Source organism: Patella vulgata, chromosome 6 (genome assembly GCF_932274485.2).
Source record: "Patella vulgata chromosome 6, xgPatVulg1.2, whole genome shotgun sequence".
Classification (NCBI taxonomy): domain Eukaryota; kingdom Metazoa; phylum Mollusca; class Gastropoda; family Patellidae; genus Patella; species Patella vulgata.
This window is the reverse complement of record NC_065884.2, coordinates 26,284,017-26,546,991: the sequence shown is the minus strand read 5'-3', so window position 1 is coordinate 26,546,991 and position 262,975 is coordinate 26,284,017. Positions and strand designations below refer to the sequence as shown.

At 34.7% G+C, this 262,975-nt stretch overlaps 10 protein-coding genes and 1 long non-coding RNA gene across 18 annotated transcripts; 6 read left to right on the top strand and 5 right to left on the bottom strand.

The window, feature by feature from the left end:
- Positions 1 to 5,641: 5,641 nt before the first annotated feature.
- Positions 5,642 to 25,243, top strand: LOC126823428 (uncharacterized). 4 transcript variants are annotated; one of them, XM_050552267.2, is made up of 11 exons: positions 5,642 to 5,734; positions 14,691 to 14,759; positions 15,324 to 15,439; positions 15,678 to 15,804; positions 15,989 to 16,135; positions 16,324 to 18,271; positions 18,959 to 19,114; positions 19,348 to 19,839; positions 20,179 to 20,390; positions 21,459 to 21,516; positions 22,442 to 25,243. In XM_050552267.2, exons 2-11 carry the CDS (start codon positions 14,724 to 14,726, stop codon positions 22,867 to 22,869), a joined length of 3,720 nt encoding a protein of 1,239 aa, XP_050408224.2. In that variant the 5' UTR covers positions 5,642 to 5,734; positions 14,691 to 14,723; the 3' UTR covers positions 22,870 to 25,243. The 4 variants fall into 4 exon arrangements, with proteins under 4 accessions (XP_050408224.2, XP_050408225.2, XP_050408226.2 ...); XM_050552268.2 differs by lacking the exon at positions 5,642 to 5,734 and adding an exon at positions 11,213 to 11,318; XM_050552269.2 differs by lacking the exon at positions 5,642 to 5,734 and adding an exon at positions 13,997 to 14,132.
- Positions 25,244 to 31,506: 6,263 nt separating this feature from the next.
- Positions 31,507 to 49,182, top strand: LOC126823433 (solute carrier family 15 member 4). The gene is made up of 8 exons (XM_050552278.2): positions 31,507 to 32,207; positions 37,036 to 37,216; positions 38,645 to 38,765; positions 39,580 to 39,748; positions 42,417 to 42,542; positions 43,194 to 43,455; positions 44,674 to 44,769; positions 45,070 to 49,182. The coding sequence occupies exons 1-8, from the start codon at positions 31,629 to 31,631 to the stop codon at positions 45,489 to 45,491; spliced, it is 1,956 nt and encodes a 651-aa protein (XP_050408235.2). The 5' UTR covers positions 31,507 to 31,628; the 3' UTR covers positions 45,492 to 49,182.
- A 1,991-nt stretch (positions 49,183 to 51,173) lies between these two features.
- On the top strand, positions 51,174 to 64,774 carry LOC126823436 (leucine-rich repeat-containing protein 47). Of its 2 annotated transcripts, none has more exons than XM_050552285.2 (5): positions 51,174 to 52,202; positions 54,195 to 54,311; positions 56,794 to 56,912; positions 57,557 to 57,659; positions 62,227 to 62,506. In XM_050552285.2, the coding sequence occupies exons 1-5, from the start codon at positions 51,213 to 51,215 to the stop codon at positions 62,311 to 62,313; spliced, it is 1,416 nt and encodes a 471-aa protein (XP_050408242.2). In that variant the 5' UTR covers positions 51,174 to 51,212; the 3' UTR covers positions 62,314 to 62,506. The 2 variants fall into 2 exon arrangements, with proteins under 2 accessions (XP_050408242.2, XP_050408240.1); XM_050552283.2 differs by lacking the exon at positions 62,227 to 62,506 and adding an exon at positions 62,553 to 64,774 and having other exon boundaries at positions 51,176 to 52,202.
- Positions 64,775 to 67,861: 3,087 nt separating this feature from the next.
- Positions 67,862 to 98,797, bottom strand: LOC126823448 (protein unc-119 homolog B). The gene is made up of 5 exons (XM_050552312.2): positions 98,438 to 98,797; positions 83,067 to 83,180; positions 75,615 to 75,732; positions 74,625 to 74,797; positions 67,862 to 74,231 (listed from the first exon to the last, which is right to left on the bottom strand). The coding sequence occupies exons 1-5, from the start codon at positions 98,613 to 98,615 to the stop codon at positions 74,116 to 74,118; spliced, it is 699 nt and encodes a 232-aa protein (XP_050408269.1). The 5' UTR covers positions 98,616 to 98,797; the 3' UTR covers positions 67,862 to 74,115.
- Positions 98,798 to 99,265: 468 nt separating this feature from the next.
- On the bottom strand, positions 99,266 to 128,640 carry LOC126823441 (THO complex subunit 6 homolog). The gene is made up of 11 exons (XM_050552296.2): positions 128,558 to 128,640; positions 113,952 to 114,067; positions 112,350 to 112,414; positions 111,611 to 111,804; positions 111,262 to 111,339; positions 108,202 to 108,304; positions 107,713 to 107,765; positions 105,807 to 105,875; positions 103,699 to 103,812; positions 103,161 to 103,289; positions 99,266 to 102,498 (listed from the first exon to the last, which is right to left on the bottom strand). The coding sequence occupies exons 1-11, from the start codon at positions 128,561 to 128,563 to the stop codon at positions 102,409 to 102,411; spliced, it is 1,017 nt and encodes a 338-aa protein (XP_050408253.1). The 5' UTR covers positions 128,564 to 128,640; the 3' UTR covers positions 99,266 to 102,408.
- A 2,559-nt stretch (positions 128,641 to 131,199) lies between these two features.
- LOC126824316 (F-box only protein 21) lies at positions 131,200 to 147,922 on the top strand. Its single transcript, XM_056101724.1, has 12 exons — positions 131,200 to 131,429; positions 134,852 to 135,097; positions 135,574 to 135,698; positions 136,080 to 136,235; positions 137,720 to 137,856; positions 138,168 to 138,301; positions 138,691 to 138,835; positions 139,096 to 139,275; positions 139,702 to 139,827; positions 140,250 to 140,320; positions 141,387 to 141,544; positions 143,268 to 147,922. The coding sequence occupies exons 1-12, from the start codon at positions 131,200 to 131,202 to the stop codon at positions 143,435 to 143,437; spliced, it is 1,878 nt and encodes a 625-aa protein (XP_055957699.1). The 3' UTR covers positions 143,438 to 147,922.
- LOC126824315 (tektin-1-like) lies at positions 147,362 to 180,522 on the bottom strand. 3 transcript variants are annotated; one of them, XM_056101610.1, is made up of 8 exons: positions 180,353 to 180,522; positions 172,381 to 172,498; positions 152,972 to 153,166; positions 151,537 to 151,702; positions 151,030 to 151,158; positions 149,213 to 149,356; positions 148,827 to 149,049; positions 147,362 to 148,379 (listed from the first exon to the last, which is right to left on the bottom strand). In XM_056101610.1, exons 2-8 carry the CDS (start codon positions 172,412 to 172,414, stop codon positions 148,023 to 148,025), a joined length of 1,248 nt encoding a protein of 415 aa, XP_055957585.1. In that variant the 5' UTR covers positions 172,415 to 172,498; positions 180,353 to 180,522; the 3' UTR covers positions 147,362 to 148,022. The 3 variants fall into 3 exon arrangements, with proteins under 3 accessions (XP_055957585.1, XP_055957587.1, XP_055957586.1); XM_056101612.1 differs by lacking the exons at positions 172,381 to 172,498; positions 180,353 to 180,522 and adding an exon at positions 154,325 to 154,431; XM_056101611.1 differs by lacking the exons at positions 172,381 to 172,498; positions 180,353 to 180,522 and adding an exon at positions 154,256 to 154,405.
- On the top strand, positions 154,479 to 178,852 carry LOC126823444 (tricarboxylate transport protein B, mitochondrial). Its single transcript, XM_050552304.2, has 7 exons — positions 154,479 to 154,719; positions 164,907 to 165,114; positions 169,169 to 169,254; positions 169,716 to 169,853; positions 171,191 to 171,411; positions 172,648 to 172,721; positions 176,376 to 178,852. The coding sequence occupies exons 1-7, from the start codon at positions 154,605 to 154,607 to the stop codon at positions 176,488 to 176,490; spliced, it is 957 nt and encodes a 318-aa protein (XP_050408261.1). The 5' UTR covers positions 154,479 to 154,604; the 3' UTR covers positions 176,491 to 178,852.
- Positions 180,523 to 180,758: 236 nt separating the features above from the next.
- On the top strand, positions 180,759 to 184,937 carry LOC126823431 (zinc finger FYVE domain-containing protein 1). Its single transcript, XM_050552272.2, has one exon. It carries the CDS (start codon positions 180,865 to 180,867, stop codon positions 183,334 to 183,336), a length of 2,472 nt encoding a protein of 823 aa, XP_050408229.2. The 5' UTR covers positions 180,759 to 180,864; the 3' UTR covers positions 183,337 to 184,937.
- A 13,374-nt stretch (positions 184,938 to 198,311) lies between these two features.
- On the bottom strand, positions 198,312 to 219,486 carry LOC126824273 (uncharacterized). 2 transcript variants are annotated; one of them, XM_050553469.2, is made up of 2 exons: positions 219,383 to 219,486; positions 198,312 to 199,866 (listed from the first exon to the last, which is right to left on the bottom strand). In XM_050553469.2, exon 2 carries the CDS (start codon positions 199,843 to 199,845, stop codon positions 198,808 to 198,810), a length of 1,038 nt encoding a protein of 345 aa, XP_050409426.2. In that variant the 5' UTR covers positions 199,846 to 199,866; positions 219,383 to 219,486; the 3' UTR covers positions 198,312 to 198,807. The 2 variants fall into 2 exon arrangements, with proteins under 2 accessions (XP_050409426.2, XP_050409427.2); XM_050553470.2 differs by lacking the exon at positions 219,383 to 219,486 and adding an exon at positions 209,120 to 209,203.
- Positions 219,487 to 222,885: 3,399 nt separating this feature from the next.
- On the bottom strand, positions 222,886 to 232,278 carry LOC126824614 (uncharacterized). Its single transcript, XR_007681580.2, has 5 exons — positions 231,818 to 232,278; positions 231,229 to 231,389; positions 227,899 to 228,058; positions 226,222 to 226,368; positions 222,886 to 223,957 (listed from the first exon to the last, which is right to left on the bottom strand). It is a non-coding gene; the product is annotated as an uncharacterized LOC126824614 (long non-coding RNA).
- Between the last annotated feature and the right edge of the window lie 30,697 nt (positions 232,279 to 262,975).

Below are 262,975 nucleotides of genomic sequence, written 5' to 3'. Positions count from 1 at the left end.
TACAAAACAAGAACCTTATCCTAACAACTGAACTGGAACCCTTTCCGATAATACCCAAATATGTGACCAGAGATGTTATATTGTCACATAAATTGCATTTGTTTGAATGTCGCGGACAATGGCCTGAAATAGCCCCCTTTTCACTGTTGATGCAAAGGCCCCAGTGATATTTACACAGGGCTTAATCCGACCCTGGTTAGACGTTGAAGATTGTTATTATTGTGAAATAAAAGATCGTAACAAAACCTGAATACAATCACCTTATAAACATGTAGATTCTAAATTGCATACAATTATATATTTATTCCAAGCTTTAGATTTAGACAAAAACCCAGTTATGTAATTTACAGTTCTTAAATCAAAGACTGAAAAAAGAAAAACATAAAAGGACAATAATTTAAGATTTGTATGCGACATTTTGTAGGTATAGAAGACTAGAAGAGACGTATTGTTATGGTGTTAAAGGGTCTAGTTAGGATTATATTGAGTTAAAATCTGTATCTGACAGGTATAATACCGTACCGTATTCTCACCGCTTTCTTACACATTGTAATCTTATCAAGTTTGACCCTGGAAACTATTTAGACACAAACCTACCTGTACCCTGGTCCTATTCATTCAGTCGCTATATACTTTAAACTTTGGTATGCTTGTTCTTTTCCCATCAACTTGTTGACATCTTATGTAGTGACTATGACTAGTCTCCCTGTGTTTCTATCATGATAATGTCGTCTCATCAACTTAACTTTGGCAGCTTATCTTGCCAATCTTGAAGATTACCAGAATCTCTTCAAATTGATTGATTATAACAATAAACCTGGGCGATTGCACTAAGTTTTTTGTCATATCGAAATTCCTTCCATTTGATTTTACAAATGCATCGGGGTATGCCTTGCAGACAGGGGCTAAGTGAGAGGGGCGCAATGAAAAGCTTTACATCATGGTTTTAAGTTCTTGCACCCCCTTGAGTTTTTGAGCCCCCTCGCATATGGCAAATAAATCACGCGGTTCCAATGGGATTTTCAACATTATAATCATAATCATAATGCTCAACCTGTGTCAAGCATATACCGTCTGTCAGATATGCTACAAATCGACTCAATATTATCCTATTGCACTGGGAGGGACTGTCCCCCCACGCCCTTCCCTGCACACACATAAAAATATTGTTTTTTGGGGTCCGGACGGGATCTCGTTCCTCATGCAAAATCATGAGTCACCACGCCCGTGCAGACATTTGCGTTCCTTTGGAAGGCTATGAAAATTTATATTTAACTAAAGGAGAGAGAAAGAATTGGGTTTAAGGATCACTTTACACAGACTAGATGCTACCCAAAGCTACAAACCCAAACAACTAGCTGCTATATCACAAATAACAAACATATAGCCGACTATCTGCCACTTGTGCAACCGATACTGCCAAGATTTATTTTACGCACACACCAATGTGTATACGGGACGATGAAACCAAGATGGAAAATCTGAGATGTAGACTTTCTTAGCCAACACCGCCCTCCCTTAGTATTTTCCGGGGGAGGGGTGGGGGTCACGGTGGCTAAGTGGGTAAGACGCTGGCTCGCTAGTCTGGAGGTCGGGTGTTCGATCCCTGCTTTGGCCGAGAAAGTTCATCCAAATTTTCCAGCGGGGTTCCCTCTTGTCAGGTCCCGTGTACACATTGGCGTGCACATAAAAGATTCTTTTGAAAGTTGGAATTCGATATAAGAGTAGGCCGTAGTGCCACTGTCCGGGCACAATTCCCCTCATAGCACACTATAACGTATGCCCGTCTTCATTAGCCCAGTATAGGAGCAGAACAGTAGGACGTTAATCCCCATTTTATTTCATTTCAGTATTTTCCGTATACAGACAGCGTCCACTCCAAATTAACCAAGTCATTTCGAGACTAACATAAATGGTATAATCTTTAGTACATGACAATAATTCCTATAAATGATTAACGCCGGAGGTTCCAGAAGTAGTAGGAAACCTGTGTAAACCGGAACCCCACCCAAGACACCCCTTTTTAACATAACATCCTATTTTGAATTATAACATTTTATTAGTCCATGAAGATAGTAGAAAGACTATAAACCAGAAAGCTACTATGTTAGTTATTGTTACGGGTTGATTTTCTATAATCGTGTAAAGTGGTTGCTAGTCTCGTATGAAAGGTAGTAAACCAACGTCTAATCGTGTCTTTAGCGGCAAATCACATCTTTATATATTAACAAATTGTTTGAGACGATGACCTGCATGTTGACATGTCAAGTTCGGGTCGTTGATTGTTGACCCTATACTAGCCATTATGTTTTCGGTTCGTTCAGCATTTCGTATGCTAGATAGAGAGACAAAGACAGAAATGGGATTTAACTTCCACTTAACAAAAACTAGGTAATTTCGGGACTAACATTTGGTTAAATTTTATTTCAATAATTCGCTTGCGCGCAGGAGACTTTAGCTGTGGTAGGAAACCGGAGGACCTGGAGAAAACCCACGAGGTTGGACAGGCGACCCTACTCCTTGACAGACATTGTTATTTAACATGCACGCGTTAAACCACCCCTCTCTCGTATTCATGAGAATCAAACTACTACTACTAGTTGAACAGTTATCAAAGTTCATAGGGTTTTGAAACTCAAAATATATTATTCAAAGAAAAAAACGCACAGCCTATTTTCCATATTTTTCTTTATTTGAACGGGATCGTTGTTTCCATAAATCTTACTTGTTTCTAATGTCATGAAAGGATACAATAAATTCATTATTGGTTTTAAATGTAGCGTCACTAATTGTGACTGGTTTTACTTTTTGCCGAAATTTGTTTTCGCTTGATTGCACCAAGACACATGAATTTAAAAACTTCGCAAGCTATTCGCATGAAACCTAAATCTACGGTCTTTAAAATCCTGGGGTTCTCGGTTTCAAAATCAGTTGCACATTTAAACACTCAACGAGCCAAGTGATGCCACATCTGAACGAAGACCAACATAACAACGCTATTGGTCGGTTACAAGCAGGTAAATACCAGGTAGGTGTAGGAGTTTCCCATTGTACCAGTTCTCGCCTTTGGGATAGGTACCGACAGCGAAGTTCAACACGTGACCGCCCAAGCTCAGGCCAAACAAGAGTGACCCCACCTGCCCTGGATCACAACAGCGACCTCTATTGCAGCAGCAATTCCTGGACGGCGTAGGGTCTCAGTCCAGACAGTCCATAGACGCCTACGTGAAACCATATTACGAGCCAGACGTCCCGTTAGAGCTGTTGTTTTGAAATAAGCCGACACCGTCAAATGCGATTTTAATGGTTCAGACACACAGGGTATAGCCACAGCAACGCGGTTCATGTTGCAACGAGGCGATGGTAGAGCGAGGGTATACCGACAACGACATGTCACTATGCGTTTCTTTTTTTGAAGAGTATACTAGTAATTGTCAGTGCTCATCTCATAGGTTCAAAATAGTTATCAGGGTTCATCTCAATAATAGTTGGAAACTCAAACACAGGGCAGTGCACTATGCCGGGAAATGTTCCCATCACAGCGGGAATGGCATACACGCGAGCTCTGTTTTTCGTCCCACCCGAACGACGAGAAGAAATGACATTTGATTTGTTAAAAAAGCATCATCTTGTTTAACCTTTCCATCGAAGATATACAGCTCAAATCTGATAGTGTTAAAGAACGTTTTGAGTAGATTACGAATCTGTAATCCGATAACAGGTCAGTGGTAGGGTTCGCATGCTACTTGGCCATGAAAGTAATAAATATAGACAGAAATTTTGGCCTACTACATAAGAAACATATAAAAACGCATCAGTCTTCACTAGCTTCTCAGAAAATTGGCCTCGAATATCGTTTCAGACATAAATTTTCAATTTGGGTTTATATATCTTACTTTGTAGCTCCTGGAGCACTACAAAATCCAGAAAATATACAATTACACAAGATTTTTTTCGTTTTTTATGGCCAAGTAGCATGCGAACTCTACCACCCACCTGTAATCTGATTGTGCACAACACGTTATTTAAGACTACCAAATTTGAGCTGAATATCTTCTGTAGAAAGGTAAAAATTAGATATCTGAAACTCGAGTAAATTATTGATACATATTTTGTTTCGAAAACTTATGGCAACTCATGAAACTCAAATGCCCGTATCTCAGTCAATTTTCAAGATACAGACCACAAATTTTGCACAGTTTCTAGTTTTTACATTTACAATAACATATAATTTTTCCAGATTTTTTTAGAAGGGGTCAATTTCCCACCCCTGGGCCACTTGACATGGAATGCTTTTTGTTAAGTAGCCCACGTACTATGGGGTTATCCTATACAGAACCGCTTCAAATTTGATATAAAGCAATTGTAATTTTTTAAAACAAATGTAATATTCTATATTTCTATAGTGTCTGGGGGGCGAACAATCGCCCTATCCACTTATTTATTTTTTTTTTATTCCGGCGTGGTTCCCCCTTGTCAGTGATGCAGGACGGAGGGTCTGACAAGGACAGCTGTCTAGTCTTTCAGATGATACGAAAACCCGAGGTCCCGTGTATATATTGGAATGCACGTAAAAGATCCCCTGGCAGTTGGAATTCGATATAAGAGTAGGCGATAGTGCCGCTGCCCGGGCAACATTTCCCTCATAGCACACTGTATGGCGTATGCCCGTCTTCATTAGCCCAGTATAGGAGCAAAACAGTAGGACGTTAAACCCCATTTCATTTCATTTCATTTATTTATTTTATATATTTATTATTCTAAGAATCAGATACATATATGACGATGGAAAAAAATCACGAATGAACTGCTTCTGAAGGATAAACCATAAAAACCAGCAAAGATTACACAATGTACACTGGTTTATTCCTAATGGGTACTTCAGGTGAAGTTAGAACTTGGCGGGTCTCATGAGTCTGTTTTGTGTGTGATAGCATAGAGTGTGAATGAATAGTGTTACTGATCTGGAGAACAACCCGTACTGTTGTGTTTACATGTACCGCTGAATTACACCATATATGTACATAGAGTAAAATGTTTGAGGAAATGAACATTCACACAGTGATGTTTATTATCATTTAGACCCCAGAAAGTCCACAAAGCGCACCTGTACAATGCTACCATTCTCGGAAAATTTGCTGAGCACACACATTAATATTTTTTCCAGCGCCAGTACAGATGGATTCAGCTATCAAAGATTTAGTTAAACTTGCGTCAACAAATAAAGTTACCTACGTCTACTTTCATTTTTCGTGATTTGTTATGGAAAAAATGTTGACTTTTGGTTAAACAGCAAATAAACATATGTAGCAGCCCTGTCATTATAACTATGATAAGTCAACAAGGAAGGCGTTAGCGATTATTATGTTGGCGGGTAAACTCGATTTAAGTTTGTTAAACTGTGGGTTCTGGCAATAGTGTGTTAATATGAATTATAATTTAGTTCAAACTAGAATATTACCCCCAGTAAAACATAATCAGTGATATCTTCCAACCAGACGTTTAACATATAGACTCTAATTTATTCACACATCCCACAATATGGTAACCTTGCACGCCTGTCAATAAACGGATGTGCTAGTCACCACACTACAATTCCAGCACAAACGAAAATGTCGCCAGCTCATTGGTTAATTACAAAAGGTATATGAGCGGGCGGTTTTTCCCGTGTATCTTTATTGGTTCTATATCGTTTACTTGTGATTATTCCCTGCATCAGTTGTTTTACTGAAAGGTAGGACAATTGTTTATATTTACTCATTTCTTACCCCTCTCTTTTATTAATTTTCTTTTAAATATTTTCTTTCTACATTTAACAAGATTTTATTTTTAAAATTACGATTGTTATATGTGTATAGATATTCAAGGAAACTTTGGGATGGCATCGTACTGGAACCATATTATTTTTTGAAGGAAATGCATATATGCGCATGTTTTTAATAGTTTGATGCTTATTGAATGTGACACTTTTATCGCTTTCTGTAACTTGTGTAAGAGTTTTCTGCTATTTATTCAATTGAATTACCTGCGTTTATTGTTCCTTCTAAGGTAAATATCAAATTTTTATTTAGAAACAAAAAAATATAAAAGCTTTTATAAATGTCACACGATACAAGTCTTTTTGTTATTTTGTTATATTTTCTCTTTGTGGATGTTTATAGCTATAATACCTAGATTCTGAATACTAATTAAATGTTAAAATAAATAATAAGGTGAAATTTACTCTGCAAAAATATCTATGTCTTAGGGACTTTTCTGGTGAACTCTGCAACCCCCTCCCCCTCTCCCTTATTGAGAGTATAACAATTTACCTTTTATTCGGTTTACTTTCTGTTGGTTGGAGTAATGTAGCCGACACCCGAATTTACAAAATTTTCTCCCGCGTCCGCAACTAATAATTTTGTATCAAAATCATATTAGATTTTATTTGTTTATAAACTCTAGCTGACTAACTTTCGTGTTAACGTCTGGATTTACCACAACATAGGCTTACTATTTACAGAATGGTACCGAAGTTACTAATCAATGTTTGTTGGGCATTCATCAAAACTTTAGTAAGAGCACCCAAACTTATGCTTTTTAAGGGTACTAAACAGGAGCGCCATGATGACTCGTTGATGGTTAATCCTATGTACATTGCGTTGTTCTAGAAACTCCATCAAAGCAGGACCAAGCAACTGTGTCGTTCAACCTGCTCCATTCTTGTCGTGAAAGCAATTTCCGACTTCAGTCGTCCGCCATGTTAATAGTCTGGCAAGTTGTTTTTTTACATTAACGTTTATGATTAAATGTATCGTAGTTTTTCAGCCCCAAAATTGTGAGGGGGTTTAGATCATTAGGCCTGGGTCTAGTGACGTGGTTTCGATCACAAGCTTGTACCGTGAAAAAGAATAAGGTGGCATGCCCTGCCTCGTGAGTTTTCTCCGGGTCATCCTTTTTCCTCCCACAGAAAAAGACTCCATACGTGCAAGGGAATTAGTTAAATTAAATTGTACTGTATGTTGACAGCCCTGAAATGCCCATCTCTCTCTCTCTCTCTCTCTCCCTCTCTCTCTCTCTCACACACACACACACACACAATCGAATCGATTGGCTTTCCATCACGATCTGTACATCAGTAAAAAGTGTTAAGGGTGTAAGGTGCATTGGGTTCAGTTTGTTTTTGTCGCTGTTTGGTCAATTCTCGTGAATGTTGTTTATATTTAGAGGTTTAATTCTTTAGTATGTTTGTTACGTAAAGGTCATTTTGGTGGTGACAAGATCGTCATATATTTACTAAACACACCAAACTTTCTCACTTACAAGTCTTAATTACGTATGTTTTTTTGTTTTTTTTCTTTGCAAGTTTGTTGCAAAAAAAAACCAAAAAAAACCCCCCAAACCCAAAACTAAAAACAGAGGCTGTAACTAGTAATGCGATCATGCAAACCTTGAACTTGCTCTAACCAGATTATTTTTTAATATACAATTATTACATTGTCTTAATAAACCTGGCCATCCTATATGGAAATGTCTGGAAACCTATCTGGGAAGACTAGACCCAGATTTCTGAAAACATATTTCTTTAACTATGAAGAAGAAAGATTGTGTGGTGATGCTGATAAACTGGGTTTCACTACGGGACTATTTTAGATAATCTCCTCTTTCAGATTATAAATGGCAATTCCTATACCTACCATTTTCTGGGAAAATGTGACTTACTTCTCCCTTAGAGTGTAACTCCCTTTGATTAGAATGTTGCCTAATTCGAATCCTTGGATCTGGATGAAGAGGCCTTTCAGTACCGTCAATACGCCCAAGATCTGTCCATATTCTATTTGATCTGATAATATCTTCAATGATTTTCGAGAATCTGTCCATATATTTTATGATTTCTGGAATCTGCGCCTATATTCTGTGATTATGTTTTACCTTGCCATATGCTCCTGTTTAGTCTATATTATTAGTACATGTATACAAGCTGTACTTAGACGAATATACATAGTGTGCTTTGTAACTTATCCCAACAAGGCCATCTGAAGATTGGCGTTTGAAGTACGTCATTGTCTATTTGATTAAATGTGTGAATTGCACTTTTTCTTAAGCTGTTCAAAGTGAATATAAATGGCCTTTGTTACGTCTTAATGTTTTAATCTGCAAGTTTAGGCTGTGCTACGTAAAAACATGTAAAATCGTTATAATATGGATGTTTAAACGTTTAGTGAAGTGCTTAATTCGTGTTATTAAAAAGGATACCTCGTCACTTAATTAAACCATACGTCACAGACGTCTGAAAACCACAGACCAGGGTTATCTAAAAACCAACTGAAAAAAATTGTATCATCTTTGAAATATGGAGTCATAAAAACATATTAGCCCGAGTCATAAAAACATATTAGCCCGACCAATTCTAATTTAAGTTACATATAACCATTCCATTTTTATAATATTTCACTTTATCATCTATATATTTTACAATTAACATCAATTTCTTTACTCAACTATTAAATTAAAAAGTATCGAGGTAAATTAGGCCTGTGTATAAAATGGTATCGTATTAGGCCTGTGTATAAAATAGTATCGTGGTATATTAGGCTTGTGTATAAAATAGTATCGTGATATATTAGGCCTGTGTATAAAATAGTATTGTGGTATATTAGGTCTGTGTATAAAATAGTATCGTGTAATATTAGGTCGGTGTCTAAATATCACACGTGATTTGAGGTAATATCAAGGATTTAGACAAATGCGGTAGATATCGAGTGAATTGTTTTCCCGCGCATCTTAGTGTACGATATTTAGCCCACAGCGGTTTATAACCCGAACCAGTTAATTCTCATTATCACCGTTTCGGATATATTTAACTTTGTGGCCGAAACCGTGCTTAATGAAGGGGGCGCAATGACTCACTTTGCTGAATAAGGGTTTTGAATGGAAGAAATCGTGTGGTTCCAATGCGGTTTTCAACGATATTGGAAGATTCCGAAGTTCATAATCATATTGCAGAAGCATTTTCAAACATACTCGTATATTGTGGCTTACATATGCCACAAATCGACTCTAGCAGGTCCCACACAGTTCAACATTTCTCGTAGAGAATACAAACAGGATCTTGTTGGATACGTAACTACGACCCTTGCCGAAACGTCGATCTACAACGCAGCACCGTACCCAATATAATCAAATGTAGTTTTCGCTTTCAGTGACACATACTTTTAATATAAAAAAAAAGTACAACAAAAATTTGCCTAGCAATAAAACAGCTTTCAGGCAAAGTTTTTGCCCTCCGTGAAACACAATAACTTCATAAAAATAGGGTCGACCTTCAAATACTCCAAGGCCAGGGTACTTGTTAATTTTGATACAGTAACTGAAAAATATAAACAGATAAAATAAACAAGTATTTAACCTATTAAGCGCTTTGTTTATCTTTTATAATCTACTGGGATTTGAAAAGAAGAAAACTGTGTAGTGGCGTGACTCTTCCAATAGATAACCATTATTTTTCCCTAGTGGCTCTTCAGCCGCTAAGATTCTTGCACGCTCTCTTTCCACAAGACGACAGCCTACGTCATATTTACACAGTTCAAACCGTTGATGACTACCAAGAAAAACAGTTGCTGGATCAAAGTGTACGATGAACACAATTCGCCTGAAAGTGTATCAAAGTGATATTTACAATTTATATTCGTTAGGACTTTAGGTTAAAATATATTTTAATAATTAAATCATTTTTTAAGTCAGCGTAGCCTAACTTTAAGTACGCGAGTACTCAAACAATATTGGCATTATTTTGAAAGGTTGATAATTAAGTTTTTTTTTTTAACTTTCGTACCAAAAATTCAGTCCTATTTCGAAAAATGTCCCTTTTCAGATTTAAGCACGCAAATCAAACTCCAAAATGTGAAGAAAAAGTTCAGTTCGAGATAAAAAAAATACTGGGTGACAATACTGAACCGTTCGTAATGATCGCAAGACTTGCTTAACGGAGTTACGTAAGTCGTAATCCATTAAAGGAATTTCAGTGTGCGATTGTGGGATTGACTTGATGGCCTCGATGATCACTTACCACCGTAACTTCCGGCAAGTATCAGGCGTTCAGACATTCTTCTCCGTGCACTTGCGCCCCCCCCCCCCACCCCAACGAAATTCATTGATCCCATTAACAATGGCATTAGTTTCTGATGCATTTTAACTAGATGATAAATGCTGTAAAATAGGGGTTCAGTATTTATAATTCGTCATCAGATTCTACACAAACTAGCAGTAGTCGAGTACCGTGGCAACAATTTAAACGCAAACCACAAACTGAGTTTATGTAAATTTTACAAAGTTTTAACATTATTCAGCCCTTATTCGTGGGGGGGGGGGGGGGGGGGGTACGGGTAGAGGAGGGTGGTTGAAAGAGATGATATCTTTTAAAATGTCGATGTCTTGTTGTCGGACCACTGGTCTATTCCTAATTTTGAGACAAATTATTTTATCTTTAAATCCGAAATTCCAGGCCAGTTGTAAGTGGACTGAAAAATCTAAGAAGAATTTATTAAATCTGAGCTCTTTGAATATTTAGTTTGTGAGAAAAAAAATAGATGATTGAATAACACATTTTGATTCCGTAGTTTATTCCTCGAACAATTGCCAGACTATAACGGACAATGCCTTTAATGATAGCAATTGTCAGAGAATTTCATTTTAATGATCCCTGGGCATACGATTACTGAATCAGGAACATCCATTAGTGGTTTTGTTTAAATGGTTGAATTATATGTTTAAATTTGTGTTTTTCGTATATTTTTGAACGGCTACAACAAGACACCTATTAGAAAAATATATTCTTGGCTAGCTGTTCACAGAATCCGTATCTAAAGGCTATGAACCTCTTCCAAAGCATCAAAGCTTAGTTGAAGACGTCAAGATTTACGGTGGCTTGTACGGCTCTTCACGCAAGGTAAGGTACCAACTAAATGAAAGCGGTACGTGCGCCCATGAAGGTTGATTTGGAATTTACATACGGGTCGTGATGTTTGCCAAGGTACATCTAATACTTACCAGCGTTAACTTGACAAACGTTTCTCGCAAAGACAAAATAAGTAAAAAAAAGCGAAACGAAATATCCATTGGAGAGAAACATAAATGATTAAGTTTAGGATTTTTTTTGTTTAAGTTCACACTAGGATGAAAGGCTGTATGTGAGAAATTGTATATTATTAGAAATGTGATGAAGTTAACTGTTTATTGTAATGTTTAACAACTTGAGAAATAGAGTCAACATATTAACAAAACGTCTACAAACAGTTGTTACAACTCATTCGGATTAGGAAAAGTAACCATAATTACATGTAAGTTAATTTAAAATATTCTGTTGTCGCCAATATGGAATCTTGTTTAATTTTTTGGATTAGTTTATCAGATTTTGTCCTAATTTTAGACCTAAATAAAGTATATTCTTCAATTAACAACGTTATTATGTCGAACACGGAACTCAAAATTTGGCATTATTTAAGAGCTAAATCTGCCTATTGACGCGCTTAACTCCATAGGTTTAGATTTTTTACACCTCCGTTGAGATTATGTACCCCCTCTCAAATGGAAAAGAGATGAAATAGGGTTTAACGTCCTACTGTTCTGCTCCGAACTGGGCTAATGAAAACGGGCATACGCCATACAGTGTGCTATGAGGGAAATTTTGCCCGGACAGCGGCACTACGGCCTACTCTTATATTGAATTCCAACTGTCAATGTGTACACGGGACCTTGGTTTTTCGACCCATCCGAACGACTAGGCAGCTGCCCTCCGTCCTGCATTACTAACAAGGAGGACCCCGCCGGAAAATCTGGATGAACTTTCTCGGCCAATGCAAGGATCGACCACCAGGCTAGCGAGCCAGCAGAAGTCGGGTGTTCGATCCCTGCATTGGAAAAACATAAGGTGGTTTCAGTACGTTTTCAACGCTTCTGACAGATTATGATGTTGAACCAGTGTCAGACATTCATCATTGCTCAATTATACTACAAAATGGACTCTAGCGTGTTCTATACGGCCCAAAAGATCTCCCCCCCCCCTCCACATCTTAAAGATGCGAATATTGTGTATTTGTGCCCTCACGGAAACTTGTTCCTCGTGCAAAACGAGCTGTCGCGGAACCGTTGGGACATTTTACAGATCTGCCCCCCCACCTCCACATACACATCTGCATTTACTCTGGTAGGTCATTAGGGGCGTTAGGACTTAGGGCTCGGGACATAACTTCTCGCATAAATCTTTGATAAACCCTAAATATGAGTCTTCATATGTATTTATAGCCAATCTGATTAAAAACGTACTGTATCTACCCATAGCAAGATGATCGCTAGTATACTATTTGAATGGCATTTAGTAATTAACACATTAAGATAAACAATTACTATCGCTATTCTCAGTCTGTCACCTATGCTGAAATTCATGGTCAATTAATGTCGTCGACACCTTGCAGGTCGACTCTCAAAAATGTTTAGTGGACACTTAAGGAGTTGAGAAAAAATGCATTCAGGTATGTCCGGACCAAATCAATATAAAAACCTCAAACACACACTGAATCCTTTAAAAAATAACTGTGCTCACTTGTTCCTGCATTTTCTGGCCAGTGGAAGGATCAGACATTAAGACGACCCCCCTCCCCCCACACAAAACAATCCGCCTACCAAATATAAAGAGGCAATGTTAAGTAAATAGTAACCTTTCAATATGTTAGAGATAAATGTGTAATCAGATGGTTACAACTATAGGGTGCAGTCTTTACATTTAGTATGCAGACCTCAGGTTACATGTATTGGTGAACTTTATCTTCAAGGTGATGACACCGACCAACTTATATTAAAGTAGTTCTAAATGCTATTAAGAGCAAGACACTAATTGCAATGATGAGAGTCATTCGGGTTAAATTGAATTAAGTGCTTGTCGATGAAGCTAGAGATCTGGTCATGGCGGTCCAACCCTTATTTTCTAATTAATGGAATAAGACTGATGAAATCCGAGGTAATCATTCTGCGATTAAAGAGGAATTAATATAATGAGCTTGCAACAAGATACACTTTTGTTTATATAGTATGTAGAATAGCCATAAACTATCCTATCCAGATGCATGCCTTCTTAGTAAAGTATATGACATGAGCATTCGTTAAAATCCTGGGAAACCATTAAAATATAAAACATCAGCTGTGTGTCAATATTGATGTGGAAGATTTTTCTCTTATTTGCGTCTTATCTAAACATCTCACGATTTAACCCCAAAACAAATCACGTTAAAGGCGCCTTCCCACGTACAAACTGGATAATTTGATGATATACTTTTACTAAAAACATATTCAAACTAATTAATCTATCACAAACTTACTTCAAATCTCCCTCAAAACATTGTATTCACGGAGAAATATCCCAAGATATAAAAATCTATTTTTTTAAGCCTTGTTTGTCATGTAACTTGATTGGGGGAAGGCCCATTTTCAGAATGTATTTGTCGTTACTTACTGTCCATTTGCCATAAATACTTTCTTGAGAATTTATCTTTAAGTGAAACATGATCTCTTAGCGACCTACGAAGATTTCCGTATAGTTCTAGTGCCAAATTATTGGCAGTCGATCTGTTTCATTTTTAAAAAAAAAAAATGTCTCTACCCCGCCTCGTGGCACCTATCACAGATTACTGTCCATGTAAGGGGTTTACCAGTCAAATCCACAAGAAGATACTAACCGTTTTAATTCCTTTTTTTGATGTGATAAAATATAAAACATACATGGATGTCATCGCAGCGCATAGAAGAGAATCGGGAGAAATAGATGTACACGTAGTACGTAGTGTATATATGTAAAATATTTAGAATAGTAGACAGTCAAAAGTTTATCTGTAAAGCTGTTGAGTTTGGTCATGAAGTTGTGAAAATATCGCAAGTGTTTGAGGATTTGAGTACAGGGTGTTAAGAAAATAGTAGCTGACATACCACCCTCTTACAGTTAAAATATGTTAAGGTGTTAAGTTATCGTGGATTTACAGTCTTAGAAAGTAAACGAAAAGTTGAACACAAGATAGTCTGGGGATTCGCCTCAATACAGCGAAAAGGCTTCTGGATTTAATTGGAGGGGAGGAAACCCACTAGACTATTATAGAAACGTTTGGGTATCTAATTAGATCCTTTTTATCGATGACTTTATGTAACAGCCTATAGTTATTAGTAATTTCAATCTTTGACTTTGTGAGGTATTTCTTATTTATTCGCATATCGTCTATTTTTACGGATAACCGCGACATTTATATCAAAATTCAAGTGCATCTTATTCTTTCTTAATCCAGTAAAACGCCTTATAAAATTTAAAATTATATATTGGTGCGTGTAAAATATATATATATATGTATTATAAAAAAAACTAGAGGTTTGTCTGTTTAGGGATATCTTTAAAGCTTAAATTTTATTTCCTATAGGAAATAATTTGGAGTTTAATTGACCTCAACCCCTGTTACTGCATGATACTGTTTACCATTTCCTTGAAATTACTAACGCGATTATATTTCAAGGATAGCTATTTTATTCTTTACAAAAATGTATGGATTGATGAAAACAATTAGACACTAACGTCAGGCACTGCTTTGATATTTTCAGTACGTTGCAATAATGGATGTTCTTCTTTTTTGGAGAATTATTTTTGCAGTGTTTTTCTATTATTTTATCTGTTTCAGCGAGTTAGTTCGTACAACCAGGTTGCAGAAGATATGGCCAGTGGTACTGGCCACAATATAAGATGGCTGGTAAGTATTGGAATTTAAATTATCATAACTTGTCCAGATGATAATTGGTATCGCAGTTTTGCTCGGTTCCAGTTTTGCTATCAAAAAAAATCAGTTATGTATTTTTTGGTCTTGAATATACGTCGTTTTTCATGAATTGCCGCACGTTAAATTTGTGCTTAAGCTAGAAAGACCAGGATATTCTCTAGAATACACCATTTACCGTCAGTTTTAGCAACTCAAACTTTTGTATTATTAGTATAAATCTTTGTTTATTTATCTGCATATTTTTTTTTCTTTTTACTAGTATGTCTATTTTTCTGTAGGTCTTCTGATATGTCAAGGATGAGGTCGCTATTTGTACGGCAGCACTCGTGGGCTGAGGTTGCCCGATTACACATTGTCATGTACGTGTCGGAATTCGGAAACGAGTAGGTGGAAATGCTGCTGCACGGGCCAAATTCTCCTCATATGTTTCATTGTTCATATGTGTATCTTGTTCACTACAAAAGTTACAGTCCATTCACTTTATTATTGATATATATTCCTTCACTTAGATTTATTTTTTATAATGTAATATTGCAGTCGGCCGTATCAGTGTGGTTATTTCTAGCTATGATTGGTGTTCTTGTATCAGCTAAAGTTTCACTGCTCTGGTTACTCAGACTTTTTAAATATGAACAGATTCATCCTGCAACATGGTAAGTTTATAAAACAATCGAACAGTATTGGTTCTTCGATTCTTCGAGTATATATTTATAGTATAATGGGTAATTGTGGTAGCCATAAACTCCATAGCCAAATATTGATTTTAAATAGAAAAGACATTTTTTTTTGAGAGAGAATGAAATCGTAGCACGGCCGGATCCTTCAAATTCCAGCGACCTACTCTTTCAACAATGACTACTTTTAAGTATGTTTTATCAATTAACATTGTAGGTATCTGATTGTCTGTATACTATTAGTACTACCACACCTGTGTAATTTGTTTTACATCATGTGGAATACACCATTTATCAGCTCAGCTAGAAAAGAAGAATTGCCCAGAGCACCACGGTTATTTATGGTAAGATCTAAATTTTAACGTCTTTACATAATGCTGTTTTGTCCATAACAGATATTGTAAATTATGTGGACAACGGGCGTATTAACGATATCAGTACTGGAATGCATGGATATTTGTGTCTGAACGAGGAACGTATTTATAAAATCTGTATTTATCAAATGAGTAATGTATTTCTATTATACAGGGTTTGATTGGGAGCATAATGGAAGGAATGTCCATCGCTATCTTTGCCGGAGAAATTTGTTTGGTGTTACCAGAACCCATATTTCTGTGTCTGCCAGCAGCTGTTTACACCATTCCTCTAATCATCAGCACCTGCAAGAATCTAAGAGTCAGTAAAACATTTTTTTTTGTTATCCCTGGGCACAGATATTAGTTCATATAAAACATTTTATTTCTAAAAAGGAGAACATGTGCCGTTTTTATTTACCAATACAGTTTTATTAGGCATGACAGTTTACATTTGTACACATTGTAGCATATTCTTTTTTTTACTAATAGACAATTTTTATATCTTAGGCAAATTCTAAACTAAAAGTCAAGCCAGCTAAGACCTCTTGTGCAACTATCAAACAGTGTGTGGGAATATTTTTCTGTAGCTTCAACATGTGGGCACCTTCCGCGATTTCTGTCATTATTTACATCTGGTCACCATTTAACATGAGTCTGCAGCAGTGTATTTCTCTACCCATCGTTCTTATGGTTCTCTCTACTGTCTGGACACCCAAAATACAGAAACTAACCGTCTGTTCTTCCAGGCATTCTAAGCGTAACCTGGTTGCATCTCTTAGTTACACTGTAATCAAGATTTGTACGATTCCAGCAACACTAGTGGGTCTCATGGCATGGAGAATAAAGGATTTCAGAGCGAATATGGGAGATTACCTTATAACTGGATTATCTGGATCGGGTGATTATCGGATCTGGTTGCCGGTTGTAATTACCTTCATGTGTGGTATAGTTGCGCTGCTGTTGACGGATGCCGCATGTAAAGTATCCTTAACAACTCCTGGTGTACGACTTCCAGCTTTGTTAACACCTATAGTGACATTTTGTGTAACAATTATTCTTTGGGGTGATGTCTCAACGGAAGCTATTTGGGAATTATCCGGTAGAGATTTTGTTACATGGTCCGCTTCAGCTCTAGCTATATGTATTTGGCTGGTTCCATTTGCAATTCCTGGAGTAGATATCATCAAAGCACCAACTGCCCTGTTGAGGCCTTTTGCTGAAAACTTTTATCACTTTAGTTGGAGTCAAATGTTTCTTGAGCAGTCATTGATACTGAACTTCAATCATAAAGGAATTGGGTCGTCGTCATCTGGTTTGGATACCGTGATCCAAAAGTCTGAAAGTAAAAGAGTTTTTATTTGTACCACCATGTTCAGAGAAAGTAAGGCTGAAATGTCCAGATACCTATTGAGCTTACAAAAGCTGCTCTCTTCTGATAAATTAATCGACATTAAGGTTGAATCTCATATTTTTCTGGATAATGCCATGGATAACGATAGTCTCAATACATACGCCTGTCAGCTTCTCACACTCCTCGTAGACACCTTTAACGTGACCCTATCCAGCTTAGTGGCCTACAGGACACCATACGGCTGCCAGATTCTATCACATCCCAACAAAAATTTTCCAGTCTACGTTCACGTAAAAGACGGGTCCAAATTCAAGGTGAAGAAGCGATGGAGTCAAGTGATGTACATGAATTATATTCTGAAATATCGCTGTTCCTTTGATGTTGACAAATTTGAGCAAGAGAAAAACGATGAAGATAAATATCCCGTCGATAGTAATAAAAACGCAGCTGTGAGACTTATTAAAAAGACGTCGTTAAGTGGCCAATTTTTTGTTCAAACTGAACCCAACAGCCCTAGCCAGCCAGATCAGATTGTTGTGACCACCACAGAGGATACTTTTGATGACACTGGAAGCGAAGGTTCATCTGCCAGTGGTTCTGATGCCTACACCGTATCCAGAGAAAGTAACGCGTCTTGTCACACAAGTGAAGGTACAGACAGTGATGATTCTGACCTTTTCCTCTTCAGAACATATCCAGGTCGTGGAAAGAACACACTATCCGTACCAGGAACACGAGGAGTCAAGAAACAGGTTTTGATGAAGAATGTCCTCGGCGCTGAATTAAACAGCATCCACGATGGAATGGAAAAACACAATCTGGTCTGGGCCAATCGCAAAACTCTGTACCTTCCAGCTTCAGATGAAATTGAACAAATGAATGTAGAAAATGCGGACACCGTATTTACATTGACCGGCAAACCCGTGGACGAACCAGTGTATATATTGGCAACAGACGCGGACACTGAGTTCAGCGCTAAGAGTGTTAGCACGTTAGTGGAGCTTTGTGAACGAGATCATTCCCTTGGTGCTGCTTGCGGTAGAACAATTCCAATCGGACGACAGAGGCCTATGGTATGGTACCAAAAATTCGAATACGCTAAAGGTAATGCCTACATATACATATTGATAAATAAAACATTGTAGAGCGCTAAGGATTATTATGGGTGAAAAATGAAATGGAAATAAAATGAAATGGGGTTTAACGTCCTACTGTTCTGCTCCGACTGGGCTAATGAAGACGGGCATACGCCATACAATGTGCTGTGAGGGACATCTTGCCCGGGCAGGGTCACTATGGATTACTCTCATATCGAATTCCAACTGCCAAGGGATATTTTACGTACAAGTCAATGTCCGAACGACTAGACATCTGTCCTTGTCAGGCCCTCCTTCCTGCACCACTGACAAGGGGAAACCCACGTTGGAAAATCCCGATGAACTCTCTCGGCCTATGCAAGGATCGAACACGCGACCTCCAGGCTAGCGAGCCAGCGTCCTACCCACTTAGCCACCGTGGCACCGCATTCGTGAAAAAATGCCTAAAATAATATGACGGACAAAAAGTGCTCTCTGATAAATGTAGATGTAGAATCTAATCTTCCGAAAACACAACAGTACATGTAGATAGTCCGTTTGATTACGTCGAGACTAGAAAATTGGATTTATCATCTATCTCATTTGTTGAGATGATCTGAGATTCGGGAAATGGTTTTGTGTATTAAATTAAGAAATGCGGTCCTTAAATTGACACTGACATAAAGCTTTTAAAATGTTTATTTTTCTTCTTCAGATTTTTGGTTAGTTAAAGCGTCACAAAATATTATTGGTTCGGTTACATGTTGTCCAGGTTGCTTCAGTTTGTATCGAGCTCGAGCTCTAGCAGATGTTTTGAATACTTTCCAAGAACCCAGTAACTCAGCTTTTGATGCTCTCGTTAAAGACCATGGTAATATACTCCTAAAATCATTCTCAAAACAAAATCTTATTTTTTGAAGCACTACCCCGACTCTTCTTCAACATCGGTGAAGAAGTTATTTTATTAACCGTTTGTTTATTTGAGTTATATACGTATCATAATCTATATTGATAAAAAATATAATGCCCTGTTTCTTATCTCAAAACGAATAACCACTGATACACATACACATAAGATATCCATGTATATATTTTTATTACCAGGTGAAGATCGTTGGTTGTGTACACTGATGATGTTACGAGGATGGAAACTAGAATACATTGATCACTGTCGAAACTCGACTCACTGTCCAGAAACATTCATGGAATTCCTTGGACAAAGACGACGATGGGTTCTCTCAGAATTATCCAATATGGTACTAATCTTCAAAAATTTGAGGAAACTTGTTCGAAGCAATATGGCATTTTCTTCTGTTTTTATCCTCTCTCTGCTGCAGATGTTTTTATGGGTTCTGATATCGCCTTCAACGACTCTTCTGGTCATGTTTGTTGCTTGTGATGCTATTTTTGGTCTGCCTTTGGTTTGGTCTGTACCAATATCCTTTATTGTTTTTGTTGCTTATTGTGTGCTGTGCTGTATTGGGTCTCCGAGGATACAGAAAATAGCAACAGGGGCGATGTTATGTCTTTCTGTCATTTTAATGATAACAGTCAGTGTGGGTTTTGTCTACTTTATGGCGATGAGTATTAAAGAAGGTATGTTCGATGCTTTCTGTTTGTAAAGGATAATTTCTAATAACGATATTTAAATATTATGGTTAATAATTTTCTTCCCCTTATTATACTCGATGCAGTCGTATGGTTAGGACATTTGATTTAAGAGCATTTCCGGGGTTTCAAAGCCACATTATCTAGTTACCTGGGCAGTACGCAAATCTGAGGTCCAGTGTGCACTTTGACAATGCATATAAATGACCCCTGTGCAATATTCCCGCCTCTTTCGTTTACACGTTTAAGCTGTGACTTAGGATACTCGGAGATATTCGTCGTATTTATGACAATACAGAGAGTTAAATATGGTGGATATATTTTCAGATGTTCGTGATGGCTATATTGAATTCCGACCTTACTTTTTGATACCGTTGTTGATAGGAGGAGTAGTCTACGCTGCTCTCATCCATCCTGGTGAATGGTTAAATCTGATTTATGGCTTGATGTACGCTTTTCTCTTTCCTGCCATGTTTATCATTCTACCTATCTATGCTGTGGCTAATATTGTGGATCAGTCCTGGGGAACACGAGAACTGGTAAGTGATCTCTGGTGGTAAATCATGAGCTGTAGGTCAATGTACTCAATAGTCAAATGTGTGACTAAAATGATTTACGATTGTGAATGAGTTTCGCATTAACTATGTTGTTTGGATTAAATTAGATTTGTTTTGTTATTGTTATTTATTTCCTCAAACAATCTGTGCAATCAATAATTCGCAAGGGTTTAAAGGTGAGCTGAAACCTTAGAAACCAACTCGCCGACTTTATTCGTCAGGAGCGGATCTAAGAATTTTGAAAAGGGGGGGGGGGGCGCCGCAAAATGAGGGCATTGACCGCGGACACGGGGCACGCCATTCCAAGAGCTATTTGGCTGATATTTTCGTCTAAGTTAGTCAGTAAACATTCGGAAATCGTTGAAAAAGAGGCTTAAAATCGAGCAAAAAAGCCAGTTGAACAATGCTACACGAAAAGTGTCAAGGCGAGCGAGTTATTGTTAAAATGTTATATTTCACTCCTTAAATACGGAATATATAAAGTTGGTACATGATGGGGAAAAAAAAGACGAATCTATTCCCTAGCCACTTCACTTGGCTAGTAACTTGTACTGTGTATACTGTCCACACATGAAACAATACTACATCAAGTTGCACTCATGCGCGTCAGTGATGGGCATGAGTGTATACGCCGCCGATTCCACAAGATGCTATCATTGATGTCTATCTATAGTCACTCTATAGGATTATGGCACCGTCAGCTAAACTACAAGAATTCGTTTGAAAGTGGAAACATTAATTAGACCAGACTGGTGTGTTTGAGTCGATGGTTTGAGTCATTTCATTTGGGATCCCTGCAACGGGTTGGGAACGGATATATTCGGGTCTGAGAAAAGGCACTTTCAGCAGTAAAAAAGGCCACTGTTCGTTGCCACGTAAAAAACACAGATCGAACCCGTAACTTGCCGCCAGACAACAAACATAGTTATTAACTATCGTGCCTAAAATTTAATATATGTGGTGGTTTCTGATAAATAAATAAATAAATAAATAAATAAATATGTATTGGTTTTTTTTTGTCAACATTGCCTTTTAATTGTTTATCTCCAGCCAAAGAAATCAGAGAAACCCAATAAAAAGAACAACTTCAATAGTATTGAAGAGCTGGGTGAGTTACTCTTAACGATATTGGTTATATAAGAGGCCATTGGTATTTAATGGATGATAATTTCCTTTAAGGCACAACAAGCTAGATCGTTTAGATAATCCTAAAAGTCAAAACTATAGTTTAATGTAAAAATACTGTTGTTGTTATGTAATTAAGCAAGCACGCCCCGGTTCATGAATGGAGTGGGATGTACTTAGGCAGTAGAATTATTATTACTCTGTTTGTCTAAGACAGATACAAATGCCAGTTATGTCATAGATAAATCCATAGGGTTAGGGTTGAAATTGAAAAGTGTTTCACGCATAAACAGTCATATGTCGAATAATTTTAATCAGATTTTTGTGGAATCGGAGTAAAGTGTATATTATAATAAACACAGCTTCAAGTATATACCATTTTTATATGGTCATTTTATGTTTTCTTTAAAATGGTCATAACCTAAATTAGAATTAGTCGATGTGAATATTTTTTATGATATAAATGTTTTTAATAAAGTATGGTTTTAAACTCTATTCTTAAACTTTATTCTGGCATACTGGGGCTATAATAGATCGCAAACTTCGTATAAGGCTTGACTTAACAATAATTGTAATGGACAGTTCAGAAATCATCCACTGTTTATTTTGTAGGAATTTCTTTTAAAGGCCTAAATTTGAATGTTGTGGTGATTATACGGGAATTGACTTCGGTGTTTTGTTGTCTAAGTACATTTAGATTGGAAATGATTTGGCATATCGGTGGTGTTGAAATTAGATTATATGCCCAAGTAGAAGAATATATAGATGTTTATACCTCGAATTACAAGTTCTACATAATTTTTTGGTAGTTTTCGAAGAAGTGAACATCTTTGTTAAGTACTATAAATGTATTTTAAATATGACATTGTTCTAAATTTAATACATTAATTAATACATGAATATTTCAGTTGATGATAACGGGGAGAGCGATGTAACGATAATTAGACCCAAAAATCTTCAAACTATGGCAGAAACTGGCTCTACTGAATTGAAGGAAGAAAGTCTTTTTTGGGAGAAACTACAGAACACCGTTCTCGGTACTGACGTAAACCAAGGCAAGGATAAGGAAACGTTGCAGCGTCGTCTTTTCGTTTTACGTAATCGATGTGTTTTTGCAATGGTTCTTCTAAACACATTTTGGTTTTCGATATTAACCACAATTTATGTGTTAATAGACACTGATGTTATTTGCTATATTTTGGCGGGAATTTTTAGTTTTTCGCTTCTGGTACAACTTGTTGGTATGACATCATACAGATTGGACAATGCTTTAAGACGTTATGTTTTAAGAAAACTTTGTTCGTCACAACCAACGTGGATAAAAGCAAGACACTGAAGGGAGTCGTGCTTACAAAAACAATTTGGTGTCTCTAACTTTCATTTTGATTCGTTTCAAAATGGATCCATCTAAATGGTGGAAAAGTGCGTTGAACGTAACGTATGCGTAAACGCACAGAATGGTGATGATGAAGTCTCAGACTGGGCAATCAAAACTGTGATTAGGGAGTGACGTGTTGTGATTCTATACGTGTAGTTTAGAGAAAATATTACACAACTTGAATGTTTTTAGTTCTATGAATGGCTAGCTTGTGGATTTTGATAGAAAGAAAAATAAGCTGTCTCCTGGAAGATTAAGATAAATTCGTCAAAAATAATGTATATCTAGTCTATAATATATTAATTTAATTTCTTGTAAATGTCGTACTCCTTACTTAATATTTAAGAGTAGCCTGGCTCCATAAATAGAAATGTCTTCCAGACTTATATTATTATGGGTCAAATATAGATCACATTTTAGCTGCACATTAATAATGTAACGTTCCGGGTCATTTTAGCTTAAGTAAAACCAGTGACATAAATATCGTTAGGCCAATACACAACGGCGCTTTAGGGTGGTTTTGCCGATAGCGCGAGTCGCGATTTTCATTTGGTCGACTACATAAAGGCAATATAGCAATGGCGACTGGTCATTTTTCAGTCCTGGTCCACTAGAAAATGAACAAGAAAATGAAAAATGACGCGCAAATAACTGGCCACGTGACACTTATGAGGAAGGTCTAGTGCAAATGACAAAACAAATAAATATGAAAATATCTGCCACAAAATTCCACCGCTGGCGATCTTGTTGGCTGCGTGATGCCGCTTGCTGTATTGTTCACACATGGTTCTTCCACCAGTGCCTTCTTGCCTTGGGGTTATATGTCAAATTTAATAGTTAAATTACATGCATAATTGGCCATCTATGACTTACAAAATAACTACTGTTAAAAATGGATGGAATTAAAAGTTAGAAGCCGTGTTAGTAAACTTTACACCACATAGCTAATATTTTTAAAATGTAACGCTTTGCAAGTGTGACCCAAATGAAAGAGCTACACCCAACAGGTGTTTACAACCGCCGATTTCATGACTACTGAACTACTGAATAGTTGTAATTGTAGACGTTACAGGGTGTTTTGGGTGAACTACACCCCTATCAAATGGTGTAATTAGTATTGGGGAATAAATCCTAAACCATAGTGTCAATATTACATCGTTTACTGGGTTGCAAAAGTGTAATCCGTATGCACAACTACTGAACACCTCAATGGGTGTAATTGTAGTCGTTAATGGTTGTTTTGGGTGAGCTATCCCCCCCCCCCACCTCTCCAGGGGTGTATACTGCATTTACATCAACAGGTGTAATTATTATTAGGGAAGTATTCCTCTTAATAAGACGGTGTCGATTTTACACCGTAGGTTGAGTCGCAATAGTCTTTGTATACTGCAGTTTGGGTGTTTTTGTAAAATATGGCATTAACGACATCAGTAACACAGGTATAACTAGTTTTCAAGTGTTTTACTCTTAAAGAATACAAGTCTTCCAAAATATTATCATGTATTATAATCTAAATTTCTTTTCTTTTTCGCGTGTAAATTTGTAAAATGTTCCATAATATTACCGCGTAATATATCTTAATTAATTATTCTTAATCGGTATGACCACATTATTCACTATGTCGTAATGATATGTGTATTGATTTTTCATCAAGATTTATATTCATTGTAAATTTATACAGATTGTCTAATTGGTGAACATCAGATACATTTGAATCAGTCTGGTGGATATTTGTAAATTTAGAGTCGTTTTCAAATAATTCGAATTGTTTTCAATAAAAAAAATACACCAGCATGGGCGTAATAATTAATATGGAAGTGTTAATTATAATACACATGTATTGAGGTGTAAACTATTTAAGTGTATAATTACGCTGCTTGAGTGAAACGTGGTGTATTAGTTTACACCACTAAATGTGAGACGTTACACTACTAGTTGCCACCTGAATTAAGTGTAATGTTATATACTATTTTGAATGTAACACTCCTCCCAATAAGGTGTTATCGGTTTACACTATTACAGGTTTGGAGTTACCCTATTTTAGGTGGCAACTAGTTGCCATCGGCATGGTGTAAACTACCTTATTATTTTTAAGTGTAGGCTACATAATATACTTCCGAAAGCGAGCTTTATATAACATATAGTGGTTAATTGGTGGCACTGCACAATATAAATCTTTCAACTATTTTCCAATGTTCACGTGGTTGCTTTTATTTGTATATTTTACTATCCTTTATAATAATAGCGTATGTAAATTTGTATATATATAACTATGTATAACATAAACACAGATTGTTATTAGTAGATTAATAATATAACAGTTAAAAAAGTTTCCATTTTTTGTTTGTTGTAGTAATTCTTGTTATTGTTTTTATAAACGAACTTTCCCCAATTAATAACACGTTTTACTATGGTGGCTGATTGGTATCATGTCGTGATGTCGTGGTGTCGCCCTTCATAAGGCGACAACCCGACATCACGACATTATAACCCGACACCACGACAACTCGACATCACGACATTTTTAACCCGACACTACGACATTTTCACCCGACACCACGACATTAAGAATGTCGAATTGTCGCGTAAAAATGTCGTATTGTCGCGTAAAGATGTCGGGTTGTCGTGATGTCGGGTTGTCGACTTTATTTATCAATGTTGAAGCGGCCATGAATAATAGAGTGCTGTCCCTTGCCGAGATCAAGTCAGCCCTCACTATCTCATCCTTCACTAAGAATACTTACCCTTCACTAACTGAAGGGGCGGGGGGGTCGAATAGCCGAATGGTTAGCACGTGCGCGCTGCGCTGTATCATACGGTGGCGGGGTTTCGAATCCCCGGTTGTACGTGACAAGGAGTAGGGTCACCTGTCCAACCTCGTGGGTTTTCTCCGGGTCCTCCGGTTTCCTCCCACTGCTAAAGACCCCTACGCGCAAGCGAATTATTGAAATAAAATTGAACCATGTGTTAGTCCCGAAATGACCTAGTTTGTGTCGAGTGGACGTTGAACCCATCTCTCTCTCTCTCTCTCTCTCTCTCTCTCTCTCACACACACACACACTAACTGCGAATCAAGCTGGCCCTAACTACCAAATTCGCTGGATGACCATGACTTGAGCGTATCCACTCGACACAAAATAGGTCATTTCGGGACTAACGTATGGTTTAATTTTATTTCAACAATTTGCTTGCGCGTAGGGGTCTTTAGCAGTGGGGGAATCCGGAGGACCCGGAGAAAACCCCCTTTTCACTTTTCAAGGCAAGTAAATATAAATGTGCCAGAAAATTATTTATATAATTGAAAAGAACAGTGAACGTGCTTTCTACTGATATGTAGCATGATATCTGGAATTTCGTATTAAGACCCGTCATTTGGTAGTGAGGGCCAAAATGTCGTAGTGTCGGGTTTAAAATGTCGTGGTGTCGGGTTATAATGTCGTGATGTCGGGATGTCGCCTTATGAAGGGCGACGCCACGACATCACGACATGATACCAATCAGCGCGGCAGAAAGAGGAACGCCTCAAAATTAATTGTACTGTTAGTGTGATTGAGGAGAACTGTGTCAATTACTAGGACGTATTCACACATAATCTATTTCGAACGCGTCCCCGTAAAGTCAACGAATGACAAAGATAATGTCAGATTCACCAGACGAATGACAAAGTTTACCAGAAGTATAACAAAGTGAATGACACAGGTTCACAAGACGAGTGACAGAGTAGGACACGGGTTCGCCGCAATGTATGTCCGTTCTTCGGGCACAAACATTAGAAAATAAGACCATATAATTGACAAATGAAATCGCTCGCGCTTTACTTTTTGAATACTATAATACGTAAGTGGAGCTTTGTGCAAAATCCGGAAGACAAAGAAAATTTTCGGGCAAATAGCCCCCCCCCCCCCGTACACATTATATGAAGGTTCACCAGACGAATGACAAAGTGAATGATAAGTCACCAGACTGACAAGACTTTGTATGAGAAGAGTTCTGATACTAGCTACGATAACGTAGGTAAAAACGTTGAGATATATAGGCTACTGACGGAAGGTTGAGAGATGAGGTTTCTTATCGGGTGTGATACAGGCTATGGCTGTTCCCTGATCAGTTTCATCCAATTGAAATAAAATATTAATTACCTCAAAAAATACAAATTAAGTTTATAGTTATTAAACCCAATACTGTAGTTAAATTATATTGGCCTAAAGGAAGCAGTTATTGCTTAGAAATTCCTTGTCATTCATCATTCGCTTGTCATTCGTCATGCAAATTCTACGGCCCACGCACTAACTGGGCGGTTCACACAACCGTGAATATGCAGATGGTTATGAGATAGTATAAGACCACAGCGGAGTGGAATAATGGTGACATAATGTCCAGAATCTAGCTACACCACTGCTTACGGGCACTTACTTTTTCTCGCGGGGGAGCTTACTTCTTCATCTGAGGTGCGGTTGGGGGGGGGGGGGGCGTGCCCGCCCATTAAAGCTGAATCAGTGCGCAGGCAGTGGCGTCACCAAACGACGTCATGATGCTAGGCAGATATCAAAAAGCTTAATTTGTTCGATGTTCTAACAATGTGAAGTGTCAATGAAGAGAACAATTTTCTTTTCAATAATAGAAATAACATGAATTCATATGTAAAATAAGAAGCAACATTTTAAAATATTAATTTTTCAATTATAGTCCTACACTGTCTTAAAGGAGCTGATTTAAGTATCTAACTCAATATTTCCCATAATATTATTCGAAATTAAAAACCCGAATCAAAATTCAATATTGATCAATTCCAATCAATATTGATGTTACAACAAAACACATACTTATGGAAAACAGCTACAAGTGTATTTAAGGCGACGTTTCGTAGAGTATTCTCTCAACGTTATCAAGCTAATACAGTAAAACAGGTATGAGGCAAATATAGACAAAATACAACAACATAACCGAAACCATACTTAGCAACAACATGATCAAAGGCCTACACCAACACTTATTAAGATATAAAATAGCAGATAAAACATAAAAACATTTATATGGATATACTACTTCTGAATTTATTAACATGCACATACAGATATCGTTATCAAGCAAATAATGATATGTAACAGTAGTAGTATCCTGGTGTTTAACGTCTGCTTCCACATAAGTGATATCGCAGACAAGAAATAGGAGAGCCGAAGCTGCTTCCTGTTTTTGAATATGATTTTGCAATCTTTCCATTTTCGGCCTTAGGCCATGGATTGGGTTTTGTGGGAAGTTCTTCCCTTTATTTAGTAAAAAACATATCGTTTGGTAGATGTTTTCTTCTGCTTCTGGATTGGTAGATGTCTTCGTTGTGGGATTAGTGTTTAGGTGCCAGGCCCGTCTTATCGTGACCTCCCCTTACTCCACAATCCCACTCTATGGGTTTGGTATCTGTTTCTTTTGCGGGAAAAGTGTTTAGGTCCCGAGTCCGTCTGGCCGTAACTCCCCTATCCTGCTAGTTTGGTAGATGTCATCTTTGTGGGATTAGTGTTTAGGTGCCAGGCCCGTCTTATCGTGACCTCCCCTTACTCCCCTATCCCACTCTGTAGGTTTGATGTCTATTTTTTGCCGGAATAGTGTTTAGATGCCGAGTCCGTCTGATCGTGACTCTCCCTTACTCCACTATCCTGCCAGTTTGGTATAAATCTCCTATGTAGTTTAGTGTTTAGATGCCGATCCCGTCTAACCGTGGCCCCCTCTTGCTTCACTATTCTACTTAGTCCAACTGTGTCCATTAGGGCGTGGATTTGTTCGAAGATTTGCAGTTTCAGATCTGGTCTCAGTGTTGAATGGTATGTTGTTAGTCTCCATCATTCTCACTAGTTCCCTTCTCTCCTCCTTGTATACCTCGCAGTCTACCAGGACATGGTTGGTGATACATTCTTCTCCGCATTCACAGACGATGACTTGGTGGATGTAGTCTCACAGCCGCTCTTTCACCTTTAGTTTCGATTTAATTCTGCATATATCTCTTCTAGGGTGATTGATCGTGTAGATTTTGTCATCCAGTCGGAATCTGTATGTATCAAGTTCAACGAGTTTTAATTCCCAGAATGAATTGACCTGTCTTTTAACCATACTGTAGATTTCCGTGGTGCTGTAGTCTACACGAGCTCTAATTTGCTTCCCTTCTCCAGGACCCTCTGGTACAGCTGCCTGATTTCCAAAATGACTTCTGGTCTTGAGTCCGAGTTGTCATTTTGGATTGAAATCAGACTGCTCAGAGAGTCGCTTCGAATGACGAACTTACTAGTCTTTTGATGGGAGATCCATGATATAGCGTCACGAATGGCCACACGCTCTGCAGTGTACACCGAACAGTTATTGGGCAGTTTCCTGCTTATTCCCTGTTCCCCGTTTGGCAGATATATTCCAAACGAGCTTGTGCCCCTTTCAGGGTTGTGTGAGCCATCCGTGTACACATGGTCCCAGTCATCAGACGGCCAGTTGTCTTCCAGGTGTTCTAGAGAGAAAGCACGTGCAGCAGTGGGGTTGTTTTTCTTGTCGGTTTTCTGTAGTAGATCTAGATTGACCGGCGGTATAGGGAGCGTCCAAGGGGCGATTGCTGGGGGGTCGTGTTCATTTATCACGAGCTCCCCCAGTCGCAGTTCCTTGATTGTTTCCCTGATACCCTGGCCGAAGCTTTTCTTTCTAGGATCTCTCACATATCTTGTCTTTTGTAGACTGACAAAAGTAGGGGATCTTTCGCCCAGTTGCGAGATCTTGGCCCATTACCTTGTCGCTAGTTCTTTTCTTCTTAGGGATAGGGGCAACTCCCCGGCTTCCTGTAGTAATTCCTCTCTCCTAGTCCCAAGCCCTACACCAGTCGCAATGCACAGAGCTTTGTATTGGACGGTGTCAAGCTTACTTAAAGAGTTTTGGAGCGCAGTTCATGAAGGCCAAAGAGCCGTAGTCTAATACAGAGCGTATTAGAGCACGATACACCATCATTAATGTAACTCTATTGGCACCCCACGTGCAACCCGTTATTTTTCTCATTAAGTTTAGGATTTTGGAGCATCCATCTACAGTCAAGTCGATGTGCGGTTTCCAGGTCAGCCTTCGGTCAAAGATTACGCCAAGGAACTTGGTTTGGTCTTTAAACTCGATGGTTTTCCCGTTCATACACAGAGTCATTCTGCTTATCCCACTATCCCTGCTCACGAGCATACCGACCGTTTTCTTCTCTGGGACTTGAAATCCCCAATCGTTTGTTCATGTCATGAATTTGTCTAAGGCCTTTTGCATGTTATTTTGCAGTTCACAAAAGCTCCTCCCTTTCCTCCATATGGTACTGTCATCAGCAAATTTAGCTAAGTCAGTTCTGGCATCGAGGTAGGACGATTTCTTTATGACATTGATCATGATATTGAAGAGGGTGGGACTGATGACCGACCCCTGAGGCGTGCCATTTTCTAATGTTTGCCCGGCACTCCGGAATCTACCAACATTCACCTGTATCCTTCTATCGCTCAGAAAACTTTTGATCCACCGAAACATTATGCCCGTTATACCGATACGTCTAACCAAACCAAATCGAAAGCCTTGGTCAGATCGACGAACACGGCACATAACAGGCACCCCGAGAGGAGTGCCTGCGACATAACTTGCTGTAGTCTCACCAAGTGGTCCATTGTTGATCGTCCTTTCCTGAACCCGCTTTGATTTTCGTCAATCAGTCGGTTACTCTCCAGATAGAACTGTAATCGGATGTTCCAGGGATTTGCATAGTGTGGATGTCAAGCTTACTGGTCGATAGGACTCTGCCTTTGTCCTCTCTTTCCCCGGTTTCAGTAGTGGGATGACGTTTGCTTTCCGCCATTCTTTAGGTACCTCTCCAGACAGCCAGGATGTGTTGAAGAAGTTTAGTAGTGTCGTTTTGGCGTTTCTAGGCAGATGTTTGAGCATTGAGTACTTTACTTTGTCCTCACCAGCCGCACTATCCTTCATCCTTCTTGAGGGAAAGAGCCTCTTCATTAGATTCAATTACTAATGAAGGGTGCTGCGAAAGATTTCCTTCCTCTTCGGAAACTCTGGTGATTGGGGGTTTTTTTATCTCTGCTTGCGTCTGCAAATGTTTTAGCAAGTAGATCTGCCTTTTCCTTGCCGTTGGTAACGTACTGATCTCCATCTTCAAGGTTTGGTATGTTGAATGATCTGCAGTTCCCGTTCATGGCGTTCGGCTTCTTCCAGACGACACCCGTTTGCGTGTTTTTATTCAACGTATTACAGAATGTCACCCAGTGCCCACTTTGTGACTTCTGGATGGTGTCTCTTGCAGCGTATTTCAACTTTAGGTAGTTTCGGTGGTTGACTTCATTGTATTGTAGTGGCGTTTCCGTAGGCGAAGTGCCTTCTTTCTTTCTTAATTTCTTATTTTCTAGTCGATTTTGGCTTGTATAGCGTGCTGTCGCCTCACATTTTGTCGTAACTTCTACTTTTCGATTTTTCGACTTTCGCGTTCTCAAGGGGCGAAAAGTAGAAATTATGAATGGTAGTTATAAATTATAGGCTTCCATAGTATTCCGATCACATGACCGAAAGTCACATGATAGAATTGTAAAGAAACAAAATGGCGTAGTTTGTTTGTCAACAGAGAAATGAGATGGAAGTTTTAAATGAAATGAAATAAATTGGGGTTTAACGTAGAAGTTTTAAAACTTTAATGAAACTTTATTATAAATATCTTCACCATGGATGAACAGACACAACTCATACATCGTTCTCCATCGAGAGAGACGAATACATCACCAGTTCATCGCCAAAGAAATCATGAACACTTATCATATTGGAAGATGCAAGTGGCATGTGGGATGATTTTGTTTACAGTTATTTTGGAGAGATTGGCTTTTTACAGTCTTTCGGGAAACTTAGTTTTGTTTCTGAATAAGAATCCGTTCAATTGGATGTCTTACCATGCTTTAAGTGCCTCATTTTATTTTCTTGGTGTATCTTTTGTGACTTCTTTATTCGGGGGTTGGTTAGCAGATTCATTTTTAGGACGATATAAAGCTATTCTGGTAGCGTTTATAATCTATATTGCTGGTTATGGTACTATGCCGTTTTTGGCTCTGGATAAAAATGGAACTATGATAATCAACGGTACCCATATATGTAAATTTAAAAATCAAAGTGGACAAAATGATGATACAAGTGACACAAATAATCCTTTTAATGAAAATTGTGTCGGTCTTGTTTATATTGTTTTAACTGTTATTGCCATAGGAACTGGATCTGTTAAAGCCAATATAGCTCCATTTGGTGCTGATCAGGTAACTAAACAGTAGCACGATTTACCCATATCCACCATTATTTCTACTCATGTAAATATTTGATAAATAAACATGTACCATTTTTCATACCATAATAAATTGTCATTTTTAAATTAAAACTGTAACGTTTTTGTGTGATTTCCAAGCAAGCAATTTTGTTTGATGCAGTTGCTTGGAAATCATATTTTGAAGAGCATTTTTGACACATAAACACCAGGATTTTCAATTAAAAATGGCAATTTGGCATAAAGAATGGTATATTATCAAATATATATATAATAATTATTGTGATATGAGTTGAAATAATAGTTGATTTGGTTACAACTTCCTATCTTGTTTGGAAACCGCATTTTGAGGGGCCTTTTTGACACAAAAAGAACCATACTATTTTAGATTAAAAATGACAATTTGGTATAAAGAATGGTGTATTATCAAATATCAATATAAATTATTGTAATACGATCTGATATAATGTGTGATTTGGGTAAATCGTGCTACCTGGTAACTATATAAACAAGAATATGAGTTTGAGAGGTTTCCTTTGCTCATATTATTTCTAACCAGGAACTGATTTATTTGAGTTTTTTGTTTATTTAAAGTTCTCTGGGAACTGTTACAGGAAAATAAACTTCCTCAATTCTTGAAGATTTTAATTAGTATGTTATCACAGGCACTTGAAGGGATTAAAATAAAACTTCTTACTACTGCTTGACTATATATTATAGTATATAAAAGGTATTTCAGCCACAATCTTTGTTTACACGTTTTCAAGGCATTACGTCTGCTAACATCTCACAATACTCACTAGTTCTAACACTACCCGTCGTTTTTATTGCCAACGAGACCTTTTTTGATCATTATTCAGCTTCTGATGTAATTAAATTGGCCATTTAACAGCGTTATTAATTACAAATCAAACGTGAAGCGCTGTCACTTGCCGAAATTCATGTTCAACGGCCCGGAAATAAGTTGTGTTTGTAGCAGTCTGTATCACCAAGTCCCTCATAAACCTATCCGTTACTGGAAATTTGGTCGGTAAATGATCGAGTCTACGAAGCGAGGCCGCAGGTGCAGTCTGGATCACCCAGTTCCTAGGAAAATAATCGAGTAACGGATAGGTTTATGAGGGACTGAAATTTTCGGGAATAGTTAGTGATGGTGGTAAAGATTCTCCTTATCATTTGTGAGCCTTTTTTTATACGCCCACATTTTCATGTGGACGTATTATGCCGTCGCCCCTGTCCGTCCGTCCGTCCGTCCACAATTGTTTGTGGACTCTCTACAGGTCACAATTCTTATCCGATTTTGATGAAACTTGAAATATAGGTATATCCCCAAAAGATCTAGGCTGCTTTCGATATTGGCATGTATCGGATCGAAACTTCATGGATTATGGCCCCTGATTGTACGAAAAATCACGTTTTTAGCTTGTGGACCCTATAGAGGTCACAATTTTTATCCGATTTTTTTGAAACTTGAAATGTAAGTTTATAACCCATATCAGACCGTAACTTCCTGAATTATGGCCCCTGATTGTACGAAAAATCGCATTTTTAGCTTGTGGACCCTATAGAGGTCACAATTTTTATCCGATTTTTAAAAAAATTGAAATGTAAGTTTATAACCCAAAGATCTCAGTTCCTTTCCATATTCGCGCATATCGGACCGTAACTTCCTGAATTATGGCCCCTGATTGTACGAAAAATCACGTTTTTAGCTTGTGGACCCTATAGAGGTCATAATTTTTATCCGATTTAAAAAAAACGTATTATTATATCACTGTTACACGCTAAGGATGGCTGAGTTCGAATTTTGTGAAAATCGGCCCAAAATGGCCGCCGTTCGTTCTCAAATAGTGTAAAAATATGGTATATCAAGGTTGTGGACCCTATAGAGGTCAAAATTTTTATCCAATTTTGTTGAAAATTGAAATGTAAGTTTATAACCCAAAGATCTCAGTTCCTTTCGATATTCGCGCATATCGGACCGTAACTTCCTGAATTATGGCCCTGATTGTACGAAAAATCGAGTTTTTAGCTTGTGGACCCTATAGAGGTCATAATTTTTATCCGATTTAAAAAAACGTATTATTATATCACTGTTACACCCTAAGGATGGCTGAGTTCGAATTTCGGGAAAATCGGCCCAAAATTGACAGACAAAATGGCCGCCGTTCGTTCTCAAATAGCGTAAAAATATGGTATATCAAGGTTGGTGGACCCTATAGAGGTCACAATTTTTATCCGATTTTGTTGAAACTTGAAATGTAAGTTTATAACCCAAAGATCTCGGTTCGAATTGGAATTTCCTGAATTATGGTCCTTGATTGTAGGAAAAATCACTTTCTTTTTAGCTTGTTCTCTATCCATCTCTCGAAAATGTGGGCGTATCCTGCCTGGCAGCCGCTGGTTATCCGATTTTATCAAATAGTGTAAAAATATGGTATATCAAGGTTGTGGACCCTATGGAGGTTACAATTTTAATCCGATTTTGTTGATACTTGAAATGTAAGTTTATAACCCAAAGATCTTGGTTTCTTTCAATATTCGAGCATATCGGACCGTAACTTCCTGAATTATGGCCCCTGATTGTATGAAAAATCGCGTTTTTAGCTTGTGGACCCTATAGAGGTCATAATTTTTATCCGATTTAAAAAAACGTATTATTATATCACTGTACACCTTAAGGACGACTGAGTTCGAATTTCGTGAAAATCGGCCCAAAATTGACAGACAAAATGGCCGCCGTTCATTCTAAAATAGCGTAAAAATATGGTATATCAAGGTTGTGGACCCTATAGAGGTCACAATTTTTATCTGATTTTGTTGAAACTTGAAATATAAGTTTATAACCTACAGATCTCGGTTCCTTTCGATATTTGCGCATATCGAATTAGAATTTCCTGAATTATGGCCCTTGATTGTAAGAAAAATCACTTTCTTCTTAGCTTGTTCTCTATCCATCTCTCGAAAATGTTGTCGTATCCTGCCCGGCAGCCACTGGTTTTAAAAAAAAAAGGAGTTCCAGAATTAAATTGCCAGTGACTCGTATGATTGTTGATAAACATTCTATACTGTACTCCTTCTGAAATGATTTTTATACGCCCACTGAACACTGTAGAGGTCACAATTTTTATCCAATTTGGTTTAAACTTGAAACATATGTTTGTAACCCACAGATCTCGGTTCCTTTCCATATCGCGCATATATCGGAACATAACTTCTTGAATTATGGCCCCTGATTGTACGAAAAATCGCTTTTTTAGCTTGTAGACCCCATAGAGGTCACAATTTTTATCCGATTTAAAAAACCCTTACAATATATCACCATTACACCCTAAGGATGATTGAGTTCGAATTTCGTAAAAATCGGACCGAAACTGACGGACAAAATGGCCGCCACTTGTTCGCAAATAGTGTCAAAATATTGGGTTACAGGGTTGTGGACCCTCTGGAGGTCACAATTTTCATCTGATTTTGATGAAACTTGAAATGCATGTTTATAAACCACAAATCTCGATTCCGTTCGATAGCATATTGGGCCATGACTTCCTGAATTATGGCCCCTGCTTGTACGAAAAATCCGAATTTTAGCTTGTGGACCCCATAGAGGTCACATTTTTTATCTGAATTAAAAAAAAACGTTACAATATATCACCGTTACACCCGAAGGATGGTTGAGTGCAAATTTCGTAAAAATCGGATTGAAACTGACGGACAAAATAGCTGCCCCTCGTTATCAAATAGTGTCGCAATATTGTGTATCAGGGTTGTGAACCCTCTGGAGGTCACAATTTTCATCTGATTTTGATGAAACTTGAAATGCATGTTTATAACCCAAAGATCTCGGTCCCTTTCAATATTCGCACATATTGGATTTTAACTTCCTGAATTATGGCCTCTGATTGTACGCAAAATCGCGTTATTAGCTTGTGGTCCCTTTAGAGGTCACAATTATTATTCGATTTAATAAAAACGTTCAAATGTATCACCGTTACACCGTAATGTTTGTTGAGTTTGAATTTTGTGAAAATCGGGCCAAAACTGCCGGACAAAATGACCGCCCCTCTTTAATAGTGTAAACATCTGGTAAATCAGTGTTGTGGACCCTCTAGAGGGCACAATTTTGATCTGATTTCGATGGTTCCTTTCGATATTCGTGCATATCGGATCGCAACTTCTGAATTATGGCCCTTGATTGAGGTCACAATTTTTAACCGATTTAAAAAAAAACGTGTGAATATATCACCATTACACACTAAGATCTTGGTTCCTTTTTATAATCGCGGATACCCGAACTTAACTTCCTGGATTATGGCTCATGATTGTTAAAAAAAATTGCATTTTTAGCTAGAGTTCACAATTTTTTTCCGATTTTAAAAAACGTTTTAAATAATGAAGGTTGAATTCGTGTTTCGGGAAAATCGAAATGAAACTGCCCGACAAAATGGCCGCTCTTTGTACGCAAATTGTGTAGAAGTGTGTAATACGATGGTTGTGGAACCTCTAGAGGTCACAATTTTTATCTGATTTTGATGAAACTTAAAATATTTGCACATTTTAGGCTATAACTTTCTGGATTATTGCCCCTGATTGTACAAAAAATCACGTTTGTTTTTAGCTTGTTCTCTATCCATCTCTTGCAAAATGTGGGCGTATCCTGCCTGGCAGCTGCTGGTTATCAAGTTTTCAGGAATAGTTAGTAGTGTTTTTGCAGAAATATTTTCAGATTTACTGCCCCAGATTATTCTTATTTTAACATGCCTAATGTTTAATCAAATTAAATTAACAGAAAAAAAATGTATTAAATGTTGACATATTTTATTCAGGTACTGGGGGGAGGTCAGCAACCAACATTGGTATTTTTTAACTGGTTTTATTGGTGTATAAATATAGGAGCTTTTCTAGGACTTGGTATATTTACTTACATAGAACAACAAAAATCTTTCTACCTTGGTTATCTTATATCAGGTTCAGCCTTGGCATTCGGAGCAGTTTTATTTCTTTTTGGTGAGTTGAAAATTGAATCCTTCTTTTACAAATCGTGACAATGTTGAAAAAGCTTATCTAATTTCAGGAAACAGCTTCTCATCAATTGTTTAATGTTATGATTGAAAGATATGTAAATAACCTCAAGTGTAACTATATTAAAATTTAATAATGACAATGGTCTGCTTAGAGCAAAATATGTTGTACAAGTAGACACTAAACTACTTGAAATCCCTGAATCTTAAAATATCTATATCTGGTCAGATGTCTTAAATTTAAGGGAACTTTTTTGATATAACTGTATCGTCAAATCAAACATTATGCTGATTGACAAGAAACATGTATCCGTCATAGTTCTTTATATTAATTTATGGTTATACAATGTAATTATATTTTTCCTGTTATTAGAATAATTACAGACAACATTAAGTTTCCATGTTGTAATAGATAATCTAATTATCACGAAAAGAATGTAAACTATCTTTAAAGGGGCATTAGAGCTTTCAAAGTAATTTTAAAATTATTATTCAGACAAGTTAATTGTTGAAAAAAATGAAGTATGACCTGCTTAGGGCAAAGAGAGGGAGAAATGGTCTTAACACACACACAACAAAGACTTAGTCATTTGGGGTTCAACATATGCTTTAATTTTATTTCAATAATTTGTTTAAGCATAGGGGTCTTTAGCAGTGGTTCCCAGCTGGTAAATGACAAGAAGTAGGGTCGCCTGTCCAAGCGAATTATTGGAATAAAATTGAACCAACTGTTAGTCCCGAAATGACCTAGTTTGTGTCAAGTACAGGTTAAACCCCATTTCTCTCCCTCTCTCCTTAGCAGTGGAAGGAAACTGGAGGAACCACAGAAAACCCACGAGGTTGGACAGGCAACTCTACTTCTTGTAAAGTACAAGCAGGGAAATAGAAACCACACCTCTTGATGTAATGGAAGAACTTAAGATCTAAAGTGCTATCATTTAACAATTAGGCCATCCATCTCCCATACTTAGAGTAAAGTGGTTTTCACATGCATTTACTAAATTGTTTGAAAACCACTATGTAATGTGTACACCTCATAATGCATGTTATTGTTATACCATATGTATCTATTTTGATGGGCAGATCTATCTCAAAGTTTGCATACAATCTAAATTGAACATCCTTATACATGTTCATATGTAACTGTGAATTTAAATTGTGACATATTTAAAATCATTTTTTTATTATTTATTGACCATTTAAAATCTTTAAGACACTGATGACTCTTTAATGAATTAATTAAGTGGTTTATAAAAAGACCTTGCGTTTGAATAAAGCACAGTTTAGGCAAGAGTTAGAATACCATTCATATTTTGTTAATCTGAAGTCCAATAGAAATCGTGGACTAATGATTAGCCCATATACCATGTTCAATACAATGTAACTTTAAGCTTACTAAATAAATGTTTTTCAGGAGGATGTGTTTTTATTCGTAAACCTGCATCAGGTAGTGTTTTTACAAATATATTCAAAATATTACGAGAGGCTTGTAGAAGTAAGCGTAGAAGATCCAAAATGATTTCCAGAACACAAAGGTAAAATGTTTGTTCTAAGACTGTGATAGCATTTAAAAAAAAAAAAAATAGAAACAGAATACTAAAGAATAATATCTGATTAGATATGCTGACCTTCAACTAATCATATCAATTTATTTAGATTTTCCATAGATAATTTTTCTGCTCAGATTTAGGACATTTTATTTATGTTGAAAAAGAATTTTGTTCAATTGGGACCCAAGCCAAGTCCTCACCTGTCTCCATGCATATGTATTTGTAAGGGTATCAATATTGAAGTTTCTATGAAATATAAAACCCCATGACATGAAAAATTAGGCCTTCTAGTACTTTAATGAATCATATCTATAAATCTTTTCTATTGATTTAGCTTGTGATCATAGTATTAAAAGATTTTACATTACCTGTATAGAATTTCTTTGATTAGGTAAACACTGTCAAGGTCAAATTCTAATTAAATCTGATTATATTATACCTTTATTTCGTTTTTTTTTTTTATAACTTCACAAAAGGATTGAAAATTAGTAATTTATAATTATATACATTAAAGATGTATCTCAGAAACATTTTCATTCTGAATATTTCTGGTTTTAGGACAACTCTCATTTAAAAGCAGTATCATATCTTTTTATTGGCTTAGAAATTTGACAACTAGATGAAAAGATACGCAAGAAAATTCTGATCCTGAAGAATCAAAATTTGAATTTTGTAAAATAGTCTGAATACAACCTTTTGACTCTTCACTGATGATATACTACTCCCCAAAACACCATGAACTGAGTTGACAAGATGCTTTACTCCTTTCTAATTCATATCTTGTACATGTATGTTACAGATATATAGTAGACGAAGCTGATAACGAAGAAGAAATCAAATTTCTAGATCATGCCAAACATCGTCATGGTGGTATATATCATGATTCTATAGTAGATGATGTCAGAGACTTGAAAAAGATTATCTGTGTTTTTATTGTTTTGATTCCATATTGGGTTGTTTATTTTCAGGTAAGTTTAATTGTTTTTATATGCAGTAGTAATAAAATACCTTGTGAATTTAATAATTGTACCAGATAAATTTTAAAAACAAAATAATTTATATTTATAGAAAATTTAAATTTGAAAGCTTAAAGGGCTAATCCCGATAGTTTTTTGGAGAATAAAACTGTTTAATTTTGTTTTAAAATCCCTTAAAATCCTCTACCTAAGGGCCGAGCAACTAACTCAATATTTGTGATAAGTTTTCAAACAACTGAAACCCGTCAGTCTTCATCTGGAAATGGAGACCAGTGTCCCAAGCTGTATTATGCTGTGTCTAGATAAAACCTGACATTTTTTGTATAAAAATAATGTGTAGGTGAAATTTACCTTTCGTTTATCAAGTACAGCATTTGGGTCATTCACTGTATAGACCGCTCAATGAACGGGCATCGATTATCAGGTCTCCCAACGAAAGAATTTACCCGAAAACTTAAAAGGGTTACGTGTTCGGATAAGCAGTTTTGACGGTCACATCCAAATGACTCAATATATTGAGCTGAAATTTTGAGATACGGTCAATACACCATTCCTCTATATTTTCGCGTTTAAATTTCATACATACTCAGACTTTTATTTTTGAGACTGTTCAAATAAGGGATAGTCCCTTTAAAGGTGTAATTATTAATGGGTATTGTAGTCCGGAGACAAAATTTGCTTCCCCTCAAGACTCCCACCCCTTATTGATTTACAATGATAACTCAAACAGTTTAATTTATCTTCTGATTACCAGTACCTGTTTTGTGTAATAAATGTTAGCATTCGGAAGGACTAGAAGCCAATCAATTTCAGTTATGTCTCACAGTTGTTACCCTTACCCTTGATCAGTTTTTGGTGTTTGTAATGTCCCTATTATCTACAAAAGAGTAAATATGCGACAACCTTTGTGGACTGCTCGGTAGATTCAGAAATGTCATTTATAGACAAGTTACAGACACTGTTCCTGTATTGACAATAGCCAAAGTTCATCAAGTTAACTAGTATGCATACCAGCATGGCATCTTATGTTCTTTGCAAACTGAGTGACTAGTATGCACACAGAACAGTTTTCATTCTGATTGCAGGAGAATGTCATAACTTAACACAATAAAAAATCTTTGATTTTTATCTCAGAAAATTTCTATTCCTCAAATTTATGTTCGACCAAAACATGTATTGCTTTCATAAGAGTTTTTATTATTCATTTTTTGGTTTTTTTTGCCGATTTTAGTCAGAGTTTGCAGCCGAAACTGTACATGGTGCAAACATTCTGCCAACGTAAATGTGGTTGGCCTCCGTGGAACTATTTATTAGATATAAATTGGGTCATTTTTGACAAACAGGAAGTGTTTTAACAAAAAGTAATCACAGATTGCCCATATCTCAGTTATTTCTCAATGGATCTTCTTTGGGTTTTCAATTTTTTGATTCTTTGGACGAATCCCATATGGGGCTCTCGTTGGCGTTTTTTTTTAAAATTCGGAGATTCGTTCAATTAGTTTTAGCATCAAAGATTTGCGAATGTTTTCTTCAGCATTTTTCGATATGCAAGATGCCGTATATCCTTTAGTAATTGAGGTATCGAGTTGAAACTAGGCAGGAATAAGAAACACATTGATACCTTCAAAACAGCATATTAAAAAATTTTGTGACCATTTCCGGAAATTACCAAGGCCTTTCGATTTTTCCCGAGCATGAATAGTTCTCTTCATTTTAAAAATAGACTAAAAATGACATATTATGGTGATGTTAGCCCCAGATATTGTCTTTCATTTTCAAACATCTTGTTCGATAACATGTTCAATGGTTTGGTCGCCATTTTGGATTTTACAAAAAACTTTCAAATCGATATTCAGGGTGTTGGATAGCTGAATGGTTATCGCGTGCGCGTTGTATTATAAGGTCTGTTGTTGAGTCAACTGGCATGGTTTTGATTCAACAGTTGTACGGTACAAGGAGTAGGGTCGCCTGTCCAACCTCATGCATGGGTTATCTCTGGATCTTCCAATTTCCTCCCACTGATAAAGACCCCTACGCGCAAGTGAATTATTGAAATAAAATTGAACCATATGTTATTCCCGGACCTAGTTTGTGTCAAGTGGCCATTAAACACCATTTCTCTCTCTCTCTCTCTCTCTCGCAAATCGATATTCAGCTGCCATTTTGATTCTGATTTTTAAAAAAATTTTTTTTATTTTAAACTTACTACAAATGGCAGCAGTTCTTAGGGAGTCGATTTTTGAATTTTCATTTTGTTTACTTCCGGTTTAACTTTTTTCAATTTTTTACCTACTATCTGGTGACCTAGCCTTTCAATGACCCTTGACCTTTGCTTATAATATGGTGACCCTGACATCTACTAACAACTACTATCAATAAGTTTGGTCTTAAAGTGTAACGTCCAGTTCAAAATAACAGGTTTTTCCACTGTAATGGGTATTGGATGTTACTATACTCAATAGTTCATGGTGAAAATTGACTGATGACGTGACAAGGCGTGACCTGACTTACCGAAACACGTCAGTACTCTATTGGAGTTCTAGTGTTAATTTTACAGTTGCTATATTTTCTTTTATAACAAATAAAATCTCTGAGAATTTTATTTTGTTTGAGTACCGTAAGAAAGATTTTTTAATATATCAACAATTGTTTTTTTTAGATGCAGACAACATTTTTATTACAAGGCTTACATATGAGATTGTTATTTAAAGATTCTGAAAAAAATGCATCCAATTCGTGTAAAAATGATGCTGTTCAAATAGAAACTGTGGCACAGAAATCGCAGGTAAAAAAGCCTTGTATTGTCCAGATTCTTATTATTGATTCAGTGGGGAAAGATCACTGAGCAGAGCATCCTTGTATTGTCCTAAAAAATGATTAGCATTTATCCCAAAAATTCATAGAAAAGATGTATATTTGTCTATCGGTAGTTGATCAAATAGATAGTTTTACACATATATAAAAATAATATTTATGTCATGTGAGGTTGTGATGTCAATCAGTATTAAGTCCTACATTAAGTGTTTTCCTTTATTTCTGTAGAAAATATACATCTTCTGTATCTACCATTTGTGATTGGCCATATGTATTCTGACTTTTTAAGCATTATGTTTTAAGTTTATTTTAGGTGGTTGAGTGGTCTAGCACATACACTTTAGATCACGTCTTGTGGCGTGGTGTCGATTCCATGCTTGTATGTGACAAGGATTAGGGTACGCTGCCCAGCCTCATGGGTTTTCTCCGGTTTTCCTCTCACTGTTAAAGACAGCTACGCAGGAGCAAATTATTTAAATAAAAATGTACCTTACAAATCCTGAAACAACCTAGTTTGTGTCACGTGGACATTAAACCCCATTTCTCTCGCTCTTGTATTGTTAGAATTGGTATATTTTTATGTGTTGTATATATAGGCAAAGATTTTGAATATTTTTTTCAGATTGCACCAGCGTGGTTATCACTGTTTGATGTTATAATGTTGATTATCATGTTACCATTGTTTGATAGAGTTATCTACCCTAGACTAGCCAAGGCTGGTTACCCATTCAGCATGACAAAACGTATATTGGTTGGTATGGTATTTGCTATAGCAGCCATGTTAGTTGCTGGTGCCCTTGAGCATTTTAGGTTAAAAAGTTTTTGGCCGTATGACGACGATGTGAAATGCCAATGTAAAAACAGATCTGTACCACAAATTATAGGTTAGAATCCTTTTTAATGATGACCTCTTGTTAACTAAAATATATCACATTGTTTCAATTTTATGAGTTGCACAACACAGATCCTATTTCGTTTCATTTTTTACACTTTTACTTGTCTTTCCTACACTACGATCTGGAAGAGTTTTTTAATATAACCCGCCTTCAAGATGTTGGACGGATTAGCCAATGAAACGGTCCGTTACGACTCATTTTTGGCGTGAGGTGCACAGAGCTGTGGTTACCCACTAGAAACATCAATGCTGATTGGTTAATCAAATGTCTGATGTCATAGGGTCAAAAGCCGCTCGTATGACCCCTGACGTGACCTCCCACTACAACTGGTCAGATCTATATAGATCTGATTAATCAGATTGTGTTGCACAGAATTTGTAGCTAAGTCTCTAACTCAGTATCATCCAAGGTCTTCGACGTTGAAAACACAAATTATTTGTCAATTTAAATCAACATTGATGTTGTGATCTTACCGGGAAAAGATGGACTTTTGATATCCAGTATTAAAGACAAAATAAACATTTTACCATTGGTACATGAATCGTGTACCATAATGCGTTTCAGCGCCATTTGCAACAGGGAACTCGAAGATCTAGGCTAGACTTATTCCACAAGTCATGTCAAACAGTGACGTCATATTCTTATCTGGAGAGCATGCCCAATAAATACTATCGATGTAGACTGGAATAACCAGATGCTAGAGATTGCCATTCGATCGAGACGTCGGGTATATTTCACCGAACATAACAGATTTGAAATTACAGTAAAAAACGGAAATGATTGAATTTAAATCAGTTTATAATACATTCATATTACATTATTGTATATTGTATGCATTGCGACCCATTTGTGTCAATTTCTAGGTCCCAAATATTAGCTCCTTAAAGCTTAGTTAGGGATGTCAATGATTTAGGTCAAAATGAAGTGTTAAATTGGGCTGATATCTTTTTTTTTATTGGTGATCTGGTAAACAACCAGTAGGGAATATTTGACTGGACAGCAGCAGTTCCACCTTCTCTTCATGGAATTCTCACTCTGAAGGGTTCTTTTGCATACACACCAGCATATACATGTACATAGAACCTCAGAGTTCAGTCCCATCAGAATAACTAGATGTTGTTCCTTGCTACAGCTTCTGTTCTGCACTGCTGACAAGCAAAAACTGCACTGAAAATGACCAGGAACTTCAATTTTATATTTCTTCAGGTGACACAGAATATTATGCAGCAGATCTATCAGTATTGTGGCAGATACCACAATATGCTTTAATAGGAATGAGTGAAGTGTTCACTAGTGTTGCAGGTTTGTAGATTTGTTTTCTAGGGTATAGACCAGCAGAAAAGAGATGAATTTTATAACAAAACTAACTAAACTCAGTACTCTATTGACATGGTGTATTTCCTAAACTGCACATGTTATAGCAATAGAAAATTATTATCTTCAAAACCATCAAATGGAATAAAACACGTAAAACTACTGAACTAGGTTTTTTTTTTAAAATATCACAAAAAATGACAAGAATGTTATCATACCAGTTACGTGTGGAACTTGCTATTACAAATGATTTGGGGGAACATTATTATAGAATTTATTGTTTTTCAGGTTTACAATTTGCAGTTTCTATGGCCCCAAAGTCAATGAAAGGAATAATTATGGGATTATTTTACTTTACGTCAGGTATTGGAAGTTTTCTAGGAACAGCAATAACTGGTATATTAAATGCAAACAAAATTTGGTTTGTGGACGGAGATGATCACGGTGATATAAACTGTCGTCTGCCATGCCGACCACATGATTATACATTTCAGGCAAACAAATCCTGTCATCTGGACTATTATTTCTATTTTCTTGCTGGTGTGGAATTAATTGGATTAATTCTGTTTGTGATTGTATCTAAGATATATCACTTAGATCAAGATGAACACAATCAGAATATACTCCAGCTACCAGTAGGTGAAGACAAGGAGTCACCTCCAGGCAGACGTCCACCTCATTCAATACAGCGATCTATTTCTAATATGTAGTTGACATTTGATGACAGTGGAGGTCATTAAATATGCCTACAACGGCTTACATGACTTGATGATACAATCTGTAATAATCCTTGTAGTTCTATATGTCATCATTACAAATTTGTGAATCAACCAGTGTTACCTTCTCGTCACATGATTTCTGGTTGTCAGAACTGGATATATCAGGATCCGATCGCTCACTGGTTCCAATAATTTAACTAAATTATTTTTGTGATATCTTGTTACAGTTATTTTTTGTATCATAAGGTATTTCTGTAGTCTTCAAGATTTAACTCCAAATCAGAAGAATTAGCATCAATTGGTGATGACTCTGGATGCCCATAGTGTTATGTAACAGTCATCACCAGAACTAAAGACCCAAGTCAACATAACTTCTGATAAAATGAACTTCCAGTGTTAGTGAGCCCAATTGTTTGACAGTATATTAACACTTGTAGTGAAAGTACTGCTTGAAGACTACATGAGCATGGGTTGTGTAACTTTTATATTTTCAAATAATATCTTATACTCTTATATGTTCAGATTGTTTGTAATATGTACTTAGAACTCAGAAACCTACCCTATTACTGGAATAATACTAGTATATTAATATTTGTGAAGGTGCAAATAAGGTTATTTTAAATATCTTATTTTTACCCATATTGTGTCAATAATTGTATAAAAACTACCTGTTTTCTACAAGAAAGCAGTAGTAAAAATGTTGGTTAAATTACAATGTTGTGTAACAATCAAAAGAAATAAATAAACAAAAGAAATTGTAATCTAATGCTAGGTTACCACTGTCATGTGATGCGTTACAATAGGATTGTTTCTATTGAAGAGTCCATGATCTGGTATGTGTAGATACGTTTGGATACGATCAACACGATTGCTACGACTGACCTCAATGTATGATAAGACCTGTTAGGATCATCACGGTAACTCCACAATTAAAACCACGATTTCAATTGTAGTGCGAATCATAATAGTGGGAACCTAGATAAAAAGATCTTAGATTGGTGGACGTACAGACTAAGATAGTTATTATTTAGAATTAGAACTGTGTATGGATCTTTTACGTGCTATTGTTATTTAATCAAAAAGTTACATTTGATCATCTTGTACGTATATAAATATTTGCTATTATCTTGCCAGTGTGTCTAATACGCAAACTGCACTGGGGTCATTTTTGGAGAAGTAATCATTAAGGATAAGGTATGGGAGATTAATAGTTAAAAACTAGATAATGTAAATGGAATTTGCTGAAAATTTCTGTCAAATTGATCCACTCTTAACCAAGATTTTAGCAATTGAATTTTTGGCTTAGCTTCGATCATCATTATTAAAGTCGGTACTCTAGGCAGATATAACTCTTGCATAATTTATAATGTATGTTTAAAATTTATATTAAAGCAGTCAGACAGAAAGTTTGTGATCAAAACATTATTATAATACTCACTGTTAAAATATTACTCTTCATCTACCTCTTTGTGTCGGAGACTATATAAAATGTCCTCTGACCTCTGTTTCTAATCGCACGTGGTTATAATACAATTAGATATTGTATGATAAATGCAAATGATGGTCGGTAGCTTTAAGTAATCTAGGACACCTTACTGACATATTGTCAAAAAAGACATGGTTATTAATGATGCTATCACTGTAAATAACAAGCAGTATTCATGCACTATTCAGTTGTATAATTTGTTTATGTTACCAAAGTTTTATGTATTATGTTATTCATTTAAAGGAGCTGAGTCGCTAATATTTGGGACCTAGAAATTGACACATATGGGTCGCAACGCATACAATAATGTAATATGAATGAATATAAATTGATTTACATTCAATCGTTTCTGTTTTTACTGTAATTTCTAATCAGTTAGGATCGGCGAAATAAGCCAATATTCTCAATCGAATTTCAATCTCTAGCGACTGGTTATTTCAGCCTACGCCGATAGTATTTATTGGGCATGCTCTCCAGATAAGAATATAGCTTCACCGTTTGACATGACTTGTAGAATATATGTAGCCTCGTTTTTCGAGTCTCTTATTACAAATAGCACTGAAACGTATTATGGCACACGATTTGTGTACCAATTGTAAAATGTTTATTTTGTCTTAAATATTGGTTATCAGAAGGCCATCTTTTCCCGGTAAGATCACAACATCAATGTTGATTTAAACCGACAAATAAATCGTGTTTTCAATGTCGAAGATTTTGGATGATATTGAGTTACCCTAGCTACTTTAAAGGCTCAATACCACTCTTGTTGTAACTGAATAATATGTCCCAATCTTTATTCTGGTCAACAAATTGTACTATTTTAGAATATTTCAATTAATTGATGATACAAATTTCATCTTAACACACCTTATTTAAAAATTTTGAAAAATCCAACATATTGGTTTGAAATGTCTAACGTAAACCTTTTCAAATGAAACTTCGATTTAAAAATACTTTCGATCCCTCTGGACAAGTAAAATAGGATGTAATGGATAATTTACACAACAGGTAGGACATTTAGATAGAGATATTATTTATTTTCTGGAGCTTTCAAGCCAGCAAGAGTGTTATTGTCCCTTTAAGATCAAAATGTATAATAAATGCAAATAAATTCAGTGACACACAACGGAATATTAAATACTGAAATTAATAAATGGAACAATCTGAATAAAACACAGATCCTATTTCGTTTTGTTTTTTAAAGTTCAAAATTTCGTTTTACTTGTCTTTACTACAATAGGATCTGGAAGAGTTGTTATCATTGACTTTTTCTGGGTAATGTGAGGGATTACCCAATGAAACAGTCTGTTACGGCTAGCTTTTGGCGATTTTTGTGCAGAACTGTGGGTAATCCACTAGAAACATCAATGCTGATTGGTTAATCAAATATCTGACGCGACCCCCTGAAACAACTGGTCAGATCTTCATGTAGTGTAGGCCATTGAAAGTATAAAAAACAAAACGAAATATAGATCTGTATTCATTATAAATAAAAGTTCAACTTTAAAGATATATTCCTTTGACATTCAATCTATTTACACATTTAAAGATGCCAGGTACAGGGAAAACTATATGTGTTGCTGACAATGATATATTTTATAAGTTATGAATGAGAAGTCATATTTTATTTCAAATCTAAAAATACTGCTATTACCAGTAAAGCTGTCACTTAACGAGTTAAAGTGTGTTTGAATCCAAAAGCATGCACCTATCTGTTTGAATGCTAACAACTAGCTTCAAAGGCATGAAGAGTTGTATGCCTAACTTTGGATTATTTATTATGAGCTTGCTTAACATTTTCAGTCTAAAAAGTTTATTTTTCTGGTTCATTAGTAATATCATGTATTTAGTTAAAAATAAGATTTCAAACTGCACATCCTAGATGACCTTATTAACCCAGAGGAAACATATATCTTTAAAGGGAGATTTCATGATATAAGTGGAGGAATATTTCATTTTTGAATATTGTATATTTTGTGTATAATAACATTACTTAGTTGCAAATCAATTAGGCTACTATACATTATACCTACATATATATTTACCTATAGTTATTTATTAGATGTAAATATACCAGTATCATGATGTATTGTATATAACATGTACAGATATGATATAAATCCCGGTTACCGGTATATAAAAGGCGCTTGTAAATAAATATTGACTGACTGAATAAACCTCAGATATTCTTGTATATGAAAATTAGTCTGCTTTTATGATTCTCTGGTCAGCAAGCTGACACGCTTAAGACCCATAGTGTGGTTAAGAGAGAGAAAACATGGGGTTTAATGTCCAATCAACACAAAGCAGTCCATTACAGGACTAGCATATAGTTTAATTGAAAGTGGGAGGAAACTGAATAACCCAGAGATAACACCCACAAAGGTTAGGTAAGTGACCCTAGTCCTTGTCATGTACAAATGTGGGATCTAAACAATGCTGCTTGACCCAATGACAGACCTATAACCCAGAGATAACACCCACAAAGGTTAGGTAAGTGACCCTAGTCCTTGTCATGTACAAGTGTGGGATCTAAACAATGCTGCTTGACCCAATGACAGACCTATAACCCAGAGATAACACCCACAAAGGTTAGGTAAGTGACCCTAGTCCTTGTCATGTACAAGTGTGGGATCTAAACAATGCTACTTGACCCAATGACAGACCTACAGATCTATATTTCGTTTTGTTTTTTTATACTTTCAATGGGAGTTATACGAGTGGCTTTTGACCCTGTGACATCAGACATTGATTATTCAATAAGCGTTGACATTTCTAGTGGTTTACCCACAGTTCCGTGCATCGCACGGCAAGAACTTGCAGTAACAGACCGTTTCATTGGCTAATCCCTCGCTTCAACCAAAACGTTGGTAATATAACAACTCTTCCAGATCCTAGTCTAGTAAAGACAAGTAAAACGAAATTTTGAACTATAAAAAATGAAACGAAATAGGATCTGTGTTTTAATCAGATTGTGTCATGTACAAGTTATGTGGGATTGAAACCATGCTACTTGACCCAATGACAGACCTTAAGTTTAAGGTATAAAGCGCATGTCTTAGACCATTAGATGCCCACTCTCCATGTGTGGTTAAGACAGGAGGGCTAGTCTAAGTTTTACCTTATGATTTCTTCAAAATAAACGACGTGTAGACTACATGTGGTTTGACATTGAAAACAATTCAATTAAAACATAATAGTGGGATGTCAATTAACTCTGTAAAAAATTAAATTCTTGTCACTCAGAAGAAAGTATAAAGTAAATAGTTTATTCAATAAAGGAATCATGAGGAATCTTGAAATTGGATTTACTTATAGTCATCACAACTAGGTCATTTTGAATCTAAAACAGGGTGTATAGCTCTATTCTTTGGAATATTAAAATGGATGAAAATGGGTCTAAAAGCAATTATGTTTGGAAAATATACAAAAAGTCGCAATTGAACCTGCTGCACCTGCTTAGCCATCCGCACTCGACAAGTTTTTATGTCTTTATTTTGTCATTTGTGAATCAGCCATGTTTAATAACTTCTGATTGTCTTCTCAGTCTGGGATATGTTTTTCTTTGTTCATTACAAACCATTATGTCCATGCACATAATGTTGTGTATTGATTTTAAAATGTTCATTGGGTCTTAAATATTGGGTATTAGGATCCCATATTTTAGAGGTAAGATAATAACATCAGTATTGATAAATATGGACCGATATTGAATTCTAATTAGTGTTTTTAATTGTGAATATTATGGAGGTTTAATTAGCTCCTTTAAAATGAAGTCCGTTGAAAATATTCAAAGGTTGAGAAATTAGAACACAGAGCTCGCATTTCATATAAGCGTTAAAACATAAATTTGTGTAAAATAAAGTCAGTATCGGCAACCGGCTTATTCGTAAAGATCTGCGGCGAAAATAAAACCATAATAGATGGACCTTATTATTATATTATTTATTAAGGTCCCGTCCATCAGAAATTTTATAAAACCCCTATTGTTTATTGAAAACTATGAATCAATGTATATAATTGTGTAATCTTGGGGGGGGGGGGGGGTTGTTGGTTTTTTTTATATTAAATTTTTGGATTGGATTGCGAAGTCTTATGTAACACACTGTTAGGCCTATTTCACAACTTTACGTAAAAAAGAGAAATTATAACCCACTCCAACATATGATTGAGTTATTTCCCTTAGATATGACTCTTTACGGATAAAGGCCAATTAAGATACCAATATGGCGTTCGCATGGCCTGAAGTTTCGACTGCTCGCAAAGAAAAACGTAAAGAACTGACTTTACATGGAGCCGATATAAATGAAAGGATAGAATCTGGTGGCCTGGATGAACATATTTTTAAGTTAAACCTACTAAATTATCTTGATATCAGTAAGACATGTCTGCCAAATCTGTCGGAATCTATCGGAAAACTTACAGAATTAATGAGGTTGAGTTTGGGTAATAATCAGTTGACGTCTTTACCACCAACTATCGGTAATTTAAGCAAATTAAAACTGCTTGATTTATCAAATAATAAATTAGAAAGTTTACCAGAAGAGCTAAGTCAGTTGACACATTTAGAAACTCTGAACTTGAGCGTAAACAAACTCACAAGAATACCTGCGATTGGAAAACTTGCAGCATTGGCCATTTTTGATGTTTCTTATAATGAACTCACTGAATTACCAGATGGAATGAGCGAAAATCATGAATATTTAACACAGATCCGTGCAGGTCATAATAAACTGACAGAGCTTCCAGAAGATTTGAGTAATTTAGTTCGATTAACTACTTTAGATGTTTCCGAAAACAAACTAAAGGACCTTCCCTTGCGACTTTGTGAATGCCCAAAGTTGAAGGAATTCAATGGTAAAGGTAACTGCATTGGAGAGAGAAGACTGGCCAAGATGGTGGACCAGGGACAATTTAAAGTTATGATGACTTATTTATCAGCAGAGTTACAAAAACAGAAAGAAAGGGAAGGAAAATCAGATAAAAAATCTAAATCTAAAAAGAAGAAAAAAGGTAAAGACAAAGATGATGAAGAAATCGATTTGGCTAAAAACATGATCAGTGTTCTTCGTTTTCCCTTAGAAGATGAGTCTGGTGTAACTGTGTCAGTCCAAGTTCCAGTCGTTACAGTTCGTCCATATATAGTTTGCTGTATTGTACGGCATCTGAATCTAAAGAAATCACTCAACATGTTCAAACATTTTATAACTCTTCAGGTATTGTTATTAATTCTAATTAGGCAATTTAATCACAGTTGAATGAAAATACTTTCTTTGATTGATTTTTCTGCTGAAAAATTGTATATTTCCAATCAATCATGGATGTGGCATTGTCTTAGTTAAGAGTCTTAACAGATCGTGTCAGGATGATTTACCCAATAATTAGGGGTTTCCCGTCACGTGACTTCAGCATGAAATATAGCCAACTTCAATCTACGATTCTGAATTACTATTTCATTTAAATGTATTACTAGCAAAATGTATTGTATTTGTTAAATATCAATCTCAATATCTGCAAAGATTCCGGCTCAAAAATTATCGAAATGTAAGCCATATTTCCGTTTATGTACGGGAGACACTCACAGGAAAAAATCGCTCTGACATCACACGACCGGGGATTTTCCAACAACATTAATTGCTATGGCTGACTTCTTTGGTGAATCCGCACCTTAGTTTTCGGGGGATTTCAACATACATGTAGAGCCAATCAAACGATAGATAACATTTTTGTGATTATTATGATACGTTATACCCCGAGCTACGACAATTACAGCCGTAGAAAATGGGATTTTATCTGTTTTGCTGACTGAATTTTGCTAAATTTCAACTAAATATAACCTACTTTTTTTGTGGTATCATCCAGATTATAAATATTTGACATATTATCATTCAAATTATTACGATTTTGATAAATCTTGGCTGACTAATGTGCAGATTTCAGTTTTAAATTTGGCACAAACGATTCTGAAGGGAAAATACTGCTAATTTTGGTGTCATGGCACGTATTGACTGTTATAGAGCATTTTGACTACATTATTGACATCGATCTCGGATTTTAAAATTTCATAACTTTAGATCTACTCAGAATATTTTGATGAAATAAAAATTTGAGTAGCAATTTATGTAGATTTTCACAAAATATTTTTAAAAAAAAGAAAGAAATTTCTGTCATTTAAAACTTTGACCTGAAATCCCTACAATAATATACTACCCAATTCCAAGTAAATACTACCAAATACCATCACCTACCTTATTATTGGGAAAAACTAACTTAATGCTTAAATTATAAAAAAAATGAGTTAATTCGATGATTTCACAAACTTTTTTTATACAGTAAACTGAATAAATCTATTTTTAGTAGTCCTGTCAGTAAACACAGTTCAATTTCAATACTATGAAACACTAATCAAGGGAGATAACTGGAATAGCAAGACATTGGCATTCACTTTTGACGTACATTTTTTGCAAGTTTTCCACAATTTAACTCATTTTTTTAAAATATAATTGAAACATTATGTTTACATTAATGAGGTATCGTATTTATGTGAAATAGTATTTGTTTGTATTGGGTGGTATTGGGTCATTTCATGTTGAGTGGACCAGGGGGCAGGGGTGGAAAATCGCACCCCCCTTGAAATGATCTGGAAAAAATATATGTTATTGTACATGTAAAAACTAGAAGCTGTGCAAAATTTGTGGGCTGTAGCTTGAAAATTGACTGAGATACGGGCATTCCACCAAGTTTCAGATTCTTAGGGTTCAATAGGAGTCAATTTTTGAAAATTTGTTCTGAAACTATATTCCAGGCCAATTTTCTGGGAGTGTAGTGAAGACTGATGCTTATTCATATGTTTCTTACGTAGTACTACCATCAATCTCTGGAGCACTACAAAATCACTATGATAGCCTGATAGGTAAAAACAAGATATCAGAAACTCAAGTAAATTATTGATACAAATTTTGCACAGTTCTAGTTTTTACATGTACAATAACATATATTTTTTCAAGATGTTTTCGAGGTGATCGATTTCCCACTTGACATGGAATGACCCCATTGGGTAAATCATCCTGCCCTCATTTCCATGCCTAATTTGTCTTGATCTATATGGTTTCTTTTTTAGAATTGAATCTGATATTTTTAATTTATTGAGAAATAAATTCATCAGGAATTATGAATACAATGTACATATGTGAATAATTTTATTTTAGACCAGATTACATGACACAGTGTGTCAGAAGAGACAAGCAGCTACTATTGCTACCCATGATATGAAATTTATTAAAGGACCTCTCACATATACGGCTGAATTCCCTCAACTGTTAAAGGTATGTGGCTTTGAAAAGAAAACTCTAAGCGCAACTTTGTGTAACATTCAGACTAGATGCAGCATCAAAACTGAGATAAATTTAAACATCTTGACAACTGACACCTCATATCATTAAGAAACTGCAATACACAGGCAGGGCTGTCGGTAATTTTTCACAGTTGATTAGCAGCACTGCTAATCAAAAAGTCCAATTTTGCAAAATTTGATTAGCAAATTTAAAATTTGATTAGCAAATTTAAAATTTGATTAGCAGTTTTTCAGTTTCAACGTAAAACACCTAAATAACAAGATATTTTAATTCATAACAAATTGAAATATGATTAGATTCCATTCTGACTATTCTTAGATTTTTTAGCACTGCCACAAGTACTTGTGACAGTTGAGTTTGTGAATGTGATGTAGACATTTAGTTAGGTCTTAGGTCTGAAGCGAATTCTTGACAGTGACTTCCGAAGCCCCACTCATTTTAATTGTAATTTTTTTGTTACGATACACAGGCAGGGCTGTCGCGCTAATTTTTCTCTGTTGATTAGCAGCACTGCTAATCAAAAAGTCCAATTTTGCCAAATTTGATTAGCAAATTTAAAATTTGATTAGCAGTTTTTCAGTTTCAACGTAAAACACCTAAATAACAAGATATTTTAATTCATAACAAATTGAAATATGATTAGATTCCATTCTAACTATTCTTAGATTTTTTAGCACTGCCACAAGTACTTGTGACAGTTGAGTTTGTGAATGTGATGTAGACATTTAGTTAGGTCTTATGTCTGAAGCGAATTCTTGACAGTGACTTCCGAAGCCCCACTCATTTTAATTGTAATTTTTTTGTTACGTTAGAAATCTTCGTTAGAAAACAATTTTGTCTGCTTTTTATCGTGTATTACTATTTTTGTTCAATCGGGCGCTCCTCGATTAACTACATGTAGACACACGCGATACAAACAATAAAATTTTAAGGGAATTTTTACTTTGATTTATCATTTTACAATACGTTAACATGTATTTATTTTTGTCCCCCGCCTTTCGAAGAAAGCAGGGGACTATTAAAATGGGTTCGTCCGTCTGTCTGTCCGTCCGTCCGTCTGTCCGTCTGTCTGTCCGTCACACTTTTTGGGACACAATAACTCTCTTCCTAATTGAGCTAGAATGTTCAAACTTGGTGTATGTGTTTATTAGGTCAATGCCTTGATGGAGTTCGAAGATGAGCATTTTCCGCTTAGGGTAAGCAGAGATAAGCAATTTGATTGGTTGATACTTTGGGGCACGATAACTCTCTTCCTAATTGAGCTAGAATGTTCAAACTTGGTGTATGTGTTGATTAGGTCAATGCCTTGATGGAGTTCGAAGATGAGCATTTTCCGCTTAGGGTAAGCAGAGATAAGCAATTTGATTGGTTGATGCTTTGGGACACGATAACTTTAGTTCTAATTAAGTGAGATTGATGAAACTTGGTGTATAGATTTATTATATGAATACCTTAACTAAGTTCGATAATGAACATTTTTTGCTGAGGGTAAGCAGAGTGATAAGCAATTTGATTGGTAGAAACTTTGGAACACAATAACTCTCCTTCTAATTGAGGTAGAATGTTCAAACTTGGCATAGGTGTCTATTAGGTGAATGTTTAAACTTGATGTATATGTAGATGTTCATTAGGTGAATGTCTTGACTGAGTTCAATAATTAACATTTCGAGCTGAAGCTAAGCAGAGCTAATCGATTTCATTTGTCGATGGTTTGGGACAAGATAATCTTGATTCTATCTGATAGAGAGTGATGAAACTTAGTGAAAAAAATAAATGTGCGATTAATTAATATGTGTCATCTATTTATTTTGCAATTTCGGCGGGGGACATCAGCCTCACTGTTGGCTTGTTTTATATTTTATTTACAATACGTGGGAGATACACTGGATTTATTTCTTTCAAAATGAATATGATATAATTACTTTATACACATTGAAAGCATGAGTAAGCCTTCTAGTCTTCAAAATGTGGATTATTCTTGTGTCAATATCCAAAATGACAGGCACATTAATGATTCGCAGTAACTGCGAATCAAAAACGTTAGATTTTAATTTTTGGTTAGCAACGGACAAAATATGTATTGCAAATTGCGCTGCGATACTGGTTGTCGGCAGCCCTGTACACAGGGGTGTGTGGTGTGGGATGGCCGAATGGTTAGCACATATCATAAGGTCTGTCATTCACTCCATTGATTCAACTGGTGTGGTTTTGATTCCCCGGTTGTATGTGACAACGGAAGGGTTGCCTGTCCAACCTCGTGGGTTTCCTCCATGTCCTCTGGTTTCCTCCCACTGCTAGGGACCCCTACGCGCAAGCGAATTATTAAAATAAAATTGAACCATGTGTTTATCCAGAAATGACCTGGTTTGTGTCAAGTGCATGTTAAACCCCATTTCTCTCTCTCTCTCTCTGCAATACATAGTCTAAAATTAAAACACATATTTGTTTCCAGATAACTCCATTGTTTAAGTTTAAAGAAGTCTCAGCTCAAAAGTTGATGAGAGAACTGGTGGAAGAAGCTGAAGCACTTCGTAAAGAGAAGAAGAGAAACACCATTAGTGGAATTCATAAGTAAGTTGATCCCAATTTGTGTGGAACTGCTTTATTATTCATAACAACAATAGGGGATCACGTGGCTAAGTGGGTGAGACGCTAGCTCGCTAGCCTGGAGGTCGGGCATTCGATCCCTGCATTGGCCGAGAAAGTTCATCCAGATTTTCCGGCGTGGTTCTCCCTTGTCAGTGATGCAGGACGGAGGGGCTGACAAAGAAAGCTGTCTATTCGTTCGGATGGGACGAAAAACCGAGGTCCTGTGTACACATTGGCGTGCACGTAAAAGATCCCTTGGCAGTTGGAATTCGATATAAGAGTAGGCCGAAGTGCAGCTGTTCGGGCAAAATATCCCTCATAGCACACTGTATGGCATATGCCTGTCTTCATTAGCCCAGGTTAGGAGCAGAACAGTAGGACGTTAAACTCCATTTCATTTCATAACAACAATAATAGTCCTTCTAGCACTTACCATGTTTACTGCCTTCATATATGTATATCAAGGACAAGATCCTCTGTGATTTTCATGAAAATAGATATTGTAAAATCTAGGAAAAACAATTGTTCTGAAAAAAAGGCAAACCATTTTAATAAAAAGGTAATAAGTAATTATTTTTCATTGAAAATCTCAATAAATAAAAATGGCATAATTGTTTTTATTACAGATATTTAGAACTTTTGAAGGGCAAAGTTCAATATCCATGTTTACGCGATGCTTCTGATCAGGTGATTTCATTTCCACCAATCACAAACAGTGATAAAACTAAGGTAATTCTTGATGTTCATTTAATACTAGTGAGATAGTCATCTAGAGAGCCATAGACGATTTAGCTTCTGTTAATATTTATATGCCCAAATGGAAGTGTGGTGGTATATTGTTGTTGCCTCCGCAATGTGTTTTGTTAACATTACTAGATGAAAAAGCCTATTGGCCCTTGTTTCACTTTGAAGACCCTTGTGAATGCTCTAACGCTCTAACAACAAAAATTACCACCCGATCTGTATGAAATTAATATGCATTATTAACATCAGTAGCAAGAAGAAGCCTAATGAATTTAATCAAATTCTGTTAATTACTTCTAGAGTTAAGACCCTTGCTTCACTTTGTTAAACCTTGTGAACGCTCTATCAACAAAAGTCATCTTCCGATCTATATGAAATTTACATGCATTATTTAAAAGAAGCCTATTGATATTTGAATCTCAGCAATTACCATATATAACTTCTAGAGTGATGGCCCTTTTTTCACTTTGTTGAACCTTGTGAATGACTTAAGTTATCATCCGATCTGCATTAAATTTATATATATATGTATTATTTAAATTAGTAAAGCAAAGAATCCTATATGGCTCTTGTTTCACTTTGTTGGACCTTTATATACATGTACCTACCAAAGAATAAATATGCAACAACCCTTGTTGACTGCTTGGACGATTTGGCTGCTGTGGGCACTTGAATGTAAATAAAGGGATGATGATACTAATAGCCAAACATCATTAAACAATGTATTTTACATGATATCTATATTGCAAGATATTACAACCTTGGGTAGGGAAGTGCTATCAGGTATTCCAGAAATGGTAAACATCAATATGTCATTACCAAAGATACAGACTGATAAATTAAATAACACCACAATCAATTTTAATCGAGGGGGAAAAAATACAGAATAATTTAAAAAGATTAAATACAGTATATATGTGAGTTCATAAAACAGAAAGTTTGAATACATAGATTTAACATGTATTAAGTAAGAAATATACAATATGTACATGCTTATAATATGGAGACACACAGAATACATATGATAAGAAATATAGGTGGGGGGGGGGGCTTTTTGAGGATAATATATTTGGAGTTGATTTAAGGTAAAGAAGTTTTTCCTGAAAAAATTAAAGTTATTTAAAGTTTTTAAGGAGGCTGGCAACGAATTCCAGAGTTAGGTCCCTTTAAAGCGTATACTTATTTTAACTATATTAATATTTGGCTTGAGAGTAGTAAGTTGATTGTTAAGATGATCATAAGGAGCTTGATAATAGGTAAGAGGTCATATAATTATTCAGGGCATTGTTTTAGCAGAATTTTATCGAGAGATATACATTGATTAGAGATAAGTCGATTTACTATTGTAAAATGACTTCAGTTTGCACAAACTTGAAGGTGAAACCGACGCATCTTCAATGTCAGACGTTAGACTTGAGTCCGCTATTTTGTCAGTTTAAATTATGAGACCAGTAAACAAGGAAGATAAATAAAACCGTTAAATATTCAAAAGTCAGATACTTATCACATCAGGTAAACAATATAGAAAGAATTGTTTCCGCCATCTTGGTTGATACGTGATGTCAATGCATGACATTAATGCAACCTCCAGGACAGGTATGTCAGAATAAATGTCTATTGAGAATAATATGGCCTGCCACATTATACTCTTTTTCTAAAATAACAACTGAATGCCTTTTTGTAATACATTATTTATCAAATTACATACTTGTTATCAACAACATTGATTAGGATGCCATCTAATTGATCACTATTGATTATTTTGTTGTTATGAGAGGTGTTCATTTGCTGAGTAATGCTTTATTGAAATTAAAATGACATTGAACCGTACTCTAGTTTGACGATATTTATTGTCCCCCGCCTTTCGAAGAAAGCGGCGGACTATTAAAATGGGTTCATTCGTCTGTCTGTCCGTCTATCTGTCTGTCCGTCACACTTTTTGGGACACAATAACTCTCTTTCTAATGGGGCTAAAATGTTCAAACTTGTTGTGGGTGTTTATTAGGTCAATACCTTGATGGAGTTCGAAAATGAGCATTTTCTGCTTAGGGTAAGTAGAGATAAGCAATTTGATTGGTTGATGCTTTGGGACACGATAACTTTAGTTCTAATTAAGTGAGAGTGTTAATGAGCATTTTCTGCTCAGGGTAAGCAGAGCGATAAGCAATTTGATTGGCCGAGACTTAGGAACACAATAACTATCCTTTTTATTGAGCTAGAATGTTCAAACTTGGTGTAGGTGTTTATTAGGTCTATGCCTTGATGGAGTTCAAAGATGAGCATTTTCTGCTTAGGGTAAGCATAGATAAGCAGTTTGATTGGTTGATACTTTGGGACACGATAACTTTAGTTCTAATTAAGTGAGAGTGATGAAACTTAGTGTATAGTTCCATTACATCAATACTTTAACTAAGTTCGATAATGAGCATGTTCTGCTCAGAGTAAGCAGAGCGATAAGCAATTTGATTGGTCGAGACTTTGGAACACAATAACTCTCCTTCTAATTGAAGTAGAATGTAGGCGTTCATTAGGTGAATGCCTTGATGGAGTTTGATGATGAACATTGTCTGCTTACGGTAAGCAGAGTTAAGCAATGTGATTGGTTGATGCTTTGGTTATAATGAAGTGAGAGCGATGAAACTCCGAATATAGATTCATTATAACATTACCTTGATTAGGTTCGAAGGTGCGAATTTTCTGCTTAGGCTAAGGAGCGATAAGTAATTTGATTGGTCAAGACTTTGGAACATAACAACTCTGCTTTTAATTGAGGTAGAATGTTTAAACTTGATGTAGATGTTCATTAGGTGAATGTCTTGACTGAGTTCAATGATAAACATTTCGAGCTAAAGCTAAGCAGAGCTAATCAATTTCATTGATCGATGCTTTGAGACAAGATAATCTTGATTCTATCTGATAGAGAGTGATTGCTCGATACTTTTGAAAAAAATAAATGTGCTATTAATTAATATGTGTCATCTAGTTATTTGGGGATTTCGACGGGGAACATCAGCCTCACTGTTGGCTTGTTATTTTACATTTTACTACATTTATTATCAGATCACTTTGAAATTTATATATGTTGTTTACATTAGTGAGATGAAGAAGCCTATTTAATATCAACAATTTCCATTTAAAACTTCTGTAGTAAATTTACACGCATTATTTAAGTTAGTAAAAAGATAAAGACTATTTAATTTCAGCAATTTCTGTTAACATCTTTTAGAGTTATGGCCGATATTACACTTTATCGAAACTTGTGAACGACAAAAGTTCCCGTTAGATCTGAATACATGCATTATTTAAATTAGTAAAACGAAAAAACCTATTGATTTTCAGCAATTTACTTTAATGGCTTATAGAGTTATGGCTCTTCATTCACCTAGTTGGAACACTATCAACTAGCGTTATCATCCGATCAGTAAAACAAAAAAGCCTATTGAATTTAAGTAATTTTTGTTAATAACCTCTACAGTTACGACTAAAGTTATCATCTGTTAATTTCAGCAAATTGCTTCTAGATAGTATTAAATTTGTATGCATTATGTAGACTAGTAAAACAAAGAAGCCTATTGAGTTTCAGCAATTTCTGTTAAACACTTCTACAGTTATGGCCCCTGTTTCACTTTATTTAACATTGATATCAGTGTTTTGTAAATTCTCTACGACAACCCTTGTCAATTGCTCGGACTATTTAGCTGAGTTTCAGCAATTTCTGTTAAACACTTCTACAGTTATGGCCCCTGTTTCACTTTATTTAACATTGATATCAGTGTTTTGTAAATTCTCTACGACAACCCTTGTCAATTGCTCGGACTATTTAGCTGCTGTGGGCATGCGTTTTGTTGCCTGGCAACTTATCTTTAAATTCTGCTTGACCATTCAAAGACTGTCGGTCAGATATTGTTCACATGATATAATTTACAGGCTATTGTATTGGTTGTCAATAAATTTCAATGTTTGAGTTACCGTGAAAATAATTCTTGGATTACTCCCTTGAATTAACAACTTTAATTGACTGTGGGCTGATTAATATCTATATTAAGTGATAATAAAGTTTCTGGTATAGATTACGGTAATAAGTTTATTTTTTCTTTCAGTACAAGCAGTCCCAGCACTAAGCTGTTGACTGCATACTGCATAGCATGATTATTATTTTATAGATGAGATTTCTGCTACTGAATTGTGATGATTTTTTATTATACTTTATCTTTAAATTATTAATTTACTGCTTTAGCATTCAGTAAACACCTATAATAAGGCACAGTATAATAACTATCAATTAATATTTACATATAATTGATGAAACCACTGATATTTATGGTAAACACCTAGAAATAAGGAACACTATAAAAACTATCAATAAATATGTACAGATATGTGATGAAACAACTGATATTTTTGCAGTAAACACCTAGAATTTGGCTAGAAATAAGGAACACTATAATAACTATCAATTAATGTGTACAGATTATTGATGAAACAACTGATATTTTGGCAGCAAACACTTACAATATGGAACACTATAATAACTATCAATTAATATTTACAGATTAGTGATGAAACAACTGATATTTTGGCAACAAACACCTACAATATGGAACACTATAATAACTATCAATTAATATGTACAGATTAGTGATGAAACAACTGATATTTTGGCAGAAAACACCTACAATATGGAACGCTATAATAACTATCAATTAATATGTACAGATTAGTGATGAAACAACTGATATTTTGGCAGCAAACACCTACAATATGGAACACTATAATAACTATCAATTAATATTTACAGATTAGGGATAAAACAACTGATATTTATGGTGAATACCTACATTATTGAACACTATAATAATTGTCAATTAATATTTACAGATTAGTGATGAAACAACTGATATTTTAATAGAAGTAACAAGTTCGACTAGTCTAGATGTTTGTAAGAATGTAATGGAAGAAATACTTAAAGAGACATTACTCTTAGGTATTGGTCGACCAGACAACACCCCACCTAGCACTGAACCTAAAGAAGCTGACACATCAGATGGTGCTGGAGCCACTAAGCCTGAGAAATTCATCTTAGTTGTGGAACAAGTCAAAATTGTGGACCATGAAGGAGCTTTAAAAGTTTTATATCCATCTAGGACTGATTTGACATGTGATGCTTTTCAAGTTATACGAAACTATGATTAGATATTTTACTAATTGATTTTATTGATATACAGTAAACCTGGCATAAGTCGGATTCGTACAAGTCGGATCTTTGCTTAACTCAGATAAAATCATTTGGACCCTTTGATCCTGCACGCTTTTCTTATTAAATTTCTGTGCGCAAGTCGGATTTCCTAAGTTATATCTTTGCTCAACTCGGATTAAAATGTTCGGTTCATTTGATCTAATTCAGGCTTTTTTCCTTCGCCCAAGTCGGATCAGCAGTATGTTCAGAATATGACTAAGTCAGTTTTGTCCCGATGGTCGAAAAGCGGTTAGGTATTCCATGCACAGAACCCCAAAATACTTTCCCCTATGATTTTGATTCAAATCAGCTTATTTGACGCGGCACAAAATAATAGAATTTTCCCGGAAAATTCGAAACTTGCTGTCTGCTGTACGAGAAAATTCAGGATATTTTTCAAAGATGGCGTCAAAACAGAAGTTATCTTATCGCACCAAACCGGAAGTTGTCTACTCGCATATACGAACAAAAGCTTGAAATGTGCCTTTGAATCAATTATTATTCAGCTCTTGCAGTTTATTTCTAATCGAGCTAAGATTGAATTTTGGTCTTCGGCTAACTCAGATCTTAGCTTAAATTGGATAAAATTGTTCAGTCCACTTAGATCCGACTTATGTGAAGTTTACTGTATGTATATAGTGCTATTATAATTAAAAGTATGATTGAGAATGGTTAAAAGAAGAGATCTCATCTTCAACCATCTATTATTCAGAAACCACTATATCAACCCCTTGAAGTACATTTGATTATAACTAAGTCTGATAAAGTTATCTGTATGTTTTTTGAATTAATTACAATTTGCAAAATAATTTCAGCACAAAATAAAAGATTGTTATTGTTATCACCGCCTATATATTTGAAACTCTCATTAAAGCTATAAATTTGATAATGTCAAAGTGTCTTCACTGGTTCAACCAATACTTTAATTTAAAACAATTCAGAGTTCACATGGACAGAATTTCAACTGGCTTGTATTATTTTGCAATTGTCAGATCTTATTGAATATTTATTGTTTTTGTTATTGTTTTACTGTGTACAAGATCAGGCCTGAAAATAATAAATATAGTTGTACCTGACAAATACCAGGCAATAATAAACTAGTTTCTAATATGCGCCTTTTTTTTTAGGACTCTGCATGAAATCAAATATAAAATTACTGGTTGAAATATAAATGTATACTGCATCTTCGTACTGCTTACTAATGTCCGGCTTCATCTCAGAGCATATCTGTATCACTTGCACAATAAAAATTACGCCATTAATAATAAAGTGAAATAAGAGTGTCCAGTTTTACCTCAATTTGAAAACATGTTGTTTGTGCTTAATAATAATCATCATGTGGGACCATCAGATTACTGTAATTACTAAATATAAAATGGCTAACAATAAGTGAAAATTCTTGCATGTTATCAATATCAGACTGTGGTATTCCTATTTGATCTGTTGACAAACAAAAACTGCCAATTTGCAGGGTCAACAACCATTTTAATTAGTTGGTTCTTTCAGCTTGAAAACAGATAAAGAGATGAAACCAGAAGACCACATACTATTTAGTGTATATCTGTTTCTATTGAAGGTTCTTGTGCATGTGTTTCCTTTGCCAGCTTCTTAATAATAATAAATTTAAAACTGTAAAGCAGGAATGGTATCTGGTATAGCATAAAACCTTACTTATGTTAATGTTCCAAATGTGACATTAAATAAATGTACTTACCGATAATTAACATTTCTAACATCAAGTAAACGTTTATTTCTTGCTTAACAGTTCTCATTTTGAATAAGGAATTTGGTTCATTTTGCTATAAATTATTTTGTAATATTAAATATATTTAAATTAATCATGAATAAAATATCATTTACAGCTCTAGTTTCATTATAATTAACAGTATTGTGGGTGTAGATTGCAATTGATTCTAGCATATTTAAACAAAATATGTGAGGGGGTTTGAGATGTTGGTTTGATTAAAAAAGACATGACTTTTTTAAACGCCCACATTTTCATGTGGACATATTATGCCGTCGCCCCTGTACGTGGTCCACAATTGGTTTGTGGACACTCTACAGGTCACAGTTTTTATCAAAGATCTCAGTTCCTTTCGATATTAGCATGTATCGGATCATAACTTCATGGATTATGGCCCCTGATTTTACAAAAAATCACGTTTCACATATCAAGTATGAATCCATGATAGTTGGAATTCAGAAAAGTGAAAATGCCTCAGTCTGGGCACCATTTTCCTCTTTGGCATTGTACACATAACAGTAAATAAAGAATAACCATGTTGATCTTACAGTGTTAAATACAAAATGTTAAAACATTTCATCCAGCACATACAGATAATTTTAACAGAAAAAGTTGGTGTCCACCAATTTTACACTGTGTTGAGTAGAGTATTAATCAAACTAGGTAATGCTAAGACTTTTTCTATATTTCTTGCTTTTATGAATAAGGTCCACAGTCATACGTGTGCACTTTAGATCGTAAGGCCTGTCATTGAGTCAGGTCCCCAGGTTTCCTCCCACTACTAAAAATTTCACGCTAAAATAAAATTGAACTATATGTTGGTCCCAAAATGACCTAGTTGGTGTCATGTGGACCTAAACCAAATTTCTCTTAATTGAAGATTTTTCATCAATATCATCTGTACAATCATTAGTGCACAATGAAAGATTGTTAGGTATCAAATGTTGAGTTAAAATAAATCATTACCTATCTTATTTTGGGCATATAATTTACAACAAACTAAAACTAGAAAGTTTTGGTTAATGCAGAAATTGCTTAGTCTTAATGTATAATATACACGGACATTGAAATCTGGATGTATATATTGCTCTCACCCATGTCCTTCATCCACAATATCTTGTGAACACTCTTCAAACTACAATTATTATTCGATTCTTCTAAGATTTATATAGGTGTTTAAATTGATGCTTAAATTAGTTAGATGAAGAAGCCTAGTGAGTTTTGGCAATTTCTGATAAAATCCAGAGATGTTGTCCTTTATCACTTTGTAGAATCATGTGATCATCTAATCTGCTTGAAATTTATATACATTGTTTAAACCAGTAGTTTACTACTGTCTTCTGACTACAGTTATACAATCTGCTTGAAATTCATATGTATTTTTATATGTGGACGTACATACTTATTCCTTATACCCAAAGGAAGATCCCTATTGTTTTTGGTGAATGACGGGCAGATACATTTTTTTGTGTGTGTCTGTGTAGTGCCTAAAGGTCACAATTTTTAATGGATCATCTTGGAACTTGGCATATGTATTCCTTATACCTTAAGGATGGCAATTATTGAATTTGGTGCATGCCCCGACCTCAGGGCTGAAGGCCACAATTCTGAATGGATTATCTTGGAACTTGGTATACTTATTCCTTATACCCTAAGGACGGCAACTATTGATTTTGGTGCATGATCCATCCCACTTGGGCGGTGCCACGCCCACTTTTTGTTAATATTTGCATCCAATTCGGTATGATCTATCATAGTGTTGTCCCAATTTGTATTGTTCCATATCTTACACCCCCAGGGTGTTAATCGTCTACAGGCTGCAATTCTGAATGAATCATCTTGGAACTTGGCATATTTTTCATTCCTTACACCCTTACACCGTAAAGACAGCAATTATTTATTTTGATGCATGCCCTGACCCCCAGGAATGTGGACGTATATTACAGCTTGTTTGAATTAATGAAATGGATAAGCCTTTTGAATTTGAACAATTAATATTAATTATGCCTGAAGTTAAGGCCCTTATTTACTTTGTTAAATGTTGTGAAAGTTATACTCTGATCTGTTTGAAATTGTATAACTTAGTGAAACGAATAAGCCTATTGAATTACAACAATAGATTTTAATTCTTTCCTCATGTAATGGCTCTTGTATACTTCCTAAGAAATATTCTGGTAACCTATTTTTAAAAAAGAAATACTATCATATTCAGTATGATAAACTCCCCAACTGAATAATTTAGCGTGAAACTATTAACTATCAAAATACTATAGTAGCCTATATTTAAATTAGATGAGTAAGAAGGACAGCTGATGTTAGTAGTTAATCACCTGACAAACACAACCATTAAACCAATCAATGTATCCAATACAAACGGTTCAAAAACAAAAACAAATAGCGCCATTACCATTATCTAGCATCAGTAAGTTGTAATATAACTTTTATATAATAATCAATATAGAATGGCCACTAAACATTGATTTAATCAAACATTTTCTTGAAGATCAATTTGGATATTCTATTGTTGTCCGCTGAATATAAATATGAAGAGACACTGGCACTATTAGAGACATTAGTATTTAATTACACAGAGTATATAATCCTGGATGAACACTGGTTTATTGATCTATCTGAGGATCAAGCTGTTCGTTACAGTGGCTCTTATAATACTAAATATGTCACATTCCACTTGTCATTTTGGGACTAACAACACTTGAACAGTACATTTTTATGCACATGCTCGGCCTGTAACAGTGGGGGAAAGCTCATGAGCTAAGGTAGGTGGCCAACTCAAACTCACGACTTGCATAAATGGCAGACCTAATAACAGCACCTGCATTAATGCAGATTAATGAGCCTCCTCCACTAAGGTGGACAGCCTAGTAGCCAGGTGAAATATTTTTCAGTTTGGCTCCTTGTGGATGCTAGAAATATTTGGGCCGAGTACAGTTACTAAATTTTAACTATCTAGTATTTATGTTTACAAATTAAAGATAAGGTCATTTATTGGGGATAATTTAAAAAATGCCCTCTAAGTGTTTAACATTCTGCAAATAGTTGTTAATAAATATATACTTTTTGATAAAGGAATTAATCAAACATTAATTATATATTAATCATTTCCAAATGGGTTCCCTGGGCATGTGCCTGTTACTAAAACTGAAGCTATGTAAGAGAATTAGAAAAGACACAAAAAAAAATCTGAAATATATTTACAACATTTATTTCTTGAAAAGCACTGCTATACATCACAAAACACAAAGAAAATAAATGATGTAATAAGTCAATTATATTATATTAATTAATAATAGCATTAACTGAATGGACGGACATTTAATGACTCGCTTCAACTTTCATATTGTGGACAACATATTACATATTTACGACAAGGAGCCTTATTTCAACTCAGCTTCCATTATATGTCTAAAAACATTATGCTAAAATACAAGTTAAACACATTTTTTTTTTCAATTAATCTACAGTTTCTGTTGAAGTAGTTTGGTTTTATTGAAATTGTTTAAGGCAAAAACAAGACCCTATGTTTCCAACTACTAAAACATGCTGAAAATTAACAGTGAAAATACTAATGGTAATGGGAGATCAAGTTAAATTTAATAATTATCACATGTTACAGGTTACAATTTTATGCCTTCTGGGCTCTGGCAAAAAAAAAAGAAAAGAAAAGAAAAACATGTGGAGGCCATCATGTTGATGTATATTAGTGATACTAGTAGGATGTTTGGTTGTTTTAATAAGGCCTGTTTAGCCTGTATTTTAAGAATGGTAGACTAATAGGAGTACATCATTTAATACATCCAGATGCATATTTTTATGCAAACCGAAACAGCTCTTTATTCAATGTTCTTAATTCGTATTTCTTAATCAAATTCTTAAAATCAATATGTTTTACAAATCAGACATTTGTCATATCAGATTTGTAAATTGTATCTTTGTTTAATTTGAATGTATTTAAATATAACGATAACATACATTTCACACATAAAACAAATCTCAAACAATAAATTCCCAAACCATTGTCAAAAAACATTTCTCTAAATTCATCTAACCTGAATATTATGACGACAGAGGACGCTAGTAGTCAAGATGAATTAAGAACACTGAATAAAGAGCTGTTTAGTCTTAAATATATTTGATTTATACCAGAACTGCAAGCATTGAACAATCCTGGTTTTGTGAAGATGTTAAAACTCTATCTAAAAAATTTTCTGGACTGTAAGCAGTACAGGTTGAGTTATATTTAGAATTGATTTTAGATATTTTTCGTGCTACAAGGTAAATCATCACATGAAATATGTCAAGCCATGAACACAAATATAAGATATTGATCAACAGTGAGAAATAAAATAATGTGCTTTACATATAGAATTTGATTAACAATAATATCCTTATAGATGACAAATATTTATCTAACCCACTATGAGTTTGATAAAAACCTGAATGAACAAGCCAACAGTGAGGCTGATGTCCCCCGCCGAAATCCCAAAATAAATAGATGACACATTAACTAATCACACATTTTTTTTCTTCAAAAGTATCAAGCAATCAAACTGATTATCAACTATACAGTAAGTTTCATCACTCTCTATCAGATAGAATTAAAGTTATCTTGTCCCAAAGCATCAACCAATGAAATTGCTTAGCTCTGCTTAGGTTTAGTTCGAAATGTTAATCATTGAACTCGGTCAAGACATTCACCTAATGAACATCTACATCAAGTTTAAACATTCTACCTCAATTAAAAGCAGAGTTGCCATGTTCAAAAGTCTTGACCAATCAAATTGCGTATTGCTCCTTAGCCTAAGCAGAAAATTCTCATCATTAAACTTAGTCAAGGAAATGATATAATGAATCTATACTCGGAGCTTCATCACTCTCACTTAATTAAAACCAAAGTTTTAGTGTCCCAAAGCATCAACCAATCAGATTGCTTATCTCTGCTAACCGTAAGCAGACAAGGTTTATCATCAAAATCCATCAAGGCATTCACTTAATGAACGCCTACACCAAGTTTGAACATTCTACCTCAATTAGAAGGCGAGTTATTGTGTTCCGAAGTCTCGGCAAATCAAATTGCTTATCGCTCAACTTACCCAGAGCAGAAAATGCTCATTATCGAACTTATTCAAGGTATTGATGTAATAAAGCTATACACCAGGTGTCCTCACTCTCACTTAATTAGAACTAAAGTTATCGTGTACCAAATCATCAACCAATCAAATTGCTTATCTCAGCTTACCCTAAGCAGAAAATTCTCAACTTCGAACTCCAAGTTTGAACATTCTAGCTCAATTAGGAGAAGAATTATTGTGTCCAAAAAAGTGTGACAGACAGACAGACGGATGAACCCATTTTAATACAGATCCAAATGGAGAGAAAAAACACATCAAATTGTCTAGCATGGTATAATGGAAACCTATCAAGCTGAGGGTGTTGAATTGCTAAAATTCTGTTAAAATATATTTAGGAAAATTTATTAAAGATATTGTAAATAATATTCTAAGAAAACAAATAACAAATTTGTGAATACAGTTCGCCATTTATATAACTGTAAATATTATTAGAGATGGAATGTTACTATGGATACACAAATAACTGATATCAAAACAATCAGTGCTTATCACCTTGGATTAATTAGAATATGTTAATTAATGATAAAAAATACAACATAGAGCCTGAGATCAATATTATTATATTATGTCAATATGTCAGTTTCATATTGTCATAAATCAAATACAATCCATACATGTATATTTATTGCAATAAACCTTATTTAAAGCCAGAGGACAGATATTTTCTTTTTTACATCCTATAATACTTGTGTTATTTAAAAGAAACAAAGGATCATACATCATCTAAAGTTAAGGTCTCTTAAGGCAAAATTATAGTTTTGAATAATTCTAATAATAAACTTCCCTTGAATTTAGTAAATTATAGTTTTGACTAATTCTAATAATTTAGTATTATGATTTAATACTGATGTCCTTACTAGCTTTAAATCCAATCAAAATATATGGGGATAATAATTAACAAGGTAGATTTGTTTTCAGAGGAATGGTTGTTTGGAAAGGAAATAATTATAACCGGAATATTTATCTATAAATAGCAATGTGTGATTACAACCAAGCTCTATAATGAATGCGAATGTATATTTGATATTTGATTAAAATGATATGATAACGGAGACATTTTAAGAAATTTATATTTTGTAGTGGGGGTGTTGAACTCAAGCACCAAGTTGCAAGTATATAATAGAGGGTGACAGCATATAATATAATATGTACTTTTCAAGGAAATAAATTATTTTGTCTGTACATTCTGAAGTGAAACATTCATTAAGAAGAAATGAAATATTTAATAACCTTTTTCTACTGTCTATAATTATATATTTGGAAATTGGTCCCGTGTCTGCATGGTGCCTGTTATTGATATTAAAATGACAAATGAGTTGAATATTTTTTTTGAGACATTTTGACTAAGCAAAAATCTCAATATCTAAACTTTTATATGTATTGCTGGTTAATAAAACCAGGTTATACCAAACTGATCTTATTCAGTAGTTGAACTCTTAGATGCCATTTATATCTATTTTCAAAAAGTCATTATTGTTCCTTAAAAAAAAACAAAAAAACCCAACCCACATTTGAAACACTGATGGAAATGCAGACATATAAACTAACTTTGCTTTTAAGTAAAACTATCAAATTTACACCTAATATGAAATGGATATTAATTAGTGATTTCAATGACCAAACTACAAAATCTAAACATCTATATTTGCGTTATGAAAATAGTGTGAGCAAACTTGATATATTTTTAAATATTAAATTATATTGAGCCGTCTAGTTTCAAAGTGCTTAACCGTACATTGTTTAAAAGCATTATATAACATCTTGGGAATGGATTGTGTGGTAAGCACAATTATATTTACAGAGCTCTTTCTAATAGATTTCTGTGCAAAAGAAAGAAGAACTTTAGTGAAGAAAACAAAGTTTATATAAGTGCCTTTTGAACATATTCAAATCTACTCTTCATAGTTGAGGAGTCAATAATTTAAACTTTAATCAAAGATTAACTTACTAAAATATTTGAGCAGTTGTACAAAGCAGAAGCATGTTTAAGGCATGAAGGTTTCTATACGATCCACTTATTGTACTGTACAAATAATACAAACCAGCTACTGATAAGAACTGTTGGTCGATTAGGAGAACAGTCAGGTAATAACTATATTTACTGTAGTATACTTTTAGCATGTAGGTATTTATGAAAAATGCACCGAGAATGAAGAATATTTTAATTTGATAAAATGATATGTCTGTAATCAGAATGTTATACTCTGTTATTGGAATAAGTTCTGGCGATTCTAGAATACATTTTATAATTAAGAAAATAAATGTAAGTATGTAATTTAAGAGTTAACAATAATAGGGGTATTTGAATTGGTCTATTTACTAATATTTTTTAATTCGATTTTGGGATTGAAGCGAATACAAATAGATGGGACATGTTAAAATATACACAAAGCATTTGAATAGCTACAAACATAATAACCATTCTATCATTGCACAATTTACAACAACATTGTTTTTAACTATTTACAATTGTGTAATTACAACATTACAAAACATTCTTGACAACTGTGTCTATCATGTACCAATATTAGCCTTTGACATCCCATCATTTAGCACATGCATTAGCAATTTATTTACATTGTATATGTCTTATTCTCATCAAATTCTGAATTGCTTGTGGATAATTCTTAATCCAATCTAATCCTGGATAGTTTTTGGACAATTCTTAATCTATTCAAATCCTGGACAGTTTCTGAATAACTCTTTCAAATCCTGGAAAGCTTCTGAATAATTCTTAATCTACTTAAATCCTGGTTAGTGTCTGGGAAATAATTCCCCCCATCCCAAGGTGAAATCCTGGATTCTTTGCAGATAATTCTTATTCCCATAAAATCATGGATACTTTTTATTTTGGTCAAATGATGTCTAAATGCTGGCACCTGATAGTCTGAATCAATGTACATTTACATGTAGAATTAATACTAGCTTTACTGAATTCCACATAAATAATCAAATAACCATTTAGATTTAATTGTATGGGTTGTAAAATTGTTTGTGAATGATTATCAGAATTAACACTCTTTAAATCTCATTAACTCCAGCACATCTTGATAATGTTTAAATTTTGATTCTTATGTTGAAGTAAGGAAGAATAAAACAAAACAAAACACTCAAGTCTAACTATAGTAAAGTATGGATTCATCAGGTTACATATGTTAAGAACCGCAGGTATTAGAAAATTGTCACAGAACTGATAAAATATATACGATAAATAATGAAGATTAATGTTACAGAAATTTACACCCTTCTCTAAGCAAACCATAAAAAACTCCCCTCCATGTTTATTTCATGCAGAAGGTATTTAAAGCAGAAATATATATATATTTTACATTCCTGGGACAATTGGGACTTAGTTTATGGAGCAAAAAATTCTACCAACAGACACAGACATGCAGTTGTATTTGCTAGTCCAGATAAAGGTTTGCTTTATGTTATGGGGAGAGAGATAGAGAGAAATGGGATTTAATGTCCACTTGACACAAATTAGGTCATTTCGCGACTAACATATGGTTCAATTTATTCAATAAATCGCTTGTGTGTAGGGGTATTTAGCAGTGGGAGGAAACCAGAGGACCCAGAGAAAACCCTTGAGGTTTGACAGGCGACCCTACTCCTTGTCAAGTACAACCGGGGAATCGAAATCACGCCAGTTCACTCAATGACCGACCTTATGATTCAACACGTACGTACGCGCTAATCATTTGGCCTCCCAACCCCCCTTATGTTAAGGGACATGCTGCTTATACTGTAACGTTAAACTTTCTGGAGTGGGCTTTATTATGTTATTGTGAGATCAGTTACTGCATATAATCATTTAACAATATATTGTATACATTATGAAAAAAATATAAGCATAAAAACAAAATTTATGGATTTCATTGAATAATTTCTTAATAGATGACAAACATAATTATTTATACAATAAATTAAATAAATAAATGAAGTAAGAATATCTTTTAATTAAATTTACCCATGTTAATTTTTAATAACATTTATTACTGGTACATTTTCTATAATTAGATATGCAAAAGTTTCTTGTTTTTGATTCTCAATTCTGTGTGAGGTATACCAAAAATGATTCCTGACCTTTTGACCTGTAAATCTTTATTACCGAAGGTATATTTAGAGTAAAGCTTTACCAAATCTAAATTGGACTTTGAAACTGCAGTGAAATTGAGTTTTATGGGAAACTATGGCCAGTATATAAATGATATGTTGAATGTAATAAAATGAAATGACAGAGATAGATTTACCACCTGTCATTAGTTAAGCTTATAAGTAATTGATATAGAATGATATGCTGGTAAAAAGCTAGATTGTTCCACCATTATAAGCATAATCAGCTTTATTATGCATAATAAGTTTATCTTCTACAAAATAAAAACTGTCAGATCGAGTCTCGTATGGATGTTCAATCATATCTTTAACTGAAAAATAAATATAATTAATTTATTAAATTCTCCATCTATTCAGTACAATCTGACATTTCATAAAGTTTCATATTATCATTTTAACTTAAAGGCCTAATATACCAAAATAAATGTACTGATAACTACTTGCAAAGCCATCAAATACCAAAATAAATGTACTGATAACTACTTGCAAAGCCATCAAATACCAAAATAAATGTACTGATAACTATTGGTAAAGCCTTAAAATTCCCAAATAAAGATACAGTGTAGAGATTAATTAAGACCATTGGTTTCTACCGATTTACACCACCTTTTATATTTTATATTTCTTAGACAATTTATACTCTGATGCATATTAGTATTACAGACTTTGGTACTATACTTTTAAGATACAATAAAATCACTTACTTTCTTCTGGTGATAGTGTAGGAAATTCATAAATATGTTCCACTGTATTACGACTGTGTGGAATACAGAAACCAAACTCAAAATCAAAACATTTGAGCATTCTGTCTCGGAAATAATGTTTTTCAACCATTCTGAACTTTGTCACTGGCTTATCACCCACTATAAACTCCACTCTGTTGAACAGATAAATTAAAATTATGAACATAACTACATGTAGTACATGTACCAAATTTACATTTTGTTTTAAACATGAAATAACACCTGTACTATCCACATTTTACAATGGCTCATTTTAAACAATTAAGAATGAAGTAACAGTCATATTTTACATGGGTCATTTTATACAATTAAGAATTAAATAACATTTTACATGGGTCTTTTTGTATTTAATGAAATGGCATATCAATATAGGTCGTTTTGAGACGAACATCTGTTTATTTTTTGTTTAGGTTACACCGTGTAATTCCAAACAGGAGCATATCGCCCGGGTAGGATTTCAATCGTTCTTCTTTTGAGCTCTTTTGCATGCCAGTTTTTTAATATATTGAAGCACATAAATTGATTTATTACAGCCATTAGGAACAGCTTTTAGAACCAGAAAAACATTACAATCATAAAGACTAAAGTACATGATTTTGCCATGTTAGTGAAAATTGTGAATTGTTCCAATGTAAAGAGAGAAGTGTGGTTTAACAGCCACCTGACACAAACTAGGTCATTTCAGGACTAACATATGATTCAATTTTATATTTCAATAAGTTGTTTGTGCCTTTATACATGTATTAGCTGTGGGACAAAACTGGAGGAGCTGGAGAAAACTCCTGAGGTTGGACAGGTGACCCTATATATTGTCACGTACAAGAAGGGAATCAAAGCCGCACTCTTGACTCAATGACAGACCTCATGATCTGACATGCACATGTTCAACCATTCGACCACCCAATCCCTCTCTAATCAAGGTAAAGTAATTATAAAGAACGAATTACTTACGTTGCACCAACTGTTTTTAATCTAAGAAAGTGTGATGTGAATTGATATCGTACAAATCTTCCAGCATTAGGATCTCCATCATCTATACACTGATCTACATCACCATCTTCACCCTCTTCTAATAAAATACAATAGTATTGGTCTTAAACATACATTATGCAAGAGCTAAATCTGCCTATTGCAGGTCTTTCTTTAGGCCTGAAATGTTATCTAAATTATCAATTAGACATTAACTAACTTATCCAGACCATAATCAACTTTCATTCATGATTTAATCATGAAATGGATAATCGAGACTATGTTTTTTTATTGTACCGACTTTTGTAATGATGGTAGAAGCTAGGCCGAAAATTCAATCCCTAAATTCTCGGTTCAGAGTGGATCAATTTGACTGAAATTTTCAGCAAATTCCTTTCACATTATTTTGTTTTTAACTATTATTTATTATAGTGTGAACTGTCAGCTCTTTATCTAATCTCCCATAAATTATCTTTAAAGATACATAATTAGTTAAAGGTTTAATAAAGAGTTGCTCATTCTTGCAATAATAATTCAAAAATAGATGATAACAAGCCAACAGTGAGGCTGATGTCCCCCGCCGAAATCCCAAAATATATAGATGACACATATTAATTAAACACACATTTATCTTTTTCAAAAGTATCGAGCAATCAAACTGTAAACTAAATTTAATCACTCTCTACATGTATCTGATAGAATCTAGATTATCTTGTCCCAAAGCATCGACCAATGAAATTGATTACAATGTTAGGGAGGTCAGTGAAGCAATAATATGGCCGTCATGCGCAGTTGAATGCCACTTATTTTTCCCAAATTTGGCCATGTTTAACCTGCGTGTATGAAATATTTACTGTTGAAATCTTTGAAATTTTTGTTGATTTTATAAGATTAAATTGTGTAAAATTGCACAAAAGTATTTTTTTTATCAGCCACTCTTGTTTCTGTTGGTAAATATTTGTTTCCGTAAAGGCCATTTTACACGATCCTACTTTTGTTTAAGAACATCATACATCATTTGTAGGATGATGTTCGCAGGAAAATGTCCTATCGTGTGTATGGGAATTTGAACAACTGTGAACAAGCTTGTACAAGCTTGAACATGTTGGATGGTGTTCGAGCATGCACATTAATTTGAACATGGTAGGACAGTGTTCAAGGCCTTGAACCAATGAGAATGCTTCTCTGGGTCACGCGGTGTATTGGGTCACATGACAATCAGGCAAAATGGCAGCCTACATATCTCAAATCAAGACCACCATAAAACAAAATACAACCGGTAAAAAGAAGTAGACCTTTCAAGAAACCACTTATTTGATTCAGATCTATGAAGAGAATCATTTTCTCTACAATACAAACATTGAGAGCTACAAAAAAACGGGATAAAAAGAGCAAAGCTCTTTATGATATTGCAGCTGTTTTTTCTACAACAGGTAAGTCATGTATACTGCAGGGCTGGGGCCATTACAATGTCAATGTAATTAAATAAATTACCATTACGATTACAAATGTAATCAATTACTTTCTCATTTTTAGCAATGTAATTAATTACCATTACATTGAAAGTAATTAATTACCATTACCCATTACTTTTTGACTATATAAAGAAAAACCTTTTTAACAGACATTAAAGAGACAACCTCATTTTTTTCTACCATGAAGCACCAAGAAAATTGGGCTCAAAATAATCGTCGATTCACAATAATAGATTTTTCTGTTTGAATTGTTATTTCTATAAAATATCACGAGGCAAAAATAAAGTTTAACCAGCGGCTGCCAGGCAGGATACGCCCACATTTTCGAGAGATGGATAACAAGAAAGTGATTTTTCCTACTATCAAGGGCCATACATGTAATTCAGGAAATTACAATTCGATATGCGCGAATATCGAAAGGAACCAAGATCTTTGGTTATAAACTTACATTTCAAGTTTCAACAAAATCGGATAAAAATTGTGACCTCTACAGGGCCCACAACCTTGATATACCATATTTTTACGCTATTTGAGAACGAACGGCGGCCATTTTGTCTGTCAATTTTGGGCCGATTTTCACGAAATTCGAACTCAACCTTCCTTAGGGTGTAACGGTGATATAATAATACGGTTTTTCAAATCGGATAAAAATTATGACCTCTATAGGGTCCACAAGCTAAAAACGCGATTTTGCGTACAATCAGGGGCCATAATTCAGGAAGTTACGGTCTGATATGCGCAAATATCGAAAGGAACCGAGATCTTTGGGTTATAAACTTACATTTCAAGTTTCAACAAAATCGGATAAAAATTGTGACCTCTATAGGGTCCACAACCTTGATATACCATATTTTTACGCTATTTGAGAACGAACGACGGCCATTTTGTCTGTCAATTTTGGACCGATTTTCACGAAATTCGAACTCAGCCATCCTTAGGGTGTAACGGTGATATAATAATACGGTTTTTTAAATCGGATAAAAATTATGACCTTTATAGGGTCCACTAGCTAAAAACGCGATTTTTCGCACAATCAGGGGCCATAATTCAGAAAGTTACGGTCCGATATGCGCGAATATCGAAAGGAACCGAGATCTTTAGGTTATAAACTTACATTTCAAGTTTCAAATAAATCAGATAAAAATTGTGACCTCTATAGGGTCCACAAGCTAAAAACGTGATTTTTCGTACAATCAGGGGCCATAATCCATGAAGTTTCGATCCGATACATGCCAATATCGAAAGCAGCCGAGATCTTTTGGGGATAAACCTATATTTCAAGTTTCATCAAAATCGGATAAGAATTGTGACCTGTAGAGAGTCCACAAACAATTGTGGACGGACGGGTGTAACGGTGATATAATAATACGGTTTTTCAAATCGGATAAAAATTATGACCTCTATAGGGTCCACAAGCTAAAAACGCGATTTTGCGTACAATCAGGGGCCATAATTCAGGAAGTTACGGTCTGATATGCGCAAATATCGAAAGGAACCGAGATCTTTGGGTTATAAACTTACATTTCAAGTTTCAACAAAATCGGATAAAAATTGTGACCTCTATAGGGTCCACAACCTTGATATACCATATTTTTACGCTATTTGAGAACGAACGACGGCCATTTTGTCTGTCAATTTTGGGCCGATTTTCACGAAATTCGAACTCAGCCATCCTTAGGGTGTAACGGTGATATAATAATACGGTTTTTTAAATCGGATAAAAATTATGACCTTTATAGGGTCCACTAGCTAAAAACGCGATTTTTCGCACAATCAGGAGCCATAATTCAGAAAGTTACGGTCCGATATGCGCGAATATCAAAAGGAACCGAGATCTTTAGGTTATAAACTTACATTTCAAGTTTCAAATAAATCAGATAAAAATTGTGACCTCTATAGGGTCCACAAGCTAAAAACGTGATTTTTCGTACAATCAGGGGCCATAATCCATGAAGTTTCGATCCGATACATGCCAATATCGAAAGCAGCCGAGATCTTTTGGGGATAAACCTATATTTCAAGTTTCATCAAAATCGGATAAGAATTGTGACCTGTAGAGAGTCCACAAACAATTGTGGACGGACGGACGGACGGACAGGGGCGACGGCATAATACGTCAAAATCAGATAAGAATTGTGACCTGTAGAGAGTCCACAAACAATTGTGGACGGACGGACGGACAGTGGCGACGGCATAATACGTCCACATGAAAATGTGGGCGTATAAAAAGAGGGGCAGGTGACAAAAACTGTTGTTATAACTGTAACTACATTTTATTTCAAGTAATTTGATAAAAGTCTTAATCAATCCACAATAATAATTTTTTCGTCAATCGTCATTTTTATAAAATATTACATCAAGGGCGGTGGTGACAAAAACTGTTGCTGTAACTGTAACTACATTTAATTTCAAGTAATTGGATAAAATTTGTAATTAATATAAATAGTTTGTCAATAAACAATGTATGACTGGGAAATTATTCAGCATGACTTTAAAACAAAATTGAACATTTTTTTCTATATAAAGTAACCAATAACATAAAATGATGAGATACTTGAAGGCCATTAGAATTTACTGTTTGGTTTGACACTTGTCCCCTTGAGATTAAGATTAACATATAATGGGGCAATCTAATTGTCTTTTAAATCTAACTGATTGATTGATTGATTGCTTCAATGAAAACCAACCTTCTGTGGGAATCCATGATGGAACAGTGAGGTTTCCCTCCAAAATCCATAAAACATTCATCAACAATCTTGAACATGTTTACTAAATGCTGTATGGTGTAAATTGACATGTTCATGGATGCCTCATGACCTTGAACATCATCCTACAAATATTGGATGATGTTCTTGAACAAAAGTAGGATCGTGTAAAATGGCCTTAAGTGTGGTCACTATCACGAATTACGTATCAAACTAAAGGGAATTCCCTGAGGAATACTGGGATGTTGCTGAAAATAGAATTTTCTAGAGTTACGTGACCCAATTGACCGATTATTTGAAGAAAATGCAATTTTTCTGTATGGAATTCCCAATAAATGTATTTTTCCTTGTATGAAATTTCAAAAAATGATAAATCAACGCCCATGAATAAACAATAAACCGTTCTTCTCCATGATCATGTCAGAATAATGTAATATAATACTTGGGAACCAATGTAAAAATTCAATTTAAATGACCTTTCCATGAATTCTTCCGCTTTGCAAAAACCAATATGGCGGACGCGTCGATGACAACGGCAAATGATGGAACCAAAATTGGTTGATAGGAACATACTAAAGTTTTGTTCTTTGATAAACCAAGAAATATCATCGCTTATAAAGACAGTTTACTTGAAGGTTGGTCAGTAATGCTTAAAATATGATGATCTTTGTAAAAAAAGCCGAAGTTTTTCAGTTAGAAAATGAGCGTGGTTATAGAAGAAAGAAGAAGAAACTTTATTGCATAAAACAACCTTAAGGTTATGTGCATTATATATAAATAAACAGTATAAACAATTACACACGACAAACAAGGCACACAATTTTATATACCGGTATAGCCTATATAGGCCCAACCAAGAATAGTATCCATAAATTATGCAATAAAGCACTCAAGATATTGAAAATAATTATTTACAAAGCTCAAACACCTAGTTTTTAATATTTGAGATTATTAAAGTATGTTGACAATTTTATATAAAGCATACATGTGCAAGTCATAAAGAAAGCAAGCCACAAATTTTATCATAAATTAGCATAAAATATGCAAATTAGCTTACTTAAAAAAAATATTCATGATTTTAATTTAAGTCCATGTGTTTGAAAATTGATGTACTAAGAAGCCTTAACTTAATAGTTTTTTTTTTAAATGAATAAAACAATGAACAATATACAGTTCTGATATTGCATGATATTAAATAGAATATACAAATTAGGTAAGTTAATTTGCATATAACCGTATATTATTTTCCATTGTTTTACTTAAAATTCACCCTGATACTTTGAAATGGACATCAAAACCTTATTTCTCCACTTATTTGATGACAAATGTCCATCTTTATAGAAACATTGAAAAAATTAAGACCATTACGCATAATTTATGCAAATTAGCTCATTATGTATGCACATAATTTAACTAAATTTATATTCATTATCGTCATGGATACTTGTGCGACCAATGTTCCAAATTATATTGCGATCATATCAATAATAAGAAAGTTATGAATAAAAATGCATTAAAAGTTGATTAATATTGCATTGAAAAGGGTATTGTCACCGTGGTAATTCTCCCTTTACTTTACTATTGACTCTGCATGGACATATTCCAAAAATGTTGAAAAAATGGCCGATTAGTTTTGCTGTGAATCGAAAAATACTGAACGGATTTCAATATTTTTTTTCGTTGAAATGTTCAAGTAAATGAGAACAAAATGACTAACACAATCATTTTCATTATAATTAAAGTCAAAATTTATCTTGACCTCCCTAACAATGTAGCTCTGCTTAGCTTCAGCTCGAAATGTTAATCATTGAACTCTGTCAAGACATCTACATCAAGTTTAACCATTCTACCTCAATTAAAAGCAGAGTTGTTATGTTCCAAAGTCTTGACCAATCAAATTGCTTATCACTCTCCGCCTAAACAGAAAATTCTCACCATGATATAATGAATCTATATTCCAAGTTCCATCGCTCTCACTTCATTATAACTAAAGTTATCGTGCCCTAAAGCATCAACCAATCAGATTGCTTATCTCTGCTTGCCGTAAGCAGACAATATTCATCATCGAACTCCATCAAGGCATTCACTTAATGAACGCCTACACCAAGTTTGCACATTCTACCTCAATTAGAAAAAGAGTTATTGTGTTCCAAAGTCTTGGCCAATCAAATTGCTTATAGCTCTGCTTACCCTGAGCAGATAATGGTCATTATCGAACTTAGTCCAGGTATTGATGTAATGAAACTATACACCAAGTTTCATCACCCTCACTTAATTAGAACTAAAGTTATCGTGTCCCAAAGCATCAACCAATCAAATTGCTTATCTCTGCTTACCAGAAGCAGAAAATGCTCATCTTCAAACTCCATCAAGGCACTGACCTAATAAACACCTACACCAAGTTTGAACATTCTAGCTCAATTAGAAAGAGTTATTGTGTCCCAAAAAGTCAGACGGACAGACAGACAGACGGACGGACAATACACCTTATAAAAATACAATATACTCAGTATGTCTTAAAATAAATAAAATCCAACACTGATGAATTAACTCCTTACTGAAAGTGAAAGTAAAGCCGACAGTTGGAAGAATCCCTTTACAGTGCACTGCAGTCAAGATCATATTTCAGTTATTCAGTTGGGGAGCAAATTAAAATATAAATGAAATATATGGTACAATTTACCCAGGCAACAAACTTGACAAGACTGTATTACGAGACAAAAAGTTTTATTCCAGGGTGCTTTGATAGGGCTTGCTCCCAAAACGTAAACTGGAATAAAAATTCTCTTCTTCTAATACAGTCTCGCCAAATTACCTAGATACTTCATCATAAAATACTTACATGTAGGTTATCTAGATTCAAATTTGTTGACCAATATTTGAATCTAGATACATGTAACTCTAATTACAATGTACATTTGAAAAAGAATCTGCATTATTTATACATATGTAGCAAATTTGTTTTTGTTGTACTTTTTAAAATTTCATCTTGTGAGTTCAATCCCATACAACAAATATGTACAAATTATTTGTACAAAGATTTAAGTTTCACATTGAAATCATCCTCAGAATTTTTTGCATTTGCATCAATTATACACACTCATCTGTAATTCTATAAAACAACATTTTAAGTTGCATTTCTTCAAACGAATTAATTTTACTGAGGGCTATTGAGCTTTTATTCTCCATAACTCTCCAACTCTAATGGCCTAATGATATTTGACACTAAAATTAAATGAAAAACCAGTAAATACCTGAGGGTGGTGGTTTAGCGACTTCAAACAACACTGTTCCTGTGTCTAAATCTCGTAATTTAAACCGTGTAAAATCTATACCATATACATTAGCTTCTGTTGGACATAGATATTCTGAAAAATACATACCAACAAAAATATTAAATTTATCCTACAAAGTAGCAATAGTTACATATACATGTAGGTTCAATGTATTAGGCCCTAATCAATGTATTCAACCTCACAAAAAAAAAAAATTCTTCTCCAATCTTAATGTTGAATTACATTCTATTAAGTGCCACATGAATACATTTTCTGGCTAGGGCTATCATTCTCAGCAAATGGTAATGGCTCTTTTCAAATTAACAGGATTTTATAATCTCAATTCCAAGTAGCAGGTAGAGGGGTTCACATAAGAGTCCTACACAGATGACCAGACTTAATAACATCATATTGTGCCATGTTGACTACACATGTTCTTTCTCTCTTTACCACTATATTTGAACTCATCATGTGAAAGTCTTGACTTTTGTAAAGAGTCAAAATGGTGTCCTGAAGTCAGTAAACTTTATTAAATATTTTTTTTCAATTTGAACTACATGTCACATACTAGAGCACTGACAAATTAAATTTGCACAGATACAAAATGGCTACAAACAGTACCGAAGGCAAAATTATAGAAACCAAGATGACCAAGGAGTAAAGAGAACACGGTTACTACATGTGTGTACATGTATACTATTAAAGTAGCTAAGTCTCTAACTCAGTATCATCCAAAATTTTCGACACTGAAAACACAAATTATTTGTCAATTTAAATCAACATTGATGTTGTGATCTTACCGGTAAAAGATGGGCTTCTGATATCCAATATTTAAGACAAAATAAACATTTTGCATTTGGTACACGAATCGTGTACCACAATACGTTTCAGTGCCATTTGTAACAATGGATTCGAAAAACGAGGCTAGACATACCCCACAAGTCATGTCAAACAGTGACACCATATCTTATCTGAAGAGCATGCGCAATAAATACTATCGGTGTAGATTGGAATAACCAGACCCTAAAGATTGCCATTTGATTGAGGCTTCTGGCGTATTTTGCGGAACATAAATGATTTGAAATTAGGTTAAAAATATTAGCAATTTAGCTCCTTTAAGTATTAATAATAACAATCATCTACATTGTAACTACATAGAAAACAAGATGATCAAGGACTATAGAGAATGTGGTTATTACAGGTGTGTACATGTATTAATAATAACCGTCATCTACATTGTAACATGTCAGGTGTAAATACATGTATACAGTGTATGTAATTAACAACAATGTATCTTACATAATTCATTATCATCTATACATCTAAAATATTTAATAGACTGTAATGTCCAAGCTGTCCATGATATAGTGTGATGGATAGGATGCAAGACTAGAGTGCAATACATGTACATCTCTAACCTCATCATCTCCATCTCAAAAACTCTGTTGATTTGTAACTCAGAATTTTCTCTTTAATACAATCCCCAAAAAAACAACCCTTAATTGACCATATTGAGACTAACAATAACATAATAATTTCTATAGTTATGTGTACGTGTACAATAAATGAGGGGAGAACTCTGTCTGGTTGCAGTGTTTCTGACAACTCTTCTTAGCATTCCAACTGTCAATCATTTTTTATGTGCACTACCAGTTTACAAATGTATGTAGTGGACCTCAGTCTGTCCGAAAAAAACTCAAGATTTTATTTTTATTGAAGACTTTAGTGGGTTTGGGAACAAAATGGGTGAAAAATTGATTTGAACTTCAATCGGGTTCCTCTTTATAACTTTAAACTACATGTAGGCTTATAATCCCCGCAACTATAGAAAAATGTCACAAGTATTTACAAGAACTTAACTATTACTGTGACGGAAGTGCAGACAGGTACATGTAATCACAATAATCTTACAATCTGAATAAGCTTACCATACCATCAAATCTACATGTAAGTGTATAAAAATTAAGTTATATATGTACCTGACCTAGAAAAGCAATAAATTACAATGTAATTTACATACATGTACAAGCATACAGTTCGCAGATGCTCTACATGTACATGTACATAGAGGAAATATAATTGTATCAATATTTTCAGATTTTCAGATAAAGCAACACCAATTATTTTTACACAGAACTACTTGATCATAGTAATGAGGCGATTAGAACAACAAAATGTGGTGAAATGTCAACAGACAGTGGAAATCAATACATCACACAATATATCATACACTGTTGGACAGGGATGCCTGTATAGTACGACATCATACTTTAACAATAGAAATAATCTCAGCTCGAAAATAACAAAGCCTATTAGTAGATATAAGAAAATCCTAATTACTACAATGACGGTTGTAATCTGCATCACAATAACCTGTTAAGACTTAACTTAAATACAGATCTACCGTAGGGGCTAATCAGGACATGGACAGGGATGTGACATTTCATGCAAGGATTATATTTCTTTACCGCACCTAAATTAACATTACACTGCATAGATTTAGAATTAGATGTACATGTCATGTATGTACATTGTACACTGTGGCATTCATAATCATAGCTAGAGTATGTGTATTTACAGTGTGGCATTCAGAGTTAAATTATTGCACATTTACATGTAGATGTAACTGTAAGTACATTGTAAACTGTAGTCAGATGTATGTAAAATGTAGCATTTAGTATAAGATTAGGTACACTGTACCATTTAGAGTTTGATGTACACTGTACATTAGCATTTAGAGTTTGATGTACATTGTACACTAGCATTTAGAGTTAAATGCATATACACATCATATACTGTAGCATTGATTTAGTGTAATAGATGTACGTAGACCTACATGTTACTCATACGCTGTGGCATTCAGAGTTAATGCTATGGACAGACGAGCGTATTTTTCTGCCCGATCTCGGCGATTGAAATTCGCCAGCGATTTTCTACGGCCGATAACGAACGGGCACACGTAGCGATCGTCTCGAGAGCGTACGCCACTCTGTGAGTAATTATGTCAATCACGTGACTTGTCGATCAAGTGACTTGTACAAAAAGGCAGCTATTTTGAAATCATGTGATATCAAAGATGTCGATAATTGGCCTAAAAAATGAATTGCCCGATATTATATGCTCGACACGGGCACACGAGCGAATTTAATCGCAGGCGAAAAATATTCGGCCGGAAATATCCAACATGCTAGATACGAGCTCTCGATTGATCGGGCCAATAGTTCGCCGAGCAGAATCATCGTCGCCTTGAAGGGGCACACAGGCGTATTTTTCGAGCGATTTTAAAATTCGCCGCGATCGGGCGAAAAAATACGCTCGTCTGTCCCCCACTTAAGATCTACATGACTACATCTATGTGCAATGTATACTGTGCCGTTCAGAGTTAGTATCAATTAGATCTATGTACAATGTACACTGCAGCATTTGGATACTGCAACTTCTGTATGCACATCATACACTGTAGCTTCTAGAGTTACATGCAGAAGTATGTACATTGTACATCATACACACTGTGTCTAGAATGATGATCTGATCAGTATAGGAATCATGATTACTAACAGTACGAGATCAGAGTTAAAAGATTTTAAATTTGATAAGAAGTAAAATAAGAAAAAAAGCTATATTGAAAATGGATCTGGATGATTCATAAACAGCCTTTGACAGATCAAAAACATTATATCAAAGGATAAGCAATAAAAAGGAAGTTTTGAACAAACAGCTCTAGTCTTAGTGTCATTTTTTAAAAAAAATATCTTTATATATCGTCTTTCCATATCAAAGACGAAATATTTAAACAATAAGTCTAAATGTACATATAAAAGCTTTCATATATCAAACAATCTCCATTTTGTTTGGTGTTTTGATTTGGTATATGACAAGCTCAATCATAAAAAGAAGATTCGATTTCAATAAGATTTTTTTCACCAATTTACTAGTGAGTTATTTTCAAAAGCAAGACTCAAGTTAAATATTAATATTAGTAATTTGTTTTGAAATTTGAAGCAAATACTACATGTGATCTTTGAACAGCAGGAAAACAGTGGGTTGGGTTACCCTTCAGTGAAAATAGACTATGAATAATCTTCGAAAAATGCAGTGACCCATCAAATCGAAATGGATAGTATTAGTAAGTAGCATTTTGGTCATATTGAGTTATACACATAATCACATTTCCTTGGGCTACAGGCTTCATTTTGGCACCATTTTGATGGGTGAGATATCACCAAAAACACCCAGGCCAATTGGAGAGAATTTCAAAGACAGATTTTGAGAAAACATACGCCCACAGCAACTAAATCATCTGAGCAGTCGACAAGGGTTGTTGCATATTTATTCCTTTGTAGGTACACTGTAATTGGGGGCCTTTACAAGACAGTTCCATATGGATCAGATTATATTTTTTGTCGTTTGAAGGTACACAAGGTTCTACAAACTGAAACAAGGGTCTCAACTCTGGAAGTAATCTACAGAAATTGTTGAAATTTGACAGGCTTTTTCGTTTTACTAATGCATATAAATTTCATACAGATCAGATGATTACTTTTGTCATTCAAACGTTCACAATCACCATAACTATAACTCTAGAATTTATTGACGGAAATTGCTGAAATTCAATAGACCCCCGTTTCACAAATGTAAATGATGCATATAAATTTCATACATATCGGATGATAACTTACATCAATCGAGCATTAACAAGGTTGAACAAAGTGAAATGAAATGTTGTTTAAGGGCACATCAGCTCCAACCGGGCTATATTGCGCCAAACATATGGTGATTTATGCGAGACAAGTTAAATAAATATCACAGATAAAGTTTTATATGCATAAATAAAAACAATATCACAGTAACTAAAATTAAAGAAAGGTTGCCAGGCAACGAAACATACACCCACAGCAGCTAAATCGTCCGGACAGTCAACAAGAGTTGTCGCATATTCTTACTTTTTTCGGTAATGAAACATTTATAATACACTAAAATCTGATTAAGAGCAACAACTCATGTGTAATTAACAGAAAACCATTAGAATTTGTTTGGTTTTTATAAAGTTCTGCCCCATGCTAACGTTTTGTATACCAAACTTTTAGTATCATGAATTTAGCTGTTCAAGTCATAAAAATTCATTGAAAATCAATATACTTGTTCGTCTCAAGATCTTAAACTCTGTGTATCAATCTGAAGTCAATCGGATGATAACTTTAGCCTTTATACTAGAAATCATTATCGGAAATCGCTGAAAACCAATAGGCTTCTTCGTCTCATGACCTTAAACACTGTGTATAAATTTAAAGTCAATCGAATATTAACTTTGGCCTCTAGAGCGTACACAAGATTTTTTGAAGTGATCAAGGGAAATAACTCTGGCAGTTATTATCAGAAATCGCTGAAAATCAATAGGATTGTTCTTCTCATAACCTCAAACACTGTGTATAAATTTAAAGTCAATTGGATATTAACTTTAGCCTCTAGAGCAGCCACAAGATTTTTTGAAGTGATCAAGGGCCATAACTCTGGCAGTAATTATCGAAAATCATTGAAAATCAATAGGATTCTTCGTCGCATGACCTTAAACACTGTGTATAAATTTGAAGTCAATTGGATATAACTGTGGCCTCTAGAGCGTCCACAAGATTTTTCAAAGTGATCAATGGCCATAACTCTGGCAGTAATTATCGGAAATCGCTGAAAATCAATAGGCTTCTTTTTCTCATGACCTTAAACACTGTGTATAAATTAAAGGTCAATCGGACATTAACTTTGGCTTCTAGAGCGTCCACAAGATTTTTTGAAGTGATCAAGGGCCATAACTCTGGCAGTAATTATCAGAAATCGTTGAAAATCAATAGGCTTCCTCGACTCAAGACCTTAAACACTGTGTATAAATTTAAGGTCAATCGGATATTAACTTTGGCTTCTAGAGTGTCCACAAGATTTTTTGAAGTGATCAAGGACCATAACTCTGGCAGTAATTATCGGAAATTGCTGAAAATCAATAGGATTCTTCGTCTCATGACCTTAAACACTGTGTATAAATTTAAGACCAATCGGATATTAACTTTGGCCTCTAGAGTATCCACAAGCAATTGTGGACGCCGGATCGACAGGGGCAAATAGATGACGTAGAGGCTGGCAACGGTAATATTTCGATCTTATGTTTTTGAGATGATTGCACTCAATCAAGATGTGTTTTACTGTCAAAGGAACATGACAGTGAACACATTCTGGTTGAGGCTCTCGCTTCAAAATGAAAATATGAGTTAAAAAGGTATGACCAATGCGAGAGCGACACAAAACAACTTCATCCCTCCTGCTGGTTCTATAGGAGCTTGGCCAGTCTAAGAGAGGCTTAATATGATGAAGTTTATTTGTGCCTGCAAAATCCCCAGACCGTTACCAGCGGCCATAAATGAAATTATTTATAATAAATTTAAAATCTTTATATGGCGTTAAAAATTCAGATATGGGAAGATCTAAAGCAGACTTGGCAGCCGAGTCTGCTTGATCATTCCCTTTGATATCCATAAACTGGGGAGCCAGCAAAGGACAATGTCCTTGCTGATTAACTCGTTAGATAAAAGCAGACTATAAATGTCTGCTATTAATGGGTGATCAAGCTGTTTATTGTTTATTGCTTGTAGCGAGGACAAAGAATCGGTAAAAATTATATAGTTTAAGTTAGAAGATGATTGGACTAACTCCAAAGCCTGAAGAATTGCCTGGAGTTCAGCTGTAAAGATGGAAGCAGCAGGTGGAAGGCTGAACAAAGTGAAACAAGGGCCATAAGTAATTATTGTAAATTGCTGAAATTCAATAGGCTTTGTGGTTTCAATAATTTAAATAATACATATAAATTTCACAAAGATCGGATGATACATGTACAGTACATGTAAATTTCGGTGTTATAGCGTTCACTAGGTTCAATAAAGGGAAAAGAGCCATAATTCTAGAGGTAATACACAAAAATTGCTGAAATTCAATAGGATTGTTCTTTATACTAACCGGGTCTGCTTCCAGCATGGCTCCACCAAGGTCCAGTGTACGGTGGTGTGCACGAAATGGAACCTATGTCAGTTGGATTTTGAAATAAGTGAAGACAAATCAGCCACTGCCTGGACAAAATTTTCCCTCATGGCACACTGCAGAAAAGTGGCTTGCTTGATAAACTATGCTGGAGTTTAAATAACGTGGTCGGTACCCAAGAAGTATATTTTTGTCTCCATGTTGCCGCTGTCTGGGCATAATTTACCTCATAGTACACTGCATAAGTACATGTACGTTCTTCTTTATTGTTGCACTTAAAAAGTTTAAGTACCCAAATCTAAATAAATGTAGTTGGTTTACTTTTATGTTTGTCTTGCAGAAGCATTAGTTAATCTTGCTTCTGTAATTACATGTACCTACATGTACCAAATTTGGTTACATCAAACAGTGCAGGAGAAAAAGTACATGAACCCTCATGAAGCCAAGCAACTACCTTTATGGGTGTAAAATAATAGATACTGGTAAAATTTCAATATGAGAAATGTGAAATAGGTGAAAAGAATTTATTAACTCAAGCATCAATGTACATTGTGTAATAATACTGTATAATATTGATCTATGACTATCATGTCACATATATACATGCAGATTCAGACATGATGTACATGTATGTAGTTCAATGATACAGTAATTAGGCTTGTACGTATGCAAATATGTAATAAGCTTACTATATGTATATTAAACACTCAGATATAGATTTACAAATCAAATTTATCGCACATTAGTTATTAATAATAAATACATGTGTAAATTATCTTATGGGCTGACTCAACCAGAGCTAAATTAAACAATAGACATGTTCTCTCAGGACTGCGAAATACAAGAACCAATAATATAAATGGCATATCGGTTAAGAATCAAGCACCTCTATTGGTTCCACATTACCAATCATAAGGTCTAATATGTACATATAATTTAGAAATTAATAGTTTACACAACGTAATTGCATCTCTGCCGTGAAATGAAATGGGGTTGAAAATACTTTTCTGCACCAACAGGGGCACAGGACTAAGGAAGATGGGCATGTATTGTATGTACACCCGACAATGAACAATAATCTCACTGAGCACGAGTTGTGACTTGAGCGCAAAATGATTCCCTTACAAATTACAATATTGTTGAGTTGAATCTCTAGGAACATCAGTCTATACTGACTGGTTCAATTCTATTCAGTATTTTTACAGTGATATGATGAAGCAAAATTCCATCGATCAATGTTACATACACATGTACATTTGTACATGTACCCTATTGTAATTGGTACACTTAACTTGTTCTATTTTTTTCTATACTTGCTTTTTCTGTAATCTGTCAACAACCCCATTCTACATTTTTTTTTTTTGAAGTTTTACTTTCCTACATTTTGCAATCTACAGTAGGCTAATCGCCAGATTACTTGTATTATCTAGCATAGATATTTGGATTTTGTTTTCTTAATTAACTGTTAAATAATTATTTGGAGTAAACCTACATATTAGAGTGGAATAAGCTATGAGAAATTTGATATTTTTCAAACAATGCAAATCATGCACCAGTAATTTAAGAGAAAAAGGAAGGTGGCATGAAATCAAAAGAAAGTAATGGGAACTTTATATGGCCACAAGTTCTGTCAGAACTGATAGATTTGGTTAATTGTGGAACAATACATTTATTGTATCTTTCTAGTAAAATTCCCTTTTTTTCACTGTAAAATAAAATAAAACCAAGTACGAACAATCCAAACCATTAGACAAAATTCGAAGTCCTAAAAAAACGGTATAGTGTAATAAGGCAAAATAGTGTAATCAGCATGCATATATGGACTGTTCACCGTGTACAAAATACACGACAAACAGTGGTAACAGGTGTCCAGAAGAGTAAGCTTACCCTGCCTGGCACCACACCCGCCATAGCTGCATCTGTGTATGATCTGAAAGTCCATATTGCATTGTAAACTAGTAGCTGGCTAAAATAATGACATCATTAGTAATATGTTGAAACTGTAAAACTGCTAATCAATTTTTAAATTTGCTAATCAGTTTTTAAATTTGCTAATCAATTTTGGCAAAATTGGACTTTTTGATTAGCAGTGGTGCTAATGAACTGTGAAAAATTACTGACAGCCCTGGCAGTATCAAGTAATATGAACTACATGTATGACCATGGTGGTCGGTTCATTGTTTTACCAATCGGCCAGATAATTCTTTGTACATGTACATGTATATCGGCCGAAAGTAGATTGATTTGTGATACCTTAGTGGCCGGTTCATTGTTTTACCAATCGGCTATATTAAAGATCAATCGGCTAAAGTCGACAAAAAACAGCCAATTAAGATCCCTGGACCATACATTGTACCTTACGTCAGATTTGAATAATATTTGGAACATGCTGGTTTTTATTTTGTATGATCATGATACACGGCCGAATTTCTGCTCACTAATAAATTCCTTCGAAGACCAAAAGTTGTTATATGATACTGTAAGAGGATACCTGACAATTCAATAAAGTAACTGAATGTCATTAGATAAGAGAACACAAGAAAAATAGAAATAGTACGTACATTCCCTTGTTTATATTCATTCTATACCTTATAAAAACATGGTAATGCGCAGATCTTTTCTGTTTTTCTTTCGTGTTCTCTTATCTAGTGGCAGTCAATTCTTTTTATGAATTGTCATCCTCTCACAGTCTCACACAACAACTTTTGGTCTTGGAAGGAATTATTAGTGAGCAGAAATTCGGCCGTGTACCGGTATCTGTTATCACCCGTCACATCAGTCAGTTATATAGAGGTACATGTATGACTCGTGTTTTCCTTTGGCATTCGTCACTTCCAATTCAGGAAACCTGTATTATTACTCAGCTATCGTAGCAATGATCTCTGTGTTAAAATTATATTTGGAACGTGTTTAATTAGTTCTATCACATATATAATGACTGACACCAATATTGTCCTTTAATAATGCTTAAATTAAACATACATTATGCAAGAGCTAAATCTGCCTATTGCAGGTCTTTCTTTAGGCCTGAAATGTTCTCTAAATTATTAATTAGACATTATTAACATATCCAGGCAATAATCAACTCTCGATGGCATCGGATTTCTCCGATATAAAATAGATTAGAGCAGTTCAGCCATATTTTGAGAAAAGCTAAAAATGTAGGAGCAAGACTTAGCTTCGAACAACAGTACAGTGATTGAAATTATTGCACACGTCTTGTCAAACCTTCAAAGGCCAATATCTTCGCTCGCAATAGAGTAATTTGAATGAAATTTTCAAATTATTCATTTTACATTATCTATTTTAAAACTATTATATAGCAAGAATGGCTAGCTCTTTATCTAAATCTTACATAATGTATCTCTTAATGTTAAAGATCAAAAGAATTTAAATCATTTTGAACACTCAATCAAGCCACACATGCAGGGCTGCCGACAACCAGTATCGCAGCGCAATTTGCGATACATATTTTGTCCGTTGCTAATCAAAAATTAAAATCTAAAGGAACTGCGAATCATTAATATGCCTGTCATTTTGGATATTAACACAAGGATAATCCACATTTGAAGACTAGAAGGCTTTCTGAACACTTTCAACGTGTATAAAATATTGAATAAAATTTTATAAACAAAACTAAATTCTCTGAGTGACATTTTCTACTCGAACTACCCAGACACAATTCATTATACGGTACTATATAATACAGGGACATAACTCTATGAATAGGGACTATTAAACCGGAAATAGGGAATCAAGTAGTACCACTCACGTAGCGAGACATCAAGTAATTATATCATATAAAAAAATAAATATATGTTAACGTATTGTAAAATGATAAATCAAAGTAAAAATTCCCGTAAAATATCGTGTGTGTCTAGTTAATCGAAGTGCGCCCGATTTAACAAAAATAGCAATACACGATAAAAAGCAGACGAAATTGTTTTCTAACGAAGATTTCTAACGTAACAAAAAACAAGCCAACAGTGAGGCTGATGTCCCCCGCCGAAATTGCAAAATAAATAGATGACACATATTAATTAATCGCACATTTATTTTTTTCACTAAGTTTCATCACTCTCTATCAGATAGAATCAAGATTATCTTGTCCCAAACCATCGACAAATGAAATCGATTAGCTCTGCTTAGCTTCAGCTCGAAATGTTAATTATTGAACTCAGTCAAGACATTCACCTAATGAACATCTACATATACATCAAGTTTAAACATTCACCTAATAGACACCTATGCCAAGTTTGAACATTCTACCTCAATTAGAAGGAGAGTTATTGTGTTCCAAAGTTTCTACCAATCAAATTGCTTATCACTCTGCTTACCCTCAGCAAAAAATGTTCATTATCGAACTTAGTTAAGGTGTTCATATAATAAATCTATACACCAAGTTTCATCAATCTCACTTAATTAGAACTAAAGTTATCGTGTCCCAAAGCATCAACCAATCAAATTGCTTATCTCTGCTTACCCTAAGCGGAAAATGCTCATCTTCGAACTCCATCAAGGCATTGACCTACTCAACACATACACCAAGTTTGAACATTCTAGCTCAATTAGGAAGAGAGTTATCGTGCCCCAAAGTATCAACCAATCAAATTGCTTATCTCTGCTTACCCTAAGCGGAAAATGCTCATCTTCGAACTCCATCAAGGCATTGACCTAATAAACACATACACCAAGTTTGAACATTCTAGCTCAATTAAAAGTTATCGTGTCCCAAAGCATCAACCAATCAAATTGCTTATCTCTGCTTACCCTAAGCGGAAAATGCTCATCTTCGAACTCCATCAAGGCATTGACCTAATCAACACATACACCAAGTTTGAATATTCTAGCCCAATTAGGAAGAGAGTTATCGTGTCCCAAAGCATCAACCAATCAAATTGCTTATCTCTGCTTACCCTAAGCGGAAAATGCTCATCTTCGAACTCCATCAAGGCATTGACCTAATAAACACATACACCAAGTTTGAACATTCTAGCTCAATTAGGAAGAGAGTTATTGTGTCCCAAAAAGTGTGACGGACAGACAGAAGGACAGACGGACGGACAGACAGACAGACAGACAGACGGACGAACCCATTTTAATAGTCCCCTGCTTTCTTCGAAAGGCGGGGGACAATAACAATTAAAATGATTGCGGCTTCGGAAGTCACTGTTAAGAATTGGCTTCAGACATAAGACCTAACTAAATGTCTACATCACATTCTCAACTGTCACAAGTACATTATTTGTGGCAGTGCTAAAAAAATCTAAGAATAGTAAGAATGGAATCTAATCATATTTGTTATGAGCTAAAGTAATATCTTGTTATTTAGGTGTTTTATGTTGAAACTGAAAAACTGCTAATTAATTTTTAAATTTGCTAATCAAATTTGGCAAAATTGGACTTTTTGATTAGCAGTGCTGCTAATCAACTGTGAAAAATTACCGACAGCCCTGCACACATACATGTACATGGAGGTTATGGCGATACATCTGTAGGCCTACATACATGTATATGTAGTGTTTGGATTTAATGGAGAGGGAGAGGGAGAGAAACAGGGTTTAACGTCTACTAGACACAAACTAGGTTATTTTGGGACTAACAGTAACATATGGTTCAATTTTATTTCAATAATTCGCTTGCGCATAGGGGTCTTTACTGTTCTGCTCCGAACTGGGCTAATGAAGACAGGAATATGCCATAGTGTGCGATAAGGGAAATTTCGCCCAGACAGCGGCAATACAGGCTAATATATCGAATTACAACAGTCAAGGGATCTTTTACGTGCGCGCCACCGCCAATGTGTACACGGGTTCTCGGTTTTTCGTCCCACCTGAACGACTAGATAGCTGTTCTTGTCAGACCCACCGTCCTGCATAACTGACAAGGGGAAACCACACCGAAAAATCAGGATGAACTTTTGCGGTCAATGCAGGAATCGAACACCCAACCTACAGGCTAGCGAGCCAGCATCTTACCCACTGTGACCCCCCCCCCCCCATGCCAGTTGACGCAATGACAGACCTTATGATACAGTGCGCACATGCTAACCATTCAGCCATCCAACCCCCTGGATTTAATGGAATTTTGCAAACATTGACTTGAGGCCAAAATATAATCTGAATACTTTGGTTTTTAAACTTCTAAATTAACGTCTACACATACAGTATACATGTAATAAAATTATTGAACAGTCTTTATTATGGTAGTCTTCTGTTACCCATTTAAGACCTAGATTGAAAATAAGTTGAATGCTTAGGAAGGCTGAATTGAAAGGAAATGACAGACCAAAATAAAGTGATCAGATTTTAGTTATTCACGGACATTGTCAAGTCTTCGTAGGATTTGTATACTAGCAACACCATGAATTGTCTTGCAATAACCTTTCTAACAAATAAGAACTAAAATGACAAGTATTGATGACACTTATTAAGATTAATTACTTCTAGTTCTACATTCTAGCAATCAAATTGTTTACAAGTTTGAAGTTTTAGAGCTAACTGATGGTTATGTCGACAAAACTAGGCTAACACTATGCCCAATCGATGTCTTAGTGCTTGATATCCAGAATGGGATTTCTTAAGTTGCTGGTCAATTGGTTATTAACATTAATTACATTCAAGCAATCAAATTGTTTACAAGGTTGGTGGGAGCTTACTGGTTGTTATGTCAACGAAACGGTAGCACGCCATTTCGGTCCCGTGTCATTTCAGACTCAACACAGACAACCTTTCGGATTCAATTTGAGGACGGTTCGGACTTACTTGACGACTTTTCGGACTCCGTCATGGCGACGTTTCGGACTCAGATGAATAATTTAAAGACTGTTGAAAATTTGTGTGATATAAGCTTATTTGTAACAGCTTTTTTTTTTCTTTTTTTTTTTCGTTTTATGCGAGTCCAATAGTTGGGGAGCAGTCCATTTGCTGATTACACTATTTTGCTTGAATACACTATTTTGCCTACATGTATAACGTTTTTTAGGACTTTGAATTCTGTCTTATGGTTTGGATTGTTCATACTTGGTTTTATTTTGTTTAATTGATAAGCGATTCTTGAGACCGCTAATAAAAAGATAACACTGATTTTACACTGCTTGTTCTATTTTGTTTTGTTTCATCGGTGAGTATTGAACTTGACAATAAAATATTGTTGAAAATTTGTGTATATTTAGTAATACTTACTAATTTTTTATATTCTGAAAGCCTAAATGCCTTTTACGCGAGTCGGAATAACTGAACCAACACACGGCCGCCATTATCGCCGATTGACAACTCACATTTTTCCTTGTCCACTAAAGAACTGTAAGTAAGGTTTCTTTGCACATTGCACATACTATAAAAACATAGGGATTATCGGTTCATCAGCTTTAATTATCCCACTTTGATCGTTGCCATTTCTAATATTTTCCAAAAAGAGTTTTCTTTGTACGCACTAATTTATCGATTGGTACTGCTATCTGATTTGACAGTTGTGTTCAACCTTTCCTTCCTTTCCTTATTCCCAAGTCCGAAATGTCACCTGTCCGAGTCCGAAATGTCGAGGCCATATTTTTTTGAGTCCGGAATGTCGTAAGTCCAAAATGACGCGAGACAGAAATGATATGTATTCAACGAAACTAGGCTGACACTATGCCCAATCGATGTCTTAGTGCCCAACATGTATACATATATTCGTTTTACACCGCATTGTCTGTACGGTATCACGTCATTTGGGACTCAACATAAACGACGTTTGGGACTTAATTGGCGTCATTTGGGACTCAACAAAAACATATACCAAAGTCCCAAACATTGTATACCAAAGTTCCAAATGTCGTATACATGAGTCCCAAATGCCGCGGTCATATTTTTTTGAGTCCCAAATGACGTGAGTGATCCCAAATGACATGTAATCGTCTGTACCAGTATTTTATATTTAAAATGAATAATTTACCCGGTAATGTAATTTAATTGGTCCGAGTGGTCTTTTGGGTTGGTCCGAGTAGCCTAGCAAAGATAAATATTGGTCTGAGTGGTCTTACAATATTAATAAATTAATTCGTCCAATTGATCTTTTGGTTTGGTCCGAGTGGTCTGCTTTGGATCCCAGTGGTCTGTAAAACCTCTGCTATTATATACATGTACCTTATTGCAAGCTTACATCATGAATCAATTAAAGTCTAATGACACATCAAAATAAGCCAGTGACATATCATAATTCGTATTTTTCTTTGTAATTTAATTAGGCTAGGCCTACCGGTAATAATAATTTAGATCTTCACTTCGTCTTCACTGACTTCAGTTCAGGCGACAGACACGTTTCCTTTTCTATTTGTTTGATGTACTTACTTTCTGTCACCTTGTTAAGTCTGAGAACATCATCTGGTGAGACATGGTCCTTTCGTAATAAATCAGCCTCATAAACAACTTCTTTCGGGTCTAGTTGTTTGGCTTTTGCCTGCCGAGATAAGAACCCTCCTTGTTTTTTCTTTCCGCCAGCGGAAGCTGTTCGGACATCTGAGCTCATTTCGTGATATAATTTAAAAGGCACAAATCGATTCAAAATTAATTCTGCTAAACTGTCATGAATATATAATATCCTGTGTTTATAATCACCAAGTAATATACAGAAATTCAACTCCTTTGTCACATAAACCACCTTTGTTAAAGTCTAGCGTCGTTACGCACCTTCATCAACTGCGTAATGGCGGTGGTGGCAACAGGCATTCTGGGAAGGTAAATATGTCAAGGGAGGTAACTCATTATGATTAATTCCAATGCCAATGGGCGGATCCAATATTTCATACTAATGTGCAGTCATATGGCTTCATAGCTAATCCTCTTCCCATTAACATCTTATCCTTTAAATGATATCATTAATTTCTTTGACTTCTGGAAAAAATTAATTCATCTGGGGATTGTTGATATGAAAATAATGAACCTCAGGGAAGATTATTTAGAAATTAATGGTGGTAATTTCCAACAGTGCAGAAACATTGGGAAGAATTAGCATTAACAAATAACTTTTGAATTTATAACATAATATCTACGTGCATCACAACTACTATTTATTGACATGATCAATAGGCTCTAATTCCCATGACAAATCAGTTAGTTGCGATTTCTTATAAAGGGGAAAAATTTATGAGAAAATGATTACAATAAACTCCTTTCTTATTGAACATTTTTTATTATTGTTATTATTTGTAGTGTTATGTACATGTAACATTAAATGTTAGATATAATTCATTTTATAGATCTCAGTTTTGTAAAGTACAAAATTAAATGTAATATACTCTGTGTAGAAAGAGACATTTGACTAGGATGATCTACATATAATTCGAAGCAAAACATAATAACTGTCTACATTACCACCTAACAAGATCTATATATTGCAAAACAAGAAACGGTAATCAGACAACTCCGACCAAAGACCACTCCGACCAAAACCAGTCGAACCAATACAGAAGATCACTCGAACCAAGACACGCTCTGAGACAGAAGACCACTCGCACTAAATTAAAATAAAAGACTACTCAACATACTGTTATTTATTTAATTATTACTAAATCACATATAAACATATAAGCCCAGTCGGACCAATATTTTGGTTAACAATTATTATCTTTATTATATTTTATGGATAAATATTTTTTCATATTTGATATAAAAATATAGCCGATCAATATATTTGAAATAGGGCAGCTTAAAACAAATTAAAAACACTTATAAGGAATACATAAGAAAAAATTTAACATGAAACACGTGGTATTAAAAGGCTCTACCAAATGATAAAACATTTACTGTTCTTTGATAATCATTGTTTCCTGTAAAAGTAAGATATTAAAAAGGGAATAATATGCTGATAAATTTTAATTTGAAAAAAATATTTACACGATATGCATGGTTATTTAAAGTCACTACCAATTTTAATGATAAAACGTAATCTGAACTTTGACATGCATTCCACGACAGGCTTGCAATAGAAGGCAGTACAAATTGATAAATATATATATTATAGTATGCACAAAAAAAGGTTTTTTCAGAAGTACAAGTATACAAATGAATAACTACTCAGATGTCGATGTTTTGTTAACTAAGTTTTTTCATGTGCTTCATGATGAGATAATAACACGGGTAAGTAGGCTACGAAGAAAACAAATGTATTAAAACAAACACAATTTTCAATTTATTAAAACAACACTTTAATATTTCAAAAGCATTGGTCTTGGGCCAAGTGGTCTATCAACTGGTCCGACACATCTTGGTCTGAGTGGTCTTTGGTCCCAAGTTGTCATGCATTCTAAGACACTAATGCAAGCAAGAAAGGGATGTGTTAAATGAATACTTTAATGCGATCTATTGTCAGTCAAATTAATTTCTAGAGGCATTTATGTTCTATAATAAAACAATATAAATTATAAAGAACACAGTAGCTACCCTAGAAATCAGCACTACTGTTAGACTAATACACTTCAAACGATTAACAAATCAATGGTTATAATTACCTGCTAGGCTAATCAATGTCATTGATAACATTACAAAACATGTAATTTTCTGATAATTGGTGTCAACTTTGTTTAACTTTCAAGAAGCCAGAACAGCATTAATTTCTTGTTTCACAGTATTGAAATGAGGAGTAAGTAATAAACAATTACATTGTTCTAATAAAGACCAAATAGTGTATTCTATTCATTAAAGAATAACAGTTATAAAATACACAATCGTTTCAAACAAAGCAATTACACATTTGACATATGTATAACATAAAAATAACTACAACCTAAATTACAAATGCTTAGTAAACATCCACAGATATAAAATGTTTTTTATAACTTCAATGTATTTTAGATTTATAACAGTAAATCATTCATTTTCAGGGATTTTAAGAACAACTTAAACAGAACAATTAAAAACATTGGATCTGGTTACAAATTCTGTAATTATGGTCTACAAACAATGAAATCATGGATTACTAGTTATGAATTTCAAATTTAACAAGTACAATGTTATTAATCATGAATTACAGATTATGTAATCATATACTATAAATTATATACACTATTACTACAACACAAATCATGTAATCAAAATAATGTACTGTGTATTATTTATAATGTGCTTTATCCACACCACTAAAGGTTATGTTCAAAGCAATAAGTAACCCTTTCTCTAAGATACAAGTCATACAACTTATTTAAAGTAGCTAGGTCTCTAACCCCATATCATTTAAAGTCTTCGACATTGAAAACCCAAAAATTATTTGTCAATTTAAATCAACGTTGATGTTGTAATCTTACCGGGAAAAGATGGGCTTCTGATATCCAATATTTAAGAGAGAATAAACATTTTACCATTGGTACACGAATCGTGTACCGTAATGCGTTTCAGCGCCATTTGTAACAAGGAACTTGAAGAACGAAGCTAGACATATTCCACAAGCCATGTCAAATGCCAACGCCATATTCTTATCTGGAGAGCATGCCCAATAAATACTATCAGTGTAGACGCTAGAGATTGCCATTCGACTGAGACTTCTGGCGTAATTCGCCAGGCATAATTGATTAGAAATTACAGTAAAAACAGAAACAATTGAATGTAAATCAGTTTATATATATTCATATTACATTACATTTGTTTCAATTTCTAGTTCCCAAATATTAGCAATTTAGCTCCTTTAGGCATATGGTACATTACAAATGGCAAAATCATAGATCACAGAGATCTTCAAAATTGATTAAACTTGAGTAAGATATGGTATAAAAGATGTTAGAAGTCTTTATAATACAACATGATATAAAGTTATAGTAGTACCATGGTTATTTAACATCAGCTTCTACAGTAGGGATAACAGACACTGATTAGACAGATGTAGCAGTACCTTAGTTATTTAAATATCTGCTTCTATAGTCATGATATTGCAGAGTAACATACCTTATAGGATACAAAATTATGTGTCAAGACTTTATGACATAATATGACAATAAGGTCTTAAGAGTTAAAGAGATACAACAAATATTAAACAACTGAAATTTTAATTCATGAAATTTCAGTTCACAGTTTGGACCATTGTAAGAGGATTTTCGAATGTAAATAAATCATCATATCACTGGGTCTTAGTATGGTGAGACAAGCTGGCAGACAATGCTATTACACTTGAGAAGTCTTGCACAATTCAAGAAGCAAGGTAGATTTATATATTTTATCATATAATGATGCTTCACTGTAACTGATCTGAACTGATGATGATGAGGCTTTACAATGATATAATCCAGACCAAGTGTTTTTTATGATAGCATAAAAGCCTGAACAAGAGTTCTTTAAGATGGTACAAACTTGAGTGAGAACGCTTTATAACCAAAGTTTGTACATACATCTATTTTACAACTATTACCAACCACACTTAATACCTGCAAAAACCAAACAAATTTATTAAAATCATAGTCTGCCAAACCACCAAACATTTGTAGAAAAGAGATATCACTTCAGAGTTACATAATATAAGCTTATGTGATACAATTATCCGAGTTACATATAACCATATGTGATATATTTTTCTGCTTATATTTTCTGCACTAACTGGGCTAATCAAGACGGAAATGAAATGAAATGAAATGGGGTTTAACATCCTACTGTTCTGCTCCTAACCTGGGCTAATGAAGACGGGCATACGCCATACAGTGTGCTATGAGGGAAATTTTGCCCGGGCAGCGGCGCTACAGCCTACTCTTACATCAAATTCCAACTGCCAAGGGATCTTTTACGTGCACGCCAATGTGTACACGGGACCTCGGTTTTTCGTCCCATCCCAACGACTAGACAGCTGTCTTTGTCAGGCCATCCGTCCTGCTAATCAAGAGGGAATGAAAGTGAGATTTTCTCTGGATAGCAGTGTTTCCTCCTACTGTTCATCGAATTCCAGCTGTCAGGGTTCTTTTACATGCACACAGGGCTTAGTTTTTTTTTGTTCCTTATTTCTGGACAACTAATTCACTACGGCAGCTAAAGTTTGGATTGTTGTCCTGTGTTGCTCATAACAGAAAAACTTCAAGAAGATATGGCATTGACCTACCCTTAGTTGATCTAAAACAGTGTTAACAGCTATATTATATATACTGGAAGATGTTGTAGGTACTTGTGATTTCAGATCACCATTTACATACCAATGATTTACACATGGTTTCATTCCACCGGATATAACCTGATAATATACATTAAAACCAATTAACATAATGCAAATCAAAGGTAAAATATTCCAGACTAAACGGCAAATATAGGATTTTAGTTGATAGGCCCTACACATTAAATGTAGTCTTATCAAAACACATTTTTTTCTAAAATGATTAAAATCGATAACTCGACCCTGGCTGTCTAACATTAAATTCTGTAAGCAAGTTGTACATTTTTTACAAATTTTAATCATCATGTAGATGGGACATGTATAAAGTTACCGATTATCATTTATTTCTGTAGTCGATAGTATATAATGTACATTGTGGTATACTTCACTAAGACAGAAATCTTTTTCTCATTTAATAGAAAAAAATGTCTTGAGCATCAGATATCACAAAATACAGATGTAAAAGTTATAGCAACAAAAATCTACTTACATTTTCTTCGTGATACATAACAAAATTTTGACAAGATCCTGGAGTATCAAAAGTTGCTGTTGGTGTCAGGGATCTTAGATGCCATGTTGACAGTTTAGGACCTCCACCACAGATCTTTAATAAAATAAAGAAAGATTGGTTGACAGACAACTAAACACATCTGTGTACAGCAGTTTAGTCACATGAGCAGTAAAGAAGGTTGTCAGATTGTGATTATTTAAAGGAGCTAAATCGCTAATATTTTGGGCCTAGAAATTGGCACAAATGGCTCGCAACACATATAATAATGTAATATGAATTTATATAAACTGTTTTACATTCAATCGTTTCCGTTTTACTGTGAATTGCCAGAAGTCTCAACCGAAAGACAGTTTTTAGCATCTGGTTATTCCAGTGAACACCAATAGTATATATTGCGCATGCTCTCCAAATAAGAATATTGCATCACCGTTTGACAGGACTTGTGGAATATGTCTAGCCTCATTCTTTGAGCACCTTGTTACAAATGGCGCTGAAACGCATTATGGTACATGATTCGTGTACCAATGGTAAAATGTTTGTTTTGTCTTAAATACTGGATATCAGAAGCCCATCTTTTCCAGGTAAGACCACAACACCAATGCTGATTTAAATTGCAAAAAAAATTGTGTTTTCAATGTCGAAGATTTAGGAAGATATTGAGTTACGGACTTAGCTACTTTAAGTAAAAAAAAAAAAAAAAAAAAATTTTTATTCTGATAAAATCACTGTACATCATAATCAAGAGTAAAAAATTGATAAGTAAGTAATTTCCGGAATGTGTTCTTTATCTCAATCTAAACAATGGATATTAATTTCAAGCATATCTTCAGATCGAACAATAACTCAAAATCAAAAGATTTAATGAAAAGAAAATTGTTCAAATTAGATAGACTACTTTGTCTTACAAATCTGAACAATGCTGACAAATTTCCAGAAGGAATTTTTAAACAATCAAATTCACAGGATTTTACAAACAGAACAAGGGTAATCAAAATTTTTGAAATTCAATAAGCAAGTATCATATATAAATTTACAAAAAAAGATGCGATTACAAGCATAATTTCTATGAGTGTTCACAAGAAATTAAGAACAATGGACAAAGTCAAAGGAAATATTTGACCACATATTAAAGTAGGAAAACAAAAGCCATTCTTCAAAAATAGGGTTGCTCATTATGATCAGCTGACAAACTTTAAAACAAAAAATGTTTTCTGGGTAACAAGCCGGTATCTCTCAAAAACCATTGTATTACTTTGAATTTTGATGGGCTTACTCCCTAGGACTAGCTAAATAATGCTATGTGAAGTAAGAATCTAAGAATCTGACTTGTACAACATTTTCAAAGTTTCAGTGACAGGAGCAGTGAGTCAGTGACTATATGAAATATTGTTGTATATGATTCTGAACTTGATAGGGGTCTTCCTTAAAGATGCATTATGTAAGGAGGATGCTAAATCTGCCTATTACAGGGGTTTTTTTTGGCTTCAAATGTTATATAATTTATTTTGGCTTCAAATGTTATATAATTTATTATTTAAACACTTATTCACATGACAAGCCTATAATCAACTGTCTAGACCATTGGATGGCACAGATGTAAACAGATTTAAGTACAATCGGCATTTAATTTAAAAATAGAAAAGTGAGACTAAGAGTTGATTAACAAGTACTGTTGCCCTGATAATAAACAATCTGTGTCAAAACTTCAAACAGTGATAATGTAGCTCAGGATAAACTAATTTGAATGAAATTTTCAACATATTAATTCTAAATTATCTATTTTGGAACCATATAGCAAGAATGGCCAGCTCTTTATCTAAATCTTTCATAATGCATCTTTAAGACCCGTTGAACATTTCAAGCAAGTCTTGAACAAATCTAGAGTGTTTAAGGGGTGATGTCAATAAACAGTCCATATGGATTGTGGGCATATAAATAAATATGTCAGTTGATTACATCTTGCAGATTCATTTATTATTTATTAAATGCTTCATATCGGTATTTTTATCTAAATATTGGCTAGATCAATCAAGTAAATGAACAAACTGCAAATTAATACCATTAAAAGATGAGAAATCTGATCTTACCAGCCAATCATCACCGTGATCCATTGCAACACAACCAACCCATTTCCCCATTTCTGGTCTTCCACACATCTATATATCATAAAAAATATTAAAAATTTTGGGTCAGCAAAATAAATTGTCTTTAAACATAGTGTGTTCACATTTTCAACAAACATGGCATCCTTCATTGTTCTTGGTCGTCTAAACTATAATTTTATACCCATCATTTTTTATGCTAAAACTAGCCTTGATGCTAAAAAATATTCAATGCAGTCCTTTGGTACAAATTATGCAATTCTTATCATAACATCTATTAGCTGCATTTCCAAATTAGAGATATACTATTCAAAAAAAGTAGGGGATATTTGATTTTTAAGTGTTATTAAAGTCACCTAATGAAACTGACGAAGAAACAAATGACAAAATGAAATGAAGTTCACATTCATCGATTTATTCCAAATGATCGTTAGACTAAGTAAGGCACAGACTGACCATTATAAGGGTAAAATGATACCCGGGGTCAAACAGCAAAGTTACCACAGCATCACAACCAAGTTAGTAACGGGTAAATCCTCCTCTGTTTGCCAAACAAGCATTGATCCGACGTGGCATACTCCTAATGAGACGTCTAAGGTCATTTTGGTCCAGATTGTCCCATTCCTGTTGCAACGCAGCAGCAAGTTCTTGGACATTGGCAGGACGTTGTTGACGTTGACGTAACCTCTGTCCAAGCATGTCCCAGACATGCTCGATGGGGGAGAGGTCGGGACTCAGTGCTGGCCAAGGTAATGTGGTGATGTTCTGTTGTTGGAGGTAACCTGTAACGATCCTGGCCCTGTGACATCTTGCGTTGTCATCCTGGAAGATGAAACGGCGGCCATGACGTCGTGCGAACGGCACAACATGGACTGCCAAGATGTTGTCCCGGTAGTACTGGCCTGTAACACGCCGTGCAACAACATGTAAAGCCGTTCTTCCAGCAACAGTGATGCCTCCCCACACCATAACAGAACCACCCCCAAATCGATCATGTCTGATGACGTTAACGTCTTGGAAGCGCTCGTTTCGACGACGCCACACCCTCCTACGTCTGTCCAAAAAATCAACAGTGAACCTTGACTCATCTGAAAACATCACATTGCTCCAGCGTCGATTATCCCAGTGTTGACGATCCCTACACCAACGACGTCTTGCCTGAATGTGATGATCTCTCAAACAAGGGATCACGCGAGGACGTCGGGCGCGAAGGTGACCCCTATGCAGTCGATTCCGAATCGTCTGGCCACTCACTCTCACACCAGTGTCTGTTTGAAGACGAGCGCTGATCTGATTTGCTGTGATGACACGATTTCTCAAGGCCAAGGTATGGATAAATCAATCCTGGGCTTGAGTTGTCGCCCTTGGTCGACCTGAGCGTGGTCTGTCCTGTACAGATTGTGTATCACGGTATCTGGACCATAGCCTGCTTATGACAGACTGAGAAACATTCATCGTCCGCGCCACAACCGCCTGTGTTGTGCCGATCTGTAGCATGCCAAGGGCACGTAACCTTTCATTTTGGGTAAGCCGACGCATATCAAAATTTGTTTTCTGGTCACTAAAACAATTAAACTGATGTTTCCACCCTGGAATTCAATGCCACAATGACTGTAACATTCAAAGTCAGAGTCGTGCAAATCTTGGGTTGGACCCCCATGATGATCCCAAGCATCACCTGCATTCCATGCGGTAGCTATTGGTGCGTTTGGGCGTCACATGTAACTGGAAATGTTTCTTCTGTTAGGTTCTATAGTGACTTTTTTCGTAGTCATTTGCATATTTTAGTATTATGCCCCCAAAGTCAAATATCCCCTACTTTTTTTGAATAGTATATATGGGCTAATCAAGAAATATATTCCCTAATATATTCCAGAATGTTATAACTCACAGGTGTTTTATGTGGTTCTAATATATGAACCGCTTCTGAAGAACTTCTTGCATCTACAATGTGAAATAATCATATATTAGACAAAATTAGACATTCTTAACATTGTTTGTGCATGATGTATAAATATATTTTAAACATAGGATTAAATTCCTGTTTAACACTTTCTTTTTCATAATTCAAACAAAACTGACAAAAGATAATTGCTTTGTTTTCTGTATAATCTATACATCAGCTATAAATTATTAAGTTCAATGGCTTTTATATCATTTGTGCTCTGGTGTATTGCATAACAAAATCTGTAGACAAAAGAGAAAGGATTTACATTATCTATTTATTCTGCTTTGATTATCCAGATAATTTATAAATGTTTTATTCATATCTTTCTAATAATAAAAGAACCATATTTATAGACTGCTAAAAGATTTATATATCAGCAATGATTGAGCTAAAGTTCTGATTTACAAATCCAGCAACATAAAGTGAACATACCCCAGATTCTGACTGTTCCATCTTCGGACGCAGAAACACATTCTCTACCATTATTCTTTAAACAAATACTATGTACATAATCTTCGTGACCTTGTAATGAATTCTAAAATAAATATTCATTATTTGAATCTATCAAGATTGACATATTTAGTGTATCCCATTTTAAAATTTTTGTAACAGATACTACTAACAGAATTTGTAATCATGTGCAACAGAGGGACTGTATGCTTGATGAAGGATACTTTTTCTAAATGCATAAAACCCCATCTGAACATTACTATATTAAAATTTATTTGTAAAAGAACAAATGAAGTTTTGCTTTAAAATCATTGATATATAATTTCATATTTTTGATCCTTAAAATTTTCAGAAAAAAAACCCTCCCAGTATGCAAACCAAACTTGGAAAGGTGTTTTATTGCATTTTGGAAAAGGGCTTTTGCCAGAACAATCAATATCAATCTCAGAAATATAATATCTATTTTTTTAAATCTTCAACATATAATTAACAATTCATTAGAAAATATATTCACACTACCATGAGAAATTTGTTGTCGACAAAAACATTATCTTACGAGATATTTCCATTGACGTTCATATCATCTACAAATTATTAAAAGTCAATATTGGTGTCAGTCATTATCTCATATGTGATAGAACTGGTTAAACACATTCCAAATATTATTTTAACACAGAGATCATTGCTACGATAAATGTGTAATGAAGATTTCAAAAATCAGAAGTGACAAAAGCAAAAGGAAAACATGAGTTATCCTTCTATATAGCTGACTGAAGTGACGAGTGATAACAGATACACGGGCAAATTTCTGCTCACTAATAATTTCGTCAAAGACTAAAAGTTGTTATGTGAGACTGTGAGAGGATATCTGACAAATCAATAAAGTAATTGAATGTCACTAGATAAGAGAAAACGAGAAAAATAGAAATAGTCTGTACATTCCCTTGTTTTAATTCATTCTATACTTAACAAGCCAACAGGGAGGCAGATGTTCCCCGTCAAAATCCAAAAATAAATAGATGACACGCATTAATTAATTGCACATTTATTTTTTTTTTCAAAAGTATCAAGCAATCAAACTATACACTAAGTTTCATCACTCTCTATCAGATAGAATCAAGATTATCTTGTCCCAAGGCATTGACCAATGAAATTGATTAGCTCTGCTTATGTTCCAATGTCTTGACCAATCAAATTGCTTATCGCTCATTAGCCTAAGCAGAAAATTCTCACCATCGAAATTAGTCAAGGTAATGATATAATGATATCTATTTTCGGAGTTCTATCTCTCTCACTTCATTATAACCAAAGTTATTGTGCCTCAAAGCATCAACCAATCAGATTGCTTATCTCTGCTTACCCTAAGCTGAAAATTCTCATCTCCGAACTCCATCAAGGCATTCACCTAATAAACACCTATGCCGAGTGTGAACATTGTAACTCAATTAGAATGAGAGTTATTGTGTTCCAAAGTCTCGACCAATCAAATTGCTTATCACTCTGCTTACCCTGAGCAGAAAATGCTCATTATCAAACTTAGTCAAGGTACTGATGTAATGAAACTATACACCAAGTTTCATCACTTTCACTTAATTAGAACTAAAGTTATCGTGTCCAAAAGCATCAACCAATCAAATTGCTTATCTCTGCTTACCCTAAGCCGACAATGCTCATCTTCGAACTCCATCAAGGCATTGACCTAATAAACACCTACACCAAGTTTGAACATTGTAGCTCAATTAGAAAGAAAGTTATTGTGTCCCAAAAAGTGTGACGGACAGACTGACGAACGGACGGACAGATATACGGACGAACCCATTTTAATAGTTCCCTGCTTTCTTCGAAAGACGGGGGACAATAAAAACATATTAATGCACTGACTTTTTTTTTTTTTCTCGTTTTCTCTATCTAGTGACAGTCAATTATTATCTTTTATGAATTGTCAGATATCCTCCCACAGTCCATATAACAAATTTTGATCTTCAAAGGAATTATTAGTGAGCAGAAATTTGCCTGTGTATCTGTTATCACTCGTTACTTCAGTCAGTTAAGAAGTATAACTTGTGTTTTCATTTTGCTTTTGTCACTTCCGTTTTTTTAAATCTTCATTACGCATCTATCATAGTAATGATCTCTGTGTTAAAATTATATTTGGAATGTGTTGAACCAGCTCAATCTCATATGTGATAATGACTGACACAAATATTGTCCTTTAACATGTAATATATATCCAGGACAATGAATGGATGATTACTATCATTACCATATAATAAACAGCACAGGGTGGGATCGCAAAGACAAAAACAGGGGTCAACACTTAGAAATGAAATGCATATTCCACAATCCCTTTCATTTTTATTAATTCAGAAATACTTCATCGGATATATTGTTGGTTTACTATTTCTCCTGGTCATTAAGAGTATCATACTAATAGATAAAAAATTACTTTTGTGGATAGGATTATGCCTATAAGAACATATCTCAAAGATACTATTAAAGATCCTTTCAAACATTGTTTCTAGTCATTAGCAGATTTATGTTTTAGTTCAAAGAAAAATAGTCTTTGAAATATAACTTATATCTGTAACAATTTGAGAAGTTACTTCTGATTTAGTTTACATCTATAGACAAATCATTTCATTGTCAAATGTAGGCGTTACATTAGGACAACCTTTACCTGTTCAAAATACAAAGAAAGAGTTGATACAATTAAAAAAATATTAATAATTCTAAAATCATATCTTCCCAAAATCAATGGTTTGTCTGATTTATAACATAGTAAAACAATCTACAGTACCAGTTTATAAAGCCCACCATTGAGTCAAGTGAGTTGGTTTAATGAAAGGACAAAAAAAATATGCAAGGGAGGTAACTTGTCTAATTAAATATTATCTCCCCTTAGACCACGAAATGGACGAGATTTATAAAATGTGCTTAAATTTCATATTAGTGTAATTTGGAGAAAACTTGTCAAAACGATTTGCTAAATTACTAAAGGATGATTAAAGATTAATACTAAAGACTTCTAATAAACTCACTAACCTCCAATTGACCATTTTCCATATTCCAAATATGGATATCATTATCTCCACCTCCTGCTAATAAACGTGTTGCCTGTTCCTACAACAAATAAATGTCATTTCACTGTGGATTTCCCATTTAAATTCACAATCACATATATTAACATTAAAATCAGGATATTTGAGTAACATAGCAAAGAAATTTAAACCCTTAATTGATTGGATATGTAATCATCAGGTACAAACATGATGGACACTCAAATGTATGGTCACATGTACCAGTACATGTATTTCTAATCTGTAATGTTTAATTTACTTTACTCTTTCTTTCAAGAATAAGATAAGATACAAGTGAATGTTTTAATACTTGCCTGCTTATCTACAACCATTGAATTAACCTCAGGGTTAGTAAAAACACCCTTTTTAGGTAAGGAAAGAGACCAGATGATTTTAGGAGCCTTGTTGTGGATATCTGACCATTTCCATGCACATATATCACCTTCACCAGCACTGATTAAAAATGTGTCTGTTGAAGTCAAACAATAAATGGCACCCTCTTTACATCCTGGAAACAAAAATCATTCATTTTAAATTTTAAATAAATAAAAATAGCAAATAATATGAACTCTTGGAACATAACAATATATTATATGGCTACTGTTGTAAAATTCAAGTCAATTCCTACAGACTCTCCCGTAAACAATCTGACGGTGACTGGCTAAGATCCAAATCAAAATTGAATATCCATAAAGGTTCTGTGAGAATCTTGACTAATGTTGACAGCAAAACTTACCATTTTTTCATTGAACCACTCAACAAAGGGTGGAAAGAAATATTGTAATTGGGAAGATGCAGTTAGCATCCATTCAAAGCAGATTAATACCAAATCTACATTTAGCTGTTTTACAATTGACAAAGAATAACTAAGCCTTCTTACTTAACTTAGTACGGTACAAATCTGTTGTACCAAAAGGAATGTCCACATGAATTGTCACTAGTACAATATAAGTAATATGCACTATATACTGACATTTCTGGACTGCAGTGGATGATTACACAGAGATAATCTAGTAAAATAAGATAATGAATGCAGCAACCATTTAATCCTACCTTTAAAGCAATAAATTGGTAAACGGGAAGATTCGTTTGCTTCTGGTGATAAGGCTGATACCAAACTACAAATACATGGAATCCAAACATCAATTAAATTTTGGCTGATTACTGCAGAACGATCAATAGTACCGTAAGTACCATTGTAATAAACTTAAACAGCAAGTAATGTTTTGACATGCACTTACATGTAGAAGAACTACCAGTATTTGGTTTTAAATTTCCTGGGGGTTTTTTTGTGTGTATAAGATGGTAACACTAGTTCTTTTTTTAAAAAAATCTAAAAACCACTATTACACGGTCCCGAATGTCAATGTTAGCTGCCACTCCTTTTTGCTCATATTCTTGTTCATATTTCTATGAGCAGAAGGACTAAAATTACATCACAGCTTGTTGATTGGTGGAAAGTTATGACTTCTCACGGAGAACAGCAAAAATTGCTAAATGTTCAAATTTACCTGCCACATGTAAATTTCAACAGGTAGATTTCTACCGTTCTCCGTGAGTAGTCGTAACTTTCAGCCAAAACAAGGCGTGACATAAGTTTAGTCCTTCTGCTCATATTCTAGTTTATATTTCTATGAGCAGAAGGACTAAAATTATGTCACGGCTAGTTTATTGGTGAAAAGTTACAGAGAATGGCGGAAATTGCTAACGTTGAAATTTACCTGTGGCAGGTAACATTGACATTAGGGATCATGTTATACTTATGGAAAGGATATGTTGACATAATTACTTGCATTATTTAAAACCAGTGGCTGCCAGGCAAGATACACCCACATTTTCCAAGAGATGGATAGGGAACAAGTTAAAAAGAAAAGCAATTTTTTGTACAATTACGGGTCATAATCGAGAAACTTATAGTCTGAAATGCGCAAATATCAAAAGCGACTGATCATGAGATCTTTGGGACATAAAGATATGTTTTAAGTTTTATCAAATTTGGATAAAAATTGTGACCTCTAGAGGGTCCACAACCTTTGTATTACATACTTTTACACAATTTGCGTACAAAGAGCAGACATTTTGTCGAGCAGTTTCATTTCGATTTTCCCAAAATTCCAATTCAACCTTCATTCAACAATCAGGGGCCATAATCCAGGAAGTTACGTTCAGATATGCTCAATTATCAAAAGGAACCAAGATCTTAGTGTGTAACGGTGATATATTCATATGTTTTTTTTAAATCGGACAAAAATTGTTATCTCTACAGGAACCACAAGCTAAAAACGCGATCTTTCGTACAATCTTTGCGTTATAAACATGAATTTCAAGTTTCATCAAAATCGGATAAAAATTGTGACCTCTAGAGGGTCTACAACTTTGATATACCAGACCACAAGCTAAAAACACAATTTTTATACCAAGTTAAGGTCTGATACATGCCAATATCGAACGGAACTGAGATCTTTGGGAGATAGACCAATATTACAAGTTTCGTCAAAATGGGATAAATATTGTGACCTGTAGAGTGTCCACAAACAGATTATGGATGGACGTCTGGACAGGGGAGACGGCATAAAACGGTTGGATGATCTTTAAGGAGCACCTTTAATATTGATTCATTTTTAACAGGTAAAAAATAGACAAGGTTCATTTTACCTGAATATGGCAATTTGCCCATAATTATTAGCGGCTGCAATATATTTACCACAAGGTGAAAAACATTGGGTAAATATAGTCATGTGATATAACTGACGTGATTGTAAGCTTTGTTCCTGAAAAATACATATTATTGACAAAGGTTACTATTACAATCAGATACGGGCAAACAACTATTCATAAAATATAGTAACCAGCGGCTGCCAGGCAGGATACGCCCACATTTTCGAGAGATGGATAGAGAACAAGCTAACAAGAAAGTGATTTTCCTACAATCAAGGGCCATAATTCAGGAAATTACAATTCGATATGCGCATATATCGAAAGGAACTGAACGAACGGCAGCCATTTTGTCTGTCAATTTTGGGCCGATTTTCACGAAATTCGAACTCAGTCGTCCTCAGGGTGTAACGGTGATATAATAATACAGTTTTTTAAATCAGATAAAAATTATGACCTCTATAGAATCCACAAGCTAAAAATGCAATTTCTTGTACAATCAGGGGCCATAATTCAGGAAGTTACGGTCCGATATGTGCGAATATCGCAAGGAACCAAGATCTTTGGGTTATAAACTTACATTTCAAGTTTCAACAAAATCGGATAAAAATTGTGACCTCTATAGGGTCCACAACCTTGATATAACATATTCTTATGCTATTCCAGACCGAACGGCGGCCATTTTGTCTGTCAATTTTGGGCCGATTTTCACGAAATTCAAACTCAGTCGTCCTTAGGGTGTAACGGTGATATAATAATACGTTTTTTTAAATCGGATAAAAATTATGACCTCTATAGGGTCCACAAGCTAAATACGTGATTTTTCGTAAATCAGGGGCTATAATTCAGGAAATTACAGTCCGATATGCGCGAATATCGAAAGGAACCGAGATCTTTGGGTTATAGACTTATATTTCAAGTTTCAACAAAATCGGATAAAAATTGTGACCTCTATAGGGTCCACAACCTTGATATACCATTTTCTTACGCTATTTGAGAACGAACGGCGGCCATTTTGTCTTAATGATTCAACCATAAAGTATAAAATCACTGAAATAAGGCCTTAAAACTGTATGGGATAAAACAACCTATTGTAATAATTGTATGTATGTAAATTTGGGATGAAACACTCAAACACTCCGTGATACATAGCCATAGGCTAACTGTTTTGGGATGAAATGATCTACCATATCAACCATGATCGATTAAAGGTCAGTATTTGTCAATTTAAATCAATATTCATGTTGGGTAAAGATGGGCTTCTGATATCCAATATTAAAGACAAAATAAACATCGTGTACTGTACCATGATGTGTTTCAGCGCTACATGTATTTGTAACAAGGGACTCGAATAACGAGGCTATAGACATACTCCACAAGTCATGTCAAACGGTCACACCATATTCTTATCTGGAGAGCATGCGCAATAAATACTATTGTTGTAGAGATTGCAATTCGATTTAGACTTCTGGCATATTTCACCGAACATAACTGATTTGAAATTAGAGTAAACACGGAAACGATTGAATTTACATCATTTTATATACATTCATATTACATTATTATATGCGTTGCGACCCTTTTGTGTCAATTTCTAGGTCCCAAATATTAGCATTTTAGCTCCTTTAATGCCATGTATTATTTCTTTAAATGTTTTATGTGTTGCTGCTGGCTCTTCTTTTTCTTTTCAGGTAACTTTTATCTGGGGAGTCATACGCAACCCTAATGGAATGTCTATACATGTACCTCAAACGCTGAATTTGTCAACCACATAAAAGAACTTTTAACTAACTTTTAACTATTTGGAACTTATTGGACGGACATTTTTTAATATGTAAATAATCCACAGGTCCAGCTACATGTATGTGGTTTTATTGTGAGCACTTCTCTTTTTCATATAAAGCAAGCAGATTCCTTTTCCCCACAGTGTTTTTTTCTATCCGTACTGATGACGCCAAACATCAGTCAGCTGGACCTCCTGTTTTAACTTGTTATTATGACAAAGAGAGAAGAAGACACAATAGCGATTTTATAAGTGTGTTTAAGGTGACTTTTTGATGTACAAGGACTTTTTTATTTTTGGGCTTTTACCAATTTTCAACCCAAAGTGTAAATAATTTAATCAAATCAACCTGTCCATAATATCATAGTTATTGTATTGGATGTTAAATCTGTAATAAACAATAATAACAACAACAGTAAAAAGGTTCCTCGATGTTGCCCGTTTTGTCTTGAATGGAAATTTATACATTGTAAAAATTTAGAACAATGTCCAAAAATAAAGTTTGTGTACCTTCATGGATAATGTGTGACATGGAAAATTATATTTTCTATATTTATTTATTTGATGTAAATACTTAATGATAGGTTGCCAGGCAACAAAACATACGCCCACAGCAGCTATGTCGTCCGGGCAGTCAACAAGTGTTGTCACATATTTTTTCTTTCGTCAGTAATGAGAACATTTACAACTCACGAAAAATCTGATTACAACTACAAGTAACAAGAGCATCGCTACCGCTGCAATATACGTCCACATTCCTGCTTTGATTGATATGGTACTTTTTAAAACTAGAAATGGGCGTGGCTCTGCCCCTGGGGGTCGGGCATGCACCAAAAACAATAGGGATCTTCCTTGGGGTATAAGGAATAAGTATACCAAGTTTGAAGAAAATCCAGTAAGAATTGCGCCCTGTAGGCGACACAAAGACACACGAAAAGAAAATGGGAAATGGGCGTGGCTCTGCCCCTGGGGGTTGGGCATGTACCCCAAACGATAGGGATGTTCCTTAGGGTACAAAGAATGTGTATGCAAGATTATAAGTTAAGAAATGTGGCCTGTAGACGACAAACAAACAAATACTAGAAATGGGCGTGGCTCTGCCCCTGGGGGTCGGGCATGCACCAAAAACAATAGGGATCTTCCTTGGGGTATAAGGAATAAGTATACCAAGTTTGAAGAAAATCCAGTAAGAATTGCGCCCTGTAGGCGACACAAAGACACACGAAAAGAAAATGGGCGTGGCTCTGCCCCTGGGGGTTGGGCATGCACCCCAAACGATAGGGATGTTCCTTAGGGTACAAAGAATGTGTATGCAAAGTTTCAAGATTATTAGTTAAGAAATGTGGCCTGTAGACGACAAACAAACAAATACTAGAAATGGGCGTGGCTCTGCCCCGGGGGGTCGGGCATGCACCAAAAACAATAGGGATCTTCCTTGGGGTATAAGGAATAAGTATACCAAGTTTGAAGAAAATCCATGAAGAATTGCGCCCTGTAGGCGAACCACAGACACACACACACACACACACACACACACACACACACACACATACATACATACACACACACACACACACAGACAGGGGCGACGGCATGATACGTTCACATTATGAATGTGGACGTATAAAAACCCATGAAGTAATAAGCAGAAAAAATTAGAATTTGTTCGGATTGTTTGTCTTATGAACTTAAACAATTTATATTGACTTTAGCCTCTTGAGTGAATGAATGAATGAAATGGAGTGTTAGCCTCTAGAACACGCACAAGATTTTTTAAAGTGATCAAGGGCCTTAACTCTGGCAGTAATTATCGGAAATTGTTGAAAATGAATTTAAAGTCAATCAGATATTAATTTTAGCCTCTAGAGTGTCCACAAGATATTTCAACGCGATCAAGGGCCATAATTCTGGCAGTAATTATTGGAAATTGTTGAAAATCATAATTTAAAGTCAATCGGATATTAACTTTAGTCTCTAGAGCATCAACAAGATATTTCAAAGTGATCAAGGGCTATGACTATGGCAGTAACTATCGGAACTTAATGAAAATCAATAGGCTTCTGTGTATAAGTTTAAAGTCAATCGGATATTAACTTTAGCCACTACTGTCCACAAGATATTTCAAATTGATCAAGGACCATAACTCTGCAAGTAATTATCAGAAATTGTTGAAAATCAATAGGCTTCTTCGTTTCATGACCTTAAAAACTGTGTATAAATTTAAGTCAATCGGATATTAATTACAATTTTAGCCTCTAGAGCGTCCACAAGATATTTCAAAGTGATCAAGGGCCATAACCCTGGCAGTAACTATCGGAAATTGCTGAAAATCAAATGGTGTCTTGGTCTCATGACCTTAAACACTGTGTATAAATTTAAAGTTAATCGGATATTAACTTTAGCCTCTAGAGCATCCACAAAAATTTTCAAAGTGTTCAAGGGCCATAACTCTGGTAGTAATTATCGGAAATCGCTGAAAATCAATAGGCTTCCTCGTCTCGTGGCCTTAAACAATGTGTATAAATTTAAAGTCAATCAGATATGATCTTTAGCCTTTACAGCGTTCACAAGATTTTTCAAAGTGATCACTGTTCTATCAATATGCTGTGGATATTATTATACAGACTCATCAATGTAGGCTTATCTTAATATATTTATTAAGTAAAAACAATCTTGCGACCCAACTTGGTCTAACATGCTTACAGCTCTCCGTTTTCGTACAAGAACACATGCAATACTTTGTAAGGCAGAACTATAGTCTGTTTCAATATTCGATATTGTATTAATAGTCATTATCATATAAGTGTTACTTCTGAACTCATTTATGCAACATCTCCCTCCTTAAAGGATATAGTAACAAAACCTTAAATTCTGACCATAATTACTATAGTGTCTAAATCTTCAAGTGTCCTATAACTGAAACATAATAAAAATGTTATTTACCAAATAACTATAATTTTCAAGTATTAGAAACAGATAAACAAACACAATGTCGATTGTTCTTTAATCACGATATCACAAAGGCGTTATAATTTTGCGACCTGAGCGACGTAAAGGTTGTACTGGATCTGGTGGAGGAAGTTCTTGTTGAACGATATTTGGTTTGTGACATGCATGATCATGTATATCAGTCCAATCAGTTGGGTCTTCATCGGAATGATTACCATGAAAATTAACGGAATTGGCGAGGAATAGGTGACGACGATTTCGCCTAAATAATCCAAATCTGGTTCTCACCATATACGATCTCGGTTGATTACATTTACTAACTATGGTCCCTGGCGTTCCACGTTTCTCCCAGTCTAATTTTACAAATACTCTGTCCCTTGGTTTCAGTTCTGAGAGATTTCGTGCTGAATAATGTTTATTAAAATTTCGTTGTGAACACTGCTTTCTGTCACTATCTCCTCTTCTTACATCCTGGAGATTCGGCCATCTTGGTTTAAGATTTTTCGAAAGAGTTGGTAATGTGGTTCTGATTTGTCGTCCCATTATTAATTGAGCGGGGCTTGATCCTGTAACTTGGAGAGGAGTAGACCTATATATCAATAATGCTAATGTTGGATCACTCTGTTGTAGTATACTTTTAGCAGTCTTAACAGCTCGCTCTACTTCTCCGTTAGCTTGTGGGAAATAAGGACTGGTAGTTACGTGCGTTATACCGTAATCACTACAAAATGTTAGAAACTATCAAGCCCCGTGGGTTTTCTCCGGGTCCTCCGGTTTCCCCCACCGCTAAAGACCTCTACACCCAAGCGAATTATTGAAATAAAATTAAACCATATGTTAGTCACAAAATGACCTAGTTTGTGTCGAGTGGACGTTAAACACCATTTCTACCCCCCCCTGCTCTACTGTATCACCTCTGTACTGTATCATATTTATACATGAATACGTGTACTATTTCTTATCTCTATCATACGGTCTGTCATTGAGTCAACTGGCGGGGTTTCGATTACCCGGTTGTACGTGACAAGGAGTAGGGTCACCTGTCCAGCCTCGTTGGTTTTCTCCGGGTCCTCCGGTTTCCTCCAACTGCTAAAGACCCCTACGCGCAAGCGAATTATTGAAATAAAATTGAACCATGTGTCAGTCACAAAATGACCTAGTTTGTGTCTCTCTCATTTCAAATCTCTACAGCTTCATATCTCTAATGCATGAATATTGTAGTGCACTACGTTATATATTTCAGAGGATACTACTGTTGTTCACAGAACTAAAAGAAAAATAAAATCTACTAAAAGATCTTCATTCCTTTATCCCAAATTAAATACACAGAAACAAACAGAAACATATTGTATATGCAAGAAACCATATGCAACTAGTCAAGGCCAAGAAATGATGCAATGTGAAGAATGTTTAGAATGGTACCATTTTTACTGTTTGAAAATCGACACGTCATACACGGAACAGATCCTGGAAAAACCAGAATGTACATTGTTCAAATGTGGCATAAACTATTGTAATAATGGCCAAAAGTTATTACGAATAATTCCGTTTACAGATAAATGCAGAATAGATATGGATGACGAAGTGGATAAATCCCAGTACCATTTTGATTCAGTTGAAGGTTTGATTGACATTCTCAGAAATGACATCTCTGAAAAACAACATGTTGCACCTGATAATCCACCTAAATCCCTGCACCATTTTGATTCAGTTGAAGGCTTGATTGACATTCCCAGAAATGACATCTCTGAAAAACAACATGTTGCACCTGATAATCCACCTAAATCCCTGCACCATTTTGAATCAGTTGAAGGCTCGATTGACATTCTCAGAAATGACATCTCTGAAAAACAACATGTTGCACCTGATAATCCACCTAAATCCCTACACCATTTTGAATCAGTTGAAAGCTCGATTGACATTCTTAGAAATGACATCTCTGAAAAACAACATGTTGCACCTGATAATCCACCTAAATCCCTGCACCATTTTGATTCAGTTGAAGGTTTGATTGACATTCTCAGAAATGACATCTCTGAAAAACAACATGTTGCACCTGATAATCCACCTAAATCCCTACACCATTTTGAATCAGTTGAAAGCTCGATTGACATTCCCAGAAATGACATCTCTGAAAAACAACATGTTGCACCTGATAATCCACCTAAATCCCTGCACCATTTTGATTCAGTTGAAGGCTCGATTGACATTCCCAGAAATGACATGTCTGAAAAACAACATGTTGCACCTGATAATCCACCTAAATCCCTGCACCATTTTGATTCAGTTGAAGGCTCGATTGACATTCCCAGAAATGACATCTCTGAAAAACAACATGCACCTAGGACAAGAATCTCAAGCAAGACTATTGGCAACATACTTGGCAAATCATTGTCGGAATCTGGTTACTTTACAAAATCCATCCCAAACACTTCAAGTTTTGATATATCAATGGATCTTTGGAATCATTTACACGATGCATTACGTGCAAAAAACATCGAAAAAAGGGGTAAGGGGCTTCCGGCATCCAGAACATTTAATGCGGGTGAATGGCAGATACTTGTAAAACATGGCATTGCTAAATCCAACCCTTATTGCGTTTTCATGTTCAAGACACACAGAGTTGCCATATCAGAAAGAAATTTTAAGAATAAAAACCAGTTCATGGCAGACGGAGTGTGTAAATTTACTGATTGTAATGTTAAATTACATTTAAAAATGAACGTGGTCCCCAAAATGTTGCTAACTTATGAAGGCAGTATTTGTCACGATAATACCCACTCAGAGGCGAGACCTATTCGAAAAGGAGAAAGAAGTCAGTTATATAAATTTTTTAAACATGGAGCGATTCCAAGTAAATGAAATGAAATGAAATGGGGTTTAACGTCCTACTGTTCTGCTCCTAAACTGGGCTAATGAAGACGGGCATGCGCCATACAGTGTGCTATGAGGGAAATTTTGCCCGGGCAGCGGCGCTACGGCCTACTCTTATATCGAATTCCAACTGCCAAGGCATCTTTTACGTGCACGCCAATATGTACACGGGACCTTGGTTTTTTGTCCCATCCGAACGACTAGACAGCTGTCCTTGTCAGGCCCTCCGTCCTGCATCACTGACAAGGGGAAACCACGCCGGAAAATCTGGATGAACTTTCTCGGCCAATGCAGGGATCGAACACCCGACCTCCAGGCTAGCGAGCCAGCGTCTTACCCACTTAGCCACGTGATCCCCCGATTCCAAGTAAAGTAGCCGGGGATGTACTTGTATCCAAAGAAGCAGATGTTCTAATTTCTGGAAACCTTAACGATATCGGTAGTAAAAAGAATGTTCTACAGAAAGTGGCCAGTGAAAGTAACCAGATGGGGCGCATGGATCGAGATACGTTCAATAGTTTATTAAGTCTGAAGACCAAGTTCAAGAGCAAATGCCCTAATGAAATAGGATTTATTCAGAATATTGGATTTGATCCTTTCTTCGTATACTTTTGGTCAGAAAAGAGTATCCAACTTTGGAACAGCATACAGACAGGCGCTGTTTATGTCGATGCAACTGGCAATGTCTGTAGGAAAATGTCCGAAAGATCGACCACACTTTACTATGAACTTGCAGTGCAACATCCCCTAAAAGGAGGAACCACCATCCCCATCGCTGGCTCCTTCTGTCAAAAGCAGAGACAACCTCAAATTTCAGACTTTCTTGCGAATTTCCGATATGCAGAAAAAACAGAAAAGAGCAAGAGGTTAATGGCACAACCAAAACAACTAAACTGTGATTGGGGAATGGCAATAATCCTCTCGGTTTTGGATGTGTTTAACTCTGAGGATCTCAGACAATACCTAAAGAGAACGTGGGAAATTGTATGTGGGTCACGAAATGCCACACTAGATGATGACAAAACCATCATTCATATTTGTTTATGCCACCACATGAAATTAATGAAACAGAAGTGTACCTCCACGGGTTTGCAAGAGTTCCCTTTTAAAATGTATTTTGCCAGTCTCCTTGTATCCTCTTGGACTCTTAGACGGAATTATTATCCTGACAAGCAAATATATATCCCAAGCAGTTCAAGACCACAGCAAACGTTTGGTGGCTAAACTTAATAATTTAGATCCATCCACTGAATCAAATTATTTGCATATGTCTGTAAATCCTGATCAAATTTCTCAGCCCACTGCTATCTATATTTGTAATGAAGAAGAAGACATGATGAGATCTAAAGACTCTCCGTTTAAACTTTGGGGACAAAGTTGTTATGATGAAGCTCAGGCCATTATTAATTCGGTTCATTGTATAGAATCAATGGAATTAAATAACAGGTATTGTCCAGAATTCATAGAGATAATCCTTAAAAGTTATATCCCTACTCTGCCACTTTGGTCCAATATCATGCTTGGAAATGTCACAAGACATTCTGTAAGGTCGGAAACAAATCAAGATATACATGAAGAGGTGAGCAGAACAAACAGTGTCACAGAGCAAAGATTTAACGTCCTGAAAAATATTCATTTGCATGGTAAGAGGCAATTACGAGTGGATGACTTCGCATTTGAATTAGAAAGCGCATACAAAATTGATAAAAAAAAAACAGCCGCATTACAATATTTGAAACCCCAAAGAAAAAAAAACAAAACAAAGACCCCGCAAGTAGTTGATCTAGTGAGAGAACATTGGCAGAAACGTGGGAGTGATGTGCTCAATCAACTTGGCAGATATCAGCATAAACCAAGGCATCAAATATCCATAACATCTAAATCTAAAACAACAGATTCGACACCTCAAGCTGATCAAGACGTACACCCTAGATTGTCCAATCTTGGTAATTCTTGTTGGTTTAACTCGATAATACAAGCCACAAATGCCACGTGTTTGGTTGATATTCTTCTAATGAATGAAGATAATTACTCTGAAGAAATGCACCACATAGCAGAAATTTGGAAACAGTTGCGTTCCAGAAGGCCAAATGTTCCAGAAAAATTCTTAACCAACATTTTCAGTTCACCATACCGAAGCAGCATATTCACAACTATCCAACAGGATGCTACCGAGTTCCTCACTACCATCGTGGCTGAAATGGTAGAGCTGTCCAATCATGCAGACCAGTGTAAGATTCATGTTAGTATGTTTAATCAGTATCCATAATATTATAACATAGGGTGGCGACTCGACATATGATAAAATACAAAAAAACTAAACATGTAAAACCAGCTTACAAAGTAAAAATATTATGTCGAAAGCAGTGCATTTAAACAAAGCTTACAGGCGAAGGCTCTTCATCAGGTTTAAAATCTTGGTGTGTATGGCGCTGGCACACTAACTTTTGGCCTTACGATAGGCTGTGATAGATAGTTTTTGAAAATAATTTTACCTAGTAATGGGAATTCAACTGAAACGTTGTTGATCTGATTGCTAATCGTCCTCATTATATTTCAGATTATCTACACAAAAACGTGTCAATTATGTGGTCATTCAACAGCACATACACAGGAAGAATTCTGTCAATTTTTAACCCTCCTCTGTGAAACACAAATGGAAACGATTTTCACTCAAGATTTGTTAGATGAGCAATAAAACAATACTTCAGAGTGTCCACATTGTGGCGGAGGAATAGCGGAAATAATCACGTATGATAAGGTACCTGAAACATTTATCTTAGTCTTGAAAAGATATTTGACTGATGAGAACGGGAGACCAAGAAAAAATTCTATAAAGGTTATACCAGATGAGAATATACTAATCGGCAACGTTGTGTTACAGCTAAAATCAATGAGGTACCGGCAGAATTAAACCGGAAGCTAGGTGGCGCGCAAAGAAAGTAGGACACGGAAGTGTCAGTCTCGTCTGCTCTACGCTTCACTGACAATCATTTTCATTCTCACCGCCCGTTTTGGTTTTCTGTGTGAATTAAATAATGCCAGCTCATTGTTGCGTACCGATGTGTAATGGGAAAGGTGGGCATAAATTTCCGCTGGACCCTGTTGAGAGACGGCGATGGATTCAGGCCGTAAAAAGAGGAGAAAGTCGCTACGGAGATGTCCTACTTTCTTACAGCGCCACCAGGCGGATTAGTTCTGCCGGTACCTCATTGTTTGCCACCAAGGCGGACATTACATATCACATGTCTTGAAATATTTCGGAAATAATCATTACATTATAACATTGGATGATAACGTGGTGCAAAAAGAAAGGTTATCAACATGCTGGCCATTATTCATTCAGTCCAACAGTTACATATTAATGTACAACACAGCTGAGCATATTTATGCAATTGAACCGGACAAATAATTTAAGGGGATTAATTTCATGTGGTCTCCATCCAAACCCTCTGTTACGCTATTTTACCAAGATTTTGCCTAATAGTTTGGATGCAGCTATGGCGGGTGTGGCGCCAGGCAGGGTAAGCTTACTCTTCCGGACACCTGTTACCACTGTTTGTCGTGTATTTTGTACACGGTGAACAGTCCATATACTGGTTACACTATTTTGCCTTATTACACTATTTTGCCTATACCGTTTTTTTTAGGACTTCGAATTTTGGCTAATGGTTTGGATTGTTCGTACTTGGTTTTATTTTATTTTATTACGATCAGCTATGTGTTAATGTATTGAACAGGATGGCGTTTAGCTATGTGTTTGTGGCTAAACTAGTGGATGATATCGATCTCAAAGCATCCATCAACATTTTACTGGTCAATTTTGTTTCCTAATAGCACACTGCATGGCGTATGCCCGTCTTCGTTAGTTCAGATGACGCAGAGGGTGGGCGTTAAACCCAATTTCATTCGTTTATCTACAGATTTGGACAACGAATTTGACAGTTCCAGTTTGTATCTAAACCCACAGGAAAGTGTTTTAAATACACTCTTGTATTGGGTGACTCAACAGAAGCGGCCGTTTGATAAAACAGACTTGACCTAAAAGAGGGGATAGTGTTACCTATTAAATCGGAATAAGTGTATACCTACATTTAGTGAATATGTACCAATAACATGTGACTCCATTGACATACAGAACTCTGGAGTTAATTATTGATATTATTATTATTATTATTACAGCATATTTATAGTGCGCCCTTTCATATAACATGTTCAGGGGCACTTTACAAAGTAACAATTCAATCATAAATAAACAACAAGATTATGGACATGTTAACGATTCCATACAGAGTCAGTTAAAAGCCTGATTAAATAAATGTGTTTTAAGTTGTTTTTTAAAGGAATATAGAGATGTACAACATCTTAAACTAAATGGTAATTATTCCATAAAACAGGTGCTTGATAACTAAAAGAGCGCTGACCATAAGAGACTAGTTGAACAGTTTTGGACTATAAAAGTAGTTTATCCGATGTACGTAATGTTTGGCCAGGTGTATAAAGTTCTAAAAGATCTGAGAGGTAAACAGGAGCTAAATTATTTAAACATTTAAAAGTAAGTAATAAAAACTTAAAATCAATTCGATATTTAACAGGTAACCAGTGTAAATTATATAAAACAAGAGTTATGTGGTCACATTTCTTAGTTAAAGTAACAAGTCTAGCTGCAGTATTCTGTACTTTTTGTAATTTATCTATAAGCTTTAAAGGTAAACCAACTAAATGTAAAAGTGAATTAAAGTTATCTAATCGAGAAGTGGCCAGAGAATTAACAAGTGACTTAGTGGCCTCTACAGTTACACATTTACGTATTTTACCTATATTTCTGATATTACAATAGCACAATTTACAAATATTATTTACTTGAGCTCCCATAAGCATAAAACTATCAAAAATTGGCCAATATTACGAACAGAATAAGATGAAAATATATCACAATTACCAATTACAACAGGGGGTTATCATGTGCAAATTTACTTAATTGATGCCTTGAGCCTAATAACAAATATTCGGTTTTATCATCATTCAATTTTAGAAAGTTCTTTGACATCCATTTTCTAATTTCACTAATACAGTTCTCAAGTTGCAATTTTGATAAACTGAAAGAAGATGGACAATTAGGTGTAAATGAAATATATAATTGAGTATCATCGGCATACAAATGAAAGCTGAGACCATATTTTCTGACACTATCACCTAATGGTGACGTATAGAGGGTAAATAAAATCGGACCAAGAACAGAACCTTGGGGAACCCCAGATGACAAAACAGATTCAGACGACGATTTGCAATTAACTAAAATACACTGTTTTCTAGCCACAAGATAGCTTTCTAAAAGATTTAATGCAGAGCCACAAATACCGAATTTAAATTGAAGTCTACGTAGAAGTAGGATGGAAGGGTCCACCGTGTCGAAAGCAGCAGATAAATCTAATAAAATTAAAAATGTACATTTTCTATTATCAATTTCCATTAAAATATCATTTGAAACCCAGGTTAAAGCTGTTTCGGTACTGTGAAATTGTTTATAAGCACTTTGAAATGGTTTATACAGTTATCATCTAGATGGGCCTTTATCTAAGAAGCAATACCTTTCTCCAATATTTTAGAAATAATACTTAAGTTAGAGACAGGTCTGTAATTTTTAAAAACATTAGGATCCAGTGTAGACTTTTTAATTAAAGGGGTAACAAAAGCTTGTTTGAAAACGTTGGGAATAGTAGAGGATGCTATACAAGAATTAATAATATTGGTAAAAACTGGAATAACTTCGTCTAGACAGTCCTTAAGAACAGGAGTCGGAACAGGATCTAATGAACAAGATTTAGGAGCAGACGATTTAATTAGCTTTAAAACAAAAGATTCACTAACCAAGTTAAAATTTTCTAAATAAACAGAATTTTCGAACTTATCAGCTTTCCTGGGCCGGATTTAAGACTGAATCGAGAGAGAGAGAGAGAGATGGGGTTTAACGTCCACTCGACACAAACTAGGTCATTTCGGGACTAACATATGTTTATTTTTAATTTTATTTCAATAATTCGCTTGCGCGTAGGGGTCTTTAGCAGTGGGAGGAAACCGAAGGACCCGGAGAAAACCCAATGAGGTTGAACAGGCGACCCTACTCCTTGTCACGTACAACCAGGGATTCGAAACCACGCCAGTCGACTCAATGACAGACTTTATGATACAGCGCGCGCACGCTAACCATTCAGCCATCCAACCCCCCCAAGACTGAATCAAGGGCTTTCAGAAATAATCTATGGTGCCACATGAAAGAGGGATAAACACTCTTTAATTCCATGCCATGCATTTAGTGGCTTAAAGAAATAAAATAGCAGCGGCCGTTTGGTAAAACAGAATTAACAAGACGGGGGGTGGGGGGGAGGGGTACTGCTTTCCTAGGACGGATTTCAGATTATGCTGAGGACTTTCAAGAATAATCTATGGTGCCACATGATAGAGGGATAAACACTCTTTCATTCAATTCCAAGTATTGAGTGGCTCAAGTAAATCAAAAAGCAGCGGACGTTTGGTAAACAGAATTGACATTAAAAAAATTTAAGTGTTTTGCGGTTTAACCGGTAATTAATTCAACCTGTTTTGCGGTGTATTGCAGTGACTTTCCGAAATTATCTATGGTGCTACAGAAATGGGGGATAAAGACTGTATCATTTCATGCCAATTATTGTATGTCTTCGGTGGTTTAAATAGATTAGTAGTGCGGACATTGGTTATTTATTCCGTACGCTCACTTTAACGGCTAAATATTGTGTTTTGTTAACCGCAGCTTTAAGTCCGCTCAGCCTAACGTCCGCTGACTTCAGTCCAACGGGCGAGCCGAGCGTAATCATGAGACCTACGACTACGATGACACGTTCATAGCTGAACTGGGTTTTCTTCTGAAAGTCTCACTTCTTTGTTAAAATCAGCCGTCGGGTTTTTTTTTTAATTACCTCATTCTTAAATAAAAATGTGTCGAAGTAGAATTAATACAAACCTGCATTTTTGTTTCACAATTAAAGTGTAGCCTACTTTAGAAATAAAACAATTTTCTAAATGTGTTTCATTGCCGCCATTAAAATTGTTAATTTCCGTTTCCGGTGAAGACGGAAGCAAACAATAGAATTGTTCAATGAAATTCACGACAATTGGTTCGATTATTCATCGATGAACTAGGCTAAAGTTTACCTTTTTCTCATCTTCTGCTTTGAGTAAGTAAAATAAAGTAAATCAAAATGTTTGCCTGTTGTTGAATTATTGACCAAAACTTGAAAATATCAAAACTTACATTTTGGAGAGCTGCCGTATGGATTAGGCCTAAAAAAGGAATTCTGTCTGAGTGATATTGATAATTGATAGACCTAGGCATACTGAATCTTTAGTTTTAAATTAAATGTTGATGTTCTAGGCTAGAAAGTTTTGAAAGAATTGATAGCCTACTGAGAACCAAGCGGTTTGATTTTTCCAACCACAGGCAGTTTCACAAGAAAAAGGAGTTATTTTTCAGGGTTCACGATCTTTCCTGTGTAATCCAATGATCTTTTTGAGACGAAAAACATATACAATTATCCAATAAAGATGTTTTTTTTTTTTCTTAAATAGTTTTAACCAAATGTTTGTTGATAGGTCTACCCATGATAATTAAAAAACTAGTACCATAACAATCAAGCACAGTGCTAAATTATATTTAGTATTGGTCTCAGAGAAAAAGCATTAACCAGTGTTTAGCATTAACCAGTTGTTTTAGCCTTTCATTTTCTGTTTTTTTTTTATATTCCAGATCTTTTATCAGGAGTGGTATTGTTGACACCTTAATACATTGAGAAAGAAGATTGACCAAAATGTTACCAACAGAAAGTGTACAGAAACATATAGTGAAAAGACTAGCTGGCTATGTTCCTTCTTTTACTGATATTTTTGATGAAGAATCCTTCTATATATTTGCAGTTTGTATTGTAATAGCAACAATACTGTGTGCTGTTATGGCATCCAAATATATCAAAGTCAACGATTTTTCACACATTGATTAAATTTGAGATAGGCAGGTGAATTTTACTGAACAAGGCTGTGAAAATTCAGTAGTTTAATAAAATATTGTACCGGTATATTTTTATGTCTGACACAGACAATTTTGTATTGAACATGGCAAATTCCAAGGTCTTGTTGTGTGATAATTTGTGTCTGACAATGTCTGTGACAGATGCCTTATGTTCAGGCATGATTAAATACAAAATTTATCACCTGTACATGTCAGTGTACGGTCCATGGTGTCACTCATATTAAATTCTCTTCCATAAAACATTAATGTGACCACATACCGGTAAGCTTATGTCTGCTATGGACCCTATACATTTTCAGTCATGAAATAAGACTTTGCTCCCTCATTCCCATGGGTTAGTCTATTGTTGAACCTATGTACATTTTTACTACTGTTTGCTGATGACCATTAAATAGTGACTTAATACCCTGTCTGTCAGTTTCTTTTAGAATTCTACAAGAAATCATTATTTGTTCACATTTTTATCTAGTCAACTCAATTTTTGTTTTTTCCCCTTTTTAACGTATTGTGCAATTACATACACTACATATTATTATGTAAAATGATCTTTTCTTGCAGTTTTGTGTTTGACCCATTTTGGTTTGAAAGAACTAATTGCTATATGATGTATTATTTATTTATATATACCATATTTTTTCTGCTTTATCTTTCTCAGTGTTGTGATCTTCACAATTAATGTGCAATATTTAATACAATGTTTATGTAAATAAATATTTGAATACTTTATTTTTTGTCATCTTTTTGGCTGGCATTGAACAACAGGAAATACGGAAAACACTTTCTTTATTCTAAGGCCACACCAATTTTTCTGTCGACATAAAAAAATAGCCATTTCAATCATGTGAATTTGATATAGGCACAACTAAGTACTTTTGGTTTTTAAATAAGTATTTTATCCGAAAAAATAGGATTTTTTTTTTTTTTTATATTTTTCCAGAAGAACAGAAAACCAATTTGGCATTGCCTTACAGTAACACTCCTTTGGAATACCTATAGACATATGACACAGCATCCATGTAGAAACATAATATATTAACCACTACATTTAAAAGAATTCTATCTTTTTCTTCCCATTATAGAATAAATCCACATTAATATTAGATTCTGTTTGAACAAATAATCTCCTCTCAGTCGTTTCTATGCATTGGACTCTGTCTAAAATAATCCTATGCGATCTCAACTACTACATAATGATGCTGTATATCAAATCCATTTAAAAACAATGAATGAAATCGTATAATGATTTTAGTTTCACCTGTCCGGTCAAAGAAATGTGGAGCTTAAAAAGTAAGATAACCCAATTATATTAAGTCCCACGGCATAATCCAGATCCACAGTCTTTGATGACAGTGAAGGCTTATTTGAATCGGACCGCAGTTATCTGTGCATATTTTAATTCATTAGGTTAAAGAAATATATGAAATGTATTAGTAAAAATAAACCATAGTCTCATTTATTGAAAATAGAGTTGCCCTCTTTCTACATATTCATAGAGAAATGAACTGTGTGGTTCGAACACAAAACTGGAACGTTGCCGATCGAGGTTATCTCCCCTGAAACAGTTTATATAAACAAGAAAAATGGCCACTTTCACTGATGTCAACAAATGTCAGTCAGACCGAGATAATTTTGAATTAACAAATTTAAGTACGACCCTTGTAGACTTACCTTCAGAAATCATTCAATTTATACTTCGCAGTAACGAATTATCAATACGTGACGTATGCCAAGTTTCTTGCGCGTGCAGAAAACTGCAGGAGAGTTGTTACTCGTACAGCAATGATTTGTGGAAAGCAAAAGTAGCACAAAGGTATACATTATTTTATAATATTGAGGGAAATAATGTCTTACTTTTCTGTACCAACTGGACCACTGAAGATGGTAATACCCTGTGCAGTGTGCCTTGATTGAAATGGCGCTATAATACAGCTAATGAGCTATTACATTTATCTTGAATGTCCTGTGCCACTTACAGACTTACACTGGGAAACCAGGCTAAAAAATTCCAACATTAGAATGGAACCTATTGTCTGAACCATCGTAAATTTTAAACATATTTCTTAGATTATGAACAAACTACTTAACTTTGGTGATTATAAACTTACCTGTGTGTTTGAAATCAACTCCCGTTAAATAAAATCCATTGCACAACTAATTATTCCAACGAATAAAAAAGTTCTCTCTTGAAAAATTGAAATCCCACAAACTTTTGACACAGAAAAATACCAATATGGAAGCTGATTACGTCACTCTTTGGGAGATATCATTTCGTATAAGGGGTGACAGCATAGCAAATCGAAACAGTTTTCAGTACTTTTACGACAATTCAAGTTTGGTTTAAGAATAACCTATAAGTCTCGGCTCGGCATTGAGTTTGAGCGTTCACACACATAGCTGTCAGTATTCTTTTATTTTGTTGCAGTCTTTTACATTCTAGTAAAATCTCTATAAATTTTATAACTTTACCTTTTGAAATATTTTGTTTTAATTAATTGAAGCAGTTATTATTTGATTGAAAGAATGCTATCAAGTTAACAATATACTTGGAGACTTCGGAGGTGAGCTTCATGATCCTTGCAATCAGTGATATTTTCATTTGATAGATTAGCGATCAATGGTTTCAATATAAATCTCCTATGTAATTGCCTTCAGTTCATATTTTTCGTTGCCCAAACTCGAACGATCATAATGATCACGGTTTGTTTTCATTGCAACACATGGTTGTCAAACTATCTGTCGAAATTAAACCACCCCCGAAACAGCTGCATTGGTTTCGCCCTACACGTGACGAAAGCATTGTTTTCTTCCACTCAGTCGAAATTATAAGTAAATAGTCAAATTTGTCAAGAGAGATTTTTTATTCGTTGGGAATGGGATATTTAGTTGTACAATGGATTTTATTGAATGGGAGTTGATTTCAAACACACAGGTAAGTTTATAATAACCAAAGTTAAGTAGCTTGTTCATAATCAAAGAAATTCGTTTAAAATTCACGATGGTTCAGACAGTAAGACCTCCTGGTTAGTGTGCTATATCATGGCTTCTAATATTTGTGGTGAAATATAAAGTTTTGATTAAATAACATGAACACCTATAATTACTTATTACACGTGAGATCAACTGAAATTTAAGATTAAAATACTGGAACTAAATGGGGACTTGGATGGCTGAATGGTTAGCAAGTGCGGGCTGCACTGTATCATACGGTCTGTCATTGAATTAACTGGCGGCGTTTTGATTCCCCGGTTGTACGTTACAAGGAGTAGGGTCGCATGTCCAACCTCGTGGATTTTCTCTGGGTCCTCCGGTTTCCTCCCACTGCTAAAGACCCCTACGCGCAAGCAAATTATTGAAATAAAATTGAACCATGTGTTAGTCCCGAAATGACCTAGTTTGTGTCTAATGGACGTTAAACCCCATTTCTCTCTCTCTGGAACTAAATTTTTATTCTGATATTGCTGTTTTCTTTACCCTATAGTCCAATGGTGGCTACTCTTTTCACCATCAACTCTCAGGGTGGTTGGAAGGCTGAGTGGTCTAACATGTTCGCTTTAGATCATAAGGTCTCTCATTGAGTCTCGTGACATGGTTTGATCCCAAGCTTGTACGTGACAAGGAGTAGGCTCTTCTGCCTAAGTTTGTAGGATTTTTTCAAGTCTTCTGGGTCCCCGGGTACTGTTTTTTAGTCCCAGAATAACCTAATTTGTGTTGAGTGGACATTCAAATCCATTTTTCTCTCATTCTACATCAGATGTCACAGCCTATGTACACGATTTTATGCGCCCATATTTTCATGTGTCCGTTGAATATATCACTGTTACACCGTAATGTTGATTGAGCTCAAATTTCGTGAAAATTGGACCAAAACTGCCGAACAAAATGGATGCCCCTCGTACGTAAATAGTGTAAAAATATGGTATATAAGGTTGTGGACCCTCTAGAGACCACAAGTTGGATCTGAATTTGATGATCTTGGTTCCTTTTGATAATCAATAATATCCGAATGTAACTTCTTATCCGATTTTGACGAAACTTTAAATATAGGTTTATCTCCAAAAGATCTCGGCTGCTTTCGATATTGGCATGTATCGGATCGAAACTTCATGGATTATGACCCCTGTTTGTACGAAAAATCACGTTTTTAGCTTGTGGACCCTATAGAGGTCACAATTTTTATCTGATTTTTTTGAAACTTGAAATGTAAGTTTATAACCCAAAGATCTCGGTTCCTTTCGATATTCGCGTATATCGGACCGTAACTTCCTGAATTATGGCCCCTGATTGTACGAAAAATCGCGTTTTTAGCTTGTGGACCCTATAGAGGTCATAGTTTTTATCCGATTTAAAAAAACGTATTATTATATTACCGTTACACTCTAAGGACGACCGAGTTCGAATTTCGTGAAAATCGGCCCAAAATTGACAGACAAAATAGCCGCCGTTCGTTGTCAAATAGCGTAAAAATATGGTATATCAAGGTTGTGGACCCTATAGAGGTCACAATTTTTATCCAATTTTGTTGAAACTTGAAATGTAAGTTTATAACCCAAAGATCTCGGTTCCTTTCGATATTTGCGCATATCAAATTGTAATTTCCTGAATTATGGCCCTTGATTGTAGGAAAAATCACTTTTTTTTTAGCTTGTTCTCTATCCATCTCTCCAAAATGTGGGCGTATCCTGCCTGGCAGCCGCTGGTTATCCGATTTTGATAAAACTCGAAATGTATGATTATAATCTAAAGATCTTGTTTCCTTTCGATATCTGTGCATATTGTACCATAACTTCCTGGATTATAGCCCCTGATTGTACAAAACATCACGTTTTTAGCTTGTGGACCCTCTAGAGGTCACAACTTTTATCTGATTTTAAAAAAACGTTTAAATATATCACTGTTACACCCTAATGACTGTTGGGCTTAAATTACGTGTAAATTTAACTGAAAGTGCCTGACTAAATGGCCGCTCCTTGTACACAAATTGTGTAAAAGTATGTAATACCAATGTTGTGGACCATCTAAAAGTCACAATTTTTATCCAATTTTGATGAAACTTAAAATATCTTTCTATCCCAAATATCTCAGTCCATTTCAATATTTGCGCATTTCAGAGCATAACTTCCTGGATTATGGCCCCTGATTGTACCAAATATCACTTTTTTTTAGCTTGTTCTGTGTCTATCTCTTGAAAAATGTGTACGTATCTTGCCTGGCAACTGCTGTTTATACTTTTAGATGGCCACGTTTGTTGGACCGATACAATCAAAACAAGTCACATTGTTGGATGGATGTTTGTAAAGCACGTAATAAAGTTAGCAGTGAGGTTGAAAAACATCTTACACAGTTGATTAAAGAATATCAACTTGTTGAAGAAATTGCAAAAGAAAAGTTTTATCCAATTACACGAATGATTGATGAAGATGGAATACCAGGAGACTTTATTGTTGATGAACTCTTAAATATTGTTCATGACGGAAAAAGGTAGGAAAATATATCTAAAACACCAAGCAAGACATCTTGACAAGTCTGTCCGTCGTGAAGAGCAAAGCTAAATTGTCCTGTTCCTTTCTTATTGATGGAACATCTTTACTGAAATTTTATTTTTGATCTCATCTTGATAACTCAGGTTATCTGAAGTACAGATTGAAAGTTAAGGTCCCTTCCATTTGCCTTTCTGGGGAATGGTGTTCACAGGGGACTTTTATTTTAAAATGAAATATAATGGGGTTTTAACTTCTGTATGAAGGGAATTTTGACCAAACAGCAATGGTGTATACACAGGTTTAGAGAAATCAGGCTGGAGAATCTCAGGATCTCCAGACGATTGAGTCGGCTCTTTACTCACCAAGCCACCATGGCTCCTAATTTTTGTTTGTTTTTTATTTAAAGTTTTTACTTAGCTGTAATAAATAAACACAGATGAAATCTATTTAACAAAAGTTTCTATTTTCATACAGACATTGTAATTTAACAATGAAATATTACTCGGTAAAGATTTTACGCCACATTCAGCAGCTACATTTATCACAACGATGGAGAGAATTTTTAGAGTTACCTCCTCAACAACATAGTTTAGAAACAGGCAAGTACAGGTTATTACATGGATACATTCCTTATATCTATGCATTATGAGAGAGAGAGATAAATGAGGTTTAATGTCCACTTATCACAAACTTGGTCATTTTGGGAATATCATATGGTTAATTTGCACATAGGTTTTATTTTGGCTTTGGGAGGAAACCGAAGGACCCAGAGAAAATGCATAAGGCGAGCAGGCAACTGTACTACTCCTTGTCACCCAACCTCCCATGTATTATGAGCATAACAACATTAAATGTTGCTTTGGGTATACAGTACATCAACATACAGTATGATGTAGGGCATGTGCTGAATACACATGTACTGTTATTATTTCATATTTTTCAAGGTCATTCGTGTATTGTTTGTTTTTTATTATAAACAGGTGCCAGTCTTATTGCTCAGTGGTGTCAACCTACAGAAATAGTTACAGAAAACACAATATCACAGCAAATAGATCAGATTGTCAAACTGGTTAAACAAGAACTTAAAGACAGATGTGAAGATCATCCAGCCATAAATTATGTACTAGATGATAGTGGTGAGACAATGAAACTTATCTGCTGTAAAAAGTACAAGAATGTGTTATCTATGTGAAGAATTTAATTTCAAAATTTTTAACATACATAGTCGGCTTTTCTGTGACAGATCTGAAATAATATTTACATTTATATACGCCCACATTGAAATATGGTCGTATATTGTCATCGCCCCCATCTGTACATCAGACAGTCCGGCCGGCCACAATTGCTTATGGATGCTCTAGAGGCTAAAGTTAATATACGATTGACTTTAAATTTATATGCAGTGTTTAAGGTTGTGAGACGAAGGAGCCTATTGATTTTCAGCGATTTCCAATAATTTCTGCTAGAGTTATGGCCCTTGTTCACTTTGAAAAATCTTGTGGATGCTCTAGAGGCTAAAGTTAATATCCAATTGACCTTAAATTTATACACAGTGTTTAAGGTCATCAGACCAAGAAGCCTATTGATTTTCAACGATTTCCAATTATTACTGCCAGAGTTATGGCCCTTGATCACTTTGAAAAATCTTGTAGATGCTTTATGGCCATTTATTATCATCTGATTGATTTTATATTTATACACTGTGTTTACACCTATATATAATCGTTTTAATTGACTTTAGATTGATGCACAGAGTTTAAGGTCTTGAAGCGAACAAGTATATTGATTTTCAATGGTTTTTGATAATTTGAACAGCTAAATCCATGATATTAAATTCTAATGATTTTCAGATAATTACTTAATGAGTTGTTACTCTAAAATCAGATTTTTGTGTATTATAAATGTTTCATTACCGACAAAAGTAAAAATATGCAACAACTCTTGCTGACTGCTTGGAGGATTTAGCTGATGTGGGCGTATGTTTCGTTGCTTGGCAACCTATTTTTAATATTTTAATGTGTCAGTTCGAAATAAATTCAATTTGAATACTTTAAGTCATGTGATTTGTCAGAAATCCAGTTGAATTTTATGTAAAACGATTTTATCGAGAATAATTTAACAGTTTACTAATTTAGTAGTTTATATATAATGAAAGTTTTCCCCTGATATAAAAGAGATGTTATACCTCACACTAAGCAAAATAAATGTAATTGATTTTGAATAATATGATATTCAAAACAACTGTATACTCATCTAATCATATCGGGAATCGAAGCACTGACCTATTAATGTATTTTTCTCGAGCATTCGTTGAATGCCTTGGAAACAATTACAAAAATTGTATGACTAACCAAATCTATATTTCTGTTTAACAACTGCGGAAGACCTTCCTCCTGCTAATGCTGTTTTATAGTTTAATGTTAATATTAATGAGATGAACAAATAATTATATGTTTTCACACGTCAATCAAATCCTTTCAGGTTTCATTAGTTTTGACACATGAAAAAAACAACATCTAGGTCAACATTGAATTATTAATTTCACTATAAACACACATAGACAATGATATCAGAACTTAGATGAAATAAAATAATTAATATAATTTTCTTTATCTTCCAGAATTAGTAAGGAATGAATGGAGTCCTGAACAGAGTAGAATCATTCTGGAAGCCATAAACCATGTTCTCTTCGAAAAATTACAGTATCGGGGAAATATGTCTGAATACTATGATCCATGTAATTCATATATCAACAAGGTAGGTATTAGCGATATAAATATATGGTGGTGCTATTCATTGCTATATTTTACATTCCTTTAGGCTTTGAACAACACATTTTTGTGATGATGCCATGCTTATTATGAACTGATACTTTAATCTCCCATTACGTACAACCATGATAGGCAAATACACTGATCTCTTTCAGTATAGAATTTTATTTTTCTAGGTTATAATGAAATTTTCTGTTGAAAATATGTTTTTAGGTTGGACTGACCCAATTACCAGTAAACCTTATCTTCCCTTTTATGTGAATAAGATAAAATAAAATGTAGCCTACATGTTTACAGATTTTAGAACGGAAAAAGGGAATACCAATCACATTATGTATAATATATAACTGTGTTGCTAAAAGACTGGGTGTATTATGTCAACCTGTTAACTTTCCTTCTCATTTTCTCCTAAGATGGGAAGAACATCCATTGTAAGTTGTTAACTATATTTATGCTTATATAATGACTTTTTAAATTGATTAATTTTTTGTAAGGGGTGAGGCTACCCGAAAATGTTCTTTTAAATTTTAAAACTATTGAATTGAAAATGGTACAAGTAGTAAGGGTAGCCTCCCCCTTTAAGTGCTTAATGCAGTGTTAAAACTAGATAATAATTTTTATATGTTTGTAAAAAGTTTCGTCATTCAAATTAGATTAAAGATTTTGAACCTTTTTCGATTGTTCATGAAAGAAAAATTCATATTTGCATAAGGCATGGATTACTAAAATTGTATGTTAATTGCCCTGGCAGTCTATTATTTTATTTTTAAAAAAAGATGTAAATTTTGCTGAACATAAGAACCAAAGGTATCTGTTTCAGGGCCTCACCAGTACAGAGGTACACATATATAGATGCCTTTCATGGTGGTCAGTTTTATACAAGTAGTGAATGTTGTCAAGCTTTAGGTTTACCAGAATCTATAGCACAGAATAGAGAAATATATGAAGCTATAGAACACAGAAAGGTATTATTTACTGTTGACATTTAAAGTGAAGAGAATTGTCGGTCATCAATAAGGAGATGTGGGGCTGAATGGTCTATCGCATGTGCTTCAGATCATAAGGTCTGTCATTCTGTTAACTGGCGTGGTTTCGATTCCCAGCTTGTGTGTGGCTAAGGATTTACCATAGGTGTTAAAATGAACCAGTTTGTGTTAAGTAGACCTTAAGCCCCATTTTTTATTACAAGCCCAATTTGATGCATCATTCTTTTATTTCATTTTAGGTTTTTGAACGAATGGCAAGAAATCTTGTTGGAATAGGTCGGCATCAGAATCAAATGGGAGATGGACTGTTGTGTTTGCGTAATTCTTTAGAGTTATTTCTCTTGATTTGTCCTGATGATTTGGAAATGCGATTACTTCAAGTGCGAATAAATCTGCATTTAAAGATTAACTTACCTGAGGTTAGTGTGTTCATATGTTACCATTGATGATAAATTTGTCTTGATAATAAATGCAATAGTTACCAAGTTATTGCATTTTTGGATTTCTTATATTATATCCTATTCTTTGATTTATGGTAGCTTCTTATGGAAAATTTAAGGCATGACTTACATAGAAGCAAAATATATATATGTATGACAATGGATATAGAATAAATATTGAAAATAAGATTATAAGCTCACGGCTTGATATTTATCATTTTCATTGCTTATTTAAAACTGAATTTAGTAGACAGGAGGCTCAGTGTCTATCAAACGGGAACAAAACCAGACCCAACTTTTCTAGAGTAAAATTTTCCGTAGAATACGATGCCTAATGGTAATCAGTCCGCCGAAACAATTCCGAACTAATTGGGATGAGAATAAAGATTATAATTTTACTGACAGGTTATAGATAGTCTACAGAGAGTAGCGGATCTAGATAATAGTAGATTAGGTATTGTAGCTTATTTACAACAAGAGGCACAGAGTATGATGCAAGAAGTAAAAGAAGAAAATGAAGTACAAAAGAAGGTATGGTTAAAATATTAATAACTTATAACTGGACACTGACATGTAAATACAAAGTTGTTTCCAATGTGAATGTCCCAGCTTATTGAGAAATGGTACCAGTTGTTCCACAAAGAGTACATAATAATATCCTGCCCCAAGCCAATTCGAGCAATAGTTTGTATTTGGATTTCAGATTCTGAAACAAAATATGCTAAGTATCTGTTAAATTCAAGCAGTATATTTTGGAGAATTTGGAGGTGGGGGCACCATATAATAAGATTTCCTTAAGCACTGCAATCTGTTAAACATTCAAAGTCTTTCAATATACAATGTATTTATCTCCATTCTTACATAGAGATCAATATTTCTACTATTTAAAGAAAGTTTGTATATATTAAGGCATTGCTTTATCATTTTTTTACTTATATATATATTAATTCTAGGTACAGGTTAAACGAAGGAAAGACAATCCAGAAGTGAAATTTTCTACAGGAATGATCATGAAGCATAAAAAGTAAGGAAAGATTTTAGATTTTATAAATGCACAGTACATTTATAAGAGCCATTTGGCTGACTGTTGTTGATATTTCTGATTTACATTTTACATTTCATGTGTTATACATCTGTCGATAACCATGTACCTGAAACATTATTTTTCATTTACAATGATTTTGTGCCTGCTAAATCTCTTAGCTTAGCTAAATAGAATAAAAAGAATTTTGAGCTATTAATTATGGATAAATAAAACATTGTATTTGATACAAGTTACAAATCTTCGTCGGTAAATTTCTCGAGTGTTTATTTTCAAGGATTCAAATCACTTCACATAAAAGTGCTGTTTACGTCATGTGTTGTTGTTGAATGACGTGAATGAGCTTATAGAAACATGTTTATTGATGAATTCTGCACCCCTTTTATAAATAGATGATTGTAAAGATACACATTAATCTTGCAATGCTGATCGCAATGATAACTCATGAGAATGATGTTTTCATGATCGTGTAAACACACCACAGATCATTTCTCGCAGACAAAAAAAATTTGAAATTGACAGAATTGGGATGTTGTGTTGAAAGAAATGGAGTATAAATTGTGTATTTTGATAAGAAGCTTGGATCAGTGCAACTCTGGCAGTTCTCTGCAAGATGCAATGACATGCCAAAGTTGACACCTGAACACCGAGAATGTGCCATTCCATTATTTCATGAGGGTTTGAGTACCAGAACCACTGGCAGGAACAGTGCAACAACCATCCCATAAGCTGCTAAATATGGACACACACATTACTGACTTTTGATATTTATCCCCTGTGCTTATTTTTCACTGTAAAGTAAGTTGTTACAGTCTCTGTGGGTTGTTAAGAATTATTTTGTATCTATAAATGACTAGTCTTCAATAATACCAAAAATCACAAGTCATCTGTGTTATTTCTTGCCAGCACTTCCAGTATTGGTATCATTGTGTTATATATCTATAGGTATCATTATAATTATATATTTGTTACATATCTATGGGTATGATTATATATTTGTGTTATATATCTACAGATATCATTATATATGTGTGTTATATATCTGTAGGTATCATTATATGTGTGTAATATATGGATGGGATTCAACATGTCAAGCTACAGATGAATGGATAATACAGATGGGTGTAAATAGACTTCCACGTGATCAGTATCAACCATTTTATAATGTACTAGTTCAAGATGGCAGCAATAGATATGCAGCTCAGGGTAATTATGACACTTTGGACACACATATCATTTCTGTGAAGTTGTTACATTAAACATACATTATGCAAGATCTAAATCTGCCAATTGCAGGTCTTTCATTAGGCCTGGAATGTTTTCTAAATTATTAATTAGATATTAATTATCTTATCTAGGCCATAATCAACTCTCGATGGCATTGGTTTTCTCCGATATTAAATAGATTAGAACAGTTCAGCCATATTTTGATTTAAGCTAAGAATGGAGGAGCGAGATTTAGCTTCGAACAACCAGTACGGTGGTTGAAATTAATGCACACGTCTTGTCAAACCTTCAAAGGTTAATATCTTTGCTCGTAATAAAGTAATTTGAATGAAATTTTCAAATTATTGTCCCCCGCCTTTCGAAGAAAGCAGGGGACTATTAAAATGGGTTCGTCCGTCTGTCTGTCCGTCTGTCTGTCCGTCTGTCTGTCCGTCACACTTTTTGGGACACAATAACTCTCTTCCTAATTGAGCTAGAATGTTCAAACTTGGTGTATGTGTTTATTAGGTCAATGCCTTGATGGAGTTCGAAGATGAGCATTTTCCGCTTAGGGTAAGCAGAGATAAGCAATTTGATTGCTTGATGCTTTGGGACACGATAACTCTCTTCCTAATTGGGCTAGAATGTTCAAACTTGGTGTATGTGTTGATTAGGTCAATGCCTTGATGGAGTTTGAAGATGAGCATTTTCCGCTTAGGGTAAGCAGAGATAAGCAATTTGATTGGTTGATGCTTTGGGACACGATAACTTTTAATTGAGCTAGAATGTTCAAACTTGGTGTATGTGTTTATTAGGTCAATGCCTTGATGGAGTTCGAAGATGAGCATTTTCCGCTTAGGGTAAGCAGAGATAAGCAATTTGATTGGTTGATACTTTGGGGCACGATAACTCTCTTCCTAATTGAGCTAGAATGGTCAAACTTGGTGTATGTGTTGATTAGGTCAATGCCTTGATGGAGTTCGAAGATGAGCATTTTCCGCTTAGGGTAAGCAGAGATAAGCAATTTGATTGGTTGATGCTTTGGGACACGATAACTTTAGTTCTAATTAAGTGAGATTGATGAAACTTGGTGTATAGTTTCATTACAGTAATACCTTGACTAAGTTTGATAATGAGCATTTTCTGCTCAGGGTAAGCAGAGCGATACGCAATTTGATTGGTCGAGACTTTGGAAAACAATAACTCTCCTACTTTGATTGTTAGACTATAAGTAAAGATATACTGTTTGATTGTTCAATACTTTGTAAAAGATAATTTGTGATAAATTATATGTGTCCTCTAATTATTTTCCTATTTCGGAGGGGGACATCAGCCTCACTGTTGGCTTGTTCATTTTACATTATTATCTATTTTCGAACTATTATAGCAAGAATGGCTAGCTCTTTATCTAAATCTTACATAATGTATCTTTAATACATCCAGAATAATGAATTATTATATCTTGAGTCAATTAACCCTCATTGAACCTGTGTTGCAGAGGTTGTGTGGTTATGTGGCAAATAAAAATCTCACAGTGCAACTGGCTAGTTGCATTCAAAGTATGCCACAACATCTGTATGGGGGAAATAACCTATTGAAAAGATAGTGTATTTACTGATAAGGTACTGGTACAATTTATTGTGATTAACGCATCGCGTGAGCAATAAGAATTGTGACAAGCAAATTCATAAATAACAAACTATGTTCTTCCTTTATTTTTCAGAAAATCTTTTATATCATGATGAAACAATAGAAATAAATCATCCAGAAATAGGGAGGTATTTTGACGAGTATTGTGGTAGCCATTATAGAATTAATAGTACCAAGATGGAAGAATATCCTGATGATCTACAAGTAACCTTAAAACTCATTAATCCAGAATTACGTCGGTAATCAAAATTGACGATAACAGCAGCTTTATAAATCAGGTGTAATAATTCCATGTAATTAGAACGTACGTCAATGTGGTACATGTAATACTGCAAGTATTAACAAAAAACTTGGAGGTGAGAGAAAAAACAGGCTGTTGATTTTCTTTGATGATTATTTAATTTGTTGAATTAAAACCACCATTTGACCAGAACAGTGATTATACGTACAGCTGACCTGCAAGAGATAAAACTGTCTGCAAGAGATTATAGTTACTACATGCTAATATTGTGTGCCTAAAATCTTGTTCTGACCGATATCTAAACAGTGGCCAGTTAATTGTTCCAGTAATGAGCCTTCTTTCATTTTAACACTGTAAAAATTGGCATGACCATGGGCGCCTTTGTGTCAGTCTGAACACTACGCTATAATAACATAACTATATGGGGTACTTTTAACTGTTTAAAAATACCTATAAAAGGGTAAAATAATAATAAAAATGTACATTTATGATTGCGCTCACTGCATCCATATTGCATGCTTTAAGTGCATGGAAGATAATAGCTAATCCTGATAAGTAACAAACAAATGAGTTTGGATTTCAACACAGCTAATGTTTGAGAACTCTGTAACTCCAATAGTAAGTTATTCCACAGACGCGATCTACATATACTGAAGGCTTTATCCCCATAGGATTTCAGTTTAGCTTGCAGTACAACCAAATGAGGGCATATTTTGTAAACGAAGTGGTTGATTTGATATGATTGAATGAGACCCATGAGGTAAGATGGAGAAAGATTGTGTTGACACATATAAACCAATGTTAAAATCTTTAAAGTTACCCGTGCTTCTATAGGTAACCAATGTAGTGATTTTAAGATGGGAGTCATGTGAGAGTACTTTTGTGTTCTTGTTATTATTCTGGCGGTTGTGTTTTGATACACATCAATTTTGAAAACTTATTATGGTTCAAGTTTCTAAGTGTCATTTGAGGATATAGGAATCTCTTGCAAATAACAATATGTAAATGTTGAATCTCTAATATACTAAACAGCGAAAAAAAAACATCAGTATGATTTCAAAATCAGAGAGGCACTTTAATCAAATCATTCCAGAACCGACTTACTAAATGGATCAAAGCAATTTTTTGTAAACAGTATGTTGACACATTAGTGATTAATTCATCACAATTCCAAGACATTACATGTACGAGAAGGTTTAGAGTCTGTACACAGTCTATACATCAGTATCTGGTGTGTCAATAACAGCAGCACAGCGTCTGTACATGGAGTGGACAAGACGATTGATGAACGCCATTGGCAGCTGGAGCCACACTCTCAGAAAAGCCTGGCGCACTCCATCGGCTGTGTTTGGTCCCGGTACGACGTTATTAAGTCTTCTCTGATTTTCATTCCAAAGATGTTCAATCAGGTTTAAGTCCGGACTAAGGGCTGGCCAGTGCATAACGTTGACACCGTTCTGCTGTTGAAAGTCCTGAGTAGCTCTGGCGGTGTGGGCACAGACGTTGCCATGCTGGAAACGTTTCGATGACGTGCGAAATGTGGTATGACGTGGGGTCTAAGAGCTTGATCGATATAGCGCACTGCTGTGATGATGCCTCCTCTCCCTGGACCAATATTTTGGAATACCACAGGACCCACTCTCTGGTTCAGGCCGATTCCACCCCAAACCATTAAGCTAGGACCTCCCTGAGAGTCTCGTTCAGTGACACATTGGTCAGAATAATGCTGGTCACGTCGTCGCCATATTCTGGTCCTGCCATCTGCAGTTGATACGCAATAAGGACTCTGATCTGTGAACAGAACAGTTCTCCATTGCCTCTGTCACCAGTTCTGGTGTTGTTGGGCAAACTGTAGATGTTCACTTCGATGGTGAGGGGTGAGGATCGGTCCACTGTAAGGTCTACGATAATGGATGTTTGCTCTGGTGAGATGTCCGCGCACTGTATCGGTACTGATGGGTCTTCCGTGTGTTCCCACTGTCTAACGTGCTCTCTCAGATGCCTGTGTGAAGGGATTCTGCACATGCTGTCGCACAACATGGCGGTCTTGTCGCCTTGTGGTAACCCTTGGTCTACCAGTTCGTAGGCAATCATCCGTGGTGTTGGTAAGCCTGTAGATGGTCCAAACATTGACCTGGAAGTGTTTGGCAACGGCTTGGGCAGTGTGGCCAGCTTTCGAAGCGCCTGGTTCCTCTGAGCTGTCGTGAGTCGTGGCATGCTGCTGACATAGTGTGAATAATACAACCAGGTATGAGTGTGCATTTTATAGGGCTGGTCCCAGTGAACAGCACGTGCAGCATCTCAGAAGTCGGGTTGTGTTTTTGAGAACATTTCCTGGGTTCAATTCTGTGTTTGGGAAGGAGCCTTATTGCTCAGGTAAAGTTGGAGATGTGGTCACAAATATATAATAAAAACATAATTTGGCAAGATTTGTGCAATGCGTCTATTCAGAGTAACATACCAACCGGACGTTTCTTTTGCTGCTTAGTATAAAAGGAATATTACTATTATTAGTCTAATAATGGTTAAATAATCAATATGTTAGATTAAGCCATATATTTTTTCAAAAAATATTGGGTACACTATTCATCTAGCCATTATTTGATTTTCATTTTCTTAGTATATTAATTAGAGAGATTTTGTCTAGTGTGAATATTAAATGGTTTGTTAAAGACACATTAGTTAAGAGCTAAATCTGCCTATTGCAAGTCTAAATGCTTCAGATGTTATAGAAATTATTAATTAGACCTTTCTTTACACGACAAAGCACAAAATCAACTCTGTAGACCCTCAAATGGCCTACAGTCGTCCATTTAATAATCAAATCAATAAATGGCTGACCAAGCTAACATTTGCCGTTAGTCACTTGCGCCACTACCGGAGAAAGGCCTGCCAATCCAGGCCCAAGGGTACCGCAGCCATTGAGAATGTTACTTGATAATCGAGAATAGTTATCGTAACCGTATCAATCTATCGGCAATTCTACGAGACAGTTCATATGCCTATTTCTTGTCCAAACTTCCAACTTTGACAACTTGATTCAGAATAGAGTAAATTTTCAATATTTCTTTTTTTTATCATCTATATTTGAATTATTATAGCAAGAATGGCCAACTCTTTATTAAACTCTTAACTAATGTATTTTTAAGGTATAAAATAAATATGTATACTAATTTAATTGCTATATATTTTTGTATGGGGAAATAATTCTATATCCAGAATTGTTGTTTTATTCATTAGATGATTTTCCATTAAAACCAACCTTTCAATTTTCTGTGTCTTCCATTTTAAACTGGGCAAATCATGAAAAGCTACTGTAGAAAATAGCGGTAATATCTAGGCAGAATTGCTTGGTGGTTTGGTTTGTTTTGTTCACATCTTAATGGAAAAGGTGGGGTTGGACAATTATTATCAGGACTATTTTCATTTTGATAAAAATATTTGTCATGGTCTGACACTTGATTAGTATCAACTGAAGTGACTGGATTTAAGGGTGTGGTCTTGGATTATATAACTTCTATTTGCCTTGCCAATTACTAGTTAAAATGACCAGCCGGAGAATTACCCATCAATCAATTTATTTATACCTTAAAATTAGGTACCTATTTGAGGAGTTTGAACTAAAATATAAATAAATTGGTAGTTTTATGGGTAGAACAAGTAAAAATTGGATTACATCAAATGGACTAAAAAATTAATTGGCTGGAAACATTTTGAAATGAGGGTCCTCATATATGACTAACAGATTAGTTCACCGACTTTTGGGAGGTGGCATTTTTGGACACTTCTCTTTTTTTTTTTTGTAAGCTCACATGTCCACGGTTATATTCTTTGTTTTTTCAGCCAGTACAGTGGAGAATAATGCATGGTTATTTTTATTTCACGAGTTAATTTTGCAATAAAATTAAAGAACACATTATGAGGCATTTCTATTATGTACAATTTATTCAATAAATTATGTAATTAAATATTTCAGATACTCATAAATTAAAATCCTTTAAAAATCACAGGTTATTGTGTATAATTTAAGAAAGGGAGTAGAATTTAGATAAATATTATATAAACTTTAAATTACACATCAACAGTGTGTTAAATAGTCGTAAGAAAAAGCAGTTTTACCTAATCACAGATATCAGGTTTAAATTTACAAACCTTGTATATTTCAAATGCATGTGTAAACATTAAATAGTTCTGCATTGGATAATATTCTGTGTGTATGGATATTTATCACAGTTATAAATTACAACAATAAATCATTCTGTTTTAGACAGCAGCTAAAATTTTTGGATTTAAGCAGTTATTGAGAAACAAAAAGTTATCTTTGTAAAAATTATATATTAAAATAATGCTTTATGGTTTTGACAAGACAAATTGACCATAAATTTAAATGTCATTTTATAGCTTACAAAATATATTTGTGATGGAGATTTAAACGTCCACACACCATATAATAGTGAATTAGGTGTTGAATAAAAACATTAAAAATATCTATGGAGAAGGATCTGTTATTTAAGTTGCACATTGTAAATGTTAAAAGGGCATGGATGTGAATTTATGTAAATTTTATAGGGTATGCATGTGAATTCCTTAAAATTTTTCAATGTTAATGCTCTTTCTCATGCCCATACATTCCACTTCATCCACAAATATTGTATTAGCTTTAACTTCAATATCTTCCTCCAATTCCAGCTGGTTTCTAACGAGACCTTTCAATGAGTTCTGTGATTGATCTAAGCGATGCTGAAGGCCTGCAACAGACGTTTCAATTTCACTGACCTCTTCGATCAGACGATATTGTACTGTATCGCGACAAAGTTCTACATTGGGTCGTTCTGTACGGGTATTAAGACGAGTGTGAGCCAGTTTTAATGGCTGTTCCTTGTCCGAGATGGATTTCTTTAATTGTGATATATTTTCTTCAATCTCCCTTATTTGTGACAATACCTGGAAAATAAAACACAAATCGTGAGAGAATATAGAACAGAACATTTTTCAGTTTATCAAAGCTATTTACATAAATTAAAACTAGTCAAATACCAATATTATTTTTGTATTTTCAGCCTGAATACATCTTAGTATTTGAAAGATCCTTAATCAAAGTGTTTGCAGTCCGTTTCAATTTTCAGGATAGCAATATCTTTTGTTTTTATTCCTCCAACAAATCTTGAAATCTTTTTTGTTTATATGCCAGCAATAAATCTTTGTTACTTTTTATTCCACTAGCATAATATTTACACTCAAAATCTGGATCAAGTAGCAGAAACAAATTTGAACATAGAAATCCTTTTTTACTAAAAGGCACCTTTTAAAAAATATTCTAACCAAGTTTACTTTCTGAAATGCATGTCACCTTAAAAGGATTAAGACAAAAACTGCAATTAAGGTACACACCTTATTAAGATGATCTTCTAGTTTGCCCTTTGTATCTTTGGTTTCTGCAATTCTCTTAGTGAAGGCCAAGTTCACCTCACCACATTGTTTCTGCATGTCATTAGCAGTAGACTGGAGAATACCATCAACCAAGGAACGTAACTCCACTGAACTGTGTCGCTCACGTTCAGCGCTTTCAATATTTTCATTTGAGAAATCTTGCCACTCATCAGGAGTAACTGAGCTATAATAACAGAAAAAGAAATACACTAGAATGATTTTTTTTTTAAAAATTCAAGAAACAATGATCATTTTGAAATGACTAAATACTTTTAAAAAATGAATTTTAATAAATGGCTCCAAAATAGTATTATAAAGAAAATCTAAAATAAGTCACAAATACTTACTTTGGATCTATCTTTGCAGCACCATCTTTAAATTGTAAACCTGATGAATTATTCTTGAGGTTTTCTAGAAATTCATCTATAGATTGAGCTTGAAATTTATCCTTTAAATCCTTTTCTAGTCTATATTTAGATTTTCTATTCAATCTATAAAAATAAAAAATACATATCACAACAATCTAAATAATTAGAATGACACCATAATAACTATCACAAATGAAATAATTAGAATGTGATCACAAGACTGTCAATACCATAATTAGAATGACACCACAATAGTAGTCAATTAATAAGAATGACACCACAATAGTAGTCAATTAATAAGAATGACACCACAATAGTAGTCAATTAATAAGAATGACATCACAAATGTATCAGTACCATAATTCAAATGACATCACAACACTGTCAATATCATAATTAGAATGCTCATCGCAATATTTATAAAACTAGAATGAAATCACAATACTTGTAGTAATAACTAGAATGACATCACAATACATGTAGTAATAACTAGAATGACATCACAATACTCCTATTATAATTAGAATGACATGGCAGATGACATCACAATACTTTTATTATTAACCAGACTGATATCACAATACTTGTATTTTATAACTAGACTGACATTACAATACTTGTATAATAACTACAGTCTAGAATGACATCACATTACTCGTATTAATCACCAGAATAATATCAGAATACTAATACTTGTATTAATTACTAGAATGACATCACAATACTCGTATTAACCAGAATATCATAATACCAATCTCATTAAAACACAGATCTCATTTTGTTTCCTTTTTTATTGTTCAAAATTTCGTATTACTTTTTATATTACCGGCGTTTTGGTTGAAGTGAGGGACAAGCCTATGAAATGGTCTGTTACAGCGATTTCTTGGCGTGCCATTCACGGAATTGTGGATAACTCACTAGAAGCGCCAACGCTGATTGATTAATCAATGCCTGATGTCATAGGATCAAAAGCCACTCGTACGAACCCTGACACAACCTTCGAGTACAACTTGTCAGATCTTCATGTAGTGTAGGCCATCGAAAGTATAAAAAAAGTGAAACAAAAAAATTATAGATCTGTATTTTAATCAGATTGTCACAATACTTGTATTTTATAACTAGAAAGATATTACAATACTTGTATTATTAACCAAAATGACGTCATGATACTTGTATATATGATATCACACTACTTGTATTAACCAAAGTGACATTAAAATACTCAAATTAATAACCAGAATGACATCACAATACTTGTATTAATCACCAGAATGACATGACAATACTCGTACTAATCACAAGAATGACATGACAATACTCGTATTAATCCCCAGAATGACATGACAATACTGGAATGACATGAGGATATCACAATACTTGTATTAAAAACTAGATTCTAGAATGTATGGGTGATGATTTTCCTTGGAAAACACGTAAATCACAGAATGTAGCATTTGAAACAGAATTTACAATTTGAAATGAAATATAGCAAAAAAGCACATTTTTCCAAAAACCAATCAATGTGATCATAAAATACACTTATTGCTGAAGTTTTATTTTTGTAAATTCCCCCCCTCCCTCCACAAAAAACCCCAATGAATGACATCACAGTACACTTAATAATAATCATCTATCAATTATTAAATTGACATGACAATACTATATGGGTATCAAACATTGTTTAAAACGAGAAACAGTACTCAGTAGGACGTTAAACCACCATTTCATTCATAAGAAGAAGATATAGCATGACAAACAAAACAATGTCGTCTGCTAAATTGTATATAAATATATACCTGACTTGTTCCCCAGTTTGATCTAAGGTTCTTTTAAGCAATGCTCGTACACCTTCAATTGTTTCAACTTCTTTAATTAATTCTTTCTGGGCATCATCATGAACCAAGTCGATCCCCAATCTTTGTTCCCTGTAAAAATATTTTTTACTTTTTTAAAGGAACATACAAATCATTAGGAACAATTTTATCGCAGGCCAAACATTTGATCACATCAGGGACTCAAAAGTTCAAAATGACCAAATACTTGAATGTTGACAGGGTATTTTATCCAGAATTTCAATTTCTGAACTATGGGAAGAGTGGGAGTTATTTTATATAAGGTCAATTTAATATGCATTTTAAATTAATTATCAAACTGTCCTATCTAAAACTAAATGATAAGGGCCTTGGTCAACCATTCTGGCCCTTTATTCGAACCATGTGAAACTATTTTGAAATAAAATATAACAAAAGACAATCAAAAGGCAGTTCATATTATTTATAAGTGTATCATGTTGATATTATTACCTGTTGGCTAGACATCTTTGGGCTATATGTAAAGGTTCATCTGTAGCTTCAAGAGCTTTTTCAACACGATTTTGAAAAGCTAATAAATTATCTACTTCTGTTGTAATTCCTTCAAGTTTGTCATCAAGTTCTTTCTTCCAATATCTGATATCATCAAGTCTTTGTTCTAAAAAAAAAAAAAAAATCAGAAAATATAAATTTGAAGTACAACTGTCAAGTCTGAAATGAGTAGGAAACAGCTTCTGCTACAATAAGAACATCAGCTTATCTAACTATGGGTTAGGAAAACACAAATTTGATTAACGTCAATGTGATTGTGAATAAAAATCTATGTTATTCAATTTGTTTTTCACTCAAAAAGTCAAATCATCAAATAATTTATTTATAAACACTCTAATGATGTAATTTTAATACATTGATTAATACTAATAGCTGAAGAATCTTTTATTCCCTTAAGACAGTTTTCTTTGAAAATACCATAGGCCATAAAAATGTATTTAATTGTAATTTTGTAAATGATTAATTTAAACTTATCAAATAAATGATATTTTTTAACTGTGAAATAGATGTACTACTACTAGTTTGGTACAAGCATTTCATATAAATTATGGTTGAAATAACTTAAAATTTAATTATATCAAGTTAGCTTGGTTTATTGTAATGTTAATCAAATGATTAACTGTATAAATTATACTCTAATTTATCACTGATTAGCCATATTATATTCATAATTGGGTTTATATTGAATATCCATCTGTTACATTTCATGGAATTAATAATATAATATTTTAACATGTATGACTTGATGTATGATGACTCTATGATGTTTTCAAAGTCTTTTAGTTCTAAGTTTTCGAATTTTAAACAGAACATTGTCCAACTGACTTAAGTGGATATTTATTTATCAAGACCCTGAAGTGGTCAAAAAAAGTAAAAATCAAATTGTTTTGGTTGGAGTCTATTATTTCCATCTAAGAAAGTGCATACATTATTCATGGATTATTATTATTGCAGCATATTTATAGTGCACCCTTTCATATAACATGTTCAGGGGCACTTTACAAAGTGACAATGTAATCCTAAATAAACAACAAGATTATGGACATGTTAACGATTGTATACAGAGTCAGTTAAAAGCCTAATTATGTGTTTTAAGTTGTTTTTCAAAGAGGTTTTCTGCAACTACACTGCAATTTTGAGCAATAAATATGATTCCTGTTTGGATTCAGGTTTTACAGCCATAGCTAATTAGGCCTTTACTCTTTAGGCTCATGTCTGTCGAAAAATTATAGCTTTAATTAATTCAATGCTGTTTTTCTTTATTGTGGGTCAATTATCCATAGTTTTATTGAGGGTTTATCATCCAATCTGACTCTTAGTTTGCTGGTCAATAGAATAATATTTTATGATAAGCTTACTTATTATTTATACTTACGAAATTTTTTGCTGACATCTCTTTGGGTCTTTTCTGTTCTCTTCTCAGTTTCATCTGCATATCTTTTAGATTCATCTACAAGTCTTTCTGCGGCCTGACGTTCAACTTCAGCATTAGCATATTTTGTGAGGTTAGATCGTGTCCATTCTTCATGTGTGAATCTCTGGGGTGTTTGAATTACCTTTGCCATGATGTCTAAAAATAGTAATAATGCAAGAAATGTTTTTAAATGTATTTTTATCATGACCATAATGAATAGGAATTATAAACACAATTATGTTGCATTTAACGAACAACAAATGAGGCTAAATGAAGATTCTGATGTGTATCACTTTGGCACTAACTTTACGATAACTAAAATACCCATTTTAAAAACAGTCATACTCATTGATAGTCTAACTCAGTAGTGATCAAAATATTTGAAATTTGACTATTATGAATATAGTATGTTGTACTTCAATTTCAATAACAATAAAAGAAGCCATATTAGTATTTTCTTGCTGTAGACAAATGACTACAAAACTTGCGCAAAGGAAGGCCTGTTGTTTTGTTCATTTTAATAAATCTATATTATAAAAAAAGCAAAGTTTAAAGTGTATGAATAAAGCAATTCTTACCCACACTGTAGTCAGCTTTAATGCATTTATATTTAATTTATTTAATAGCAAAGTGACATTATTATTTAATATCGCGATATTTAACTATATCGTTGAAGAAAAAAATGCCAATATCGATATCGTCCCTTTTTGCAATATCGTACAGCCCTAGTAGTAGTTAGAGACTTAGCTACTTTAAATTGACAAGTCAAATAATTCGTGTTTTCAATGTCGAAGACTTTGGATGATATTTAGTTAGAGACTTAGCTACTTTAAATTAAATTAATATAATTCTTTAAAAAAAATGCGAATATCTATCAAAAATGATAGGCTATTATTGTATTAATATCGGCATCGCTTAATTTGACATCAATATCAATAGCCTATCATCAATATGCATGAATATCTAATCTATAGGCTAGTCTGTAGAACTAGAACTGAAAGGAATAGCATAAATTAGGAACACAAGCAAAAATACTGATTTGTAATCAAAAAGGCACAGGCTAGAAAAAGGTCTGCAAAATATCGGGTTGAGTCAAACTGATAATTGGCAGGTGAGGGAATTTCACATCACAATTCACATTTGTGATTTGATTTACGAAATGAAGAATTAGGTTTCTGACGTTCGCCTGAATAAACCCTTAGTTTTCTAAGTTATAAAGTCTCCTCAATATGTAAAAAGTCTTACCTTTAATGGTGCGGCAATGAATAGCAGCATAAATTTGATTCAAAATGAATAATATTTCCCTTTATTTACCTTAGTTCTTTCATAAATAATGGACGATTCCCTAGCAACATCGGTTGCTACAGCGCAATATTAGTAGATTTACGATTGGTGGGGAAACTGTTGACCTCCGGAAATGACATGTGACCTAATAACCTTTTGACCTGAGTTCAAAGTGTGGCCTGATACCACGTGTAGAGGGCGTTAAGCGCATCTATCCGGGAATATCGGCTGAGCTTGTCGCGTGTTACTGTTATTGGCTGGTTCATGTTGTCAGAGGTAGACGCGGTGATGCAAGATCTGTAAAATAAGCATGGATCGTGGTAATAACAAGTTTGTGTCACCATTTATTGGTCGACCAAACGCTGAAAGTATGGCAGCAGCTCCGTCAAATAACTTTCAGAGGAGTTTAAAAGGCATAATCGCAGGTTTGTATCAATTATTATAATTTATTTCAGTTTCGTCGGTCTGACATGTCAACAAAAACACATGTATGTAGCCTGGCTAGTGGCGGTAGTATAGACTACATTTTAAAACGTCATTCATCCAGTCAATTGCGATTGGTTATGGATCATGGCCCAAACAATAATTATTGATGAATTGTTTGGATTTTAAAAAAAATATGATTTTAAGAGAGTTTTATTTGTTCCTCATAATTATTATCGCTTGAAATTAAAACAGTAGAATACTGATATCTTTCAACAATTAGGCCTACACTGCTACACATCCTCCCAATTTTTTTCAGATGGATTCAGTTGTCAATTAAAAATTAAAATTAATTAAATCCCCAAAAAGTCTTGTAAATATTATTTGGTGACACATATTGTGTGAAATATCTGGCCACTTACATACTGTCTCGGACAGTGGCGCTATGGCCTACTCTCGTATCAAATTCCAACTCCAGAGGGATCTTTTATGTGCACGCCCATGGGACCTCAGTTGTTTTTTTTTTATCCCATCTGAACGACTCAGCTGTCCTTGTTTAGGCCCTCTGTCTTGCACCACTGACAAGGGGAAACCACACCCGAAAATCCTGATGAACTTTCTCCAGTATCGGACCTCTTAACTTCTTAAATGAGACGTGGTGTCAGCTGTTCTAGAATGAGTAGGCATAATCTGTCTGATCATGTGGGTTGAATTACATGGACATCTATAGAAAAGGTACATTATGTAACATTTAGATAGAGAGCTGGTCGTTCTTGCTTTAAGTATAATGGTTTTAAAATACATACCTGTAATGAAAAAGGAATGTATTGAAAATGTCAGTTAAATTACTTTATTTTGAAAAAAAAAAAAATGAAATGGGGTTTAATGTCTTACTGTTCTGCTCCTAAACTGGGCTAATGAAGATGGGACTTTATTTTGAGCAAAGTTATAAGTGTTTGACGTTTTCACAATATGCATGTAGGCCTATTTAAATAGTCTTGATTGTCAAATACCATTGCTACGATAATAAACAAAGTATTATCTATTTTAACGTTATGTCTAAATGGAGGAGGTGCTCTAATCCCTTCAATATCTTGGCAGTCTAGTATTGAAGAGTCGAAGAGAGTTTATTATGGATCGACTTGCCATATGAATAAATGTTTAAATAAATTTCTATAACATTTTAAGCCAGAGAAAAAAACCTGCAATAGGCAGTTTTACTTTCTTGCACAATGCATCTTTAAACCTTGAATTAACTGTTTGATGGGCAGCGGTATTGCATAATAGCTGAGTACCATACATTTAGCATAGACTAGAGAATCTTTACTCTGCATATTATATATATTGCTGTAAATTGTAATGATGAATGCTGTTCAGGCTGCAATACTTTGCTGAGTATTACTACTATACATCTAAACTCAATACCTATTATAGGCTTACTCAATAATATATAAATGTTAGGGTTTATGCCATTTATTGCTTAAATGTACATAATAGTGCATAAATGTGCAGTATGTAATTGTAACTGCAAAATGCATATTGCTTTTATTACTCAGTCATCTTGCCATATTTTATGAATATTATCAAAAACATACTAAAATGTGTACTTTTATGGGTGGCCTACTATGGCCATGTAACATTCAGATGTCCAAAGTTCAAATCTAATATGTACATGTATAGACAACTAGACTAAAATATGATAAAGTTCAAAGATCATGTGTATGTGACATCAAAAATTTACATAAAAGACATGTTGGTACAGAACTTGCAAACCTATTTGCTGTTTGGGGTTCAGCAAATATCATGTTGAATTTATTTCTGGTATTTTTTTATTCTGATTTGGGGAGAGGCTCATAAACCAACAACTGAATCTATTTAATATATACATAATTATACCTTTATTGTGAGATGTTGGAACTGATGTAAAGCTTAATCAACAGTTTGAAAAAGTTGAGCCTTTTCATTATGAATCTATTACACAAAAGGTGTGCACATGGATTAAACATGATCAACTGTGACTAATTTGAAAAACTAAAACAATGTTAGATTCCAGAAGTATATTGGTTACACCAATATTTTTGCTTTTTAGAACTACACATGTACAAGTAATGAAAATGTATACTGTAACATTTAGAGAAATGTTCCATGTTAACCTGTTAAAAGACCATTAATTTGGTTATCTTCAATGGCCTATTGATTTATCATCTACATATAACTATTTGAAACCATCTCAATCAGTTTAACAAATTATTTCTGAGATATGATTTCCCTGGAGGATTGCTATTAACAGAATATGTCTCGAATCATGTCAGAACAGAGTACATGGCATGATTTAAAAATCAAAATCTTTTAGTGACAAAAATGAATAATACTCTGTACATGTGGCTCCGGGATCATAAAGAAAAAATGCATCACATACATGCTAATTAGACTGAAAGTTCATCCAGATTTTCCGGCATGGTTCCCCCCTGTGTGGTCCCATGTACATATTGACATGCATGAAAAACATCAAATTTCCTCTCTAATCCACTACATAGAGAATGAACTAGTAAGGTTTTGTGGGTTGTCATTGTGAATATTCCATCTGGCATATTCTTAAGAACTTTCATCACATTATATTCAATAGTAAGTGCAGGGGAACTGCATCACATATATACTATTCAAAAAAAGTAGGGGATATTTGATTTTGGGGGCATAATACTAAAATATGCAAATGACTACGAAAAAAGTCACTATAGAACCTAACAGAAGAAACATTTCCAGTTACATGTGACGCCCAAACGCACCAATGGCTACCGCATGGAATGCAGGTGATGCTTGGGATCATCATGGGGGTCCAACCCAAGATTTGCACGACTCTGACTTTGAATGTTACAGTCATTGTGGCATTGAATTCCAGGGTGGAAACATCAGTTTAATTGTTTTAGTGACCAGAAAACAAATTTTGATATGCGTCGGCTTACCCAAAATGAAAAGTTACGTGCCCTTGGCATGCTACAGATCGGCACAACACAGGCGGTTGTGGCGCGGACGATGAATGTTTCTCAGTCTGTCATAAGCAGGCTATGGTCCAGATACCGTGATACACAATCTGTACAGGACAGACCACGCTCAGGTCGACCAAGGGCGACAACTCAAGCCCAGGATCGATTTATCCGTACCTTGGCCTTAAGAAATCGTGTCATCACAGCAAATCAGATCAGCGCTCGTCTTCAAACAGACACTGGTGTGAGAGTGAGTGGCCAGACGATTCGGAATCGACTGCATAGGGGTCACCTTCGCGCCCGACGTCCTCGCGTGATCCCTTGTTTGAGAGATCATCACATTCAGGCAAGACGTCGTTGGTGTAGGGATCGTCAACACTGGGATAATCGACGCTGGAGCAATGTGATGTTTTCAGATGAGTCAAGGTTCACTGTTGACTTTTTGGACAGACGTAGGAGGGTGTGGCGTCGTCGAAACGAGCGCTTCCAAGACGTTAACGTCATCAGACATGATCGATTTGGGGGTGGTTCTGTTATGGTGTGGGGAGGCATCACTGTTGCTGGAAGAACGGCTTTACATGTTGTTGCAGGGCGTGTTACAGGCCAGTACTACCGGGACAACATCTTGGCAGTCCATGTTGTGCCGTTCGCACGACGTCATGGCCGCCGTTTCATCTTCCAGGATGACAACGCAAGATGTCACAGGGCCAGGATCGTTACAGGTTACCTCCAACAACAGAACATCACCACATTACCTTGGCCAGCACTGAGTCCCGACCTCTCCCCCATCGAGCATGTCTGGGACATGCTTGGACAGAGGTTACGTCAACGTCAACAACGTCCTGCCAATGTCCAAGAACTTGCTACTGCGTTGCAACAGGAATGGGACAATCTGGACCAAAATGACCTTAGACGTCTCATTAGGAGTATGCCACGTCGGATCAATGCTTGTTTGGCAAACAGAGGAGGATTTACCCGTTACTGACTTGGTTGTGATGCTGTGGTAACTTTGCTGTTTGACCCCGGGTATCATTTTACCCTTATAATGGTCAGTCTGTGCCTTACTTAGTCTAACGATCATTTGGAATAAATCGATGAATGTGAACTTCATTTCATTTTGTCATTTGTTTCTTCGTCAGTTTCATTAGGTGACTTTAATAACACTTAAAAATCAAATATCCCCTACTTTTTTTGAATAGTATAATTTACATAAAAACAAATACATGGACAAGACATCATACTCAGAAACCACAAATAAACAATTCAAAAAAAGTGTGCTGTACAGTCTGGGCCTGTAGACTTCACTCAAATTTGAAAACAATCAGGAATACAACCCAAAGAAATCAATGTAAGCATACTGTAGTAAAATTCAACTATTAAACATACATTATGGAAGAGCTAAATCTGATTATTGCAAGTCTTTATTTACACAACAAGCACAAAATCAACTCTGTAGACCCACGGATGGCTTGGATTCAGCTTGGATTTAAACAGGATTTCGTTGACTGATTTAATTTTAAATGGCGTCGTGAGCGGAGATTAACCGTTACGTTTACGTCATACTGCCAGATCGAGGCTAAATGATAGAGTGTACGAAGCGAGGCCGCTGTTGAGTGATGCCTTAACAAATGACATCTAAACTAAACACAGATAATGACAAATTATACAATTCCTGGAGACCGTGAGATGACTATTACAGACGGACAGGTCTTCTGTCTTGATAATATCAATAAAAATATTTTTATTTCACCAATAGGCACGACGCCACTGGTGTATACCAATAGATTTATCATAATTGTATTATAATATTATGTCCTATATTCAATTGATTTAATGCATGCCCAAAATACAAGTAAGAATGAAAATTTACCCTCTCACTCATTTTGTCCAATTGTTATAAAAAGGTAAAACACAAATTCGGATATGATGACCGCAGACAAAAGACAGCAGAGATTATGTAGGTGGAGTTAACGCCTGTCAATCAAACGATCGGCCATACTAAGAATTGGTGAAGATGCAATTCAATCCCATTTCTAGTCAAAAATTACACTGGTGATAACTATGTTCAGAATAAAGTAATTTGACTAAAATTTTCAATATATTCTTCTTTCATCATCTATTTTTGGACTATTATAGCAAGAATGGCTAACTCCTTATAAAAATCTCCCATAATGTATCTTTAAGTAACCACATTGGAGAAATGTATAAAAAGGTAGTCTAAAAACTAAATGATCTAAATCAATCAAGAAACGTTTCAGTATTCAATGGAATCGAGGTAATTGAATACATTTAGGGCACATGTTCCACCCGTCACAAAACAAACAAAACTGAATACAAAGAAGCAATCTGGTTTTTTGCCCTTTTGAGGGCTGGGGCTGCCCTTAATCAGTCAAGTGGATTAATGAAACAATTTTGCCTTGATCTGCAAACCCTTTAACTATTGGGTGAGTGCACTTTATGGGAAATAACTTTAAAATAAAAAACACATGATCCTGAATAGTAAAGCTTTTAAAGAGATACTATGACTGGTTACCCAAAATGTTGTCTTTCCCTGAGAGTCTCTGAACCAATGACAATGGACCTTCTTCAAACTTAAAGTGATGGAAGAAGAAACTTATTTTAGGTAATATGACACAAATATATTTATAGAGAATAGATCATGACATACAATCCTTTCTTCATGAAGTAGTTGAACTCTCTTTAGGTTATCATAGATATGGTAGATACTAAAAAATTTTCAATGTTAAGATTAAGTAGGTGAATGTGAATAAATTATATTTTATATACATGTATGTCAATGCCTTTAAAGATTGCTTCAGGAATATATCAAATTATTTGATGATGACTACATTTATATTTTGTTATGAAATAAAACAAAGTTTATTCAGTTCTCTTGCTTGCATATTAACCATCCTGTATTCATCAGTTGTTTTTTTTTTGTTGTTGTATAAATGTAGGTTAGTTAAATAAATTAGCTCCTGGAGAAACAAGATAAGAAATGGATTTGTTCAGATTGTATAAAAGACTTTATTGTTGAATAAAATGAAGACAAAAAGAAAGTCTTCTTAATATAAAGTTGAAATCAAATTACTGTATCTGATTTAACAACCTGTTTGCACTGATGCACTAGAAGTTAGAGGGAAAGTCAACATCTACATTAGATCACTATATCACAGATTAAACGTTTCAAGATGGCCAGAATATAATGTATCCATTGAATTACATGTAACCCTAATAATGCCCATTCCCAATTTGAATTTCTATACAAACATATCATTTTAACATGTAACTTTTGGGTGTTTTTTTTGGGTTTATTTTTTTTGGGGGGGGGGGGTGTACTTAAGTTTACATAATAATAAAACAATTAATGAATCAAAATTGCATATGTATATTACAGCTTCTGACCGTTTTGATACGATGCTAGGAAATTATGTTCAAATGAACTTCTGAATTAATTTAATAGTCACTGTAACGTCCATATAATTTATTCTTTGAAAATGCAAACTTCTAATGGTATCATGGTCTTCTGACAAATTTTCAATATATTTTAACTGATTTTTAGTTGCAATCAGAGTTCAATTGCATATAAATCTTGACAGTTGTCACCATAGTGTATCTAACTGTCTATACAGGTAGAGGATCCTTTATTTGACCTGACCTTTTGACCTGGTGTTGACAGTAAAATGTTTACTGTATCTAAATCTTATGGATTTTGATGGGTTATTTTGACATGACACCTTAAAGTTATAGTCTGTCAAATGTGCAAGTATAGTACTTGATTGTACCAGCACTTCTGTATATTTTTTGATATATACTCTTCAAAAAAAGTAGGGGATATTGAAATGCAAATACCTATGCAGGTTGTGATATGATAAATAGTCATGGACACTTGACACTTATCGCCCCAACAGAACCACTGAGCTGCACATGCGACACGCAATAACGCCATACACATGGGAGGGGTTCATTGTCAAAATTGACACTTCAAGGAAATCTTGATGAAAACTGCCGCGTGCTGGTTTATCTATCCATGTTTGCTTTCCTATCGGTTCTTGTATAAGATTTACTTTAGTGTATCTTTGCTTTTGTGTGTTAAGTTTAATTTGATAGGGAGACAACACTGCAAGAATTGGCCGTGGCACTGCAAGAGGAGTTGGTCAGATTGCCTCAAATCGTGATTGGACGGTTGAATAGGAGCATGCCACGGCGAATTGCTGAATGTCTGAGGATTGGTGGAGCAATTATTCATTATTATTAAGACAAAAATCAAAAATGTCTATTTTCACATTTGACGGTGTATCTCTTTGTGAGTGAAATTGGGCCGTCAGATAAGCCGCCCATATGAACTGCTAATGTTCATGTGTAGGCAATTGGCCTGTTATTAACATACACTGGTTACCTCTAATAAAAACAGCAGTGCATTTCCACAGTTTTGTATTGTTTATATTGCACTGGGCTGGGAATTGATATTTCTTAGTGTATACATGTATATACATGTACCATTCTAAAAAAAACCCAATAAAATAGTTTTGTCATATCAGTTTGCGCCATTAATGAAATATGCCATTCAACACTACTCGGTTATTTAATTTTTTTTTATATTGGTATTTGGTTTTATTTTACCAGACTTAAAGTCTCTAATATGACTTGAGCGATATAGGAATCCCTTGCAAACTACGATATTGTAAAGTTTGAATGTCTTATAAGATCATAAATGGTTAAAAATGGAACTTTTTGTTTCACAAAATGTAATTGATGGGCTTGTTTGTAATCCGATTGAATCCAGGCCGGGAGATTATCTAGTATTGGTTTTTTGTTTTCTTGATTACATGTTAAATAATCGGTCTGAGTACTAACGTGAGTTTTAAAGCCGGGAGTAATTTGAAATTTTTTAGAAAAATACAAATCGATGCACAGATACATGTACTTTAATCAAACTTTATACCGTGTAGAAGATGAGAAAGTTTTAAAGGCGTGTGAACCCTCTCATACCTGCATGAATATTTTTGCGCCATAGTCTTTGATGATACAAGGTTAATTGCACAGGTTTTTAAGTTTCCCTTTTGTTACTTTCCTCATAATATATATGTCACACACAACTATTTTTCTCAATCAATAGGATGTTAGAGCTACCTATGTAAAGGTTTAAATATTGACAAATACATGTAATGTAGTTCATAATTGATTTCTTTAGCATTCTCTTTAAAGCTCTTATATGGATGATGAATACATCGTAGCATTTCTTATGCCAATTGTCAATGTGATACTGGAATTACATCATTGTTAGAGCAGTGTTGGTCATTAAAGTCGGCAGGTCTTAAACTGTGCTGTAAAATCAAAATAGATAAGTCTATATAGATCCTGGAGAATTCTTATAAACATTATATAGTCATAAAAATTATTTTAAATGGTGGCAAGTATGAGAAGAGGAACTTTCACTTTCAGGGGGTTTTCCCAACCTAATGTGAGATTTTATTGATCAGAATATCAAGTCAGCTAAAATGGTCTTAAACTAGTTCAATTTCTTCCAATCAGCTGTTTGTCCTAGCTTTGTCCTTGATAAATATTGATAGATGATAGACCTGCTGTTCGTACAATCAATATTCTACCAGATAAAATTCACTAGCTTTACCGTCTATAGCATTAAAATACTGTATATAAAAGATGAAAAATAAAAGTAGTAATTTAGACTGGTTCTGGTTTAATGTAGTAAACTCTAAATAGGTCATTTTTTAAAGATACATTGGCCCGAAAGTATTTAGCAGGTGGTTATTTACAATAAAAGTATGGCAAATTTGGTATATGGAAAGTATACCCAATCTTACTGGAAAAATACTGGATTACCTGAAAAACACCCTTGAGGCAAGCACCAGGCACATGGGCATGGATTTAGGGGGGATTTAGAATCGGAAGGGGGGGATGAATAGGTCTCTGTCCCCCCCCCCCCCCCCCCCCATGATTTTGATCTCAAGGACAGATTTTCAGGTTTATATCCACATGAATGTCCCGTTCTGCACTGTAATTCATCTTCACAATATCCTCCTCCTTAATTGGAGGTAGTCAATTTTACCATATCGTCATTATATTACCCCTAGTTACAGCTTTCATCGAAATAACACTGGTAAACTGTTCGTAATTATTATTTTGGTTTGGTAATCAAAGGTTCCAGGGTTCATCCGTCCCCCCCCCCCCCAAAGTTATGACAAATCCACGCCCTTGACTGGGCAAAAATGTCAGGGTATCACTAACTGGCAACCCGACTGTTGTCTACCAACTTATTGTGTACTAGCTTAACTAAGGGAGCGGATGTTATTTCTTGATCAAATATTAGGAGGTTTTGGGAACATTGAGAGGTGTCGACGTACAAAAGACTCCGCAGTTAAACGGCAGAAACATAATTTGACAGAAAATAATTAAGAATTTACTTAGGCCTCAATATGTATGGTAAATGGACAGTAAGTAATGAAAAATACATTCTGAAAAATGGACCCTACCTCAACAAAGTGAGATGACAGACATGGCCTCTAACATCAGTTAATATCTTGAGGAATCTCCCCACGTATACAAAGGTTTGAGAGAGATTTGAAGCACATTTTTGATAGATTAATTAGTTTGAATATGTTTTTATACCAAATACATCATCGAATCACACAGTTTGTACGCGGGAGGGATTTTAACAGGTCTACATTGTTAATTAGCAAATCATTTCAAGGGAGTTGGGTGGTTGAATGTTCTCAGATGTGATGCTTTAGGTCATAAGGTCTGTCATTGAATCAAATGGCATTGTTTTGATTCCCAGCTTGTACTTGACAAAGAGTAGAGTTGTCTCTCCAGCCTCAGGGGTTTTCTAGGGAGTCTCTAATTTAATCCCACTGCTAAAGATCCCTATGCACAAACATATTTTTAAAATAAAACAGTACCATGTGTTAGTCAGAAAACATTCTGACAAAGCATGAATTTGTGCCAAGCTGTGTGACACATGTCTGATTTCCAGGCTTGTCCATGGTACATGTAGTTGAGCCATTGTAGAACTCTAGAATCTGGACAAGAATGTCTAAGACTTGAATCATGAAATCAGATGTCAAACTCCATTCCATATGTCACTAGCTCTACAATTTTCCCATAATGATGTCACCCCTTTATTCCCAATCAAAATTCAAATAGTAACAGAATTTTTTGTAACATTTTGAAATCTTTAATTTCAGGTGGAATCACTGGAGGTTTAGAAATCTGTATCACATTTCCAACAGAATATGTTAAAACACAATTACAGTTAGATGAGAAGGCTGGTAATAAACGTTATGATGGTATTGTAGACTGTGTTAAAAAGACAGTTAAAAGTCATGGTGTACGTGGTTTATATAGAGGGTTAAATGTATTATTATATGGATCTATACCAAAATCAGCAGTTAGGTAAGATGGAATAATGAATGGAAATATGTGTACTGTAGTAACATATCAATTGATTTTCTATACAGTGTAAGAAAAGAGGGCTATGTGTAATGAAATTCACATGAACTGAAGCAGTGATTTAACATTAATTCGACTGGTGTACCTTAACCCTTTAGCACTATTCACATATATCGGCAGTTGGAGGCAGTCTAAGGGGTTAATCCTTTTAAAATTCTGTGATTTTATGACATTATTTAGTAGATAAGATATTGTTATGTTACTACATGTACATAGAATTATGGATATTAATGGTATAAACATTTGTTTTTTGTAGCATGCCATTATTGACTTCAGTCTCTGGTACCCAACATGTCAATGAATGGGAGCTATCAGAGACTGGATTTTCCAGTCTATTTTACATGTACTGGTACCACTGATTTATGTGATAGCTATCGGTAGGGGAGATCGGAGCATGGTGGCATGATTTCTCTTTTTATTGAATTGAAACTCATTAGAACTATAAAAACTAAAGTTTTAGTTCAAAATATGAATTTGTTTTAGGACTTGGAACACAGATACATGTACACAGCTGAAATTTTCAACAAACAGCTTAACATTGAATACAAAATTCTTAAACTGGGAAAAAACAACATCCCTTATGTAAACAATTTCTATGACTTGTAAGGATTCGTAACCTTGAACCAATATTGCCTTTAAAAAGCTCAAATATCCAGATTCGGTCTGAAATGGATAGACGATTTTTTAGCTAACCTAGAAAGGTTTGTGCTCAGTGTGCCCAACCGTGCCCTGTCATCAACCACGGACACATAAACAAAAATGACAGGGAGACATGTGACAGTATTATGGAATTCAAGTTTGTTGTCTCTTAACAAAATTTGGAGTAGCCAAGCAGTTTAACCAGTCCATCAAAAATTTACTTTTGCATCCGAAAAACAGTTCATGACTGATAAATATTAATCAGCTTACTGATTTTAGGGGGACTATATATAATGTCACAATTGAATTTTCCAAAAACAGTTAAAAATTACTGTGCCCTATTAGAGAACAAAAACGTGTAGTTAAAACTGATGTGACAAGTGATAGGTTGCATTTAAGTCATTCATTGCTTTACATTATATTGAAACAAGGAGCCACGGTGGCTAAGTGGGTAAGACGATGGCTCGCTAGCCTGGAGGTCACGTGTTCGATCCCTGCATTGGCCGAGAAAATTCATCAGGATTTTCCGATGTGGTTTCCCCTTGTCAGCATTTCATTTATATTGAAACTAACCAGACATAAAGAAATACATAACAATGTTACCAAATTTATTGTATTAAATAACATGTTATTCTGCTCCAAGCCAATTTGCAACATTCCTTCCTCGGAGTAAAACAAATATTTATATCAGTTAAACAAGCAATAACAGGTTTATAAGATATGAGTAAACAATAAAGGGCTGTTTTTATACGCTTCTCTAAAATCACGCTTTATACTGAAAACAGTATCAAATTTGGTAGTCGCTGGGGAATGGGAGTGGGGAAATACTCGCTGATTCTCAATATCCAATCTTTTATATCCAAAATATTTAGAAATCATAATGTGTTAAAATTGAGAGAAAAAAAAAGGGTTCTAGTAGTATGATTTATAGCAAAGTAAGAATGGTGGACAACCCTAATAGTGTATGATGTAATTTTGGACAGATGTTAGACTATAAGAATATTCTCTGTTTGAATGGAGTGGCAGTTCATAGAAATCAATATTTCAATACTGGTACTGGAAGTGGTAGGAGGATGTCTGATTGATCATCTCCTATAAACACATTCTCTTCAGATTTTTTATTCCTCTGCTTGGTGCATTAAATATCACAAACTGAATCTTGAATACCCAGTAACAGGCAATTGATTTGACTACAGTTTTTATTTGTCCCCTAAATATTTATTTGGGATTTCGGCGGGGGACATCAGCCTCACTGTTGGCTTGTTTTTTCTCAATTACAATGTATGCTATTATTGTATCGATTACCATACTGTGTCGGGTCTTAAGAATTATGGCATAGATTTCAAAATCCCAGAACAACCGTTTTAAAGATTCCTATAAGTGTAGGAATTTACTGTGTCTTGATTTCTATTGACTTTGATTTCCTCCCACTGTAAAATCAATAGTAATTTAAATAAGGATAGTGTTAAACAAAGGCAATGATTGTTTTTATTATCTATTTACTACAGTTACAATCGATATATTAACCAATTATAGCATTTAATCTAATTATTAATTCTGTTATTTACCGAAATACAGTAAAACACAAATAAATAATTCATGATATTAACATGTTGTTGAACCATGACAGTTTATGTAATCGATTATATTATGAAGTAACATGTTGTTGAACATTTGTTATATTTAACATGTTGAACCCGGAGAGTTGATGATTACATGTATATTATAAAGTAACATGTTGTTGTTGAACATTTGTTGTAATCTATTTTATTTTATGATCAGTAGTGGAATACCGCGTTTTATCAGTGAAATAAAAGTGTTATTCCACTGGCTAGAAGTGGACAAAGCAGTCCATGTTGTTTTTACCTAAAATGATTGTAAAATCATAAAATAAATAGAACATTTGTCGTTTTGTCGTGAATAACATATTTTATTTCATCTCTAAGCAAGAAAACGTTTATATATTCACTCATGCTACACATTCGTGAAAATATAAGTTTTCTTGCTTCTCGATGAAATAAAATATGTTATTCACTCTAAAACGACAAATATCTTCTATATATTTAACATGTTGATGTTGAACCCAGACAGTTGATATTATATTATAAAGTAACATGTTGTTGAACATTTGATATTATATGTGATGCAATTATAATAGCTGATGTTGTAATCAGCTATATCAATGTCACAGAAACATAGAATAATATGTTTTCTGTCCTTTTTTGAAAATACTACCTTGACAGAATCAAATGACCAAAACACTAACATTCATTTCATAAACTACAAATACTAATGCATAGCAATGTTGAAATTTTTGTAAATGGATACAAATCTAAACATATTTTCTGGACAAGGATATCTTCAACCTGCAAGTATTGATTATGGTGCATTTTCACCCACGCAGTTACACATTAAAATTTGAGGATGAAATATGTGTACAAGATGATGTTGTCAACTGGGGGGAAGGACCTAGTTTGTAGCGAGTTGATTAAATGTTAATCAGTGTGACTACCTGTGTAAATTTTAAACATGGTTTGATTACTTGTGTCACGGTTTCTTGTTTATTTAAAGTATACTAAACACAAGTACTAAAACTGCAGTCTCAGTTTAAACAAGAACCTCTCTGAGATGTGGATAAATAACATTTTATTACATGTATATACATCAGATCATGAATTGTACAAAATAAGTCACTTGGATATTACTGATGCATGTTTAAACATAGTTTCCCAATTGATTTCTGTTAGTGCTACTCCTTTTTCATAATGAATAGCTGTCACACATGGTTGAATATTAAACAACATATAAGCCTATACCGTACCTTATGTATAGATTAAGTGAACCATACCTTACTTTGTCTGCAATATCACCCTAGGTACACATGTAGAAGCGAATGTAAAAACCCTCACTTTATTTTACCCATAATTTTTGCTATATGGTTTTAATAATAATATGAAAGATGAACATCAGAATTAATATATTATGGATTGTGACATGTAGGTCCTGATGCTGCTAGTATATACATGTACTTAATACAAATATAAGATGTAAGACCCTAATAGTATACCTTATACTGTCTATTTTCTCTGTGTCACTGTAATTAACAGTTTTACATTTTATTTTGAGATGTGTTTTACTATGTTAAAAATTCTAGTGTACATATTGTTATGGCAATCAGTATTTTGCCCATAATCAATGAATTCTTTCACAGATAATTTCAAAGTAAAATATTTTGTGCATTGTTATATTTTTGTGTTTGTATTTATGCGGAGAGTTTTTCTGCATTGTTTATTTAATAGACCTATAAATTCTTCATCATTGAATAGTAACACTTGTTGTTTCCCCTTTTATCTTTCAGATTTGGATCATTTGAAGAATTTAAAAGAAGAAATGTTGATGATCGGGGTGTTTTATCTTTACAAAGAAGATTACTATGTGGTTTAGGTAAATTTCACTTGGAATACCTGACAACCACATAGATATTATAATTCTGTCTCTAGAACTACTATCATTTAACTAAAAATGTCGCTCAACATAGATACCACATACAGAAAGTAGGTTTTACAAGTGGATTTATGATTTTATAAGTAGGGAGTTCAATGGGGTTTTGAAGTCCATATTGATACAGCTTGGTTATTTTGGGACTAAAATAAAATATATTAGTTCTTTAATGCACTATTGTTGTAGGGGCAAACTTTGTCACATACTATATGGAACTGACCCTTGTTTCTTGTATGTCAGACTATTTCTTAACCCTATAGTATTACAGCAATTTATTGTCCTGATTTATATTAGAATCTTGCGATTGAAAGATGTGAATCTTTATGTTTGAATTAAATTAATCAGATTAATTAATTATGTTCTATTTCCTTTGAAAATTTATTTCATGAATCATTTTTTTACAGGTGCTGGTGTATGTGAAGCTATTTTAGCTGTAACACCCATGGAAACTTTAAAAGTTAAATTTATCAATGATCAGCGCTCTGCCAATCCACGATTTAAAGGATTTGCACATGGTGTAAGGACTATTATTCGTGAACAAGGTTAATTTTACTCTCTTTTACTTAACTTATTAAAATCAGAAAGTATATGAGTTGGATGGGTCTGGTTTTTATTTAAAGGGGAAGACCAACGATTTTCAACAAGGTTTCCATAAATCTTAAATATATATTGATGAATAATCCCTTCTGTAACACAAGCAAAAAAGCTTTTTGTAAGCGAGAAATTAATTTTTATTAAAACCATGTTTATGTTTGTCTCAATTCACGCCACATGGCTAATTGTTTACATCACGTGGTTTGATTAGCCGGCGCGTAAATTCACTCATACTGAATAGTATGCTGTGACTCAATTCACGCCACATGGCTAATTGTTTACATCACGTGGTTTGATTGACAGCTTGCCAGTGACATGTATTTCGTCTGCTTTGATGTTTTTGTGCTTGCTGACAGCTTTTTTTCGACATAAACAGATCAAAATTATGGGCATGTAAGACATATAATATAGTGCATTTTGGCACATAATGTTGGAGTGAACAGCTTTTCCTTTTTTCTTCATTTCCTCATGAGAACAGCTAGGGTCGAATGTTACTGTAGACCCATAGAAGAGATATTTTATATTCCAATACTTTGGTGTTTGACGTTGACATACTTTTGGAAATTTATATATTTATTTGAATATATATGTGCCACAAATCCACTGAAATTATAAAAACACTGTCAGCAGACTCGGCACGCACAAAAACATTCAAGCATCTCTCACTTGCAAGCTGTCAATCAAACCATGTGATGTAACCAATTAGCCATGTGGCGTGAATTGAGGCACAGCGTACAGTTCAGTAAATGTATGAGTGAATTTCTGCGACGACTTTGTGTACTAAACGTTAAAACAAACATAAATTCATGTTTATAATATGCTAATAAATAACCCATTTGATCATATTTTTGGCCAAAGGACGACACATGGTTTTAATAAAAATTAATTTCTCGCGTACAAAAAGCTTTTTTGCTTGTGTTACAGAAGGGATTATTCATCAATATATATTTAAGATTTATGGAAACCTTGTTGAAAATCGTTGGTCTTCCCATTTAAGTGTATGACCTTTTTATTTGCAGAACATGATATTTGATTGATACAAACATTTATTACATATAGTTATGTTAGACCATAAATGTAGGGTGATCCAGTTGGAAAGAATTAAGGACAGAAAAACAAAGCATTTAATTGGTTCAGAAAATCTGATTACTGGTAGACATAGAAAAATCTTTATAAAAGAAGGAGCTCAAATTTTCTCAGCAGAAGTAGTCCTAAAATATTTGATATTATACAATGGTGATATAATGATATGTCTGATTATATTTGAGATATTTTTGTTATCCAGGTATTAGGGGAACGTATCAAGGTTTAACTGCAACTATAATAAAACAGGGTAGTAATCAGGCTATTAGATTCTTTGTCATGGAAACCTGTAAAGATTTATATCGTGGTGAAGACAAATCAAAGCATGTACCAACACTATTAGTTGGTTTATTTGGAGCTGTAGCCGGGGCAGCATCTGTTTTTGGTAACACTCCAGTTGATGTTGTCAAAACAAGAATGCAGGTCTGTTTCATAATTTTGTAATTACATTTGAACATAGAACAACTGCCCTTGGCCGCACAAAGTCTATAATATATGCCAATGAATCTACGACCTTAAAGTATTTATTGTGATATTCCTCCCACTAACTAAATTTAAACATCTGATTGAGTTAAATCCACGCTTAAAGATACATTATGTAAGATTTAGATAAAGAGCTAGCCATTCTTGCTATAATAGTTCGAAAATAGATAACGTAAAATTAATAATTTGAAAATTTCCTTCAAATTACTCTATTGTGAGCAAAGATATTAGCCTTTGAAGGTTTGACAAGACGTGTGCAATAATTTTAACCACCGTACTGGTTGTTCGAAGCTATGTCTCGCTCTTCCATTTTTAGCTTAAATCAAAATATGGCTGTACTGTTCTAATCTATTTAATATCGGAGAAATCCGATGCCATCGAGAGTTGATTATGGACTGGATAAGTTAATTAATGTCTAATTAATAATTTAGAAAACATTTCAGGCCTAAAGAAAGACTTGCAATAGGCAGATTTAGCTCTTGCATAATGTATGTTTAAAAATGCATCTACTTATAAAGTAGAATGTTTTTGTAGAAGTCAGCATAGAAATATTTGTTACTTGTGATAAAAAATTTCCATAGATAATCTGTTTATTCCATGTCAAAATAAGTAACTCATGACCCATTTCTAATTAAGCATAGGTAATGTGAGTTAACATAGCTAACGGTCGTTAGTCATTAAAATAATTACAATCAATGATTTTTTTTTTCTTTTGTCTCATGTTGTATTGATTAATTGTCTTAGTTCTCAAGTATTGATTTTTATTCTTTAATGAGAAATTCCTGCAGAAAATTGATTTAATTCTAAGAAAGATCAACATATATTTTTTTCTCTATCAATATTTGCACACCGCCTTCAATTCTATTAATAAGCGGTACTTGTTTTATAGAATAATAATAGAATACATACATTGGCTACATCCATTCAGTGAATACTGTAGCATTTCATTTTATATTGTCCCATCCAAATGACTAAAGCTTTCTTTGCCAGACCGTTCTTCATTCTCCACTGACATTAGGAAATCGTTCTGGAAAATACAGAGGAACTTTCTCAGCCACCACTGGGATTGAACCCTAAACCTTCTGGTTAGTGAGCTACATGTAGTGTCAAATAGGACAACATAGGTATATTATCTTGAAAAGGAAAAATAAATATATGTTATTTTCTTACTTTCAGGGTTTAGAAGCATCAAAATATAAAAATACATTAGATTGTGCAGTTCAGATATTTAAACATGAAGGTCCTAGAGCGTAAGTAGATTATTTTAATTATCAAACTCTCATGTAGCTAAGTAGCTAACTCTCTAACTCAGTATCATGCAAAATCTTCGACATTGAAAACACAAATTATTTATAAATTTAAATCAACATTGATGTCAGGGCTAGAAATTCACGCTAATCTCTGAATCTGATTCGCGCAAGGATTCTCGCAAGATTCGCATAAAAAATTTCTAAAAAAGAAAAAAAAATCTCGGAGAATTGTCAAGTCCGACTATTGAATGTCAGTCAGTATCAGCTGTATTTTGTCGGCTTTAGCCGACTGACATTTAATCTAGCCATTGGTAAAACAATGAATCCATTACTATATGGTATCATAAATCAACATACTTTTGGCTAAATTACAACGGGGTAATTATTACTTGTTAATAAAAAAAGTCAATCAACTTGCTTGTCGGCTACAACAGTCATACCTCATATGGTTCTTAATCCGAGCAGTTAGCACATTTAACGGTGATTTTGACAATCCGGTAAAAAAACAAAACACGCTTGCTGATAATTAAAAGGTTCAGTAAAATACTCCACGTGGCGAATAAAGACGATCTCGACATGGTTTGCGAATCGCACATCTTCTACGCTCCGTCCGTCTGAATTCCAGGTACAGGTAGATATAAAAATAATAACTGGATCATAAATTGATGGATTCCTTGACCAGTTGTTAGGTAAATTTAAATCTTCATTGAATATAATCCCCTGGTAGAACACCGAATACACAGTGGGTATTTTCCCGACAGAATCTCAAATGCTGAATTCCTATGACACGTGACATATCGGTTGGAATTAGGTCAATAAACCAGATCTAAATAGCCTTTATACACATGCTGACAGAGGCTTAATTTTAAAAATATTATTGAAGCTATATCATAGTTGTACAAATTTTATTTTATAGCAATTTTAATTGTGGTTGTCACGTGATCATTGTACCGTTTGTCTATCATCGACGAATGAATAAAAACTTTTGCAAGTTACGTGATGGACAAAAGACTACAAATTGTGCTATGAAGAAATGCCATGGTACCATATCAACTTATTTTAACTAAGGCATTTTCTGGATATTACTTTTGACGCTTAAGTGGTTACCAAAAAATCCATATGATTGTTCTATTTTTATCATTGTTCTTGTATTTTGATGTTTTAGATTAACACAATTTTGTTTTTTTGACAGTATTATTAATTAAGATTCGGAGGATTCGCGCAAATGCCATATATGAGAATCCTCTTAGATTCTCGCAATAAATGACGAATTTCTAGCCCTGGATGTTGTGATCTTATGGGGAAAAGATGGGCTTCTGATATCCAATAATTAAGACAAAATAAACATTTTACTGTTGGTACACGAATCGTGCATTTCAGCACCATTTTTAACAAGGGATTTGTAGAATGAGGCTACATATATTCCACAAGTCATGTCAAACAGTGACGTCATATTCTTATCTGGAGAGCATGCGCAATAAATACTATAGGTATAGAGTGGAATAACCAGACGCTAGAGATTGCCATTGGATTAAGACTTCTGGCGTATTTCGCCGAACATCACTGATTAGAAATTGCAGTAAAAACAGAAACGATTGAATGTAAATCAGTTTATATACATTCACATTACATTATTATATACGTTGCGACCCATTTGTGTCAATTTCTAGATCCAAAATATTAGCGATTTAGCCCCTTTAAAGTTTCTTATCTGAATTCATAATATTAATAAACTTGAGACTATCTCCAACATCAATCATAATTCAAACTAGCAGGTTTGTGATAAAGTATTAAATTGGACTTTCATCTTTGATATCTAACTATCCTAGCCAAGTTTATTATTCTACTAATGGAAAAGTTTGATTAGTTGACCAGGAGTATTTGATTCTGAATTAAGATGGTTGACATCAAACATCAGTATCTTTTAGTGAATTTTCAGTTGATGTCATCATACCCTGACATTTAACTCTTTGCTATACAGTGTATTCACACAAATAAATTCCACACTTGAGTAAGAATTTAGATACACCTGGTAATAGTGTAGTAGTTTACTGAAGTAATACTGTTATGCTGTGTTTACCTACATCAGATCACACTGATCAGCAGTGAATATTCGCTAGGCCACTACAGTCACTTTTAAGGATGACATCAGTGCGACAATTGAGTCTCAAATATTAACTTTTTTCCACCGAAAAATTAAATTCCAAAAGATTCTTTTGATGTATTAGAAAAATAAATAAAGACGTTTGACGTATTTGTAGGTAAAAATCATTTCCTATTTAGTGTAAATGGGTATTAAAATGACTAAAAGGCAGCATTTTGCCCCAAGCGTCAACATCTTATGTAAACAATGCACATGCCCTTCAGCCAATGATTGATGCCGCATGCTCTGACGGCACGTGTTTAAGGCAGTGATCTTTTACAGAAATATTAGAAGACTCGTAATTCTCTGTGAAACAGATTGACATCAGATCACTTTCAGATTTTACTTGACTTTTTTTAAAATCTCCCTGCTTGGAAATCGGTTTGTCCAGCTGTACACTATTTAGGACACAATAACTGTGTGTCTGAGGTAGAATGTTCAGACTTTATGTAGATGTACTTGATGAGTATTTTCTGCTTAGGCTAAGCACAGATAAGCAAATTGATTGGTTGACACTTTGTAACACAAATCTTGGCTTCTATAAATGAGGTAGAATGTTCAAACATGGTGTTTAAAAGATAAACAAAACTATAGGAGGACAGATAGCATACTACACCGTTAATTATACATGCATTAAAAGTAACAAAAAGTTTCCCATAATATTTATACGCCCACTTCTGTTCATTACGTCTAGAATTATGGTCTTTGTTTCACTTTGTTGAACCTTGTGAACGCTATTATGCCAAAAGTTATAATGAAATTTATATGCATTATTTAAATTAGTGAAACGGAGAAGCCTATTGAATTTCAGCAATTTCCATTTATTAGGTCTAGAGTTATGGCCCTTGTTTCACTTTATTGAACCTTGTGAACGCTCTAACATCTAAAGTTATCTGCCGATCTGTATGAAATTTATATGTGACATTTAAGTTAGTAAAAAGAACAATCCTATTGAATTTCAGCTATTTCCGTTTTTTTATGTCTAGAATTATGGCTCATTTCACTTTATTGAACCTTGTGAACGCTCTAACACCGGAAGTGAAACCACGAATCCTATTGAATTGCAGCAATTTACAATAATTACTTTTAGAGTTATGGCCCTTGTTTCACTTTGTTCAACCTTGTTAATGCTCGATTAATGAAAGTTACAAACCGATATGTATGAAATTTTTATGCATCATTTAAATTTGTGAAACAGAGGTCTAATTGAATTTCAGCAATTTCCATCAATAATTTCTAGAGTTATGGCCCTTGTTTTACTTTGTGAACCTTGTGAACGTTTGAATGACAAAAGTGATCATCCGATCTGTATGAAATTTATATGCATTATTTAAATTAGTAAAATGAAAAAGCCTGTCAAATTTCAAAGGAATAAATATGCGACAACCCTTGTCGACCTCTCTGACGTTTTAGCTGCTGTGGGCTTATGTTTCATTGCCTGGCAACCTATCTAATAATAAGTTTGTTACTTATTATAACTGATTAATTATTATGATATCTTAATTTTTCAGATTTTATAAAGGAACAGTGCCAAGATTAAGTCGAGTCTGTTTAGATGTAGCTATAACATTTATGATATATGATAATTTTATGAAACTGTTCAATCAAGTATGGAAGACAGATTAATCCGCTAAAACAGTCTTCATGTATCATTCCAGTAGACTAACACATCCAGTGAGGAGTTGAGTAGCTAAATCATCCAGACACCTCGTAATATTGTCTACATATTGTCAATTACATATCAATATATTGAGTGACTGAAGTGTGAAAGTTATACAAGACAAGTTACGTGAATGGTGTGCAATTCTTTTGTAATTACTATTCTTTAGTACTTATTAGTTAGGCATGCAAAATCCTGATGATTTCATATATTTGTGCTGCATATACTTATCTTGTATATAAATACCAAGGGTGACATGTCATATGATAGTATATGTTAGTTGATATTTAGAATGATTTGTCATAGAATACGATTGATGTTTTATTCGGGTTATAATAGAGTTAATCTCATTTATTTATAGTGGTATGTTTATAATACTTTCAACAGATTACTGCAAATTATTCTACAATTTATTAATTGACATGTTTTAATGTATTTAAAAATGAAGTATTTATAATAGTTTCAACAGATTACTGCAAATTAATGTAAATTAAAGGCATTATTGATATTATTTTAAAACAGTAAGTCCAGTATATTATAAAAACACTACCATAAAATTTTGTAAGCGCTCACTAACACTGAAAAAAGATTATCTGATGTAATTAATTTGTAAATAATTATACCTTTAATACTAATTATAGACTGCATGATGCAATAGCATATTTGTAGGTCTCGTCATTGATCTCATAATAATTTAATAGGTGCTTACTTTTCGTCACATATACCAATAATTTAATATGTATTTTGTATATCATATTTGTACAAACATAAGGATCTAGGCAAATTACTTAAGAAACCAAGTCTTTATAAATCTTCCATCAATCATTAAAATAAATAGTTCCATTAATACATAGTTTATATCTGCACATTCAATGACTAGCTATTATGCGTAAATATTATGTGGCACATAAAACAAAATGACAATTACTATTAGCTGTTAATGTGGTTTTAATTTACTCAGTTCATAATTATACTTTCTGTGTTCATTTTCAATTACATTCATATAAATTAAACTATTTGTGGTTTTTTTACTGATTATTATTATTGATTTGTTATTATTTAATTTAATTATTAATTATACTTATTGCTGGCTTTATCTTCTTTATACTTGTTAAAATTATTTACATATATTGCTACTTTATTTATATGATATTCAAAAGTTGATTTATTGGAGGGAACTACATACTATAGTATATACTGATTTTAATAGTCTCTCTTATTTACCTTAGACAAGTAGCATACAGAAGAGTTTTGTTTCATCCAGGAAAGGTCAAAAATTAATTTGGGAGAAATTTTCAGTAAAGTTTCCTTTCATTTTTATCTTGGTAATTTTTAAGAACTTTAGTGGATGTAAGCTTCTTGCCAAAGGCAAATTTGTGAGACTGATTGGGGTAATTTTTTTTTTTTTTCATAAAGTTTGATTAAGTTATTATTTTGTTCGTATTAATTCATTGTATGAAAATCAAAGCTGAATGAATTTTCTGACTTGTCAGCTTGATGTTAAGTGAGCAAAAATATCTATACAGAAATATTTTTATTGCTATGCTGACAAAATTAATATGAAAATAATTTCTTTAAGTCACAGAACTTATTTGATTATTGGAAGACCATGAAATTAATGCTACTATTGCAAGTATGAATAGATTGCACCACTTAGTGTTTTACAGGAAATAAAAAAAAATGTTATTCAACTCTTTTTGTACCAGCCATTATAACCTCATGTAGAAATCAAATAAAAAAGCAAAGGAAATGTGTCATTTACATCTTTTTATAATTATCAGGTATGGTATCTTGATTATATATTTTTAAAATATGGAGATTTTGTTGAACATTTTATTTATATCACACTAACGTCAAAGCATTTATAGAAATATTACTGATATTTTTCTTTCACTTCACTTGAATTGAATATTTTGGCTTTAATTGGCAGTAGATGCCAACATACTACTGATAATATGTTGATGAATTGTTTAGGATTACTGTAACACAAGTTATTGCCATGAGGTATGCCAACTAAAGTTGGGATTTGCCTATTATGCAATTTAACCTTAATAGTCTTTTGACCAAAGACCAAGGCTTTTACTTTTGCTGCAAACCCAGATATTGGAGAATAGTTTGAATATAAACCTATGTTTTATAGCTATATGAAGATCCACTATAATAAAAATATTAGATGTGTACATTTTATAAATGTGTAAAATCTATTATTATTGTAATGAATATGTATGTATTGTTATATTGTGAATGGATTATGTATGAATGCAATATAGAATATATAATAATTCTACTATATAGATTGTGGGATGTATTTGAAAATATATATATATTATAGAGAACTGTTTAGTGTTCATTTGATTATTGCTATAAATGTTCAACAGGACTTGAGACAAAATATGATTTTATTTTCTTACCACTCATTACATGCTGTGGGTGTGTGACTGAACTACAGTCTAGTACTCAATGCAGTGTGCTGTAAGGGAAATTTTGCCTGGACAGCAGCGCTCTGGCCTACTCTTATATTAAAACTGTCAAAGATTCTTGTACGTGCTCTACAATGTGTACACTGGACCTTGGGTTTTTGGTTTTTTTTATCCCATCCAAACAACTAAACAGCTGTCCTTGTGAGGCCCTCTGTCCTGCACTACAGACAAGTGGAAACAACGCCAGAAAATCCTGAGGAACTTTCTCAGCAAACAAAGGCAGGGGTTGGGGCACAAAAAACAATTATTTATATCATTAAAGGGGATTATCTCCCTCTGGCACTGAGAAATTTGGGTTGTGTAGCATATCAGAGTCACAATTATGTTTGGCACTGGTTGAATTGCATTATGTTTATGACCGGCCAAAGCATTGAAAAAAGCATTGAAACCACTTGATGATTTCCATTTGCAGAGGGGGGAAATTTACATGGCCGCAAACGCTCAAACCCATGATGCAAAGCGCATCATTGAGTCACCTTCACTTAGCCCCTGTTTACAAAACACAAATGTAATAGGGGGGTTGGATGACCAAATGGTTAGCGTGTGCGCTCTGCATAATAAGGTCTGTTATTGAGTCAACTGGCATGGCTTTGATTCCCCGGTTGATTGTGACAAGGAGTAGGGTCACCTGTCCAACCTCATGGGTTTTCTTCAGTTTCCTCCCCCTGCTAAAGATCCTTACGCGCTAGTGAATAATTGAAATAAAATTGAACCATATGTTAGTCCTGAAATGACCTACTTTGTGTCAAAAGCATGTTAAACCCCATTTCTCTCTCTCTCTTACAAATGTAATATCTGTTCTGCAACAAAGTTAATATTAAATTATGGAGATTTCAGGGGTTTGAAAAGTATATAATTAAACACTTCCAGAAAGAGAGTGAGGAATGTGTTTTGACATCCACTTGACACAAACTAATTCATTATTTCAATATAATTAGCTTGTGTGTAGGGGTCTTTAGCAGTGTGAGGAAACTTGAGGATACAGAGAAAACCTGCGAGGTAAGACAGGCGACCCTACTCCTTGTGATGTACAAGTGGCAAATCAAAATCACACCAGTTAGACTCAATGACAGGCGAACCATTCGGCCATCCAAACCCCCGGTTGATGATGTTTCACAGTAGGGAATCAAAATCACAGCACTTGACTGGTGATAGACCTTATAATTAATTTCATGCACATGCCTTAACCACCCAATCCCCCTTTCAGAAATAAGAGATTTGTTACATTTATAATAATAATTATCCTGTAGCCTAATTAGTTTGTGGGAGATGGATTTTGGGATTGAGTTACAGTCTGTTGCTAAAATATCTCCTAATAAACTCAATTCTGTCATACAAAAATACTTACTCAAAAATCAAATAAAGGGACTTGGGGCGTATACTCCAGGAGTTTTACCACCTATCATGTCACGTAGGCCTATACAGTCTCGCTCAAGGGCGTGTGGGGCATAATAATAATAAACATAAATAATTTGTACAGCGATAATCAATTTGGAAGCTTTTAGAAGTCGAGTCTTTTGGAAATGTTAATTCTAAACCACTTTCAACACTGGAACGAATTTTGCGTAATTGATGTTAGGCTGGAAAAAATATTAACAAATATTTCATCGCTGACCTATTGAACAGGGGTTTTCCCTTTGTCTATTAATAGAGATTACGTTGAATCAATTAACAACAAGCTGGTAAATCAAGACTGTAAATGTGCTTTTATGATTAGCTGATTTAGATCACATGATCGGATGTACTGTGTTGATGGTCATGTGACACATTCTGCTGATTGTACTATTTATTTATTTACTTCTTTGTTTTCTTCGAATTACTTATATTTAATCCCTTTTTGGGAGGTTTTGGTGTCGTAGAATGAAAGCAGGTAGTAAGAAGAGTTCCTGTAGATCATCAATACGAACTTGCGAGGAAAAATACAGCTGTGAAACAATTAATCCAGAGGCGATTGTGTTTTGCTTGGAATGTAATTCGGCTCAGTGCTTGAAGTGTGATTCGGGAATACACTCCTTAAAAAAGAACCAAAATCACACGAGAGAAAACCTCCCAACACCAAATGCAGAATTATTATGTCAGATATCTGAGTTAGGGGGCACCTGCAAGAACAAAAACTATGCGGATTTCTTTTGTCAGACATGTTTTTATCGCCTTTGTTCTGAGTGTAATGATAAATATCATCTTAGAAGTGACAAAACTAATCGCAAACACCATATTCGTATTACCATGAAAGAACATATGAAGAAAGGTGACAATAAACAAGCTTGTGACAAATTAATGCCCCTGTCCCCTGTAGCATTCGATGATGATTCTTTAACATACATAACATGTCCCCAGCAGGATAATTTCGCGGATGGTACGAAATATCAAACCCAAAGTTTTCATTCTGACAGTAGCAGTATACCAGACATTTGTCAAGATGTAGGTAATATGGAGATTAGAAGAGATATCGAGGCAAGTTTTCGTCTGTCAACAGAAGAAGAACATCTTGAAATAGAGAACGAACCAGAATTTCTGGAGAAACTTGGTTGTGAAGAAAATGAGTTGGTCAAGGTCATTTCTATATTTGGCAATACAGGTGATGGGAAGTCGTACACTTTAAACCATACACTATTTGATGGGAAAGAAGTCTTCAAAACATCGTCAGATCAAAACTCCTGTACGATAGGCACATGGGCAGCTTATGATCCACAGCGAAAAGCTGTTGCCATAGATACAGAAGGGTTGCTAGGTGTATCACCCAATCAGAATCAAAGAACTAGACTGTTACTGAAAGTACTGGCAATATCTGATGTAGTAATCTATCGTACAAGAGCTGAAAGACTTCACAATGATATGTTTGCATTTCTTGGAAGTGCTTCTAAAGCATATTTAAAACATTTTGCAGAGGAATTAAAAACCGTCAGTCAGAAATGTAAGAATACTTCGAAGGTGTCAATCCTAGGTCCAGCTGTTATTGTATTTCATGAAACGACTCATACAGAACCATTCAAGTCTAATGACCTTGGTTTGAAGTGTCCAGGAATTCGTCAGAGAATCATCGAATCAGAGTGTTCACTAGAAGCGTTTAGTGACGTGCGTTATGTTGGAACAAAAACTAAACCAGGATCTAAAACAGAATTTGTTATTTTAGGAAAAGTGATTTCTGATCTTTTTTCTAATAATAACATCCGAGCAGCACGTCAACCGTGTGTCGTTTTACAGGCATTAAAAATGTTAAATAAAAAGTTTAGTGGAGATATAGAAAAACCCATGCCTGAATCATTCCCTGATCAATATTTTACTTGTACAGAGAAATGTTTAGCTTGTGGAGGACGATGTATTCACAGCATGAATCACCGGAACGGAACACATGAAACTAGTCGCGATACATATTGTCGATATGTTCATGAACTTGGCAATAAGGTCTATTTGTGCAAGAACTGTAAGAAATCAGGACAACAGAGAATTGTAGTACCAAAGATTTCTAGTTCTAATGACAGTTCTTGGCTTGGTATTAGTAAATATCTATGGTCAGGTTTTGTGCTAGAATGCCCTAAATGTGGCATTATTTATCGCAGTCGGCAACATTGGTACGGTAATAAGGAAGTTGATGAAGTTGCTGACACCGATATTCGTCACATGTGGCCTGGAAATAACACTGGACTAGAAGGAAGTCACAATGCAGCAAGAAAATTTTTAGATGGGTTTAATTATGTTGCTGATACTATATCAACAATTAGCGCCAAGCCCACCAAAGTATTGACCGAGTGGACAGCAGATAAAATAGCACCAGAATATTGGATACCAAATGCCCAGATCCTGGAGTGTGCCCAATGTTCTGAAGATTTTACAAGTAACCAGCAGAAGCATCACTGTCGAGCTTGTGGAAAAGGATTCTGTGATAAATGTTCTTCGAAAACACGCCCTGTACCTGAAAGGGGCTGGGGATATGTAGCTGTCAGAGTTTGTGATGAATGCTTTGATGATAAAAAGATCCGCGAAGCAGCTCCAGCGGGTCCTGCTGCTGCAGGCGATAGCTCTAATACAGCTAGGAAAGTGGGAGAAGCTGTGAGTTCAACATTTGGTGTTGTGGCCTCAGCAATTGAATATCCATTAGAGATGATCAAAGACTCAGCACGACCAGATTATTGGATTCCTGATGATAAAATTAAAGACTGTCATGTTTGCAAAAGTCAGTTTGATTTGTTACGTTTAAAGCACCACTGTCGATCGTGTGGTCATGGTGTTTGCGATGATTGCTCTCCTAATAGATTACCTGTTCCATTAAGAGGGTGGGATTATCCAGTGCGTATATGTGTTAAATGTGAAAAGAATAAAGATCGGATATGATAAATAACTATTTAAAGTATTTTCTAGAGTAAAGTTGCCCAGATGTACATGTACACTGTAAGTGCTCTGCTACTTCTGTCATATTATTAGGGAGATGCATAGTTAATAGCTAGTATGTAATGATTACAGGTATATTTTTCATGTGTTTGATCAATTTTTATATACACTGTAAATGTACCATTTAAAAATAACTGTACTTATTACAAGCTTGCTGTGTACACAAAACAAAATTTATTCATGAATGTCACTAGTTCCCTAAATAAACACACAACATGTATTGGTACATATACAAGCAGCCCTGTGCTTAACCTCTGTTCATCTAGAATTTTTATGTTGTTATACAATGTATGTACTTTCAATTTTCATATTTAAACTGTATTTTGTTGAACTTTAAATTAATTGTCTTTACTGGTTTTGTTCAAAAGACTTTCAGTGACATGTCTACCAAAGGCACTACAATACAAGGTATGCAATATTGCAAATATTGAGATAAAGATGAAAAGTTAAGAATGTGTACATAAACCTGTAGCGTTAAGATCTATTATGAGCAGTCTGTTTTTGTAAAATTGGTTTGTTTGTTTTAAGCTTATCTTATTTATTTGACTCTTCTACCTACTGTTGGATGATTGATACATGTATTATAAAGTTATTTAAAAGAATGTTTTTTTTTTACAATTATTATGTGATATAAGTACACGTACATGTATGCTTATGGTCTGTCTATTTTTAATTCAATTTCTATTATTAACTTATGGTACATGTACATTTTAGATGTACCTGCTGATTTTTAATAATCACAAAGGACAAATTGTTTGAATGATTATTTCTATTTAAAATACAGATGTGACGTCACCCTTTGATGTTGGCGTACCATTATTTCAAATAATCGTACGGGCAACTTGCCAATAGTACTTTATTCATACCAGTGAGATATTGGACTAGTGTGACGTAAAAGCTCGTGCGGAGTGTCAGTATTTTAAGATGTTTAATGGTCTCGAGCTTACGACATTGCGTAATATATTGTAAAAACATTCGGGCCTACGGCCCTCATGTTGTTACAATATATTACTTAATGTCTCGCTCTCGACCATTAAACAATACATAATGCACAGTCAACATGAAAGTAGAATGCAATAACTAGCTTGGTAAGAAAATAACATTCTGAATATTGAACATGCATATTAAATTGTGAACATACAAATTATAAATTAAAGTTTAGCTAAATGTAACTAAAACTATTGGGCGAATTGGTTTAAGAGCCTGTTTTTATGTTCTTTGAATTTATTTTACTCAGTCATCAGTGTAGTGAATTGTATTTTCAATATGGTCCAGCATAGGTACATGATAGATACCTAGTATACATGTATAAAGTATGCATAGGTCAGCCTTTGGACACCATTACTTATTATATTGCAACAGAAAGTCAACAGTTTCTTTTGAAGCATTAAATATATTCTCTTAATTCACAAATTATATTATAAGCTGACCTTTGATATCCTCTATACTCTAGGTCATGAAGAGGCTGGATGATCTCATTCCCAAACCTAACCAGGGAGGTTCTGGAGCTAGCAGAAGTTTGGGGGGTTTTTTGTAGGGGGGGGGGGGGGCTTTTAACAGTTAAAAGATTGGTTGCTTCATTTTACATGTATATGGGTATAAGTCATTGGTCAGACGCTCGACTGGTCCTACAGAGTGGGCATGTTTTATTGTAAATTTACATGTACAGGATTTTCGGATTATTAACTTTAGATACATATATAGGCTGTGAATATTAAATTTTGTAAATTATTCAGGCCACATGTATTACTTGTATCCTGACGTCATCATAAGTGGATAAAATTCAAAATGAACAAAAGCAAATAGTGCTTTGAGGGCAGTACTTGATTTTCAAGAAATATACATTTCAAATCACCATATCTGTTTATTAGTCACTTAAACAATGTAATCCATGGAAAGTTCAGGTATGTGTATATGGATTTGCACTCTTGACATGTAGGTAGTTCATAAACACTAGAACAAAAAGTGCTGGACCAATAATAGCTGATCCCATTGTTTATAATTTGATAGCACAAACTATGATCAACTGATTATGCGTGTGACAATTATTCCGACGTGTGACAATTATTCTGACGTGTGACAAATAAAAGTAGGTTGTCTTTATTTAGAAATGTCAATGATCTTTAATTTCTTTTGTACTAAATTCTTGTACATAATAATGAATTATAATATATACACAGCCAAGGTGGAAGGGAATTTATATAATGTTAAATATGAATTATAAACATATGATAAAATCTACAAAACTACTTAATATAGGCTTTGATTTGACTCGGCCAATGACCATTATTCCAAGGTTACCAAGTGGCTTTGTCTTTTGAAATCCAAGTCAAAGCAATTGTCCCATTTCTTAGTGTGGTAAACATGCTTTTACTTTCTAGAAATCTTCATGTCACTTTTCAATTATTTAGGAAATGGGTATTTGTTGTATATATGATGTCATAGATATTGAATATAATGGGAAACTAAACAATTGGTATTAATTTACTGGTATTCTTTTAAGCTGCTTTGCCCATGGTAACTTTTTGTTAATTCATGTTCTTCTGCATATACACGTCGCTCATTTTTGGTGTGTTTTGCTCATTGATGTTTAAAGTTTACATTTTATACACAGCTTATTAAATGAATAGTATAATATACTTGACTTTACATCTATTTTAGCCCTGGACATGTATTAATTATATACTCCCACCCCCACCATATATTGTAAACAGTATATTATAATGTACACATATCTCAATTCTTTCTCTTGGATTTACTTGATACGTTTCTTATAAGCATACAATTGTACTTTGTAAAAGTTGTATAAAAAAATATTGTGTTCTTGAATGCGTCCAATTTAACAGCAAATTTAAATTCAGAGTGTCTATAGTTAGGCAATTAAATAGAAATCTTAAGACTCAAACCCTCTATTGTTTGGAGTACAGTAAGCCACGAATTACAGTTACATAAACAACTGTTTTTAGTTGTGTATATTACAAGTAAATAAAATTTAGTTCTCTTTTATTGATGATTTAGAAATTAAGAACTTATTCATCGCAAAAGAGATATTATGATTATTATGTAACATACTAAGAACCTAACTACATTTTTGGGGCACCAACCACCACCGCCCCCCCCCCCCCCCAGTAAAAAATTTCCCCGTACGCCTGTGCTTATAAGAATGGCTGCTGTATTGTAAAAATACAATGAATGATGTCTGCTTTCAAAAACATTGTAGAATCAAAACTGGAATTATCTCCCTTGGTACATCATTAATTTGGAAGTATCTAGATTCTAGTCTATCCTTGGGTTTTCTGGGTTCCTCCCACTGCTGAAGACGCCTGCACCTTGAGTAAAAAATTACCACATTAGTCTTAAAATGACCTGATAGTTTATACTTTAGATCATAAGGTGTGTTGTTAAGGCAAGAACTGTGGTTTCAATCTTAGGGTGTATGTGACAACGAGTAAGGTCACCTACTTAACCTTGATGCTTTATAATAAACTAGGGGGGGTTGGATGGCTGAATGGTTAGCGTGCGCGCGCTGTATCATAAAGTCTGTCATTGAGTCGACTGGTGTGGTTTCAAATCCCCTGTTGTACGTGACAAGGAGTAGGGTCGCCTGTCCAACCTCGTGGGTTTTCTCCGGGTCCTCCGGTTTCCTCCCACTGCTAAAGACCCCTATGCGCAAGCGAATTATTGAAATAAAAATTAAACAATATGTTAGTCCCGAAATGACCTAGTTTGTGTCGAGTGGACGTTAAACCCCATTTCTCTCTCTCTTATAATAAACTAGATATTTTATTTGTACCTTAGGATATTTATTATACAGGTTGTTATTGATTGCAATAGGCAATTATTGTTGGACTTAGAAATGGCTGATACAATGACCTCATGTGCTGTTTCCTTGTTTATTTTCCATTTAAATTATACTTTCAAAAAATGGGATTTCCAATTACAAATATACATTAAAATGTGAAAAAGAAATAGGGATCATTCTTTATCATTTTCCCATATTAGATATGCTAACTAAAACTGAAATATTTATGTATCTATACCATCTAACTATTTGGGGATTTGGCCTATATTATTTTCAATGAAAGCATATTATGTTTGCTTATTGTTATAATTGTAATTTTGTTGGAGTGCATTTTGTTATCTTTATTAATTTTAGAATAATAATTTATAAAAATAAAAATAACATGTATTTTTATCTTTATTATTGACATGTAAAGTAAGGGTGGTGGTCGAGTTGTCTAATGTGTGTGTTTTAGATCATAAGGTCTATCATTGAGTCAAGTGGGATGGTTTTGCCTGCAGCTAAACGTCTTGGATTTAATCCTGGTCCTCGGGACTGCTAAAGGCTTTTACAAGCAAGTTTTGAGATAAAATTTACTATATAGGACCAAGATTTTGTGGAGATGGATATTAAACCCAATTTCTCTCTCTCTCTCTCTCTCTCCATTGCTTATTTTCCATCTCTGTCGAATAATCATGGGTTTTTGGTAAATTATACTGGAAGATTGGGTTGATAAGTAAATCTTCAAATGCATGCTTTTATAACACAGATTGTTATGGTGCGCCTACATGTATATATAGTTTTGTATAAACCAATCATTGTATCTGTATGAGTGAACAAGTAAATAAACATCGTAACCCAGAAGGTGATGGGGAATTCTCATGCATGACATACCATCGGCAGCAAAACATTGGGTGACCAGAAATTGGTATGGTGTGCACAAAGTGCTTTACTTGACAGATTGTTGCTAACAAAAAATCAGGCTATTTGCTACAAATGATCTTTTAGTTCATTACACATTTTTGAACACCGAACATACTTTACACTACTATAGAGGTTCCCAATTTATAGTGTGCTTTAGATCATTAATGACTGCCATCAATGCACGTGTTGTGGTTTTACTCCCAAGCAGAAGGGTTGCTTGCTTAACCTTGTGGTGTTTTTCTCAAGGTTCTCTGGTGATAAGCAAATTATTGAAATCTAAGTATATCATGTCAATCCAGAAATGTTTTCTTTCTGTGCATCTCTCTCAATTTACTAAGAACCATGATTTATTGAGGAGGGGACGGCAGTCTTCAGGCAATATCTTACTTCCCTTGCTTGCCAGTTGAAGTTTGAATCTGCTTCCACAATATTGCAGACAATATCACTTCCCAAATATCACACCATTGCACTATAAAAAGTGCACTTAAGGCTTCTACTGGAACAATTTCAGAATCGGGCCACCTGAACTTTAACCTGGATGTCCACGATATGTACAATAAAAGCAATATGAGTAGTGAACAGACTACAAATATTTCTCCTCCTGACAGAAAACAATGTGCCATTATCAGCAAAATGGCAAAACTGCTTACAAATTATTAGTCTTGAAAATATGTAAGCTAACCAGGGATTACACATGTTGGTGATGATGATAGGTTATTCTGGTATTACTAGGTTAAATAATTCTATATTGATGGTGAGATTACTAGTTGATCTAAAAGTCAAAGGTCATAGTGTAAATAAATGGGTATAATGGGTAGTATTGATCTTGAGAGCATACTGATCAATTTGATTCCTGTATTAACGATCCCTTTACTCCAGACTTGGCCATCTTCTCACAAAATGAAATCACCAACCTAAATATTTCAATCAGTCATGATGTATTTTAACAAGTTGTTTGTCTGGTTTGCTACTAGACATGTCATGTTAATAGTGTAAATAAACCTTGGATTCAAACTAGCTTAAAGTGGTGAAAGAAAGAAGCCCCTGTAGATTTACTATAATTACCTGGAAGGCTCTTTTTTCAGTATTTTGAAATTGTCTAGAGAAAATGTTAAACACACAGATTTTCATCCATACACTAACATTAACACATAGCAGGAGAATTTATAAAGAACAGTCCATTTCTGCCTACTCTTTGAAATGGAATGGAATTTAATGTCATACTTTTCTGTACCAACTGGGCTAATGAATACAGGCATATGCCATGGAGGGTGCTATGAGAGAAACTTTCCTCAGACAGAAGTGTTTCCCCATATTAAGTCGAATTCCCGCTGCCAAGGGTTCTTTTAAGTGCACACAGTGACCTCCAACGTTCTGTTCAGTTCAGACTGGGATTGAAAACCAGGAACATAATCGCTTGAATACCACGCTGCCAACCCCAGCCAAGTCAAGGTATGCAAGTGAGATTTATATTTGAACTTGGAGTATATTGATAGGATTAAAAGGAAACAAGGTCCAGAGTTGCTAAGTAAACAAAAAATCTAGTATCATGTCACAGCTAAGTTACTGTATTATGTCACTTAGAAGTAACACGCAGTTTTCATTGTGAACGATCTGTTTCTTCTCAAGCACCTTGCTCGTTTCATATTTTCTGTATCCTTACTTGTCTAGGAAATATTGATAAGAAGTTAATGTCTTATCAGATCATATAAATCAGAAATAAAAAATCAGCATTGATTGGTCTTCTCATGTGACCTTTACTATTAACACAATTGATATTAAAAAAATCTATGGTCAGTCATGATATCCAATCGCTATCTGACTATAAAGGGGTTGGATGGCCGAATGGTTCGCGCATGTGCATTGTATCAAAAGGTCTGTCATTGAGTCAACTGGCGTGGTTTCAATTCCAGGGTTGTACGTGACAAGGAGTAGGGTCGCCTGTCGAACCTTGTGGGTTTACTCCGAGTCCTCCAGTTTCCTCCCACTGCTAAAGACCCTTACGCACAAGCGAATTATTGAAATAAAATTGAACCTTATATTAGTCCCGAAATGACCTAGTTTGTGTTGAGTGGAGGTTAAACCCATCTCTCTCTCTCTCTCTCTCTCTCCAATCACCATCCCTCGATATCTGACTATAAAGCCTGGTTATATCTAATCACCAACTCTCTGTATCTGACTATAAAGCCTGGTTATATCCAATCACCAACTCTCTGTATCTGACTATAAAGCCTGGTTATATCTAATCACCAACTCTCTGTATCTGACTATAAAGCCTGGTTATATCCAATCACATACCCTCTATATCTGACTATAAATTTATAATGCCTGGTTATGTTCATCACATACCCTCTACATCTGACCATCCAATCTATACATCCTGTATATCTCACAACATCCAGTCTAGCCATTCCACCACCCATACTGTATATCTAAACATCCAGCCTACCCATTCTACCACCCATCCTGTATATCTCAACATCCAGCATACACATTCATCTAACCATCCTGTATGTATATCTCAACATCCAGCCGACCCATCCTGTATATCTCAACATCCAGCCTACCCATACCTCCACCTGTTCTGTATTTGTATGGTCAGTGACTAAATAAAAATGACTATATCCAGTTTAGTTATATGTATCTTTTATTTATATCAAATAACAAATATATAAATATTAATTAAATATAGATAAATATTTAAAATGTTCAAATTTACTTAAATAATAATAATATAAAGCTTCAGTTAAAACAAGTCATAAATCTTTTCAACTTACATAAATATTATAATCAAGGTAAAATAAAAAATTGAACAAAACATCAATAATAATAAAATCTAGTGTAGGTCACAAATCAGTAATGTCATAAAGAAACCTCATGAGTTAATAAATTGTCATGGTGGTTGTTGTTGAACAGTATCACAACTGGAGATTGTCCCCTCCCCAACAACCCTTTATTTTACCCTTCATTCTTGGGTTTATTACTGGAAAGAAGGGGGAATCAACCACTGAAGGAGATGGGCTTTAATGGTACATCAGTTTCAACCAAAACGAGACAGGTTTGTGTAAACAATGGCATTTAGATCTGGTTCTTCCTCATGACAAGCAAATTCATTTCAACAAGTTAGCGATAGAAAATAACTAAGGAAAAAGATCAATTTCAAATGAGTTCCTCTGTAATATTAGCCAAACTATCTCAGTGTAGTTTATTTCTTGAAAAAAACACTGACTTGCACAGGAATTTTATGATTTGTTAAGCTTAGACATTCCGCATTGTCATTAGATTTCATAATAATTATGTCATCAAAACTATAAACAAATTTATAATCAATACTAAAAAATTAGATAATATTTAAAGAAAAACTATCATTGTCTTCCCATTGGGAATATATTATGTAATAATGACGAATACTCGACTTTACAGCATACTGGACTCTACAGTTTTACTCTAATATGATTCTACTGTTATAACAAAAAAAAGTCAATTCAATTGTAAACTGTTCTTGCCAAAGATCCAATAAGAAATTTGTTATCAATTTGGAGATAGCTTCTTGCAATAATATCGATAAACAGCGAAACTCTCAAAAATGTAAATCGTATTATTGGTTTTAATGTTTTTACAGAACCACAGGAGGTGTTGGAAAAACAACATGAATCCAATAAGACTTTAAATTTAAAGTTAATTGAAAGAATGTAATTTTTCCAAACATTATGTTGTCCAGTGCTTCCGCTTCAATATTTTACCAGCTGCAATATTTCTGACATAGGCTATCAAAGAATACGACAAATTTTAGCGTTATCCAAATTTAATAAATATATTTTAAAGTTTTTTTACACATAAAAATTATGATTTTACTGTATTCATTGTGTTTCAGGTTAAATTCTTTGAAATTCTAATTTTATGGCATGTAAATTGACTGACAGGTGAGTTCTTCTGCCAGTCATTTTCACTGCCTGCCAGCTAGTCAACACTAGCAAATATTGGACAGCAACTAAGGTCACAATATCTGGTTCTTCTAGGTCGAAACATTGAGATTTACAGACACTTTTCGACAAAATTTCAGATGTAAAAGAGCAACCGGAAGAGATTTCAACTCCGCAAAATTTTACCATATATCTACTTGCATGCGGTACTTTAAAAAAAATTATTTATATAATTTCAATACCAACAACTTCAAAGAAAAAGTTAGGTATATAACACAATGTATTGGATGTACCATATACTGATTCTGCATAAAAGTATAGTGGTGATGGATATTAAACCTTATGTATACATATATATGTATATCAATAAGAGAGAGAGAGAGAAATGGGGTTTAACGTCCACTCGACACAAACTAGGTCATTTCGGGACTAACATGTGGTTTAATTTTATTTCAATAATTCGCTTGCGCATAGGGGTCTTTAGCAGTGGGAGGAAACCGGAGGACCCGGAGAAAATCAATGAGAGAATGTAAATACAGTTAAGCACATATATATAGACTAAGGTTTATAAATATTTTACTTCTAAAATAAATAAATATATCTATTTGTATCCAATAAAAGAACAATAGAGAAATGAACATTATTAGTACAAAAAAAAGTTATTTCTTGAATTCATCCAACCCAAAATGTTATTTCCAACAATATCCCAAAAGGGGTTGTCTAGTCTCATGGTTTTCAACATGTTGTAAGTGTGATGTACATTACAAGTTATTGGAAGGCTGTCTTCATAAATACACAGTCCAAAATCTCTTTGTGGAATTATATTTACGCATTGGCTATGAATAAGCAGTGTATACTTGATTTTACTCACCAATCATGGATCGAGGAATATATAGAATATTTAGTTCGGGAACCAACTGAAAACGGGCAAAGAAACAATAAGTAGATTTTTTATTTTCTGTTTGTATTTGTCGTTAGTTACTGTCCCTTTACCATAAATATCAAAGCCTAAGTAAAGTTTTTGATTATCCTCTGAAAACTGCTTTTTTAGCTGTTTAATCAAGTCTATCGGAAATGACTAGCCTATAAATACTTTTGTGAGAACGCATCTTTAATGTAAGATAATTGGGCTATTTATTCACAGTTCAATCAATGTTTACCTTTCCAAATCTGTAACACTTTATATAAATCATTTAATCTTAAAGCTACAGATATCTTATCTCAGTTAAAACTTAATTTTGGATAAGATATAGGATATAAACCACATAAAGTGTTGTCAGAGCAACGGGTCACCATTTAATTCTCTCAAACATTTCAAATAGAATTCCTGTTATTGACAAGATACCTCCTCTCACAGCAGAGTCAGTCTGTCTATATAGTTACTGAGAATTATCTTACACCATTGCATGGTGTCCTCTATATAACATATTATACCTTACAGACTTCCATTAATATTTGATTTTGAAACAAATATATATTTGACTATACCCTGTATATTTAGTGATGTATGGATACAGACCTATGGCCATGAACCCCTGTTACCTGTGATCTATATGTTTCTATGTTATTTGGAATGTAATGTGTTTCATGCCTCGTTGACACTTTATATAGGCCAGTTTTAGACTATGGTTATTTTCATATACTTTGGTTACAGCGAATTTTGAGGGAGTAGAATTTGTCTGTATAGTGCTGCATCTGACTCAAAATATCTCTGAAGGGTTATTAACCGTGCACACCATGAATATCTGCTCAGTTCATGTTTTATGTTATTCAGAAAATGAACTAAGAAATGTGAGAAAGAAAGGAAGACATTTTAAATACTGGTATGTAACAACAGACAGAATAAACTTTTTATTTCAATTAAGCAGGGCAGCATGTTCACCAAAATTAACAGAAATAATTCCACTTTTTGATTGATGCACCCCCTGAAATTGACGCCCAAGTCATTGCCCCCTCTGTGCCCCTTGGTCTTCATGCATGCTACTCAAATACCTCTCCCTACCCGCTCTCTCTCTCTCTCTCTTTCTCTCTCTCTCTCTCTCTCTATAAATATATATATATATATATATATATATATATATATATATATATATATATATATATATATATATACGTAAAATAGAGTAAATGCGTCCATTCTTCTAGAATGGACGCATTTACCCTATTTTACGTATATTATCTACTTCTAATGGAATCTTCTAACTACTTTTATATATATATATATATATATGTGTTTGAAACAGATTGTGTAATTTGATATCTATTACTTTGTAATTAATAATTCATAATAATCAGAATAAAGCTCAGTGAGTCATTACTATGTTCTATATTAAACCAAATATTCATTTGTCTATTTATTTCGTAAAGTCGATACTGATTGTTGCTGCTGGAATCAAGTGAACATTTTGATGAAATATAAATAAACAGTTGATTGAATAGCCTGAAATATCATATCTTTCATTAACAATTTAACCAACAAACAATTATGTCATTATGTAATCAATAGTGAAATGACATTGCTATTAAAATGGGTCTCATCCACCATGACACCTGCCATTATACTGTTTATAATAACACACAAGTTAGAGAGAGAGAGAGAGAGAGAGAGAGGTATGGTCCACATGACACAAACTAGGTCATTTTGAGACTAACATATGGTTCAATTTTATTTCAAAAATTCGCTTGCGCGTAGGGGTCTTTATGCTGTGGGAGGAAACAGAAGGGCACAGAGAAAACCCACGAGGTTGGACAGGCGATCCTACTCCTTGTCACGTACAACCGGGGACACACAAGTTGGATATATTGGTTGGTAAAACAAATCTGCACTGCATTGATAGAGCACACAGACTTTTAAAATTTATTATGGAAAAACTACAACAAATGAAAAGTGGTTTCAGGTGTTCTAGAAAGAACCTTGCCTTGTGTATGACACCCGCGGGTACTACTTGTAGCTAGCTAGAGTGATGACGACCATAGAGCTTCAGTGTTAAACTGCCTTGTCTCAAGGGGGGTTGGGAGACCAAATGGTCAATGCATGCGCGTTGCATCATAAGGTCTGTCATTGAGTCGAGTGATATGGTTTCGATTCCCCACTTGTATGTGACGAGGAGTAGGGTGCCTGTCCAACCTCATGGGATTTCTCCGGGTCCTCTAATTTCCTCCCACTGCTAAAGACTCCCTACACGCAAGCGAATTATTGAAATAAAATTGACCCACATTTTAGTCCCGAAATGACCTAGTTTGTGTTGAATGGACATTAAATCCCATTTCTCTCTCTCCAATTGTCACAGTACTTTGGTTGTTAATAATAAAATATCCCCCCTTAGATGTATGTAGGGAGTTAGAAATAAATATGTGAATAATTAATTTGAGTGTATTTGAACATGGATTTTAAGCTGTAGAAAATTTGATATAACTTAATAAAAATAAATGGGTGCCGTGGAGAGAGAGAGAGAGTTAAGCGGATGTAATAAAAAAAAAATAGTTTCACATAAATCATTACTATAAAACTGTCCAGTAAAATCCTCCTAGTCCCCACGCAGGAATTTCATGTCAGTTGTGTTCTGCATTATTGTGATATTTCATGCCAAGACATACTTACAGTTCCACTATAAGATTACTTTGGGAGAATTTTGCTGCAAATTTCTTTTACATTAGACAATGTAATCGCATTAAGACAAATCTTTCAATCTGTTATTTCTCAAAGCAATTTGATTTAACACATCAGTGTGATAAAACCTTCTATAGTCTCTAGTAAAATCCTCCTTATCTTAAATAATCTAATTCAACTTCAAAATATGCCATGTTAGTGTAAAACACACTTCCCTTGAGAAATTATTTTCATTGTGTACAGTTTCAGATGATTATAGCTCTTAATTATTCAATAAAAAACTAGCAGTTGCCAGGCAAGATACGCCCACATTTTGCAAGAGATGGATAGAGAACAAGCTAAATAAAAAAAGAGATTTTTTCATACAATCAGGGGCCATAATCCAGGAAGTTATGGTCCAATATGCACAAATATTGAAAGGAACCAAGATCTTTGGATTATAATCATACATTTCAAGTTTTATCAAAATCGGATAAAAATTGTGACTTCTAGAGGGTCCTCAACCTTGGTATTACATACTTTTACACTATTTGCATACACAGAGTGGCTATTTTGTCAGGCAGTTTCAGTCCGATTTTCACGAAAATTCAAACTAAACCATCATTAGGGTGTAACAGTGATACATTTAAACGTTTTTTAAAATTGAATACAAATTGTGACTTTTAGCAGGTCCATAAGCTAAAAATGTGATTTGTCAAACAATCAGGGGCCATAATCCAGGCAGTTATGTTGGAAAATGCGTGATTATCGAAAGGAACCAAGAACTTTGTGATATAAACATAGATTAAAGGTTTCATCAAAATTGGATCAAAATTGTGACCTCTGGAGGGTCAACAACCTTGATATACCATATATTACACTATTTGCATACGAGGGGCGGCCATTTTGTCCAGCAGTTTTGGTCCGATCTTCACGAACTTGAAACTCAGCAATCATTATGGTGTAACGGTGATATATTGAAACATCTTTTTAAATTGTGACCTCTTGAAGATCACAAGCTAAAAACATGATTTTTCATACAATCAAGGGCCATAATTCAGGAAGTTACGATCCGATATGCACAAAGATCTTTGGGTTATAAACAAGTATTTCAAGTTTCATCAAAATCGAATCAAAATTGTGACCTCTTCTGATCAACAACCATATTTTCACACTATTTGCGTACAAGGGGCGGAAAATTTTGTCTGGCAGTTTTGGTCGTTTTTTAAGAAATGAAATGAAATGGGGTTTAACATCCTACTGTTTTGCTCCTAAACTGGGCTAATGAAGACGGGCATACACCATACATTGTGCTATGAGGGAAATTTTGCCCGGGCAGCAACGCTATGGCCTACTCTTATATCGAATTCCAATTGCCAAGGGATCTTTTATGTGTACGCCAATTTGTACACAGGACCTCGGTTTTTTTGTCCCATCCGAACAACTAGACAGCTGTCCTTGTCAGGCTCTCCGTCCTGCATCACTGACAAGGGGAAACCACGCCAGAAAATCGGGATGAACTTTCTCGGCCAATGCAGGGATCGAACACCCGACCTCCAGGCTAGCGAGCCAGCGTCTTACCCACTTAGCCACGTGATCCCTGGTTTTTAAGAAATTCGAACTCAATCATCCTTACGGTGTAATGGTGATATATTCGAATTTTTTTTTAAAATTGGATAATAGAGGGATTACAAGCTAAAAACGCAATTTTTCATCCAATCAGGGGTCATAATTCAGGAAATTACAATCCGATATGCGCATATAGCGAAAGAAAACAAGATCTTTGGGTTATAAACATGCATTTCAAGTTTCATCAAAATCGGATGAAAATTGTGACCTCTAGCATGTCAAGAAGCTAAAAATGTGATTTTTCGTACAATCAGGGGCCATAATCCATGAAGTTTCGATCCGGTATATGCCAATATCGAAAGGAACCGGAAGATAAACCTATATTTCAAGTTTCGTCAAAATCGGATAAGAATTGTGACCTGTAGAGTGTCTACAAACAAATTGTGGACGGACAGAGGCGACGACAATATTCGTCCACATGAAAATGTGGGCGTATAAAAACCGTGATTAGCTTGCCATTCATATGTTGATTTGAAATCTCTCCATTTATAAGATTCTTCAATGAGTCTTCTTCAAAATGACTTGTCTGGTTTTAAATGGAAATTTTTATAGTAAAATGTGTTATAGCTTTGATAAATCCCATAATAACCATTTTCTTCCTACCCTAGCTACATGTCTATAAATAACCTAGATATGCCAATTACAAAAGTCAAGATATGCCAATCTGCAATTGGCAACAATGACCGTAGAACATCTTTGAATTTAAATAATCAGATTTCCTACAAAAAATATTGATTTTCTGAGCTAAATTGCTTCAATTTATTTGGTTCAGACACTTTCTTAAAATTGCTGAAACTTTTATGTCCATTTCTCAATGATAATGCGTCACATTCACTTTATCATCATTATGCTACTAGTAGACAAGTTTAAAACTGTCTTGGGAACTGTGAAAATCACACAAAACAATTATCATTATATTTAAATTACTGATGGTGTAAGACATTAAAAAATAATTAAAGAGTAAAATGGGCAAGACGGAAGTGGAAGATGCTTGCTTGTTTGAGGCATTTTGTTTAATTGAGTCTCTTACAATATAAGACTACTAAAATAAATTTTAAAATGGCAATCTAAGTTTATAATTCCTTTAGAAATGGCAACAATTTTTCCACGTTTTATTCTGGTCATACAAAAATTTGATGTGAGAGTAAGACATGTTCAAATCAAACTGAAAAGCAAATATTATATAATTTGAGCATATAAAAGACTAGTTGACAACCCAAACACAGATCTACAACAAATTGTAAGCCTTAAATGAAGCTAACATGTATCAACAATAAGAATTAATATGCATGTAAATTGGATTTACAAATGTATATAACAAATGAAACAATTCAGATTAAGGCACAATGGTTCAATTCAAAGAGCAAAATTGTGACACAAGTGTGCATTTCACTGCAACCTAGGAATCAATAAATAATGCAAATGGCTGCCAATACTCACAGCATTCCTCCAAAAATAATACCGTTTGGATGTACATGCAGCATAACATCGTATTAGAGTGAATTTCATCACAATCTATGACACTTTTTGAGCAAACAGATTTAAAATTTGGCACACTCAAACATATCCTAACTGATTAGTTTTTCATTGTACTTCTCTGGCATTACTTTTATCTCTGTTTCTGGATTAACCAAACCTAAACTTTTCATGGTTTTATACTGATCAGGGACTTCCATCAATGCATGTAATGCAAAACTTGTTTCTGGATTTCTACACTTTGTGGTCACACCATGAAAATTAACAAATTGAAAATTATCAAATTTACGCTGAGGTAAACAATTATCAAAATCTTCCATAATATCCCACGGGCCATCACCAACACCAACAACAATAATACTAAGCGGATATTGTGAAGCTTCAACAATGGCTTCAATTGTCTGCTGCTCTTCATTCACTTGTCCGTCTGCCACTATCACTAAGATATGATATCGTTTTAAATTTTTCACAATTTCTATGGCTTTGTAAATTAATGGAGCGAAATTTGTTGGTCCGCCCAAGGTTATTTTTGTAGCGATATCACTATATTTTTCTAATACTTCACTAAAACCCACGCAATAAGATCCATCTGGTATCAATGGGAATATGTCATCCCCCATTGTCACACTATCCCCAAAACCGTATGCTGGAATCAAATTATCTTCATCAAATGGTTCCAATGTCTTACCCATGATAGAAATAACTTTTTGGTAAGGATTATAAATCCTGGATGGAACTATTCTGTGTAGGTTTTGACCCCCAAATGATTTACGACCCTGCCACTCATTAGAAGCACTAAAGTCAATTCCGAAAATTAAACCACATTTCTCTAAGCCAGCTCGTTTGCATGCTTTACTGACTTCCTCGAAAGAGCTAAAATGATCCTCAAAAGCGAAAAAAGTATGGAAATTTTTGGAGCCAATTCCCAATATGGCCCACAAAGACGGTGGATTTCTGTATCGAAATGGTTGCCGAACTTCTGGGAAATCAGAATCTATTGTTGAGCTGCACTGAACTGGGTCTCTTCGAGTTCGTTTTTCACGAGATTGTTGGAAGAGCCAATAGAGAAGCATAGCAGTAACATTTGCAATCATATACAATATGCAAGATAACACCGACATTGAATACATCGAGGATCTTCTAGCTACACTCTGAAAAATAAAGATAAAAATATCATATCTAATGAATGGGGGCCCTATAAATGTGAAAAGAAAAAAAAATTTATGGCATGCCAATATTCATTGCATCGATTGTATCTTATAATATCCATTAACTGCTGTGTAAGTTACACAGAGTAACTCTCCTCTATCCATGATCTGACCTTTTTCATTATAAGACAGCTGATTTCAAAAGATAATACTTGGCTTAATGGAGAAGGTGGAAGTACAGGGTATGCTACAACACCTTATACCACTTAACTAATGTACTTTAGAAATGTTTATACCAGCAGCAACCAATATTTATTGTATTTTTGTATTTAACACATCTGATGACTTACATAGAAAGAGCAGGATGACTTCACTAAACACAAAAAACCCACATTATAATGAACACCACAGATATTAAGTGTTGAGGTAACAACACAAAGACATTTAATCTGAGTGGTTGTGGAATGATAGCTTCTTAAATTATGGCTCAATACTTTATTTGACATGTTAGACGAGAAGACTGCATCACTTTACAATAACTATTATCTGGTTGATAGAAATGTCATAGTCTTAATAACAGAGACAATATATTAGGTATGACTTTCATACTAATGGTTTTAGCTGATGAAATATTCCATATCACAAACTTTCATTATAATCACATTGAAGAACAATAATTCACAGAAAGACATAAACATTAATAGCACTGGATTTCATCGACTTTGATATTAGTAATGCGGTAACAGTTGTTTTTATATCATTGTAATTCCACAGAGATTATTTAACATTAATCACATTAATAAGTGATTATCCCAAAGAGAGCTAAGAGAGGTAATTGCACCTCAAGTAGAACATAAATAATTTATGTGTTCCTTTCCCTAAACAAGGTTCCAGAAATCATAACAATGGATTGCCAGGCAACGAAACATATATCCCACAGCAGCTCAGTCGTCCAAGCAGTCAACGTTTTTGTCGCATATTTTTTCTTTTGTCGGTAATGAAAACATTTACAAAAAAATAAAATTTGATTAAGAGTAACAACCCATTATCTTCAAAGAGATCGCGGACCATAACTGAAGCAGTAATTTGTGGAAATTGTTGAAAATCAATAGGCTTTTTCGTCTAATAATCTCAAACACTGTGTATAAATTTATAGTCAATCAGATTTTTTCAAAGAGTCAAGGTCCATAACTCTGGGAGTAATTATCGGAAATTGTTGAAAATCAATAGGCGTCTTCATCCCATGAACTTAAACACTGTGTATAAATTTAAAGTCAATCGGATTAAAAACACAAATTGGGATATTAGCCATAATCAGTGATAGGATTTCAAAATTTTTCTTGTCGGACATTTTAAGGCCCTTAATGTTGAGTGAGACTCTGATTCACATATTAAACTTGTTTCTTAAAAAGTTTACTTCTCACTAGTCTCAGTAACAAATCTAGTCAGGGTTTGGAATCTGTTTAACTTGTACTAATGGTAACTGTGCTGGATGTCCAATGTATAATTGAGTTAGATTTCAGGTAAGATTGTGATGCTTATGGACAGAAATTGACCCAAAATCTACTTAATGTCACTTTTTGCACATCCCAGTTATTTTCCAGGTTGTTCTCTATTCTCTTTGTGCCATCCATGTTAAAACTATAAGTTTTGATTTCATAAATTCTTAATATGTCCAATTAGCTAAGAGATTTGTGATTTGCATCAGTCAGAGTATGATAAGACCTACGTTTCATTGAACACCTGATATCAGTTATTTTTTAATTGGGAATTCACACAGCTAAAACATTATGTTGCATTTTGCATTTCTAAGCTGTTGCATGCATTACTATGTTGGCACATCAGTGCACATTATTGTATGCATGCCACACCTGGACAAGAACACTGGTTCTGTCGACAATTGACAGACTAATTTTAATGATATCAACATAAACTTTTACTTACAGTAACTAAGGGTCGTATACACCAGGATAAAGTTAAACTAATAAATAAGATATACGATATATTGATCTTATATACCATGTTTTTGCTGTGGTATAACGACATGTGACTTATTCAAAACATGGTATATTGACTAATATACCACACCTGTGACTTTATATCTCACAAATAACCAAAAAGGTTTTAATTCAAAATTACAATATATATACATTTATTATATCTACCTGCTCTATTTATTACATTTGTTTACTATTTACCTGTATTTGATTGGTATTGTTTATTGAAGTGTATAATTTACCAACAGATTAATTGGTTATATGTAAACAGCTGATATTATTCATGAATAAACAAAAGACGAGAAAGGTCAGCCTTGAAGACAACTTTATTACCAATAGTACTTCAAACAGTTTGTTCATTTTTTGATATTCTAAAATTTTGCATGAAATATTTGGATCCAAACTTGTATTTGCATGCTAACAGGGAATGAGATAGATAATGTATACCGGTAGTCATGAATAAAACAGTAATACATGGATACTATATATTTTGAGTAGTCTAATGTTTGTATTGTAGATCATTATAAGGTGTGTCATCGTTGTAGATCGTGTAGTACAAATCAAAAGATGTATTATCATCGTAGATCTTAAGGTGAGTTATTGTTGTAGATCAAATGGTGTGTTATTATTATAAGGTGAGTTATCATTATAAGGTTTGTTATTATTGTAGATCATTAGATGTGTTATCGTTGTAGATTATTGATGTGCTATCATTGTAGATCATAAAGTGTGTTATTGCCTAACCTCTTAATCCACCTTTTAAAGACACCAGGCCCATAGCCTGTAGCCAGTCGGGGGCAAGGGTAGGGGTGGCAGTGCCTCTCCGAAAAAATGATTTGCCCCCCCCCCCTTGAAAAAAAAAATTGTCGACCATAGTTCTAAAAATACCTATTGTTTGTAATAGACAGCAGTCGGGGATCATCATGTGGAGTATTGATTTGGGGACGTGGCACCTTGCACCCAGTCTCATATCTACCATCTATCTACCATATATTTTGTACTGACTTGCTCAATGGCCCAATGTTCATTGTTCAGAGTTTGCTTGAGAACAATTTTTTGGGCTGGAAAATGTACGTGTTTGCGGCCATCCATTTTTTAAAGATCTCCGGGGTAGGAGCAGCGACAGATCATGATGAGAGCAACAGAGGCAAATGCCTTGGCCCGGAGATTGTCTGTAGCTATAGCCTAATATTTCTGTTTGAATATACAATAGGACAAGGACTGTAACACAAAAATCATTGTAAACATAATGTTTATTATTGAAATAAAATATTCCATGTTAGTACAGAAATGACCTAGTTTGAACAGAGTAATAATTAAGCTCTCTCAAAGGCTAAAGTATTATTTATATTATTTAGAAGATAATGGAGATTATCTCCCAACGTTGATATAAGCTGATAAGATTTAAACTGGAGAAATCCAGGTCAAGGTAGACATTCAAGATAGAAAAATCTAGGAATTCATGAACAGCAATATTTAATAATTACGCTTTTAAAGCTGTGTTTATCAGTTCTTACACAATATAATCAAAGATGGCTGTGTGGGTTTCACTTAGATATAGGTAATATAATGTAACCTGGTACACTGCTAAACATGGGTGCAATTAGGGTAAACTATAAGTATTGTAATATTTACACCACAGTCATGTACCTGAATAGTTCATCAGACACTGTATCTCAAAAGACATGATAGCGCAGTTAATTAACGGGATGGAGGCAACAAATTTTCTTTCGCACCCTCAAATTCCTACCCTATAAAGAACTATATATAGTCTCTCAATCACAACTGGCTCTTTAGGCAAGTTTCCTTAGACACATTTGTCTGCAACATCACCTACAGCGGAATCAGATATTAAGCCATACAACCAAATGAACGCCGCAGCTATTTTTCTTTTAAAAGGTGTAACTCTTTTACAAGTGTAACCAATTATAAAGAGGTAAATCCAACTAGTGTAATCAATATTCGTGACTACGGAATATGTTTAAAGGGTGTTTTGGAAGAGCTACACAACTACAAATTCATACTGTATTTTCCCCAATATGGGAACATTCCTACAGTATCTACTTTTCACAATACTTGGGTTACTACAGTGTTAGTCCAATTTGGATGTTTTGGTAAAATGTCTCTATATTTGGCATTTTATTTTAGAGTGTTTTACTCTTGAAAAATATAAGTCTTATATCATGTATTATATTATTGGACCAATAAACCTTTGAATGATGAACATCAGACCAATATGCCAATATTGTTTAGTTGGGAATATACTTTGAATCATGAACTAGCTTGAAGACTCTACAATAAATCGCTGAAAATTCTCTTACATATTATTATACGGTTGGATAGTTTCAAGAGGAAATGAATGAAATGTTATAATAGAAATTTCTTCTACGAGAAAATTATTAAAAATCAATAAAATAATATCCTGTTCTAAAATGTGATAGCTTGATTAGATATCATTCGTAACCCTTTGATCCCAAAGCTCCTAGACATTATGGATATATTGTTTAATTCAACTGGGAAATGTATAACCCTTCCCATAATTTTACTCTCATATGTTATTACAAATATCATGAGCTATCTAATATAGAAATGTATTTATAAAATGGAATGGGGTTTAACATCCTACTTTTCTGCACCAACTAAGCTAATGCATATATAATCAGTTTACATCATGGATCAATCAATCAAGATGGTACACCTCACCTTCTACATGAAGGCACACAACAAAGATGGTAACCTAAATATAACCAAGGGTTTAGACCACATATACCATGCTTAATATGCCTTAAGGAGAATTTTGTGCATACAGCACTGTTTCCTGTCTATTCTCCATCGAATTACATTTAAGGGTTCTTTTATGTGCCGCTAATGTAGACACAGTAGACACAGGACTGACAGTTTTTCAACCCATCCATATGATTAGACACTTTTTCTTGCCTGGCCCTCTTATCATATACCACTGACAGGATGAAACTAGGCTGGCTAATACCTAGATTGTATCGTGGACCTTCTGGTTAGCAAGTGCGTGTCTTACTTACTGAGCCACCATGGCTATGGCACTCAAGTGTATTTGTAAAGCCATCCATCATAAGACAATGCATGTTAAAAATATCATACACCTCTATCAAAATATAGGAATATTTGAATTATACAAACTGGGTTTAAAGGGTTAATATTTAATAAATCACAAATATTAAATTATAAATGAAATGGGGTTTAACGAACGTCCTACTGTTCTGCTCCAATTGACTAATGAAGAGGGGGATGTTAAATTATAAAGATATCAAATAAGTTTACATTGGTTTCTACTGAATTAATGCTGCCATCCTTATTAGTTTATTTAAGTATTAATAATTCAAAATCTTTTCCATACAAGCTAGCTCATTTTTATATGAATTTTTATTAACATTTGCTTAATTAGATTTTTATACTATTTATGGACTACATATAATAACTATGCGGTCCACATGAGCATTACAAAAGATGATAGATATGATATTTATTTACATTATAATATTTATTTACATTATAATAGATCATAAAGATACTTAAAATGAAGAAAATAATTAGATTTTTTAATTAAAAGTTTGTATCTAATTATATGGTAGATGACAATTTATTTAAAGGACTATATATACGCACATATAGTTTGGAAAGCTTTAATTATGTTCAATCCTAATTTCATTTTTCAATGAAAACCCCTGTTTTTGTTTAGCAGTTTAAGTATGTTGGATGTATATTATGGACAGGGCCAGCAAATTGAAGAAGTGCAGTCCCCAGTGGCATGAATTCTAATTATGCCACTGTATTAACCAGGACTGATCCTGGTAAGATTATGGGTTGAATACAGTTTTCAGGTTTTCTTACATAAACAGATATATAAGTCTTAAACTAGGTTATAAATATGATAAGAAATGAAAACACTGATCAGGCTACAATACCACATGTTTATTAAACCTTTCGGCTAAAAGATATCATTGGGTTTATATAATGATTACATGGTATTTGTATAATGATACCATGGCACTTGTAAAATGAATCTATTATCTAAACCAAGGCAGTAAGTCATGAGTAAGGTTAAGTTTTCTTTCTTCATGAGTATCCATAGTTTGAACCGGTAAGAGGCTACGGCACTCCCTCCTTGTTAGGCCACCACAAATAAATTTCTGCTTCCCAATTAGACTGCACTAAACGGAGATAGAAATTCAAAATTGTCTTGGGGGGACTACAAACACACACCTTTGGTGCTCACTTCATTGCTCGATGTCATTTAGACCTGAATAAAAACCCATAACATTTTCTTATTTACATAAACCCATCATTCTAGTTTACACCAATAATATCATTACTTTATCTTTATTAATACATTATTCATCAACATACTAAAATAAAAGCTAATATTTCTCTTAGATTGCATTAACATTGAATAATATTATAAATACCTATTTAGTTGCACATAAAACAAAATGCAATATTGGTGGTATTGCATTAGGAATCATATAATATATAGAATCAACATCCCCAAGTGTGGATAAAGATGAATACTGCCTATAGTGTATGATATTTTGAAAAAAGCTACTTTATAATCATATTGCTTACTCATGAAACCATCACCGCCCCTACACCATCACTTTTTTCTATATGCCACATCAGGTCACAAGCAGCCCTTCAACTCTGTGTGGTTTACTACCCCTTTCCCAATGGCGATGTATTGTGACCGGTTAGACACTGCCCTGTCCTGTTTTAATTTTCTTCTTATTGAGTCAATAATATTAATGTCAGCCTTTTCATTTAACCCTGATATTACATTACATCAGATGTTCCATTAATAAATTATGATTGTTACCTAGTGATTTTTGCTTGTTTTTCAGGTTGTGGTTCCCGGACCCTCCTGAGTTAAGTTTTGTAGCTAAAACGGTAAGCGACCCCTTCTCTAGATGTTCATGGATTTGCTATTTTACAATATCATACTTTGTGTTATAAAATATTTAGTCAGATGTACATGTATGTTTATTTTTCTTTTTACAATGTCATTTGGAGTTTTATATAATGTATATTTTGAATTTTAATCTGCTAAAATTTGTCCCATTTTATTTCTATTATTGTCATTGTATTATCTCTTTCGGCTCTATCTGTACTTAACATTTTTCAATTTCAACCGGATTCATATTAATATTCAGAATTATTGTGACCATATGTTTGGCAATTTCACGCCCAATACTCATTTAGGTTTATTATTGGCATATTTTCATTTCACTTTTAACTTCATAATTTTGTCATTCATTTGACCGCCATTATCAAATGACAATTTCGCAACATTAGCATTCTGTTTGCTATTCTAATTTTGATAAAGACATAAAAAACACTGCCTTAAAGCCAAATCAATTTAATTTTCAGTTATTCAGGTGTCAATAATTATCACATATGTGATAGAACTAATAAAACACGTTCCCAATATAATTTTGACACAGAGATCATTGCTACATGAGTAATACAGGTTTCCTGAAACGCCAAAGGAAAACACGAGTCATCCCTCTATATAACTGACTGATAAGTGACGGGTGATAACAGATACATGGGCGAATTTCTGCTCACTAATAATTCCTTCCAAGACCAAAAGTTGTTGTGTGAGACTGTGAGAGGATATCTGACAATTCATAAAAAGAATTGACTGCCACTAGAGAAGAGAACACAAAAGAAAAATAGAAAAAGTCTGTGGATTGCCATGTTTTTATAAGGTATAGAATGAATATATTATAAACAAGGGAATGTACGGACTATTTCTATTTTTCTCGTGTTCTCTTATCTAATGACATTTAATTACTTTATTGAATTGTCAGATATGCTCTTACAGTCCCATATAACAACTTTTGGTCTTCGAAGGAATTATTAGTGAGCAGAAATTTGGTCGTGTATCTGTTATCACTCGTCACATCAGTCAGTTATATAGAGGGGTGACTCGTGTTTTCCTTTGGCGTTCGTCACTTCCAATTCAGGAAACCTGTATTACTCAGCTATCGTAGCAATGATCTCTGTGTTAAAATTATATTTGGAATGTGTTTAACCAGCTCTATCACATATGTGATAATGACTGGCACCAATATTGTCCTTTAATCATAAACATAAAAATTTGAAAGTAAAAGTTTTTGAACAGGTACTTTTGGTGTTTATATGTCTTTTTCCTGAAAAAAGAAAATCAAGTTGACGTTGCCTAACACAGATTTTTTGCCTGAAAATTTACAAAAAAAATGCTTTTTTTTACCAGGAGTTTACTATCTGAATTATTTACCTTTACATATATATTCCCATAGGAACAAAGCTGTAGCCTATTGGTTTCCAACTATTGTTTCTTAAAACATGATTGACATTTAAGACGGATTTCAATTTAATGAGGATCGTGGTCAACAGTTGTTATTTACGGTTCTTGCTATAAAACCTGTAGGTCGTACAATCAGTGGCCCCAACATACAGACAATTTAATAGTCCCCTGTTATCTACTAAAAGCCACAAGGTTACACACAACCCTACCCTTTTGGACATCACAAACCCAGAACAGAAAGAGAGAGAGAAAAAAGGTTTAACATGCACTCGACACAAACTAGGTCATTTTGGTACTAACATATGGTTCAATTTTATTTCAATATTTTGCTTGTGGGTAGGGCCGGGTCTTTAGCCGTGGGAGGAAACTGGAGGACCTGGAAAAAACCCACCAGGTTGGACAGACGACCCTACTCTTTGTCACCTACAAGCTATGAATAGAAACCATGCCACTTGACTCAGTGACAGACCTTATTATCCAACGTGTTAACCATTCAACCACCTAACCCCCTAAAACCCAGAACAGACACCTGGACTTGCATAAATAACAGGTCTTCGCAAGACGTGTATGAAATGCAAATTTATCGGAAAAAATTAAGGTTCTTCCTTATAATTCAATGAAAATCCCCCTGATAAGAAATTTCATAAATTGGAAGATAAACAGGGAAATGATTCCATGATTTGATACTGAACAAATTTTAATTGCTACTTCGATGTCCAATTTTGCAAAAATGTAAAAAACAATAAATTCTACCTTGAAGAAAACATCACTACAACAACAATATAGAGAGCATGTCATTGTGTCATGTACATTTTAACTTTGTCTTCTGGATAGAACTTAAAACTTAAAACTCTTGGTTAAACTTAAATTTAACCGTAATATTAGCCGGTAAAGCAACCAGCTAATTATCCAGTACTGAAAGCAATAATTATATACTCACCCCTTAATGAACATGAAATACTCCAATTTGTCATTGTCACCATTGTCATTTAAAAACATGTCACCTATTGACAGTCCTGTCACACACACAGACGTCATTCGTTTGTTTGGTGAAATTAATAAGTGAACGTGACTATCACTGACAGATTTTGCTAGTCAGTTGTAAGTTACTACAACAGTCCTATATTCTCTCTACACTGTTCCTGTACTATAACTTCTCTTCTAGCCAAATATATTGATCCACTTTGAATACTGTTAGATTGTATAAAAGAACTGCCGACATGGCTTTAGGACCTTTAAATGTTCAATGTGGTGGACAACTTATTCAAGAACATTTTCTTAGAAGACTATTGTTTTGGAAATCTACTGGTACAGTGTGACCCCCCCCCCCTCACACACACACACATAATACACGGAAAAGCAAAATGTATATGAAAAAGTCATATGAATTAACCATTAGACAGATGCAGTCAAAGGTATTTGCAAACCAATGCAGTGGGACATGAATGTATGGTAATTATTACTGAACGGAAAAGGGAAACATATTCTTTTATAGAAAATGTCTCAAACTTCAAACTACTAGGCATAATTGTGGATAACCATCTTCAGTAGAATGAACATGTTAATTATGTTTCAAAAATTTTTAACCAAAAATTATTTCAACTTCGCAAATCAAAGCAACTTCTACCTGTTAAATACCAGACTATGTTTTACAAATCAAATATTCAACCATATTTTGATTACAGTTCTCAGACTTACATGTACTTCAACATCAGCAAAACTCAGCTCTTTAACTTATACTTGATGTTCGACACAATGACAAACTTTCCAAGTCAGCTAATAATATCAAAATCAATGTTCTGTCTGAATGTGGAAAATGGCAACTGTTAAATAAATACATTTTCTTACCCAAAATTATAGACCAGCTATGCCCAAACTACCTTGTTGAAACACTATTACATTATTACATAATTCCACCCCTTACTCTAACATCAATAAACGACCTAACCTTATAGTGTTGTTAAAAAATAGTATTAAATTCTGTGGATCACACCTATGGAACACGTTGCCATGTTCTCTCAAACACCTGAAACCCGGATAAAAAAAAACACCTTCAGAGCCTTGCTTATTAACTTTATGTAATACAAATGATGAAACCACTTCCAGATGTCCATTTAACAATCCAAATGCATAAGGATTTGAAAATATTTTGGACACATTATAAATGACCTTAACCTGCGATATCACCTCGGTGGAAGCGGACGTAAAATACAACTAACTAACAACAACGAACATAATATATACAATATATAACTTAAGTAAACATTATAATAAGTAAAACATGTAAATGAATGAGAAATACAACACCAAATCAATGATTTATACTAATAATATACAGTTGGTTTGTTGAAAAGCTCTCTATAGTAGAATGTTTCTAATATATGAAGTGACATAAATATAGTTCTGTTATTTAACATAGGTTCCTAATGGAAAAAGGGAACCAATTTTCATATACCTGATGCTTTTTCACACAAGTATCATGCTAAACTGGCAAAGTTTCAAATCGCGACACCAGATAGTGAAATGAACATTTGAAAAAAATATTAATTACGACATCGTTATACCTTCAGAGCTATATTCTGTTTGCCAGATTGATATCAGTAAACTTTATCATGTTTTTCTTTCATTTACACCGTGTTATACATATACGTTGAATAAATCCAATTGGTATGGTAATTATATAGTTACTGTAACAATGTAGTAATGTCAAACAACCATAGAAGAAATTAAACAATTTGCCTCCTACTGTAAAGTATCATTTGAGTGGTCAGTGCTAATTAGCCATGGTGTGAACTATTCAGAGGACATTGCAGCAATCAAATAAAGCTTTGGCATCACACCACTTCTTTAGACAAATGATTCATGACTTATTCATATCTGAGACTGTTGATTATATGTCATTTCATTGCTGTATCTAAGCTACTTTCTCATGCCAATTTTCACTCTCCCGGGTTTTACACGATACCTGCTTTGGCTTTGTTCTGTGTGCATCAGTTATTTATCTTCAGTACCCTATAACCAACCTATGTTTATTACAGCCAATAATTGATAATCATGTTGCTTCACTTTTTATCATTGTACAAGACAAAAGGCAATTGCCCAGGCAAAATTTCCCTCATGCACAGTATATGGTCGTCTTCGTTACCCTGGTGGGTGACATTTAATTTATTGAGACACGTGTATGTCACACAGCATGCTATGAGGGTAAATTTAGCACAGACAGAGGGACTATGACTTACTCTTATTTCTAATTCCAACTGTCAAGGGTTCTTGGACCTGTTTTTTGTCCCATCCGAACAACTAGACACTGTCTTTACGAGAAACCACTTTGGAAAATTCTGGGCAACTTTCTCGACAAACATTGCGATCAAACCTCGGACCACCTGATTAGTGAGCCAGCACCTTATTCAATGAGCCAGTGTGGCTCAAATAAGCATCGTGGACCAAATATACCAATTATGATCAATGAACATACATAATTTAAAGAATAGAAGGAGAAAATAAAACTGCTTCTTTTGTTACACAACCTCAAAAAAATAACCCTTAGTTTTAAATTACTTTAAATATAATACTCATGAAGCCTAATACAACCCTTCAATTGGATTCTGAACATTTCTTGCAAAAAAAATTATAACATCAGGAATGAAACTTTAATTTTTAATATGTAATACATATTGCACTATCATATTTCTATGGCAGTTCAGTCATATAAAATGAGACATTAATATCCATTTGAAGGAAACTGGTTTCAATTTATCATTTTTACAGCAGGACTTGTGGAGCTCATTTCACTATGGGGAAAATCAATTATTTTCAGCTGGTGTTTGTCAATTAACAGGAGGAATTGTATTTCATTCAAATCAAGAATAAATCTTAATTTGAAGTATACAAGCACATCAGTGTTAGTTAATGACATCGTTTGCTGAGGACTGGGAAGGGGGAGGGGGGAAGGGGGAGGGGGGAATGGAACCCTTGACAGTTGGAATTCAAAATAAGAGTAGGCAGTAGTGTCACTGTTTGGGCAAAATGTCCCTCATTGCCCATTTACTTAGCCGGATCGGTGGAGAACAGTAGGAGATTAAACTCCATTTCATTTGTTCTGCCCATGTTTTTATATCTAGTTATTCACAGACAAAGAATAAACTCATATTTTCAGATGAATATCACTAACAACATATTAGTTTATAGCTATACTAAAAATACACTTTATTTCAGTTTTATCTGTAACAATACCAAACAATCACTCTTGGACATTTTGAATGGAATGAAATGAAATGGGGTTTAACATCCTGTTGTTTTGCTCCGACTGGGCTAATGAAGATGGGCATGTGCTATGAGGGAAATTCTACCCGGACAGGGGCGCTACAACCTACTCTTATATCGAATTCCAACTGTCAAGGGATCTTTTACGTGCACACCAATGTGTGGGATGTCGTTTTGATGTCCCATTTGAACAACTAGACAGCTGTCCTTGTCAGGCCCTCCATCTTGCACCACTGACAAGGGGAAACGATGCTGGAAAATCCTGATGAACTTTTGGCCATTTTATGTAGGAAATTTGAGTCATTTTTTGCTCCTTCTCCTTGAATTACCAGATTTCTCATTTCTTCCAGTATTACAGCCAATATATCATCACAGGGTATTGATTTATTTTTACAAATCCAAACTTTTCTAATTCTCTCAGGATGGTTATGTGATAGCACAGCAAAAGTCTCACAGATGGGCTTGATGGTTGTTCTTTTGACTAAGGTGGAAATTAAACAATTCTTGATTTATTTTCACAAAGGTGGAAATGTAAGTCACATGAATCTTAGGGGGGGGGGGGGGACAGGGTTAATAACATGAATTCAACTATTGTACCACTTAAACCCAGTGACACTATTGTGACACTAGTAGGACCATCTAAAGTTAGTTTGATGAGCATGCCAGCCTTTCCAATGACAGTCCCTATATTTAGGAATGGTAAAAATACCTTTGGGTCTAAGAGGGTTAAACAGTTTTTTGATTTACAAATAAAATTTAAAAAAAAAAAGGCCAAGAATTTCATCTTCATAATATCATTTTGTAACTCCACAAGGATCAATTTGGTATGACTTTAAAAAATACAACAGCAAGCTACTAATCATTAATGGAGATCTACGACTTCCTTCCCGTTGTCTATTTGATTATTTTACTTTTATAAATAAAACATTAATAACTATTGACAACATGGCTGATTTCTCAAGGCTGGTGAATCTGGAATGCCTGATTACAATATTTATAGATCGGTAAAGGTCATAACTTAAAACAAATAATTACTAACTGTCAAATTCAAATTAATGCAAGGTTTCCACTGTCATGTGATACATTATGAACGCAATAATTGGCAATTCTTAGCTGATAGTGGAATTTTTGATTACTTCTCTGAAATTTCACATTTGGATATGAGGTGAAGCGAGTCAATCCATTTTGGTACAATTTGGTGTGCTTGGATGCGATACGGTCATGATTGGTCATTTTCAGGTGTCACAATCAGGTCTTCTGTTTAGAAAGAATCAGATACATTCCGATAGGATTGTCCCTATTGAGTCCACGATTAGGATTTGGGATGATCTGGTATGTACATATACATTTGGATACGATCATCAGAAACCAATGCGCTCTGTTGCGATAGGATATGTTTGTGGTCATGACGTCTTTCAAGATCGGGATGAAGAGTGAACACGATTTAAGCTATGACTGAACCCCAAAGGGAATATATACAAACTGACTGACCATGGATTGGTTGTTTCCCAAACTTCTACAGAGTGAACACTACAACCCACAAACGTTCATGATGGCAGGAGATGAGGATGATGGCTACTTGAAGTTTGCAGTATTACTGTATGTTTACATTATCATCAGCCACAACCCCAACCACAAAGGGCCAGGACAGCTGCAGTCAGGCAGTTCTGATTGTGACTATAGCTCACAGAGGAGAGGAAACAACAGCTTCGCCAGTTCTCCAGCTTCCTAGACAACCAATTGAGGATGGAGGATCTGGTAGAGTTCCAAAATTACACAAGATTAACACCACAGCTCTTCTTCTTGGCATCTTGAACCAAACAAGGCATTTGCTTTACAGGACCTCATTTCTCATGCGGAACTCAACGATTTCTACCTTTTTAGTAAAGGCACTTACTGTTTTCTTTCTCTTGGCTTTCTTGGTGGGGCAATCTTGTGTTGGCTCTGGCTGGACCGATTCAGACACAGGGGGTGGGGCAATCTTACCCTTTCCCTTCTTGCCTTTTGTAGTCTTTGGTGGCATCTCTCAAAGGCACCAAAAATTACTAGCAAAAGCATGTTGACAGTAAAGATGTGCTCTCTTCAAGTGTAGATTGCTGAATGAGGCGCACTCAATCTTGTTTGGTATATATAGGGGCAATAACTCCTAACAGACCGTGAATGTCTGTGTACATATGAATATCCAAGGTCAGTATAAAACTGTTTTTGACCATGGTAAGTGGTGTTACGTATTTAAGTGTATAAATCAGATGTATAGACCGTATCAAAAATTAATATATACAGCTACATATAAATAACTGGCAGCTATAACCACTCAAGTGTGATGAATATTTCTAAAAACCTTACAAAACAATTTTTAGTATCTTTATTATAACCAAACCAAAGTTATTTGCTGAATCAGTCAATAGCACTATTACACATCTTACCATTTAAAGATACATTATGGGAGATTCGATAACGCGTTGGCAGTTCTCACTATAATAGTTAAAAACTAGATAATGTAAAGGCAATTTGCTGAAAATTTCATTCAAATTGATCCACTATGAACCGAGAACTAAGAGTTTGAAATTTCCGCCTAGCCTCGAACATCATTACTAAAGTCAGTACGATAAACAGCATAGTCTCGATTATCCATTTAATCATTAAATCATGAAGGAAAGTTATGCAGTAAATCGACTCATAATCCACTGAAGATCGCAGGCTAGCGATGCAATTTAGAGTTGATTATGGTCTGGATAGGTTACTTAATGTCTAATAAATAATTTAGATAACATTTCAGGCCTAAAGAAAGATATGCAATAGGCAGATTTAGCTCTTGCATAATGTATGTTTAAAATCTTAAAGGAAGTTTAAAATCTTAAAGATTCTATGCCTTTATTTTACCACTATAGAATTCCTTGCCAACTACAATATTGTGGAAGTTGAATCTCTAATAGGAATATCAGTCCAAAAATAGTTTTACAAAGATATTATAAATTGAAAATTTCACCGATCTATGCTGTTTCCTATGTAACAAAATGGTTGACATCTTTATTTGCCGTGAAGCAAATTGATGGGCCTGCTTTAAATCTAATTAAATCCAAGCTGGGAGATTATCTAGCGATGATATATTGATTTTGTTTTTCTTAATTAAATGTTATTTAAATAATCAATCTGAATACATATTAAAATGGATTAATCCGTGAGATATTTGATATTTTCTGAAAAATGCAAATCATACATCATTACTTTAATCTTTAAGTGGCATTTAGTAATTGAGAAATACACAATTAACAGAACACAATTTATATGGAGAGAGAAATGGCCGGGTGTAATGTCCACTCAGCATTTCGGAACTAACATATAGTTCAATTTTATTTCAATAATGACTATGGGAGGAAACCAGAAGACCGGAAAAAAACCGACGAGGTTAGACAGGCGACCTTACTCTTGTGATGTTCAAGTGGGCAATCAAAGCCAAGCCACTTATGATTTTACGTGCACGTGTTAAACCACTGAACCATCCCCAACCCCCCAATTTATATGGGAAATAGGGCTCACGCTGTCGGTTGCCAAAGTCGCAGTTTGCGATAAAAACATGAAACTGGCGATTAAAAATTGATTTTGGTGATAACGTTTTGGGGTATTGGCAATTAAAAATTAAATTTTGTGATAACATTTTGGGGTATTGGCGATGCTTTTTGGGAACTGTTGGAAAAAAAGTCTTAAAATTGTTATGTCCTAGATTAACCATTACATCTAGTGTCAATCACAATGGAAATATTCAGAATGGCCATCAAATTCTTTATGAAAAGAATTAAATACTTTGATAGTTGAACCATGACTTCATACAGCATGTAAAATATACAAGCATATCTACTCGGATACTATTAATTCAAATCATATCATCACAATTGGTCAGAAACGGAAGAGTCAAATAGTGACGATTTTTTAGAGAGAAAACAGTTCACCATTTGCTCCATATTACCGACGCCAAAATGCTCTAATGTGATCCAAGAGTATAATATTGTAAGCAACCCTTTCAAATAAAAGCAAAATTTAAATCATTCTATCAGAGACTCAGATGCTGATATTTTTACGGTACCTGCATGTTACATGCATGTTCTCTTTTTTATCACACATTTTAAAAATATTCCAGTTGGCGGGGAAAAAAATACTGGTATGAACATTTTTGATATAAAAATTATCTATCATTTTGGTGGGAAAAAATTGAAAGCCTGTGTAAGCCCTGATGGGAAACAATCACTAGTTTTAAATAAGCACAACTTTCAAAAAGGATCCTTTTATCATTAAAATCATGTCCACATGTTTTACATATGCTATGTGAGGGAGAGACTTTTACTTAGACATGGCTTTCCCACCTACACTTCTGTGAATTCCTTTATGTGCACTAGCAACTTGTACATGGAACCTTGATTTTCAGTCAACAGTTTCTAGTAGACTAGCCATATTCAGCACTATTTCATTTGGTTTGTAACTATAGTAAGATGTTAACCTCTATTTCATTTTATTTGTAATTACATTAGAATGTTAACTTCTATTTCATTTCTTTTGTAATTACAGTAAGGTGTTAACCTCTATTTCATTTCTTTTGTAATTACAGTAAGGTGTTAACCTCTATTTCATTTCTTTTGTAATTACAGTAAGGTGTTAACCTCTATTTCATTTCATTTGTAACTAGAGTAGGATGTTAACCTCTACTTCATTTCATTTGTAACTAGAGTAGGATGTTAACCTCTATTACATTTCATTTGTAACTAGAGTAGGATGTTAACCTCTATTACATTTCATTTTATTTGTAACTAGAATAGGATGTTAACCTCTATTTCATTTCATTTGTAACTACAGAAAGATGTTAACCTCTTAGCCTCTAACTCAATATCATCCAAAGTCATCGACATTGAAACCATCAATTATTTGTCAATTTAAGTCAACATCGATGAAAATATGGGCTTCTGATATCCAAATTTAAGACAAAATAAACATTTGACCACTGGTACACCATAATGCGTTTCAGCGTCATTTGTAACAAGGGACTCGAAGAACGAGGCTAGACATATTTCACAAGTCATGTCAAACAATGACGCCATATTCTTATCAGGAGCGCATGCGCAATAAATACTATCAGTATAAACTGAAATAACCAGACGCTAGAGACTGCCATTCGATTGAGACTTCTGGCATATTTTATTTCATTTGTAACAACAGTAGAATGTTAACTTCTATTTCGTTTCAATTTCTTTATAACCCTCTCTTATATATGTTAACCTAACTTAGATAACTAGCTATATTCTAGGAATGTGTCTCCAGCTCCCTGTAAATGAGAAATAGGCGATTGGGTGACAATATGGTGACAGATGACAGCGACTGCCTTCAGATCAAGTCTGGGCACATGCTGTTATCTGTCACTCAAGACACGACTATCTTTTAAAAATCACCTTTTGTCCACAGAAAGACTGCAATGGTTGTTTATAAAACTATCGCCAAATATTCAGATAACATGCAAATTGCTGTAAAATCAAAAATTGACAATGCCAAATTCAAAATTGTATTCAACAATAAAACAGGTTCAACATAGCAAAGACCTTCAGACAGACATCCTTTTGATTGCAGAATACCCAGATGAAATGCTTAATTTTAAAGTGTAAATGTTAACTTTCATTTATTTCTATCATGTTCTAAAAATTATTTGTGTGTATAAAAAGATGAAAATCCAAAATTTACTACATACCAGAGATGTAAGAAATTTGGCTTTCAAAAGAACACTGGACACCCGACTAGAAAGTCCAGAGTTTGAATCCCAATGTTAGCCAAGTTGATGCTTGGGATTTTTACCTCTGTTATCAGTGGTAGCACTTGCATGGTTGACTAGTAAAGTGTTGCTCGGTCCTTCGGACGGGGTGAGAAGTTGAATGGCCCAGCTATAGTATGTACACACAAGACAGTTTTTGTCCGATTCATGAGATGAAATTTAAACTATGTGTTAAGGATTAAAAGTTCTTGGATGAGCTCGACTTTGGTACACATCAGACCTTAAATTTTAGAGCTATAGCCCCTGCTTTTGACACAAAATGTGAAATTGTTGTCCCATTCTGATGAAACTTGGCAAATATGTTATGGATTAAAAGATCTTGAATGAGAGGATGAGCCCTATTGATTTTACCTCTTCCCCATACATTTCTTGGAAAATGTGGATGCATTTTAACTGGTTATAAAGAATGTAAGAAAAACTCTATCCCGACGTTTTTTTAATTAGCTAATCTGTCATATATTGGGGTTGAAATAAAGATCGACTGTCCAGTTAACTAATCCTGATCCTCGCAACTGGGAGTCCCTTTACCCAGGGATCTGTATAGAGCATAACATGGTTTTCTTCTGAAAGTCTACATTCTAGAAGTCTCATGATCACTTCTATGTTAAAATCAAACCATGTTGTATCTAACGTCATAATTACTTGAGTGCAATAACCCGGTGAAAAGAGTACTTGCGGCCAAATTATTTAGCCGCCCCCCCCCCTCTTCTTTATATAAACAAACATCAATATTAACAATAATTTCAAATATTACTATTTTAAATATAGTATTGAAGAAGAGTAATTCATACACTTGAAACTTGGGTTAAGAACAAAAATAAAATCTGACATACGTTAAGCTTTGTTTTTTTTTGTTTTTTTCATTTCGAAAGACAAAAAAAAATTTAGTTTCATATTATTTTATTTTAAATTACATCTATAGTCTGGTGTGGTGTGGTGTGTGGTGTGGGTTTAAGGGTATGGTTGTTTGTAACTCAAGGGTATGGTTGTTTTTAACTCAACGTTATAACGACGTCGTATTGTTTGCTGGGTTACATTAATATTTTAAAGCAAATCACAATCATGTTATATATTTATATATAACTGTTTTTATTATTAAACAAATTTATATCTAGAATATATACTTACATGTACATAATACTATCTTCTAAACGTGTCATCCAAGAATAGAATGACCCATCAATTTCCTCAATCTTTTCCGTTTATTTGTCGGTAGCTAACATATCGTGTATTGTGCAACTTTACTAGAAGTTTAGTCAACATGTTTACATTATGTCGTCACGATGCACGTTTGTACCGGTACACTGTCTTGATTATACCAGACCCGTACCTGACAACTAATCACGTGATCGTTGACAAATTGAGTTAATCCATGCGGTGAATCCAAAATATTGTCCAACAAAACATGTGTCAACAATAAACTATAGAAAGCTAATTTGTTGGTATTTTATCGTATTATTTAAAGGGACAATAACACTCTTGCTGGCTTGACAGCTCCAAAAAATAAAAAAAATAGCCTTATTCTAAGTACTAGATGTTTTGGTGTCCTACCTGTTGTGTAAATTATCCATTAAATCCTATTTTACTTGTCCAGAGGGTTCAAAAATATTTTTAAATCCAAGTCACATTTGAAAAGCTTTACGTCAGGCTTTTCAAATCATTTAAAGTTGAATTTTTCCAATTTTTTAAATTAGGTGTGTTAAGATGAAATTTGTATCATCAATTAATTGGAATATTGTAAAATAGTACAATTTGTTGACCAGAATAAAGATTGGGACATATTATTCAGTTACAACAAGAGTGGTATTGAGCCTTTAATCTATCAAAATTATATTTATATATGTTACCTAAATCCATATTTTTATTACTAATTTATTTATAATATTCCAACATTTAATAAATTTATTCTTAGTAGGGGGGGGGGGACGGATCCAGGAATTTTTGCAGGAGGGGGTTTGCCATGCAGGTTCCTGAGACAATATATCCCCCCCCCCCCTCCCGCATGGTCTCTGTCGTCATTTTGGCGTATATACATACACATTGAGGTTTTTAAACAGAGAAATTCAAAACCTCGTTTGACGTCAATTTTTATTATGAATTAATACAATGACATTGTGATTCAATTTCATGGATGCAAAGCATTAATTGTGATATCACATAAATAATGTCTATATCATTATCGGCACTATATCATTAGTGCCCATCCTGTCACACATCTGACGATAAAGGATAAAGCACACGGCAGAGAAACTTTTCTCATAAACGGTGTTGATTTACAAAAAAAATTATGTAGCTGAGCAGGGACCTCGGTTTAATTCGTCACACCCGAACGACTAGGTTGTTCCTTGCTGAGCCCCCCTTCCTGCACCGATGTGAAATCTTTTTCCAATAGTCACACTTCGTTAATATAATAGGGAACTAGCTGCTACATTAAGCGTTACCATTTCTAAATTGGTCTTCAGTTCTTCTTACGATAAGGGACGATCCAAAAGCATCCAAAACAGTGGTTTAGTAAGAGATTAGAATGGTATGAGTTGTTTCCCCTGAAACATCATTTAACAGGCGAAACGCATATATCATGGACCTTAGAATGCATTATAAGGTCCATGCATATATCAATTAGTTTCCCAAAAGCAACTCTTATTTATGTGTTAATATTTGTTAACAAAACTAAAAGCGTATGTCCATGTATTTTGGGGTGTAAAGGACCAGCTGACCTCATTACTTTTACGAATCTATCTTCAGTATAGACCATTCTTTATTCTCCATTTTGGAATAGAATTTTTGATTGCTTTTTTGCTGTTGAGTTTTTGTTGGCCTACAAATATTAAAATCACGATATTGTGTCGGAAGGTTTAAACCATAAACCAAAGGCGGATGTTCCAAGAAATTGCCTTGTAATTATTGTGGTGGAAATAATCTTTATCAAGATACAAGTCATCCCAAACTTAGGCTGCCTGTCTACAGCTAGCTCCGCCTGAGAACACGTAGATGGATCCCTGCGTGCAGTTTGGATACAAGTAACAGGAATAAATCAAAATCATGTCTAAATAGAAATCGACATGCTAAATCATTTAGAATTTAGTGGAGATGTCATGTGACAGTATAATCGATTTCAAAGTACTTTGGCGAATTCGTTAAATGCGCCGATTAGCTGTAAATTACTTTGGCTAATCAGTGGTCGATAAAAAGGCCTAAAAACTGGAAAACAATATTAGTTGTATAAATATTTCCTGGGGTATCGCAAGAGAGAGAGAGAGAGAGAGAGAGATTCACTCGGCACGAACTATGCCATTTCAGGACTTCTATAATTCGCTTGCGAGTAAGGTTCTTAGCAGCGGAAGACCATGAGGAGCAAACCTACAGTTGGACAGGCGACCCCACTCCTCAAAACCACGCCACAAACAAAGGCGTACGAGTCGGGTGTGTTTGTGTTGGGGGAGGGGGCAATTTTTTTTCGGGCGATTATCTAATTTTTCGGACAGTGGCCATCTGATGAAAAAAAGGAAATTTTAATGGATATATAAAAGGAAAAATTATCCCATCCCACAAAATGAAGTTTCAGAAATCCGGGACTCTTACTGACAATTGGGTGGGGTAATGCAATTCCCAACCGGAGTTCAGAGTTTCAGAAAATCACACAATTATGATTTTGATTCAGGGTGTCTAATTCTTAAATTCAAACTGCAGTTCCAGAAACTACGCTCCGCTAGGCTCTACTTGCCGTCATTTTCGAGATTTTACTACGATTATTTTGTGATTTTATTATTGGGCGCTATCTGGTAAAGTTATGTAGATACATATTTCGGGCGCTGCCGCCGTATTTTTCTGGCAAAAATGATACAGTCCCTAAGGAAAACGGGCCCGTACGCCTATGGCCACAAACCTTATGATCTAAAGCGCACGCGTTAGACCATTTGCTCCCATCCCCGGTAAAAACAAAAAGATGTCCATTTCATTTTAATGTATTATAGTTGTCTGTAATTAATCACAAATTTGCTCGCCAGTTTTTTTTTTGGGGGGGGGGGGGGTATGAACATTTTTGTAATATTCCTAAAGACGATTTTTATCTTGATACCGTAGAAACACTGTGAGACGTCGCACCCAAGACCAAACAATTTTCTATGTAAAGATAATGGGTGATTGAGAGATGGGGTTTACCTGCACAGGACACCAAAGGGAAAAGTAATATACTCGTTATTTGTTGGCTAATTTCTTAAATGAAAAAAAAAAGTAAAAATCTTTGAATTGATTTTATCTTCTAACCTTCCCGTAAGTTATGATTTGGTTTAAATGAATAAAAGTAATAGATACAATATAATAGGCCATACATGTGATATAAAAGTATGTATGCAATAAAAAAGTATGTATGTAATATAAAATATGAATAAATACATACATATTGACGTTCAAAAAATGAATTATTAAAATGTTAAAAGAAATAATAATACGTAAATAGACATAGAGATCTTTATGTCTTGTAAATTTAAAATTACAATACTTATAATACCGACCATTCATGATAATTTAAGAGCTATCAATAACTAAGACAAGGCATGGCCCACGGGCTAGAACAGCAGAGAAGAAATGAAATGAAATGAAATGGGGTTTAACGTCCTACAGTGTGCTATAAGGGAAATTTTGCCCTGGCAGCGGCGCTACGGCCTACTCTTATATCGAATTCCAACTGCCAAGGGATCTTTTACGTGCACGTCAATGTGTACACGGGACCTCGGTTTTTCGTCCCATCCGAACGACTTGACAGCTGTCCTTGTCAGGCCCTCCGTCCTGCATCACTGACAAGGGGAAACCACGCCGGAAAATCGGGATGAACTTTCTCGGGCAATGCAGGGATCGAACACCCGACCTCCCTAGCGAGCCAGCGTCTTACCCACTTAGCTACGTGATCCCCCAGCAGAGAAGAGCATCTGCGGCGGTTAAACTTTCAAAGTTTTCTCGGGGACGGCAAATTTCCCATACCACGCGACGTTCGGCGCTCCATGGACTAAACGATTGATTGGTTGTTTGGAATTGAGAAAGACTGATTATTTCGTCAGTTATGAATATGAAGTTCAATACCAATTATGGGTTTATATTAGATTGTAAATTTATACTCGCTAGGGAATGAAATGGGATTTTTTAAAACGTCCCATGTTTCTGGTCAACTTGTGGACATAATGTGCTAAAATTGAAATGTGTACCGGATATCAGTCAGGGGTTCTTTTATGTGCATTTTAATGTGTTTCGTCACATATGGACGACTATGGATGCACCAACCCCCGAAAGGATTTTACATTTTCCGCTGTGGTGGGATTTACCGTCCAGCTCTAGTCGGAACTATGCCGTTGGTTGATTTTGAATTGGGCCTTAGTGACTATATTTCGTTTCGTTTCTAACTTTTTTTATGTTCTAATATTTTATTTGTGAATATTCAAAACCAGTCTAATGAGATTGATACCCACAATAATCAGATAGTAATGGTCAGTTCTGAATGTAAATTTAGAACTTCCTTTCGGATTAGTATCTTTTTTGTCTACATAAATATTGAAACAATGCTAATCTTTATTAGAAAATTCAACGTAGAGAATATAAAGAAAATATATAAAATAAACTCAGATGATAAAAAAGAGAAATTAAAATCGTTTATTTGAGATAAATCTCGCACGTTTAGCACGTCCTCTTTTATTACAAGTAAACCACCACCTGAAATAGACAGAAAAAAATCTTATTAATGGTAAAGAAGATAACTGCATGAAAAAGAGAAATCGTTCCCATTATACAAGTATCAAAACTGACACTAAACCTTCCTGAGGACTAACCATTTGAAAAAGTCCATCAAGCCACTCGAAAACCCTAGATGGTTGACTTTCAGGCAACGAAAATATCATTTTTCTGCGATAAAATCACACCAAGGTGTCCTACTCTATTGATCCTTAACATGTATGTCAAATTTCACCTAAATCGGACACACGCTTGTTGGCTCTAGACTGTCCGCAAACAAATGTGGACGAATGGCAGAACGACGTAATTTACCCACAGAAAGGCGTACGCTCGATGAATTTCAGTCGGTGCAATCTGGCGAAAAAATACGCTCCTCTGCCCTTAGCATAAGATGTCCACATTAAAATGTGGGCGTATAAAATCTTCTCAATCGGTCCAGTGGGTAAAATTCTGTTAAAGAAAAACCGAAATTTTCAACCAATCTAGAAAAAGACCGCCATTTTGGAAATTCAAGTGGCTAACATGAATTTCTTAATAAATGACCATATAAACATTTGACACCTTTGCAAATTTTATTACTTCTATACAGATTTGAACAGTTGTCTGCCTCACTATCAAGTATCCTCGCCAAGTATCTGGTGAAGGATCAAGTTCAACATATAACTTGGTATCATCCGCATAGAGGTGGTAATTAAGACCCATCTCAGGGATCATATCTCGAATTGGTGCAGTGTATGCTGTGAACAAAACCGATCCCAATACGGATCCCTGGGGAACACCAAAATCAAGAACTTTAGGCATTGATTGAGATGCATCAATAACAATACTCTGCTGTCTTCCACTCAGATAGGACTGAAACCATTTCAGTGCGTCTCCGGATATACCGTATCGAGTTTCAAGTCTCCCGAGTAGGATTGATTGAGCTATCGTATCAAATGCCGCTCTCAAGTCCAACAAACCTAGCGACACCGGTTTCTTCCTATCCAAGCTGCATACGATATCACTGTGACCACGAAGTAAGGCGGATTCCGTACTGTGCCGTTTTTGTATGCTGATTGAAATTTTTCTTGGAGATTGTTTTCACACAAATGATATTTAAAACGATTAAGGACAATGTTTTCTATAATTTTCGAAATGAAAGATTAATTTTTTAGCACATTAGGATCAAGGGTTGATTTTTAATGAGGAGCGTCACATGGGATGTTTTAAGCGTTTCACATACTTCTGCGCCTACTAAAGACGTGTTCACGATTTGGGTGATCACTAGAATTAACTCCACTTCGGACTTCTTTAGTATGTATCCATGTTGGCAGAGGATCGAGGGGACATGACTTTAGGGCTGATTTCTGAATTGTTTCTCTTATCTCATCTTCTGTTGCTAGACAAAAGTTCTCAAGTGTGCAACCTTCAAACTTTTTCTCAAGGAATATGTTTGTTGGTTTATTTACACTTGTCGAATGGTGGAGACTGTCGTGGAAAAATTCAGAAAATTGATCTGATAGGCTAGCATCATTTTGAATCGATGGCAGAACTTTTGCTTGTCTTGGTTTTAGCAGACTGTTTGTAATTTTGTAGACTTCACGTGGATTATGTTTGTTTGATAACAGACAGTCCTTAGTGAAGGATCGTTTAACCAATTCAATTAAATTATTAGTGGTAGTTCGAGCCTTATTGGAAATTTGTCTGTGAATTTCCAGATTGGTTCTTCTCTATGTTTTCTCGGCTTTCCTGCGTTTAACCTTAGTAGTTTGCCATGACTGTCTAGTCGTAAATTATAGACCTTTATGGTTATAGAATGAATGGATGAATAGAATGGAGTTTAACGTCGTACTTTTCTACACCAATCGTGCTAATGAAAACGGACATACATACAGTGTGCTTTGCCGGGTTAGCAATTGAAGTTCAACTGTGGAGGATTATCTTACATACATCCCACGCCAACATGTAGGTCCTACACGTATTTACAACCAAATAAACTACAATTATTGTATTATTTATGGCTTAAATAACTTATAATTGTATTACTGGATAAAGTAACTGAGACTGTATTTATTTTACCTCAATCATTATTTGATATTACAAATGTCACATCGTAATGGTGTTACTGTTTCACACAGTTTCTGGCTATTATACCCGGCCGTCTTCCTTATCTCGATTGGCGCAAAAAAGTAGGACGTTAAACCTCTTTTCATTTTTGGTCACTTGAAACAATTACATTTGTATATAACATGAAGATAAATACAAACCCCTTCTTTAGACAGGTTTCAACATCGAACACTTTAAAACAGGGTATCTCTAGAATATTGAAAAACAAATGACCGACTTCATTGCCAGCTTTCTCTGTGGTGGCTTTGAGACAGTTGTAAAAGGTGTTATCACAATCGCAGTGGGATCTACAATACACAAGAAAAGGGTGTAATTTATAAAGATGCTCTATGTATGATGTAGATACAGAGAGCTGCGTCCGATTGTTGAAAGCTTCGTTAACTTGCAACGACTCGTTACCAATTGAGCATTCAGTGGTGTCTACTGGTACGTGCATAGCTGTATTTTCCTTTATTTTAGCTTGAGTCATTCTATGTTTATAGTCTGTGTCTACGGCTGTATGCCGTCTATGACTTACCATGTTTTTATTTTGCGAAATTCAAATATTTTTCATATATATTTAGCCAGGTGTGCCGCTATTTTTTCATGTGTTCCAAGGTGTGCCGTTGCCAAAAAAAAAAAGGTTGAGAACTACAGCTTTATGTGTCGGTATAACAATGGCATTAGTCGGCTGTCAGTATACCCTTAGTAAAAGGTCCTATAAAATACCACTGTAGTTTTCTATAAAACATGCTGAAGAGTTTGGTGGGGGGGGGGGACATCCCATTTTCTACAAAATTTAGGGAGCCTTTAGGAAATAACGGACCCAAATATGGCATTAGTCGGCTGTCAGTATACCCTTAGTATAAAGTCCTATAAAATACCACTGTAGTTTTCTATAGAACATGCTGCCGAGTTTGGTGTGTGTGGGGGGGGGGGGCATCCCATTTTCTACAGAATTTAGGGGGCCTGTAGGAAATAACGGCCCTAAATATTATACAGATTCCGTGGTACAAATCTTATAGTTTTTACAACAGATTTAGGAAATTCTAGAATTATCATTTTGTCTTTAATCAAGTTTTATGAACAGACTGTCCAGTTTTCCCACTTTCTTCCGTTTCTCGTTAATACTAACTTCTATAAAGTTGATATACATGTACATGTACATTGAATTAAAATTTTAAAATCAGCCAATGCCCAAACTGTCTTCTCTTGGATTAACTTTAATCAGTACGTTAGCTAATTGACTTTCCAGCAATAGAAATTTAACGGACCGTTAACAAACGACACGTTAGCAAGGCAACGACCCATTAGAGTTTGAACAACCGGTCCCTGGTCGTTCTTGCTATAATGAGCACTGGCCTACTAAACAGAGAAGCATTTTGTACCAGGTCCGTTTAACTGGTTGAAAACCACTGAAAACAATACTGTTTACGATTAGCAATGAATCTGAAAACATGTCTATTACATTTAAGCGATGGGATGAGAGACCGGGTCCAATTCTGCATACTATCTAATTTGATCATTTCAGATGTAACTTTATTGTCAAATCTCGACAAGTTAAGAGAAGAGTAAATTGGATATTTGTTAATAAGATATCTCCAAAGTTATATTGAATCTACTGTTATGATAGAGTTTATTATTAATAGTGCGGAATTGACGTCTGCTTAATATTTAAAAGAAAATTTATTCCTATCACCAATCAAAGTTACAAGTCATACCACAATTCAACACTTTATCAACAAATCGAAGATGGTTAGCTTCCTGAAACAAAGTGTTTAATTAGAATTGAAAAACGAAGAGTGGTGATTTTTCACAGAAATTACAACTAGACTTACTTGGAGATTAAACCATAGTTAGTTAAACCATGTTTTGATTTGAATGGTAGTATATAGTCTGGGCAATAATCATGTTCTCTACAGCATTGGTCTGTTTCAGCGTGTTCACCTAAATCAGAATAATTTGATGATATGTTACCAGCGCCGCACCATTTGGTTCCTGGGAAAAATATAAAATAACAAACACTTTAAAACTTCATTGCCAATATATAAATAATTTTGGCCAAGCAACTTTTCCTGACTCTGTCGCAATGTACCTCCTCAATTAAAATCCTAGGCATTTATTTTTTCCTTTGACACAAAAATCCGTTATCAGTTGAACTTTGAAAATCAACTTAATGAACTAAAAACCAATTGATATTGATGGGTAAAATAGTTGTAACTTTTTGTCTTTCAACTACAGTCACTTTATATTCCTGATTATTTTGCCGACAAATTAAACACATTTTTATACAATTTTCTACGGAAAAGACACTATAAAATAAAAAGGGAGGTAATTTGTAAGGACTCCTCTCATGGTGGTTTAAAAATGATTGATATTCATGAATATTTAACTTGTAAATACTTGCTTTGGATTAATAAAATATTCCCAGGTAACACTAGTCCATTGTTTAAAATAGTTTCATTCTGCATTTCACCCTATAACCCTCTACTTTGATCTGGAAGTAATTCTAACCGTAAATATGCAAAATTTAGTATTCATTTCTCACAAACTGGTATATTATATACAATTCAAAAATATGGAGATAGAGTTCCAATAACAAACCAAGTAACGTATACAAATAAAAATTTGATTAACAAAACAACCAATGACACTTTGCAATTCTTGAGTAGAAATTCAATATTTACACAACTTCCTTAACTATCCAACCAAGGCACTTCAGTCCAGCGAAAAAACTCCTTTCTGGGGGTTTGAAACTTGCAATAAGTAAATTATGCAAAGATCACAAATTAAATATTGAAAACGAAATACTAAATATCTCGCGTGCGAGTAAAGATGATTATCAATTAAGAATAAAAAATAATTTGAATCTATTCTATAATGTTCATTCAGACACACTTTAAAGTCAAAGGATATTTATTTTGAAAGAATTAATGTGTAGTTTATTAAACCAACTGATATATTAAAATGGGAAGAATATTTAGGTAGACAAATAGATGAAAAACTATAAAATCGATATTTAGTAATAATATTTGTACATATACAAAAGTTGGGATTTTCCAGTTTAAATATATACACAAAATACTATACACAAATAATCGATTATCTAAAATTGGAAAAGTCGCTTCTGGTATATGTGATTTCTGCCACAGTCTGAAACTGAAGAGCATCGAGCATCTATTTATTCAATAGAATATACAGTAATCTATCCCCTTCTGTCATACATTTTGGATAATACATTTTACATGATGATATTAACAAATTCGAAAACAAATCCCAATTAAAATTCAATGTAATTCTTCTAACAAAATATTTCATTTTCAAATTAAAATGTATAGGTAAAACACCGGCCAACGAACATTATATGGCTTTTAAAGGGACTATCCCAATTTGAACAGAGTCTCAAAAATATAGAGGAATGGTGTATGTACCTTGTCTCCAAATTTCAGCTCAAAATATTGAACGTCAAAACCGCTTATCGAGACACCTAACCGTTTTAATTTCGGGTCGATTTTTCAGCTGGGTGACCTGATAATCGATCGCCTTTCCTTTAGAGGTCTATACAGTGCAGGGCCCATGTGCTGTACTTGATAACGAAATGTAAATTTCACCTACACCTTATTTTTATAAAATAAAAGTCTGGTTTTATCCAGACACAGTATAATACAGCTTCGGACACCGGTCAACATTTCCATATGAAGACATATATTGAGTTAGTTTCTCGGCCCTAAGTAGAGGATTTTAAGGGTTTTTAACACAAAATTAAGCAGTTTTATTCACCAAAATATAATCGGGTTTTGCCCTTTAAGAAACAAGATTGAACTTGAACCCTAATTTGAGTTCAAAATGGCAATCAGATGGTATCCGATTTTCCACAGATTTGAATCCGATTTGTGGTTCGACGGCCGTTGATGATTAACCGTAAAAAATGGATAATCGAGACTGTCTATTATCGTAACAACTATAACAATGACAACCGAGACTATAGTGTTATTAAAATACGGATTTCTCGGCTTAGAATGGAATAATTTGACTGAAATTTTCAGTACATCCCCTTTACATTATCTATTTTTTAAGTATTATAGCGAAAACTGCCAGCTCTTTATCTAATCTTCCATAATGCCACTTTAAAGGAAAAATTTAAGACACTTTTTTTTACCTACCAAAATCGGTTGAAATCCATCGTAATGTCGCAAATTTAAAAACTTACAATGGTCGGATATACGTCGTATGACGTAAACCCGTTGGGCTGTTTGTCTGATGAGCTAGAAATGGTGCAACTTTCGCCATGGCAACATCTCTAAAACCCACAACGCCAGTCCGTAGAATTTAATACTGTTAAACACTGTTGGGATTAATGGAAAACTGTGTATTTTAATGACAAAAAATAACATCATTGTATGAAACACGGAGGTTTAACAATACAGACAGCTTTATGGTGTAATAAAACATATTTAGTTATATATACAGTAAACAACAGTACAGTGTTCTTACCGTTGTATAATTATATCAGTTGTATCGTGGTCTATAACCATTGTAAATATTGAGAGAGAGAGAGAGAGAGAGAGAGAGAGAGAGAGAGAGAGATGGGTTTAACGTCCACTCGACACAAACTAGGTCATTTCGGGACTAACATATGTTTTTTTTAAAATTTTATTTCAAGAATTCGCTTGCGCATAGGGGTCTTTAGCAGTGGGAGGAAACCACGAGGATAGACAGGCGACCCTACTCCTTGTCACGTACAACCGGGGATTCGAAACCACGCCAGTCAACTCAGTGACAGACTTTATGATACAGCGGGCGCACGCTAACCATTCAGCCATCCAACCCCCTGTAAATATTGAACAAATATACCAAAAAAGAAATAGAAATTATTCAACAAAGCCCATTCCCTAATAGTGTTGAATTTTCCAGTGTCATCAGTGCCCAATTTTTGTAAAGGTTGATTTAACAAAACCCCACATCGGTATATGAAAGTGTGTGTAAGGGTGTGTGTGTGTGGGGGGGGGGGGTGAAAAAATTACTCCGTCGATCGTAATTCATCGGATACACAAATCTAAAAATGAATCTTGTAATGCGTAACTTATACTCCGGACTTTTTTATGGTTGAGGGCAGGGGAAAATGAGATACTTCCAAAGAAAGAATTTAAAAAACAATTCCGACATACCCGGGTAAATTAATTGTCTTTTATATCTCTTTGTGGTGGAGACTTTTAAAAGAGTGTTAACATTTGTAGTACAGGATTTGATGATGCTATGGATTTCCTGGTGTGTGATTGGTGTAACAGCTGATGATTTCTCTTCCTTCAGTATTTGGTTTATAATATCTCTAATTAACAAAATACACAGCCATTATAGTAATTTACTTCAAAATAAACAATACTAAATCTGTATTAAGCTATAAACTTTTACAAAATATAAAGATAACAAACCCAGCTTACAATTTATTGTACCACAGATTTCTATTTTGAGGCCTCGGTCATTTACTGTTCAAGCGACACGGCTTGAGACCTGAACAGGAATAATAATATTGACTTTAACTTTCATCTTTATCAGTGATTCTGAATTTCCACCAATTTATTTCTAGCTACAGATCCAATGAGTATAGGTTTAAGAAATTTAAAAAAAAGTCTTGGTTGTTGTTTGCCATAGAAACAGTCATCAACATATGTATTATAATGAATAGTTCTGTCAGGTCAGTATGTCGGCAAATACAAGATTATAGCTACATATTACATAATTGACACGAAAACTTACCTGTGTCCGTATACATAACATTGTTCTGTTGATCCCGACCCCTCAATCTCTACCAAGATGTCACCAGATCGGTAAAACATGGTTTCTGCTGCAACAGCACATAGCATAGCCATACACATGTACATAAACTGTCCTATATTACTGGCTACAAACATTGGTACGGTAGGCGAAACACTTTGAAAACGAAACCTTAATTGCTCACGTATACTTTTTTTTGTCGTTTTCACATGAAGCAAACCGTTATATTTGTCAGTTTTAACTCGCATTTAGTTTTACCGCAAATTCTTATTACACACACAAACTCAGTCGACGTCTGTGTAAAAAATCTAGCCACAGAAAATTTTACCGCAAAAATTTAGTTTACAATCCGTGTGTCGTTTGAAAGAATTTGTGGACACTTTTACTTGTCAAAAGTGAAGGAAGGGTTGAAATCTACTACCTTATATAATAAGTCAAGACACGTCAGTCAACCAAATCAAATATAAACTGTATCCTGTTCTTCTTAACAACACAAAACGTGTTTCACTCTTTACTTATAAAATATCGTTGCTTAAAGAGACAACAGCCCTTTCCGAGGTCTTTCTAGGCTAATTTTAATATCATTTTTAATTCACTGACAGTTGATTGTATAGTTATATGGAATGTATGCGTGTGCAAAATTTGAAATAAATATACCAAACCATATATACTTTCAATTTACGAAACATTATTTACATTCATTTTGTCTCTTTAAAGTGAAGGTGTCTACGTCTCGAGACAAAGGTTAAAGTTGCCACACTAATTATAAGAGTTCAGTTATCTACCCTTGTCTATTAGTAAGTGCAGGGGGACTGCACCATACATAATTTACACAAAACATATCTACGGACAAGACACAATACAAAGAAATCACAAACAAACGAACATATCAAATTAAGTGAATGGATCCGGGGGCGTCCACTGCGCTGTACAGTCCCAGTCTGTAGTGATACAGACTTCACTCAAAATCGAAAACAAACACCCAGGAATATAACCCAGAGAAAACCATTGTGTAATACCAGCATGAGTCATGATCTGATATATGTCACATGAAATACGAATGTAAAAATATTGAAGTAAAAATTACCTATACAAGTAACCATATCAGTGAAATGTATACTTCCCCCCCCCCCCCAACATTGATCATCATGTTAAATGACGTTACATTCTGGTCACCTTTTAGGACATGTATTTGTATTTTTTTCAATAAAAAATGAAGATTGGGCTATTATTAACAATGTCTGAAACAAATTGAAAATGTTAAAATGTAAACAAAACCACTGGTTAGTGTTTAATGAATTTCTTTCATAAACCGATAAGCCTGGGTTACAGGTACAATTTGAGTTTTCATGGGCTACCCGTTGGGAAAAGTGGATTTGCGTAAAGCAATGAAATCTGTACCTTGCAAGAAAGTTTAAATCAAAATATTCGGTCATTCGAAAATAACCACAAAACTTAATTAATCACGGTGTTAAGCAACTGATATAAAGTCTTTTTTAAAAGATACCTTCCCACTAACAAACTGTGATTTGATGATATATTTGGACAAACACATATTTAGACTTATGTATGTATCAAAAGTTTGCTTAAAATCTCCCTCAACATACTTTACGCTCAAGAAACCCCATACTGCAAGAATCTGCAGTAGTCTTGTATGTCAATTCACTTAGGGAGAACTCATTTTCAAATTGTATTTGTCTCTGTCCATTTACCATTAATATCGAGGATTAAGTAAATTCATGGATTATCCCCTGTCAACTTCTTTTTCTCCCGTTTAATCGCAGGTTATACTGTGCGTTTAACTTAAGCCTCTCAATGTTCTCATAACTGTTAGTCATCGGACCAACACGAGAAGCGCTCAGTACGTCACTCGAGCAGACAGGCTGACAGTCAGTGACACCCATACATATTTATCTTGTGAGCCCCATGAGTGTTTTTCCGTGAATCCGGTATTTCCAATAAGAGTGATGTCTCTACTTTTCATGTATACCAAATTTTGTAGAGATGTATATTTAAGGTATTTCATTGCTCAACTGAATGCAAACATTCCTTATCTAAGAAGGATCATTTCAAACCAGGAACTGTGGGAAAGAACAAAATAGAAAACAACAGGTGAATTCACTAAAGTAGGGTGCCCCACCATAAATAAATATCTCGACAATTACACCACAATATATATATATACCAATCTTTAAATCTGTTCCGCACATTTATAGTCACTAAATAAACGTTCATATTGTACATAATAAGCTAAGGAAGCTAAAAGTTTGTATTTCTCCGAATAGGGCCATAAAAACATAACTAGAATAGAATTAAAGGTTTCTTCTTTTCACGGAAAATTAACCGGATTTATTCACTGATATTCATAGAATCTTTCCCTATTTTTCAAGTATAATATTAATATTGAATTAAAATAAAATAAAACCAAGTACGAACAACCCAAACCATAAGACAGAATTCGAAGTCCTAAAAAACGTTATAGGCAAAATAGTGTATTCAAGCAAAATAGTGTAATCAGCAAATGGACTGCTCCTCGTGTACAAAATACACGACAAACAGTGGTAACAGGTGTCCGGAAGAGTAAGCTTACCCTGCCTGGCGCCACACCCGCCATAGCTACATCCAAACTATTAGGCGAAATGAACTATCGGTATGCAAAATGCACGCGATGAACTGTGTCAACGATGTAGTAGACATTATCAGGGAGATAGTAATAGTATACGTGTCAATTAAATATAATCTAGAATAATAGCCGAGAGAGACACGTTATATTTACCAATCAAATCAATATGACGGCCATAAAACTTGTTAAAGGTTTTAATAAGTTTAGTGCGCAAGTGTCCTTGTAGTTGAAGCTTAGATGACAAACGCGTCGATCTACTTACAAAAATCAGAATAAAAGGAACAAGCTCTCGCGTAACGAATTAGCTGAGTCACAAACACTCGGTATATAGCCTAGTAAGGGATCAGAGACCATTTACATCATGTGAATATTTACAAAAGTTAGATATACGTAATCCCTGTCGAATTAAAAATATTGAGCTATATAAATACAGTTGTTCATAAATACTGATTACAAGTACAGGCTGAATTCCTATTACATGAATTCAGAAGATCGCAGAACTGGATGGATTGTAAGTCATTGGATTTGTTTAAATGGAGGTTGAAATCCCCAGCAAACGTCTGTAGGTCATTCAGAAAGTCTGAGATCTCAGTTAGGAAATTGTTTCAATGGCATTTAGTAATTGAACTGGAGTATACAGGTCACAATTCTATGGAATACAATTACTGCTTATTACTGAGCGACGTTTCGACTAGGCTTCTCTAGTCATTATCAAGCAATGATAAAATATGAAAATATGACAAGATAATATATACATGAACACAACAATACTTAGTTAATGCTGACCAACCAGAGATACCCCTTAATAACATGTACAAAGGGAATCGAGTAATTTATGAGAAGTTGAAAACCGTCATTTATAAATTGTAAGGTGTTATCCGGTCCTTCACAAATACGCAGGTTTGGAAGTATGGTGACCAAGTTGAGATTTGCTCTATTGAATATTATCCAACAGTTCTTTGGACCTTTCGGTTAAAACACATACGATGCTTTAAAGCGACGATTCTCAGAATGTATATGTTAATAGGTATGTTCTAAATAGTTTTTGTCGCGGATAATAGATTATTTCCTTTTGAAAACGAGAGTAGGTCAAATGTGGACTAGTTTTTACCTGAAATTCATATTGTGTGAATTTTCAATATTATAATAATGATACGTACCTTCTTACCCCCACTAGATGTAATAAACATTTCATGTGACATATAGCAGGTCATGACTCATGCTGGTATTACACAATGGTTTTCTCCCTGGGTGTTTGTTTTCGATTTTGAGTGAAGTCTGTATCACTACAGGCCCGGGACTGTACAGCGCAGTGGCCGCTTACGACTAGCCCCCGGATCCATTCACTTAATTTGATATGTTCGTATGTTTGTGACTTCTTTGTATTGTGTTTTGTCCGTAGATATGTTTTGTGTAAATTATGTGTGGTGCAGTCCCCCTGCACGTACTAATAGACAAGGGTAGATAACTGAACTCTTATAATTAGTGTGGCAACTTTAACCTTTGTCTCGAGACGTAGACACTTTCACTTTAAAGAGACATTAACACCCCCAACGAGAAAATAATGTTTCGTAAATTGAAAGTATGGTTTGGTATATTTATTTCAAATTTTGCACATACATTCCCGCGTACAAACTGGGTGATTTAATGGTATATATGGACTAAAAACATATTCAAACTAATTAATTTGTCATAATTTTGCTTCAAATCCTTCTAATACATTGTAATACAGGAGAGTTCATTGCATACATAAGACGATGTTGTCTTAATCGCTTACTATTTATTACAAATATCGAATCCTAATTAAATTCTCGGATTATCCACTACCCGCGTCTTTTCCGCCATTTTTATCTCAGAAAGTGTTGTACGTCTAACTCTTCACAAAGTTTATTAACTTGTACATCAAGCGCTAAATGTTCGCGTGTGACCTTTGACATCACGCGTACAGAAATTCCTAATCGGGCTGTCGATTAGGGGTACCCTTACATTTTTGTCCTATACGCTCCATGAGTGTTTTTCGGGGAATCTAGTATTTTTCTAGTAAGATTGGATATCTCTACTTTCCATATATACCAAAATTGTCATACTTTTATTGGAAATAACCACCCGTATACTTTTCTGGGAACCCATCTTTAAGGAAGAACTGGGGCCTGTTTCACGACATTTTAACTAAGATAAAATCGAAATTTTAGTAATTTGATTGGATAATATTAGACTGATTGTAGTGCTTAGCAATCAAAATTGAAGTATCTACTAAAATTTGGATTTTATCTTTAGCTAAAATTTCGTGAAACAGGACCCAGGATAAAGTTTATATTTGATTTAGTTGACTCACATGTCTTGACTTATTATATAAGGCAGTAGATTCAACCCTTCCTTCACTTTTGTCAAGTAAAAGTGTCCACAAATTCTTTCAAACGACACACGGATTGTAAACTAAATTTTTGCGGTAAAATTTTCTGTGGCTAGATTTTTTACACAGACGTCGACTGAGTTTGTGTGTGTAATAAGAATTTGCGGTAAAACTAAATACGAGTTGAAACTGACATATATAACGGTTTGCTTCATGTGAAAACGATAAAAAAAAAAGTATACGTGAGCAATTAAGATTTAATTCGTTTTCAAAGTGTTTCGCCTACCGCACCAATGTTTGTAGCCAGTAATATAGGACAGTTTATGTACATGTGTATGGCTATGCTATGTGCTGTTGCAGCAGAAACCATGTTTTACCGATCTGGTGACATCTTGGTAGAGATTGAGGGGTCAGGATCAACAGAACAATGTTATGTATACGGACACAGGTAAGTTTTCGTGTCAATTATGTAATACTAGCAGGATACCCGGCTTCGCTCGGGGGTCATAACTCCGAAACCGTAAGTGGTAGACTAACGCCATCTGGCCTATGTTACTCTGCCTATGTTACTCCCCGGTCCGAGCTACCCCTATACCCCAAATTTCAGACTCGGGGCAGACCTAGTGTAGCCGCCAACCCCGAACAGACCGGCTTCGCTCGGGAGTCATAACTCCGAAACCGGAAGTGGTAGACTAACGCCACCTGGCCTATGTTACTCCTCGGTCCTAGCTAACCCTATACCCCAAATTTCAGACTCGGGGCAGACCTAGTGTAGCCGCCAACCCCGAACAGACAGACAGACAGACAGACAAACGACAGTCACAAATATATATATAGATAGATGTAGCTATAATCTTGTAGACCCGACAGGGCTATTCATTATAATACATATGTTGATGACCGTTTCTATGGCAAACAACAACCAAGACATTTTTTGAAATTTCTTAAACCTATACTCATTGGATCTGTAGCTAGAAATAAATTTGTGGAAATTCAGAATCACTGATAAAGATGAAAGTTAAAGGAGCTAAATCGCTAATATTTGGGCCCTAGAAATTGACACAAAATACGCATATAATAATGTAATGTGAATGTATATAAACTGATTTACATTCAACCGTTTCTGTTTTTACTGTAATTTCTAATTAGTTATTTTCGACGAAATACGCCAGAAGTCTCAATAGAATGGTAATCTTTAGCGCCTGGTTATTCCAATCTGCACCGATGATATTTATTGTGCATGCTCTCCAGATAAGAATATAGCGTCACCATTTGACATGACTTGTGGAATATGTCTAGCCGCGTTCTTTGAGTCCCTTGCTCCAAATGGCACTGAAACGCATTATGGTACACGATTCGTGTACCAATGGTAAAATGTTTATTTTTTCTTGAATATTGGATATCAGAAGCCCATCTTTTCCCTGTAAGATCAAAAGACCAATGTTGATTTGAATTGCCAAATAATTCGTGTTTTCAATGACGAAGATTTTTGATGACATTGAGTTAGAGACTTAGCTACTTTAAAGTCAATATTATTATTCCTGTTCAGGTCTCAAGGAATGTCACTTGAACAGTAAATGGCCGAGGCCCCAAAACAGATATCTGTGGTACACTAAATTGTAAGCTGGGTTTGTTATTCTCGCTACCCTAACTTTGTATTTTTAAAAGTTTATAGCTTAATACAGATTTAGTATTGTTTATTTTGAAGTAAATTACTATAATGGCTGTGTATTTTCTTAATTAGAGATATTATAAACCAAATACTGAAGGAAGAGAAATCATCAGCTGTTACACCAATCACACACCAGGAAATCCATAGCATCATCAAATAATGTACTACAAATGTTAACACTCTTTTAAAAGTCTCCACCACAAAGAGATATAAAAGACAATTGCTTTTTAAATTCTTTCTTTGGAAGTATCTCATTTTCCCTGCCCTCAACCATAAAAAAGTCCAGAGTATAAGTTACGCATTACAAGATTCATTTTTAGATTTGTGTATCCGATGAATTACGATCGACGGAGTAATTTACGGTTAGAAATACTTCCAGATAAAAGTAGAGGGTTATAGGGTGAAATGCAGAATGAAACTATTTTAAACAATGGACTAGTGTTACCTGGGAATATTTTATTAATCCAAAGCAAGTATTTACAAGTTAAATATTCATGAATATCAATCATTTTTAAACCACCATGAGAGGAGTCCTTACAAATTACCTCCCTTTTTATTTTATCGTGTCCTTTCCGTAGAAAATTGTATAAAAATGTGTTTAATTTGTCGGCAAAATAATCAGGAATATAAAGTGACTGTAGTTGAAAGACAAAAAGTTACAACTATTTTACCCATCAATATCAATTGGTTTTTAGTTCATTAAGTTGATTTTCAAAGTTCAACTGATTACGGATTTTTGTGTCAAAGGAAAAATGAATGCCTAGGATTTTAATTGAGGAGGTACATTGCGACAAACAGAGTCAGGAAAAGTTGCTTGGCCAAAATTATTTATATATTGGCAATGAAGTTTTAAAGTGTTTGTTATTGTATATTTTTCCCAGGAACCAAATGGTGCGGCGCTGGTAACATATCATCAAATTATTCTGATTTAGGTGAACACGCTGAAACAGACCAATGCTGTAGAGAACATGATTATTGCCCAGACTATATACTACCATTCAAATCAAAACATGGTTTAACTAACTATGGTTTAATCCCCAAGTAAGTCTAGTTGTAATTTCTGTGAAAAATCACCCCTCTTCGTTTTTCAATTCTAAATAAACACTTTGTTTCAGGAAGCTAACCATCTTCGATTTTAGTCAACATAAAGTGTTGAATTGTGGTATGACTTGTAACTTTGATTGGTGATAGGAATAAATTTTCTTTTAAATATTAAGCAGACGTCAATTCCGCACAATAAATAATAAACTCTATCATAACAGTAGATTCAATATAACTCTGGAGATATGTTATTAACAAATATCCAATTTACTCTTCTCTTAACTTGTCGAGATTTGACAATAAAGTTACATCTGGAATGATCAAATTAGATAGTATGCAGAATTGGACCCGGTCTCTCATCCCATCGCTTATATGTAATAGACATGTTTTCATACTGCACACAGCGATCCACCTACGTCATACCTCAGCCGGAGCTAGCTGTAGATAGGCAGCCTAAGTTTGGGATGACATGTTTTCAGATTCATTGCTAATCGTAAACAGTATTGTTTTCAGTGGTTTTCAACCAGTTAACCTGGTACAAAATGCTTCTCTGTTAAGTAGGCCAGTCCGTTAAATTTCTATTGCTGGAAAGTCAATTTTATTATCCGTTAGCTAACGTTAACTAAAGTTAATCCAAGAGAAGACAGTTTGGGCATTGGCGGATTTTAAATTTTTAATTCAATGTATACATGTAAATGTATATCAATTTTATAGAAGTTAGTATTAACAAGAAAAGGGAGAGAGGGTGGGAAAACTGGACAGTCTGTTCACAAAACTTGATTAAAGACAAAATGATAATTGAAGAATTTCCTACAAAAACCCTATAGAATACTGTGGTATTTTTCTATAGAAGTATTGACATAAATCTGTTGTAAAAACTATAAGATTTGTACCACAGAATCTGTATAATATTTAGGGCCGTTATTTCCTGCAGGCCCCCTAAATTCTGTAGATAATGGGATGCCCCCCCCCCCCACACACACACCAAACTCGGCAGCATGTTCTATAGAAAACTACAGTGGTATTTTATAGGACCTTTTACTAAGGGTATACTGACAGCCGACTAATGCCATTGTTAAACCGACACATTAAAGCTGTGGTTCTCAACCTTTTTTTGGCAACGGCACACCTTGGAACACATGAAAAAATATATGTATATAAATATATATGAAAAATATTTGAATTTCGCAATTCAAACAAAATAAAGGAAAATACAGCTATGAACGTACCAGTAGACACCACTGAATACTCAATTGGGATCAAGTGGCTTTTCGCATTTTCTTAGTGTTGAGAATCACTGCATTAAAGTTAACGGGGCTTCCAGCAACAAACATTTTCTCCGTTAAAGTTAAAGATCTGTAAACTCCATGTTAACGAGTCGTTGCAAGTTAACGGAGCTTTCAACAATCGGACGCAGCTCTCTGTATCTACATCATACATAGAGCATCTTTATAAATTACACCCTTTTCTTGTGTATTGTAGATCCCACTGCGATTGTGATAACACCTTTTACAACTGTCTCAAAGCCACCACAGAGAAAGCTTCTAAAGATGTCGGTCATTTGTTTTTCAATATTCTAGAGATACCCTGTTTTAAAGTGTTCGATGTTGAAACCTGTCTAAAGAAGGGGTTTGTATTTATCTTCATGTTATATACAAATGTAATTGTTTCAAGAGACCAAAAATGAAAAGAGGTTTAACGTCCTACTTTTTTGCGCCAATCGAGATAAGGAAGACGGCCGGGTATAATAGCCAGAAACTGTGTGAAACAGTAACACCATTACGATGTGACATTTGTATTATCGAATGATTGAGGTTTAATTAATGCAGTCTCAGTTACTTTATCTCCGACTGAGAAATGATAGCATATCCAGTAATACAATAATAAGTTATTTAAGCCATAAATAATACAATAGTTGTAGTTTATTTGGTTGTAAATACGTGTAGGACCTACGTGTTGGCGTGCGGTGTATGTAAGATAATCCTCCACAGTTAAACTTCAATTGCTAACCCGGCAAAGCACACTGTATGTATGTCCGTTTTCATTTGCACGATTGGTGTAGAAAGGTCCGACGTTAAACTCCATTCTATTCATTCATTCATTCTATAACCATAAAGGTCTATAATTTACGACTAGACAGTCATGGCAAACTACTAAGGTTAAACGCAGGAAAGCCGAGAAAACATGGAGAAGAACCAATCTGGAAATTCACAGACAAATTTACAATAAGGCTCGAACTATCACTAATAATTTAATTGAATTGGCTAAACGATCCTTCGCTGTTTCATGCAGTTATCTGCTTTACCATTAATAAGATTTTTTTCTGTCTATTTCAGGTGGTGGTTTACTTGTAATAAAAGAGGACGTGCTAAACGTGCGAGATTTATCTCAAATAAACGATTTTAATTTCTCTTTTTAATCATCTTAATTTATTTTATATATTTTCTTTATATTCTCTACGTTGAATTTTCTAATAAACATTAGCATTGCTTCAATATTTATGTAGAAAAAAACCCCATACTAATCCGAAAGGAAATTCTAAATTTACATTCAGAACTGACCATTACTATTTGGTTATTCTGGGCATCAATCTCATTAGACTGGTTTTGAATATTCACAAATAAAACGAAACGAAATATAGTCACTAAGATGATTAGGGCTATATAGTCTACAATTCTATTTTTGTTCAACCCAATAAGGCCCAATACAAAATCAACCAACGGCATAGTTCCAACTAGAGCTGGACGGTAAATCCCACCACAACGGAAAATGTAAAATCTTTTTGGTGGTTGGTGCATCCATAGTCGTCCATATGTGACGAAATACATTAGAATGCACATAAAAGAACCCCTGACTGATATCCGGTACAAATTTCAATCTGGGCACATTATGTCCACAAGTTGACCAGAAACATGGGACGTTTTTAAAAATCCCATTTCATACCCTACCGAGTATAAATTTACAATCTAATATAAACCCATAATTGGTATTGAACTTCATATTCATAACTGACGGAATAATCAGTCTTTCTCAATTCCAAACAACCAATCAATCGTTGCGTGGTATGGAAAATTCGCTGTCCCCGAGAAACCTTTGAAAGTTTAACCACCGTAGATGCTCTTCTCTGCTGTTCTAGCCCGTGGGCCATGCCTTGTCTTAGTTATTGATAGCTCCTAAGTTATTTATGGAGCTATCATGAACGGTCGGTATTATAAGTATTGTAATTTTAAATTTACAAGACATAAAGATCTCTGTCTATTTGCGTATTATTATTTCTTTTAACATTTTAATAATTCATTTTTTAAACGTCAATATGTATGTATTTATTCATATTTTATATTACATACATACTTTTTTTTATTGCATACATACTTTTATATCACATGTATGGCCTATTATATTGTATCTATTACTTTTATTCATTTAAACCAAATCATAACTTACGGGAAGGTTAGAAGATAAAATCAATTCAAAGATTTTTACTCTTTTTTTTTTATTTAAGAAATTAGCCAACAAATAACGAGTATATTACTTTTCCCTTTGGTGTCCTGTGCAGGTAAACCCCATCTCTCAATCACCCATTATCTTTACATAGAAAGTTGTTTGTTCTTGGGTGCGACGTGTTTCTACGGTACCCAGTGCAAAATCATCTTTGGGAATATTATAAAAATGTTCATATCCCCCCCCCTCCCAAAAAAAAAAAACAACTGGCGAGCAAATTTGTGATTAATTACAGACAACTATACATTAAAATGAAATGGACATCTTTTTGTTTATACCGGGGACGGGAGCGAATGGTCAAACGCGTGCGCTTTAGACCATAAGGTTTGTAGCCCTAGGCGTACGGGCCGGTTTTCCTTAGGGACTGTATCATTTTTGCCAGAAAAATACTGCGGCAACGCCCGAAATATGAACCTACATAACTTTACCAGATAGCGCCCGATAACAAAATCACAAAATAACCGTATATATATAGTCACTCTCCAATATGACGGCAAGTAGAGTCTAGCGGAGCGTAGTTTCTGGAACTGCAGTTTGAATTTAAGAATTAGACACCCTGAATCAAAATCAGAATTGTGTGATATTCTGAAACTCTGAACTCCGGTTGGGAATTGTATCACCCAATGTGAACCCAATTGTCAGTAAGACTCCCGGATTTCGGGCACTTAATTTTGCGGGATGGGATAACTTTCACAATTTTTCCTTTAATATATCCATTAAAATTTCATTTTTTTTTCATCATTTGGCCACTGCCCAAAAAATTTGATAATCGTCCGAAAAAAATTGTTTCCCCCCACCCCCATCCCCGGCTCGTACGCCTTTGTTTGTGGCGTGGTTTTGAGCCCCAGCTTGTACGTGACAAGGAATGGGATCGCCTGTCCAACTGTAGGTTTTCTCCTGGCCTTTCACTGCTAAGGACCCTACTCGCTAGCGAATTATAGAAGTCCCGAAATGGCATAGTTTGTGCCGTGTGAATCTCTCTCTCTCTCTCTCTCTCTCTCTCTCTCTCTCGATACCCCAGGAAATATTTGTAAAACTGTTATTGTTTTCCAGTCGCCAGTTATTAGGCGTTTTTATCGACCACTGATTAGCCAAAGTAATTTGCATTCAATCAAATTTTCATCTTTAACGTTCATCTAATCCAAAAAGATTACCCTAATTAACGAATTCATCAACACTGATTTCCGAAGCGATTACCACAAATCGCCAATTCACCTCAAAGTCCGATTTGACGATTTAATCGGGTGATTACGTGTTTTTCACAACTATGTCCAGCATAAGAATTGTTTACAGCTAATCGGTGCATTTAACGAACTCGCCAAAGTACTTTGAAATCGATTATACTGTCACATGACTTCTCCACTAAATTCAAAACGATTTAGTATGTCGATTTCTATTTAGACATGATTTTGATTTATTCCTGTTACTTGTATCTTGATAAAGTTAGTTCCACCACAATAATTACAAGGCAATTTCTTGGAAAATCCGCCTTTGGTTTATAGTTTAAACCTTCCGCCTCAATATTATGATTAGTCAAAACCTGAAAGATTTTAATATTTGTAGACCAATAAAAAATCAACAGCAAAATAACAATCAAAAATTCTATTCCAAATAGGAAAGGTCTATACTGAAGATAGATTCGTAAAGTAATGAGGTCAGCTGATCCTTTACATCCCAAAATACATGGACATACGCTTTTAGTTTTGGTTAACAAATATTAACACATAAATAAGAGTTGCTTTTGTTTTAATTTGGGAAACGAATTGATCTACGCGTTTCGCCTGTTAAATGATGTTTCAGGGGAGACAACTCATATCATTCTAATCTCTTGCTAAACCTCTGTTTTGGAGGCTTTTGGATCGTCCCTTATCGTAAGAAGAACTAGAGACCAATTTAGAAATGGTAATGCTTAATGTAGCAGCTAGTTCCCTATTATATTAAAGATACATTATGTAAGATTTAGAGAAAGAACTAGCCATTCTTGCTATAATAGTTCATTCAAATTACTCTATTGCAAGCGAAGATATTAGCCTTTGAAGGTTTGACAGACGTGTGCAATAATTTCAACCACCGTACTGGTTGATCGAAGCTAAGTATCGGTCCTCCATATTTGATTAAATCAAAGTATCGCTGAACCATTCTAATCTATTTAATATCGGAGAAATCTGATGCCATCGAGAGTTAAGTAAGGCCTGGATCAGTTAATTAATGTCTAATTAATACTTTAGAAAACATTTCAGGCCTAAAGAAAGACCTGCAATATGCAGATTTAGCTTTTGCATAATGCATGTTTAACGAAGTGTGACTATTGGGAAAAAGATTTCACATCGGTGCAGGAAGGGGGCTCAGCAAGGAACAGTCTAGTCGTTTGGGTGTGACGAAAAACCGAGGACCCGTGTACGTTACACACGTAAAAGAACAATAGTTTGCTGTTGGAATTCGAAATAATATGAGTAAGCCGTAGCACCGTTGTCAGGACAAATGTTCTCTCATAGAACACCACATGCCGTATGTCCGTCTTCATTATACCCGGGTTGGTACAGAAAAGGAGAACGTTAAATCTCGTATTCACTTCAATTTATTTCTCTATATAACCGTCTTCCTGCTGGTGAATTGAGACTTCTGTATACTTTCAGAAGAAAACCATAGTATGCTCTATACTGATCTCTGGGTAAAGAGACTCCCAGTTGCGAGGGTCACGATTAGTTAACTGGGCAGTCGATCTTTATTTCAACCCCATCTATGACAGATCAGGTAATTAAAAAACGAAGGGATAGAGTTTTTCTCACATTCTTTCCCCGTGTCCCTTATCGATCAAATATTTCACTGCTATCAGCTATGACCAGTTAAAACAAACGGTTACCATGTTTCCAAGAAATGTATGGGGAGGAGGTAAAATCAATAGGGCTCATCCTCTCATTCAAGATCTTTTAATCCTTAACATATTTGCTAATTTTCATCATAATGGGGCAACAATTTCACATTTTGATAAAAAGCAGGGGCTATAGCTCTAAAATTTAAGGTCTGATGCGTACCAAAGTGGAGCTCATCCAAGAACGTTTAATCCTTAACACATACTTTAAATTTCATCTTATGAATCAGACAAAAACTGTCGCTCCATGAAAGTCCAGGTAAGCAGAGACAAGCAATTTGATTGCTTGATGCTTTGGGACACGATAACTTTAGTTCTAATTAAGTGAAAGTGATGAAACTTGGTGTATAGTTTCATTACATCAACACCTTGACTAAGTTCGATAATGAGCATTTTCTGCCCAGGGTAAGCAGAGCGATAAGCAATTTGATTGGCCAAGACTTTGGAACACAATAACTCCTTCTAATTGAGCTAGAATGTTGAAACTTGGTGTAGGTGTTTATTAGGTCAATGTCTTGATGGAGTTCGAGGATAAGCATTTTCTGCTTAGGGTAAGCAGAGATAAGCAATTTGATTGGTTGGTGCTTTGGGACACGATAACTTTAGTTCTAATTAAGAGAGAGTGATGAACATTGGTGTATAATTTCATTACATCAATATCTTGACTAAGTTCGATAATGAGCATTTTCTGCCCAGGGTAAGCAGAGCGATAAGCAATTTGAATGGTCGAGACTTTGGAACACAATAACTCTCCTTCTAATTGAGGTAGAATGTTCAAACTTGATGTAGGCGTTCATTGGGTGAATGCCTTGATGGAGTTCGAGGACGAGCATTTCCTGCTTAGGGTAAGCAGAGATAAGCAATCAGATTGGTTGATGTTTTGGGGCACCATAACTTTAAGTTTTAATTAAGTGAGAGTGATGAAACGCCGAATATAGATTCATTATATCATTACTTTAACTAAGTTCAATGATGAGAATTCTCTGCTTAGACTAAGGAGCGATAAGCAGTTTGATTGATCAAGACTTTGGAACATGTTTAAACTTGATGTACATATTCATTAGGTGAATGTCTTAACTGAGTTCAATGATTTACATTTCGAGCTAAAACTAAGCAGAGCTAAGCAATTTCATTGGTCGGCGCTTTGGGACAAGATAACTTTGATTCTATCTGATAGAGAGTGATGAAACTTAGTGTATAGTTGATAATCAGTTTGATTGCTTGATACTTTTGAAAAAAATAAATGTGCTATTAATTAATATGTGTCATCTATTTATTTTGGGATTTCGGCGGGGGACATCAGCCTCACTGTTGGCTTGTTATTACAGTTTTTATGAAGTAAGAAAAATTTATTACATTCACATTTCATGTGTCATATAGCAGATCATGACTCGTACTAGTATTACACATTGTTTTTGGGATACATACCTCCTTATTGTTAGTTTTCATTTTTGAGGGAAGTCTATAGGCTATCATTGACTACAGGACTATACAGCGCAGTGGACCCATACGACTAGCCCCCGGACCCTTTCACTAGTTTGATCTGATAAGGATATGTACGTTTGTTTGTGATTTCTGCGTATTGTGTCTTGTCCGTAGATTTGTTATGTGTAATTGTGTGTAGTGCAGACCCCATGCACTTAAATATCAATTTTCGTTTTTAAGTAACAGCTATGGCACAGTTATTATCTTCCCTCTCATTCTAACCGTCTATGTACGGATACAAAATTCTCACCTCGCTCAGGTCATCATTTATACATGCTTTTATTATCAAGTTTGTCTTTGCTATTCAGCTTTATTCTGTAATAGATAAGAAATGTGCAAATATCGTAGGCGTATTTCTGACTTGCCAAATATATTCCCAGGGCCGACTTAACACACAGACAGCAGGGTATTTGCACGCCCCCCACCTCTCGCTATGCTGTGATTTGCCGTTTAAACACTGATTTTATTGGAACTACCAATACATTAAATACATGTTAATTTTATTCACCATTTACATTTTTATTCCTGTGAGTGGTTGTGCAGGTGGGGATCACGTGACTAAGTGGGTAAGACGCTGGCTCGCTAGCCTGAAGGTCGGGTGTTCAATCCCTGCATTGGCCGAGAAAGTTCATCCAGATTTTCCGGCGTGGTTTCCCCTTGTCAGTGATGCAGGACGGAGGGCCTGAAAAGGACAGCTGTCTAGTCGTTCGGATGGGATGAAAACAAGGTCCCTTGTACATATTGGCGTGCATGTAAATGATCCCTTGGCAGTTGGAATTCGATATAAGAGTAGACCTTAGCGCCGCTGCCCGGGCAAAATTTCCCTCATAGCACACTGTATCATGTATGGTGTATGCCCAACTTCATTAGCCCAGTTTAGGAGCAGAACAGTAGGACATTAAACCCCATTTCATTTCATTTTTTCTCAGTTGTGCAGGTAGATACCACTGTGAGCTGCTTCTCCTGTGGTGTTTAACTGATGTATAATGGTGTTGGCCAAGAAAGTTCATCAGCATCTTCCGGTATGGTTTCCCCTTGGTGCAGGATGTAGGGCCTGACCCTGACAATCAACTTTTTAGACGTTGGGTTAGGACAATAAAGCTACGTCCTGTGTAGGCTACAAGTTAAAGATCCCTTGGCAGATGAATTTGATATAAGAGTGGGCAAAATTGCTGGTCTTCATTTGCCCAGTCGGAGCAGAACAGTAGGATGTTAAACCCCATTTCATTTCTGTCCTATAATGTTGTTAAGACGGCCCTGTACATTATATTAAATGTTATAGTATCCAGTAAGACTGAACTGAAGCATTACCAACAATGAAAAAACAACATAGGTATAAAAGTTCACCCAGTCAGACTGAATTTATTTTCCACTGAAATAATGATCTTTAATAATGTTTACATGATAAATAGGTAATAAATTAACAATGACAAAAGAAACAAACCAGAATTAATACATTCTGAAATAACAAAATACTTTAAAATCTGATCTTGTGAGATAAAACCAGGAAATTCTTTATGGTATTGTTTAAGCAATTTTTATTTTGAAGTAGAATATGTCAAACTGTTCATGGAAGACAACCCTACAAAGTGATTCATCTTTCCATAAGAAGGTTATTTGGTATTAATCAAATATGTGCCCAGGATTCAATTCTACTGTTATAACAAATTATTATTAGCAACTTAACAAATGTATAATAATCTATTATTACAATGAATTGTTAAATCATTTCCATCAAATGTAAGCTTATATTAATCCATGTATCTACACCAGTTACTTCGACATATGTAGGTACATATTCATATTCAAAGGTAATCCTTACATTTTTACAATTTTGCAATTATAATGCTTTCAATACAGAAGAATATAGTTAATAATGATTGAAATTGCAAGACTTCATAATCTCTTTCTAGCACAGAAGTAAATGATTAGCTCCCTTTCCTTGAAATTTTATAATTAGTATCAATTATTAGTAATTAAGTCTAATTTTGTTTAAATCAAGGTCAGCCTGCCATCCAATGCACTAAATTAATACATTAGATTGCAGGATAAACTGGTCTAGTTCTGTATGACTAGTAAGGGAGAGAACACGAAGGTGAGGCCCCATAAAATAATTTTATATTTCTGTATGTCCTGCAAGTCAATAAATTTCTGAATTATGTACATTTGATAAAAGGCTGTTTTTTTTTATAAAAATAAACCTGGAAACAATTCTCCAAAAGATTCTTCCCAAATATCTTCACTTAAAACAGAACTAGATGATTCACTTTGCGGTGAGAGGGCTTCTATATCACTACCTACACCAGAGTCACTTAAACACAAGGAGGAGATATCTTCATTTGAGCTGAAGACAGAGTCACTGATTTCTGATATTTTACGTTTACGAGTGTTTTTATTTTCCACGGTCAGATTGTTCGTTTTACAGTCATTTTCCTGTGGCATAAGTTCAGTCTGAAATGATTCAGCCAAGTTTAACAAGTCTTCGTCAATAAACGATTCAAGGTCATCCCACAACTCAAGGTCCTTGTTATTTTCTTTATTGGTTACCAATGGCAACTCATCACATGTGTTTGTCTCGGTGTCTGTAGATTCTACTTTAATGGAAGGTGTTTGAGAAGCACTATCAGATTTTTCTACAATCTGTACTGTAACCGCCTGGCCATTCATATACATTTGACCTTTCACCTCTTGAACGTTAGTCTTGTTAGTCTTGACGTTCACACTGGGTTTATAATAAATGTGATCAAATTTAATCAGTTCATTGAGGGATTCCAACTCTGTTGGTGAGGGCCCCACCACTTCTCCGCTGGTTGGTTTTGTTGTGTCGTTTCCTGTTTGATTCGGATAAGACGAACTGGGTGTGGTTGTTTGCGTTTTCTGCTGTTTGTGTTTGGTTTGTTTACATTGTTGTAATAAACTGAACACATCAGCATGCTTAGAATCACGGCACAGGCTTGGTATTGCTCCATCCAACGGAGTGAGGTCGAAATCTGTTCCTTCGGCAGAGGAACAGCAGATGCTGCAGATCCGGGTGATTTCGTCCTCATTTCGTTTGACGTAGCGTCGCCTGATTCAGTAGTTGGCCCACACTGTCCCAATCTCTCTTTCAGTGCATGATTCTCGGTAACCAAGGAGTCAGAGTGTATTTTTAAAGTTAAGTTTTCTTCTTCCAATTTTCTATTTTGAGCTTCCAGTTCAGCGATCTTTATTTCCATATCACTCATCTGAGCTTTCTTACGATCACGAGCTGTTTGTGCAGCTACTCGGTTCTTAAGTTTCCTGAAACACAAAATAGAAAATCCTTAAACATACAAGTACATTATGCAAGAGCTAAATCTGCCTATTGCAGACTTTTTTTTTAGGCCTGAAAAGTTATATAAACTATTAAATAGACATGTGTTAACAAAACAAGACCATACACGTAATCAACTCTTGATGGCATCGGATACACAAAATTTTAACTAGATTAGAACGGTTCGCCATTTAAAAATTTAATTTAAAAATGGGAAAGCGAGGCTAAGTCTCGAATATACTAATGCCCTGGTTACCACTATGCGCACATCTTGTCAAAACTACAAACGGTGATAACTTGGCTCAGAATGAAATAATTTGAATGAAATTTTCAATCTTTTCATTTTACATTATCTATTTTTGAGCTACATGTATTATAGCAAGAATGGTCAGCTCTTTATCTAAATCTTACATAATGTATCTTTTAAAGTGGTGCAAATAGATGAACAGTACAGAATATTGAATACATTACACTGTAAGGGAGGAAACTCCATTTTACAGGCAATTCCAATCAGAATTTTTAGTCTTTCTCCCCCTTTTCCATGGTGATCTTTCTTGACTTTTTGGTGTAGAATTGAAGAAAAAGGTTTGAATATATATTTTCTGCCAGGTTTTGGTGAATATTCATGATTTTGAGGTAGAAGAATTAGAATACAAGAGTTAAGAGGTTGGTTAAGTTGAAATGTAGGGTGAAAAATTGCATGTTTACTTGTCTCTACTTTCAGCTTGTGTATCTCACAAGTGGGTGTGACTCAGAGTATAATGCCATTTTGAACGTTCTGCGACAATGCGAAATGTCTGAAATCACCAAAGTTGTCGTTTTTAAAAATATTACCGTAATTCTAACAATAATCATCGGATTTTAACTGTCGATACATTTTAGTAAGCCGGAGACATGGCACATAGCTACGCCACTTTTGATTTTTCATTTTTGGCAAATCATTTTAGATATTAGGCGTCAAATTTTGAAAATTTAAATTTTTACAAAAAACTTTTTTATTTATGAATATTTTTTGATGGTATTTTGCACAGGATTAACTTTTGTCTCAGTAATTTACATTAGCTGCCATTAGTTAATTTCGCTTTTCGGTCCTAGATTAATTATATATTGTTAGATTTGTATAAAACAAAGTTCATATGCTCCATCAATCTGATTAAAATACAGATCTATATTTCGTTTCGTTTTTTTATTCTTTCGATGGCCTACACTACATGAAGATCTGAGAAGTTAAAGCGATAGATCACGTCAGGGGTCAAAAGACCGACTTTTGACCTATGACGTCAGACATTTGATTAACCAATCAGCATTGATGTTACTAGTGGATTACCCACAGTTCCGGGCAACAAAGGTCAAACACTCGATTCGACAGACCATTTGATTGGCTGACCCCTCATTTCAAGCAGAACACGAGTTAAATAACAAGTCTTCCAGATCCAAGTGTAGTAAAGACAAGTAAAACAAAATTTTGAACTATTAAAACGAAACGAAATAGGATCTGTGTTTTAACCAGATTGATGCTCCATGGTCCTGTTACCGAAAAAGTTTTGTCGGCACTGGAAGTGATGCAATTTTACCAAAAACTACAATTCTGACAGTTTGGTACCACTTTTTGAAAGGAAATATTATTTTTTTTTAAAATCTGATATGACTAAAAGGGTGTTCCCTGTAAAGACCTTTAGAATCTCGTGCTCATTTTTTTAAAATTTCGATTTCATTTTCGGGCCATTTGAATAAAAGGTGAAAACTGGTGTAAAATTAAGCTATTTACAACCCATCCAGCGTCTTCATTCAAAATATTCCTTCGTAACTTGTATAAATTTGTAGCCATAATCCATATGAAGACAATCTATGCGAAAGTTAGGTTGCTGAGATATAGGCAATTTTGCACGAGTCACCTTTCATGTTTCTGTTGCCTATAAAAGTTTCAGTTATTGATCAATTTTAAAACTGTTTTCACCATTTGATGAATGATGCTAATTGTGACACAGTCAAACCAATTTAACATTTTCTCTGTCACTGGAAATGGCGTCATTTTGGCAGAAACTGTATTTTCTGCCTTCAAGTTCAAAACAAATATTTTATTCAACTGAGTGATATTTATTATTTGTTTATGATTAAGATATTTCATTCCAATCAACAAATAGAATGAACCCATGCGATCATAGACATCAAAAAGTAGTTTCTAAATTGTTCAGTTGCTGAGAAATGGATGATTTTCTACAAGTCACTTTTCGGGATTTTAGGTCCATAAAAGTGTTAATTATTATTCAATTTTCATAAAATTTTCACCACGTCATGCCTAATGTCATTTACGATTTCATAAAACAAATTTGACATTTTCATTATCACCGAAAGTAATGTCATTTTGGCAAAAACTGTATTTTTTTAGCCTCCAAAATAAATATTTGTTTGAAGTAAGTGATATTCATTATTTGTATAAAATTATGATATTTGATTTCAATGGACATTTAGTATGAATCAATACGATCATACGTACATAACTAACGTACAAAAATTAATTGGTGGCTAGCTTTTTTTTCGCACGTATACAGTGAATGGCCATTTTGCTCAGTAATCCCAGCCAGAATTTGGCTATTTTCTAAATTTGCGTTAAAGTTTAAAATATTTGTTTTAGAACTGAAACACATTAACTATTAGTCAATCCCAATGCTAAAAACATCAACAGAATTGATTGTGTATATCTGAAATAGACCCGACTGACACACAAATAGTGCAATATGGCGGCCTCTATGAACAACCCTCGCAGACGCTGTCATTGAAGACAACGTCAATTCTATGAGTTCTAGATGTTATTTTTGTGAAAAATCATTGGAAGAAGAGAGAACATGTTGGGACTGTACGAATTATATAGTCTTTATGGGTGCAACGGACACAATGATGAAGATAAACCTATTGTTTACAATGTTGACCTCTTGACCCATTGACGCCAATGTCATGATCTGTGATGTGTAGATCACGTGATATGGATATCATGGCTACTGACTGTGTCTGAGATACTTCTCCGCAGGTAGCGTGTCTCAGATGTTCAGAATGACGATCATATAGAAAGATATCTAAAAATTATTTCTTGTGTCTTCGGTTGCCAAGAAATGACCAGTTTTGTCAGGATCACTTTTTACAGATATTTGCATTTTAATGAGGCTCTTTAAAAAGAATTAATCCAGTTCAAATTTTAATCAATTTTCTGTCATGCAAAGGACAATCGAAGTGGTAATTTCTGTAATCACATTCTGTACATTTGTTGACAATATTAACATAATGACTTTTTGTCCTTTATTAAATATTTACTAATTCTAATTCAATGTGTCTAGTACTCAGTAGTGAAGATCTAGATTAAGGTCCATCTAAAACTTTCCAAAAATTTGATAGTAATTGAAAGAGACAGAAATGGGGTTTAATGTCCACTTGACACAAACTAGGTCATTTCGGGACTACCACATGGTTCTATTTCATTTCAATAATTTGCTAGTGCGTAGGGGTGTTTAGCAGTGGGAGGAACCAGGAGAAAACCACGAGTTTAAACAGGCGACCCTACTCCTTGTCACATACAACCGGGGATTCAAAGCCACGTCAGTTGACTCAATGACAGACCTTATGATACAGCGCACACGTCATGCTAACCATTCGGCCACCCAACCCCCCTCCCCCGATAGTAATTGAATGAAATAATGGAACAGAATTTAAATAAAAACATCATTCAATAGTTGAATCGCCATCAAATTGAATTTAGAAGTGCAAGGAAAATTATTACAGTTACGGTAGGCTACAAGTCAGACAGAGCCTAACTGTAATTTAATAATAGTAACTAAATAGTCAAAGTATACTAGTATTACTACTAGGGTCTAGGCGGTAACCACAGATAAATAAAATCTGTGGAAACTTTTATTACCGTATGTTAAAGGAGCTAAATCACTAATATTTGGGAGCTAGAAATTGACACAAATGGGTCGCAACACATAAAAATGTAATATATGAATGTATATAAATTGATGTACGATAATTTCAAGTCAGTTGTATGTTCGGCGAAATAATCCAGAGTTCTCAATCGAATATCAGTCACTTGTGTCTGGTTATTCCAGTCTAGACCGATAGTATTTATTGCGCATGCTCTTCAGATAAGAAAAGAATATGATGTCACCGTTTGACTGACTCGTGGAATATGCCTAGCCTCGTTTTTTGAGTCCCTTGTTACAAATAGCACCGAAACGCATTTTTTAATTTTTTTTTATATAAACACGATTCGTGTACCACAACTAAAATGTTTATTTTGTCTTAAATATTGGATATCAGAAGCCCATCTTTTCCCCGGTTAGATCACAACATCAATCAATGTTGATTTAAATTGACAAATAGGCCTAATTCGTGTTTTTAACATGTAGAAGACTTTGGATCATATTGAGTTAGAGACTTATAAAATATGTTCCTAGTGAAGACGGTACGCTCTGTTTACAAAATAATTTCATTGTTTACATTGTGGGTGCGCCGTCATACTGATGACGTGTTCCTGTTCCAAGTTATTCATTTATGTCACGTGACTGAATGGTCTATGCGAAAGAGCGTAACACGTTACATCCTGATCATGGCAAATTCTAGATGTCTCAATTCGAAGTGGCCACCATATGTCTGCATGCCCATCGAAACACCAAGATTTTAAATTTGAAAGGAATGAATAATATTGTTCGGTAGAAAAAACACAAAACAAATTAGGCCCAAATTCAACGACTGAATTTAAATTATATTTTCTAAATTTCTTTTAATCTTTTCCTTGATTGACCATTACAAGTCGGTCCTTGTTGAATAGAAGTAGAAGACTGTCTTGTGTTAAATCCTTTCCAAGACTAGAATTTTTTGTATGCAAAAAGATAAAAGGTTACCTTCGTAAGAATTTTTCATCTGGTGTCAGATGGGTGAGTCGTCTGCGTTTTCGTGGTTCGCCAGATTCTGTCATTTCGTCCAACTCCAAGTCATCCATCAACAGTCCTTGTTTGGAAGGACCGTTGCTGGTCGTAATAACTATGGTTCTTGGTGTAAGAATAGACATTATTCGTTATCCGTTAACTTCGCCGGTCAATAAAAAAAGTAGCCATATAGAGTCGTAGTGAAACGTTGTAAATGTCAGGCCATAATTTTGTCGTCCATCTCCTCTGAACTCATTTAAAGTCTGCTGATGTGTTCTGCGTGGATTGGTCAATAACTAGTACGTCAGCACAAAATCGCAATTTTATTGGTTACTATCTATTCTGATGAAACTGGAAGGCTAAAAATAGACCATGACGTCAATTTATGCCCATGGAAATATTAAAATAACCCACACCATATGTCTCTCCTCTTACCTTTATATAGTCGTATATATTTGAATTTAAATTATTCATTGTGAGTTGGCCGACACAGTTTAATAAACATGAGACACATGACTGTAGATAAATAATTAATTGATTTCTAAAATAGCTATATATAATTTTAAAAGCGTGAAATTTGTATGTTATTAACTAGAGTATTCGCCAACCTTGTCATTTCATTAAGGAATATTAAATGTATGAGAGGGTGAAATATGGAGAATAGTTTGGGAGCAGAGACAGCTTCATACAAATCGATATAAATTATTTCTCTTCATCAAAAAAACTGTATACGCTCACATTCATATCATGTAATTATTGGAAAATACATTAATTATTTCTATTGTTAATATATTTTATTTCGTTTATCGCACGAGTTCCAATATGTTTCAGAAATATACATATTAGAGACAAATTAACTAATTCCATCCCTCAAAATATTAATAGAGAGATTAATTAATGGGCGTGTGAGTTTTCGGAAAATATAAGACGACTAGCTGGTTCGACTCAATTAGATGTTAAAATATCCACACAATATAGAGGATTTTTGTCGTTTTAGAGTGAATAACATATTTTATTTCATCGAGAAGCAAGAAAACTTATATTTTCACGAATGCGTAGAATGAGTGAAAATATAAACGTTTTCTTGCTTAGAGATGAAATAAAATATGTTATTCACGACAAAACGACAAATGTTCTATTTATTTTATGATTTTACAATCATTTTAGGTAAAAACAACTAGCCAGTGGAATAACACTTTTATTTCACCGATAAAACGCTGTATTCCACTACTGATCATAAAATAAATATCTGACGTTCTCACTCTTCCTATCTATCTAACAAAAAATATAAATAAAAGTTGTATTTCATGCGGTGTCTTTGTAACGAACCGGAAAAGATTGCCCTGATATTTCGGTCTTAATTCGATTTTTCAAGCAATTATATTCAGAAAAATTCGTTTGTCTCAAAAAATGTTTCCGGGGAAATTTCAGAAAATGAGCTTCAGTTATTGCATCAGAAAGAGTTGCATAGTGATTTACTAACTAATAATAAATATGACCCAGTTACACGTGTAAATTTCTACGTCAAGAACAGACCACGTGATTTGTACTGACACGTCGAACTAAATACGCCTAAATCTATTTGTTAAGACCAGCTCAAATTTTGTCAACGAGGTCGCTGAGATGTAAATAAGGTTAGGGCATGATTGTTGGCGAGATTGTGGTTAAGATTTGGGTAAGCATTGGGGCTAAGGACAGGGTTAGGGTTGGGACCGATTAGCGCTAGCCCTGTTTACATCTCGTGACCTATGACGAAAAATTGAGCTGGCCTTGTAATTTAGCACTAACCGTCTAAATAGCGTCTGTTCAAGATTGGAGTATAACCCTTTCGGGCCCAAGTGGTTCAATTTTATAATTATTTCTTGTTTTATGATATTTTATATTGGGTTTGGTTATGGTATCCCAAAAAATATTTTTAAGTTTTATAAATTTTGCTGAAGCGGGTGGGGGTTGAGAATGTCCCGACGGGCGGCAAAAGGGTAAATTATTTTCAATACAAAAAACACGAAAAAGTTTAAATTATTCTTGAAATCCGTATTTTTATCATAACTTTAATCCACAACACTAAACAGACAATTCAAACAAAGAAAACTATATTTTCTCAACAATTTGAAGCAATAATCCATAGTTAAATCCATTCAACTAAAGGCGTAAACAATTTTAACTTGAAATTCAAATGTATAGTTTATTTCCATGCATGAAAACCTAGAAAACAATTTCTTGATTTATTACAGCATAAGAATACATTACTGCACGTAAAACATTTACTCTGAGGGCGAGATTTAATGTTTTTCTTAGAACAAACCTCACATTGGCCACGATTTTCTGAAAAATCAGTTTTAATTTAAATTCTCTTTGTCATGTTGTAAAAGTATAAATTCAGACATATTAATCAATTCGCAAAGGATAAGTCACATAAATTTGTAAAAAAACGCATTGGTACTTCTGAGTCCCAGGACCAATATGGGTGTACAATCTGCCTGACGGGACTGATACGTCCCATTGAAAAAATATATGACAGTAATTGCAAATATTGCCCATTTTTTATATAATCTTTATGAAAGGGTTTTGATTCGGATAAAGTGTCATGAAACCATTTTACTTACTTAAAACTTTCTCTGTGTCTTCAAACTTGCACAGAGATTTTCTTACAAAAAGATTACTGGGATTTTGTGTTTGACATTGAAATGCCACTCAACAATTGTTTTTGCACTAAGACTGCACTACTTTAACCCGACCTTAGACCTACCTAAAACTGACTTATACTTAAATACTGACCATAATACACATTGGCATTGCAACATTGCATTCACTATATGATGGGACATGAGAGTCCCGTCGGGCCTGAAAGGGATAAGCATAAAAGTATATAACACAACCAACCTTCTTAGCAAATCCCGTCTTCATTAACCCAGTTCGGAACAGAACAGTAGGACGTTAAACCCCATTTCATTTCATTTTTTAGCAAATCCAGAGATGTCCTACAATTTTATTATTTTTTTTACCCACGAAAATTTATTACCAGAGCGGTAGAGCCTATATAGAATTAGCAAATCCAGAGATGTCCTACAATTTTATTAGTTCTTTTTACCCCTACGAAAATCGATTACCAGAGCGGTATATAGAATTATGTGTGTGTTTGGCTTTTAATAAGACATCGAAATCAAATTTGCTGGAAAATAGTCATCTGAAATGCTTTAAGATATAGGGCCTACTATTTTTTGTATGAACATGTATAACGTGTTTTCTGTGTAATGTTATGGGATTATGTATAAATGTGCATGTTGTCCCCGAAAAATATATGCATTTTTAAAAATGTTTGTGCTTTACAGTAAAATTCAAGTGTTAACATTTCAGCTATGGCCGTATAGAACCGATGTCCAGACACATTGCACAGGACGTAAGCAGAAAAGTCACCCCGTTTCAATTCAGTTTAACTTATCAGCTTATGAATATATTTATTTGTGAATAATGTGTATATTATCATTGTATATAAAAAGTTAACAACAGGTGTGACATATCAATTAACCAGTTGCCTATCAATATTCGTGGAAGTAATTTCTTCCATTTAATGAATATATTTTGTATGTAGACGCAGACATGTATTTATAATGTATGTTAATAGAAATTCGTCCATTTTTGACAATGAGAAAAAATCCGACAGCTGCGCAATTGACGATATAGGCGTATAATATGAAAAAAAGATATCTCACCAGAATTATTTTACATATTGACCAAATTATAACCACACACTCGTTCCAATATATGTTATCGGTAGCGATATCACTGCCCTATCCAAATTCATTTTTAGAAAAAGGGGACAATCCATCGCATTTGAATTATGAGATAAACTATACAATAAATATATCATTTTCTCTTTAATCATAAGAAATCACAAAGTGACTTTTTAATTGTAACTTGAAGCAATTCCGACACTTAAAGATACATAATGGGAGATTCGATAACGTGTTGGCAGTTCCACTATAAAAGTTAACAACTAGATAATGTAAAGGCAATTTGCTGAAAATTTCATTTAAATTGATCCACTATGAACCGCGAACTAAGCGATTGAAATTCCCGCCTAGCCTCGATCATCATTACTAAAGTCAGTACGATAAACAGCATATTCTCGATTATCCATTTAATCGTTAAATCGTGAAGGAAAGTTATGCAGTAAATCGGCTTATAATCCACTAAAGAGTCGATTATGGTCTGGATAAGTTAATTATTGTCTAATTAATAATTTAGATAACATTTCAGGCCTAAAGAAAGACCTGCAATAGACAGATTTAGTTCTTGCATAATGTATGTTTAATTATAAAGAATGTTAAATTACCATTTCCAATTAATTAAGTGATATAGCACCGCTGCCGCAGGTGGAAGTCTTAGCGATATTACCCATGCCTTTAGTCTATTCTATATTTTGTCAGTTTCAAAATAACCACAAATAGCAACGTTCTCAATACGTAAATCAATAAATATAGGACGATAGGCCATACACACCAGTCTCAAAATGTCAAAATAAATTAAGTTCAGCTTCGGGACCCTACCACAAGACAACATCTCTGTCACAACTGAGCCCAATGATAAAGGAAACATATTTACTTCCTTGTGCACGCCACCAATGTCAAAATAAATAAAGTTCTCGACTACCTCAACCCACCACAAGACAATATTTTGCAAGTGATATTGGATGTTACAGAATAAAGTCAACATACCTATTCCTAATACACAATACACGATGCTCAGCGAGATTAAGAATTCATCATAATTTAAACGTGTGAAAGGTATGCTTCAGACTTTTAATATCAGTTCATTTTGTTATAAATCTTGCATGCTTGTGTATCTCCTGTATAGAATATTATAACCGATAAAAGATGTTTTATATAGTGGTAATAATACATACAGATTATGAAATAATTAAACAGGAATGTTGGGGTCGATGATGGGGTCAGCCAGCCATTTTCGAAAAGCAGCGTTTAATGTAGGCTACTGTGCCATTTACATAATATGAGTCGAAATTAAACGAAATGTAACCTATATTATATATTAAAGTTACTAATTTCAGAATAACTGAGTTATAATTACTAATTTGGTTTTGAAGCTAAGATGGTTTACAGGTGTCAGTTAATCGATGATGTTTGTAAGTACACGAAATGAAGATAGTAGTTCAGGAAGCAATTAAATATAACATGTTAGTAATTAATGAAAAGGAACAAATGGCTGCCATAAACGGGTGTGCGAATCGGTAAGTATATATAGTCAGTTCCTTTAGATATAGTCAGATCAGTGTTATTCATATTTATGTCTATAATGAATTAAATTCTAGTAGTTAAACCTAAAGTCCTTATATACGAACGAGAAGTATACAGTTTGTAGTTATGCCATTTTAATACTTATGGCATAAACTTGCTAATCTAAAAACTAGAGGAAATAAAACGAAATGGGGTTTAACGTCTAACTTTTCTGTACTATCCTGGGCTAAATAAGAACAACTGAAAGGTTTCCAGTGTTTATATTTACATATTAAAGTAAAGTTCAAAATTTTGCGACCCCGCAGTTGTTTCAATCAGATGCTATATCTTCGATTTGCATAATACTTATAATTATAGAACCCACTTCGTGAGTTTTCTCCGAGTAGGCCCTACCCCGGTTTCCACCCACTGCTTAAGATCCCTACACGCTAGCACATTATTGGATATAATTGAACAGTATGCTAGTCCCTAAATGATCTAGTTTAGGTCGAGTGGGGGCTAATCTAAACTAAACTCTTGGTGTTTGCCGAGAAAGCTTTCCGGAAATTTCTAGCGTGCTTCTGTGTGTTGCAGGACGGGGGTTAATTGCTGTCCGATCTAAACTTCAACGTATGCCAACGCCGGATTAACCATGGGGCACAGGCCCCAGGCCCCCCCCCCCCCCACATTAGAGGACCCCCCAGAAAAATTTCAGTTGCGTCCAGCCCCCTCCTCTAGAAATGCCATCATTTCATAGCACTCGCATTGATTGGTCCACTGAAATAATGCCAGAATGCGCTAATTTTGTGGCAGAATTTTATTTTTTTCTGGGGTAGGTACTTCTAAATGGCTCCACACAAGTGCCTGAAATGCCAGGAAATCACGCTACTTTGGCGCTCGCGGTGGCCGGCCCGGTCAGTGATCAGGGGGCCCCACCATGGTTAATCCGGCGTTGACGTATGCCCGTCTTCATTATCTCGGTTGGTGCAGGAAAGTAGCCCGTTTAACCCCATTTCAATCATTTTTTAAAATTCAGACTGGGTTCTGTCTATGGATAATACAAGTTAGACTACGTCATAAAGCCTCTCAATCAACCCCACAATAAGATAATATATAAGTATATTGATTAATATGACATATGTTGTTTTATTCTGTGAATTGACATGTGTCTTTTATTTATAGATATAATATAATAATATACACAAAACTCGATTAAATCTGTTCATGGCATCGCAAGCATTGTATGTATAAAAATAGGGTTGTGACAATCAGACACATTTTGATTCAGTAAGAATTTGACCAGTGTTTTCTGGGGCGAAAAACATTGTTCTTCGATAATTCGGTCGGGGCTGAAAAGGAAAACGTTTTTTTTCGGTCGGGGACCGGGCCATTTCCAAAATGGTGGACAAAATGGCCGCCAAAATACAATTTTTCCAAGTTTTTGGGAGTTATTCGTTAATATTTTAATGTAATATGTCGATTTATAGATTTTCTGGGATGCTGAATCCGAAAATGTGGTTTTCTGTTTGTTCTGACATAATTCCGCCATCTTGATTTTCAAAATGACGGACAAAATGGACGCTAAAATGCATTTTTTCAATGTTGTTTAGCTTTCTCTAGAATATTATCTCGTAGTATGTCGATCTATAGGCTTTGGGGGTCGATGAATCCGAAATTGTGATTTTCTGTTCGATCCGACAAAGTTCCGCCATCTTGATTTTCAAAATGGCTGACAAAATGGCCGCCGCACTGAACTGCCTATGTTGTGATTTTCTTTGAGTGTTCTCGGTTTACACCAATTCAGAGCCACCCAAATTCATCGACATATTACACGTAACTATTTCAAAAAAAGCGAAATGACATTAACAGATTCATTTTGGCGGCCATTTTGTCCGCCATTTTGAAATTCTATATGGCTAAAATTCGATCGGATCGACCAGAAAACCAAATTTTCAGATTCATTGACCCCCAAAACCTATACCTCGACATATTACATGATACTAATCCGGACAAACGCCAATCACAACATAGGCAGTTCAGTGCGGTGGCCATTTTGTCAGCCATTTTGAAAATCAAGATGGCGGAACTTTGTCGGAACTAACAGAAAATCACAATTTCGGATTCATCGACCCCCAAAGCCTATAGATC

Bases quoted from the DNA above. Each gene is read 5' to 3' on its own strand.
- LOC126823428 (XM_050552267.2), top strand. From the start codon at position 14,724: ATGGCCAGTGGTACTGGCCACAATATAAGATGGCTG. The intron at 15,805-15,988 runs GTAAGATCTAAA...TCTATTATACAG, and splicing joins GAGCACCACGGTTATTTATG to GGTTTGATTGGGAGCATAAT. The intron at 19,840-20,178 runs GTATGTTCGATG...ATATATTTTCAG, and splicing joins GGCGATGAGTATTAAAGAAG to ATGTTCGTGATGGCTATATT.
- LOC126823433 (XM_050552278.2), top strand. From the start codon at position 31,629: ATGGATGAACAGACACAACTCATACATCGTTCTCCATCGAGAGAGACG. The intron at 42,543-43,193 runs GTAAAAAAGCCT...TATTTTTTTCAG, and splicing joins CTGTGGCACAGAAATCGCAG to ATTGCACCAGCGTGGTTATC. The intron at 43,456-44,673 runs GTTAGAATCCTT...ATATTTCTTCAG, and splicing joins ATCTGTACCACAAATTATAG to GTGACACAGAATATTATGCA.
- LOC126823436 (XM_050552283.2), top strand. From the start codon at position 51,213: ATGGCGTTCGCATGGCCTGAAGTTTCGACTGCTCGCAAAGAAAAACGT. The intron at 54,312-56,793 runs GTATGTGGCTTT...ATTTGTTTCCAG, and splicing joins AATTCCCTCAACTGTTAAAG to ATAACTCCATTGTTTAAGTT. The intron at 56,913-57,556 runs GTAAGTTGATCC...TTTTTATTACAG, and splicing joins ACCATTAGTGGAATTCATAA to ATATTTAGAACTTTTGAAGG.
- LOC126823448 (XM_050552312.2), bottom strand. From the start codon at position 98,615: ATGAGCTCAGATGTCCGAACAGCTTCCGCTGGCGGAAAGAAAAAACAA. The intron at 83,181-98,437 runs GTAAGTACATCA...TGTATTTTTCAG, and splicing joins ACTTAACAAGGTGACAGAAA to AATATCTATGTCCAACAGAA. The intron at 74,798-75,614 runs GTAAGTAATTCG...TCTGTTCAACAG, and splicing joins TTAAAAACAGTTGGTGCAAC to AGTGGAGTTTATAGTGGGTG.
- LOC126823441 (XM_050552296.2), bottom strand. The intron at 112,415-113,951 runs GTAAAATGAACC...ATGTATTTGTAG, and splicing joins GGGCAAATTGCCATATTCAG to TTTGGTATCAGCCTTATCAC. The intron at 111,340-111,610 runs GCAAGTATTAAA...TATTTGTTGTAG, and splicing joins CAATGGTTGTAGATAAGCAG to GAACAGGCAACACGTTTATT.
- LOC126824316 (XM_056101724.1), top strand. From the start codon at position 131,200: ATGGCCACTTTCACTGATGTCAACAAATGTCAGTCAGACCGAGATAAT. The intron at 136,236-137,719 runs GTGAGACAATGA...TTTATCTTCCAG, and splicing joins TTATGTACTAGATGATAGTG to AATTAGTAAGGAATGAATGG. The intron at 141,545-143,267 runs GTAATTATGACA...TTTATTTTTCAG, and splicing joins CAATAGATATGCAGCTCAGG to AAAATCTTTTATATCATGAT.
- LOC126823444 (XM_050552304.2), top strand. From the start codon at position 154,605: ATGGATCGTGGTAATAACAAGTTTGTGTCACCATTTATTGGTCGACCA. The intron at 171,412-172,647 runs GTCTGTTTCATA...TCTTACTTTCAG, and splicing joins TTGTCAAAACAAGAATGCAG to GGTTTAGAAGCATCAAAATA. The intron at 172,722-176,375 runs GTAAGTAGATTA...TTAATTTTTCAG, and splicing joins AAACATGAAGGTCCTAGAGC to ATTTTATAAAGGAACAGTGC.
- LOC126824315 (XM_056101610.1), bottom strand. From the start codon at position 172,414: ATGCTACAGTATTCACTGAATGGATGTAGCCAAT. The intron at 149,357-151,029 runs GTATATATTTAT...TTATTTTTATAG, and splicing joins CAAACTGGGGAACAAGTCAG to ATTGAATAGAAAATCTAAAT. The intron at 149,050-149,212 runs GTAAGTATTTGT...CTGTTATTATAG, and splicing joins GCTGCAAAGATAGATCCAAA to CTCAGTTACTCCTGATGAGT.
- LOC126823431 (XM_050552272.2), top strand. From the start codon at position 180,865: ATGAAAGCAGGTAGTAAGAAGAGTTCCTGTAGATCATCAATACGAACT.
- LOC126824273 (XM_050553469.2), bottom strand. From the start codon at position 199,845: ATGTATTCAATGTCGGTGTTATCTTGCATATTGTATATGATTGCAAAT.